General features: G+C 41.2%; 2 protein-coding genes and 2 long non-coding RNA genes across 12 annotated transcripts; 3 read left to right on the top strand and 1 right to left on the bottom strand.

Annotated features, from left to right (window-relative positions):
• Nucleotides 1-43,438: 43,438 nt before the first annotated feature.
• Nucleotides 43,439-101,070, top strand: CABCOCO1 (ciliary associated calcium binding coiled-coil 1). 2 transcript variants are annotated; one of them, XM_061374042.1, is made up of 8 exons: nt 43,439-43,567; nt 50,991-51,103; nt 54,938-55,107; nt 58,173-58,317; nt 63,241-63,313; nt 93,926-94,048; nt 94,463-94,594; nt 100,751-101,070. In XM_061374042.1, the coding sequence occupies exons 1-8, from the start codon at nt 43,550-43,552 to the stop codon at nt 100,820-100,822; spliced, it is 846 nt and encodes a 281-aa protein (XP_061230026.1). In that variant the 5' UTR covers nt 43,439-43,549; the 3' UTR covers nt 100,823-101,070. The 2 variants fall into 2 exon arrangements, with proteins under 2 accessions (XP_061230026.1, XP_061230025.1); XM_061374041.1 differs by lacking the exon at nt 94,463-94,594.
• Nucleotides 101,071-111,664: 10,594 nt separating this feature from the next.
• Nucleotides 111,665-123,897, top strand: LOC133223381 (uncharacterized). Of its 2 annotated transcripts, XR_009728550.1 has the most exons (3): nt 111,665-112,312; nt 114,997-115,228; nt 123,495-123,897. It is a non-coding gene; the product is annotated as an uncharacterized LOC133223381 (long non-coding RNA). The 2 variants fall into 2 exon arrangements; XR_009728549.1 differs by lacking the exon at nt 123,495-123,897 and having other exon boundaries at nt 114,997-115,229.
• A 19,859-nt stretch (nt 123,898-143,756) lies between these two features.
• On the top strand, nt 143,757-268,565 carry ARID5B (AT-rich interaction domain 5B). Of its 7 annotated transcripts, XM_061374019.1 has the most exons (10): nt 143,757-143,901; nt 144,111-144,371; nt 157,631-157,856; nt 192,621-192,851; nt 228,486-228,598; nt 236,006-236,210; nt 238,540-238,592; nt 246,184-246,281; nt 258,656-258,854; nt 262,703-268,565. In XM_061374019.1, exons 1-10 carry the CDS (start codon nt 143,881-143,883, stop codon nt 264,851-264,853), a joined length of 3,558 nt encoding a protein of 1,185 aa, XP_061230003.1. In that variant the 5' UTR covers nt 143,757-143,880; the 3' UTR covers nt 264,854-268,565. The 7 variants fall into 7 exon arrangements, with proteins under 7 accessions (XP_061230003.1, XP_061230006.1, XP_061230004.1 ...); XM_061374022.1 differs by lacking the exon at nt 144,111-144,371 and having other exon boundaries at nt 143,771-143,901; XM_061374020.1 differs by lacking the exon at nt 143,757-143,901 and having other exon boundaries at nt 144,031-144,371; nt 238,564-238,592.
• On the bottom strand, nt 227,010-242,750 carry LOC133223380 (uncharacterized). Its single transcript, XR_009728548.1, has 2 exons — nt 242,152-242,750; nt 227,010-227,121 (listed from the first exon to the last, which is right to left on the bottom strand). It is a non-coding gene; the product is annotated as an uncharacterized LOC133223380 (long non-coding RNA).
• Nucleotides 268,566-278,314: the final 9,749 nt, after the last annotated feature.

The raw sequence follows: 278,314 nt of genomic DNA, 5'->3' as shown, positions 1-278,314 counted from the left end.
AAAATGTTCACATGTGAGAAAAAAGCTAAACATGAAATATCTAATAACACAAAAACCTTATGTGTCTTTATTTTGCCAGGTATTTTTATATCGAAAAGAAACATCCTTTAAAATACAGGGTCTGTCCCTGGCAGACTTGCAGGTCCTCAAATTGGCAGCTGAGTTCATTCCATTTCTTGCATTAGCCACCAAGGGCAAGCTTTTGATGACATTTTAATCTCTCTTGTATTTGCATGTAAGCAGCTTTGAGCCCTTGCAGCAGTGTACACAGAACTGGTCAGTGGGTATTACTCAGGGACCTGTTCTGGACGTGCCTGCATGAGCAAAGCTAGCAGCATAGGAAAGGCAGATGTGCTGTAAAGCTTTGGTAGGTAAGCCATTGCTACGTCATTTTGGTGTCTATTGGATTGAAAATGGTTTAATGCATTGCTGTGTGCTGGTTTGAAGTCATTGAGGAAGGAAGCTAAAAATCAGGCTAAAAATAAATTAATGAGTCAAAGCTGCCTTCTGGCTCTTGAGATGTAGACCAGGAAATTCCTGTAGTCTTTGATATTATGGAACTGTCTGGGGCAAAAGAAAAAAAGGCATCTGGGTGTGGGTTTTCCATTTGTCACAGAAGATGCTGGATCATCCCAGGTTTTCAAGGATGGACCTGAACGCCAACTTTACATGTAACAAAGTGATCAGTTTCTGTAAAACTGCAGGTTGAGTCTGAATAGCTGTACCAGAAACCAGTTGTCAAATATTTCCTTAGAAATAAAATACTGCTGGCCAAGTTTAAAATAATGTAATGGAAGCTTCATATTACAGTCCTAGAACAATCTAGATTTGGGCCAAGAGGTGAAACTGAATGTGCTTTAGTAAAACTGAAGATGGTCTTATCAGGGAGGGACTCGCTCTGGTCTTTGATAAGCATTCCCCAAGCTTAACCAAGCCAGCTAGTCTGAGGCCACCTTGGTGAGTGCTGGTGAGTGGCTGTATCTCCAACTAGATCAAACTCCATTCTCACCCTTGTCCAGCTGTGCCCTGAAAAGGACTGGACAGGGATATACTATGAAGGTAACATACATCCTATTTCCTTTTCCTACATATACCAAACTTGCTTTCCCACTGCCATGCTGTGCCACTCCAACATGGCATAGTTAGCTTATAGCTGAAGAACAGATGGGAGATGATTGAGCAATGTGGCAATTACTCCAGTTAGCTGGCGAGAATATTTGTACGTGCCCTTGTGATGACAGATCTTTGTAAGGGAGTTCAGTGGTACCTCACTGTAAAGCCACCTGGGTCCTGGAAGCTTCAAAGGACACAGGAGTCTCCCTACTACCGTGAGCTCCCTGAGGACATAAGCCCCTGTGCTTCTTCACAGTGCTGACTTACTGTTTGGCTTTCAGCTCCTCAGCTCTCCTATTTGGGAGCCAATGGCTTAGGCTCAGGCCTGCTAAAGGGCAGCTGACAGATCTGTGGTTGACAACTTTCTCCTCAGACCTAATGGGACATTCTTATGAGACAGGCCAGTACCAGAAAGACTTTCCAAAGGGGGCACTGTAACACCATGTTATAAACTTCCCTGCAACTTAGGGGCCCTCACAGATACCATATCGTGCTCCAAGTGCAAAATACATCTCTGGTCTTGGTTCCTCCAAGATAAACACGTAGCTGTGTGCAGCTTTTCCTTCTAATTTCCTACCAAAACAGAACACTTCACTGCAAATGCTTTTCCCCTTAAGGGATGAGAGTGTTAATGACACATGACAGATGTTAGTCATGGTTGCTTTCTACACTACTGAAAGACACTTGGGTGCTACAGAGATGTTTATGGCATAAGAAGTCTTAGACTAATGCAGATGGAGCTTATATTTGTATTTAAAGTTAATTACTGGCTTTCAGTTTTTAGCTTCTGAGCTAACAATTATTTTCAAGCCATGAAGGGCAGATTTCTGGCAGGAAAGTAAGTTATTTTTCTGCTCAAGATCCATGCATAAGCCATAGATAATTTAAGTTCAAGAGAATTTTAAATCCAGTCTTTAATGGTGAGGTATGAGAAGTGTATGTATGAAAGGGGAGAGAAAATCAAAGAGCTACGGAGGGAAACTAGTCTCTACTGTTCTTCCCTAGCCCTCTTGCATTGTTGATAAAGATGCTGATGGACTTCTATTGTGCTTGTATCTATTTTGATAAGTATAATGTAGGGGGGAAAAAACCCCCATTAAGTTGAAGTGCTTCTTCTCCAGGGTATTTATTGAGCTGTTCTACAAAAGCCAAATCCAGACTCCTAGCTTAAACACTGACTTCAGATATTCAGTTCTAGATACTGCACTAGTGGTGTGACCATTGTCAGAGAGGAGCTCAGAGCCTGCAATTTTCACCTAGTTTAGTCATTGGACAATGGCTAGATTTTAGTTTTATTGTAGACTGGGTAAATGCTAACACAGGCAAGACACTTAGCATCCCAAAGGGAAGGTCCCATCCTAGTCACAAGGTTCAGCAATTCTTATATGCAACCTAATTTGTCCTACATCTCTTTCCCAAAGCCTTACAAAAGAAAATGGCTTAGCTACTAGCTTGCAGATTTGGACTGTCATTTTAGTCAAAGACGTATAGTGCAAAGTTTTACATGCCTCAGCAAGAACATCTGTTTGGCAGCTGCTTCTGGTTTCAAATCAAATACGACATCCTACCGCCCCACTGTTACTAAGAACTGCAGATGAGAGGAGTTAGCTGTGGCTTGCTTCCAGTTCTGTTGTGTGATCAGCTTACACACTAATGGGACAAACAGTAATGCAAAGAGTATTCACTAGCTTGGCATTTTAGTTGTCAGATACTCCACTGTGTGAAATTCTATAAGAAAATTGAGTATATGCAGAAAATGTTTCCAACTGTGTTTGAACTGACCATTCATTTTTGTGTTTTGAGGAGATAAGACCTTATCCATTATCATGGAAGAGACACGAGCATTTCTCTAGTCCAACAAACTTTGAAGCAGGTCTTTAAATGACTTGTGAAAAATCTGCTTGCCCCATACAGACATGGAGTGTTTGTTGCTATTTGCTCTTTGTAAGAAGAGCAATGTCTGTAAAATGGCATTGAAAAAAAGACTTGTTGCAAGGGGTGTTTTGATTTTTTGACTTATTACCACATCCACAAGGGCTTACTGTGTCAGTGAGGGATTTCCCAGCTTATATGGTCTTGTAGGCAGTCCAGGCAAGAACCTCTTCCACCGCTGTCAGCAGGGCTGTGCAGGATGCTGAAGCCGGTGTCAGTGGACCTTGGCCCCAAGTCAAGCTCAGCTCCTTCCTGTGGTGGAACTACAGGTTTTTAGAGCACCGTGCTTCATCTTTACTCCATTTTGCTTCACATGGTTCTGAGGTCTATCTGCATAGTTTGTGACTCATGGCCATATGAAGCTTTTACTGTGCTCACTGACACTGTTAGCAGTTAATGATAATCCTTCTGCAATTTGCTGGTATTGCTGTATTTTCATGCATAAAGATTGCATTTGGTGTAACCTAACTCCTTTGTTCAAGTACTGTGTGCCTAACCAGATCTTTGTCTGCCTAACACCAGGAACAAGGACGAATCCAAGGCAGGGAGATGACTAGGGAATAGAATATGATTCAGAAAGAAGAGGGGAAGAGGTGCAGTGAATTCCCATGGTATTTGCTGTACATGGGTATAAACTCCAGTGCTACTGTTGCATACTTCCATATATTTCAGATGGTAGGTATGTAGCAGTCCCTGGCATCTTTATTTTTAAAGAACAAGAGCTGATACAGCTGATCTGCCCAACTGAATAAAAAATTTCATTATTCAATCCTTCAGCTGTTGTAAGTACTTGTTTGCCTAATTATTTGCCCAGTAGCTTGAGTTCGTTTACCTTAATGAGCCTTCTGGGTGCACAGCAAGTGCAGAAATGGATAACTGGTAGCTGTATGCAGCTTTTTCCACTTATTTTGCTCAGCCTCCGAGGGAAGTACTTGCCGTTAACAGGAATCTTCAGTTGAGAAAGCATGGGGAATACAAACAATGGGATTGGGTTTTAAACTATATGAGATCAGCAAGGGCTTTAAATTGATGGAGGCACATTTTTAAGGACCTTTTCTTTAATCCTTTATTCTAAAACACCGTAAGTTCCATCTGAATATGAGATAGAACTTTACTGTGAGGGTGACTGAGCACTGGAATAGGTTGTCCAGGGAGGCGGTGGAGACTCCATCCCTGGAGATATTCAAGAGCCATCTGGACACAAAATGAGGCTGTGTGGCTCTCATATTTATAATTCAGAAATGTTCTTCATACAAATAACCTTTTAAAATTCTTAATTAGATTATAGTGACTACAAGAAAAAGTTGTTCTAAAACGAAATTACAGACTGTTATGACTAATGCTGTACAAATTAGCATAAGGTAGCTCAGACCAGATTATCCCTGAGAATTTGCAATTAGAAGCACCTGCTATTAGTGCATTTGCTAAGTTTTTATCAATTAATCATTACTTCCTCAAATAGCAAGAACAAAACTGAATGTTGTGAATATTGTGAGAATGATTAATTGCTAGTGGTAAATTGCTGACTAGCTCCACTATTCTACTTAAAAGATTTTTCAGAAATTGTCTGTCAGTTATACGAATGCATAAATTATGCTAATGTGCTCAGTATCAGTTGGATTTTCTTTGTCCGACTCAGCTGGTAGCATCTGTTCTCAAACTTACGTCTCAGACTTTCAGAGCATGAACTATGTAACAGAACATTATTTTTTACCTTGTTTTTTTTTTTTCTTCTTATTTTTTTTTCCAAAATGGGACCTAAACTCAGACTCCTAAATCCTAGGAGCAGGATTTTTAGCAGGATTAGGCAGCTAAATTAATGGCTTTATTAATTCTTCCAAGTATTTGGTATACATCAATTCCCATCATCTGAAAACACTGACAGTTGATACTAAAAAAACATACTTAGTGTTGATAACATAATTGCATAAGCTTAATCTGTTTGTCCCAGCTTTGTGGAACAGAATTGTCCTGCTTCTTTTTCAACACATAGATGAATATGAGGGAGTATTATGACACTGGTGTGTAACTAAAGTGGGTGTTCTAGTCTTCCGCTTTTCAAGAAACGTCTACTTCCATGGGTCTTAGACACTCTGAAAAAGTCAGTGAAAGTAGAATATTAATTAATGGTTCAGTAAGTTGCTAGTTGAAGCCTTTTTGTTTACGTGAACTGGGGCTTGGAGCAGATCTTAAATTCTGCCAGTTCAGGAGTGCTTTTAGTCCTGTGTCATCAGAGACATTGCAGCATTAATATAAATTGGAAATATCTAAACTGGAGAGCACATCATTACAGCTGTAGAGTGAAACAACAGTGGATTGCTAAAAGGCATAATACTGTGTTAGTGGATTCATAAGAAATATAGGGAAATCTGGAAATTATCAAGAGATACATGAAATAATATGAAATGGTTAGAATTGTTTATCTTGGCTGTTCTGAGATGAAGTCACTACATGGATGGAATAACTCTGAAGTGCAGCTTGTGAAAGCTGTCAGAAATTAAGATTTGACAAAATTGGGGAGAAAAAAAAGTTGTAAATCAGCCAGCAATTGAAGAAAAAATAAAACCCCTAGGTACTTTTGGCACACCTCAGGTGTAAATGGAAAAAGTATGGGTGAAACTTTCCCCGTTCCCAGTCCATCAGAGCTGTAAGGAAGAACTACTTTCTGATAACCATTTAGCTTCCTAGAGAAAAACCTACTTGTAAATTAAGCTTGCATTTTTTATTATGTTGCTGATAAATGGGTAGTGCTAGTAAATATTACTTAGATCACTTAGTCCCTTATAGTTAAATGGGGACAACAGAGGAGAAGCAGAAAATACGTAGCTATCATTTAAAACTGACCTAGCACCTGAAATGTTCTCAAAGTTTTATTAACATAATAAAAGAGATAATAATAGCCCTTGCCCTAAATATTGCAATCAAGAGTCTTGATATGGCGCAGTGGAAATTCCTACTGAGAGCTCTTGGTGAGACAAGCTTAGTGCCTCTCCATGAAGCACCCCCTCATTTGGAGCACTGAGTTTCCAAGCAGAAGCCCACCTAGAAACTCTGCTACTGAAGACAAGGATGGCAGGAGAACAGACAGGGGAAGTTATGTATGCAGGACCTTTCTAGGGGTAAAAACATCAGATTCTGGATTGCTTCTCCCAGTGTTTTTTAGACCTTAACCTGTGTTGAAAAGCAAACAAAAAGCAATGAGGCATTTCTGTGCAGTTATTATCAGGGCAACAATTGAAGTCAGCCTTAAGCACCCATGTCATCCAAAGCAATGTTCCTCTTTAATGCTGTTCTGTACGAGCATCCATATGTCTTCAGGATCTGTTGTACAAGAGTACCTGGCAGAACAGGTCTGCTGTAATGAACTCTCCTTTGTGATTAATTCCTACACTGCATAAAGTGACAATTTGATGGCAAATACAGTGCTGATCATGTTTTGATAATATATATGCAAATGTTTAGAGTATTTCATAACACAGTTATAGAAATTAATCTAAATTCAAATATTTTACCAAGAGCTTAGACTTGAGGCATGTGAACCATGGAGATGCATAACTGGAGCCCTGCAGGGGAGAAGCCTGGCAATCATCAGAACAGAGGTAGGCACATAATGCATAAGTTTAGTGAGGGCGTCACTAGCATCAGGAAATGCAATGAGGACTAAATGCTGGCATCATGAAATTCCATATATATCAGAGATTCCCCTTGGTTGTTTATTCTATGACTGATAAACCAGCCAAAAACGTAATTTCAGCAAACAGCAATGAAAATTCCAGAGCATCTAATGATGATCCTGCTCAAAAATGTGAAGATTTCTGCTGTTTCTCTTGCTGAAGTTTCCTTATCTCTCAGCTTAAATGCTGGGTATTTTTGACAGATTAAAATATTCTTGTTTTACACGTTATCAAATGTAAGACAAACAGAATTTGTATTTTTAAATCAGCCATTGGTATGAGGTGGTTGTCTGCCTGCCTTCCTGCTCAGTAGCCTTGGGGTCTGTAAACTAGTTTTTCACCACCTTTCTCTCCCTGTATTAACTTTACTCTTTCACTGCACAGTTTCAGCAAATAAAGCTGGTTTACAGATGATACTGTGCTGAAGCCTAAGAGGAATCTGCTTGGTTACTTTGATATATCCTGGTTCCTGCTCATATTTGTGCAATGCTGCATGTGATAAATAGCTTTGGTCATAACAGGTGACTGTCACTCTAACTCTTACTCACCTGAAGCTGCTACCACACCATAATGAAAGAAATGGGTGCTACTGACTCTGCTAAAAAAGAAATCTGAAAACCTTGGGATGAATGCTGAACATAGCAGCACTGATTTTAAAGAAGCTGCAGTGATTGACAAGAGCTGAGTATATAACTACATGAGGATATATAGGTCACCAGGGAGCTGACATTTCAAATGCTTCTGCTAGACATTCCCTTTGGCAGTTTGGTTGGCCTAGTTAGGAGCAAATAATGAGGAAAACTAAAGTGATTCAAGTGGCCGCTCTGTAGCACTTTTCTCTCTGCTTCTCTGTATTTACACAAGTATCATCAAATATTTACTTTTAGGCATTCTAAATACATGTTCAGTCCCTCCTCTTCTAAACATAAGGCAGGAAGTAGATATTTCTCATGAAAGTTTCAGCATTTCCCCACTTGGACTTGGTTGAAAGTTCTGCTACAAAAGCTATTCTTGTAATACTGCCATTAAACACTTTGCCAAAATCAGAGAGAAAACAAATAGGTATCCTAACAGATATTTCTGCAACAATTACAATGCATATTTGCTTTGCTTTAGTGTTTAGACCAAAGAATGCAGCTGTTCTCACTTTACTAAGTTAATTTGCCACATTCTGACTACTGTAGGTTTCTCCTTTAAAAGTATGCTGCCATGTGGCTGCATTTGAGTTCTGCTCATAGTTCATTTGGAATGAATAAATTGTATTTGGGAACTGGCCCCAAAATGCAGTACTAGAATGAGAGCTGTGCTTTTGGTGTGTGTGTATGCGTGATTCATATGCAGGGGAAAAATCGACATAAATGTTGGTGGGCACATATCAAAGAATCGACTTTATATGCCGGTGCTTTTCTTCAGTTCTGCTTCTTCTGATCTTGCAGCAAGTAATAAGAGAGCTCTTGTATTTTCCCATCATACAAAGGCCTCACCTCTCTCGATGCTACACCAGCACCTCCATTTCAAGTCATGATAGGAATCAGAGGTAGTTATAGTCCTCAGCTAGCTGGCTGTACATTCAGATGAGAGCTAATTGGTGTACATTAGAACAGACCCATCTGTATGCTAGACTGCTCCAACCCAATCTGCTGAGATGGGTTGATCCAAACCGTCAAGGGCTGAGAGCAAACTCCTCTGCCTGGTCAGTGAGCATGAGAGTGTGAAGGAAACTTTGTTGTACTTCAGTGATTCATGGGCAATGCTCCTGATAGTTTGCAGTCATGCATATGTCACCATTCACATATATGTTTACATTTTGTGAATATAACCTTTAGACTGCTTTCACAAATTGCAGTGATATTTGGATCACTTTTAGAATGACACAGACAAGCCTGTTATAATATAAATAAAATAACAGCCCATTTTGACCAACTTTCATCGAACAATGGAAATCGGAGATCATTAAGCTTTTATTGGTTGGTTTTACCAACCAGGAGAAATTCATTTGTGAAATAACAGGGAAAGTCACAGGAAAGTAGGAACAGCTACCACCAAAGTTTGAATGTACCTTCCCAGATACTGAAGTCAATCAATTGCAACACACCAATTGTAAAGAAATCAGTTTGTTACCCTGCTAGTGTTCCCTGGGGCTGAATAAATTGGTTCTGCGATACTACCCTTGCTGATCTTTTTCCTGCGATAATTTAATTGTTGAAAAGTTGTTTTTTACAGGATGTCTCTTGGAGACTGTCAATTGCTTGATACCACTGAGTCTAAATTTGTGGCACTTTTGAGGGGATCTTTGAAATACTGTTGTAGTCACTTAGAACATGTTTCAGAGACTTCAGTGGCACTGCAGAGAGTGAAGTACCTGACCTACTGAGTAAATGTAGCTCATGCTAATTGTCTGTGGACCTTAGTTTTAGCAATTTAACGCATTTCCTGTTCCGAGATTGGTGTAGTAAATAAAAAGCTGGTTTCTTTGAATGCAGGAAATAACTAAAATCCAAAATTGGATATCGTTATAATAGGTATCTTAGGAACCCCACAGAACAAACAAGATTAGGTTATGTGCACAGGCCTTATTAGAGGTGACTGACACTATTCCTTTCCCGACAAAGTTTTCACTTGCACACATGCAGTGCTAAGTGATTGCCTTACATCATTAATCCATTTTTTAGTGCAAATTGGTCTCATTAAAATTGGCTAGTGAGAGTTAACGTGGCAAACTCTTCTAGAGAAATATGTTGCTGGGTGTAAACAGGCAGTCTTAGGTGTTACTTTGCTAGCTGACAAAGGGAAAAGTTGCAAGTACTCAGTTCCAGCAATAACAATTATACTGAATAGCATGCCACAATGTGTTATTACTTCTTACTTACAGCAACATGGTAAGACTCGCTGATATTATCAGACCTCTGAAAATATCCTGGAAATGGTTAAGTTTCACAAGGACAAACTATCCCACTGTACCCTTGCAAGTCATAAAATAGAATGCTGTAATTTCTCAGGTGAGAGAGTTAAACTGTGGTGAATGTCAGCATGATGTATAGGTCTTGATTTGTTTAGGCAAAGGGCAGTGTGTCTTTGTCATGTATAAGTTGTGCATATCTGCAGAGATATTCAGTATTTGCCTTTACCCTGTATTCCTGACTAACTCCAGTGCTCAGTACTGTTTGCCTTTAGCGAACATTCTTTGCTGTTTTGCATTAAGTGTTTTCAGTGATTGATAGTTTTCTTGTTCAAGGATTGATAAATGTGAATCTGCTTTTCATCTTGGCCTAAAGGGACCCTTGATGGAGTGAAGCTTTTAGGGTTGGTTTTTTCTATAAGCTTTGAAGACAATGGAGACTTCATGTTGAATCACAGGGGAATGCAAGTTATAACGTGTGGCTTGATCTATCACTCATTATGTAGCATAATCAACTAAGTGACCAATTCTGATGGGAATAAAAATGTTGTCAGTTCTCTCAGAGAACATCAGTGGATCAATATCCTTTGGCAGACTTCTAGCCAAACTCTAATCTGGGAAACAAACTACGCTGTCTTTATGAGTGAAGAGCAGAATCATGGGGGGCTTGTAGAAAAGTAGTGGAAAAGAGAGCAGTGCAGAGGGGCATCTGTGTGCAAATGCAACTATTCTGCCAGGTCTGCAGTGGTAGCGGTTTTTGAGGTCGTCTAGGAACAGAGATTTGAACTGTAGAAAAGCATATCTGCAGGGTTAGGTATGTATGAGATCTACAAGTCAACGCAATGGGGTCTGTCCCAAGAGTATGTTACTGAGAAGGGAGCAGTGAGGGAGAGCATACTTCTACACAGCAACTCCAGCACCAGCCTACAGTGCACCTGGGCAGTAATTCTAGTAGCTGCCTCCTTAGCAAAAGGTGACTCCAAGCCTGACACTGCTTTCATTCTCTAGCTGTGCCCTGCTGTGTTCGTCTGGCTGTCTCTTGAGCTCCAGGTCCCCACTGCCTGCCTGTGTGTTAAGCTGCTGTGTGAGGGAGGTGTCCTGAGAACGTGCCTTCAGCACCTCATCTGCTCTCCCTGCAAGCTTCTGTTGCCCCTGATCATCATGGCCAGCCCAAGCATGCTGTGGACAGACAGTTACCGTCAGAGGCAGCCTGGGAAATAACAAGCAAGGAAAAACATGAGACAAATGTGCTTGAAGGTAAGGGCAAGGAAGATAACGGAGGTCTTGTAATTCCTTGCCCAAAAGTAAAATTTGAGGTATATGACTATGTTTGGGGACTGTGAGCTTTTTATTTGTTATGATATAGGGTTTAAAAAAGAATAACCTGTTTCTCAAAGCTCTGTGCCATGTATCTACAGTATAGTTTTATGGACTTCTGCAACACTAGTAGGGGAGCATGTCATATTTGCTATTATTGTCAAGCTGTAAAATAAGTTATGGATCAATTCATGTTACTTTAAGAAAAGTATTTTCAACAGAAACTAAAACAGAATTTCATTCTGATGTGCTGCTTTTTTCTCTGTAGCAATTTTTGATAAGATGTTTTTATGTTGGGGTGGGAAAGCAGACTTTGCTGAAACAGCATTGCTAAGGATAAACTTCCATACATGTACTTACACACATGCAAAATCTAATCAATTGTTAACAGAAATAAATAATACGACAGAAATTGGGGCAGCTATAAAAATGAAGCTGGAAGATGCAACCCAACCCAGAATCAAAGAAGTGACACATACATGAAACAGTGTCAGTCAGACTCCGTAGGTTTATGGCAAGAATGGCCAACTTTTTGCGTGCTTTGAGATATCTTTGATTCTATGCAGGTCACATGGGACTGGATATGCTGCGCTGTCCTTGCACATCCCAGCACCTGACCCAGTGATCTGGTATTTCCTCTTCCTACCCTGACAAGGTGCTGAATCGATCCCCACATTTTTTGTTTGTTTTTAATTTGGGTTTTGTTGTTGTTGTTGTTTTCTTACCAATAGTTTGAGTCTGACAACAGCTCCCATACAGGTCCACCTATCAGGCCATTCCTGATTCAAATCAGTTCAGGTCCAGTCATTTCAACGACCTGTATCTTTCCATGCTCAGGCTGCTTCTCAAGACTTAAACAGGATAAATGTGTGCTACCATCCTAATGTTTTCTGGAGTCTGAAATTTTACTACATATAACACAGAAAAGTGGGATGAAATTCCTGCTTCAGGACTTTTTTTGCTGCCTTTTTTTTTTTTTTTCCTCTGTAGCCTTCACTACTTTCCAGAGAAAAGAAGTTAAAATGACCAAAGTGAAACCTTTAATCAAAGTATTAGAATGAAAACAGGGAGCTTTAAAACTCAGAAGTCTTATCTGCAGAAGGCAGCTAATATCGTCTGTTCTTTAGAAGAAAATATTCATCTCAAACTGTTGAAGCGAATTTTCTTTGGGAAGGGAATTAAAGCAAAGTAATAGCTTAGGGACAAATGCAATCCTTTACATTCCTTGATTTTTAGAGAGAGGCAGGGCAGGTGCAAAGTAACTGTATGATTACAGAAGATAAGAGCAGCGGTGGTTCAGGTCTGTGGCCTGCCATTTCATCTCGAGATCCAGCAAAAGCCTCTTCTCACTCCCTCACCTTTGATATTTTAACAGGAACTAGGGAGCAGAGCCAGGGGTAAGGATACTAAGTAGCCAGTTTCTGTTGCAGCCTTTGTTTGCACAAGCAGCAGATCCTGTTCCCTCCAAACTCTGTGGGGCATTACAGTCCTTTGGACAGAGGGTGAGGAGGGATGCAGTGGAATGCAGCGGAAGGCCAGGCAGAGCACTCCGGACAGTGAAGCAGGCCAAGGGTTACCAAGTCCTGCCAAATGCATAGAGTAAAACTGTGTACGTGCAGGATGAGAGTGTAGTAGCTAAAGTTACTGTAATGATCTTTGTCTAAAGACTATCAGTAGCAGATAAAACGGCTCATGGAAATGGGATATTTAATCAAATACCCCAATACTTTTGGTTCAGTACAATCTATATTTGGGTAGGGAGCACCATGCTGAACTAGTTATCCTAAGCTGTGTTTCATGCACTGAAGCTTAGGCAGGCCTGCAAATAGCTCAGTAACACCACCTGAAATATCCTGGCATGTGTCTGACAGTGCACTGAGAGAATATCTGGTAAAACTGATGACCTGACTCCATTACCCAAGAATAAAATTGAGTTGCTGTAGTGAGGTAAGCATTGGTAAGGGTGTTAGGATGCTGTTACAGGAAATGAAATCCTCTGCATATATGGCAATATTTGAATTTTTGTGTGCTTCAATAGGAAATGAGCTCATATTTATCTTGCTTCTATAGTGAGAGGAACAGAGCTCCACAGAAAGTACAGCAGCAGTCTGCAGAGGTTTCATCTTAGAAAGCTGGATCCCTGTTGTTGCCTTGCCTTACATTTATGCTGCTGCATAGGACGGAGAGGGTAAAAGTCCTTTGTGATGCCGTTTGTGCTTGTAGGCTTACTTGCTTCTGCCACTTTCCATTATCCCAGCAATACTGTTTCAGGAGTGTTCTTGTCGAGGAATAAGAGCTCATTCTTCTCTGTCGTTTTTAGCAGTAGATCACCCTAGAACCTGGTGCTGTAGTCCAGGCACCAGATTCAGTAGAGTGAGATGGGAGGAGAGTTCTACTGTGGTGGATGAGCACAGACAATATGTCAGTGCCTTGCACAATGTCATACATTGCTTCTCTCACACAGGTTTACTTACCAGAGTGGCACTGGTGTTGCCTTGGTCAAGTTCTGTGCCCCACATCTCTACTTGGATTGCCCCAACACTGAGATTTGGTTTTGATTTTAGGGTGCTTTTAGCAACCAGCTTATTTGTCACATTCCAACAAAAAGACAACTAAAAACACCCCTAGACTTCATAAATTATTTCTGCACATAGCTGGGATAACTTACCCTCCTGACTTCTCAGATGTTTGGCCAATAGGTCTTTTCTGGCTGCATCTTCAATGTCATCAGAAATAAAAGTACATGACATATCACTCAGGGACATAGCCATCAGATAAACTTCAGACAATTTTGGACATCTTTGGATGCATGAATGAAACTGATGTTAGTTTTCACTAATAAATCTAATGCACTAATACAGAAATAGGAGAAAAAAAACCCAAACCAACCACTTGCCACTTGTTTTCTTAAACCTCAAGATTATCTTCCTGCGTTAGAAATTCATATAATCATTAAATACCTGTCTTAATCTGGTCCTGCTTAAGTGAACAACAAATCATACACTGGAATGGAATGTAAGACTTGCTCTATTTCTTATCTTGAACTTATGCATATACTGCACTTTATTTCTCATTCATATTACCACAGAGCCCAGGATCTGGAATCTTTTCCGCAGCAAAACACAGCTCTCCTGTAGAGCAAGCATATGTTTGAGGAAAGTTTCAAAGTTTGGACCTTAAAAGGGAAAGCAAATACTGGAATGGAAAAATGTTTCTAGAGATAGTTGACTAATACGTATTTGTCAGATATGGTTGAGTTGAATGACTTTTTTTTTTCTCCTTACTATAACACTTGAAAATCTGATAGTGCAGAAATCTTAGCCTGTTTCTTTATTCCTGGCTTAGTAGTTGTTTGGACTGCACAATTTAAAAAATACTTTAAAAGTTACTTTCTCACAGAAAGAACTTATCTAACGTGGCTGTCATCACTGCAGTGACTGAGTCCTTCATAAGCATAAATGGACTGTATTTTCACAATGGCAGCAGCCTGAGCTGAGAAAGGTTTCAACCCTCCTAAATAGGTGGGGAAGAGGGTGAGATGAAGTGCCTTGCTTATTTTAATCCATTACCTGTGCTGAGAAGCCAGTTTTTCCTTCCCTTGTCCATAAAGGGCTGTGATTTTTCATAAATGCCAGGAAGGTCTTTCCCTTTCCCTTTCCCTTTCCCTTTCCCTTTCCCTTTCCCTTTCCCTTTCCCTTTCCCTTTCCCTTTCCCTTTCCCTTTCCCTTTCCCTTTCCCTTTCCTTTCTAATATAGTGCGATAAGCTATGACAGGCCATCAGGGACGTGGAACACAGCCACCAGCTCATCATGATTACTTTGAAAAGTGAATAATAAGCCTGGAGACAGTACGGGCTGTAAAATACCTGGCTTTTGAGGCTCAAGCTGAAACTGGGACCGTTCCAGTTTAAACAGGTTTAGCATTATAATCAAGTATTGAACAGGAGCTAAGGCAAAAGAAATAGCTTGTCCTCTTTCTTCCCTCCCAGCAGCATTTGCTGGCCAGTATTTTTCTTCTAGTATTTTTTTTTTTAATCTAGCCATTATAGTACAAACATACCTTAGTTAGACTCTACATCAGAAACCTTACCTGGTTGTTTAGCAACCACCATTGTAAGCACGAGTGAGGTGTTCTGTCCTTGTCACGTCAAATTGCACAGAGCCCAGGTGCACGTCCTAGACACTCTTAACCAAAATGTTAGTGTAGGTTCTGCACCCAAGGAGACACCTGCAGAAATGAAACAGCCCAAGTGGAATGTGCTCTGCATGCTATTGAAATTGTTACTGAGCAACTTTTATCTTTCAAAGCAAAGAATCTGGCCAACAGCCTTCATGTTTCATAAGGGACTGTAGTGATAGGGTATAGGATAATGGGTTTAAACTAAAACAGGGGAAGTTGAGGTTGGATGTAAGGAAGAAGTTATTTACTGTGAGGGTGGTGAGGCACTGGAATAGGTTGGCCAAAGAAAATGTAAATGCTCCATCCCTGGCAGTGTTCAAGGCCAGGCTGGACAAAGCCTTTGGCAACATGGTCTAGAGTGAGGCATCCCTGACCATGGCAGGAGGGTTGGAACTGGATGATCTTAAGGTCCTTTCCAACCCTGACTATTCTGTGTTTACATGTCACCATTTTAAACAAGCCACCATGAGAGGTGGATCCTTTTCTAGAGTTTCTCCTTATGGACAGTAGACTAACAGTATTTAAGTGCACGGCCAGTTAAGTATTGTCATGCATACATAATTATGTATTTTATGTATAAAAACGTTACTACTAAGTGTCAAATAGCTGTAATTAAGCACTTCTCTATTTTTTTCCCAAAAGTTCTGAAGTATACTAATATATATCCAAAATGTATTACAAGTGGGTTATACATTTGTTTCCATTATGCTAACAACAAATACTTGATTTATTTAGGCCTCTCTCTTCAACTTTTTTCTTCGTAGCAGTTCCTGTGCATAAAAAAACTCTGTTTTCCAGCCTGTCTGTAACCATGGCTTTAATTTTTTTGTTTCCTTTGTTAATGAAAAGAAAAATCAAATCAATTTTATCAAGCTACCGGTGAAGTACAGAGAACATTTACTGTAATTAGGACACTGCATTACAGAAGTGATCTAAAGAATTCTGTTAAATGTCATTGATCTTAGAAAGAAACTGCAGAAGTTGAAATGGAATTTTGAAAAGGAAAGTCAAGTAATTTACTTCACTGTTCAGTCATGTTCACTGATGTACTCATGACTGAGTTTCAATTTAACAAGTTGTCTTTTATTTCTGCAGTAAAAGGTTAGGAGAAATCTTCGATATAAACCAGGTAATCCGACACTTGCCTTCTCTTTGTTAAGCAGCTTTTACTGCACCCTTTAATATTTCCAGCAGTTGGTACGGTGCAGGTAATGATGAGTCGCATGATAGCAAATACCTTAACGTTCTCTTTTCCTACTGATTTCATATGTCAGCTTCTTCAAAACACAACAGAATCCAGTGCTGATTAGAATCTAATTCTCAATCCTTTTCAAGTTTACTTTTAAGGAATATAAACGTCCTTTAGAAAAAGTCCGGTCCTTCCATCTTATTTCTATGGATGTAGCCTGTATCATTAATTCATTGGAACTAGGTGCCTATCTTCTTGGACAGAAGAACTGCCACTGATTGGATTGCAAGATTGGAGCCTAAATAAGAACCATTGTATTCTGCAGAGAGGAAATAGTATAGGATGAAAATCTGCTCATGATCTATACCATCTGGGAATTAATCTTGCAATCAAACTGAATACAGGATGAGCTCTTAAACACCTTTCTTATATCTGACACACATTACACTAACCTACATTTCTAAAAGCTAGGCAGCTCCTTCAGTGAAGTGTAGTCATTGTTCAGTTGCTATGAGTTGGCAAACATACAATGGTAAAGGTTTGGCCCAGGCTCCTCCTTCCCTTGCTTCAGAACTGGTGAGAACAAACCTGGCCTGCACTCAAGGCAGAAATGATTACATAGCACATGGAATCCTTCAGATAAATTTTATTCTGCTTACTTGTTCATGATGACTGCTCTAGGTTCACTTGAATCCCTCACAACTTGGCTGTATGTGTGAAACCCCTCATTCTTCAGGGGAATTTAAGTTTCTGTTCTTTCTTTCCTCCATGAGTAAGATTATATCCTCTTGTTAGCACATCTGTGTAGCCACGTAAGAGCCCCAGAGCAATATACAATGTGGGGGTGGTGATTTGTTTAAAGTATTTTATATTTTCATCCCTTACAGAAACATTTCTTTAGATGCTGAACTGTCTGTATTTTATAACAAAAATCAGATGCAGGTTGGGTTGTGCAGGAACTTATCCCTATAGAGTACAATACTGAATATATCAACTGTATCTCTCCTCAGTATGTGCAGAATTTTGAAAGAAAAGGATCAAGCAGTTCTTCAAAGTTCAGATCTTTAAATCGATAAATTTTCATCTGCCTCCATCTGCCCTCCCCCAGCTGCTCTCTAATGATCTCTAAATATCTTTAGATAGAGAAATGCATTGTAGTATTTTGGACTGACCTGATTTGAGGATAAAGTATACTCTGCAGAAGAAACAGGAAAAGAAAATGAAAAGAACACAAAGGCAAACATTCAGGGATGATCAAACATGCCATATTTGTGCTCAGGATGTCAGGGTGAAATAGATTATGAAAGCATTAAGATCTGGCAACTGAAAGGAAAGTGCTTTTGATAGTTAAACATCGAAACTTTATTGAAAAGGGGTTGGGGTTGTAATGAAAACAACATCTGGCTGTGATTGCTAAAACTTGATTGCAAGAGGGAAAACCGAATGATGTTATCTCACACTGATTGACATAAAAAAAATCTTGAAAAAATGGACATTAAAAAGGAAAGTTAGACAGATGTAGCAAAGCAACAGCTGCTGGAGAGGGACAAGTTTTCCCTGGGGACACATTGCCAAGGAAAAATAAGAGCCTTATTCTGATTGCCTGCTGCTACAAATCAGCATTAGCTCCACTGAAGTCAGACTAGTGCTGCCAGTGCAAAACTGGCATAAGATCAGAATCAGGTATTCAAAGCAGAGCAAAGTTATAGAATATGGCAAATTTCTATCAAGAATCTAATTAGTTTGGCATTATTATCACTGAGTTTGTAACCAGGTTTACTTTTTGTGATTGATGGTGATACTCAAATATTGGCAGCATGGTCAGCTATTCCACCAGATGAAATACCCAGAGGACAATTCTAGCATACAAAGCAGAAAAAAGGGCAGGAACAGATTCCTCCTGTTGTAGAGTATCTTGGTGAGAGAAAATTGGTGCTTAGCTATTCTTGGGGATATTTGAGGGGAAAATGGGGGCAGAAGGAAGATGACTCGAATCTGCTGTGCACTTTGTCTTGTTGAAAGCTCCTCAGCAATAGTTTCTGCTGATGGATGGTGTGTGTTCCCCAAACCAGGATTGCCTGGCTTTGAGACAAACCCAGACCCCTAGCTCTGGAGTGCTCTCCAAGCTCTGCAGCCCAACATACTCATGCCTCCAGGCTGGAGGTGCACAGGCTTATGGCAGAGCCATCAGTCAAGTTCTGGGTGTACTGCTTGGACTAGAAAACGGCCAAACCAGCTTCCTGATACTATCAGCACCTTTAGAACTGATGTGAGCATCTGCTTTGCTGATCTGCCTCCCAGTATGAGGAGTTCCTCATGTGTATGAGATTCATCCCCAGCTGAGTTAAAAACAAACAAATAAATAAAGCCTGCAAAGAAGAAAATGTGCTTTCCAGCCAGGCTTCCATATTATTCTTCTAAACAATTCTTCCATTTTATAGGCAGTTCATATTTTTCACTCTAAAGGGTGACAGTCTGCTAAGGGAGGACTTAACTTGCTCTAGAGTGTATGAGTGGGGGTCACCGTGTTCCAGTGAATGACTCCTTATCCTCTACATCACGGACAAACACTGGCTTCAAGGCAAAGAATTAGAAGTGAGTGTGAGCAGACTTACAATGATGTGGTAGGGAAAGAGAGGTATGAAAGAATTAGGAAGGGAAAAATTGCAGGAAAATCAGAATGGCTTTCCAAACTAATCTTTTAAGAGGCTGCTGGTAATGAAAATGTCTTAAAATGGTGCTCTGGTTCTGTGTGATGCAAAAAAAGGATATGATCATAGTACTGATGCAGTTCAGAGAAAGAGGTTAGGAATGAAAATGGTTGGGGGAAGGTTGATATTTAAAGGAGAATTTGCATGGTGTGCTTTACACAAATGTCTTGTGTTGCAAAATCTGAGATCAGGAACACACACATATGCCAGTTCAGAGCAATTTATCATGTCTTCTCTCCCACTTGCTGGAAAACTGTAAGGACCCTAGAGTAATGAGCCCTCTAGCATGAGTGCAGAAAGTTAGCTGCCCAAGCAGTGACAGTACGCTATTAGCATTGCCCCACAAATGCAGGGTTGTTCAACTTTATGTGCTCTCAGAGAAAACACAAGATTAAATAAGTCTCACCACTGCTAACTGTTGGCTAACAGAAGAAATGGTAAGTGCTCTGCCTCACTTTCTCATCAGGCACTTAACTGCATGCTTCCTTTGCCAACTATAGGTACTTTGTGCTTCAGCAAATTTCTTTAAGCTGACAGGAACAGAAATAATGTCTCATCAATTGGGCTTTCATCCTGTTTCATCAAACTTCTTAAGCTTTTTTATCCCTGGCTTTCTGATTTGTTTCTGAATCTTCTGTCTCTCCTCTTAGGCCTCTTCCAAAGAATGTATTATATACCAGGGTTTCCCGCTACAGAAACTAGATTTACAGAATTTATAGCATAAGGAGATCTGCATTACAGTGACCATTAGCCCTTGGGTATCAACATTTGCTTTATATGCTAAGGAAAAAGAAAATCTATTCACTTTGCATTGTGTGCTATTGTTTGAAGTGTGGTATCAAGATAAAGGGAGTCACCAAGCTGAAAGCTATCACACAGAAGTGCTTTCTTGCTTTACAGACAGAACAATTTCCAGATTATGGGCCCTGGCAAGAAAGAGCAGAAGTGTGCACAAATTCTTAATAAAAATTTCTTTCCAGGAAACTAATATTATCCAAGCAATTTACATGGTATAGCAATGGCACAGAATTAATCTCCTCCCAGTTTGGATCCATTTGTGCTAATTGATTTTTAAATCTGTTTTGTGATACCAGGAGGCGTCAATCATGTCTGTAGACCTGGTACTTGAGTCAGTTGGCTGTATAATGCAGTCTGTAAGCCTGCCCTTTCTGCTTCTCTGGGCTTGGAGGTTCTTATCTTCAGTGTGATGGTTTATCACCTTCACAGAAATGTGCTGTAATTGGGGTTTTTGCAGGGTGTGGTACTCATATGGGAGTCTGTCTGCTGGCCACCTCAACGTATCAAAATGGCTAAGTGTAGGCAGTCCAGTGTGTGCTCTTCCCACCACCCAAGGTGATGCTTAAGTAAATGCCAATCTGGAAATCAGAGGTGGGTTTCCTCTTCATGGCCTTTATATAATGCTGGCACAACTGACTGGAATTGGCTTGCATCCAGCTAACTTGAAGTACAACCAGAACTTACTGTTTCCATAGATCTACCTTTACATGGCGTTGCATTTGTTCTATGATGGAAATAGCCCATTTTGATAGTGATTTATTATTCATACAGCTATATTTCAAGTCCCATGTTCTTTCTGACATTACATGTTGCCTAATCTTTTTTTTGGGCACTTACAGAAAATTCCTTTTTTCTTTAACAATACGTCAAAATACCCATTTCTGATGAATTTGAATCCATGGCTCACTTGGCTTTCATAGGAATCTGTGGCTCTCTTGAAGCACAACTTCACTATTTAGTTGCAATTCCAGTTTATTACAGCTGGTGTCAGTCATAAATTCTCTCAGAATTCCATCGTTAAGTGGAAAGCTCATCAAATTACTGATTTCCATTCAGTCTGTTCAGTGTTTGCATTTAAAATAGTTTAGAACCTTGTAAATAGGTTCTAAGCAAAAATTCAGCTTCATATCACTGGGCTTGAAAGATGGAGATGAGATTTGCAATATCTATTATGCATTGTCACCCCATGTTTGGAAGTAGTTTATCACTTCTTGCTTGTCTTCTGTGTCATGTACTTGACATCTCATCCCTTTCAAAATGTCAGCATTTTCCTGTCTGCCTGCAATCACAGGGACTTTTTTCTTTTCATATGAAGGGTAGTGATGGATATTGTGTCAGATTGCAATTGATATTGCAGATTGTATGATTATCAATTGGGGAATTTACCTGCATGATGACCTAATTATTATTTAAAAAACCCGTTTCTTAAAACTGATTTTTTGCGGTGAAGGTTACCCCTTCTATTCCTGAGCAATGTCTAAAAACTTATGGATATATAATGGATCCTTGAGCTGGACTGGAGCGTCTTGCTTATATCTAGACATTAGTTGATAATTTATGTATCATGTAAATCTTTACATAATGAAGCGCTTTGGCATTCATCTCATGCAGCTGTATTTGCTTTTTGATGACTAACTAAACTGTCACCTGTATGTAGCATTCCAAGTGCCCTCTATGATTCCAGCCTTATTTGCTTCAAATTTGTGACTGTATTTTAAATCAGGAATATAATATTAAAGAATTTACTGGAAATATCAGGTTCTGAATACTTAACCCTTCCCAGCTGGAATCCCTCGTATTTAAGTGTGGGTTTGATGTAAACAAGTGCTACTTTCCCACTGTCTTTCAAACAATTTTCTCCCTGTTATTCCACAACTGAATCTGACCCCCAGTTTGCAAGTCCCCTCGTTTCTTTCCTTCTCAAATGCAATGATCTGTGACAATAGAAATAATGTTCAACCTTGTTTTGTCTTGCTAACAGCATGTGGTTAGAATCTCCTACTGCTGTTTCAGTAATATTTTTACCCTTGTCCCCTACTGTCTTGGCTGGTTGCCGGCACAGCGATTCACGCTTTGTTTGCCTCCAGATGTGATTACTGCTTTTCTTTCCTGCATGGGCTATCTGAATGAATTCTTTACAGGTTAAAATACTGGAGCTCTCAAGTCAAGGACTTGCTTAAACTAGTTTTCAGCGAAAATGAGCATAAAAATTCCTAAAGGAACAGAAAACACCTGGACAAAATTTTTATTTCAATAAAATATTAGAAACTAAATTATATTGGTTTTAAATGATGATGTAAGCTAGTAGAGATTCAAAAAACGTAACCTCATCTTTTTAAATGCACCCCTGGGGTGCTTTTTCTAGTCAAGGGAAACTTTTCTATGATACTTAGTACATTTAGTAAAAACTCACCCCTCTGTGGTGAAAAGACAGCTCAGAACATTTGTATGAGCCTTTGATTTCTTTCTTCTTTCACTTTAAAAATTACTTTAACACCCTCTTTTAAGAGATGTTGGACTTCCTTGAAGTTAGAATTTTATATTCCGGATCAGTGCTGCATTCAGAGCACCTAACCTTAAAAATATCCTCTGTTTCGAGTAAGACTCCGTTTTCCACCCACCTTCCCCAAATATCTGCAGACAACAGTTGACCTAAACACGTTAAGATCAGGCATGTTGGAGACGAACCCAGAACTAATCATGCTTTAGTAACCCAAGCAAAGGATTCTGTATTTAAGAAACTACTAGTTTTTATCCTTCTATAAAGCCCTCTCTGCCCCCGCCCCCCCTCAGTATACACGCTCTTGAGTTTCTTGGTTTTAAATGTGTATTGCCTCTGAATTTGGTATGAATGATATACCAGCATAGTTTTCTGTAAGATGTAACAAGAAAATGCATCATTAGTTTGGAATACATATTAACATTCTTTAGAGGAAATTACTTGAATTCAGACATCTGGAAAATGAAAACATTATGTATTGACCTAGTGTAACTTGCTATGATGCTAGTAATTCCCTATTCATTTGCCTTGGTACCAGTGAAAAGTATATTGTATTTAAAAACAGAACTGTTTATACTGTATTTTTTAGAACAGTACTGCAAAACCAGAAATGACTAAAGACAACCACCACAGCTGTATCTTATCAAGCAAGATACATTCTGACTCTGTTGTCTTTAAGTGTACAGAGTCCACATGTATTCATTTGCAAAGGCATCATCACTCCTGTAGAAACAGGAGAAAGATCACCTCTGTAAACTGATACCAGCTAGTGCAAAAATGCCCCACCAGCTACAAGAATTCAGTGGTTTTTACAGAGTAACTGCACCAGTTAGACTCTGAAAGTCCCTGACCTGAGGCAAAAAGGACTTTTTAAAATTGAATAAATAACTGAAGAAAACCATGAAATAGCAAAGTGTGTGTCTTGCTTGCAAGTCTATCTATTAACAGCAGAACTGTGTGCTGCTTGTCCTTTAGAATGTGTTCGCACTACCTTCAATTACTTGCTGAGAGCTGCTAAGATCCAGCCTCCATGTCATTGTTTGTATTGCACAGAAACATGAATCAAGTCTGTCAGTCTTTTGATGTGGGTGCCAAGCTAACAGTGCAGTCATTGTAAGTACTTATCAAAAACCCCTCCGTATTTTCTACCAGTGAAGACAGAACAATTTTTGCCCCTTTGCTTGTTTTTTATCACTCCGTGGAAGTTACCTTTAAAAGTGACATTTTTTTGTCAGCTGGAAAAAAATAATCTTGTCAGGTGTTGTTCTTAATTATAGATTTTGAGATTTATGGAGTTTACATTTTATTTTTCACTCAGGACATAATGTCTCAGAAAGCATACAGTAAATATTTGAGCTAGCATTGCATTTTTATGTTTTCTTACTTTGGCAGTTACCTTATAAAATTCCTCTATTTGTACGGAGTCAGATCTAGCAATAGCTCTTCCAGAAAGCAGAGGTTTGGACAGGTAGACATTTGCTGAATCCCAAAATACAGTTAAACACAAGCTATCCTAATCTCTTTATGGGAGAATATTAAGCTGACATTGTCAGTTTAATTTCATCAAAGGAATAAATGTCCTGTTGCCCCAGGGATTCCAGGAAAAGGTATTTTGAGTTTTGGTCATTATGCCAGGCATAATAGTCTCTTTTCTTCTGAATCAGTGTTACGGTCTTATAATAGGAAAGACAGCAGCATACAGAAAATAATATAGTAAAGCCCCCATACACTTTAATTTATATTCTCTGTAATGGACAAAATCTCTGAGACAAGATAAAACTATGGTAAAATTCCAGCACTGGAAATTAGGAGGTCTTTGTTTCTGTATCAAATATTGTTAATTTCCAGCTTTCATTAGACACACAGGTTTGGTTTTGCACTCCTTAAGTTCAAAGCAGTCCTAATTCAATAGTTCATGCCAGTGTCATAATTTAAGAACAAATAACCATGCAAAGACTAAGTAGATTCAGATACCAAAACACTTCAACCATGGATATATGGAGGTTTTGGAATTAAACGTTTTCCCTGCTCTGTGAAAGAGGTGGCACTGTCCAGGAAGAGTAATCAATGGGTTAGCTTAATCATTCCATCCATGCCATGTGTCCTCCTTTAGCTAGGACCATCCTCCCTGGGAGATATAAGAGAAGGTCCCAAGACCTGTTGCAGGGCTGTGGGTCCCCCAGCTTCTCTCCCTGTAGGACTCCAGGTGCTATCAGTAACAGTGTCATGCAGCTAATACCCAATTCTCAGCTGGCTTGTTCTTGTGTTTGATGCCCGAGAACTGGCTCAGTGTTCTTGTGTCTCACAGTCTGTCCCTCTTAAAGGTTCTCTGCCATAAGTGACTTCTCCATTCTTATAAATAAATTGCTTCCTTGTGCTAATAGGTTTAACCTGCTACAGCAGGTTACAACCCTATTCCCTTTAACCTGGGTCTGCAGTGAATTTCTCAAATGTGTACTCATTCACTAGATGCCAGGTATTAACCCTGGAATTACTGTACTTAGACTCTCACCTACAGCCCATTGCTCTGATACCTAGCAATAACCATCAACAGATTTTTTTTCTCCCTTCTCTTACATTTAAAAGTCAGAAAAAAAGCTGTGTTGCTGATAGCAGAATTTGCCATAAAGCTTCAGCTGTAGGGGAATTAAAAAAAAAAAAAAAAAAGGTTGCTCTATTTAAAGTGTAATAATAAAAAACCCCCAATGGATTCAGTTGGATTTCTCTATCACTTATCTGTGATTTGTATTTACAGCTTGGAACACAATACATAGATGAGTCATACAGAGAAACAGCCTCTGCATAGGAAATTACACAGTTATTTCAGAGCAACATTGCTTTCCCAAACTGAAACAGAGATGGGCCACTAGCAATCACAGATAAATCTCCACAGAGATGGAGTACTTGCTTAGAAAACCCACTCCCCTCTGTGTATGCAAAACCAGAGCCTGATTCAGAGCGTACAGAGTACCCAGTTACTCATTCCCATTAGGTATGGTCGTCCCAGGAACCTATCAGGATTATGTGTTTTCTAGGAACAAGGTATCTTGAAGGACAGCTTGAAATTTGGTGTTCTTACTGAGCCTTCTTCTAGGGCTGCTCTCTCTGTCCTGGAGCTATATGTACATCTGAAATCAGGTAGTTAAGCATCAGACTTCATGCCTAGTAAATACAAACTGTTACAGAGCACACATTGTGTGATCTTTCAAAATGGTTTGCTGAGAACAGCAAAATCAGATGTACGTGCCAGAATAAGGTCCCTCTGAAGTGAAACTGCCGGTGTGACAGCCCATGGCTGTCCCAGATTTGACAGGGAGATGAATGGTATCTGTCTGGAGAACTGCAGTCACTGAAGCAAATTGTTTAGAGAGATGGAATTACTACTTCTAGTGTAAGAGTTCTGAAGCAGTGTCCTTTCTACATTATATGTCATCAAAATTTCTGGAGACTCCGAGAATAGCCTTGTCCTCCTGTCCTCTTCTGTATGAGATCTTCATTCGAGACAGGACTGAAGCCCAAGAGCTTCCTAGCTTACCCACCATGCTCTGAATATTCCTGAGTTATGGAAATGGTAAAAAGAGAGAGACAAAATACACCAACAGCATCTGCTGACTGCCAAATGTCTTGTAATTCCCTAGCCTTTTAAATAAATGCTATTCATATGCATTGCAAAGCCTGCAAGAGGAGGAACTAAACATACCAAGATTTGAAGCTCTGTACTCAAGAGACTGGATATGATTCAGGCTGTGGTTTCTGAGTCCAGATATGAGTAAAATGCAAATTTTCCCAAATCCTGGAAACACAACACTGCACACCTTTAATCACTGGTATACAGTTCACCTGATTAGTGCTTTTCAGTGCATTAGCAAAGTCACAGAGGGCAAACAGACATGTAAACTAGAATGTATGCATGAAATATCAGTGATTATGTTATATATGCATCTGAGAATTGTACTTTGTTCAAGTCAGGATATAATCCAGCTCCTATTAAGTCAATGGGAATTTTGCCAATGAAAACAATAGTAACAGGCTCTGGCCAAAATAATTTAATCCACCCTCTTCAGCTGCTGTGCTCACAGCAAGAATGTTGCCATTAAGAAGTTTATATGTACATAAATATTCACTTTAATTTCCTAGAGTTTGTCTACTTGCTTAAAATTGCATTTGTGATTAAAAAAAGAGCAACACAGTGTATTATGGCTGCATTTTAATCACTATACGTTCAGGAATAAATAGAAAAACAACCTAAATATTTTATACAGATTATATTGCAACTTTAACAATTAATTCTGGTGTTATTTCTTTATTTTTCTTTCTCTGTTGTTGTATTTATTTTTTTTTGTTGGTTCACGTTGAGAGGGTGACTGGGGTGGGTTTGGATTTTTTTTTCTCCTATAATTGCATTCTGGAGAAATGTCACAACTGCATCTTGCATCACTGAATCACATCTTGCCTCATGTTGTGATTCCATTCCAAGAAGAGGACAAGTTTAGGGGTTTATCATACTAAGCCTATGTTCAATAGTCTGCTACAAACCTTTGGAGGACACAAGACTCTAACAGGGGAAAGCCTGCAATAGCTGACAAGTTTTTGAAAACAGTATTTAAAGCTTTACAAAACCAGACCCTGCTTGTCGGTGCTGCCCATTGCCTGGGAACTTCATTAGGACAGCCTGGATTGGCAACTGGTCAGCTTTAGCTCCTTGGTTTAGAACTTCCTCAGGGAGAAGACGCTTTGTTTGGAGACCTGGTGGCTTTTCCCCCTGTGCCTGGCATTTGTTCTGAGTTGACTACAGTTGTGTAGTTCTGCAACATTATGTTCTTTTTCCTTTCTTTCTAGGGTACAGCACTGAGCCATGAGCTGTGTAAACACTGCAGGTGCAGTTGGCACTTCACAGAGAGGGAAAGCACTGATATGCTTCAATTCAGGCTTCAAGATTTCTCAGAAGTGTGGGGAAAACATAGTTCTACTATTTGCTGAACATGGAAGGGAAGAGCTTGGGCATCTGTAGGGACGACCTGAAGTGGAAACGGGTGAGTTAGGGGCTCTGGCAGCTGCCTTTGCTGCTACCAGGATACTGCCTCCCTTTGCAACCTGCACGGTGCCCATCTACAGACACTAGTACAGGGATCAAGTATATTATGCCTCCTGAAACTGAGCTGAAAGCATTTGGAATTTGAAACCATTGTCTCTGTCTTGTTTCCACAACAGCTTGGGAGTGAAAGGAAGCAGAAGCAAACCAGACAGCATGCATAATGGTTGCCATTTAAGAGTAACTACTTATCTGGTAGTACCTTGCACTCAGCAGCAACTTCCCGTTCTAGCTAACTTCAGCAAGGAGGATAACTCTATCTTCTATGCCTCCCCTGCCTCTCTTCCCTTTTTCCTCCTGATGCCACCCTCCCCCCCCCCCCCCCAGTAATATCATCTTTCTTACTAAGGTTAAAAAATCACTGAAACTCTTCTCCCTTCCATCTTCTTCAGTTTCTCTACTGAGTCTAGATGTATTTCCTCTTGTTCTGAATCTTTGAAAATCTTTCAAGGTTAAACTAAGGCAAAAAAGCACCATGTATTCATTTTTAACACCACTTTATGGCCCCACAATGTGTACTAGTCTCATTCTTATTAGAAAATCTGTTGATTTTTGTATCTGAGTTTTAAGTACCACACAAAAGAAGATCTCTGCACTGAAGCCTAGGCCAGGCAGAGGGAAATGCAGGAGGTGAAAACAGACCTGCTGAGTGTACTGCCATTCACATGCATTTTAGTTGCTTAATTAGGCCCCTGAGAAATTACATATTTCGACCCCACCTCCTCATAGGCCAAACTTTAAATTCACTTTTGAATTTGCTCTTAGGTTTCTTATTCTTGCCAGGGTCTTGGATATGATTTTGGTGTTGGTGTCTGAATCCTTCACTCCACTGTTTCTGCTGACTTTAATATTGTGGCTTGCTTTTGCTTTCCCCTCACTGTCTAGTCTTGGTTTCTGTGACTGCCTCTATACTGCAGTGTAAAGATATGCTCATTAGCTACATATTTGTTTAAAAACATTAATATTAAACTGCAATGGCTGTTACCCAGGAAATACTTGGATCATTTCACAGTGGATATCTGAATCCTATTAGTGGGATTCTCACACTCTCTCCTAAAAATATTTCGAAGGATTTTATGTGTCTTTCTGCAAAACCATTTAATTCCTGCATTCTGATGCTCTGGTTATAAAGTTGTTTGTATATTAGATTTGGTTTATGAGAAAGAGTGAAATTCAATGGATTGAATTAAAATCCTGAGTAGGAAATGAGATATAAAAACATTCCTCCTGGATATATTGACTTATGAGTTCTGTGGCTGAACATTATTTTCTATTTATATTTAGTGAATTATTTATTCCAAACAGATTAATTACAAAGATTACTCTGAAAACAAAACAAAATCTCCCAATGTATGGTTGCTTGATGGGGGTGGTGTTGGTGGGTTTTTTGATTACCTAACCTAGTAAGAGAATCCATGAATCTTTATTATACTATTTAATGGCCTGGAAACACATTACAACAGTATAGTATCTTATTTATAGCTATATAAAGTTGAATTACTTTTAATGAGATATTTGCATACAATTATTGCAATCATGCTGAAATGGAACAGCTACCTCAGCACATTTTTGAGGCTGACTGAAGATCTGTGAGGATTTCCAGTTGCAGCTCCTGGAAAGAGTAAAGTTCTGACCCATTCTGCAGGATGCAGTATATGCACTACCACTGTTTCTGGAAGGAGGGGCCCTGTTGTTCCAAATTAAATTGTAAATGCTGATTCCCCTGAGAGGTCCAATATGCACGGAGCAAAATATGAGTAACTAATATTTTCATGGATGTCAGCTCTCATAGTAAGTCTGTTTTTCTATTTCAATTAATATTTTGCATAAGTCAGTGTCTCGGTAAAATAAGCAATACCAGACTGAAAAGAACACAAGGCAACTGTAATTAAGCCACACGTTTAGTAATGTGCTGAACAAACAATGGAAAAAATTACTCTTTGGTTACTAAGTCAATTGTAATAAACATTATTCCGCCCACTCATCCACCTCTATGAGGGGATAATACAGCTGTAGATATCAGGAACAAATCCAGCAACTAAATTAATAAAACAAAATTGGTGGTTCAGCTACACATGTTGGCATGAATGTATTACTCCCTACAGCTTTATCTCTACAAACATCTTTTTGCTCCCAGAAGGCACTTTAAAATACATACTATTAAAATAAATATAAAGAAATTACTCAGCCTTATAGCATCTTTTAAGAGTTTCTCTGCCTGTTGCCAAATAGTTTGAAATATGATGGATTATTGCTAACAAGCTATTTATCTCCAATAGTCAAATATAACCTATGGTTTTATATTACTTTAATCTATATAAAATTAATAAGGCTTTCAGACTATCTGGTGTCAGTTTGCTGCCAGGCAGCTTGTCAAGCTCAAAATGGTTGCATAAGATAAGGGATTCAGTGGTGCAGTGACTACCATCAAATGGTATAGGATAACAAGTCAATATGATTCTGCCACTTTGATGTAAATATGAGATAGTACAGGGTCATAATTCATCAAACCTTCCCTAATAGATGTGGCTGAGGAAAGGCATTTCCTGCCTACCAGAGTGAGGAAGATGCAAAGGGGTGGGGTTAACATCTGTAGCCCAAAGCCAGAAATTACATTCTTGTTAGCTACATGGAAGGCTTGGCAACTGGTCATGGCTGCTGGCTGTTCTACTATGGTATATCACTTGTTCCTGCCAAAAACGAGAGGTGCTGATAACTAGAAGAGCACAAAATAGTGACTGCTCCATGCCTATGTGTTTGCAATAAGGAGCAAGGCAGCATCCTCGCGGCAGGGAAGGAAAGTCTTTAAGGCACTGATACTCACGTACACAAGGCAGCTCTGCTATACCTGTCTGGAATATAGCGTGAACAAAACTGGACCACAGATGGAACCCTGACATTAGTTTTAAGATGTGTCACAACATGCAAACATTGGTGGAATACATGCACTTTTGTAATCCCTGTTAATGAAGGAAAGTCAGCTAAATTATAAATTACTAAATTTATTTGGCAAATTGGGGTATTCACATATGGTATGAAGTGTCTGGGAATTAATCTGGGGTGAAAAGCATGCAGAAAGTGTGCATAATGCTTTTCTCTTATTAACCTGTATCTGTTAGTCAGCAAACTCTATAAATACTCTATATTGCTGTTAGTCAGCAAACTCTATAAAAACTCTATAAACAGAACATCCCCTTGACAGCTAATCTGTAGCCTTTGAAAAGTTGAGATGGCTTATGGGCATGAAAGAAAGAAGCAAAAGTTTCTAATTCCTCAGTGGAAATACCCTGGAGGTCCTTGTCCAAAGAGGGAAAATCCAGACCCCCAGAGCCTATTCCAAAAGAGAGTACAAAACTCCATTACTTTTCTATATTTCTTATGTAAGATTCCACTAAACAGAATCTCCTGGATAAATGAATGTCAGGTAAATCTTAATTTTTGTGGACTTCCCACAGAGTAGCGATTATTAAATCCAATAAATACCTCCTACATATATATATGCAATGCTAAAAGGGTAATTCTTTTTGTAGGAAAAAACTTTTACAGCTTTACTTGTGGTTTATAAATATTAATGAAATAATTTTTAGTAGATCCTTGTGAACTTAGAAGTTATCTAGAAAGTGTATTCAATTATTACATAATGAAATCAAGAGTCTCAAAAGTGGAGACAAATGTTGAAACAATTTAAGTTTCCATGAAAGGTTCAGATATCACCTTCAGTGTTTTTTTTTAAAAACACGACTGAGATCTAAGCTGCATTAATGCCTTGATGCTTTTGAAAATCTCCAGTGCCTATTTTTATACTGAAATCACTCTTTAAAACTCTTAGCGGCTTGACAAAAAAAAACACAAAAATGAGTGAGAAGTGCAGTTACAAACTGGAAATGAAAGTCCTGATTTTAATTTTTAAGATCATTCTGCCATAACTAACCTATGTGCGTATTGGACTAAGGGTTTTTTTTCCCAGTTTTCTTGACTTCCAAGTTATCTAAGTGCTGACTGTGTTGAGGTGCCAGTAGGTTCAACTTTGAATGTTCAGTGAAATTATGCTACAATATCTACAGATGACAATGAGACAGCCGGCACAGACATCACTGGGCCTTGTGATTATATGCAACCAATTTAAGCTGAAGGGCCAACAGAAACAGCAAGCTTGTGCCCTCATGCACCTGCTTTGAACATTCAGTCATAGATAGTACAATAACAGCTGGATAAAGAAAACTTTAAACTCCAGAGAAAGCATAAGAGCATGGAGGAGTTTTCAATGCTTCTTTGCAGATCTTCAGTGGGAGGTGGAATAGGACTGGTGCCCTGTAAGTCCATTTAGTTCCTCCAACACTGCAGTCTTACAAGGTAGTTGGAATAATAGAGAGCATGCAAATAATTCTAGCACTGGAATGCAAGGCTACTCCACTGGCGTAGAACTGCTTTTCTAGGGAAGGAGATGGGTGTAACAATGTAGATAGATGCTGCTGTACTAAGGCGAGACAAGTTTACTGACGAGAAGCAACTGTCCAAGGCAGGAGCTCAGATAAGTACATCTCTCTGTATTACATAGGCATTAGTGGTAAAGGGTTAATAATAAACCCAAGTATTCTCACCAAAACTGAACTTGCTCCAGAGTGAGTAGTGGCCTACCACATCTTTCATTCCACCTTTTCTTTACTGGCAAATAGAGAGTATGTGAAATCGATATTGTGACCATGTGACATACATCCATGTGAACCTGTATCTACAAACTTCCCACATAGCAACTTAATTCTGTGAGCTGGGAGAAGTGGTCACCATCGGTTTGGTGTCATCAGCTGGCAAAGGGACAAATACACTGCTAGCAATCATTTACTCTTAGCTTATAAAAGCAATGCCAAGTAGTGCTCACGCAACTGCAGGATGGGAGGCTGAATCGGATGTGAGTCAGACCCTGAGTCAACTATACTCCAAACAGCCAAAAGCTGCTTTATCATGTGTTACTGCCAGTGCACTTGAGAAGCATGTACCGCTCTAGAGGGACACTGGCTGCTCCTCAGAGGGGAATGCTGGAGGAGCTGTTACACCTTATTCCCTGTCACCCTGCTAGTGGGTGGCTGTAAGGCCTCTGTGCCACAGCTCTGCTTATGTTTCTCCAGCTGTACTTCAACTGATTTGAAACCTTTGTGTCTTATGGTGTTACCAGCACTGTGGTGTGAGGGATGCTCGGGAACACCTGAGTCTCTCCCAGTTAGACTGGTAAGCTGAAAGGTGGCATATCAGCTGCTTCCTATGAGAGGAAATGTCCTACTGAAATTGCATAAAGCTCAGTGGTCTTACAGTGTGTTTATATGCATTTCAAGTAGAGTGAATCAAATGGAAGTAAAGGAAAAGGAGAACAAATGTTGACTTCATCAAGATTTATAATATGTCAAAACCCAGGAGAAAAATTTGCAGTAATGACCTAGCAGATGAAAATAAGTTGCTTTATGTTACTAATGGACAGTTTACATTACAAAGCTACTACCCCGTATTACACAATATGCATACATTATATAATGGCCTCCCTATCTCAAGTGAATAAGTAACATTAGCACAACGCCAAGAAGATTTATGGCAAGAATGAATCTTTCTCTATTATTCTTTTCTGACTGAGTTTCTGTAAGTATTTCTGTTGTGTATGAGCTACTTCACTGGCCAAGCTAATTCCTGGAGTAACTCCCTTGGCTCCAGTGGAAGCGTTCCAAAGATGACTTCGTAGCTGTACACCAAAATAGGTCATACATTGAATAGATGGATGTTATAAATCAAAGCACTCATGCTAATTGGCAGTGGTATCATCCCATCATCCCAGAGCAAGGGGATTGTTTCTAGCTTCCATTACAGCTCTCTGTTAAAGGCTAGACATTTCTTTTTTTTTCCTATTGTTTGTATTCTAAAGCAATTTGATCTTTGAAAACTATTTTTCCTTTCAGCTGGGGCCAGATTCTACTTCTTCTTACATTTTTAGTGTTACTAGGAGCTAATATGCCTTTGCTTGTTCTGACAGAAGTGTACCAGTGTGCTTAGACTGCAGGTCACCTTGCAACTCAAGGTCTGCTTTGGCACAGTACCAATCTTATTCTTTGTAACACTCAGGAGGTAAATAGGTACTTTTATAGATACTTAATATACAACCAAAGTTAAAAGTCTGTCTTGCCTTGAGAATTCTAACAGGTTTAGAGTGCTTGCATGTTGGGAATGGTCCTCATATGTTCACATGTCAGTCATTCTTTCTGGTGGAAAACTGAACTTTGGTGGGCTATGCATGTAAACTGAACATTGCTTGGTGGACTGTGCATTAAAACGGGCTTCGTGTTGCAGGTGGAGGTTACATCAGCACACTGACAGTTTGTTTATGGTCCTGGATCTGCTGCAAAAATCTGTTAGGTTTCTTCCTACCATGTGTTTCAGATCACTGAAGAATTATCACATCATCATACAAATAATCAATGCTTGTTTGAATCCAGGAGGGAACTACGTGTAGAAGGAAACTGCATGTGTGCAATTTCAGAATTTTAAATGGGAGCTGCTGCTAACAGGCTCATAGGAAAATCCTGCTACATATACTGAGGTGAAGAAAATACCTTTATAGATTAAAATGTTCAGATAAATTTTTTTCTGGAGAGCTCAGAAGCATTAATCAAGATGGACAAAACCCCAAAGCTGCATTAATTATGCATGTACAAAAGTCTAGGAAATGTGGGATATCTTGACGTTATGAGAAAAGAGTATGATGTTCTATTAAATATTTAATTTCCTTGACACCCCTCCTAAAAAATAAAAAGCTAAACTGTGCCTGAACTTTTCAAAATGCATATGGACTCAGACTAAGTATGAACATTTTCAATCTTAAAGGAATAAAATTGAGAAAATGGCAAGCAATCAGAAACAAAAGTTACATTACATGCCTAACTATTGTATCTATAGTGGCCACTACTACTCCTATTATAATACACAAGAGAATTTGAAAGCATTTAGATTTGCTTTTTCAGCTGACAGTCTGCCGCAGGTGCTGCACTGTTATAAATAACTATTCAGCTGTTATGCATTATTGTCTAAATCACCATTTTGAACCTGAAGTATAAGCTGTACAACCCATAGATCAAATCTAAGAAATTGGCTCTTGTTTACAATGTAGTTATTTTAAAGGAAGAAAATACCCAGTAAATCAAACTCGCAAAGAATTTTAATTATGCTACTTGTTCCTAGGAGCAGTATTACAGTTTTACATTCCAACACAGTGTGCATGGGAAATGAAATACACAACACCTGTTAACAATACATACTCTGATGAATGCTTGGCCAAAATTGGTTTCTGATTTTTCTTTTTTTAATTATATAGGGTGGGGAGAAAGCAGATTGAGTCCATTTTTCCATAACTGTATAAATATTATCAACTTAGTCTAATGATTTACATGTTACTATTGTCAGATGAAATCATACAGGGAATTTTTTCAAATGGATATAAAACCAATTATGATTACCATTATTATGTGAGTGATAATGGGATTCATGAATAGCAGCAAAAGGTGTAGAAAAGACTGGAAAAATGGTTTCCATTGTAATCCCCTACTTGCAGCCTCTGATTTTAAGTTCTTATTTGGCATCAAAAATTTACATGGCTGAGTTCAACTTTAAAAATGCTTTATTTGGATTGCATTCAATTTCTCTATATTTTCAAAAAATAACATTTTACTGTGGCTATGAAAGAAAATATTTCTCTCTCTTATATGTACATAAAACATCCAGTTATAGTTTATACTTTAAAATGAGGAATAGATGGTTAAAATTTAAATAGTCATTTATCAAGGGTAATGTCTTTGTTGGCTTGCGTAACATGGAAAATGTAGTTAGCAAAAAGTATCGCACGATCCATGTGACAATGTAAAAGCAAGGGGTGGAAGGAAAATCAGATTGTGCTTGATAGACCCAGGAAATAAAAACTTTAACTCAATTTTGTGTAAGAAAGCCTATAATCATCTTTTGAAGCTAAATCTGCTTTTGGAGCTTCATCTTTTCATCAAAGACATTTTCAAAATTTACATCAGAGGAAGTAAAGAGGAAGAAATCACACTTGAAAGAGCATACCTGATCCTTCCATTTTGGGGACTTTCCATTTTTACTTCATTCAAGTTCTAATTGCTAATTTTATAAATAAGTGATGGCTCAAGTCCTACCATCCCTATGCGAGGGTGAGCTCTGGATTTTGCTGTAAATTGATGAGCTGCTGTCCTACTCTGGTGGCTGCAATGCTGAGTTGAAAGAGCCCTGACTAGGGATGACAGTGGGTGGGTGCATTGCTGGTTGTGAGAAAACTGAAAGGTTGAGAAGAACTGGAAATACTGGTCATGTAGCTTAACAAAGCCACATCCCTCTTGACGACAAATGCTTTCTACACAGATTTCCCAGGGAACAAAGGAAGTTGTGGCGTTTACAAAGTACACAAATACTTGTATATAAAGTCTGACTTGCAGCTCATGTAAAGAACATGACAAACTTCTTAGTCTAATTTGTTAACTCTAAATAATGTCCTTTCAAATGCCATCCCCAGGAGCAGTTTCTACTGGAGCCATTTTTTCTCCTTTTGAAACAGATTGCTTTTAAAGAATTATGGGAAATGACAACAGTAGAACCAAAGTTCAATTTTTTACAGATGAAACTACAAAATGCATGGAGTAATGTAATCCAGTCAGACAAGTGATTAAATTATATCTTGGTTGCAACAATGCACCACTGCTGAATATCAATAAGAAGATGTTCCCTTCTTCAGAGCAAAAATAATATTTGCTGTTAATGTAAATGGTTCTCAATGTCCCTGGCAGTACATGCACGGATGCCAAACAGCATTAAAATTTGAGCAGAATATCATCCATTTTGTTTGCAAGGAAAAGGAAGATTGTGTTCACAGATGTTAATACAAGGAGGATTCATTTACATTGCTTTGCCATAATGAAACTCCATTAACTTCTATCATCTTCCTTCAAATTTCTCTTCAAGTAAATGAGAAACGAATAAGCTCATGTTCAAGGAACACTGTCAAATGGTGCACAGAGATTTCATTCTGCTTCTACATTTCCTAGGACAAGCATCTGCTCCTTGTGGGCCAAAATATACTATTAGTCTTTGTAACTCAACAGCAAAATATGCTATTATTCTTTATAACTAAACAGTCAACAGAGTATGTCTGGTGCTCAAGCTGAAAGTGCCCCATCTTTGTCTTCCTTTGAATTTTGAGTTCCAGGATTCTGAAGAACTCAGGAATGGGTTAGACTGGGTTGGGATAATTAAGACTTTCACTCTCCAAGAGGCTGATTTTAGATTCTGCCTCAACTAAATCAATAAATTATTTTAATAAATATCTTATGGACGCATTTGACCCCAGTTCTAGAAGAACTCCATGAATGTTCCTTATGACATCACAGGCAAACCTGGTGTGCAGTTAAAGTGATATTCTTAGCACAAATATATGTGCTGGCCTTGGGTCCTCTGCTCAATGAGTTTTATTTTTACTAGGGGTAATATACTTAACCTCTCTAGAGCTCTGCAAATTCATTTTTTACATGCAACTACATAAGCTTTTTGGAGTGCATATGGACATTTAACTCCTCCTTGCAGCTCTCTATAAACATCTGCTTGCATAGCAGATATTTCAAATTCAGAATCCAGGAAGAGAAGTGCTCCCAGGACTGATTACTGAGTTATATACCCTTTTATTTTAATGTACTCTGCCAAGATGAGTCCATAATCTCAAATGAGTCAGGGAAGAAAAGGGGAAGGGCAATAACAAACAGCTTCATTGTAATTTTAACCATACTGCCTAGTGATCAGAGAATAACATTTATGCTTAGATATTTAAGGAGACTACATGGACACATTCTTCCTGAGCATGCTCATTCACTCACTGGGATTTGTACTCTGTGATACCAAGTACACAAGGAGAAGATGCATGGGCTGTCTACCCAAATTATATTAGTTGGTTCTGGTGGCAGTGACACTTAGAATATTTTGCTAAGCTGCACAGTGACAAATGTCACTCTCTTGAATAGACCTCACTCTGTAAAGTGGAGACAGGCTTGCCATACTGACTCTCCAGGTATTGCTGTGATCCTGCTCCAGGACATCATTTAATCATTATGTTATGTCCTAGTAATTCAGATTTGCCTGAATTATTATTTTTTACTGAAGCTTTATTGAGACACCTTGGAAGCTGTTTGTGTAGTCCAACAGCAAACTTCACAAAATACACGAAGAAAAAAATACAGTCAATGTCAACTGGAAATAGTGACAAACTTAAAGTTACACATGGATCCAGGCATAAAAGTCACAGTGCTTTTATTTTTAGTTTAGTTTAGGGGTTTTGTTTTGGGTTTGTTTTGTTTTTTGTTTTTTGTTTTTTGTTTTTTGTTTTTTGTTTTTTGTTTTTTCTTAAAGATCATTTTGTAAGCTCCAGTACACAAGCCAACTTGTGTCTTGGGTAATTATAGTCTCCCTATTGAACATCCTCCCCATTCCTGTAATTTCAGCTGGATGTATTTTTTCACTTACTGACCTGAATTGTTACATGTTATTCTAAATGCTGGTTAACATCATATAGAGAAAGTGGCAAGAAAATCAATAGAGCTTCACAACAGAGACATGACAGAAGTAAAACATGAAGTCTCTGGAATAAATGATGTTCCCATTTGAGGGCAAAAGGGCAAGGACAATAGAATCAGTGAATTCTTTTTTTTTTTCCCAGGCTTTGCTATGTTATTAAGATGCGACAATAGTTTCAGGCTTTTACTTTACGCAGTTGTGCCTGTCTATCTTCCTTAGTCTGCCAACAGAATGAAACAGTACTTCAAATTGAAAAGTCAAGTTTTGACTATCCAAATGAAATTTAAAGATGGTTTGCCCAAAAGACAAGGTTTGCGTGGAGTTCAATATTCTAGTTCATGCAAACTTGTCAAGATTAATGGTAGTTTATATCTTTAGGACAGACATAGGGATGGGAATCTGAGCTCAAAAGGTAGTCTGAAAAAAGAATATGCACATATTTATTATATAAAAATAATACATATATATGTTCAATATATATATTATATCTAAATATATCTAAAATGATATTTAACAACTTTCATATCTGTTTACCATTATAATATATTTTGTTTATTTTTGGTTATTTCTTCTGGTAATTTTCCTTACTACATTAATTGACATTTTTCATACTAAACAGCATGTCCCCCTGAATATAGCTCTCATTCAGTGAAATTATGCTGTCCTATGCACTCACAATAAACCCAAAGACCTACATTAAGCTTATGTTAAATTGTTTGCTCATTGTCACCAGTGTACTCATGACTGTACAGGATAGAAAGTCATTTCCTGTCCCCAGGGGATTAGAGTCACTCAGTGGTTAGCACTGTTCTTTTTGTCTCTTGTTTTGAATTTGGTAATCCTTAGGGGATTATTCTGGTCTGAATGCTGACTGTGAGGAGCTGTTTAGACCTACAGAAATTTTGGTTTTGTTATAGCGATTGCTCACCTTGGATGTAGGCATTCTGAAATAGCTGGGCTCTTAATTACCTGCTTTATCTTATGTATCAGGTCTCGTAATTTAGATTCTTGAACTAAAAGATACTTAGAGCAGAGAAAATTCTACACTTTCTTCATCCACAACGATAGCATACTGCATGTTATATGCACATTTACTTCTACATAGTAAGGGACTGTCTTGAACTACTGGGTTAAATAAATTCATATTTCTTCCTGAAGTTTATGTTGGCAAGAAAAAATACAGGTCTCCTGGAGATGAGCTACATGTCCTTTTAAGTCTTTTCTATCTGATTTTTAGGATTTCTGTGAACCTCAATTCAATTTCTTGGCACTAGATATAGCAGTCTTTTAGGCTAAGATCAAGAACAGCATCAATCTAATATTTGCTTTTATCCGCCATTGAGCCACTTCTCTTTATGGGGAGAGGATAATGGAATCATGGATAGAGTACATGTTTTACTTTAATTTCTCTGTCTGCATATTGTTTTCAATAATTGAAAACTTATGATTTGCTAAATTTAACTTGTACTTTCTTACAGCTGGGCCAAGTACTAATGTTACAAGTCACTTAAAATCACTATCAAATCACATAGAAATTTTGCCTGCCTATTAATGTCATGGTTGAGAGGTTCTGAGCTAGATTGTATTGAATAATAGTGAACTCAAAGAAGTAGCATCTCTGGAAGTAACTTAGGACTGCCCACCCTGCTGCTGATACACTGAAGCAGTTATCCTCTTGTACCTGTATCTTATTTTAATTGGATATTGCCTGAGAAATTGCAGGATTATCTTTTTTGCTTTAAAAGCAAGCTTCTTTGACAACCTGGAATTTATGTGTTTCTTTTTCTAGTGCATAATCATGCCCTGAATTTTTTTCTGAAGATAAATGATATGCAAACCAGCAGAACATTACCTAGAGGGAACTGTTCCCTGGATAGGGTATCTGTGAGGAATGTTAAAAAGGAGCCAGGAGAGGATGATTAATTACTATGTTAATGCACCTACATATAATAATGCATGCCTCCTTATTAAGAGCCATGTAGCACTAATGTACTGTTGTTTTCACAAATTGCCCATTTGTTACTAAGAGGGTCAAACCCAAATACAAGATCTCCATACACGCCCATGTTTTCTTCATCCTTGTCCCATCAGTCAAGAATATAAGCAATTTGTTGTCTGGAGGACTGGCTGCCAGGGGAGCTATATGTCCATCTGATGTTGTTTTAACACACAAGGCTCCACAAGGAATATCCATCTGCTTTTCATCCTGAATTTGCCTATGTATAATTACTGTGCTTGGTGATGCTTAACTAAAGGTGAATAGAAACCTGTTTCCAACTGAATGTTTTCATAGGATCCACATCAGTAGGAGGATGTGAACAGCCTTGGAGTTTAGAAAAACTGCTTTTAAAAAGGTGGCTTCTGAAAATTCTTTTATTTTCTTGAATTCATTAAACTTCATCTACTGCTGAAATGCAAGGACTTCTGCAAACAAGTAACAAAATCAGACTAAGTCGCCTTCATTACTAAAACTTTGGAGGACTCAGTGGAATATTTTGGAGCCCCCCTGCAGCTGCTGGTTTTGTTCCAGTTGCAGGTGGCCTGCACCATCAAAGCCCAGTAATGCTTCATGTGCAGCTCTGACCTTTTTTTCTCTTCTGATATGTCCTTGTGTTATGCAGGTGAGCCTGCTCACTCCTCAGAATATGTGATATTGTAAGTAAGAGGAAAGTATTTCCCTGAAGACACCAGTGAAGTTCACTGTGTAGGGAGCAGCTTGGAATTGCTTATATTCTTGATGCTTCACTGCATCATTAGCAAAATCAAAATCTGAAGACTCAATCAAAATCGAGAGCAACCAGCTCTGTGCCCAGAAAACTGAACTCTGGTAGCTTCTCAGGTAAGAAGAGCAGCACTTACTGTGTAACACCATGTAACACCAGATTTTCAAATATGGTCTGTTCAAATTACACACACTGGAACAGACACTTTCACAGAACCTTTGCAGCTAACACAGCTACCCAGGCGAGAAGAAGGAGCTCTGTTGCTGTTCTTCTCTGGAGTGTCTGCAACCATTAGCAATCATAGAAAATCTACCGTGGTTACCTGTAGTAGGAAAGGACTAGATCAGAGCACTAAGATCACTACTTTTGTGTTGCACTTGCAAGTCCCGCATTTGAAGGAAATTAAAAAGTCACCTTAAATACTCATTTGTGCATACAAATGTAGGTTTTAAACACGAAGAAGCCACATGAAATCAGAAGGAATGGTTTAGTGTCCCTGTTGAATCCTTCTTGGTGGTGTCTCTTTTTGTATCTAACCTTTGTGACATTGATAAATTTAGATTGAAAAGTAGGAAGTTTAGGAGCTCACTACTGGAAATGTGGAGTGAGCTTCAGCCAGTGCTCAGCTTTAATCAACCTGCTCAGTGCGGGTTTTGTGTAAGAAAGAATATATTCCTTTAATATTAGAGTAAGAGAACTGAAATTAGCTCCTTCTAAGGGCTTTGAGCCCCAGGAGTTTTACATTAAAAATGTCCATGGAAGACAGTGGACATTTTCAGTACCAGAGGAATGCAGGGTTAAGTCCCAAGAGCTACCTATTACTGACTAGATAACATCAGAATGAACATACACAATGTTATATTGCACCAAATATCACATTTAATTCCCCAGTTTTTACACTTTACTGTGTGCGGCGCTTGCAGCTCTGAATAACGTTCTTATTTGGTTAGATTTATATACACAGTAAAAGGGGAAGTAACTGCAGCTGTACTGCTGTCAGCTACACAGCACGGCACTAACTGTAGGAATTCACAGTGTGGGCTCTATTTCTGTAAAATACTATGAATAATTCTACAAAACACTGCAGAATCCAGCTCTCTGAACCTCATTCAAACAGATTTCTGACCCCTTCTGGAAGCACAACTAGTGTACATGTGTCAGTGAGGGTCAGGGTGTCTGAGCAGGAAGAACAGTTATGTTGACTCTCGCACTATATATCAGAATCTTCTTGGGTAATGGGCAGTTTCTTGTCCCTTGTGACCCAGCTAAGACACAGGCACTGTATTTAGTGGCTTGCACATTTAAAGAAACTGATGATGGCAACCTCCAGAAAGTGGGCAAACTGCTCAGAAATAGTAGTAGACATTGAAACAGCTGCAGAAATCCCAGGGAGGTCCTTGCTTTATGTGGGGTACTGCAAAGAAATAGTTTTGTCATACCAGCTCCATCAGCACATCAATAAAACTTTGAAAAATTATTTTTTTCTTTGTTCTCATTACTATTCACCACCAAATGCTTGCATTTTGAGCTTGCATGTGCTATTGCTCTGAATTGTTGCTGCTACTGCGAGTCTGCATGCAACACAAAGCTGACAATGTTTCAGCATGTTAGTCTACTAGTATTCCAAGGTGAAAAAGAAAAAATAGGACAAAGAGGAAAAACAATAAATACTGATGCATGTCATAATGAAAATGCAGTTCAGTCTCTAAGCCTTCTTCCACTTACTATAGCATGTAAATTTTTCCTAAATTGTACATGAAATATGAACATTTAAGTCCAGATCCTTAGCTGGAGTACTCTGCTTCCCTCCATCGGTCCCAACAGACACACTGATTTATGCCTGCTGACATTTGAGCTATAATAATTGCTGTTAACATTCTTGGACTGTATTTAGGTTTAGGTTTTAGTTTGTTTTCAAACAGCTGAAAATTTTGGGATTTCTTAGCGTAACTGCAGGGAGAACTGCATGATGCTATCCTTGTAATTGCTATTCAAACAATGCTTTCAGTAATTACTGGCACTATTTGGATTACGGAAAGCTAATCTAAATTAAAATGGGCATGGAAACATTGCTTTACAGTGTGCGATGCTCTTAAAGACATCTCCTCTCCTCATGCACACTGCAGCACTGGTCACTGAATCCAAAGGCAGACATGGGCACAGGCCCTGAGATGGCAGAGCCGTCATGGCCCAGCAGTGCCTCAGACATCCTCTGCCACCTTCTTGCCCAGACTGGTCTTCTCTCAGACTGTATGGCACTGTTTTTCAGTCCACCACATCCTCGTGCTTCTGCGCCCTCCTTCCAACCACCACCTGGGATGTCTGCATTGTCAACTCTGTACTTCAGTGGTGCTACTAACTGGCTGGACATGCTGCAAAATCCTGAGAGGATCAGGTGGAGCCGTTAGGCTGACAGACCCCTCCTCAAACAGGCCCCTTCCCAGGTGCCTTGCCACCGGTACCGGTAAGCTGCATCCAGGGTAGGGGCTGTGAAGGCAGCTCCCCGCGGCCCTCCCTGCCCCAAGCCCCATGAGCAACGCAGGCCTACTCTCCAGTCAGTTGACACACAGGTCCGCCGAACCCCTGCCCCCAAACCACCGCTGCTGTGCCAGTGCTGCCCACGGGCAGCCTGCGAAGGGAAAAAGCCGCCCGCACCTCCCCATGAGACCATGAAACAACGCTGCTACAAGTCCCCCACCGAGGAAAGATGGCGCCGGGCCAGGGTGAGCACTCCCGGGGGAGGAGCTCGGCGCTACGCCAGCCGCCAGGGCCCCGCCCCCGTTCCCTGGGCGATGGGGACGCGGACCCGCGGGCAGCATGGAGGCGCTAGGGCAGGTACGCCCCGGGCTGCCGTGTGTCTCACGGGCGTTCTGCCGGCGTCGCTTCACCTCGAGGCACCGGGGGGCGGTGTAAGGGGCCGCGGCGCTGGCGCCGCTGAGGCGGCGTGCTGCGGGGCAGGGCTGGGGCAGCGGGTCCTGCGCCCTCTCCCCGCAGTGCCCCAACGCTCGCCGTCTTTGCACCCTCTTATTTTTACAGTGCATTTTAAATATCTTCACTGAGCTTCGGAGAAGGTAAAAAGGGTGGGGTGTTTAAAAATGCAGTGTGGGTATACATACCTGCGTAACCTTAATCCCCAAGAGAGTTTAAGGGGAGGCACCCGCCCGCCACAGCGGGGCAGTTCCCCCCCCAGAAACGGCCGGAGGCTTTGGCTGGCACGAGCCCGGCCGGGTCCATCTCCTGCCTCGCCTTTCAAAAGCGACTGGTGAGCTCCTCACCCACCTTCCACTTCTCCCACAGTGCTCGCCGGTTTTCAGTCAGTTGTGGACTCTGAATTTCAAGTATATTGCTATTTCTTTGTTTATTGGGTTTGTGTGGCAAGGTTTGAGTTGTAGGGAGGCTACAGGGGTGGCTTCTGTGAGAAGCTGCTAGAAAGCTCCCCCATGTCCAGTTGCGTCAATGCCAGCCAGCTCCAATGCAGGCCTGCATCAGCAACAGTCATATAACAGGTTTCGGAAGGGGAAAAACACCCACACAAATACAGGACCCACACTGGAGCAGTTTAGGTAAGACTGTCTCCCGTGGGAGGGACCCCACACTGGAGGAGGGGTCCTGCCCTGAGGAGGAAAGAGTGGCAGAAACAACGTGTGATCAACTGACCAGCACCCCTATTCCTAATTCCCCTGTGCCATGGTGGGAGGAGGAGGTAGAGAATCTGGGGGGAAAGTTGAGCCTAGGAAGAAAGGAGGGGGGGGGGGGGGGGGGAGATGTTTCAAGATTTAGTTTTTATTTTGCATTACCCTACTGTGATTTGATAATAAATTACATTTATTTCCCCAAGTCAAGTCTGTTTTGCCTGTGATAGTAATTGCTGAGTGATGTCTCGCTTGCCCCTATCTCAACCCTTAAGCCTTTTTTTCTTTCCCCTGCCCAGCTGAGAAGGGTGAGTGATAGAGCAGCTTTGGGTATCTAATGTCCAGCGTGGGTTAGCCACAACACTGCTTATTTGTAGTGGCAGGAATCTCATAATGTTTGTTTTGTTGAGGGGAAAGCGTACAGTTTCCCTTTAAAGAGAAGTGAGGGAGCAGAAGCAAGCTCACACCTTGTTTCTGGTAACATCACAGTTATATTTCTCACCTTACATTGCCTTAGGTAGTCACAGTGCTCTAGAGATTTTCATAAACCCATGTCATTCTCCTTAACTTTTTTTTTTTGGGGGGGGGGGGGGTGCGGATTTTTTTTATTTGTTTTGTTCGGGTGTTTTTATTTGCATTGCAGTTTTTAACTCGGGTGTCAGAGGTGTTATTTCTGACAGGCAACTCCTCTCATGCTGCATGTCAAGAGAACCATAAGAATAGAAGTTATTCCTCCCAGGAATGTATAAAGTGTTGCATCAGCTCAGAATTTCTCCCTCAAGTCTGTCTGTATAGCTGTAGCTACTAGAAGGTAATTTGCTTCTAGTTAAATTGCTTTGTTTTAGATGACTGAGAAGCTACTGTGACTGTTGTGGAAGTAACTGCTTTCAGCCAGTGTAATAGTTGTATCTGTTGGCACAAAGCTACCCTAATGGTTGTTGGAAGAAAAGCTTAATATTTAGGTTTCCTTAAAGAAATAAATTCTCTTCCATGTAAAATGTATTATTACGTATTTTAAATGTTTAATGAAAAATATATGCATCTTTCACCATATTCTCTGTTAGTGTTCTCAGTAAGTATTTTGGCAGTCGGAACAGGTTAATGCAGGTCAGTTAGATCATAGTAAAAGGATACAAGGCGTACTGTATGGGAAACAAGAGGCTGTCAAAAGTACATTGTACATCCTTTTGAAATATACCACTGAAATTATTGTCAGTTTTACTTTGTGGCTTTATAAAAAGAATCTTTAGAGGAATTCAGGGAATGTTTTCAGGGGGGGTTCTTTGGTATGGGTTTTTTTCTTTTGTTTTTTTTTTTTTTTCTTCTCACATATGTTGTGTTCCTTATTCAAGTTGGTTTTGCACACAAGGTAACCTTTCTGATATTTCCTGCTATCCATTATGATTTATTTTTGTGGTAAGATCTGTGGATTTGTGCAATTTTTATAAATTAAATTATATAGTCTCTAGCTTTGGCTGAGGCAAGCTTTGCAAGGTCTATTTCTAAAGCTGTAGGTAACACCGTATTATACCACTGTTTTTGTTACATTGTTTCTTAGATCTTGAGATAATTCCTTTTGATTTAAATTGAATATTTTTATAATTGTTCTGACTTGAAATTACTTTCAGTAGAAAGTATGTTGGAAAAATCCAAACCCTCATCTCAGCAAGTCTTGCTGATGCTTTATTTTTAACATTTTTTTCCAGTATGTAGTCTGCAGCTGTGAAAACATCAGTAAAGTTTAATGTCATAATGCATTTGGTTATCCATAAATCTTGATCTTTGGACTGTGTGAAATTTTTGAAATATATTTTGTTATTATGAGGACACTGTTGTTGTCTCGTGTTTATAATGGTCCTCTGCAAGCTTTCCTTCCATATACATTTTATTTTTTTTTCATTTGACGTATCTGCATATTTATTTTTTCAGTGTAGTTGAAATTAGTGTTACTGTTTTTATTTCCTCGTTTGTTTGACAACAAAAGAAATATTAGGACTAAAAATAGCAACTATTGATTTCAACTTCCCTTTGTGGGAGCGGACAAGTGGGGCCTTTTTAAAACAAACAGGAACAGTGAACACATTTAATGTATTTTTGTTTCTGCCATAACTATTTATGTAGACAGCTTCAAGATTTTCTGCTTCTGCTGAAGTATTTGACAGCTTGATAACAAAATGTGTATAATAATGCAAATAACAGCCTGTGTTGCTGGTGTGAGGTTTTTTGTTGTTTGGTTGGTTTTTTTGTGTGGTTGGGTTTTTTTTACCCTTTCCCATTTTGATTAAAGTTGTAACTGATATGCAACACTCTTTCAGTGTACATCTGTACTGCTGTCAGCAGTATTGCTCAGATGGAGGTAGCTGAACTAGCTTTAAACGAACTAGCTTAGATACTGGAAACTATCTAGATATAGCAGGCAGAGTTGAGTCCAATTTCACTGATGGAGTGAAGACAGGAGGATCTTGGGTTCCTTACCCTCTGGGTATTTGCTATAATTTAAGAGATCTAGTAAGCTATTCCTTTGTGAATATTTTTGATAGCCATGATTTTGCAAAGTGTAGTGGTGTTTTGTCAAATGAATGGAAATAATACCATCTTCAGTGACTGCAGAGGGCTCATCCCAAAGGACAAGCTTATTTCCCCTCAGGGACACTGATGCTAGTTTCTATTGCTGTGTTTCAAGGTTTTGCCATCCTGGAAAGGCCCTCACCCAAACTGTAGGGATGACTTACTTTGGGCTTGGGGTTTTGAGAGAGAGTTCTTCCCTTCCCCACGCCAAACACAGAGACTTTTTACAATTTGCTATATAACTATACCACTCTTCTGTTGATATTTACTGCTTCAGTGAATAATGCTGAGAGATTCAAGGAAGATTTTCTTCTTCTGGTTTAGAATATTTGATTTGGTATTTTGATTTGATGCTGTGGACAAGGGGTGCCCAAAGCATTTGGAATAATGTTTTGAATGTCCAGAAATATATTATACAGTTGAAACTGCTGATAATTCTTTGAAGGAAAAACAGTAACAAATAATTCTCTAGTACTCTGTATTTAAATACGTTAAGTCTACTGCTGGGAGTGTGTATTGGTAGGCTTGGTTTGGCCCGGGGTTTTTCCTCAACACAGGAGGATTAGCATTACCAGAATTAACTCACCTTGGATTACCTCAGTCAGTCACTACAGTTAACAGTGAAATGAACGATAAATTCTTTGACATCACTGAACATGTGTATAAAATACCTTCTCTTTGAATTTTTAGTGGTAGTTAAAGACAGCAATCAAAAGACAAAACAGTATTGAATCAAAATACTTGTAAGCTTTTAGCCGTGTGTATGTTCTTCCGAGACAGAAACTTTCCACAAATACAGGATTGTTTAAATGAATCATGGACTTTCACTATTTTTTTAAATTACAGAAACATTGATATTATAAAAATTAATTTTCTAAATTATGTGCTCTTATAGTTCCTTGTTAGTTATTTAGAACAGAAAATCTTATCGGATACCTGTGCATGTACTAGACAGTGGTGCCACAAATCCATCCTTATGAGCAGTAACAAAGATAGTAATGCATTACTGGGGGGTATTGCTGCTGGATATATCATTGAACATGCTAGGTGATGAAATAGGAAGCATTCACCTTGCCATGTGAACGCTTGGATTTTGATGTGCATATTACAGAGCCTTATCTGCAATACTGAGTTGCAACAGCTTGGATATCTTAAACTGCAAAATTTCGTTGGTCAAAGAGTATGTTTCTAATGCTAGAGCACCTTTAAGTGTGTGACTGAGTGCAAGACACCTGGAGTTATTTTTAGATTAACTTTTGTAATCTTATACAGTTTATATATTGATGTAATACAACACTACATACTAAGACTTCAGCAAATTTTCCCAGAGGTCCTTGCTGTTTGTAATTCAGAGAACAAGATGAACCTTAGCATCAGAAAGTTAAGTGTGTTGGGCCTGTCAGTACGATATAGGTCAGAAAGCTTCATACAGAAGTAAGCCAGGTATGTACTGGAAGCAGGAGAATATTCATATTTAGACAAGCTGTTTCTGACATGATGGATGTTGCCTGATACCTTTCAAAAGCAGTGAGAAATTTGGGTAAGATTCTTGGGAGTTCAGATAAAAAGTTGGTGTCCAGAATGTTCAACTTTTTGCTTACTAACCTGTTCCTTACAGCATGAGGTGTAAGGAGGGGGAAGGAGAAAAGAAAGACTTCTGATGCACCTCTATTTAGAGGAGTACTGCTATGATCTTGAACGGTGGAGGAGTGTCATGCAGGTAACTGATAGTCTTATGGGAGGGGCTTTGTTCTTACAAACACCTGGCCTGTAACAGCAGAGGAGAAGCTGAAAAACAGCTTGATAAGAACAAAACCATGATACCTTGAACTTTCTTATGCTTTTCTGACAATATAGTGCTAAATTCCCTGTGCTGTACTGGTAAAGTCCATCTGGGGTGATACGTGTAAAATGTTAACATTATGTCTTAGAAGAAGCATGGTCAGTAAAATGTTGAATGACTGACTGGTAATATACCATTTATGTAATGATGCAAAAATACATAGTAGAGTACCCTATGTATTGAACAAACTGAGAGAGATGAACAGGTATTAATTCATTTTCAAAAACATCACTATCAGTTATTCCTTTAACTCAGTTCTTTTAACTTCACTACTTCTACTCTTGTTCAACAAGTTTCTAACACACTGGTCACTTCAGGAAAGTGTTCATGTTTTTCCTGATTATTGAAAAATATCTTCCGTTAATCATATAATACTAGCATGTTGAGCTATTCCTTTTTTTTTTTTTTTTTTTTTTTCCCTAGCTAGGGCATGCAGATTCAATTACATCAGAATTACTGACTGTACAAGTACTTCCTCTTATACTGCAAGAATTATTGCTGGTAAAACAAAAGCAAACTCTAACTGTGCTAACTATGTGAAGGAAGTCTTAGTTTACTTCGTTCCTGTTGTTCTGATGAGACATTGTATTTGAGATTAACTTCTTTATAGTTGGGAACAATAATTTTTCATATTACAGTACATGTGAAAGTATTCTAGTACTTAGAGGAAAACAACCTAATCTGTCCACTAAATGTTCTTTGTTCTCTCAGTCTTGTTTCATCAGTCTTGCATGTTGCCACTCAGCTACTCCAAATTTTAAGTGTATCTTGCAGTTTGGCAGCAGCAGGGGGAGTAGTGTAGCTTTATTTGGGGGCTCTCCTTCCCCAATGCTAGAGTTAGTTAGCCCAGAACAATGCTGCTCAGGCTCAAAAATCAGATCGTGGTAGGAAATCTTCCACTTTCTCTAGGTGGGCTAGAAACATTATTTTGCAAGTTTTGCCTTGCTGCACATCTGTAAAGCCCAAGTCCCACAGATGCGGAAGTGTACCTGCTGTGAGTGAAATACGATCAGGTTTTTAAGTCCTTGTGCAGAAGCAGGTCAGGCCAATTAGACCCACAGTCATGTGGCTGGAGGGATTCTTTGGACATGAACTGGTTCAACTGGCTGCTCGGAGCTCGGCTGGCAGTGAATGCAGGCCAGGGCTTTGTCCAGTTCAGTCTTGAAAACTTGAAAAAACGGAGATTCTTGCACCTTTCTGAGTAACCTATTCCAATGCTTAATTATGTTCATAATGAAATATTTTTCCTTGTGCTGTCACATGCTAATGCATTGTAGATCCCTTTCAACTGGAATATTTTATTCTATGACTAATGTCCCTTGTTCCACTGCCATGCCTCTCTGTAAAGAGTCTGCCTCCTTGCATTTTATAATGTTCTTTGACACCTCACTTTGTTGCCTGCATATTTTGTTGTAAAACAGCGTTTTTTTCCTACTGCTTTATTTATTTCATAGATTTCTTACTGAAGTCTCTGTTTTTTTGGTCAGTGACACACCCTAAGAAACAAATTATCAAATTACTCTATTTTTCATAAGACATTATTCATAAGGCATTATTGATTCATGCTTACTTTGGTATCCTCGTAACATGTACATCCTTTTATTTCTTATAAGGAACTTCCTTCTGTATTACAAATATATTGACCTTCCCTGAAACAGTAGCGTCAGATTCTCACATGTTTCATTGTGCTGCAGCAAACATCTTGGACTTCTTTTTTTTTGGCCTAGGGAAGGAGTTGGTGTAGACAGTAGATTTGAAAATGCAATCAAGTTCAGGGTGTAGAGCAAACAGTATGGTAATGTGTATGTATACTCATAATATCCTAACCAGAAAATGATTTTAAAATTTAATTACTGTGCAGTTTAGTATCATGTTGGTCAAATCTAGATTCATAGATTTTTTTTTTGGCTTTTAGATTTGTTGGTTTTACTTGCAACTTAATTTAATCTTGTGCAGCACATAATATGTCACTGTTCCCACATGAATTTAAAATAAAAATATTGTTTTCCATATATCTGCCTAGCTTTTCTCTAGTCAAAAATAGTTAGGGTATTGTGTTGTTGCCATATAATTTTAGCTGTATTACATTTTTGGCATTTGTTGAATTAATTCTTTACATACTTCCCCTCAAAAGAAAAATGTTATTTAAATAAGTTACTGACATTATAAAATAAAGCTTTTAAAATTATATTTCTGTATATATATGTTTGTGTAGGAAGAAGGCCAAGATCAGGATGCCACAAGTGGAAAGAAGGTTATTAGTCGGACATTTCTTTCTTTTTCCCAAATTACTGCTTTGTCAGAACAAAATGAGGAAGAAGTTCAAAAGTAAGAGGCAATGATAATAATTCTAGAACCAATATAATAATGAAACAGAAATTACAGACTATTTGTTAGATTTCTTTTGTGATAGTTACATCATGAGTCTTCAGGGTTTTTTTTTACTGTATTTCCTATATCGTTTGATTTTACTTTTACTACTTTCCTCCCACCCCTCCCCTTGTATTTAATGTTTATATGGTTTCTGAGTTTACAATAGTATTAAATATGCTGTAAATGAAATACTAATATGTAAATAAGAACAGGCAAATACTGAGCTTTTTTTATAAGTCTTACTTGGTAACTTTTTTGCTAAAGCATGTAAGATTTTGTACTCTAAGTTAGAGTTACTGAAAAATCAGAAAGGTCTGAAAAGTTCAGGAAGGAATGGAAAGCTGAAGAAGGTATTAGTGGGTAGCCTTTATGGTGCACTGGGGAAATAGAAGGCAGACAAAGACTTTTGATGTACGCCCAGCTTGTCCTTTGTGTAGCAACATTCTCCTTTGTTATTAGTGCTTAATAGCGGCTAAATTTAGGAGGCCAGGAGTTCAACCTGAGACTGCAGGCTTATATTTTAAGGATGGGACTTTTCAGAAGGGCCCAAATTATTTAGGAGGACTTGTGTCCTCTAGCAAATTCTTAGTGAATTGAAAGTCAATGGGCTGGTCCACTGGACTAGGTTAGAGAGGGGTGATAAAAAAATTGAACCTTGTCCCTCTGAGTAAATAAACTATTTATTAAAGGTTATAATATTATTAATGATATATATTCTTTTTCTCCTATTTTTCACTGTTCTGAGAAAATGTTCTTTCTGGGATACTTTTTTAAATAAAACTGGATAGAAAATTTGTTCCCAACAAACAATTATAATTGTTTAAAAATCTCTCATTTACTGTTTTCTCTTGCATGATAGGCTTCTTATTTTAGAAGAGACTGAAATGTACAACTTGGGACTAAAATGCGTTAATGATGCAATTTATTGTGAAACTTTCTCATTAAGATTAAAAAGAAAAGTATTGAAAATTTGTGCATGTCTTCTTAGTCTCAACTGATCACATGTGTATATATACACACTGGAATAAGTGGAATGTAAAGTATATACTGCATCTGACTGAAAAAAGGATAGTTACAGGGCACTTTATGGACTCTAAGCAGTTTAGCAGCAGCACTGGAATTTTGTTAGTTTACCACAGTGCATCATGTATCACAGTATCACAGTATGTTAGAGATTGGAAGGGACCTCAAAAGATCATCTAGTCCAATCCCCCTGCCGGAGCAGGAACACCTAGATAAGGTTACACAGGAACGTGTCCAGGCGGGTCTTGAATGTCTCCAAAGAAGGAGATTCCACAACCTCCCTGGGCAGCCTGTTCCAGTGTTCCGTCACCCTCACTGAGAAGAAGTTTCTTCTCAGGTTTAAGTGGAACCTCTTGTGTTCCAATTTGTACCCATTTCCCCTTGTCCTTTCATTGTTTGCCACTGAGAAGAGCCTGGCTCCATCCTCGTGACACTCCCCCTTTATATATTTATATACACTAATAAGGTCACCCCTCAATCTCCTCTTCTCCAAACTATAGAGACCCAGCTCCCTCAGTCTTTCCTCATAAGGGAGATGCTCCACTCCCTTAATCATCTTAGTTGCCCTGCGCTGGACTCTCTCCAGCAGGTCCCTGTCCTTCTTAAACTGAGGGGCCCAGAACTGGACACAATATTCCAGATGAGGTCTCACCAGGGCAGAGTAGAGGGGAAGGAGGACCTCTCTCGACCTACTAACCACCCCCCTTCTAATACAACCCAGGATGCCATTGGCCTTCTTGGCCACAAGGGCACAGTGTCGGCTCATGGTCACCCTGTCGTCCACCAGGACCCCAGGTCCCTCTCCCCTACACTGCTCTCTAACAGGTCGTTCCCCAACCTATACTGGAACCTGGGGTTGTTCCTGCCCAGATGCAGGACTCTACACTTTCCCTTGTTATATTTCATCAAGTTATTCCCCGCCCAACCCTCCAGCCTGTCCAGGTCTCTCTGGATGGCAGCACAGCCTTCTGGTGTGTCGGCCACTCCTCCCAGCTTAGTGTCATCAGCAAACTTGCTGATAGTACACTCAATTCCCTCATCTAAATCATTGATGAATATATTAAATAATACTGGTCCCAGAACCGACCCTTGAGGCACTCCACTAGTTACAGGCCTCCAACTAGACTCCGCCCCATAGACTACAACTCTCTGGCTTCTCTCCTTCAGCCAGTCTATACATAAAAGCAGTTTGAAGGCCACAGCTAAGGTTAGAATATCAGAATGGATCTGATTCAGTATAAGAATTTTGATATCCTGCATTCGTATCTATCATGGAGTTTTATACTGCTGTCCATCTCTGTAGTACCTGAGCACTTTCCACAAAGGAAGAGATAGCAATCAGAGTAACAAGGGAATCTAAATGACCCATCATTTCCCAGTCATTTATAGATACTGTTGTCAGTAACATGCCTTACAGAATATTGAAAAAATGAGTACTGGCATTGTTAGCAGCATCAGAGAAAAATCTAAATCCCTGAGAAGCTCTGATTATGAAAACACAGAGTTGGCAGGAGCTTCAGAGAGGATATGGACTGTTTCAGACCTTGGAAAGTTCAGCTGGCCATGTTCCACTTCTATTTCAGTACACAGTTAAGTGTTTTTAACCGACTTGCATTTGTGCAGCCATGCAAATTTGTCATGCAAGAAAAAAGGAATACATTTTAAAACTGATTGGATTATGTGGTTTACTTTGTTAGCTATTGAGGCTTTAATTTAAAAAAAAAAACCAACAAAAACCAACAACTCATTTAATAGTGTATCTCTACTGGCTTGGTGTAAACCCTGAGAAATTTCTGCCGATCAGTAGGTCTGAGATTAATGCCCTTCTTAGGAAGGGATGGGGACACGCACACACACAGAAAGACTTTGCTTTCTTACAGGGGAAAACTGTGATGGCAATTAGCATTTGCATTGTCTGGTATAGTTAAGAAGCCAAGGACTGCTTTAATATAAAACTTAACTACCTGAGACATGGCTGAATTTATACTGGCAGAACTGCAAACTGAAGTTCTAGCCCCGATCTCTTTTCTTCACCTGGAAAAATGTACACAGTTATTATGAAAGACATAACTAATTCTGTGTTTGGATGGAGTAAACATAAATGTATCAGCAATAGCATGGTCTCCTACAAGAGAGTGTATTTTTTCATTAGTTTTTTAAGTTAAGTGGAAAAATTTTCCACAGTATGCCAGTAAAATAGGATGAGGCTCTTAAATGTCTTGACTATTAGGAAAGTGGAATTTAAACTCCAAAATATTTTACATACTTTCAATAATTATATATTATCTACATTCATTTTCAAAACTAATTATTCTTTGGAGGTGACATAAAAAAATAACCTTGAAAGGGAAGCAAGATCCTTTTAGTGTACTGTCAAAGTATCTCAATCTGAGGGAAATAGTGATAGCCAAAAGTGGAGACTTTCATTTCACCTTACAAACACCTTCCAGAACAAACTGATTTTTCCCTGGGATTTTCAATATATTTCTTTTGGGGTTTTGTAATGTTCTTATTTTTGTTATTTCATTAAACATATCTTAACATTTAGTGTCTGTTGGAGCCTGTAGGTGTTTGTTTTTCAGTTGATATGTCCTCTTATTGTTAATATTCATATCTAGAAATTGATGTGGCTAAGTTCCAGGAAAATACACACATATATAAAATAACAATGTATATTATAGATATAATTACAAGCAGACCAAGTTAAACTTTGGAATCTGTAGTTTATTTTAAAATTTCATTATTTTAATCTTCAATTTCTTCTAGAAGCCTGAAAGAATTTCTGAATTTTAAACATTTAAATACATCTTTCAAAGAAGCTATTTTGCTAGATTATTATACTGCAGGTTTTTGGTGGGCTAAAGAAATGAACTTCAGCCTTATACAGCTCTCAGGATTCATGGATCTGTTAAATTTCCTGTTGGAGAACCTCAGTGGTAAGTATAATTAAAAACTGTAAAATAAATATCTGAAGTGGAAGGCAAGAATGTTTTCCAGTCATTTTAATGAAGCAATATTTATTACAAGTAATCTTTAAATTATTTGTTTTCCCCTTGAATGCTGGCATGTTATACTGGTACCTGAAAATAACTCTTATTGGCAGTTATTAAACTTTCCTTAAAGATAAATGTAGTCTTTTTAGCAGAATATCACTAATTATTTGCTTGTACAGTCAGTAGTACAAAACCACCACGTCCTAAAGAGACCTCATCTTTGCTATGGTAAAATAAATAATAATTACAGTAGAGTAAGAGCAAGGAGCTCCTAAATTCCAATTCCAGCTGTCTCGGTGACTGACTCACTGTAGCCTTGGGTATATTTCTCTGCTTTTTGAGGTATTGAGTACATCCTGTAGCATTACAGCAGGTGAATTACATTTATTTTATCCTTGGAGGTCAACTCTCAGGCAGATTTCTATATGGCAAATGCTGCGCTTCTGGCACAAAATGTATTGGTTAACTAAAAACTGGTGAGAGAAGTAAACTGGCACCACTGCTGAGAATGAAAAATGACAATGAAAGGACTGTAGCTCCTGTGACTACGAAGAAATTTGCAACAAAGCATGTAGCTTGCATCTAGTGGGAACAAAATAGCCAGAAAAATTCACAGCAGCATCCTCTAAAATCCATTTTCCGGAGATCACAATGCTTACTTAACATTCATTTTGAAGGTGATTATGTTGAGAAAAGTCGATCCCAGAGGAAGAGTGAAAGGACTCAGCAGTTCCATCCAAAGAGATGAATATTTAAAATCAAACTCATAATAGTTATTATACTGTTTGATTGTAATTGAATTCAAGAGACTTTCTGACTTGGAATTTTGACAGAATATGTACGTGCTTTATGATCATTGGAATTCCAGTTGTCCTTCCTGTCTCCAGTGAGAAAGTATCTTAACATATGCTAACTAGATTAATATAGCAATGGAGAAGAATGGAAACGTATCAGAAATCAGTTTTATGAGACTGTATGTAATACATGTGTACCAGACAAGCTGGTAGCATAATTGATTATTAAAGCTGACTGACGTTTTTCAGGAATGCGATTGTAGTTGCATAAAACTTTGCCAGACTTGAACTCTTTAAAGAGAAATTTTCCATAGCAATGTCTGCCTCTGATTAATGTTTATATATAAAATTACAACTAAAACAGTTTAATGGGCTTGCAGACAGAGGCTGGGAGGGAGGGGGGTGAAGTATTATTTTGTCCTCTTTTCTTCCCCCCCCAACAGCTCCAATACCTTTATGCTTTGAAATTAAGACATAAAGTTTAGCAAGCGTTGTGAATTTAATTTTGCTGTCCTGTGAAAATCCATTCGGATTTGACAAAGATACATGGCTTTTAGGGAAAGAAAATGAAGTTTGTAAATGTTTACAGGATATTTCTTATATTTTCTTCACACCTAAGTTCCCTGAATAATCCATCTTAGAAAGTACAGCCCAGGGCTGATATGAATTTCCTTGCAATTACTGTTCTCAGCTGGTGCAACTTACAAGACAAAACATTTCAGCTGTGAGCAAAATGCTAATGTTTTCTATGTTAATGACCTTTTCTGCTTTCCCCTCCCTACACCGGACCCAAGTGGTCTGAAATGTCAAGCTGATTTGACCATAATAGCAATAGAACGGAGCAGGAAGAATGGATTTAGAGAAGGAGGGTAGTGGAAACTCATTTGAGGCTGGTAAAAAAAGAGGGAAAAACTGAGGTTTGGAAACTGTAGGCTTTGGTTGACTGGAAGCTAGAGTTACTTAACATGATTTGATTCATCTTCTATACACTGAGGGTAAAGTGCTACCTACCTCAGAAGGACTGTGAGAGCCTTCCTGAGACAGATAGTTGGGGCTGAAACTCAGGTGTACAAAGGAAAGAAAATTTGGACTAGCTGATTACAGACCTGGGCCTGGGTGTCGTGACTTCTCAGAATCCTGTTACTTGGCTTCACTTCGCTACTAACTGATACTTCCAGTTCTGTTACTCTCATTTCACATGGCTTCTATTGGTGAAATTTTCAGGGGGTTGCTTGCTGTAGCATTAAAGGACAAAACTAGACCAGAATCTTGTACGTATTTTAACTTGTTTTCTGTACAAAGAATCAAGAGCAGATCAGAAGAGACTTAATCAGGGGAAAAAATCTATTTCACCACTGGGGGATATTTCCCCATTTTCTACTCCAAATATTTTTAGACTTAAAAAAACCCCAGGTAAATTGTATTCAAAACTTTATTTTTTTTAAATCCCACCATGGTTCTAGTGATGGTACACACTGTACACAAATCAGAAAGATGAATCCTTTCTTTTTAAAGGTTCAGCAAACTGATATATTTCAGATTTTCCTCTTTATAAAGACAGTTAAGAAACGGAATTTAAATTTTAATTCAAAGCTGTTTGGCATTTGGTCTTGACTTCCTGGGTAAAAACGTAAAGTCATTATCTATCCTGGGGGGTGTGCAAAAATGTCTCCAAGTTTGAGGATACATGCAGAGTATTATGCATATTAATGTTTAATTATGACTGTAAGCACTTAAAAAAAAATTGATTACCCATTTTAATATCTGTTCCTGTATTAATGATTTATGTAAGAGAAGCCATTAATATGGACAAGGTCAGAAGAACAATATTTTACAATACATACAGTATAATAAATTTATTTTAAAGATCAACATATTAAGCATCTTAAATTTACATACTATTCTGCCTGTGGTTATCTCTGCATAAGTAAAGAGGCCAAGCTGTAGTATCTTAAACACCCATTATTGTGATCCTTATGAGGGTGGATTGGTGGTTTTGTGATGGAATTTTAATGCACGTTTTATTGACAAGAATAATGGCAACAGACAAAAATGTATGACTGCTGTTGCTTTTTAAGTTTCTATGTGGCTTATAACTACTTAAACTTCAAGAAGTCTTGTAATTAAAATGGGAAAAAAAGCACAAAACAAAAAACCAAAACCCCACCCTGTCATATTTATATGTAGGTTTTGTTATTTGGGTCTACTTTGCAGACAAACATATGAGCTTAGGAGACAACTTAAAGGAACTTGGAAGAGCAATGGCTGGAACAGGAGAAACTAATACAGAAAGCAGTGGTGACTTGAATTTCTTCAGCATCGAGCAAGCCAAAGCAGTCATTGATTATTTGAATATCAGGTATTTATTTCTACAGGATCTGTTCTTATTTGAATAATTTACAGGGTCTGGAAATGGCTGGTAGAGTAAGTTAACATTATTAATTGGGTATATTAATACTGCACATGCCAACATAAGTGCACACACCATGCTACAAAACATTAAAAAGAAGAGAGAATACGCAAGTAGAAGTACAGATCTAGCTTCATATGTCAAAGCCCACTAAATACATTTAGACTGGAAGTTTATCAAACGTGAGATTATGCTGAAAAGCTTCCTTCTGGGCTTTGTTTCAGGTGATTAAAAAAAAAAGGGGGGGAGAGTGGTGTATAGAGAATATTCTTGATTTTCTTTTAAAGCATTCTACTTTTACATTCCAGCTGAATAAAATCCTAGGTCTTGTCTATAACTTTAAGTATTTTTCTGGCCTTTACAGCTGTAGTGAACTTCTTAAATGTTTTAAAGTTAGGTGCTTTACAGTATTAAGTCTATGGTCATATAAGAGTCATAAAAATGTTGCATTTCAAAATTAGCAAAAGTTCAGTATCTACATGAAAAGATTTTGTGACAGGTCTCAGCTTTTAAACTCTTTTTACAGAAAAAGATACAAACAGCAGTAATTCAATTATGTGTCTGAGGAAAAAAAGAAAAAGGATCTGATAGCAGCCAATCGTACCTCTCCATGTAAAGTCTTAACTGTACAGTAATGTATACAGACCTTTCTCCACTGAAATAACATAGCTAAGACAGTGGCTATACTCATCTATCTCTGATTCCACTACATGATAGATGGCATGCTTCTCAAACTGTTGTATCATGAATGAATGTTGGGGATGTAGAGATGGCAAATTGGAAAGGTACTATTGTAATATATGCTCATACAATGTACTACATCTGTAGACCTTCAGCCAATTTTTTGACCTGAGCAGTGATTAGAGCGAGGTTTTCTGGCAGATGGGCATAAAAAGTGAGGTCATGACGGCTAGAAAAACAAGTCAAAAAGGTTCTTTTAGAGTGTTTTCCTGGGTGCATTTCCTCTTGAAGTATTTCCTCTTGAAGATGGATGGATGGATGGATGGATGGATGGATGGATGGATGGATGGATGGATGGTGAAGATGGACAAAAATAGTAGGATTTAAGGTACTCGAATTCTTTAGATTTAAACCCATCACAGGCAATTTCTCTTACAGTTGGGCTATGTCTCTTTCTCCTGCTCTGATTTTTTCTTTTTTTTTTTTAATGGAAATATAAAAAACTTCAGGTTCTTCCTGTAGAAATGAGAACATCTCTTTAAATCTCTAATTTCTGTAGTCAAGGCAAACCAATGTCCTGCCAAGCACTATCCCTAAACTAAAAGGAAAGTTGGCATTTAAGTTGTCTCACTCAAACTTCTTTTACTTCTCCCTTCCTGCCTGAGCCTTTTGTCTATTTATTTGGAACAAATTTTCTTTCCAAATACCATGTCTATAGGTCTTGCATAAATTATCCATTCAGAGATATCTTGTCCATGAAGTAATTCCTACACAGTTACAGTATTTTAATTCAAGAGATTAGGTGCTCCATCCTACTATCACCAAAGTATTAACTGGGTGGGAATACAATAAAGCCACAAGACTTTTGCAGCAGAATGGTATTTTTTCCACTGAATATGTAGATGTAAGCTCAAACTGCTCAATTTATTACAAGTATATGCTGTTGCAAAGTCATGGATTTATACACATACTCTGAAATCTGTTGTATGTGTCTAGTTCATACAATCAGTAATCTCAGTAATTTGAATATTTTTCTTCTAAATAAGAACTGAATCAGCACACTTGTGTGGGGTGTACTTTGACCTTTATGAACTCAGAAATAGATTGACTTAGTTTTATTACAATTAAAATTAATGTATTACTTTAACATTTTTTCTTGTTCTTCACTTTTTTTTTTTTTTTTTTGCTTAATTTTAAATGGTAGGCCTATAGCTTCTTTCCTACTAAAGGTAGTATGACATACTTTAGTTCAGATCACATTTTTACAGATGAGATGTAAACCCAGGGGATAATAATGGAAGTGAGGACAAATACTTAACCACATTGGCACAAACTGTGCAGCAACTGTAATGACACCTTCAGGTTTGGTGAAAGGTGACAGTTATCATCTTTTTATCTTGTCTCCTTGGGCAAACACACATCAACATAGCTCTTGACATTTTCTTTCAGGAAACAGTGGAGCTAGGGAAATATGTCATTGTTAATCACCTTCAGATTCTCATATGACATCATAAGAGGGGTCTATCTTAATCTTACTTGCATGGGTAAAATTTTAATTGAGTAATTGCTAAAGACATTGGTATAGATTTTTTTTAATTGTTCACAACAAACAAAAGCATTTATATAATGATAGAAGAAAGAAAACTACACTGTTGTTTCAGAATAAATTCTGATGTATCATTTACGTGACTTGATTTAAAGAGTGTTAAATGGAGGAATTCTTTCCTTGATGCAGGATTAAGGGTGCCAGGTTGAACAGAGTTCTGTTTAAGAATAAATTAATGAAATTCAGAATTGCTAAAAGTGCTAACTTGTATTTTGGGGAATATTATAAATTATCTGTACCTGCAACATAGTCCATAAGAAATATTGTAACACATTTAGATGGGAAGAACTGATTTTTAGGTGCTGTAAATCTGCCTCATTTCCAAGGCACTTTGAAATGTGAAGTTCTGCTAGTGCAGTTTGAAAGATATATCTTATTTCTTGTGTGTCTGTCACGTTCATTAAAATATTTTTTTTCTATTTCAAATAATCCCTGTTAGAATTTTACCAAATAATAGGTGTGTATGTGAGGAGGCACGTGTATTTTCATAAACTGGTGTTAGTCGTTTCCAGGTTAAGTCCTGAATTCTGCTTAAACATCATTCCTGTATCTCCACTGAATCATGGCAGGAATTCTTTGGTGGAGTAGTGCAATAAAAATGTACTGCAAATGAAATGGCAAATATTGTAACAACTTAATTCATTGCCTGCATTGTTTGGAGTAAGAGAGCTTGTAGTTTATGGTAGCCGAATTTCTTTTGCAAGTTGGTAAAAAAAAAATAATTGTTTTTTAACTAATTGTAATTGAATGACTGAATTAAGTGTAACTGTAGAATAAAACTTTTTATGTGGCACATAGAACCAAATGTTCAATGAGGCTGCAGTAATACTTCTCAACAAATTAGGAAATGTACATATGGGCAAAAATGTTAGTGCCCATTTGGGTAAAAATGCATTTGAAAGTTTCACAGACACATTTGACTAACTACTGGAAGATGTACTGTTGTCTTTTAAGAGAGGCAGACCATGCCACATTTTATTCTTCTAATTCCAAGCTGCTCTCATGGGTTAGAAAAACTACTGATGTACATTAGAAGGCTGAAATTAAAGCAAATCATCTCTGGTTTTCAGTACTTCATGGAACCTCTCGTACTGTGGCATGTGGCATCATGTAAACACTAATGATGACCAAGGGAAGGACAATAAGTTAAAATAGAGTGTACTGAGCATCGACTACCACATCTGGCTTTTCTGTTTTACTTGCCAGAGCCAGGATTGTGTTTCAGATACCTGTGCCTCACAACAGCAGCCTCTCATTTTGCATGCAGGTGGCTGGTTGAGCCCTTCTGCCAGCCATATGGGGATGTGAGGCTGCTGGGTGAGAGAAAAGCTTCAGTGCTGTAGGGCAGCCAGCCACGGTGGCACCTGCAGTGGCTGGCTCCCTGTGAGGCTTAGGGAGCACCATGTGTCAAGGAGGAGCCCGTGCTGGTTTGTGTGGCCAGGCACTGGTATTGTAACCATGCTTCCACTGCATTAGCATGATATTCTGCTGCTAGTAGCAGTGTCTTTAGCCTTAGATAATTGTACCTGTTGGGTATACTAGTTACTTTCATAGACCCATAGAAAAATTGAGGTTGCAAGGGGCATCTAATTCTGGAGGCCACCTAGTTCAAAGCCCTCCTCACAGCAGGCTTCAGTATTCCAGCTGTGGTCTTGCCAGTGCCAAGCAAAGAGGCATTGCTGTCCCAGTTGATGGCTCTTTTAAGTGAGGAACCTCTGTCCTGTCCTTGGTTGGAAAGCACAGGAACCAGTTACAGCTATTCCCTTCAAATATTGCTGTGTCTTTCATGGGTGCATCAGGCAGAGAGCGATAAACTCTTGTAATCATTCTTCAGCCTGGACTTGCTATGAAATCACAGAGCTATGTTTTAAATCATATGTCAAAATGACATGGAAGAAGCCAGAAGTTCTGTATCGTGATTTTAAGAGAACAAGTAATTGTAACAGATTGCCTGTGGAACACCAAACCTTTGATTAAACAAATGTAATATCATTGATCATTAGGAAAGGGAACAGGAAAAATTATTTAGAACATGTGAAAAGGAAAGCTGTGTATGTTTTAAGGCAGATAAATATTTTAGGGCATTGACAAATCTACTTAAAGTTACTTTCTTTGGAATGCACAAAACTCCAGTGTGTCAGTCTAGTTCTTTAGTTTTAATTTGAGGAAATACTATGGTGATTTTGCAACATGACCTTGAGAGAATAAATGGTTCCATTCTTTATTGTTTTGGTGTTCCAAGATCAACTTGATCCCCAGACTGTCAGTCCATCCCAGAATCTGAAAGCTGATTTGGCTTTGTTTATTACTTTTTTCAGAGTAGAACTGTCTTCTCAGAATTCAATTTCGTAAGGGCAGAGCAGATGCATTTTGAAGTATCTTCCTGTACTTTTTTATGGCCATATGATAGTAAATGCTGTAAATTAAATAGTCTGCTTTTTGTACTTAGGTTAAACAACCAATTTTTTTTTAAAATTGGAGTATTACCATGCTGAAGAATAACTCTTAGTTTAACAGAATTTTTAATATTATTACCTTTCCAAAGATTTACAGCTGTAATAGTACTATATTCTCTTGTTTTCCAGCTTATTTAAACACTATAAACTGTATGAATACTTATTCCATAGTCCGAGAGAAGAACTTGTGACAAGTAATGAGGTAAGTCATTTATATAGATGGAACTCATTATGCAGAGTTATTTAATGAATGCACTGTAGCATATGTTTTATATTGCTCAAAGCAACTTCATGTCAATGTTACTGTATTGCTAGCGTAAAATGGCTGATTAAAGAATACAAGTTAGATGGTTTGATCCTTATAGTCAGAATTAATTTTGGATTTCAAAAAAGTGTAAATGCATTGCTTGGTTAAGATGTTAGTTGCATTAAATCAGGAACACTTTTGTGTATGTATTTATAAGCAGATGCATGTAATTTCAATTAGCAATGCATGAGTCTGACTTTCAAAATCAGCAATCAAAACCAGAAAAGGTTGTGTTCCAAGCCTAGTCTGACCACAGTCCTAATATTTATGTACTCATGTATGTAAAGAGTTTCGTTCCTCCAACAGTTAATTATACTGACTGCAAGGAAACAAGCTAGCTAGAAACTCAGCATATTGAAAATGTTCAATTAATGATAGTGAAATGGTTGACTGTAAACTTTGTCATGTATTCTAACTTAGATGTGAAAAAAATACATAGGAACATGCACTGATGCAGGATGTGGTCTTCAATCAAATGGACAGATTCAATTAATCAAATAAACCTTTCTTTAGCCTGACTGTGCATTTTGAGGGTATATGTTAAAATACATTGAAAAGCATTTACATTTATAATTTATATTAGGAGACAACTGGTTGCTCAGAGAGGCATGGTAGTGGGATTTTTTTGATGGCACTTAAATTTTAGTTTATCAGTACACAGTGAAGTTAAAATTAATCCACTGGAAAATTTTCTTCACACTTTCAAGCAGGTGATATTAATGAAGTTTCATTTCATCATCAAATGATAATTTCTTTTTGTGTTATTTTAAATAACTATATTATAAAAAAGAACTTTCCTTCATATGGATGCAAATATTTGGAAATTATTCTCATCATTTGTAAGATGGATTACAATTCCGTGATGAAATCAGTGACAAAGCTGTCATTACATAAATAGAGCAGGACTTCAGTGTTACTCCATTAGGGTTATTTTTTTAGATTAGCTAATCAGATCAGTGGCTGGTTAGCACTTTCTAATTGGCAAAACTGTTTTTAATAAGGTTTTGATTAAGTGATATCTTGGGCAAATTTGAGTAATGCATCTTATCAGTTGTAGACTAGCTTAAATGAAATGTCTTTGTGTTTTCTTAAAACCCATTTCTGGGTGACTGAGATCAGTGTACACTGTCCCAGCCATAGAAAAATGTTTGTTCTGCACAATCTGTCTGCTGGAGAGAACCACCTCTGCTGAAGGTACCACCTCTACTAGGAATAGCAGAAATGTGTTTCTTTGAATTATTTTGGTGATGATCCATCAAAATAACAAGTGCGATCTACAGTTATAACTGTCGTGAAAATCCTCATGACTATTTTTAGCCTTTTATGGCCTTTTCTTACCTATGCGACAGTTCAGTTCTATCCATCTGTTCTGTATTCTGAGTTACATGGCAGAAAGTCTTTAATTTGTCCAGCCGGACTGCAGTCCCAAGAAAATCAATAATCATATTCCAGTAGAGTTTATTCTGATAGGGTGATGCATTGTTCTCCAATGAGTAACAGTTTAAGGCATTGAAACTACACATACAAATTTATGGTACTATTTGCATTTGCTTTATGTGTGAAAATGTGATGGGAGGTGAACCCAACATAGACTTCAAGTTCTTTTGCTACAACTTTATAATATTTAGAAATTCTTATCCATAAAGGAAAGCATTACCTTCTGTGTTTGCAGTCCCTTAGACTATCAGCTGAAACCCTGATGAGTCAGTGGGGCTGCTGTGGTTTGGTGGGGTCAGCTATGGCAGGAGTGTGCCTGGAATCGCGTGCTCTGCAGCGCATCTGCTCAGGGAACAGAAGTAGGCAGGAGATCAGCCTGGAAATATACTTGGTGAAAGCAGGTGATAAATCTGTGCTGAAAGGCTGACTGCTGTCTTGATATGTAGATCAATATCTTGCTAAAAGAAAAAAGCCCATGCAGGCACACCATGGTCCTCAGCTGGATGTTATCCTTACTCTAAGCTGAGTGCTGCTGATGTCTAAAAGTTTTGTTTTAGCTCCAGCAACAGAAGTCTGTCCTTTTGGAACAGGGGACTGTAAATTGTACTGGTCAGATTTGTCAAAATAACAAAGAACCATGGTTTTCCAAGACCTTAATTACAGTATTATCTCCTTTTGCAAATAAAGGCTTTGAGACAAGTCAGTGCAATGACTTGCTTTAACTGAAATTATTCGCTTCAACTGAAATGGCTTGCCTTAGCTCAGTGAGTAAATTTGTGCTGTGTGTGCCAAAAGTAGTACCTACAGAATAAAAGTCAAATAGCCTAATGAGAAGACCTGCTTCTTTAAAAGAGATGCAGCTTCACCAAGTAATAGCAGTACTGTATGTTGTAATGGATACCCTTTTAGAGAAAACACGGTATGTGTTTTCCAGAGAATATTACTGTGATGGATTGTAAACTCATTGGATTTTATTTTTTCTCTAACACAGGCAATTATAACAGTGTTCTCAATCAGGTTTCCTTTTTGATCTTTCACTGCAGTAATTTCCAAATGACCCTGTCATTTCCTGTGTAGGATAAAATCAGACAAGAAAAGGGAAATGACTCAAAACTCAAATTATGCATGCAATATCTGTGGCCATGCCACTTAACAAAATTTAAGTTACTGAAATATGGCAGGTAATTAGTGGAGCTTCACAGTCTGATTAATATTCTGTGTTTGATGCAGCCAGCATAATAGAACCACCTTTGTAAAATACAGACAGTATTTAAGCCTTTAAAAAAAAGTAACAAATGCCTGTCTAATTTAAATATATTTTTACATTGGCTAAAGCCTTTAAACCAGACTGCCTGAGGTGATCATATTGCCTACAAAAAAAAAAAAAAAAGGTTAAAATTGAAAGACATGAATGCTTGGTTAGATGATAAAACACATATCGCACATCTAACCTACTTCAGCAGTATTTAAAATTTAAAACTTGCCTTTCTAGCTATCAAACCACTTACTTCTCCTTCATTCCAGATCTACAAAGACCTATGTATTATGTATGCATGAATACCTGTTAGAAAACAAGATGGTACAAGGAATTGCTGAGAAGTGTTAAGATTGCCAAGTAAATTCGTTGTTGGGGTTTTTTTTTTTGGTTTTTTTTTGGTTGGTTTTGTTGGGGTATTTTTGTTACTGTTATGAGCAGTTCCCCACATTTAGAATGATTACAGAAGCAGCAGTGCTTTAGCTGTTCTGTGGCTGTGATCCAAAATAAAATGCGTGTAGCGCTGATGTACCAGAGTTCTTCAGGAATATTATTGTTAAAGGTGCTGTTTTTAACTTTTGCCCATTCTGAAGGTTTTACTCTCTAGCTGTGATTTAGTACACCTATATTAGCTTGCAGTTTTAAAGAGCAAAAGGAGTACAGACTAAATCTCTATGTGCAGAGATTCAGTGAAGCAATTCCTATTAACATGTCACAACTTATAACAAAGTTTTAAATTGTTAATACTTGTATTATGTAGAAGCCTTTCTTTTTCTACTTCTATGTTAATTCATTTTTGCTTTGATAGGATGATATATTACAGCACATCTTGTATTTTTTTCTCACATTTACAAATTGTACTTTATACTGCAGTTCATGTTTTTGCTGCTCTCTGTTGTGTATTTTTGGATGGAATGAGACTAAGGTCTTTTGGGATTATGTCTGCTTTGAAACATTTCCTAATAAAAATAATGTGGTTGGTAAATCTAGTTTTATTCCTAGTTGCTTTAGCCAGCCTGACGGAGTAATCTGCTATTTTATGGCCCAGATGAGTAGCTAAGTTTGACTTCTTGAAATAGTAGTGTACAATGTAATTTTCTTTAGAGATGTCATACTGGGTCAGGTTGCAATAAAAATATCGAAGATTAAGTTTAATGGCAGTGCAGAATCAGTATTATAGCAGTTACTAGATATCATCCTCTGTACTTAGAGTTCCAAAACTGTTTCCATTAATGCCTTCTTTCCATGTAGTCCTTACTTTCTGAAACATTAAGCTTTCAGACTATGTCTGGTCTTCATCCAGTTGTGGGTTGGTTTGGTTTCTGGGTTTTTTCTTTTTTTTTTTAAAGTTTGAACAAAATCCCTTCTGTGTTTGAATATAAGAGGGTTGTTAGGAAGAATATATTATTGGAGGGCTAATAAAGCTTTTTTTTTTCTGATGGCAAAAGCCCTGAAGTCTGGGACTTGACTTTGATATGTAATCCTCATTAGGTGTTGCATATTTAGATTGGTTAATCAATCATTTTTAAACAAATTTGCTCAATGATTTCTCAAGAACTGCATTTTAAAGATGTATGAAACCAGAATATTTACATAAGCATATCAGTTCACACTAGAGAGACTCATTCCCCAGCTAACGGAGTGCATGTTCTTCAAAACTTGGAGGTTTCAGATACTTGTAATGCTTAAAAACCACTGAGTAGATTTTCTGTAGCTTTGTTTTGTAAATATCACCATGGCAAAAACATCAAGACTACTTTGAAGGAAATAAGAGCACAGGACTGGAAGGGACCTCGTCAGTTGTCAGCTCTAGTGCTATTTTCTTGTAGGAAAACATACAAAATCCTCTTCAGAAACTTGTCAAACTCTGGTTTAAAAACTTAATTTTTTTGTCTTTGCTCTTCCAGTCAGAAAGCTGCCCTAGTGCCTGGTTTCTGTAATGGTTATAAAACTTCTAGTTTCCAGTCTAAGTGTATTCATGACAAGCTTATGTGCATTTCTCCTTGTAACAATTCGTGCCAGCACTTACTTTTAGTTCTTGTTCCATCCCCAGTGTTTATTTTTCTAGTGCATAAAGAGACAGCCATCTTATTGTGAGCCTTCATTTAGCTAAACTAGAAAAGCCAGCCTTCTCTAATCTTTGTTCATAAGGTAGGCTTTTGATGCATGCATTCTTACATTCTTAAGGTAGGCTTTTGATGCATTCATTCTTACATTCACACCAGCTTCTAGTCATGCTGTTGGCCTTTTTCTCTAATTGTTCCACTTTAAATCACTTTTGTTTGAACACAAGTGAACAAACTGACATAATACTGTTCCTGAGATAAAAGCAAGGCCTTGTACAGTATCAGTAGTGCTTTCTTTTTCTCAGCTTGGAATAGCCTACATGATAGGTCCTAGAATCACATTTTATACCTGCATCATGTGGCGCTCTCGTTGTAGGTCTGCTATTCTGGTTCTCCTTTATTACTGTATTTTCCAGCTGAGGTACTGCCAGTGCACAGCAGCTTTTAAAAAAAATTATGTTCCTACAATGTCACCTTATAATTTGTCATTGAATACAGAAGTGAATAGTCTCCAAGGTCATTTAGTCCCATCTGTATTATATTCTTGTTCTCATACGCATTGTTCAAGTCTCTCACATTTCTTTTGTCTAGAAAATCAGTTATCTTATTAAATAAGCTATGAAATTAGTCTGGCATCATGCATCTTTGATAAATCAGTGTTGTGTTGTATGCCATTTTTCTTTAATTTCTGTGTCCTTATTTATTTTTTTCTTCAAAATGTGTTCCTCAAGCCTTTACTGCTAAGAAGATCAAAACTACAGCTTCAGGAGTAGGTTCATTATTTTACGATTATGAATGTTTAAAACTAGCAAACTGGTACTTGGTCTTTTGATGTCTGTAGGGAAATTTTTGATGTCCATTACAGAAGTATGTAGTACCCAAGACCAGATTACTGAAGTAACCAGCTGGAGAGCCAGTCAGTTTTGTGACAAAAATCACTGATATTCAGTCCTTTGATCTTGAAGTTTGCTATGGCTATAACTAGAGAGACCTTGAAGAACTTGTGATTATTCTGAATGAAAAGTGGAGTCTGTTGGAACTGTATGCAGTATTCCTTGCAATTTTTTAAGCATATCTAGCACAGTAGAAACCACCCTTTTCAAAGATTGTCTTTGGTATATTCATTTGCCAGTAGTGGACATATACTGATCTTTAACAGTTACGTTTCCACATAGGTCACATGTTAATAGTCTTCTATGGCAATTTTAACATTACTGACTTTTGGTAGTTGAGCTGTGCTGCCCTGACAGCCAGTGGGGGCTCCAGAGAGTTAGTGGAATTCATAAGCCAGTGCCGAGTCCTTTTGACAAATCTTGCTTTAGAGAATGATTGACAAAATGTTTTTAAAATTATTTTCTAAGGAAACATCAAATACACAACAAACCTTTTTAATTCAGTAACGTGTATGAAGTCATGAAAGTAAAAGTTCAGGCTGGAAAAATGCCAAATAGCTGACATAGGCTGTGCCTTCAGTATGCTGAGCACTATGGTTCTGACCCAGCAGCATTTAAACAAGCACCTCTTTTTAAGCACATGGGAACTTGTATTTCAATGGACTTATTCACATACAGAAGTTAAACTGAGAAGTGACTGAGGTCACATTGCTCAGCACCCTGGAGGATGAAAAGCTAGACACTACAGAAAAAAGAAAAAAGAAACCAACCAAACCAAAAACCATTCTGAAGCTCATCATAACTTCTTATTTCAGTTGTACTTTGACAAAGCATCACATTTTTTGACATATTTTAATATTAGAGAGAGAGGAAAAAACTTGAATTGTTGGCAGTAAAACATTTCTAGAACTGTGCAGGAATTAATTCATACAAAGATGTGCTCTTTGAGTTATTTATTTAGAAAGTGGCTTGATTTCTGTATGTGTGTGTGTGTAAACATAGTTCTGGTAACAGCAGTAATGGCTTATTTGTTTGCTGGAATGCAGGTCAGCTAGGAATTGTAAGGCTTTGACTACAAGAATAGACAGTACATAAATGACAGCATCTTTCTGCTATTTATCAGAATGTTGTAAGATCCAAATGACTAAGTGCTATATCAGGCTATTGTACATGTTTGAAAATATTAATCAATATATAAATATAGACGATGAGATTGGCAGGCATGTATTGACTTGAGGAAATTTTAAAGTAGCTGAAGGTAGAATATTAGGCTATGAATTTTGTTTCACTTTTCTAATATTCCTGAATAGCTTGCTCTGTTGATGCCCTTTGGGAGCTGTTCTTGTTTTACTTGGCCAGCATAAAACAAAATAATTGGAGCTGAGCAAAGATCAGTAATTTTGTTTCATAGAAGATTTTGAGATTTTTGCAGTTTGATTTAATTCCAGTTTAAACAAAACAAAAAACCCCAAAAGCCAACAACAACAAAAAAACACTTTAACAGAATTGCTATTCTTACATGTCTATGTTTAAGCTCCCTCACACCAATGCAGTGCTCCTGAAGACCATTTCAAGCTCTGTCCTGGCACCATACAGTGTAGTTGACTCTTCTGGAGCAAGGTCCACATGATTCTGGGGTCTGCAACGTGCCCTCAGTTGTCCATAAGGCATGTTGTTGGGGAGCCAGGAATCTAGAAAACAGGCTGCTAGGTCAGCCAGCATGGCAAACTGTCGAAAGAGCTTTGTGTTATAAGTAAGCTGGGGAGAACCAGGTAGGCTGCTGCTCTCACACTGGTAAAATAGTATGTGCCAACTCCATCCTAAGTTATAGGTAGTTCAAAGAACCTAATTTGTAAGGAATCTGCAAAAAAACCCAACAAACCAGAACAAAACACATTTTACTTGAATTAAGCCAATGCATTATGTCTGCAGCAAAACAATACTGTTTTCAGTGTTAAACTCTTCCATGCATGGATCAAGGAGTTATTCAGGAAGGTACTGTGTTTCATTTATAATTTCCTGGATCAAATTTAGCTGTTTGTTAGACTTAGTGGATATTGCTTTGCCAGAGCAATTGCCCTATTTCCAAAATTTCCAGCATTATTTTTATTAATTGGCAGGCAGATAACCATGAACTTATTCTGCAGTGGACAACTATTTTTATACCCACTACCTTTATCTGCAGCTTTTCATCATCTTGAAGATTAAACTGTATTCATAAAAGAATCTGTGGAATGGACAAGTCATGTGATATTTCATGGGAATGTATCCCCATGAGTGAATATTTATGTATCAAACTCATACATCTTGTGACCTTATGTTATGAATAACATGTTGACCTTATTCATCTAAATAAACAGCATGGCATTTCTTTATGGTGAAGATTTATAATCAGTATACATTTTTATAAATTTTTATCCCTTTACTTGGTGTTATGAAGACAAATGCATTCAAAGTCTAAATGGACAAGTTTTGCAGTCCTTTAAAGTCCCTTTTTAATATGCATCAGAAAATTTGTATGTTTTGTAATTTCACCTTGAATTTTACGACTTGTCGTAAGTTACAACATAAAGTATTTTTACTGAACATTGAATCTGATGTATTTAAATATTTAATTCATAAAACATTATTTTGATTTCCTATAAATATGCTATGTTCAGCAAAATGTGGTGTTACTAATTAGGAAGCTGAGTTTTATAGGATGCCTGGTTGGTATGTGAGGTAACATACTGCTACTTAGGCTTACATTTAATAAACCTTCGCTAGGAAAATTGTTTCAATTTCAAAGAAAAGATAATACATAAAATGAGGGCATAGAATATTAATGTGAGCTGTGCCTTTATTTTGTTAAAGCATTCAAAGTTAAACAGTGGTGGTCTGTTAACAATCTAGGACTATTTGGCAAGTCTCTTAACTTACTCAATAATCAAAACATAAAAGGACAATGGAAACTTTTCACAATAAAAGAAGAAGGAGTTGAGTACAGAAACCAAACAAATTATTCTCTGCTTTTTCTTGGTAAGGAGGTGAACTTTATAGGAAGGGCAGCAAGCTCTGAGTTACAGTTGCCTTTTCCTGTCTTTGTTATGAATTACATCTGTCTGTGAAGAATCCTCTCCAGTTATTTTGTGGCTCACGGGTACGGGGGAGGTGTGTGTGTCTATCTGGAACGGAGCAGAGAAAGGCAGACTGTGGGGGGGAGCCTTCTTCTAATTTTACTTGGGTTTTTTGGTTTTTTTTTTTTTTTTTGTTGTAGTTTTTTTTTACACTTAGGAAATGGCAATTCTTCGCATTAATTTGCCTTGCTTACTAAATATACAGCTGGATAAAATTCCTAAGATCCCAGCTGTGCAAATAGAATATTAACAGAACAACTGTTTTCTTCAACATTTGTATTATTTATTATTTTAGCTTGCTAGACTTTTGGAAGACTTCAACACCATTTAGGTTCAGTGTAATCATTCAAAGTGTTTTTATTAGGGCTTAAATGTAGAAAACATTTGGTAAAGGGGTGGACTTTATCCAAAGCATAATGCTTGGTTCTTTCATGGGAGTCTGAATACACTGCAACAATATTATGAAGCACCAAAAATATGGGAAGAAGCTGTCAAATGGTACTAGAAGGAGAACCATATACTTGGGCTTAGTACGCTCTTCATGTCCTCTTTTCCCTGTACCTAGTGAGCACCTAAAGCAAACAAGCTGAGGTGGCCCGTATGCAGCTAGGCTGATAGAAGAGAGAGGCCATTACGAAGTTACTATACTTTTTCTTTCACCATTTGTTCCTGAAGCAGTAGTCATTTACAGGTTGCTAGCAATAGAGCAGTGGAGGAAATTTTGTTCTTCGAGTCCCCTTCTTCAGTGTTCGCTGATGGCAGCTTCCACCAGCTCTAGCCCACTGATCTTCGCTATCTTTTGTTCTTCTGTTTTAGGAAAAAAGTCCATCTATAACTTTAATCAGCCTAAGCTAACCTCGCGCTTTGCCAGTCTCCCTTAGATCCACTTCATTGCTAAGACTTCATTATGTATTTCCAGCAATTGCACTCAGAAAAGCTACACTGAATAGGCAGACTATAGTGCATCTCTTCAGGGTGGGCTTGAAAAGACAGCAGCTGGAGTCTTTTAGAGTGTTTCATGAGTAAGACTGTTATTTGATGTATTTTATGGTTTGGCTTCCCATTACACTGTTGAAAATCTGATAATGAAGTCATCCTTAGTCTCCTCTTGACCAATTTAAAACAGCTGAGGAGGAATATTTAATTGTTTATACCTAATGTTTGCTTTTTCTTATTTATAAGAGTGGGCAGAATCTTTAGCTTTTCAGGTGGTATTTGTATGAACTTTTTTTTGCATTTTATTTTCAGACTGATTTCATCCTCAAATTTTCTCTTTGTCTCGGATTGCAAAGCCTAGGCCAGAGGCCACATAGGTTCTGCAAAGTTCCTTTGCAAATGTGCTGTGACCAGGGTAGAGCCCAAAGAAACATGGATTTTTTCAGCTGAAATGCATCAGCATTGTGCTCTACACTTTTTATGATGAGTAGAGCTTTTTATCTTTTTGGTTGGTTCTACAAAATCCAACCATATTGTAAACTGTAAAAAACATACTGCAGAAAATACTGTCCTCAGCACAGAACATTTTGCACAAATTACATGCTAATAATACATGTATCACTCTGTTTTCTTAGTGTTAGAATTCATGCTTGGTAAAAGTTTTGTTGTCTCTATTCAAATAACGCTACAAAAGGAGCAATATCTTATGTGCAGTTGCTCTGTAGTTTGACTGTGCATATCAAATTTGGCTTGTGAATACAGTCTAAGGAAATGTCATAAATTCCAAGTGATAAAGATGAATGTTGTCTGCTTCATTTATAGCAGACCATCCAAATATGGTCTCAGAGTTGTGAAAACATCTCATGCTTGAGAAGTTTTGAATTTTGGATTGATCAAGGCTGTGAGCAAGTTTCAGGCATGAACAGGCTGGAAATCAGGTCTCTATCTTTAGATTCACTGAATATTGTGTGTTGCGAATAAATTGCAACCATTGACAATGTGTGGAATGCTCTTGTTTAATAAAACGAAGGAGTGGTAGGAATGTTCTTTACAGAGTATTCTACTTTGAATATCTGCCCAACATTCTCCCAGAGTTTCTCTTACCATTCGTATTGTATTCATTACACCCATTTATCATTTTCATCTTTGTCTGTTATACCTTTAGGACTCTTAATGATTTTTCTTTTATTTTAAGGAAGATACTTTACCAGTGTTTTGTATTCTTCAGGAGTTAGGATGTAATGGACGGTTCCCATTTGGAGAAATGTTAAATTACCTGTAATGATAGTATTTCAAATGAAATATTCCAAGGTTTTACCCTCACTTAGGCTTGTTGTGGGAGACTATTTTCAATTTTTAGCATTACTGTTGTCCCTGCTTTCCTAGATTAAAAGAAAGTAACAGCTAGAAGCTAGGTTGCCGACTTTGTGTTTTTTTCTATTCCCCTCCCCTCTCCACACCCCCGCCCCCCCACCCGCACCAAATCCTATTAGTGGTGCATTGTGGTGCCCTCCGGTGGGATTTCTAAAAACATCATTACATTTCTGTGCATTTTGAGAATGACCCCCTGAGTCATTACTTGATAGGTACATGCATGTTGGCATGTAACTCAATACCGAAGCATTCATTTCTGTTTAATAATCACATTTTGTTTGAGAAATCAAAAAATTGTCAAGATGGAAGTACAGAGCCAAATATTACTCATTTTGTCGTGACAGAGATTTTATCTCTTGTCCCTCCCTCCTTGCTGTGCTTGCAAATATAGCTCTCTGAATTACTGAATGCAAAATTAATATCCTTTTCTTTGCAACCCTGGCACAGCAAAATACAATGGAAGAAGTTAAAGACAGGATTTCAGTCTTATCTCCATGTTTCCTAACTACTGCTGGTTTGACTTCAGTTCCTACTCGTTATTCATACTGTTTTTATTGCAGTGAATTTAATTGTCTCTCTTTGTTCTGATCAATCCTCAATTAAATGGGTAAATCATAAAAGAAAGAGGGTACATAATCAAATTACCAGAAGTAATTGGTCAGTCAAAGCATTACTGGAACTTTGTAATGAGCGGAAAGAACAGGGCTTTGGTATCAGAGTCATAAAGGCCAAGCCTTTAAAACTGACAATGCAAACACATTGCTACATTGGCATTTTTATTTTTTTTTTTGTGAATTTAAATTACAAATTATTGTGTATAATCAGAATCAGAGGAACTGAAAAATCATACAGCATGGATAGACTTTATTAATTTTGGATGCAAATGACACATTAGACAAGCTTAGAAGTCTGACAGACTAGGAGAATCTTATTATTTGACAAGTGCAAGATAAAATGAGAACTTGTCTTGTGGATTTTTTTTTTCTTTCATAGTAAAAGGAAGATTACACAAACTAATAAGCAGCAAACTGCATGCATTAGAATAAAATGTAGAAGTCTGCGGTAAGGGAGCTTATTTAGGAAACAGGAAAGTTTAAAGACTGTACATTAAATGGCCAACAGGACATGGTATATTAAACAGAGGACTATGGGTTGCTCTGGGAATTGGGAATTAGGCACTAAAGTTTGCCAGTGCTCGACTGCCATTTTAATACATTTACTACTTTGCAGATTATAACATGGATTTTTCTTGTTCCAGTTCATAGCAAACAAATACAATTAAAAAGACAACCAGCTTTATTCCTTAGCACTTGTCTGTTGATGTACTACCAATTTTAGAAATAAATTACTTGCTTAATCAGATAGGTGTCAATAACCCCAGCCTACAGAGAAATACAAATTTGTATTTTTTTATTTCCCCTTTTCTCTTTCTGTCAAATCAACTGAGGAGGAATGGATGAAAAGTAAAGGTAGCATGACTGTTAACAAACAAAACTCTGCTCTGTGGAATTCAGTTGTATAAAAGGCCATTTTTATAGGTTTATGCCACTTACATGATTCTGTGTGTCAGGTTCAGCAAGATTAGTATAGTGAAGGAATAAATAAAGGTTCTTATTAAGATGATGCTAAACTTGCCCAGTGCCTCAATAAGGAGTAGTTGTGCAGCTGAGTACTGCAGCTTTATTTTTACCTTGTGGTCAGATTGGCTAGCTAGTTCCCTTTTAAAACCCAGTTTACTTGGGACTCATTAAAACTTCAGTGTGGTGCTAAAATTCTGTTGAGCTCTGTCTTCAGAGAACATTAATTTCTACTCATCAATCACATCTTGAATTTGAAAATTAAAGAGATTGTTGAGATGGAGACTTTTGGACAAAATCATCATGGGATAACCCACGAGAAGGCTTTTAATGTCTGTGCTTCTTTTACTGCTGTCAGGTATAAATTTTGAGTGTGCAGTTAGGATTTACAATCCAACTCATGTATCCTCAATCCAGTGTACCCCAAGTAATTTCAGGGGATCTACTAGGATTCCATTTAAAATAGACACATTACCATGGTATGTAATGGTAGCAAAATTAGGCCTCAAACTGAAAAATATTAAAAAATACTCTTGCAAAAATGAAAAATCCTGTATTTACAGTTGTACAAAATACTGCTATAGCTTTGTGATGTGTGTGTATGTATACATAAAGTAGAAAGTGCTGTATTAGATGATCTTGTGGATCATTCCCAAATAATACTTCATATTCAAAACATTTTAACTGATTTCACATTGTATTTTCTCTAGTAAATTAAGGAGCCTTGTTGGTTTTCAACATTAAGGGAAGGTTGCTGCAGTATTTCTGCAATATAGCAGGAATTATGGTTAATATACTTTGGAGGCATTTAAATTCTAATCACACAGACGAAAGGAAATTTCAAATAATGGCAAGTAAATTTAAATCACACAGCAGTAAAGACTTTCATACCTTTGAAAATATTTCAGCACTGACTGTTTTTTTCACTCGCTTTGATTATCCATGATCACAGCAATGGAATTCTATTGCTGTTGCCATAATTTCTAAAGCATAACTGTGCTAACATGAAATATGTATATATAGGTACATTTGCCAACTTGTTCTGATTTTATTTGCTTTCCACCTCATGTACTGGGAGGGGCTGCTGATCAGTAGACTGACTGAAGGCAAATGCAGAATTGTTGCAGGAGAAAATGGAGTTATGCAGGCAGTGTTTGCAGAAGAAGTATGGTTTTTTACTGTGCTTTCAAAAGAGGACTAGGTTTCTGTCCCATAAGACCTGCCTCTGAGACCTCTGGGATCCCTCAGTACGCTAGCCAGCATTTGCTGGCCAAGCATTTGCAAGTGTCTCACAAGCACTGTGTAAGAGTGTTTTTTGGTTTTGTGCCACATAAACTCACTACCTTTGCACCCTTTGAAATCTACCCTGGATCAGGCCTCACAAGCTACATATGTCTAGAAATCTAATTCATATAGTTTAGCTCCTCTTCAAACTGAGTCTTGGCTAAGGTAGAAGAATGCAATGCAAAACAGTTAGTGACTGTGGAAGGGAGGCAGATTCTGTCCAAGGAAGCATTTTCCTATCCTTCTCCAGCTTGATGCCCTCCCAGCATGAGACTTTCCACCTATTCAGCGCACGTGCTCTTTGTAAAAGTGAGAACCAAGCACCACTGTGACCAAAAACCAGAATTCCCCTATTTTTTTTTATTGCTATGTTTAACCTCTGCTCTTTTAATTGCATGCACAGCAGGAGAAAGGGGATGTGCTTTAACAACTTGTCAGGTATTAAGCAGTGCAAATTTTTAGCTGGAAATCATGCTGTCAGTTGGAAGTAAACAATAAGGCCACATATATTTAGTTTTTAATAAATTTTGAGTTATGCTATTCTTTTAATTACATTCATCAGGCAGGCTCCAACACTGCAAGCCTTAGGGCTTGAAGTGCAATTTCAATGCTTTGTAATAAATTTGCCAAACTTTGGAAAAAGATGAAATGGCTTTATATTAAACATTTGCTTGATTTAAATTTTACTAACACATGCACTTTATAATTCATATTCTTCCAGTGCAATGTACTGCCACAGCAGAATGATGGTAATAGTAATTGTGAGTAAGCGTTCCTTTTGCACACAGGTTTTGCTTATAAACTAGATGAATAAAGGGGCCTGGAATATTGAGGGAATGCTAAAGATCTACAGAGTCTTTCACTTCAAGGTCATTGGTTCAAACACATATCACTGAAGACAGAAAGTTAACATCTGACTGCTGCTTCATCATATATGTGAAATGAGTTAGTGGTGTCAGTGGAGACAAGGAAAGAATACAATCAGTTTAATAATAAGAGGTAGGACTAATGCGTAAGTCCAAAAATAGAGAAGCAGTCAGCAGATACTCAATTTACCTGGAGGCCTCTGTCTTCTCCTACATGCAGTCCTAAGGGCTGCTTTTGCTCTTCAACTTAAAAAGGTTGTAGCTACCCTTCTTGGTCTCATTTGATGTCATAAGCTTAATTGAACTGAGCTGGGTAATACTGTGTCAGAAAGAAAAATTCAGGTAGAAGGCAGTTTGATGAGGAAGTAATAGTGAACCTGGTTTGGTGCTGCTAGGGCACTTCACAACAGGCTCTTTGAAGGAAGCTGCAAAACTGATAACCTGACTACTTGTCATTTACTTCAAGCATATGAATCACAACCAGAAAACTGCTGGCCATGGTGTCCTCATGACTGCCTTTCAAGTGAATTAATTACAGCCTGCCGATGGTAATTCTCCTGTGAAGTTAATTGAACAAGGTACTCTCTCTTTTGATCAGTTGTGCAGTGTTACTGTTGTTTCAGGCTTTTTTTTTTAAGAAGCAGTTGCTTTTCAGTGCTGTGATCCCTTTATGTGGGATCTCTAAGAAGATTAGGTGTGTTTAGAGGAAGGAGTGTGTATAACATGGCAGTGATTTTTATAATCCATTTCATATCTAGTTGTCAAAAAGAAGTAAATTCCTTACGTCTACTGTTGTAAAAAGTGCATTATTTTCCCCTTTTGTTCTATGAACCACTGAGAATTTAAAGGTTACTGTTGTGCAGCTGTCTTTTCCTTTGGTCTTATTGTTGTCATTGTTTGTTTTGAAATCTGGGCTGAGACTGGACCCAGGACACCTTTGCTCAATGTACTTGGGTTTAGTGGAATAAATTATTTCAGCCATTGTAAAAGAGCCCTATGACTTCTCCTTTCCATAGTAGCTTTAGTTATGAACACATAGAAAAGTATAAAATAACCCCAGCAAGCTTCATGTAAGTAGTTACTTTATTAATAAGCTCTCATGTAAAACTTTTTACAAGTAAGAAGGGAAATAAGGTGAGAAAGATGAGAAAGACCAGAGAAGCAGAAAGAGCCTTCTAGACAAGGAAAGAGAAAAAGGAGTTTATGGGGAGAAATAGTGATATGCAACCCAGCTTAGTTTGCTTCATTTCTTTTGCCCTTTAGCCCTTCTTACTTGTATACTTAAAGGTTTTAGTGGAAGAGGTTTTAGTCACAGGTTTTTGTGGTTTTAATATGTGTATACATTGAAAATATTTAGTCATATTTTATATGTAATTTTGGATTTTATGTTTATTCGCAATATTGCCTGGATCAGAAAGCATTTTTTTAAGAGCTCTTACCTGTCTGAGCCATTGAATTAGTCTAACACAGCAGTTATTAATTTATAGGTGGTTTCACTTGATTGCAATGGGGAAGATTTTGTAATAGAATTTTATGAATGAAATTATGGTTTACTTGTAAGTAAATATTCACATCATAACTTTGTTTTTTGGCAGTGACAGTTTAAAACCTCAGCTGGGTCAAAAAAAGGAAGGAGTTAGAGGTTAAAAATCAGGTATTTTTGCAATAGTCCAGGGGGAAACCTTCATAGCATGTCACTGCTCTTCCTGAAAGAAAAAACGGTAATTAATCCCTCACTTTGCAACTTGGTTTTTTCATCTCTGAATTCAAATACAAAACTTTTTTGACATAAAAATTAATTAGGATCTAAAATTGTTGTCATATGTGTAAGAAAATGACACAGATTTGAAGTAGTTATTAAAAAATTCTTTACTCACAGGCTATGACAACCTGCAGTATTTGGTTGAAGGATTTTTAGGGTTTGAAACAAAAAAATGGATCCAAGAGGACTTTTACATTTCAAAATACTAGTGCATCAGCTTTATTGGAAAAAGCTGAAATTGTTTGAGTGACCTCAGTAAAACAATTTAGACTGTGATTCCCGGAATGCTCGTGAAGCTGACATGTCTACATGTTCTTAAAAAGTCATAATCCATCATTCTGATGCTAGATCGATGGATTATGACTTTCTGATGTCAGATCTGTGAATTAAGGCTTTTTTGAGTACAGCCTGCTATCCAGTTATTGCCCCTATTCATATATTATAAATCATTATTCCTTCACCAGGTCATCAGCAGTTTCTATTTCCTAAAGTTTCAGAGCCTTCTTTTTTTAGCCGGTGTGGCGCTCCCATTAGGCAATCAGAAATGGAGAGTGCTGACCTGGAAAACAAAGCTTCTATCACAGCAAATTATTGAGGGAACAACATTCATTTCTAATTCTTGTACTTTCTGTTGAAATAAAGGCAATTAGATTAGATTGAAACAAATCTCATCCCCTTCCTGCACAAGCAAACAATGTAATAAATTAGCACAAAAGTTTATGGCATGTATTGACTTAATTTTTAAGTGCTCATTCTTGAATTTCTTAAAAATGATGGTTTCTTCTGATAAGTTGATTTATTATTTTTTTTTACTATATGAAGACAGATCAGATTCTGATTAAAAGCTGAATATTGGCAGCATGCTACCTTAAATGATTGTGTCTATTAGGTGTTGTTAAACTGAAGTTCCTTTGAATTAATGATTTATAGAATAATAAATTTACCTCTAAGGCAATGGAGTATAAGATAAAAGTAGAAAATGCTTTACTGTAACCAATTTAGGTGCGTCAAATCAAAATGCATTTTAAACAAATTTATTAAAAGATATTTGAAAAAGAAGAGCTATTTTAGGACCTATCATGCATCCAGAGAAGTCATTAAATGAAATGTAATCGTGCTGTGTTGTAAAGTTATCTCAACAGATTTCTCAAGCTGAGGGAATTTAGGCCTAGCCCATATGTGGATGGAAAAAAAAATCAATAGTATGATCTTGTTGGTTTTTTTAATGTCATTTTGCTGTACTGATAGTTCTTCATTAGGATGCAGTTTTCACGCTAGATGGCTGTGCATAAAATATGTCCAGTCAGTACACAGCTAGCAGAGTTGTTGTCAAAAAGGATGATAATTGATGAAAGGGAGGGTGATATTATGAACATTGTAGAACTCATCTTTTATTAACTATTTGTTCTAGTCCTGTGTCTGTTATGAGAAACCTTTTACAGCACTCGTTTGTGCCTCATGTGGGTGGTCACGTGTATTCTACATTCTGTGTCCCAACGACTGTTTACGTGACACTTTCCTGAAAACCAAAACTGTGTATCTCATCCTGGTTGCTATTCAGTCAAGGATGTTATCTGAAACCACATGAGAAAGTTAATGCAGTAGTTTGCATGTCCTGTCATCAAGCAGTCAGTGGGGGTAATGCTTTAGTATGTTTTAGTTTAATTCCTAAAGGAAGACATTGTCTTGGCATATTTGTCTCATTTGTTACTGTTTATTTCAGGATATTAATGGCATCTTTGCTCTCAGCTTCCCTTTTCTGTTATCTGTTTTACATTTTCAAATTTTGGCCATTAAGGCTTCCAGAGTGCTGCAAAACGTTAGAAAGAGCTGGCTTGTTGTGAGAGCATACAAATATTCTGCAAATGCTTCTGGAGAAAGTATGATTTCAAGGGCATGTGCCAGCACGGGACGGAACTCCTGGTGGGGCTTCAGAGCCTTCCTTGGTTTAGATTGCTTTCTGATGCGATACAGCTTTAGAGCCCAATTCTGCTGATAGGGAGTCTAGCAAAACTCCTTCTGCCATCCATGGAAGTAGGCTCCAACCCATTTTAAAATTTCCTGTGAAATGCTGTTGCCCACTAGATGGAGACACAAGATTTTATACATTAGTGGATATACAGATGGTAATCAAACCCACCAGCTGCCGCCTGCTCTTTTCAGGCACCTTGCCAACTTACTGGCAGTATGTTGACTGGAAAGCAGACAGTGACACACTTTGATCGAAAAGCTTGTATGATGATTTTTTTTTGTTGTAATATTATTGTTTTTTTAAAAAATGATAAAAGAGATCAAGACGTGTATCTTGATCAAAGGGTACTGCTGTCTGCTTCCCCATCAGCAACTTCTAATTTATAGAAATCAGATTGCATGGAAAGCAATCAGCAAAGGTTTGAGGTCTTTCTTGTTCTCACTGCCAAGACATGCTGACAAGTGAGAAAATTAAAATCAGAGTAAGTAGGGAGAAAACTAGTAAAACACTGGTTAAAATGTAATTATTTAATGTTCATAATTTTAATAATTTTAGGGGTTTTAAAAAAACCCCAACCAAACAGTTAAGAGTGCTCAAACTGGCTATCCCTTATATTATAAGAGCACCTTAAGATCTTTCTCTGTTGGAGGGTGTTGCTTGAAGGCTAATTTACCATTGAGAGACAAATATATCTGTTAAGTTACTTGTCACGGAGAAATAAATTGTCTCTAGGTTTGGGGCAAAGTTTTTCAAAGGTATCCTATCAGCTCTGTTTCTTCCACATGGAGCTGTGCATCCAGTATGATTTATTAGGGTGTACACATGATATAATGAACACCTGCAAAGAACACTTAAACTAGTCAGCCCTATAAATGTGAAGATAGTGTGTGCAGAGAGACTACACTGAAAATTTGGCTATTAAAATTTGGTAAGGTCTTGTCTCTTTAAGGTCTCTAGAGGGCATTTTCTCTTCTTGGCTTTTGGTATTGATTCCTTCTTTAAAAGCCATTTTTTGGTTTAGGTTTTTTGGTGGGTTTTTTTTGTTCGGTTGGTTTTTTTTTTTTTTTTTTTTTAGACCTGCTAGGCTTAACCAACAATTAGCAGTTACAGAAGTATATGTGTGCACGTGCATGGACTGTGTCAGCTGGAGAAAGACTGTGTTTTGGTGCATAAGTGAGTATTTCTGGCCAACATAAAAACACAAACCCAGTGGCAGTTGTGAGAGTTGTTTCAGCTTTTGCCAGATGTTGAAATCAAATTAAAGAATCATGACAGGAGGACCTAGGATATGTCACATTTTGTCTAGATGGAGCAAGGGATTATCGAGTGGAAATAACCTGAAGTAGTTAAGGAAGTGAATAGGGCCCATGTCCATAAGTCTTTACAGTGCCATCTTTGATACGATATTTGGGTTATGAATCTATTGAGAAAGGAAGTTAAAAACTTGGTTTGGTGAGAAGAGATACTGTGGTAGCCACACTAGACATTCATCTGCTTCATGCAGCCTGGCATGCTTGGCAGCTGGGGCCAAAGGGGAGTGCAAGACTAGAATAGTAAGCATACTGTTTAGCATTGTACTCTGGTACCAGAGTGGTGAAGATGGATCTGTTCAGCCTCACTGCCTCTCCTCCATGCGTGAGACGTTCAACTCTGCTGTTAGCTACTTCCCATCGCTCGTGCTCACCTCTTCTGCATGTTGACCCATGCTTTTGCCCGAGCTGCTAAGTTTTTCCTTCCACAGGACTAATTATGTTCTTGTGTCTCCATCCACTCTGCCTTTCTCTATTGCCTGCTGAGTTTTCCAGCCATTAGCGGGTTTTCTACGCTGTTCTCAACTTCTCTGCTTGGCAATCCAGACACATTTTGCGTTCCTGATGGGTGTTTCCTTCTGAGGGTTAGATGGAAAGACAGACCTGTCATGCTTCCAGGTATAGCTGTGCATTCTTATAAGAAGGTGCTGCTGTTTGATACTTGTTATGGTGCTATTTAGGAAAGCTGCCATGGGAAAGGTGTTGGTAAAATGAATGGATAAATCCCTTTGACATCATTGCTTCATTTTTTTTCTTTTCTGTCAAAAGCTGACACATTGTCTTTATCTCATTATGCAAACTGTGTGCAAACTTTATGATCACATTATCTTTGCCTATTTTTGTAGAACAGTGTTTCACAAAAAGACAAAACACAAGGTGGGGGAAGAGGAAAGCCTATAGCGTACAGTTCAACCCAGTACCTTTCACATTCATTTGTTCTATAGCCAACCCAAGATTTTCACTTCAAAGTTTGAAACATTTGCTCTCAATTCTGACTTGTATTAAAATTCTGTGTGACTGTGGAAACCTTTTTTGAGCACATTGCATATTTTTGTTGTTTTTGATAGCTATGTGGAAATTTTCTAGAAGATAGGCTGAGAAAGTTGGGGCTGTTCAGCCTGGAGAAGAGAAGGCTGCGTGGAGACCTCATGCCAGCCTTCCAGTATCTGAAGGGGGCCTATAGGGATGCTGAGGAGGGACTCTTCATTAGGGACTGTAGTGATAGGACAAGGGGTAATGGGTTAAAATTTAAGTTTAGATTAGATATAAGGAGGAAATTCTTTCCTGTTAGGGTGGTGAGGCACTGGAATGGGTTGCCCAGGGAAGTTGTGAATGCTCCATCCCTGGCAGTGTTCAAGACCAGGTTGGACAAGGCCTTGGGTGGCCTAGTGTGAGGTGTCACTGCCCATGGCAGGGGGGTTGGAGCTTGATGATCTTAAGGTCCTTTCCAACCCTAACTATTCTATGATTCTATGAAGTTAACATAAAGTTTATAAGGGATAAGGAAGTAAATGACTGTTGGTTTGTTGGGGGTTTGGGAGTGGTTTTGGGTTTTTTATTTTTTAGATTGGGGAGAAATTATTTTGTAGAAATGTTTGTTTCTTCTCATGCTTTCTTTAAACAAATTTTGAAATCTCCACATTGGAGTATATGATTTGTCACGAGCTTCCCAACAAGTCAAAGCAGAGTGAGATTTGTGGACTTTTTCCACCAGAAACCATTTCATGCCCCAACAGAAATGGAAATGACTCTTCTCAGAAACCTTCCAAGCTGAAGTGGGAGGAGATAATCTGTAAGGAGATGTTACCTTCTCAAAAACAACCTCACATCATCCAAGGTGTGGTTGGTTTTGGCAATTTACCAAGAGGAAATTTAGTAGATTTCAAATCACCCACCAAGCCAAGCTGTGCTGAAACAAAGCTTTGTTTTAACTCTTGCATTCACCAGACTAGCCCTGCCCTTATATACAACTGCATTTTTATTTAACATGAATGACAGTATTATAAGGTAGAGTTAAAACTAACCCCAGCATTCAAGATGAGAACCAGTATAAACAGATTTATGAACATGTACTGTAATAAGGAGAGCCTGTTTACAATGGAGTACGAAATTCAAGTGTCATATAAGGAAGTGATGGTTTCTTTTGAGTAAGAGGCTATGGTTAGAATACTGAAGATTCAAGTTATATGGAAATGCAGTTGTAAAGAAATACTGATGTCTTAGCTGGAGTTTTGTGTGAACTGGTCAAATATTCTGGTGTTAAAATAGACATTTCACATAGAAAGGTGACTGAAAACTGTAACTATGAAATTTGTGAGAAAAATTGGCTTACTACTGAATTCCCAAATTGGTAAATGTATGTTAATAACTTCATTTTTATGATAAAAACATGAAAAAATAAGTCCCTAAAATAGTCTTGAGTCAATTTTCTGATAAAATAAAATCATTTTCCCATTTGTTATTAAAATGACCTACAGTAAGATTTTTTTTTTAACCAGGTGTTAATTAAAAATATGGAAATGGGTTTAAAAAACATTGCAGTTCACAGTGGAAGAATTACCATAACTGATTTGTTCTCAGAGCCATGCCTGTTTTGAGATGTTTTTAAGATGTCTAAGTTACTGGTTGTTTTTCTGCATGATTGTTTCCAAAGCAAAATGTGATTCCAATAAAAACAGTAATTGAATTACAGTCCACAGGACAAATTGTTGTTTTAACAGAAACTTACACACTCAGGCAAAGACTTTATGGTTTAGGTCTAATAACAAAGAACACAAACTCCCCATTTTTATGTGATCATATATCCTGAAAAGTTTTGTAATGTAGCATATTTTAAAAAAATCTATATTGTAGTTTTTATATTGTGAGAGCAATTTATTTTTTTTTTTTTTTTAGCTTAGAATCAATATTCTTTAGGTTGTTTGGTTTCTTTGGTTGGGTTTTTTTTTTTAATGAAACCTTTTAAAGGTTAGGGCAGCTTTTTTTCTGTAGCATCAGCTAGGGGTGAATCAATATAGACAAGTGTATACATACCTAATGCACCTGATAACTGAGAGAAGTATAGAAAGAGCTTGTTCCTTTGTCACTGGTGCAGGAATGTACAGACTATGAGACAGTTGTGTGAGGGGCTTATCCAGCACCAGCCTTGCATAGAGGAAATGCTGGTTTCAGAGGAAATGGTAGGAAAGGAAGGCTCTTCAAGAATGGCAGCAAACAAAGGCTGGAGGTGGGACCTCTGTCCAGCTTGAAGCAGTGATTACATGTTACTGTATCAACACCAAAAGATAATTGTTCTGCTGCCAGACTTTCTCAGCAGGAGCTCCCAGTCTTGAACTTTGAACCCTTCTGATTTTAAAAGTTTCTTTTAAAGTTTTCCTAGTTTTGGGGGAATCTTCCTTCATGTACATTGTACTCGTGTAGATGAAGCCTGAAGACTCTGCTTACTGAACTAAGAGAAACCTGGTGGGCATACACAAAGCTCTCTAGACACATGCCTGATATAACTGATGTGCACACAGCATGAGACATGCCAGGGATAGACATACATGCTGGAGATAGGCATGTCTGCATTTGCTTGGTTTTGGCAGTCCTAGGGCTGACCCTGTAGAACAGTAATAGTTGGTGAGACATTGCTGCATCTCAGATGTAACACCTGGGAAAAAACAGCCCAGGATAGTGCCAGCAGCCATCTGACTTTTACAGTATGCACTCAGGGTTGCAGGAGGAACGTGTGGTGCAGTTAATCCCTGCTAAGTTTTTATAGTTGTCCTTTGAATAAATAAGGGAATATTTCATATTTCCCAGCACCAGGCAAATTGAGTAATCCAGCTTTCCTCAGTTCCCTATATACTCAATGGGAAAGGTAACAGGCTGTGCTTGCTGTAGGCCAGGGCAGGTATATTAAGCAATTGTTAGGTTCTTAATTTATTTTAGCTGCTCTGTTTCTCAGGAGACGCAGTCATCTTTGCGCTTACTTACAAGCAGGGGTTTACGGGGTTGACAAAGCCCCTAAAGCAGGTGCGATGAATGCCATCCCCCTAAGCAATTTAATTCTCATAGGCTGTTTTGTTGCCAAATGCATAAGCTGTCATGCAAATTGATTTTCTGACAGTATGAAATGGCAGCAAGTCTTTATAAAAGGTATGAAGCCTCCTACCAGAAAGAGGTACCAAAATGCACCTGGCCAAGCATGCTTTCAAATTTTTATCATAGTGTTTTCAGCATTCATCTCAGATCTTTCCTGATTGAATGATTTGGAAAAAGAAAAGGGATGTACAGCAAGGAAATGTAAAGCTCTGGCCTCATAAGGTGTGTGTCATCAAAATGACTGCTGCGCATTGGGTTCAACAGAAGCTACTTTTATGGTTTCTAATGTGATCACATGACTAATTTTAAAAGTCCTTACTTTTTAAAAAAAATATTTGTAGATCCAGAAAGTTTGTTACTGTGGGAAAAGTGCTTGTGGGTTTTGTTTTGTTGGGTTTTTTGAAACGGCTTTGGATCCCTGTTGAATATAACTGTGCAGCCACACTAGGAGTTGCCTGCTCTTTGCTTGTTTGATGGGTGCCCTTGAAGTGGAAGAGGGGGACTTGTCACTTTGAAGAGTCCTAATATGCAAGAGTTGCACTTCCTGTACTAAAAAAATACCCTTCACCCTTCCTCAAAATCTGTATGCATTGTTTTTAAAGGGGGTTTGTTAACCCCAGGAGTTTAAAATGGTAAGGCAGACCCAAAAAAATCATGAATGTTTATTAAAAATACTTGTTTGGTTCCTTCTGCTTGCAGTCTGGTTTTTGAGCTTTCAAGATTTATGTTTTCAGTCTTTTCTCTGCAACCATAAGAGCTAGACACTAACTTTATTTTTAAATGAAAAGTGAGATGCTCTTGTAATCCCATAACTCTAGGAGATTTGGCAATGCTAAACACAATGTGAATCTAGAGTGACCATTCCAAGGTGAATCATTTTGTGATGTGTCCTCAGCATGAAAGCCAGCTGGGGATTTTTTATTTTATTTTTTATCTCTTATTTTGTCTTTCTAAATAATCTCTGAATTGGCAGTAATAATTGGAAGCTGGGTAAAAGCAGAAGTAGATGACCGCAGCCCAGTTAAATCAGTATTATTTTTTTCTGGTATGTCAGGATATTCTTACAAAATCTATGTGTTAAGGTTATTCTGCATTAAGATATCTCTAGAGAGGAAGGCTTTGGTTGTTATTGTAGAAGCACCCTCTTCTACTCAGTCAAGCATTAAAATTGGCAGCAGTTCCTGGAGTAGCAAGAAAATCCTGGTTGTTGCCCTCATCTAGTTACTGAAAACAGTAAGAGGATATGTAAAAGCTTTAACTTGAAGGAAAAATATTTGTAACTGTGACAGTGCGTTTCCTTACAATAATTTATGGGCAAAATGTAGGAAAGGAGGAACACAAGCTATAAATAATATTCCATATGTAAACATAATGGCAGTAGCAAATTCTTTTGATTTAAAAATTAATACTGATATTCATTAATATAAATTACCACATTTCAGATGACTCTGATGTCCTTGAGGCCAGATGTCACTGACTGATTTACAGCTTCCTGGGGGGAGGAGTAGATCCTGTTTTGTCAATGTAGGCAACCAAATTGCTTCAGATAGCTATTTTGGACTAGATTAATTACTGATGTATTGTCAACAAAGTTGATTCACATCTCGTCTCAGAAACATGGAAAATTCTCTTTTAAAGGTATTAACTTGAATTCTGAAATGCGGGGAAAAGGGCATAAAGTATGTGTTTGACTTACTGAACTTTTGTCTTATTTGAGAAATAGTGGTTTGAAAGCTCCTTCCCAGGAACATGCACACAGAATTTCCATGTGTATCATTAGCAATTGGGGAACATAATTCAGAGTCCAAGTTTAATCCCTCATTGATCTTAATTCTACTTTAAATATTAATACAAACGTGTACAATGAAGGCGTTCAGAAGGAAGCTCTGCCATCTTAATCACACAACATAGTTCATACATCTGGATTAAGTTTTTAAATGCTTCAAAATATCCTTCAGTCCTTTGGACCTTGGATATAGCACTGCTGCAGAATAGGGTGGCAAATGTATTTGTAGAGCGATCAGCAGCCTCCCAGAAAAACCTCCCATGAGAAGGCTGGAGGGCAATGCCTTAGAAGGCAGGTAGGGTGGATTTGTTGCGTTTGCATATGTTGGCAGGTTAAAGGTGAGGAGGAAGGCAGGTTTGAGTCAGTGTGGCAGTGCATCTCTGTCCATTAGTTATTCATTCAAATTCAACCACATGAAATACAGGCAGCTAACAAACAATATATTGGAAAGGCCTTTTATTCCAGCAACTGAAATTCAGCACATTTATAGGTGTGCAGCTGGGCATGCTTAGCATGAATGGCAAACTAATGTAAATCCTGTATTAAATATTTTGTTTCATAGCAGATCTCACATTCCTATATATATATATGTATGTATATGAGAGAGGTTTGTGCAGGTCTCTGGTAGCACAAAGTCCTGTGGCATACTGTTAGAAATACACAGATGATACAAATATAAAGAATGACTCACAAAGAATACTTTTAAAAATGCTCCCGCCATTCATATAAAATCAAATCCATATCAGTTGGAAAGCCATTGAAAGGCTTTGAAAGATGTTACAAGGCTTTAGAAATGGTCCGTGCTGAACTTGGAATATTTTTTCCAGTGCTTATAAATCATTGTTTTCCTATGTTTGGTAAGATTAGCTACAGAGAATTTATGTTAAGACTCTGTGGAATGGAGTACAGAATTTCAGATAATATTAAACTGAAATGGTGGTTTTAAAATGTTTCTGTGTTACAAAAGCCTTGTATCAAGGAGGCAAACACACCACTCCCTCAGTCTCTTTTCTCGTTTCTGAAATAAGTAAACATAAACGATAAATTCTAATTTTCAGCAAGTATGTTAGTCAATCCAAACTGACCTTGACCTTAGCTTTGACAATTTCCAAACTCTGATATTTATTCCAGGAGTGGATTGTTTCCCTTCATACCACATACATAAATACTGCAAACCTTTCCAATGACTTGAATTAGAGTGTAAGTAAATAGCTGGTTTTAATCTACATAATATTTTGAGAACAGACATTCTGTGCTATGACTACTCAGATATACCCAGCAGCCATTTGTATAATACTAAAACCTCTTACATAGAGTATTAAAAGTAATGATATCAGCCAGGGCTCGTTTCACACCACAGAAACTTAACTAATAAAATACAGCATGGATAAAATCTGTGATAATAGTAACTTAAGCAAAATTAATTCAAGTAACATAAACATCTGGGGGAAAATCTAATGGCATATTGGTAAGTTATGCAAAGCTAATTTTATAGTAACAGCCACATCTGTGGAACTCGTTTATTAGAATGCTTTACCAATCTTCTTCCCTGACATTATTCTGTTTTAAAAATTTTCCTGTATACTATTTTATTGTCTTTGCTCTGCCTACATTTGTAAAAAGGTGATTTGCTAGTTCTTAACAAGAAAGCTATGTGGGCTTACATACAGAACAACGTGACACTTTTGATACTTGCCTCTCTTTATGCAAGCTTTTACTAGAAAGAATGCCAAAGTAAATAGTGGTGTGGGGCTATACATTTGGACTGGGGTGGGAAAGTAAAGGTGACACTGAACAATATTTCCTACATTAAGTTCTTCTGAATGTTAGAGCAGCCTCTAGCCTGCTCTAACTTGTCCAGATTCAAGTGGCCTTTTGGAGCCCCACCACACCTAGAAATTAGTAAGACTATTGCTTTAGACTATATAAGGCTATTAACTTCTGCTTCCTCCAGTCTCTTTAAGAGCATCCTTTTATCTGCAGCTGACACTAATATGCCATCTACATTTATGCAACTGCCTTATGATTTCTTTATGTTTGAATTCTCATGCATCCATTGGGCCGCAATGTGCAGGAAAATATTCCCAGTAATTTTAAGGCATTATCATCTTGCCAAACTGTTTCTCACATTTCTATAGTTATATTGATTCAAGAGGACACTTTCAGTAATACATCTTTGTCATAGTGAATAATGCTCACATAATGACAAATCTTCAGGAATTAAAAAAAAGGAGGATGAATTTTTTAATGTGGGTCAGTGGAATTAATTCACCATAAATATACTCAGACTTCAGAAACTAACAATGTGTTTTTTAAAGCCACTGTAACTGTATAAAACTTACTGTGTCTCCTTCTCTGTTTTTAAATAGATTTTACGACAGAGCCATTGGCGCTATTAAACATGAGGTTTTGTTCAAAGGAAATACAAAGACTTAATTGTGTTTTTTTGGGGGGGGGGGGTTGGTTGGTTGGTTGGTTGGTTTTTTGTTGGTTTTTTTTTAAGGAAAGTATTGCATCAGAAGGATTCATTTAAATACGTTCGTTGGCTTCGGGCTCTCACCACAATTCATTCGTTCTAATTTTCCCCTGGACTAGTTAAGGACACAATGTATACGAAGGAGCAATGCAGAATGGCATTTTTAGGTCACTATATTTTGGCTGTAAACTGTAGTACTGCTCATAAATTTATTATTACTAAACAAAATACTTCATATTCAACATTGAAGTTTCACAGTCTTTTAAAAAAAAAATTGGCTGAATGCTGAGACTATTATGGCTCATTAAAGAGACTAGTTCTGCTATAATTTAGTTATTTCTTCAAGATCCAAGGGTTATTATTAGACATGGAACAGATGAGTAAAGAATGGCTCTTTTTAAAAGGATGCAGTGAAGTAAAATATTATTCTGAAAGAGGACCTCTGAAAATCTTATCCATGCTACAAAACTGTATTTCATCAGCCAGAAAATGATTTAAAAGCCCAGTCTAGTTTTTTTACATTATTTAATTTTTTTTGAAATTTGAGCTGGAGGGAATAAATGGAACAATGATTTAATCTAAATTAATAAATTATTTTGAGTAAATAGTTAACTAACTAACCAAAAATATGTTATTTTAAGGAAGCAGAAAGTAATAGTAAATTCTCATCCAATTCAGTGAATATTTTTAATAAGGAAATATAAGGTAAGAAATCAGAGAAAACTGAAATATTTGCTAAATCAAAAGAGCTCTAGGGTTTTGGATTTGGGTTGTGTTTTTTTTTTAGGAATTTGACATTAAAGTTTCTTTTTATTTTAGAAATAACATTTAGCTCAACTCAAGGTTTTTTCATTTTGATGCGCAAACTATACTTTCCAACTATACCTTTTGTGAGTCTGTAGGCACTTAGCACAGTGCTGTAGAATTTGAGTCATTAGTGATACAGAAAAATGTTTCTATAAAATCTGATTTTCTTCTTACTTAAATTCAGGAAATCTTCCTGTCAGGCTCTTGAGTTCTTATAAACATGAGTTAATACCGTCTACTTTTTTTAGTGAGCTCACACATGACAGGAAATCTTGAAGATAAAGACAAAGTCCAAACATAACTTCTGAACAATTTCCAGAACTACAAAAGAGATTTTTAATGTGATAAAGTATAATGGCTAGGTCTCACTTTTTATTTTCAGGTTTTGTCATGACTTTTGCAAACGTACAGACCCTTGAATATTTTCGGCATGTCTAACTGTAGCAAGTAACTAAACAAACCAAATATCAACCTAGCTATGATTTCAAAGGTATGAGGAAATTAATTCATGGGAGCTGCAATTACCCTGATGTGAATTAATGTAGTTACATGTTTGTAATAGCTGACTCAGAACTGGAACATCTGCCTGGTATTCTCGGTGGGCGCTTCCCACTGCAGAGGCCCTAGATAAACCATTTTAGTATTATATGCTGTTCCTTGCTTGTTCAAAAAATTTGTCCCCCTGTTCTCTCTCATCAATTAAAAACAAAAACCAAAATACAACCCACAAAAACCACACATGCAAAAAAAAAAGACACAAACCCTTGTCCCTTCAGAGGATGCAGGGCCACCTTCTGCATCATTCATAAGAGCCCAAGCACAGAGTAAGTACTGCATCCAGCTACTTCAGAGGGGGAAAGCTGTTTTCCTGTCAGAGCATTCCTGGAGCCACAGTTCACATGGCAGGAGAATACCAGTGAGGTTCCCATGAGTACAGAAAAGAGAAGTGGGAGCAAGCATGATGAAGCAGCAAAACTTGTACCATTGGCAACTCTTAATTAAATTATAGCCACATATTTCTTAGGACCTTATTTGATGCAGGGTGATTACAACTTTACTCCAGCTGATTCATTTGATAGAGTACCCTAGTGGTCACCTGAGTCCTTTACTTCCAAAATGCAACCAGATCCCTGTTCAGAAGTGACATATTTTTAATGGGAAGACTGCATGTTATGTAGGCACTGTCTTTTCTAAACTTAATTATCCACATGAGTAAGATGCTGTAGTGTTATGAAATTATCAAAACCATCAGTTCTTGCCAAGTATTATAAAGAGGGCCCCTTGAGATGGAGCTAGAAATTAAAGCTGATCTATAATCATTTTCAGTATGTTTTCCAGTTCCGAGCACCTGGATAGTAGCAAAAAAGGTATTGTTTTTTTGTTGTTTGCAGCCATTTCATTTCCACTTAGAAAAGTCTGCAATAAACCTCTGAGCAATAATTGTTTTTGAATTACTTTTTTTTTTCTTGCTCTTTTTTTTTTTTTTTTTTTTTTATATTGCCAGTCTGCAATTGAACTTGCTGAACCTGCAGATCCTCCCTTCCCTGCTCTGCTGGAAGAAGGCATACCTTCGGGTATCTATTCATCATTCATAACATCACTAACAGCTGCAGAGACAGGATCTAAGGTAGAGTTTTGTTCTTTGGTTTTGGGTTTTTTTTTTTAAGATAGTTTTCAAAGAGTCTCCTACCTCATTTATTTCTCATTGGAGCCCAGGCACTAATGACATCTGCTCTCAAGAACATAGCATACATTCTCTCCTAAGATTGAATGAAATTACTTTTAATGCAATAATCGGTTAGCAGAGAACATTTATTTGAGTCAGCACCTCTGAGGTCTCAAGCCATGCAACTTCATAACCTCAGGATCTGCCTGGCCTGGGCAGTGAGAGAGAGGGACACTGATGGTCTCTGTCAGAGCAGGAGTTCTCAAAAGAAGGCATCATGTCTTGTTGCATGTCTTCAGGCTTGACACTGTTTGGTCTTGTAGACAGCAGGATAATGTTATAACTCACACATTTCTTGTGGCTGATTGCTGCTAGGGTTCTGATCAAGGGGAACAGCCCTGTCCAGAGGCAGATTCCTTTGAGGTAGATTCTGTGGCTGCTGTCACTGCCGAAGATCAGAAGTCCGCAGAGTACGAAATCGCAAATGAAATTATTGGCAACCTTGAGGTACTAATATTAGAAAGCTATTCAGTGATTTTGTCTATGGTTAATTAGATATCTCAGCCTTAATGAATATAAACTGTATTCATGATAAAGCTGGCAAAAGGCACATCCATATGCTGTAAAAATGTGAATTAGCCTCTATAAATAACTCCTAGTTTAGTCAGCTTACATGTGATAAGATAAAAATATTCAGTAATATAACAACATATATCTTCAGCATTACTATGTGTTAAGAAACACGGGCCAAATCCTGCACTCAGTGATGTCAGTGATAAAATTCCTCTTCAGTGGTTCAGGATCAGCTGCTGTGATGGAGCATATGCAATGCAATGGAGCAGTGTGTGCTTAATATAAATTGTTAGATGCATCTATGTTACACATCCTTCAATATGCGTAAGAACACATTCATGCCAGTTCTAGACTTGATTTGGTAGGTATGTAACTATACAAGAGCTGCCTTAATGGAACACATCAGGTGGCCCTGGTCTGCAAACCCTGAGGAGTCCGAGTTCTTTCTGCGGGGTTCATGAAACAGAAAGAAGCTACTGTCAGTGAATGGACTTACATTTGTTGTAGGGTGACCTGCTTCTCTATGGGGAGGTCTGTAAATTGAAACATGTGGAAACCCAGCAGAGTAAATCATTGTTATTTTGTAAACTACTCCCTCAAGTGTATGAAATTATTGAAAGCAAACCAGCTAGAACTCAGTTCCACCAAGGAACTGGTGGAATTTGGTCTTACTTGCAACAAACAGGTGGCATTAACACTTTAAACTTTAGCTACAGTGCATTGGGCACTGTTGACAAAGCAGTTTATTAAATTATGAAATAATATAATTATCATTAATATAAAGTTATTAAATTATGATTTCCCGAGGTGGGTATCCCCGTAGGGCAGTCTTCAACACCGGAGCGAGGGGAAACCCCGCATATCGGAGCCTCAGCTCTGAGCAGCGAGAGCCACCGAGGGAGCCTCAAGCCCCCGCCGGGCCTTGCCCAGGAGCCGACAGCTCAGCTGACGCAAGCAGGGACCCACAGGGGGCGGTGCCAGGAGGGACGGCACCAGCCCTGAGCGGGTAGAACCCGCCCCAGCGAGCGCGGGAACAGGGCGTGGTGCGGCAGTTGGTGCCGACAGCGAGGCAGGCAGAGAGCGGGATGGGGAGCGGGATGGGGAGCGCTCGCCTCCAGGCCAGGGGCGCTCTGGGGGCTTTGCTCTGGCTGCCCCGGCGGTGGCAGCGTCAGAACCAGACAGAGCCGGTGAGAGGGAAGGCTGCAGCACAGAGCTTGGAGTGCAGAGAGTGCCTGCATTGGTCTGGTGAGGGGAGGATGCACAGTGGGCAGGGGAAATCCTGCCTGACCAATTTGGTGGTCTTCTATGGTGGTGCAACGGAACTGATGGACAGCGGTAAAGCAGTTGATGGACTTCTGCAAAGTGTTCGACACTGTCCCACACAACATCCTTGTCTCTAAATTGGAGAGACATCAATTTGATGAATGGACCACTCGGTGGATAAAGAACTGGCTGGATGGCTGCACACAAAGAGTTGTGGTCAATGGCTCAATGTCCGGCTGGAGACCAGTAACAAGTGGTGTCCCTCAGGGATCAGTGTTGAGACCAGTCTTGTTCAACATCTTCGTCGCTGACATGGACAGTGGGATTGAGTGCGCCCTCAGCAAGTTTGCTGACGACACCAAGCTGTGTGGTTCGGTTGATACGCTGGAGGGAAGGTATGCCATCTAGAGGGACCCTGACACGCTTGTGAGGTGGGCTGATGCCAACCTCATGAAGTTTAACCATGACAAGTGCAAGGTCCTACACCTGGGCCAGAGCAATTCCAAGCACAGCTACAGGCTGGGCAGAGAAGAGATTCAGAGCAGCCCTGCAGAGAAGGACTTGGGGGTGCTGGTCGATGAGAAAATGAACGTGAGCCGTCTTCAGTGTGCACTTGCAGCCCAGAAAGCCAACCGTATCCTGGGCTGCATCAAAAGGAGCGTGACCAGCAGGTCAAAGGAGGATGTAGGAAAGCTGCTAGGATGGCTAAGGCCTCCTTGGAATTAAAGCTGGCGAGAGGGGTCAAGGACAGCAGAAAGAGCTTTTTCAAATACATGGCAGGTAAAACTAACACCAGAGGCAATGTAGGCCCGCTGATGAACGGGACGGGTGCCCTGGTGACAGAAGATACAGAGATGGCAGAGTTACTGAATGACTTCTTTGTCTCTGTCTACTCTGCCGGAGGCAGTCCTGAAGAGCCCTGTACCGCTGAGACCTCGGATGAAGATAGGTCAACGGAGCGGTCTGCCTTAGTCGATGAGGAATGGGTTAAAGACCAGTTGAGCAATCTGGACATCCATAAATCCATGGGTCCAGATGGGATGCACCCGCGGGTGCTGAGGGAACTGGCTGAGGTCATTGCTAGACCACTCTCCATCATCTTTACCAAGTCTTGGGAAACGGGAGAGGTGCCTGAGGACTGGAGGAAAGCAAATGTCACTCCTGTCTTCAAAAAGGGCAAGAAGGAGGACCCGGGTAACTATAGACCGGTTAGCCTCACCTCCGTTCCTGGGAAAGTGATGGAACACCTTGTCCTTGGTGCCATCTTAAGGCATATCAAGGATAAGAGGGTTATGAGGGGCAGTCAACATGGCTTCACCAAGGGGAAGTCATGCTTGACCAATCTCATAGCCTTTTATGAGGAAATAACACGGTGGATGGATGATGGTAGAGCGGTTGATGTGGTCTATCTTGACTTCAGCAAAGCGTTTGACACGGTCTCCCACAGCATCCTTGCGGCTAAATTGAGGAAGTGTGGTCTGGATGATAGGGTAGTGAGGTGGACTGTGAACTGGCTGAAGGAGAGAAGCCAGAGAGTTGTAGTCTATGGGGCGGAGTCTAGTTGGAGGCCTGTATCTAGTGGAGTGCCTCAAGGGTCGGTACTGGGACCAGTATTATTTAATATATTCATCAACGATTTAGATGAGGGAATTGAGTGTACTATCAGCAAGTTTGCTGATGACACTAAGCTGGGAGGGGTGGCCGACACACCAGAAGGCTGTGCTGCCATCCAGAGAGACCTGGACAGGCTGGAGAGTTGGGCGGGGAATAACTTGATGAAATATAACAAGGGAAAGTGTAGAGTCCTGCATCTGGGCAGGAACAACCCCAGGTTCCGGTATAGGCTGGGGAACGACCTGTTAGAGAGCAGTGTAGGGGAGAGGGACCTGGGGGTCCTGGTGGACGACAGGGTGACCATGAGCCGACACTGTGCCCTTGTGGCCAAGAAGGCCAATGGCATCCTGGGGTGTATTAGAAGGGGGGTGGTTAGTAGGTCGAGAGAGGTCCTCCTTCCCCTCTACTCTGCCCTGGTGAGACCTCATCTGGAATATTGTGTCCAGTTCTGGGCCCCTCAGTTTAAAAAGGACAGGGACCTGCTGGAGAGAGTCCAGCGCAGGGCAACTAAGATGATTAAGGGAGTGGAGCATCTCCCTTATGAGGAAAGACTGAGGGAGCTGGGTCTCTATAGTTTGGAGAAGAGGAGATTGAGGGGTGACCTTATTAGTGTATATAAATATATAAAGGGGGAGTGTCACGAGGATGGAGCCAGGCTCTTCTCAGTGGCAAACAATGAAAGGACAAGGGGTAATGGATACAAATTGGAGCACAAGAGGTTCCACTTAAACCTGAGAAGAAACTTCTTCTCAGTGAGGGTGACGGAACACTGGAACAGGCTGCCCAGGGAGGTTGTGGAATCTCCTTCTTTGGAGACATTCAAAGCCCGCCTGGACACGTTCCTGTGTAACCTTATCTAGGTGTTCCTGCTCCGGCAGGGGGATTGGACTAGATGATCTTTTGAGGTCCCATCCAATCTCTAACATACTGTGATACTGTGATACTGTGATCCTGCCCCTCTACTCTGCTCTCATGAGACCTCACCTGGAGTATTGTGTGCAGTTCTGGCATCCTCAACATAAAAAGGACATGGAACTGTTGGAACAAGTCCAGAGGAGGGCCACGAGGATGATCAGGGGACTAGAGCACCTCCCATATGAAGACAGGCTGAGAAAGTTGGGGCTGTTCAGCCTGGAGAAGAGAAGGCTGCATGGAGACCTCATAGCAGCCTTCCAGTATCTGAAGGGGGCCTACAGGGATGCTGGGGAGGGACTCTTCATTAGGGACTGTAGTAATAGGACAGGGCACAATGGATTGAAACTTAAACAGGGGAAGTTTAGATTGGATATATAAGGAAGAAATTCTTTCCTGTTAGGGTGGTGAGGCAATGGAATGGGTTGCCCAGGGAGGTTGTGAATGCTCCATCCCTGGCAGTGTTCAAGGCCAGGTTGGACAAAGTCTTGGGTGACATAGTTTAATGTGAGGTGTCCCTGCCTACGGCAGGGGGGTTGGAACTAGATGATCTTAACGTCTTTTCCAACCCAAACCATTCCCTGATTCTAAATATCTAATATTACCTGAAAATAGTGTGATATTAATAAATTGTTTTACATAGGTTGTGTATAATTGGGGAATATAAATTAGAATAATGATGTTGTCATTTGATCTACCTATTTGATTTTATTTTTTTTTTATTTTAGTTTTTGTAAGTCTTCCACCAATCTGTCTTTCACCTGATTTCTCAGTTTATTCACCTTTGAGGTAGTCTTATAAGTAGATTTTTACCTGATACATGGTCAGACTCACCATTTTGCTGTTACAAGTGAACTGTGATTTCACAATCTGCATTATTTCTCCGGGGAGCACAAGGCAGCTGTTGCTCTAGTTGAGTATAGAAAATAACTTTTAGTCTGATGCCACAGTGCTGACAGTAATCACAACAGCAACCATAGTGAAGCACGGTGGCAGCTGATTTTCACTAAAGGCAGAATCTGAGACAGAGAGATGTAAAAACTGGAGAAGAAAGTCAGCTGGATTGGCTGGGAGAGAATTGGCATGGAGGGTTAGTGTTCCACAGCAAAGCAACGAAATATGCATGTAATGTGAAGGGATAGGGACATATTTATTGATACTTGAGGGTGGATTGAATATGGTGAAGGCCGTCCCCAAAGATAAAAAGTTGAGGCATAAATTCCAGCTTTTTGATGCTAATCTGAGCTATTGAGAACTTTGAAAACATTTTAGCTGTCATTGTGTGTTGATGGGTTGCAGCATAGCACTAGTAGGGATTTCTAGGACCAGCAAGCCAAAAAGTTCCTAAAATGGCAAGTTACTGCATGCTTTTCTAGGCCAAATCAGTTAACTTTATCAAAATTACATGAAGCCCACTAAGAATGTAACTCTGAATTTTGGAACAGTTTATGCAGAGTCTGTAAAGGACCTGTGAGCCTGTTCCAGTTGTTTAAATGAAACTTTGTGACTCTTGGGAAAATTGTCATAGTAGTCCTTCCATTTATCATATATTTTTGCATTGATGAATTCTGATATTGAGAAATACACATAAATTCCCCATAAAGCTCCAGTATTTGTGGCCTTTTTCCCAGTGGTCCCACATTTCCAAATTCTGTAAAATAAAGATTGCTACGCATTATCACTGCCAAAGATTTCACTAAAAAATGTCACAACCCTCATACCTTCCCCACAAATGTTGCACTGTAAATTAAGCACTCGATTTCTACAAGAGTCTGGAGTTCCAGAATCAGATGCACGTTCACAATTGTGTTTGTAATTAAGACAGACAAGCAACATCACAGAAATATGGTTTTTTTATTGTTCATTTTCAGTAATGTTTTCTAATTCCAGCAATGTTTCAATAAAACGTATTACACTAGAAAACAAACATCTGCAGCAAAGGAAAACAGTGGCAACAACCAAATCCCAAAGCAATTTTTCTGATTTGGTTTTTGTTGGTAAAGGCTGTTCGAAAATACAGGCAAATTAGCCTATCTCCCAAAACAAGATTACATGAGAAATGGCTGTTCCAGATCACTTCCTGTTCATGGCAGTCATACCATGCATCAGAGTTGTGCACAGTAATGTGATAAAGTGTTATCACGTAAGTACAGGCTGAAACACCGTTACGTCTGCAAAACAGGAAGGTGTGTAGGATAATGTCTGTCTTATTGCACTACAGTGTGTCAAAACCACAAAGACAATGTGCAGCCTAAGATAGCTCCATCATAACCAGTTTTTTTCTTCTGATTTTCTTTACAGGCAGACATAAATGAAAAGCCGCAAATGCAAGAAGCAGCTTATACTTCAGAAAAACTAAAAAGTCCTGAATAGCCAGATAAGAAAGGTGATGTTGAGTTTCACAGAATTGGACAGTAGGGGATGGCATGCAGAGGAGACTGGCCCCCTGCTGGAATGTAATTATTTTTGTATAAAGGAAAATGACTCTGTTAACATTTACCTAGAAATAGTTCATCCCAGTTCCTCAGATTTACTGTGTTCTGCCAGTGGTGTTGTTTAATTTAGAATTAAGTAGAAGATTATAAACAGAAGGATGCATAATTAAAACATGTTGAAGTTCAGTTTATATCTGAAAAGAAATCCAAATTTAAAAGGAAAAAAGAAATACTGTCGTTTTGTTCTCTTTCCTTTTTCCAGCTGTGAAATATAACTGTTTCTGCTTTACACCTATGTTTTTCATGAAACCTTGCTAGAATAAGAATACATAGGGAGAAAATCTCATTTTGAGGCACTGCAGTTATGAGTTAATTTAGTTAACATATAATTACACTTTTTACTGTAGTTATTCATTAATAATATGTATGTTATTTAATTTTAAATTGCTTCCTAAGCTTTAAAACTAATTTAATATCTTACACGTCTTGTATTTCCACTATATTAAAATTGCATAAATGAAGAGTTTGCACTTTTACAGTATTCCCAAGCAGAGCTCCTTTAGATTTCAGTGGAAAATTTTCTGGAATGCATGTAAGCTTTCATCTGAGAATGCTTCTATGTTTTGTCAGACATTATAGAAATGTTTCAAACTCAGAAGGAATCCAATCAAATAAATTACCTCAGAAGAACTGGTTTAACAATTATGTTTCAAAATTGTAAGTTTGTATTAACTGTTGTGTCACAGATCTCTGTGCCCTAGAAAGCATGTTAAATACGAGTCATGCTTTCAAGCATAAAGGCTGGATTGGATTACATGTTTAGTGGAATATTTGAGAAATGGGGTGTTTTATTCATTACTATTTCATATTTGTTTCTCACTAAGTAAAACAAGTTAGTTTTTTGTTTCGTTTCATCCCCATTTTTTTATGGTGATAATGAAAAAGTTTGCAAGCCTCACTCAGCCCAGCCAAAACAGAAAATAGCTTGAAACAATTTTCCTAAAAGGTCTTTTTTTGGCATTGCCTGACTTTCAGGGGCTGCTGCAGGGAAGGGGCACTGCCTCCACGCTCATCAGTGGGGAGCAGTCTGCAGCTGAAGGCAAATTCCAGTAGCTGTTTCTGGGTGCCAGTAGCCTGGGTGTGCTCGTTAGAACGCAGATCACATTGGGCACAGAGCTCTTCTAAAGCAATGGTTTGACATTTTAAGTGGGCAGAGTATTTTACTTGGTCTCATGTGTTGAGAAAAATTCTTCCCCTAGTACGTGGTTGGGAGAAGTAAAGTTCTGTAATGGTTCGCTTCCAAGTTTTCTTGATTGCTCTTTCCAGCACTGGCCAGCAAATCAGTGACAGCTTCCTTTCAGCTAGTAAAAGCTAACTGTTCTGCTTTGAACACTGAAGGAATTAATGCAGAATTATTAGTTTTACCTTTAAAACAGGGTTTTTTTAATATTACATTTTTAAATTTGTTAAGACTGCTGGTTATATTCTTTGTTGTTTTATTGTTTTGAAATATGGGTTGGGTTTTTTTGCTATCAAAACTTTCTCAAATCAGAATACCCTTTTTGATACATAAAATCAGCTCACAGCACATTATGCTAATGTCACAAGTTTCCCTGGTTTTGAACTCAAAGGTGAGAACAGAGTTTCTGAAGAGAGCTGTCCGTATGGGAAAAAGAAAAAAGAGTATTTAAAATACTTTTTAAGGAAAATGTGTTACTGGCAACTCAGCATTGTTTATCACTGCAGACTTTAATCTGAAGACTACATTCCTGCTGTAGCGTGAAGCAGAAAGGGACTAACTGTGATTTATGATAAGGCCAATGCTAAACAAAGGCTTTGCCCATATCTTTTCCTCCCTCTCCCAGATTTTGTAGAACCTCTGGGAAATTTTAAAGTGCTTTGAAGATGAGAAATTGTATATGAACATCAAGTATTGCTGCAATGATTTCTTAGCATTCAGTCTTAGTACATATGCATAACAGCTGAGGTATTGCAGAAATCCAAAGTGAAGTTCAAATCCCACAAACTGTATTTGTAACTATCTTCCTGCTGAACTAAATAATGCTACCAATAAAAGATAGCCCTAGGGATTTTTTGGGGAGTGAGAGGGGAGGATAGTCAGGAAGCTGCGGAGGGAAAATGAGTAAAAGGTAGACATAATATCTCTCTGAGAAGTCAGAGTGCATGTTCTGACACAGCATATGAACATCAAATTGAAGAATCCTTTAATGTCTTCAGAATGTTAATATGAAATGCAAAACGTCATTCTTTGGATAGATGGGTAGGAACAAAATGTTCAGATGCAATATGGTGCATTAAGAACAGTCTCCATTCTGCATTCCTGGCTTTTCCATTGGTTTAAATCAGGCTTGCTGTTTCTCAAGTCTCTCGCGTCATGTTGAGTTACTGCTATAGTCATCTCTAAAAATAATTATACTGTCATTCCTGGGACCTGTAGTTGAGGCTTTGGTATGCCAATCTTTGATTTCTATTTTTTTCTTTCTTCCTTTCATTTTTTCCCCAATGCTGTTGCTGTAACAATTTTTTTACAACACACATATTTAACGTAGTTCCTAACGTGTTCCCACCCTACAGAGCTTTCAATTCAAATCAGATCTTGTGCAAAGGAAGGATAGAGGTGTTATGATCTACCTTGTCTGCCAGAGAAGTGTTGGTTTATCCAGGGGACAGAGGACATATTTTTTTTCCTGTGTAAGGTATAATATTATAATATTGATGCTTTTTGGCATCTTCATGGTAAAATCCTAGTCTTCACTGGGATTTCATAATGAGACAATGAACAACTAGTAATTATCCTCTAGCAAAAGAAAAGCTCTATTTTCAGGCAGTGCTTTCCTGCATTATACTGACAGCATGATGGAAGTTTAGAAGAGATAGAAAGCATTTTTTCTAGTGAGAAGCTGGCTTTAAAAGAGATGGGAAAGGAGACAAAAAGAGAAAACAGTTTTTTACCTGTTTCATAGTGTTTTGCCATGACCTTTTCTTCTCAAGACTTGCTTTTCCTCTTCTGTGCCAAAACTTGATTTGAATTTGAAAATTACCACATTGTTTCCTTCCTAAAATTGTAACTGGCATTCCTAGAAAATTTGCTTTCCCAGAAAAGCCACTCTGCGTAGGCTTCAAATTCAGCTTTTCACAAGTGAGAAAAATACATTTTCTTCCATAACCTACACTGCCAACCTGACCACAAAATGTGGCAAAGTCAGCATTGTGCCCTTTAAATCAGATATTTAACTGCACGCTGCAGCTGACCACCAAAACACATTCATCCAGATATACACATCATAGAATCATAGAAAGATTTGGGTTGGAAGGGACCTTAATGATCATCTAGTTCCAAACCCCCTGTCATAGGCAGGAACATCTTCCATTAGACCAGGTTGTTCAAAGCCCCGTCCAATCTGGCCTAGAACACTTCTAAGGATAGGATGGGGCAGCCACAGTTTCTCTGGGCAAGCTGTGCCAGCACCTCACCACCCTCACAGTGAAATTTTCTTTTTTAGTATCTAAATCTCCCTTAAAATCCTCCAGAGCATAGGTTTGATCCTGTGCTAACCTACAAGTTCATGGAAGAGATCTGCTCAGTAGAAAGGGTGCCATTGTGGGCTTTACCCTCGCATCTGCTGCTTGCACATATTGGTGGTGGACTGCGGATGTGACAGGTGAGATAGCAAGACTGGTAAACTATTCATAGCTAACATTTACAGATTTACTTGTGTGAAAGGGATGTTTGCACTGACCAGCATGGCATGGCATGGCATGGCATGCAGCAGCGAGATACACTGCAGGTAACTGAACAATTAGCCCCCTCTTTTTCCTCTCTACCCTCCCTCATTTTACGCTGGTGTTATTCCTGCCCCTGCCACAACATGCAACTACATAGTTCTTCTGTAGGCTGCAGTCTAGGCAAAAGGTGTATTCAAGGTGTTATCACCTCCACTTCTCTGCTGTGGTTCACCAGGAAGTAACAGTAATGACAAAGCACACAAGGCAGAGTTGCATGCCACGAGCGACTCAAAACTGAATGTAACATTTGAGGCCATTTTGTTGTGGCATTTTGGGTGCGCAGAACAGGCATTGGGCTCCAGCAGTTACAGGTTCAGATTACATATACGTGACAAAAGAAAAAAAAAAGGAAAAAGAAAATCAAAGGATAGTTGCAGTGACTCATGTAATTGAGAGTCCATTCAAACGTAGAGCATTAAACAGAACTCAAAATTAGTAATACTGCAAAAGAACAGAATGTAAGATATTTCCAGGGCAGAAACAACCTGATTTTTTATATAGTAGCACTTCTATAAAGCCTGTGCTGCCACTGATGCAACAAAGACTGCATTAAACATGGGATTTTGTTCATGCGGAGTTCTGCACTCACAATGTTGCCTAGGCTTGCTAGCAGTTGTATGTATTTTGAATGTTTATGCAGATGATTCAAAGAACAAAAAGGGAAAAAGTGAGTTGCTACAAGCACCCCAGCCAAGGGGAATTAGCGGGAAGTCCTGTGGCCTAGGAGGAGGAAATTGTTTAGAGGCTACAAGAAAGAATGATCCATAAAAGCTATTCACCTAAAATGGGTATGGCACTCTTCTTTTCTGGAAAAAGTTGCTGGAGCTGTATCAGTTTGTGATGCTGATATGGGTGGTGATTCATGGTGGAAGCCTCTTCAGAGTGCTCTGAAGCACCATCTAGATAAGCCAGTTCCTTCAGTGACTGCAAAGAAGGCCTCAGGATTTTGCCTTCCTCCCCTGAGTTGGTCTATGTGAATATTTTAGTTTTCATTTAGCTCTTTTTAACCCTTTCTGAAGATCAGTTGTACAACGTGTTCTTAAAATTTGAATTTTACATCTTTTAACCTCAAGACAATTTTTCTTGTCTATTCTTACGTCTATTCTTATGGTTATATTGGTTATAGCATAAGAAATATGACTGGGTAGAGCCAGTGTCCCAGGGTCTTTCCTTTAGCATTGGCGGGATGCTTAGGGAACAGTATAGGAACAGAGAACCCTAAGGGTGATTCACTGCATGAAGGCATACACTTCCACTGATCAGTGCTTTAGAAATTTGTGGGGTCAGACTGTGCACCCAGACCCAACAGTAGCTTGAAATCAACGGGCACCTTCTCCATGAATTTGTCCTATTTTGAACTCAGTTGTACTCCTGGCCACCATACTGTTTGATGGCACAAAAGTGTTCCACACTTTAATACCGTGTTTTTGATGGACCAAGCTGGAATGGATACAGGAGGCTGAAGGTTCCTCATCTTCAAGGCTCTCACGATCCTCAGTTTTATTGGTAGCCTGTGTGTGTTGAGGTGGTATAAGTGGTTAACCACGAAGACGCTGACCTTTCATGTATGCCAGGAGGAGCTGAGATCCAGATAAGAGAAAGCATGTGTCATGCTCTGCAACACCGAGCCTACACTTCTGCCACCAGCCCTGTTACTTTTTGTCATGTCATTTTGTGCCATATCTAACTTACATGCTCCTGAGCAGAGATGCATCATTCAACCTTTATCTACATGTCGAGGGACACACATGTGGCCCTGCCTGAATAGTGAGATACTGACAATGGGAGAAAAAATGACCGTCTTTGTCAGGCAGACAGTGAATATTTTGCTATTGTAATCATTGGAGTAGCAAGTTTCTTTGGAGTCTTAAGTCATAAATTACTATGCAGCTCCAAGAGGAAAACTTTGCCCTTTGATTGTTTTCCAAAGAAATGTTCTCAATTCCTCTTCTGCCAAATTCATATTACAGATCATGCTAACAATTTTTCCCAAGCTTTCTTGACCTCCTCCCTTCTTCACAGTAGTAAAAGAAACTTCACTTACCACAGGGAGATGTTGAAGATCACTAAATTTTGCTGATTTAGGAACTAAGTGAATGAAACAAGCTTACAAAAATGTAGATACCACACTGCAGAAGGCAGATAGCTCCACTAATAGGAAAAATTGAGCTTGTGATATTTCTGCTATTTCACAGCAGGTTAGTAAAGTGCCTGCTAATGTGCTGTTAGGTTGGGGGTCTGCAGGCATTCCCTCATGTCAAGGCCAGAGCTGTGCATATGGCACCAGGGAGCCCTAATTTGGGAGGATTTGTTGTGGGTTTTTTAGCTCCTCCATTGCCTTACTCCAGCAAATCTGTGCCTGATCTTACCAAAGTAAGACAAGGTAACAGCAATATTCACTCTGCTGCTTTGAAAGGTGTTTTATTTTGGTTGGAGTTTGGAGTTCTGAATGTTCAGTAGCATCGGTTCCTCTGCTACTAAATCATTTGGGGGCAGCTGAGTGAGCCTGCCACAGCTCTAGCCTGAGTAAGGGGTTTGGGATTGTTTTCCTGAATGACCAAGGTGAGAAAAAGCCACCTCTTTCCTGTGCTTCCCTGCTATTAGTCATGTGTAATTGTCACAGGACAATTTTGCCACTAACATCAATTTTTCATTGGAGTTTTCTTGCCAGGTGGCTGCTGGGATAAAAGCAGGATTCAGATTTTGTGTTTGTTTTGGCCTGAGATCACTCCAGCCTTCTTCTGAAATGTCACATTTCAACTTAACAAATTGCCAGTTCATGCAGCTCCGATGCCCCAGAAAGCATTTCCAATGGCATACTATAAAAGCAGGGCTGACACAGATCTCTCTGACTGCATTTCAAAGACACACCTTTGGATTACGGGTTGCAGATGAGAGTTTAATTCTATAGAACTCAGTGGAGAGATGTTCATTTGCTACCAAGGACTCTTGCTTTAATTTTTTTTTTCTTTTACTACAATTTTCTGTGAGTAATATAGATATGGGGGCTGATCTTCTATTAAAGAAGTCAAATCAATTATTCAACTGAATTCAGTTACTATCAATGCCAATGTTTCTGTGAAATTATTGTGTAGGGCTACATGAAGGTTTGTCTTTGTTATATATGACAGCTTTTGATATTGTCTCCCAAATATAAATAATGGGGGTAATTTTTAAGCCCTTAATCTCAGTTTTACTACCTGCCTACTCAGGCAAAATGCTTCTTGATCTCAGTAGGCCTATTTACCTTGACGTGACTCAAGGGTAAGAGAGTCATGTTTGGGTTGCTTGAGACTGTCGGCTTGGACAGCAGCAGCAGTAGCCTGCAATGAGCCAGGTGGAGCTGGGCATGAACCAGTGCTCAGGAACCAGACCTGGGCTGGTCCCCTGCACCTGCCACACGGTATAAGGCAGGTGCAGGCACTTCCACGAGATGGAGGAGTCTCACACACACTGGTGGTTTTCTCTGAGTAAACGCAGAGCTTTAAGCATCAAGCTCAAAGCAAGAGTTAGGATCTGTTTGCACATCTCTGCACTGTGTTCCTAACAGGTTAAACATGTATGTGTGTTATGTTGTTGAGAAACAGTGTAATTTAGACAGATGCACATTATTTCTCAGCTCTGTGTCAACAATCAAAAATGAGCTTTTGGATTTATTAGTTCCCAATCTTGCACCTATCTTAAATCATTACCATATAATAAGTACTCTGTATGGTGCATTGTCAATAAAACCTAATATTGAGAAGATTACTGATCGTCTAGTGCAAATGGAGAGCACTGTAAATGATTTAGAGAATATGTGTCAAACGTTAAAGCTATCTAATACGTTCTAAAGTAGGTTGATACTCATAAATCTAAGATAAACGACCTGTAAAACCACTTAAGAAGAAATAATACTCATTTAGTCAGGTTTCCAGTGAAAAGACTATGTAGGACAGCAATTCACAAGGAATCATGAAATCTCTTAATTCAGTGCTCTGATAAAAAATGCAAACCTACATTTGACAAGCAGTCTTAGTTACCTAAAACTATTGTTGTAACAGCACTAAATTATAACCCCACTGAAAAAAGAAAAGACCAAAGGGCTTCCTTCTCTTTTACGGTTTCTCATTTCTCCAAATTCACCACTCTGTGTATGAGATGGAGATATGAAGGGTATTTATTGTAATTATCATTGTGCTGCGTCACTGGGATGGAGTGCTGGATTGGTGTTGGTGTGGCTGTTCCCATTCACTGATAACAGTGGGTTTATTTAATGCATTCCCTGAGAGGAGCAAGGCATTGTTTACAGGGACAAGCCTGATTAAAATGATAGTGAAACTAACTCAGTTATCACATAGTTGAGGGGTAACTTCTGCAAACTTAATCTGTTGAGTTTAGTATTTTCTGCACTTGGATCCTGAAACAAAAAAAAATCTGTTTCCTTTTCTGCTCCCCCCCCCACCCCCCCACCAAGGTGGATAAATATGGGTGGTGGAAAAATTAGGTCATTACCAAAGCTCTGTTTCTTCACTTCTTGTGCAGACAAAACTTCCATTCTCTTCAATAAGATTTTAAGGCCACTTGTTAATTCCTGTTCATCCTTTAGGCTTTATCACTGCCAGCATTCATTAGAACTTGATGCAGAGCTTTTCTTGAAGCAACTGTAATAGTATATTTAGCCACAGAGCAATCTTTCCGAAGAGCAGTGTGCTGTGACTCATGTGACTCCACTGCTGCTCTGTTGACCCTAGCAGACTTACTCATCGTTTGCATAGTGGCAAACAAGATCAGATTCTGGCTCGATGCCTTGTTTCACTTAATCCAATAAATGTGCATCCAATAAATGTGCAACTTGCAAATGTGTTCTACTTCAATTCACTTTTTTTTTTTTTTAGATATACTGGGTATCCAAATTCTTTCCTGTTGTTGCAAAAAGGGAGCTTGAATGCTGCTCTGAGTAGAATTAGTGAATGAAATGCAAATGCATTTGATCCGTATATAACACATTTATACTGCAAAAATAACCAGGGTATGACATGGTTGTAGTCAAAATGTAGTATCACCTGCTTTCTTCTTGCTTGTCCTCACAGAGGGCAAAACATACACTCAAGCATACGTATGCTTGCTATGCAATGGCTGTAGTTACACCGAGTTGTAGCAGCGGTGTTTGAATTGTTTGGGTTTGTAATATGGGTGCAACCTTGGCAGCAGATTTCCATTAGCTGTGCATTTTTGAAATACTGAAGTCTATCTGAAAAAAAACCAAGGTTATTGATTTACTTTCTACTTTCTCTTCAGCTGGCATAAAGCTAGAGTCATTCTACTAAAATACCAGTTGACCTGAGCATACATTAAAGAAAGATCATTTTGAGTACCTGACAGCCTTGGGAACATTGCTTTTCCATTTCCTAAGAATACCAAGGAGTCCTGCTACTCTAAGGCAGAGCAGCTGTTGCATGTATGCGTTGTATGTGCATTGTGTGTGTGGTGTATTTTAGTTTCAATTAAAAACAAAACCCAGAGGCAGCAGCTGGACTGACTCTTACCTGGTGTATGGTGGTTACAGGAACTGCCCTGTCTGGCTGTTGAGAGAGCAGAGAAAAATTCACACCTGACTGAGAACTGGAAAAGCCTCTGAGAACTGGAAGCTGAAGCCTTCAATCATGTAAAATGACTTCTGAAGGGCAGAATTGCTTGGAGCTGATCAATTTTTATGTCAGTGCTTTTAAAAAATCTATGTTTTGGGGTTGTGGGGTTTTTTTCAAACACTAAAGGATGATAGAAAGAGAATGATGTCAGGTAACTAGTTACCTAGTTACTTTATGGTAGTTAATTTATTGTCAAGTCTGGGAGATGCAGATGGCTCAGACCAGTTGGAAATGGGAGGGCACTGGGATTTGATTAGGTATCAACAGTTTGTGTTGTTGAACCATAAAGGGCAGCTAAATAAGCACACAGGACTGTGGGTTGCATTCTTGACTTGCATCAGATGCAAGAACAGCATGAAGGGGCCCCTAGCAAGGCTTAACACCAGTTGAGGACCTGCCCGCTCCTCTTCCACACTACATGTGGGAGAGACCCTCATTCCTCACTTATAAGCAGGCAAATCACACATGCACACACACTCCTGGGTTATAATTAAATTAAAATCTCACTAATTTGGACACATACCTATCATGTTCTCTTCTAGGAAGAAACTATTATTTCTTCTTTTATTCCTTTCTGCTTGAATCCCAAGCTATCAATGGCTTTCAAAGAAAAAGGAGTTTTTCTTTAGAAAAAAGTCTATTCACATTATTCATGATTTATATCAAGAAGGGACCTTTCCTCTTTCAACTAGCAAAAAAGGGGGAGATTGATCTTTCTCAAAATCATTTGAGAACCTTGTATGTTTCTTTCCAGAACTAAAACTTTCTTACAAAGCTTTGGATATTCAGCAGAATAATGACTGTTACATAATTGAAGCTCAATACAATACCATGGGGCTAATAAATGGTTTCCTGGTTCTATAGAAAACGTAACAAATCATAATAGCACTTATTGGGACTAGGCCAGGCACAAATGACAAAGCTGCTTTTGAAAGTGAGTTGTGGCCAGAAATACTCTTGGACCAAAATCATTCTCTTGACTGTCAGGGGGACATTTACTCCCTTTAATTTTCAGCCTAGATTTTATGTTGATCCTGCAACACTGAATAAAATCAAACCTGACAGAACTGCTACTGCAGCTGTTACAGATGTAAATGTGAAGAAGGCCATTTGAGACAACTCTTGTTTCCCTGAATATGCTATTTGGAAAGTATGCAGATTATATGAAAAATGGCTTTGTATGACTTTATTATGCGTTTTTTAATAGAAGAAAAAGATTCTATATTATTAAGTGGTTTATTAACATTTCTGATCACAGCCTTTTTACTTAGAAAATAGTTTTCTATTGTGTACTGCAAAGCTGCCTGTAAACAACTGGCAAAGGGGCATGCTGCGTTGTATTCTTCATGGAGAAAATATCAAATTCAATTGATTAATCAAAGGGGACATTCTTTGATGGAAGGGAATCTTTTCAAACTTTATTAAAAATATTGAATAAACCATGAGCAATCAAAGTTCATAATCTGAACTCCTGCTCTGCTTTCTTGGATACAGTAAGCCTTCAAAATAACTCATAAAGCGGGAGATGAGATGTCTGTAATAAAATACATATATAAAAATATAAGAAAAAAGGCAACTCAGAGGAGCGTATTCCAAAACCTTTATCTTGATCTGGATCTCAGCTACACCATTGTGCTTCCTCTGCTTATACTGGAGTCACTGTATTTCCACTATAGAGGCTGATAATAAGATTTGAGCCTTGAACCTTTTTTCACTGAGTAATTAGTAGCATGCTTGCACCCTCTGTCTTTTCATGGAGGGTTTTCCCCTTATTCTAAAAGAAGAAATCAGATTGCTATCAAAGCTGCCTAGTGATGAAAGATAATCTAGGTATATGACCTGCAGGCTGAATGACTGTCCTCTCTGTTTCATGTTCCAGGAAGGAAAGCGATCATATGGCCAAATGCAGGATGGCTGGTGGGAATAAAGACAAGTGAAATGGAAATTCCCAGAGCTGAGGAGAAATCAGAACTCAAACAGGTGGGACTACTGTATCTCAATCTTGCAGTTGGCATTAAAATCATGGGCCCTATGTGAAATACTATGTGTAATATTATGCTGTTCAAGATCAAATTCAAGTGGACATTAGCAATAAAATGCTCATATTTAGCAGCAGGAAAAAGTTGCTGGAATTCTTCCAGGTATTTTGATGGGAAGAAAAAAAAAATAAAAAACAAAAACAATTTAGGGAAAGAATAATTGAAAGTATACCAGCAGAGAGTGAATGAGAGGAAGTGAACACACCGATCATGACACAGTAATATGATGCCATTTTTAGTTAGGTCACAAGGTAAAGCAAGCTCAGAATAAGAAGCACTGAAGCAGCATGGAGTGAGAGAAAGGTGTCCTCCGTGGTCACAGGGGCTCAGATGTAGACTCGAGTGAGACCCTCGGCAAGCAGTAAGCCCATATAACTGTATAACAGCAACAAGAAACATGAGGATTTCATGGGCACCCTCTGCACAGGCTGAACCTCACAGAGGGATTTTCACAACTGCACCAGACCAGGAGGTGAGAGTGGGTAAAGTACAAGTCCTGCCTGAAAGAACTGTTGGGCATCTGTCAGCAAAGCCTCTGTTTCTAGTTGAGTCCTTTGCACTGGAAGCAGAGATTTGCAGTGAATACCCTTGCCAGTTCCCCACCGGGGCAAATACAAAACCTGTAAAACTTTGATTAGTTGTTTGGGTCGAAAGAGATCATACTACACAAAAAGGAACCTTCCTGCATGTTACCCCACCCTGTGCAGTACTGCTGTTGAAAGGGCTTATTCTAAATACCCCATTCTGATACGAAACACATTAAAAAGAAAAAAGGACATTTTATTAAAAAAGAAGCCCTTTCAACAGAGTGACAGATGAATGTAATGACAGATAATATAAATTTTAAAACCTGAACATTATCCTCCAAGGGGAAAAAGCTCCTACACATGCAAAACAAAAATGGAAGAGAAAAATCTCTGACAGTGCATTGCACAGAATCATTTATTAGGTCTCTGTATGTGATAATTTACATGAAACTTGCATTTAATCTAGTATTCAACCATTCCCTTTTATCTTTTGGCCGCATATGTTTGTGGGAGACAATGGTCCTGCATCCTGTCTCATCTCCCTTCCCGTACCAAGCTGCTTTTTTTCACTGGAGTATATGTCCAGGGGGACATAAGGCAGAGAAGGGAATTTGAATATCCCAGTTTCAAACTGTTTCTGATTCTGGCTTAGACAAAAAAGGAGAACAGCCACCTCTGCTTTAGAGGTGAGCAAGTTCTTTCAGAAACAAAGCCTCTGTTGTCCTCTTGGCAGTACGGCCCTTTTGGGTCAAAGCTTAGGGGAACTGTCTATAAGCTATAATGCAGTCTAGGGTGCACAGAAATATTAGCTTCATTACACTGTGCCGATGGAGTCTTTCTGGGATGTTAGCAATAGCATGTGGGCTAAATACACAAATTATTTACTTGCGCTGCTGTTGCTAAAGCATCTAAGCAAGGTATTTCAGAACTAGCTCCATGTATCTGCACATGTGGCCATCACTGAAATTGTTGCCATGTGAACTGAGCTTAATACCCTGTATTTCATCTTGAGAACTGTTACACACCTGGGTTGAGAACTAAAGCCATCTCCTTGACCTGCTCCTGAAACTAGTTTGCTTGAGGAAGTCAGCATGATGTGAAATTGTCTCCTTTCTCAAAAGAAGGTGGCTTACTCCTTTAGTCCAAATTGGCACCTCTTGTGAAACATAGGTGGACAGCACAGGTATAATAATTGCTTTGGAGATCTCAGAATCTTTCCCCCTGTAACCCCTTGTGGTGTGTGCCCAGCTGCCTTGCTAGTCTCCACCACTGATTTCAGTGAATGACAACCAAAGGCATTTCAAACTGAAAGGAGGTATTTAAATACTGTCAGGAACAACAGATAAAATGACCTCAAACAATCCCACATAAAGTCCTTTGTTATTTTCAAAGCACTTTCACAGCTTGACACCTTTGCTTTTTTATATCCAATATAAAATTCAAAATGTTTTATTCCAGTGCAGTACATTAATATAAAATAAAAATATATCAAACTTCACACTACATTTTTTGTGCTACTGCTTTGAAAAAGGACCTGAAGTAAACTCAGTGTAAAGATTGAGAAAATTATTGAGAAAATTGCACTTCTCAAACTTCTGTTTCCCATTGTCTTGTATGTTTTTGGAGCAACTTTGCTCAAGCAAGCATGTTTACAGAAATGAGGAGCAGCCTGGATGCAGATGGCTCTGTGGTCAACAGCTCAGGGACTACCTGGGGATGAGCACACTGAGCTATTTCAGGTACCCCTTACACTGGGGTCCCGCAAAACACCATCCCCTGACACCCATGCTGCTCCTCTCCATGCCCATGGCTTTTTTCCTTTACACATCTTGTCATTACCATACTCTAGTTGTTGCCAACTTCTTGTCGAAGACAGAGGTTGCTCTTATGCAGCTGCCAAAGGGGCAGAATCTGTTCCACCCACCTTTACATTCTCCTAGGCTCTCTATTGCTCCAGTATGACCCTCACCACCACCTCTCCTCTCTTAGTTACTACCGTTACCTGTGTTATTGATATTACTGGGGAACTTACTTCCATGCTGCTGCTGTCCTCCTGTCCGGTAAACATGGCATCCTGCTGGTGCTCACTATTTTACAAGGTTCCTTCAGACCTGCCCAGTACACAGTTTAGTACAAGAAACAGCACAATGACTTCCATGCTGTGCATGGCTTGGAACAAATCAGTCCTTCTGGTCAGGAGCAGGGGAGAGAGCTGGAGTGAAGAAATGCCATCCAGTGTCTCAGAAAAGTACCCGGGGCTGTGCAGTGAGGACCAGCATGAAGGTGTAGGGGCTGGAAATCCCTCCTGGTTTCCTGACACCCTTTCTCTACGATGCAAAAGGTCAGTAGAAATGGTCTGTTGTGGTACTACACCCAGAAAGTTGATATCTGATTTCTGCTTTCTCTCCTGCTAATTGCTGTTATTAAATGGCTTTTAAATTATCTCAGAGTAACTGGTTACAGGTCTGGGGGCCATGTGCACACAGAAATTGAAGTAAATCAGTTCAAAGATGTTTGGAATAGACATAGCTGGCAGCACTCCACAAAGCAAATAGTTGGGTGAATTTGCATCTTACTTAGTACGTCAAAAATTTTTAAGCTGTGACTTGGAGAAGTCAAGCCAGGAACAATAAGCTTGTCTGGAGAATTCTGGTATTAGAAACTAAAGGATATGGAATCGTGTCCAAGGTAAATATTGACATGACTCAATATGAACTAGTAAAACATTTAATGAAGCTGAAAATAAGGCATCTGGGATAGATGTTTATTGTTAAAAATGAAACATTCAAGCAAAAGTAGCATAGTGATGATGGAGGTTATTCATAGGGAAGCCAAGTTGGGGAAACAGCATCATCTGAAAGAAACTGACTCCAGCTATTTGTGAAACATGGAAAAAAATAGAATTACAACAGAGCTAAAAATGTAAGCGAATAGAAGCAGTCGTTACGGACATTCAGAGTGGATTGTGGAGAATGAATCATACCAAGGGACAAATTACTCAGGTGTCGAGAATAACTCTATTAACTTTGAAAGATTTCTGTGTATTTGCCTTTGTGTAATTGAGAGTTTAACCCCCTACACCATATGAGGACTGAATACTAAGAAACTTTGAGAAAAAATATTGACTTTCATTCATTCCAGTATCATTCTCTTGCTGATAGAGTAAGTCACATTATCTTCACAAGGAATTTCAGGAACATATTAGGAGCTTTTTTTCCTTTTGTGCAACAGGGAAAAAAAAAAAAAAACACCACAAAAAATCTTGTACAGTGCTGTGAAAATAATCAGAAAGGCTCCATTACACTGGAAATGGGAATAAATTGTGCTGCTGTACTGGAAGTCTTACTCACATGCAAGTCTATGGTGTTATCAAAATACTCTATTGTAAAATCCATTGCGCCAGACTGCAGTGAGGCAACATTACATTCACATGTTCACCAGTGGTGGAGATACTGGGGAAGAGATGCCAAAAGTTGAAATTGTCTGCTTAGAAGTGCACTATAAACCAGCCTTTTTCTACCTCACTTATGCAACACTGATGCCTAAGGACTGATGCCTAAGGACTGATTACATATGAAAGGTATGTTCCCATGTAGCATGCCTATAGTTGTAGTGGCATTGCTATGTTACATATATATAGAAAAAAGTAGAGAGCAAGAACATAGCATATATATATATATATATATGTATATATATATAAACTCAACAAACTATCTGGTTATTATGTACATGCAGCTGCGGTCTCCCAGATGGATTAAAGTGCAATACAAGGGCACCCATTCCCACAGCCCCAAGGCCCAGAATAATCCCTATGGCTGACTATGTGGCAGAAGGAATAGAGGCAGGGCAGGTGGAGGAAGAGGGAGGGATGCCCAAGGAAGATGGCAATTAGGAGAGCCTGCCATGCTGGGGCAGTGCTTCCATCCTTGCTCCTTGGCTGCTTCTGATGGATTCAGGAAAACAGGAATAATAGAGTTCGGCTCTGTTCCATTTCTCAAAACTTTTATCCTAGGAAGTGGCAAATGCTACAATTTCTCTTTGTCCCCCAGGAAATCTTTTGGAAAGATGGGGTCCAAAATAAAATTTAAGACTTTAAGCATAACTACTAGCTTCTTGGACTAGATTTAGAAAATCCACAGCCAACCCATCCACTTCCATCATCTCCTCTTTATTGGGAAGGTTTCCTTTGGCTAGGCTTGTTGTTAAGGCCACGATCAAATCATCATTGCTGGCAGATTTTATTACTAACATAAACAAATAGCAGGTTATTTTGTTATTGTCCCAAGCTTCAAAGCTGAAGCTGGTCTTAGCATCAGTAGGTTTTACCAGTATTGTCATGCAACTGGAATACAAAGGAGATGTTGATAATATAAAACATCTTGTTTATCTAGATCATTGAGGGTCACTTAAATGTTCTCTGCAAAGCACCTCGGCATGTTGATTGAATAGCAACCCCAGCCAAAATAATGCTAGAGCTGCAAATTCTTTGAGAGGTGGCAAAGTGACATCCTAAAGGCTGCTCTTCCCACCACTGCTCACACCAGAGGAGGTTGGAATGCTCCATCCCTGGCAGCGTTCAAGGCCAGGTTGGACGAAGCCTTCAGTGGCATGCTTTAGTGCGAGGTGTCCCTGCCCATGGCAGGGGGGTTGCAATTAGATGATCTTAAGGTCCTTTCCAACCCTAACTGTTCTATGATTCTATGTTGGCACAAGTGGAAGATATGTAGGATTACTCCTGGCACTGCTCTCTGAAACTTGTGATGCAGCAAAGGTCTTATCTGGGCATAGCAAGAAGGATTTAGTGAATATAAAAATACGTCATAAGCAAATAAGGGGTTTTTGTTGCCACTGCCCCCTCTCCCACTCCCCCTTCCCCCCACAGTATTTTATTGGTTTTGTGCTCATAAAAAAAATCGCTGATTAACTCAATATCAGAAATGCAAAGCTGCTAACTAAAAGATGTGTGCAAAACTAGATACGTGTAATGCCTTGATAGTGGTAGGGTGAGATTTTTCTTTTTCCTGCTTCCTTAATTTGAAAATCCAGCCAATATAACTTTTTCTGTCATCGCAACCTTTGGTGCTACTCCCATATGTACAGGCTGCAACATCTGCAAGTTTTAAAAATTAATATAAAGTTCCCTAATTGTATAAACCTTGCCCATTTTAATGCTCATAAACCTTGCCCATTTTAATGCTCCTGAACAAGCAACTTAGCTTTGATGCAAACCAAGATGCAGTCAGTAGATAAAGCTCTTTACTTGTACAAAGCAGACTGTTCTAATGGGTCTGGTATGTCCATTTAGTTAACGCTCATGGGAATGATGATCACAGTGTAAGATCATGCTGTTGAGGAACAGAATGTGGACTTAAGTTGCTGGCACACAGAAGCTTAGTAGGTTACCGGTAAGTGGAATCATAGGTATTAAACTGCAAAGCAATTGCATTTGTTAGAGCTTATTTCTGTCACCCACTGTATTGAGATCCAGCAGGAAGGTATTCACAAGGAGAGGGTGACCTGTTGTCTTCTGAGTTGCTAGAGATATTTGTCATCATTATGCATTGATCACAAGGTGATGCACAAGCAATAGAAAGCTTTGTGGAGGCCAGACAGTCATGCAAGAGGTGACAGAGGAGGCTGTGAGTTTCCTGGCTCTACTCATTAGCCCAAGTCATCGCACTGAGAAGCATTGTGCTGGTTACAGAAGAGCTTGTCCAACATGAAGGGAGAGAAACCTCATAATTTGCCTGTTTACAAGTTGCCATTTATTATCTATGCTTCTCTTTGCCATATCGCTTTAGTGTTAAAAACTGAAAGTTAAACATTTAACTCTTTTAACTGTGTCTAAAAATATGATGGTTGTGTTGTGGGGGAGAATTTGCCACAATAGAGGGATTCCTGGAACTGCCTGTTTACCTGTGGCTGCAGCCAGTTAGCATCCTGCACTGGGCAGCTTGTTGTTGCTGTGACACCTGTTCCAGAAGCAGACAGGCAGCAGTCTGAGACTGCTTCCCAAGAGCAGCTGCCCCTGTATTTGCAGCTGGAGCACTAGTTCTTGGTACTGTAGTCCCTGTACTCTCCTCCAGCATCTTCCTGTGAAGAGGGGCTTAGCATCAGTGTGGCTGGTATTACAGTCCAGATAGTTTAAAAGTTAAATCAAACAAGAGCATAAATTGTGGGCCAGGCAAGACACAGGACAAGTAATCATTGCTGATGTGTTCCAAGGAGCAAGTCACCTGTCTCTTGGCTTCCTTTTTTCCTTTAATTCTTGTATTTGTAGGTTTGGTGTTTAAGTTTCATTTTGTCTCTCTGAAAAGCATATTGTATGTGGCTGTGTACTTGACTTTGCATATATCTTACTGAAAGCCATAAAATGACCTAGTCATTACAGATTCAGAGATGTTGGAAATATGGTTCAGTATTCCAGGTTTATTGAAATAATGGTCCCTTGTTTGTTTTTCTAGAGGCAGGCAAAGTAGAAACATAGCAAAGAACATTAACATAAACGTCACTACGACCAAGCACTTGGCAAGCAGTTTTAGGAATGCTTCTGCTTTTCCTATGCTTTCTCTAAAGCCTTAGAGAAATCTCTGACTGCAATGTGTTTCAGTGTAGGGGAAGAAGAAATAAAACCCAGGCCCTATATTTCATGTGTTTGGTAATGGAGGATCAAAGTAGGAAGAGACAGGTGCTTTTCTGAAAAGAATGAAAGAGATGAGGAGCTGATTCATGGTGAAGTAATATGCTTTTAGCTGAGAAGGTTTATTGTAGCTGAACCTTATGCCATCCCTCTAGCTGATATCTTAGATGAATCAGCAACTTGCTAGTTTTATCTCAGCTGTACCAATAGAGTTTATAATATTGTTCTGTCAGTGCTATTTATACATCATCACATGCCTGACTACTCCAGGCTGTGCTTTTTTTGCACAGTCTTGGATGATGTCATCATGAAGTAGGCAGTTGTATTGAACAAAGGCTTTCTCCAGAACAGAAACAATTAAAGCTTATGGCAGAGTACAATACCAGATGCCACTGAAATACAGAGACATGCTCCCTTTAGTTTTAAGGTAGCTCTAGACAGGGCTTCCAATGCTTCAGTAACTGGTTCCCCTGGGGAGTAGCTTGAAGAGAAGTCCTGCAGCTGACAGACCCAAACCTGGCCTTGGAAATGTGTAGGGAGCAGCATGCTCTGCATGGAGAACTCACTAATTGTGTCATTATTCAGAGGGAAAAAAATAGCCTCCTCCAAGAAGGGAGTTTTTCTGCTGTGAAGACAGCCTAGATCTTCACTCAACCACAAACACAGAAATGGGGTTTCTCTTTTCTTCTCCCCAAAGATATTCATCTACCTTAAATGTTTTTTTCCTATACTGGGAGGTTTTCAGGATGCCTGAGTGGGCCTGGCCAACCTGGAAGCCTGCAGCCCTATCATGTGTGTCTTCCCAAAGCCAGGGGACTGAAGCCCATTCTAGTATGAAGCAGTGGAAGATCTACAGATGATTTTCAAAGGAAGAATTCAGAATGCTCAGCTGACTGCCTTTTCATTTGTGATGTTCTAGTGAGCCTGAAATTCTTCACTCCATCCCTATTCTCCAGTGTGTCACATGCATTTCCAGCCGCTCATCGTCATTCCAAAAGGCCAGCAGCGTGTCAGCGTCAACATCTGTGTTCTTCTCATCTGCTGCTTGTATTTGACCTCTTAGTTTTAACCAATGAAACTGTTGATTGGTACTGTTCAGATGCCGTGAGTACAGGTTTTTTCTGGAAGCTGTTTCTCAGGAGCTCCATACGTCCTCCAGCCAAGCCATGACAAACATATCACTGGGTCACAGATGAAGGCAAAGGACAGAAAGTGCTAACCTCCACCCTCTGCCTATGTTTTGCAGTATGATCACAGTAACTGAGCCATTTATTTCAGAAGTAATCATCAGACACAACTACTGGCTACCCCAGAGACAGAGCTGGGACATGCTTATGCTGTGGTTTTCAACCTCTCTTGATTTGCAGACCTCTACCTCCATTTTCCAATAGAGGTTCAGAGCCAGGTGTGGAAAGCTGCTGTCAACAAGGTTAGTCTTTTCCCCATTAGCCTTCATAGACTTTCCAGTATGTTCCACAGACCCCCAGGCACCTGCTGGGCCTTGCCAGGCAGGAGAGCACTGGCCTAGGCCTGCAGAAAACCAACCCAGTTGCCTTTTTACAGTTACAGCAGCCACCCCTCGCTTGGGAGCCGCCCTTCCCAGTGCTCTGGCATTTTTTAATGCGCCCTTAAATGACTTCTTTCCAAAGCCTCCTTCCAAAGTTTGGCTCTGTGTAACACATGGCAGCATCTGATAAAGGCTTGAATCAGAAACATTATGGTATTAATAGAAATTAAGTAAATGAGGAAGAGGTGCCAAATGAGCAAAACCCTAATGGTGTTGTGGCTGAGTGTGCATGTGCAAGTGCAACCTCCAGCACTCGACAGAGCGTCAAGCTGCCCCTCAGTATTCTTAGAAACATGGCTTGGACGAGCTTTCCCAGCTTCTCACAGACTCTTTAGAAAGCTTGGGTTCCTGCAGAGATCTGGTGCCAGAGCCCCTACCAAGCCTCTCTGTGGCTGGATTTTTTTCTACACTTGGTAAACTGTGCTTGCGCCATCTTATCAATGCAAATAGCCTTACCCCCCCTCCAGCCAAGTTGTGTGGAAACTGTGGTCTACCTACATTGTCAACTACGTTATATATATAATATATATATATATACACATGATACTGTATGGTTTACTTCACTCGTGAACCAGATGAAACCTGGGCTAGATTCCCGGGTTGTAGAAATCAACATCACTACAGTGAAGTAATTTGTACCACTTGATGGTCTTCATTGTAGCCAGGGCTGGAAAGATAGAGCACATTATTTGGTACTTACTCATTATTGATGCTGGGTTTTCCACAGGGCCATTGATCACAGGACATAAATGGGTGACAGCCATTCCCTGTAAGTTGTACAACAACAGTGAGTTCCAGGTTGAGATCCTTCCAGAGATGTGGTGTTGGGTCTGCTCAGGTAGCCCTGAACCGTTCAGCTGGGCTCCTGCCAGTTTTTGCTTTTCCATGGAGGGCAGCTTACAATTTGGTTCCCACAGAGCTATGCTGGACGTCACCCACCCCAGGCTTTTGTCAGTCTTGTTTTTCATCCCCATTTCTCTTTATTTTGCAAATTAGGACATTCTTAGTTTGAAAATACAGTGAGGATTTTAGGAAAGCTTTTGGGATGAGAAGATGATCCAGAGTCTGGGGAAGAGGAATGAAACAACATGTCACTCTTGGGCTGCTAAGCCTATGCATATATTTTGGCCCTACTGTATATTGAATTGAGGACCTGTGCTTTTGAGGGAGAAAGGGAGACTTATTAGGTCTTTATGGGATGCTGCCTTGCTTGAATTTTTGATGATACAGATTGCCTTGTGCTGAATCTTACTTGCCTTTTGCTGTGTTCTGATGCTCCTCCTTGCCAGCTTGTCTTGCAGGTATGTGGGAAGTGGGGGGACCCTGGGAGAGTAATATTTGCTCTTCTGTGAAAAGCTTTGGTCTCCTGAAGCTCAAGATTGCTGCCAAGTACAAGCAGGCACAAACTGGAGGTTGTCTTCAATGCTGCAAAACAAATGGGCAAACTGAAGTGGTGTTTTAGGAAAAGATAACATCTCCTGTTAGACCAACTGATGCACTCAGGAAAAAGCGGACAAGGTTTTTGGGCACATGATCCTGTGTAATTAAAAGGAGCATGCTGAATGAATGGGCCTGGAGTAAGGGAGGCAAAAATAGAAACAGCCATCTGTCAGTGCACTACTGGATGGCTAATTAGGAAGCCTCGGTTCTCAACTGCTAAATGTCCTGCCTCACTTCCTTACAAAACAGAGACAGCATCAGCAACCTCTCCTTGGGGACTGGGCACAGCTCAGTGCAAAGGGGCATCTGGGTGAGCTCCCTTAATGCACTGCTGCAGTAGGTTGGGTGCTGCAGCATGTGCCAGGAGGCATTTCTGTCCTGAGGACCACCATCTTCCTCTGGCCAGGCCAACAGGAAAAGCCTTCATGGCAGAAAAGGTAGGGAAAGGACTTGAGGCAGGTTCATATCTGCTGTCTCCACCTGCTTGGCCCGGAGAGTTTACTTCACAGTGAAAAGCCCAGCTGCAAAGCCTGAAACAGAGAGGAGGCAGTCCTGTTGGGGCTGTTAGATTTATCAAGATCAGATCCTTATATTACTTTGAGATCTTGTCTCTACAAATGGTATTTGAACATTACAAATGTATGTGCAACATGTATGTAGTGGTTGATTTCATAGTTGCCGCACATGTTGGAAACACCATTAATGTTATGCTATAGACAGTATTTAATCGAAATTAAAGGCAGGAGATTCCAAGGTGGTGGAAACTGTGACAGCCAAATTATATGGGCTTCTTAAGGGACTAAAGATAATGCCATTCATAGTAGATAAACACATTATGTACAAGCAAGGAAACTGGATTGCAGCTGCAGTGGGAGCTGTAAGTCTGAATATCTTGACTGTTGTGTGCAGTAAATAGAAACTTCACCATGCTATTATATTAATTTGGTACTTTTTATTTAGGGACAAATCTTGAAATTCTTCATAAAACTCCAGTGGAGGTAATGGAGAGTTTTTAATCTAGAAGGATTAAGACATGGGGATTCAATGTCTGGTTCATAGAGGTGAGATGAACTTCTATCTTGCTTGTTTCTTCTGTCGTGGCTTGGTGGAAGGAAAGCATCCTGAGCAGTCTTCATACTTGATGGGAGGAGACTGTGTGACATGTAAACAAATATTGGAATTCATTTCTTGCTGATCACAGTCTCCTCTTCTGAGACAAAAACTCCAGGATCCTGGAGAATAAAAGCCATCTGACAACATTCATGGTGCACCTCAAGGGCCTGGTTCCCCTTCCCACCACACTTGTCTGTTCATAAACTGGGCACTCATAGGCTGTGTACAGCTTCTCAACACTTCTTGGGATGACTACTGGGACAAAGGGAAGTGTCAGATATATCTGGTGCCATCAGCCCTGCTGCACCCTTGCAGCTGCCAGGCAGTCGGCTTGGCAGAGGATCTCAGAGGAGCACTTTGGTCTGAGGAGAGCATCCTCAGTGGAATTCACTGTTACCTTTAGGAACCACTAAAAGAGGCAATGGGTTTTGGTACCCACTGCCTCTACAGAGTGCTCATCCAGAGGGAGCATCCTGGCAGCTGCTGACCTGAGCTCCAGGCAGGCAAGGAGAAGGGACGCCTGTGCTGGCAGATCTGCAAGGGGATGCTGTCCTTCTAGCATCAAGTCAGAATTTTACAGTGCAAAAATCTGATCAGTGTATTTCAGCTGGTTGTTCTTCATGCCGTGTTTGAAACCTGGCATCCTTGCACTGGCTGCACTTCTGAGACCCAGGGGAGCAGCCGGTCAGTTGTGCTTTCTCTCTGTGCTGGGCTTGGGCACAGGCTCTGCCCCAGCTCTGGCAGATAATGATGTCTGGGTTTTTCAGGGTGGCTATGGGAGAAGTTTTTCTGTCATTTTATTGCAGCACCCCAACCTTGCCACTGGTGTTCCCGCTCTAGGGCAGTAATGGGTCTGATTTGTTGCCCTAACGTTACACACCTGGAATTTGAGACATTTCTGCTTTGCTTTGTTTTAATCAGGTTTGCTTGAAATGTCATGTTTAAATGAGACAAATGCCAAGCTGTAGAAATCTCAGCCATAGATGGCAAGGCAGTAACTGTGTACAGAGCTTGGCATGAGGCACTGGGACTACCTGAGATCTCTAACTGCCACCTATAAATACCAAATATCAGTGCATATAAAGGTGAGTGCAGAGGACAGAAAATAGTTTTACTCTATGCTGTAGTATGATTCATGCTTTTAAGATCAAGATTAAAAGTCTCTGTTAGGTTCCAGACCATGATTTTATTTTCATTTACATCAAAGGATTTAAGAGCCTTCAAAACCCAGCATTTTTAAAAATAACTTAAAACATACTGTCTGGCAATGCGAGTCCCAGTTAGCACAGAAGCAGCCAGGCTCTCTCATACAAAGCAAATAACTGAAAAGTCAGAATTAAAGAAATGCCTTGTCCTCAATTTAACTCCAACAGCTTGCATTGTACTTTCAGGAAAAATACTTACGAAACGTGGGCCCTCGTAGCCAGGACATAGCACTGGGTGGTAAACCCTGCAGATCACCAAAAACCATGCACCGTAAGAGCTTGTGCTTTTATGCAAGGTTCAGAGCCTTCATTTGAATTTTGGGGCTTGTTTGTGTTTCAAAAGCAGAGCTACTGAATTGCATCTTGAAAACCATATTCCAGTGTAGGTTTCCTCAAAACACAGCACAGGTTTGATCAAAAGGTTCTCAAGTCTGCAAACCTTTTGACAAACCCAATGAATGTTTGCGTTTTCTAAGTAAACTCCAAACCAAGTGCATCTTCATGGGCTCTGGCACCTTGCTGTGGAGCTTTTTGGTTTGGATTTTTTTCCCCCAGTTCCTGCCAAAATCCCATCTATGCCACGGAACTGGGCTTTCAAGGTGGGAATTCTAGCATTTTTATTGATAAACAGGGCAGCAGGCACAAAAAATAAACATCTAGACCCAAACAAAATATTTAGCTCTATTTGTACAACACCGAATGAAAAGCAGTTTTGTATTTTGGTTTATGTCCGTTCATGTGGATCAGACTGCACAGTGTTTACTTGTCCAAACCACTGAGATAATCCTCGCTGCATATAGAAATACATTTTAATTACAGAGGAATAAATAATGTGGGGTTTTAGTCTTCTTTTTTTGCTCTATGCATTTTTCTATCAGCAGACAAAAGCTGACATTTATTTTACTGATAGCCCTGTATTTCCCCTCCCGCTACCACTGCAGCAGAATTTCTTTTGCCCAAGGAAATTGAGAGGATCAGAGCACATCTGATGTCCCATTAATTTAAAACGGCTGCCAGGACTTGCATATTGTAGCAGCTTTAAAGTGATTGAATTTGGATTATTTCAAACTCTGGAAAGTCCTGCCTCGCCTGACAGAGGCATATCAAGTGACAAAATAAAATACGACCCTGGTGCGAGATATCCACGCTTACATGCGTTCTCTTCCCCGCGCACGCAGTCTTGCAGCAGACAGATTAGAGGCAATGGAAATAAAAACCCGAATATATTTACCCCGTTTTGTTGGGTTTTTCTTTGGCCGCAGCCCCCTTTCTGGAGCTGTAGCCCAGCTAAGTGGAGACACCTGGTGTTTGCTGCAGCAAGTTCACTGAAAAGCATGTGAAAGGGGGCGAGGAGAGCAGGGGTGCCCAGGGTGCTCTCTCTTGTGCACAGGGCTTGGCCATGCAGCTGGAGAATCCATCTCACCCCTGCTGCCAGGTCCTGCCAGCAGCCCGCTGCCTTCCTCCGCTCTCCTCCTGCCGAGGCAGCAGCGCCCGGACACAGAAGGGCTGTTACACGAGAGCTGTGTTCTGGGGGGGTGGACTTCAGCCTGTCAGGCGTTAAATTTAAGCACTAACTTTTGGGTAATAACTGTTTTGTAATGCTTGGTGAGTAACTTGTGCAATGGGGTTCCAAAAGCAGAAACAGTTTACACACGGCCAAAGGAATATTAAAGTTTCACTACAAAAGAAATAGAGTGGCTGCCAAGGCCTGATTACTCATAAAATCCACAGCATTATCACCATCCATCACTGCCGTTCTTTTAATGACCAAACTGAAAAGAGAGACATCAAAGTTGGGGTGGTGGTGTCGTCGTCATTTTTTGAGAGTACGTTTCCCTAAATACAGGATGAATACTAGAGCTCAACATATTTTTCAGAAAAAAAAAATCATTTGAATGAATCACCAAACACATGTTATGTTTTGCTGCAAAAGCCATGAAGTTTATGCAGTGCTCTATTATGGTGACTGCTTGGCTTTTCATGCATTCCTAAATTACCATGTAATCCAAAACCTTGTTTTCAGCTGCTCTATATTGGAAAGTCCCCTGCAATAATCAGGATGATTACAGGCTAGTGCAGAGAACAAAACTTGTTTGTATTATTGCAAATAAAAATGTGGTTTATCAGAAATTTTACCTTTCAAGGGAAACATAAAAACAATAATACTGATAAACTTTCTCTTTTCTCTTGCTGGAAATATTTTAAGCATGGAATTAATTTTGGCCACTCTACAACTTAAAAACACGTGGATACTTGGTATAAAAATATGTTTTCTTTCCTGTAGGGACTTGACTCTAATCGGTGGGCCAAAACTCTCTCACAGAGATTTCATTGTCTTATCTACTTACATCATCTTAATGTGATTTTATTTTACTTTGTCAAAGTCATATTAATGTAAATGTGTTCTTGATAGCAAACAGAGTTCTTTTTTTATGCTAAACAGGATTCAGCTGACTCTAATAAAACAGCTTGCAATCCATTAGTCTATAACTGTAATATAGTTATTTTGTTTCCCAAATAAAGACCGTGTCAGAAAGCTGTATAAGGATTTTTGTCTTGTTTTTCCACAATAATTGCTTGGGTGGGGTTACATTCTGATCTTTAAATGAATAGTATCGCTTGGAACAAACACTTCATATATCTTTTATCTTCCCCTCGCAATACAGTTCTGAGTTTTCTTTGAAAATGCAAAGCTACTTTTCCAGATAAGTCATCAAAATGTTTCCAAAGTATTTTAACTGCCAGATTAACTATATCTTGAATACAAAGATAGATGGCTTACGTTCTTTATGCAGAAATCCTGCCAATGCATAGCAACTAGCAACAAATTAATTTCTTTTGCAACAGTGGGGGGGGGGAGGGGGGGGGAACGAAGGGGAGAAGAAAACCCTGCTTTGCTATGCAAAGCTCAAAAAGGTAAATAGATATTTAAAGAGAAAATAAGGTTACTTGTTCTGAAAGAGTAATCTGTAAGCAAAGAACAGAGGATTAAACACACATTTGCTCTCTTTTCAGAGTCTGTGTTCTAGCCTTCCCTTAATGTATTCAGCTAATTAAGGGCTGCAGTGACCTTGTGGCAGATTTTGAAATCTAGGAATTTCTTCTTTTTTCCATTTATTTTATTTTTATTTCTTTTAATGCTGCCTCCCCCAGAGAGCTTAATACAATCTGTTTCAGGTCAAAGTCTGTTTATGTCAGCAATGTTCATACTACACAACTAAAATGTTTTAATGCATTTATCAACTGGAAAATATTGCAAACATTTCATTTCCTTTGATACAGACACAAAAAACCCTCTGCCTTCATTGCAAATTCTTGTTCATATGAATCACTCTGAGTAATATTTGCTTTAACTTTCGTGTGGTTCTACAAACAGCCTTTATATGGCTGGACTTCAAAGCTGAGAGAAATAAAGGTTAGAAATGTGATAGGAGTAATCTATTATTAGGCATGAAACATTAAACCACTTTTAGTTATAAGCCTTAAAACCTGAATAATCTGGGTTTTTAACTTGCTGCATATTTATTGTGTTTTCAGTTACTTAAGTCATTTAGCATGGAGGGACTGTTTTGAACAGAAATATTTTCCATAGGGGTACGAACCACAATTGGGTTTAATTTTTCCTAATATTTAATTTAGAAAAACTGCAATATTATAACAGACCTCTCATATGTCAAAGCAGAAATACTCTGCTCCGTGTTTCTCGCAGTGCAAAATTAATCTCTTACCAGCACATTGACCCGAAAAGCAGGTTTTAGTAAAATAGGCACAGGGTGAAGGCAAGGGGGTGGGACAGGAAGATAAAATCTAGTTCTTCTAATAGAAGGGAGGGAGGGGGGGAAATAGCACAGAGGAATGTCACAGCCTACCATTGACATCGAATGACAAAACCTGACCCAAATATGTGTGTGAGAAGTTTCTTTGACCCAAACACCCCACACCATCCACCATGGATCCCTAGCTGCCCCACATCAGGGGATTGGTTGCTGTTAGTTCTGCACAAGGGCATTGCTTGTGAGGGAGTGCTTTGGTCTGAGAGCCAGATGTCATGGGGGGATCGCAGTAGGTTTGGGGGACTTCAGACTGGTTCAGCTGATCAAGGGGTAGGAAGCACAGTCCACGTTGGTAATGTTTTGTTCTTGGTTAAATCTGTGTACTAATACAGTAGATTAAAAATAAGCCCAACAGTCAAAAACACAGAGCAGTTCAAGCCAAACAGGTCAGCCAGAAATAAGCCACCATTTGAAATCCAGATTTTTAAACCCTTATTAGTTTGGGGAAGTGCAGGGGTGCAGCCTGGGCCTGATCCTGGTCCCACAGCAGCAGTGGGAATTTTACCATTGACAATGACATTTCTTTTTCCTGTTGATTTCAATCCTAAACAATTGATTTTGTTTCCCTAGGTCCCACTGTGCCAAGTAACTATGGCCACTGGCTTTCTGGCTGCCCTGCACAGGGTGAGATTGGGCGGAATTCACTCACCCCTTCCCATGGAGGTATAGTTGAACTCAGCACCACCGTGGGCTCCAGCCCCTCATCAGGACATTGACTGTCTTGTGTTGCGTCACCAGAGAGACCTCAGCGATGTGGAAAACCAACCCAAACCATCATTATATTACCTGTCAGAGTGGATGATATTCACATCTACAGCGTGAACATGGTGCAGGCAGCGTCTTGGGCTGCCATGCTCTCCCATTGGTGTCATGGAATTGTGAGGAATTTGGTGGCTTCCCTCACAGGTGGATGCAGGATGGTCCCTGGGTGGGCACAGGGGCAGAGCCCAGGGTCACACCTGGACCAGGGTCTGAAGGAGGGAGGTGTCTCAGGACCTTTAGACTGACCGGGCAAAGTCCCCCATGTGAGAAGCTGGAGGCACCAAGCGAGTCCCCTGATGGCAGGGTGCCGGAAAGGTTCCCTTGGCAGCGGCTGTCCCGCCGGGGAGTGGAAAACTCTCGCTGGCTATTTATATTTTGTTCAGTGGAAGAAAGAGGCCACACCCCCATCTCATTAGTGTAAAAAAAGCATCGACAGCTCTGTAGTCTCCACCTTTCCTTCTCCTGTGCTCCACTATCGCGCCTGGTCCTGAGCCAGCCTGGTTTAATAGGTTACCCTGCAAATGCAGGGACTGCGGTGCTGTGCAAGGTTGCACATTCACAGGAAGCATATGTGCACGGAGCCGTAACAGCAGCAGACTAAGGAGCGATAGCCCTGGCCAGCAACAGCGAGAGATGTTAATATTGCTGGGGAAGGTGAAAACATAATTGAAACTATTTATATGGGGGCATGTGGGACTGGATGAGGTGATAGTTTCTGAGCAACAAATATCTGTAATTCACTTGCACCGGTCTTACAGACTTTTAATTTGCTCTACAAATTTGGTTAGTTGGAGAACATGTAAACACCAAAAACTGCACAGGGCAATCCATTAAACATTAACTTATTGTAGACTTAAAAAAACCCCAACCACTCTTATGATATTAAAAACATAAGGGGAAAGAGATGCCAGGCTAGTGAATGAAGCCAGCTGACTGCTGAGAAGAGGCTATGGTTTTGCTCCGTAGCTTTGCCGTTTTCAGTAATCTGACTCACTGAGGTATATTTAGACACAGTAACAACCTCCATTGTTAAGTAATTTTTCATTTGAATTTTCCTCAAATTAATGCTGTCCTCTTGGCCCCCAAATTCCTTTCTTCAGCGAGGCAGTGCTGCCCTCCACGCCCTGAGGAGGAAGGGGAGCCGTGGAGGACTCTGATGATTCGGACCACATGGTGGAATAAGATAGATCTCAGCGTCAGGTTGGCAGGATATTCCTCTTTCTTCAAAGGTCTCCAAACCCAGCAAGCCTTTCTTTGATATCTTTCCAAACGGATTTATCAGCATTGGGGCATACATTTGTTTAGATTGTTCCTGTAGGGTGGGACTTTCGAAAGAGCAGAAGAGTGCCAAGTGCCGAATTCTCACCAAGTTCTCCATAAAGATTTCTGTAGCTCCCTTTGAAAATCCTAGCTATGTTCCACATTGCTCTGCACATCCCCGCTGGAAAGGTGCCTATGGTGCCCTCACAGTGTGGGCACAGGGGGTACAGGAAAGATTGTGACATTTCAAAAAACAGGCGGAGGAAGAACTGGCTCTAGACAGAGGAAATACATGAAAATGTGGAGGTTGGGAGGAAGCAAAGAGGGAAATGGAGACTGTACTCCCTAGACCCATCATCTTTCTTTTCCTTTCTTTATCCTTCCTGTTTACTATTTCTTCTGTTGGTTTTCCCCAACACATTGTTATTGTTGTTACAAGAGAGGGGAGCATACACTGTGTATAGAGAGCATGGGCAGAGCTCGGATCCCACAGACACCTGCTCATGCTCTGGGCTTACAGGTGTGTTGACACACATGCAAGTGACCTGATTGTGCCGGGTCTGATCCTCCTTTGGCCTCCTAAAGAAAAAGCAGAGGCTGCTGCACTAGGACAGAAGCCACAGAGGTTTGGCATCTGATCATCTGATGTGCTTTTCATAAAGTAGCAGTTGAGACCGCGCCAATTTTTATGCGCTACCTCAGGAGTAAGCAAGACATCTATGGAGAGCTGCATAGGAACATCCAGGCTAGTAGCTCCTGAATAACAAATGCCCTGATGGCCAAACAAGGGCTGCCAGAGCTATTGTTCGCCTGCCCTGAGGAAAGGGCCTGATGAGGGCTGTTTGGAAAGGATGTCAGAGAAGGGATCTTTATTTTATGAGTGAAGAGATACAGTGGCTATTTCTGATCTGTTATCGGTGCATTAATGATTTGTAAGCTACAGCAGGGTTTGCGTGTCCTCTGGTTTGGGGGGGGGGGGGTGTGTCAGATTGAGAAGATCCTTCTAAGTTCTCTGATACCCTATTTGTAGTCATGTACCTGCCTGGGTTTTTTTAAATAGTAAGTACCTAAAGATTGCTGAGAGCCACATCATGTCTTAAATCTAGTTTCTCCTTACTCCCTCTTGGTTTCCAGATGGAATTTAAGATGCTGATTTTGCTCCCAAACTCCCATGGCTTGGCCTTGGCAAGGAAAAGTGGTTCTGTTAAGATTGGCCGTACATTACAAGCTCAGTAAGCCTCAGCACATCCCTTCTTGTCCCACGTGGATCCAAGGATTAGATGTCAGCTCCCTAATTCGGCCAGGTTGGGCACAGACTTGCTGCAGCAGCTGTGCCCTCTGAGGAGGGCAAGGGCAGTGGGGTGCTGGGGCAGGGAGGGCGCAAGGACCCTTGGGTCTGTATCACTCACAGAGGGACAGAGGAGCAGAGGCGAGAGCCTGGAGAAAGCTTTGGAGAGACTCCACGGTTTGCACTGGGCAGTGCTGGCATCTGACTTGGGAGGTTCTCAGATCCCAGGAACTGGTGTTTGAAAGGAGCTTGGTTGGGCACTCCTGTTGGTAAGCTTTGAGAGATCAGAGGCCCCCTTTGATTTATTTCAAACATTCAGCTACCAAGAATAAGATGGGGACCTTTCTTACGTGTTTTGGAGATCTAATAGAACATACAAGTCTGCAAAAAGTCCTTTGCCGTGTGCAATCAAACCAGCATTGCAAATCTATCTGAACGTGGCGCTCCAGCATCAGGCTCCAGATGCCATGTAATGTGTTTGTGGTTTGATGCTCTTCACTCAGAATGCTGGCTAAAACATTTTTATCTTTAGATTTATTTTTAGAGTTTATGGTTGAAAGATTTCAGCTCTGGGCAGCCCCTCCCATGGCTTTGAGCAGCGACACTTGCAGTTGTGTTTCACATAATTAAACAGCCAACAATACTTAATGAAGAAATAAATAACATCAATAAAGTAGTAAATAATTATACGCAGGCAAACACCAAAGACATTATCCATCAGGCAACAGCTGTGAGCATTAGTTTTGATTAATCAATAATGTTGTACAATAGGAGCAGAAATGCTGGCCAGGCCTCTGGGGGAATCACCTCTGCTTTTCCAAGCAGCAAGGTTTGTGATTTTAAGCAGAACTTTCAGCAGAATCCTTAATTAAATGTAACAGCCAGGAGCTACTCCACCAGCAAGCACTCCACTTCTCAAAGCAGACTGAGCGGTGGGAGTTTGACCAAGGCCAATTTAAGGCCTTGTCTGTATTTCAGAAGGTTTGTTGGTGTATCTGGGTAACGGGGTACCACGTCCATCAGTAAAGGGGCTGTTTGGCTGAGGATGCTTTGGCAGGGTCTAGGCAAGCTTGGCAAGGGGTTGGCAGTGCCTGGCTTGTGCTGCCTGGGAAGGACAAGCCAGCACTTTCTGGCTGTGCCTCCACAAAGGCGCCAGCCCAGCCTGTGGCTGGTGGCTGCAGGGCATCATCCCAGTGCAGGTGGCTTCTGGAGCAAGCGCCATTCTGCATTAGGTTTCAAAATGTAAATACGGCTGGAATTCCGCACGTGTTCTGTGACTCTTCTGGAGCCCAGCGAGGGCAGGCTGGTGCCGGAGTCTGGTTCATCTTCAGGTGTCCCTCCTGGACAGAGGAGCCTCAACGAAGCTTTCAGGAGAAACGGATCTCCTCCCGAGCACATCCCTCTTCCCGAGTGCTCCTGCCACCACCAGCCCATTGATTTTTGTGGTGCCACTGCCTCCTTGGGCAGCAGCCATGAATTGTGCTGAGAGGCTCCTCTCCAATCAGTCAGACTGACTGCAGGCTTCTTCTTTGCCTTTTTGTTTTTTTCCTTCTTTAATATACAAAGAGCTTTAAAGAATGCAAACCTTTCAGAAAGACTGATCACAGCACTAGATCCCAGCCTAGATAACAGGCACAAGGTTTTGTAGCCCTTACCCCATTAAAAGAGAAAGAGAAGGGACAGGAGGGGTTTCTGGTGTGTCAGGGACAGGCTTCCAGAACCCATGAGGGCTTGTTCCTCGTGAAGCCAACCACTGATGGCTTCCTGGTGTCTGAATACACAACAGCACCACATCGCTTCCACCGTAAATCCAGTACTGGTGATACCTGTCTACCAGCAGAGATGGGAGCTCAAGGAGAAAGAGGGGAGCAAGGCAAAGGGCTGTTGCTTGGCTTGAAAGACGGAAACAAAACTGACGTGCAGACCCACATCTGAAGGTTATTTTAATTCTGCACGATGGCGGGTGGGTGTGTGAATGTTACAAGCCTGAGGCACACAGGTTTGTTGAGCTAGAAATGGCGATGCTTCCCAGAGGTATGGACAGGGAAAGCTCTCAGCTCTTGTTTGAGAAATGGAGGTTTGCAGACGGCAGTGGAGGAAACGTCACACTGCTTAAAAGCCCAAGCACTTCCCAAAGATCAACCTTGAAGTCGTTTTTTTCCAAACCCTATCAGAGGGAGGACCAGGAACAGAAATCTTGCGTGATAATTGCTGATAGCTCAACAAAACCCAGAGGGTTTCCTTACCCACTTCTCAATGTGCAGGCACTAATAAACTGCTGTGATAACATTAATACTCCTGATAGTCTCTGCGGACTTCTACCAAACGTGAATTTCATTATCATCTGCAAAAGCAAAGTACATTGTGGGTGTTTAAAGGTGTAGCCTGTAAATTGTGGCATTGCTGCCTGTTCACATCCCATCATATATCCCATTTTCAAAGCACCTGCCAGCTGGGTATGGTAGAACTAACTGCACTCCCTTGTCTGGCACAGCAAATAGGTATCACCAAATCTATGCAAATCCCGTCCCGTGCTGGTAAACAATATCATGTGAAATCAAGTGAATAGTGCTCACAGTTCCTCTTCAAGATCAGAAGATATGATTATGGGTCTCCTCCTTCACCTGTAAAGTTTACTGGGCTTCCTTACCCCAGCACTGTGCAAAGCCCGTGTTTGGTCAGTCATCCCCCACGATACCTGTTGTGCATCCGGGGCACAGGGTATACACACATTTCTCTGTGTGAGCACTAAGGCTGATGAGGATAAATCAAATTTGTTTCCTGCAAAACAAATCTGCATGTTTGAAGCATGTTTAAAAGAGTTGCATGTTTTAAAATAATTAATACAGTGTAAGTAATGTATAAAATTTCATGGCTTTTCTTTCCTTTAGAAGACAGGAAAGCATATCAATAAGCCAAAGGTAAGGGCAAGGTTTGGGGCTGTTTTGAGTTCTTTGTCAACTTCTTTCACAGAGTACCCCACTGGCTGCAGGAGCAGTGTTTATGGAAGGTATTGGTTTGTTCAGTGAGATAAATTAAAAATAAGTACAGGCAAAGAAAAGATTTTGGTAAGATACAGATCTCTCTCCAGAAATCATTGTAATAACAGATAATAATAACAGATAATATTGGCATGACTTCAAAATAAATCCTTATTCTAGGTCCAGAATAAGTATTTTAATACATACCATATTATTTAAGTACCTTAAATGATATTTTTTCTTGACTGGAATGAGGTTTGTGCAACCCTTTTTTCCCAAGCAGACAGTATTTGGCATCTTGTGCACTGCATCAGATAAGACAAGTGGATGATATTCAGGTATTTCTCTGCAATCCTGTTATTCCTGCTTTGTTTTATGGAGATGAAGCCCTGTATTTCTAAACCCAGGAAGGGCAGACCTCAGCAGGTCGCCTCCTTTCTTGTTGTCCTGAGCCTGTGGCTCCCATTGACTCTGCTCAAAACAGGTTTTCACTTAAGCTAGTGTTTTCTGGTTTTTGTACAGGGTGGAAGTGATCCCCTCAGGTGCGCAGCGTCAGGCAGCCAGGTCTCACCTTGCCTTCAGCAGATGACCCTGGGGCTGCCACCGTGGACCTAACTGCCCTCTGATTTCACCGAAAATCCGGCTTGGGAATAAGATCTTTTTGAAGAACTGCAATTTCCAGAACCCTTTTCATTGCAAAGCTAGGTAAAGCACCTCTCGGGATCATTACTCAAATGTGGCATATGTTTTGCTGTGAATTTTCGGTAGAACTGTCGCCAGTGATTTCCAAAATAAATGAGACTTTGCATAGTACTTTTTCCGTATTTAACACTGCCTTCCCAGCGTGGCAGCCAAGGCTTCCTTTTAAAGGCGTGTGCATGAGATTATGCAATCGTAGTATTCCGGATACCCAAAGCAATTAAAATAAATCAGGCTAGGTATAATGAGGATGAGCCAAAGCATCTGTTTCTCAAGAGGATTTTTTAACTCTTACCAACTCTATCATCCCCAGAGGCTTGGATCCATGGCGATTAGACCTTAGAGAGTCTTGTACTTCGGAAACGTGTCCAGCACTCGGGTAAGAAAAGTTCTCCTGGAAAGGAGAAGAAAGACTTTCTGGTATGGCAGATATCTGTGCTCCCTGGAAACAGCATCTGGATATCCCCGTGTGTTTGGCACAGCTGGACTTGCAGATCAATTCCTTTTCCCTTCTGGTATTTTAGTTCGACTTGTGTACCTGAATTGGGGGGAGGAGGAATGATTTCCGCATCCTCTCCAGTGTTTACCAAACAAGTCCTGTGTTTATAATCAGTAGTTATTTCAGCCTGACTGCAGGGCTGGTTCAGGGCCACAGAAACCACTGTCCCCCCCTGACGCCAGCACCAGGGACCACAGCAACCCGGGACAGAGGAGCACTCTCTAATGGGGCCAGTTGTCCTGCAGGGCAAGAAGCAGCCTTCAAGACACAGAGCTGTGGTCCCAGGAGCTATTTTGCTTTGTTTCTCTCCTGCTGCCACTTGGTACCAGATGCCAATAGCCTTTTCCAGGCAAAATGCGGGAGGAGGGGAGCTGCTGAGCAGTCCCCAGCAGATTCTTTGCTGGGCTGCCCCAAGTATGTACTTAGGTGGGAATGGCTTGAAGACAGCTTAGCCAAAGGTTAAATATTGCTAAACTGTGCTGGATGATTGACTCGCCAGTTTTGTTGCATTTGTAACTCAGATAAAGGATGAAGACATGGGAATAAATGCGTAGAAGTGACTGCTACAGTTTGCAGCGGAAAAAATCCCCAAGGTTGTGGTGGGGGACACACAGACACACTAGCCCTATCCTCCAGCTGTGAGCACAGGACTGGCCAGGTGCCCTGCAGGTACTTGGGGGTGTCAGGAGCCCTTCTGTGTCACTGTATCTCATCCTAGTTATGTTAAAAAAGATCTCGATAACTGAGAGATCAAATGTTCTTGTACAAACCTAACCAGTTAAAACCAGAAAAACTCAATCCCTAAACAGGAAAGCAAGAGTTGCCAGAAGCAGCTAGACAGGGGCAAGGCATTCAAAGTCAATGAAGATGTAAAGTCCTCTGCTTTCGAATGACAGCAGTGCTGAAAAAAGACCAGTTTTGAGTTTGGCTGATGCATCCCCTGCCTGAGAAACCTGCTTTGCCCTCCCTGGCTTGCTCTCTGGTAGCAGTGGCTGCTCCCTCTGGGATAGCTGCTTATCCCTTCTGGAGCCCGCCAAATGTATGAAACAAAAAGGCCATGACGGCTGAGACCTGCTAAAGGGAAAGAGGTCAGCTTGTTTACTTAAACCGGTTTAAATCTGGCACACCGAGAATAGCAACTTGCTTTGACCACTGACTTGGGTAAATACGGCCTGGCATTCTTAGGGCGGTATTTCCAGCTCCAGCTATCCGCATCGCGCAGGGATATATACACATATATGTGTTTTCAGTAAAAACAGTTAAGGTAAATTATTTGACAGGAGCTGGATGTGAAATGGCTGGCGTGCATTTCCTGCATGTCGTTTGGAAACTGAAGCCCATCTAAAGCCTTACCAGGTGACATTGCCTTCTGAGCTTTATGATTAAGATAGAAATAGTTTTGGTCCAGTGGAGAGATTTTATTTGGGATTTTGTGAGAAGGCAGCTATTTTTAGCAGATAAATTAGTGTGTTTTCTGAAGTGATACAGGCAGGGAAGGATAGCCAGGGAGAGCTGGCTGGACAGTGACAGTGTTCCAGCTTTGAAATGACAATTCAGCCCTTCCGACTCAAGATTAAATGATCTCTGTGGCCTCAGCTCCCCTCTTTCTTTCACAGCCATCCACGCTGCCACAGCACGTAACAAGACATAATTTTACATAAGCAGAAGACTGTGCTCTAAGCCAATATACAAGTCATACCTGATTGAATATTGCCATTTCAGAGACGCCATCTAATCACATTTTTCGGGTTGTGTGAACAAAATAATGTTGTTATAATTACGCACACTGTTTGTGTGTATGCGCGCGTGTGTGTTATATACGTATAATGACATTAGGATGATAATATAGCTGTTTCTATTAGCTCTGTGGTATTAATAAGGTATGACAGAAAGTTATTTGATACCATTTGAAATCCCACTTGCATTTTCATATTGCTCTCAGATGTAATTCAGGGACTTGATTTTTATGAGTTATGGCTCTGATGTCACTTGAATTTTTGCCCGTAATAGGTCCCACTGGAGCAAAATTCATCAGACTCAATTAACAGCATCTGAAAAGTGTATCTTGGTTAGCAACCGATCAGGCAGAAACTGCGTGGGCTCTGTTTTAGCTGACCCATCACCCTCTGCCACTACATGAAACCAGCTTTCCAGGCAGCAGGTAGCAGCCACCTCAGCTCACTGTTACCAGGAGACTTAAGCAAATATTTTGGGGGCTGCTGAACCGCTCTTCCCATCCCATGGCTGCACCTCTTCTTATGGGGCTCCTAATGCTCTGCGACCATCTGGGCACTCTCCTAGTTTCTGCATTTGTAGGTGATTCATGCTCCCACAGTCACTTTTCTACCATTGAAGCTCTTGATATGCAGCAATGATGATTTTTCTTAACCAGCCTGTTCTGGGAGCCCTGGGGCAGTGGGGTGCTGCTAACAGTCCTACACAGGGGAGCTTAAAAATATGGTGCCAGAACAACAAAAATAAATGCCAGGTAAATAAAAACAACTCCAAACGCACATGCGAATTAAAGGCTGGGATTTGAAAGCTGATCTCACATTGGGTTCTATGCTCAGTTAGGTCACTCATTGGGGCTGGTGGACTTCTTGGAGGGAAGATAAATGCTCTGGTATTTTCCTGGTATTTTTAATGCTTCAAGCTGGTGATTCTAATGGCTGAGCTGAAGGGCTCCCAAAGTGAGAGACCAATCCTAAAACCTGCTGAATGAACACTGAGCCTCCCGCACCATCAAAAGGCTTTGCTTCCCACCCCATGCGGGAGCAGGAGCAGGAGCAGAGGCTGGCATCGTCCTCACAGCTGCACCATGGCTCCAGCTCCCACCCTCAGCACTCACCACAGAACTCCTCCATGTCTTAAAGGCCTGGAAAAGCTTCAAATAGAAAATCTCCAAGCGACCTAAAGCACCCCACAGCAATGCTGGCTTGCCAGCCCTATGCCAGCCAGCACAGCCCTCCTTGCAGAGTGGGTCAGGCTGGATTTCCTCCTGAGCATAACACCAGGCTCGAAGACTCCAATTGCTTCCTGCCTCCCAACATGCCTGACCACAACTATTTTTAATTGTAAGGCATGAAAATAAAGTTACTTAATAAATTAACGCTTTGAATGTGTTTTAGTCTGGCTGTTTATTAGGACCAGCCTTATTTGGCTTCTATGTGCTCAATTCCAGCTACTGCTCAGTCTGATCTCTATCTTATTCCCTTCGTAATCTACTGATCTTCTGTTGTTATCATTGCTGTGCTTTATGGTTTTGCATCACTTTATTGACTCGGCATACTGTAGGCTGCTTTTTTTTTTCTCCCTCCACTGAAAATAGCCTTTTATGAGAAGCTTAAGCAAAAGCCTGGAATGTCCAAAGGAAAGCACAGAAACTACAACATTTTGAACATTTCTTTCGGCCAGAGAAAGTTACAAAATATTCATATGAAGAAACTTATCCAGTGCCTGCAGGACAAAATCCAGCATTTGATTATATGTGGAATTTCAATTTCTGCTATAAACAGGCTGGGTATTTTTTTATTTATCATTTTGAAATATAAAGAGGTTGTGGGGAGGAGAAGGCCCCTATACAATTGATGTAAGAGCAATAATGAATACACGTACCCTTGCTGCCAGGATTACATACTCCTCAGCACTGCTCCAGATTCTGCTGCTATCCCATTCAAAATGCTACCAACGTTAGAAACTCAAACAGGATGCTGGAAGTTCTACCAGCTGGCAGCACTGGCCAAAGAGGCACCATGGGCAGGGGGCTGGAGCTGTGGGGATGGAGGGTGAGCCCCTTCTTTTGCCCACACTGGGCCCCTTCCCCTGCCCTACAGAAACTGAGTTGGTGCGGCAGGGGAGGGACCTGCAGGATGATGGATAGATGGACATGCACAACTCATCCTCTTTGAGTGAAGCAGATCTATACCAGCAGGAGACTACATGTCCTCTGTGAGTGGTGACTGGCCCTCAGGAATTGCCTTTTGCTGCTGTCTAAAGCATGAAATTGGGCCACTAGCTCACTGTGGACACCAAACCTTCAGATAATTGAAGTTCAGTGAGAATAAATCTACCTACTCAGGGGACTTTTTATATCTGGGTCTTCAAGTGAGCATCAGATTGTCCCACCGTCTGATTTCTGGCTTTAGATGTAAACTTTACAGACGTAAGCTCAACTTTGGAGTTGAGCTCCCTGGAATCTGGAGGTGAGATGGAGCCCTGCAGAAGCTCAGTTCATGGGGTGGTAGCTTGGGTCATCATGCATAAGCCCTGCTTCCCAGCATGTTGCATAGATAAGCAATCCCTGTTCAGAGGACCAAAATGTGCCGCTGCATGGTTATCCAGCCTCACCACCTTCTTGATAACAGTTACAAGGCCATGGCTTAGAGGGATGCTCGCCTCCTGTGGAGTGAGATTGTGGTTGGAGGGAAGGATGGGGCTCTGTGACCCTTAGAGCCACAAGTGATGCTCTGTGCAGTGGACAGGAGCTCAGAGCCACCACTGAAGCTGCCAGTGACGCCTAAGCCCCAGATGCTGGGGCAGAAGCAGAGGGATTTAGGCACAAATGGAGACGAGAAGTTCTCTTTGCTACTTGGTTATATATTGTGGGAAAGGAGCAGCCCTACCTGCCTGAGATAAAAAAAAAATGAATAAACAAATAAAAACCTGTTTGTGCCCAATATATTGCAACAATCCTTTGAGGATGGTTTTATCTGTGTGAGAATATAGCCCTGATTAAACATGCCAAGGCCAGTGAAAACAAAGGTGAATTTCTGAAGAAATGCAAGTTCTTTGTGCCAGGAGTTCACTGGGGGTGAAATGGAGCAGCGCCCCCCATTCTGCAGGGATGTGTTGAGGTGTGGGTCTCATTTGCATCACCTCCCATACCTACCCAGCCTCTGCAAAGCATCCTCCCCTGGGGAGACTGAGCTCCCAAGCACAGTGTCAGACTTTAGTGGTCCAAAGAGCTGGCTACGCACAACTCTCCTGAGCTGTTCTGCTGGCTTTGCCCATCCAGGACACACACAAGCTGCCGGTGGCAGGTCAAAGCCCAAGCACTTCTGCTGGCTTCCAATCTGCTCCATCCAGCATCCCAGCATACCCCCAGTGCTCACACTCACCTGCTCTAGTGCTTGTCCTGCCTTCTCCTGGTTTCTGAAGCCCTGGGACAGCACATCAGCTTTCCCACAGCCTGAACTCCAGCCTCGTGATCTCTGGCTTGCCAGACACTGGAGGCAAATTCCCCTTCCCCGGCACTGAAGGTGCCAATCTTCCACCTCGACATAGTATGAGCTCAAAGGCTGTGGGGCCACAGACTGGACAGATGGCCAGGGCATCTTAGAAGGCCGTAGGGCAGGAAACATGACACTTCCTACAAACCAGAAGGAAGAATTTGGCATTTCCTCCAGAGGAACTATGAGAAAAGCCGACTCCCCCTGAAGAAGCACTCAGCATCCGATGGGAGCCCAGAGCAGGTGCCCAACCAGACAAAAGCACCAAAGACGTTGGAGTGAAGTCCCTTCCACTCATGGTGCCATGGCAAGTGCTGCCCAAATTCCCATGCCTTCACCGTGCTGTCTGCCCCGGGGCCAACAGAAACTTCACCCACACCTCGCACAAGGGTTGCTCCTTATTTCCCCTCACCAAAAACCACCCCCCGCGGCTCACAGTGGGGTGGCCCCACATGCCCAGCGAGATGTCCAGAGCGACAAGGCAGCCCCGTCTGATGGAACTTTATGCTCCGCTTCATCAAAGCCATTTTCCCATATACGCAACACATGTATCCATTTTTGTGACACGGAAAGCGCGTTTCTTTGCTACATGTAACCAAAACTGCCGCGCAACGGGGCTCAAAGGGGGGGCACACGCAGCTGCGCTATCCGCGCTATAGCCGGGGCGGCGGCGGCCCAGAGGTACGGCGGGCGGGCGCCAGGGGTCGCCCCGGCAGCGGCGCCGCCCGCACTTGTTGCTGCCCCCCGCGCCGCGCTGTGTCGTGATGCACGCAGCGCTGACGTCACCGCTGTCGTCATTATTAAGGATTTGTATTTATTTATTTATTTGCGTCTGTGTTTATTTATTCCCGTTCCCGCTGTTTCGCGGCGGCAGGGCCGGACCCGGCCCGCTGCGGCAGCTACTAGAGGGTGCCTGTCGTCGTCCTCGCTCCCCCTCCCTGGGGCAGCGTCCACGAGGGGGGGCTTGGGGAGAATGAGCCAAAAAAGGGGGAGAAAATGCCAGTATTGGGGAACGGGGGAGGGCAGGTCCCCAAGTAGCCGCTTCGTACCGCCTTCCCCCCGCACCCTCCCTCCCCGCGGAGCCGCGGTTGGCTGCGCTGGCGCGGAGCGAGGCAACACCCGAGGAAAAGGACTGAATCCCCCAAAGTGACCCTGCCGTCAGTGCCCAGGGGTGGGTGGGGGCTCCGCGGGCGCGGAGGTCCGCGCATCGCCGCCGGACGCACCGCCGTCTACCTGCGGGGCGGCGGCTCATGGGGCCCCTATGGAAACTTTCCGTGCCCTGTGCTGCGGGAGGGCCTTGCGCAGGTGCGGTGCCGGGATCCGCCGGCGCGGATGCTCGCCCACAGTGGAGCAGGAGGAGCCCATCTCCCCAGCTCGCCAGGGCCGTATGAGGCTGCGGCTCCGCGGCGGGGCCCCAAGTTAGCTCGGGGCTGCGGAGTCTCCGCAGGATGCGCAGAGCCTGCGGCTCTCCCCGACGTGCGGCGCTGCACGGGGGGTCGGGCGGGGCTCAGGTGCGAGGCCGTGGCCCCTCCGCGGGGAGCGTAGCCGCCCAACCCGCCACTCCGGGGACCCTTCTCGTCCCCGCGCTGGCGGCGCCGTCAGCACCCGGCGGATCAGCAGTGCCGGCACGTCCCGCTGCGCGCTTCGCGGGTGCGGAGGGAGCGCGCCCATCCCCGCCGCGGCGGGACGCGCCTCCCCGCGCCCCCCTCCCCCGGTTCCGTTGCTTTTTCTGGCCGAGCCGCGTCCCGCGGCGCGGCGCGGCGGCGCATGAATATTGATGTGTTTATATAATCGATAACCCACTTTTCTCCTTTCCCGGGGAAAAACGATAAATAAATTACTGACAAGCCGCCCGCTCTCCCAGGGCCGCCGGGCTGGCCCGCTGTGAGGGACGGCCGTAGGGACCTGGCGGCCGGGCAGCCCCCGCTCCCCGCGCTGCTCCGCGCAGCTCCGCAGACCCCGGCGCTGGGAGCGCGGCAGCCCCGCCGGGCGCGCGCGGGGACGAGCAGCGCCCCTCGCGCCGCAGGAAATGGTCTTTATATTAGACATATACTGGCAGGTCCTGTCAGATCCGCAGCGCGCCCGCCCGCCCTTTCGGGACCCCAAAAATCGCCGGGTGCCGCTAGGACCCTCGCCGCCGCCCCGCGGACCCCGCGCCGCCCCCCCGGGGCCCGCCGCCGCCCCGTGGCATTTTTGCCGGGCCCTGGCGGGCGCCCGGGATGCAACCGGCGTCGGGAGGCGGCGGCGGCGGGGCGCGGCGGGGCGGCGGCGGGGCGGCGGGGCGAGGGGCGGGCGGCGGGGGGGGGCGTCGCCGTGCGCCGCGGGGCGTGGGGCGGCGGTGGCGGCGGGGCGGCGCGGTGGCGGCGGCGGCGGGGGGCGGCAGGCGGCGGGGCCGGCTTTGCCCTGCCAGGACCTGCCGGGCTCCATTCACGCCAACAAGTTTGGGAGAATGTTGAGTTCAATCACGCCGGAGCCGCGATGGAGCGCAGCGCACTGCAGGTACCGCGCCGCCCCGCGCCCCGCCCCGCGCCTGCCGCGCGGAGCCTCCGCGCCGCTGCGCGCCCCCTCCCCTTCCCCACCGCCCTCCCGCGCGCCCGCCTCCCTCCCTCCTCCCGCCCGCCCGCCCGCCCTCCCTCCTCCTGCGCGGCGCTGAGCGGCGCGGCGCGGAGCCGGCGCTGATGCCGCTGCCGTGTTGTTGTTCCCCGCAGTGGGTCGGCGCCCCGTGCGGCTCGCACGGCCCCTACGTCTTCTACAGGGCGTTCCGCTTCCAGCGGCGCGGCGGCGGCCGGGCGCGGGTCCTCTCCCTCGGTGACTTCTTCTTCGTGCGGTGCCGCGCGGAGGAGCCCGCCTGCATCGCGGAGCTGCAGCTGCTCTGGGAGGAGCGCACCAGCCGGCAACTTCTCTCCAGCGCCAAACTTTATTTTCTCCCCGAGGACACCCCCCAGGGCAGGACCAGTGACCATGGCGAGGTGGTAAACGCAGCGCCGGCTTCCCCCCTCCCTCTCCCGTGCCCGTCCCCACCTGCATGCCCAGACTCGGGTACCCTCCGCTGCTCCCACCCGCGTCCCCTCACCCGCTGTGCGTGGCGGGGCAGCGCGGAGGGACCGCGCCGTCGGGGCGCACCGGGAACTTGTACGGGCGGGGGGGGGGGGGGGGGGGGCGGGAGTGAGACCGGGTCTGGGGCGCCCCCGGCCCGGAGGACAGCGGAGTGCGAACGGAGCTCGCCCTGACCGTGTCCGGCTTCGTTAACAAAAAACCCCTAGAACACACAGGAAAGAAAAAAAAAAAAAAAACAAAAAAAAAAAAAAACCCAAACCGAAATGGTTGGGGGGATTTCGATATTGTTCGGGGCTTTTTTTTTAGTATTAGATATGTTTAAGAGGGCGGAAATTACGAAATGGAGGCTGAGGGAGATCAAAAGCTATTGAGCTGGCAGGGACGTGTTGAATAAAGTGATAAATGACAGGTACGGGAATAATACATTCAAATAACTTGCAGATATGTCTGGGCGTATTTCGGAGCCGCCGTGCGGCCGGCGCAAACACGCTGCGCGCCGGCACCCACCGCCGGCGCCCGCGCAGCCCCGCGGCCGCCCCGCGCCACCCGGGATGGGGCCGCGGAGCGGCGCAGGTTGCGCCTCCCGTCCCCGCCCCGGGCCGCTCCCCCCGCCCCGTTCCCGCTCCCTCCCGTTATTTGCTTTTCAGATTTATTGCTCCAGCACGGGCCGTGGTCAGGGGAGGGGGGAGACTGGCGTACCCTGAAAGTGCTGCGGGGATGGAGGGAGAGGGTCTTCGGGAGGGGCTGGAAACCAGACGGGGGGGAACACGAGATGTTTTGGAGGAACTTATGTTGGAGATGTGGGGGGGGTGGGGTGTAGGTCCAACGAGGGGCTGTTGTCCACAAGGGCTGTTTTGGAGTCACGCGTGGCTCTAGGTGCCGACGTAGCCGTGTACCCGTACACATGCATACGCAGTCGAAAAGCGTTTCAGAGCCACCTTCGCTCGCTGCCACCTCTTTAATTTTCCGTGCGTGCCACTGAGATAAGGCACCCTTTTCTAAGAATCAGGGAGATGACAGTGAGCAATGGATGCTCTGAAATTGCCCGTGGTGACTATTTAAAACTGTGCCTCTGTGTGTCGTATGTGTGTGTGTGTGTGTGTGTGTGTGTAAAATGAAAGATATTTGGAAGGGAGGGGGGTGGGGAAAGGGACACAAATCATTTTAATACGCCTTAATGATCAGCTCATGTTACTGTGGTAGGAACATCAGAGAAAATTAATCCTACCATTACGAGTAAAACGCTGCTCCGGTACGAGAGTTCTCAGCTGCATGTACCTTCCTAATAATGTGCACAATTTTATTTATTTTTACATGCAAACACCGCTAGTAATTAGCCGTGTGATTATACTTGTGCATTTCATTGGGGCTTTAACTGATGTCATTCTGCATTATTCAACCATATGAAAACAATTTTCAATTAAGATAATGGCACGCCTTGAAATTATGCAAATGCGCTCGTATTGTGCAGAATAATTATGACAAATGTAAAGCAGGTAAAAAGTTTCCTAATGCAGTTGTGTTTTACACCCCGGTGATGTCATTTCCCCTCTGGCCTAAGTTAGTCATTCATTAGCAGAGTAGCAGCAGCAGCAGCAGCAACAGCAACAGCTCTGAGTGATACTTCTCTGGCAGGGAGCCTACAGAAACCAGCACTGAGAGCCAGGGCCTAGAGAGGGCAACATAACACTCCCATTAAGAAATGTATTTTGTTTTCACTTACTCCATTAACTTGTTTATAGACATCGGAATGATTTTTTTATTATTGATTTTTAATAGTTTGGAACGATCTGAGTTGTACTCAGGGACTTGCAGGGAGGCAGCCGAGAGACAAAAGGCTGGGTGCTGTCTGGCGCTTTGCAAAGTGCTGTCTGGGTGGGGGTAACTGGCTTCATCAGTGCACAGGGCACCCAGTTCAGCTCACCACACCATGGGCACGGTTCCTTACGTAAATGGCATCCATTTCTGTCCCCAAAGCAGCGGCAGGGTTGCCTCTGGGGTCACAAGGGCTCCTGTGGGAGGAGATGTAGCTCTTGAGTGAGAGGCAGCTTATAGCCATCAGGGTAGACGTAGACCCTATTTGTGGTGTGGGACTGCTGAGAGGGTAGAACCCCTTGTCTTGCATTCAGGGAGTGGGGATGGAGTGAGCCAGTGCTTAAACATGTATTTCAGATATGTGGTGTCCAAGGCAAAGGGTGACAGAGGTGCTCAGTGTCAATAAAATTATTAGTGAGGGGAGCGAGTTGTTGAATCACAGGCTTGTGATCGAGCCCACTGGAGATTTAAGCATAGTCGCTAGCTAGCAGCTACCTGCACTAGCAGCATGATTAATAGAAGCAGCCCGCTGCCTGTTTTCTGTAATAGCAGCATTGACACTATGACAATATTCAGCTAGTGGCTGTGAGGAGCAGGGAGAAGCGATGAGATACGTAATGCTTCTGTTACTCAGAAATTTCTGATGGCGTATTTTATCTGATTGCCAAATGTTTGAGCTAATCAGTGGTGAGTGTAAATATAAGTCTTTTTATAGCTACCTGAATTCATCACCCAGATTTAAATATAACCCCAACTGCTGCTAAAACCAGATGTTTTCATATGCTGTGGCTCAGACCCTGCGAAGGGTTTAAGCCCAGGGGTGCTTCTGCCAAGGCACTCCTCCTTGCGCCTCAGCATCCCAGTAAACATGGCAAAGAAGCTCTCCTTTGGCCCCAGGAGATTGCTTCCTGGGGCGTCTCAGTGGATGGCAAACTTGGGATGGGGCTGGTCGTAAATTGTTGGTACAGGTGTTCCTGGCCCCAGTTGATGCTCATCGCATTCCAGAGCAACAGGCTGGGACCAGCTCTGGCATCATGATGAGACCAGGGGTCTTGCTGCACAGGAGCAGTGGAGACATTTTTGTGAGAGCAGTGGTGCAGTAGGGGACACTGTTAGATGAGGTGGAAGAGCTTTTTGCTCTTCTTCAGTGAAAACTTTGTTGCTGCTTTTGTAACACAGGGGCCTGGGTGTGCTGCTTCTGACCTGGCTGTCAAGCCCCAACACTGCAGCAGGTGCAGCACTGGTCTGAGGGCAGGAGCAGCCCTCTCCCTCTTCCCTCCAGCAGGGAAGAAGGGGCTGTCCTCGCTTCCTGGGAGGGCCACCGCTGAAATGGAGAAAGTGTCTGTTTTGCTGGAGGAAGATGCTACCTTGCCCTGGTATTCTCCTCCTCTCCTGGCCCAGCGTGGTCCTCCATGTCCCCTCTCTCATGGGATGGGAAGACCTCTGTGACAGCAGGCGCCTGGTGCAGGGCTTGGAGGAGTATGCTGGGATTGCTATGAAGGTTGGGAGGGAGCAGCTATAAGAACATACTGTCGCTCCTGAAACAGTTTCACAGGGTTTGTGGGGAAAGCAGACCCCCAGCTTTTCTAGTGCCCACCTGTGAGAAGCAGATGCTGCCTGTCCGCTGGCAGAAAGCCCTTGCCAGGTGCCCTCACACAGCATCCCTGGACTTGTGGCACTTGAGAGTCATGAGGTGGGCTCAGCCCCAGGCCCTGCAGCCCATGGGGTCCTAGCCGAACCCTCCTCCAGCTCATTTATTCCTCTCTGCTCCGAGGGGTAGCATGAGGCTATGGAATGACTGACCTTTGTAGAAGCAATTCTAGAGCAAAATGCTTGTTAGTGCCTTGTATTATCATGTTTTTAAAGGTGTTGGCATTAATTAGACTGCGCTTAAACATATATATCAGAGCTCATGCTCGTTAAATCTAGGGATGGTATTTGATGTGATGTGTACAATTTCTAAAACCCCCCAAACAAGCAACTAATTCATTTAGGATGGTATGACGTTCCCTGCATTGCTCCCAGTTGTGAATGCTGCTTCCGCTGAGGCTGGACTGTCAGTAGGGATCTGCCTTTGGTTCATTCATCAGCAGCTAAGTTTACTACGAACTCATGTTGATTTCATCTCTTCTCCCAAATTGGGTATCTGATGCAATGCTTTTCGCCTTGCAAATAATCCTTACTCATGCAAGTAATTTACATGAGTAAGCATGGCTCATACAGGGGAGAGGAGAGAGATAGTTTCCTGTAATTATTTCCCTAGCAGTGTTTTGCATTTTCAGACTAATTGGGGGAGAAGAAAAAAAAACACAAAGTCACTCCATAAATGTATGTCATTTATAATTGTTGAAAACATTCTTCCAGAAAGTTACGGGAGGCAGCAGGTTTGATCTCTCTTCGTTTCGGGACAGCTGCTCAACAGCATCCCTTGAAAGCCCGATTTATTTCGCATGCGCTCTCCATGTGTGGGAGGTCCTACCCCAGTGCATAAAGGTAGCACAGGCTGGCCCAAGTGTGGTGTCTTTCGCTACTAGAGCTTATTGCCACCCCCATTGAAAAATGTGCTACTCCCTTTGCACAGTAATAGATTTTTTTGAGAGACGTAGGAATATGTGTGCTCTTATTTGAAATGAGAATGGCCCCGTTTTAGTCTCCACGGTGTGTGCCTTATGCTCGTATCTGTCAACACTGGTAATGACAACATGTTTCAAACATGCAGATTATGATTATTAAAGGGTGCTTTAAAAATCATGCTAATAGCATCAATCTCCAATGTACACTTGCTCAAATTAATTCAGCTTTGGAAATCAGGCGCACTGTAATAGCAGTGTTAGAGAAATGGCATTTGTCATAAAATATCATGGTTTTGGTAATTGCATATTCACTCTGTGTATTTTTATCTCTCTTTGCAACCAGTAGCATATGCTGGCAAAGCATGAAGAGGGCAATGATATTACTCAGAGAAGCCACATGTTGCTAGCCATTAGCCAGCAATCTGGCATATCTGGTCACGTAAGGCAGATTCTCTCTTTTTGTTGGGTTTTTTTTTTTCCCTTATCCCTCCCCTTCCCTGTGCATTCAGACTGTAAAATACACCCACTGCTCTCCAGAGTTGCTGTTCCCAGTCTGATCAGTGGCACTAAACATTAAACTCTTGTCTTTGGAGAATAATAGGCCTCACATGGTACACCCTCAAGCATGTTGAGATACTGTGCAGGCTGGAAAATAAAAATGTTCTAATTGTGTCTTTTAAATAAGCATAGGAGTGAATTAATTAGACTATATTTTGTCTTTAGTTGCTTAGTTACACAATAGTATTCCTAAGCACAAGTAAGATAAATTGGCTCTTTTTGTGCTCCTTGTCCCTTAATCATAATTACTGTATTGCTCAGGAGAGTAACGCATACATAGATTTTGCATTTTTAATAATATTCAAACAATATGCGAATGATATAGAAAGTATGTTCTGATTCAAGCTCTTGTATGCTTTTATTCGGGAAGAAGTTCTACTGCTATGGGAGCAATATTTGCATTAGTTGCACAGAGATGTAGTTCTGGGAAATACATAATTGAAATATTCTTGCAATGCTTGTTCTGGCCCTTTCATTCGCATTCAAAATAACAATGCCTTAAGTCTCTGAACAGTCATCCGCTCTTGATTTAAGAGCTTTTTTCTTTGTGTGTTTGTGCGTGTGCAGTGTGGGTTCACACCCAGTGTTAACCCTGCAGAACCTAGACGCTCGCGTGATTCATAGTGTCGTATCAAGTTGAGCTTTTTATTTTGTAGCTAAAACGCAGTCAGAAGGTCAGATGAACATCGGCATTTTATGGCATCAATCCAATGACCTTAATGCTTGGCAGGCGTCCATGTTTCTATGCGAAGGTGCCAGGGTTATAGATAATAAAAGAGTTTGTTTTCATTTTCTGGACATTTTAATCTTCCTTTGCAAAGCATCGTCTCAGGTTTGCAGGGCTTGGGGCTGCTCCTGGGGTCCACAACTTTAATGTCTTGCTGGATTGTTGAACGCTAGCTGCTAATGATGGGCAGGTTGATACAGATACTGAACAATGGAAGGTTCTGGCAAAAAAAACCCTAGACATGCTCAGTGGATGTATGTGAAAATTGGCTCCATTGTTCTGCTGTATGAAAAGCAAGTAAATTATTTACAGATATTTGCTAATTAAAGCACATATTGTTTTACCAGCACAATAGAACACAATATAACAAAAGACAAAAGAATAAGCTTGCATAATTTAAACTTGCTAATGCAGTGTACTCCTTGTTAAGAAAAATATAATTATGTAATCTATGAGGAAAGCTTTTCATACTGTAACTGTAGTAGGCAAAATTAGGAGTGAATTGCTTGTCAACTTGCCTAAACTAAAACAGCTCTTCGAGATCTGTGAACTATCTGACGGGAAAACATTTTGACTGAAGCCTATTTTCTCAGTGGTCAGAACTTCTATCTGCAATGACAGATACACATTCAATTTGAATCTCTCCTCAGGAGTGGGAGGAGGGAATAAAAACACCCCAGAAATGAGGGAGGAAGCTTACAGTGGAGATGTCAAGTCCAACTGCTCACAGCTGGCCATCCCCGTGCGCTCTACCTCCACGTTACTTCTGGCCCAAATGTACCACTATCCCACAAAGCATCCTGCAAGAACACGGTGCTGCCCTGCCCCAGGACATTTTGTGTGCTTTGCTCTGGAAATACCGAGCAAAAAATACAAAAATCTGGTTGCTGATTACAAGGGAAAGTGAATACCATAGGACTTAATGTGCTTTACCTGCATCCTTTGTGTTGGTCTCTTCTTTGGGGTTTTGGACCCCAGCAGAAGGGTTGAACATGTCAGGATGTAAGATTCTCTGTCAGCATGAGTTTCAGACAGCTATGTGCAGCTGAGCTTAGGCTAGGGAAGCAGTGCAGTAGGCTGGGGAAATACCTGTCACCTGAGTTTAATAAGATCATTATAGCCCTTTAAAGTAATTAGTGAAGGATTAACAGATGAAAGGTTTTGCCTCGGCCTCTTTAAAATTTTCCCATGTGCCAGGTAAATTCCTGGGCTGTCTGTGTTTCCATTCTCAAGGTTCTCCTCTAGGTTGATGGGTAGGGAGTGGTGGTCTCTGTAGGTTCCTGCATGCTGGTGGCTCTGGGGGGCATTGCAGGCTCAGACCCCACTGGTCAGCTCTGCTTCACATATCCTTTGGGACATCTCTGTTCGCCCTGGGCTAGGAGATGCATGAGGAGACGACACCAAATGAGGCGTGCAGCACAGATAAAGGGGCAAAGAAAGCTGCCCATGCCAACTGCTGGAGCCTCTTGTGAGGCTTCCCTGTCACTTGGTGATTCCACCTGCAGAATGAGAGCAGTGGTTCCCACCTGGCAGAGCTGTGCCCCAGCCTGCTTAGAAAGGTGTGCTGGAGGAGCAGCATGTAATAAGGGGAGTATATAACAGTGTTAGTTTTCCTTGTAGGGTGGCTGAATGGGGCACTTCGCAGAGCCAGACCTTTTATATGAATCAGCCACAGTTTTTCAGCTAGTCTGTGATCCTGCAGTCTTCAGAGAGCGCATGTGTACACCAAGTCCACAGCAGGCAGCAGGGTAACGGGGCCCTCTTATTCTGGAGAAAGGCTCTGAGAGCAAAGCAGTCCTGTACAAACATATTCTGCCCCTTTTGGGCTGAATATGGTTGCTGGAGGAAAGCTTGGGAGAAGTGCTGCATGTAGGAGGTGACTCTGGAGACCTGGGTTCAGGTTCCTGAATGACTTTTGACAAGTGGGTTATGGCTGAATTGAGATGACCTGGTTTGCACCAGTGTTCCAAAGCCCTGGTAGCATCTGTATGGCAGAGAAGAGTTCAGGACTACAGACTCTGCTAACAGAGCCTTTTGGCTGATTATGCTGTCAAGTAAGGGCAATGGTGCTTTCCTCGAACACCCAAGTAAATACACTGCTACAGGAGAGGTACGTATTGGAAGTAAGCCCCCTCTTTCCTTTCTCCACCTCCACAACATGACTTTCCACTCCTCAGAGGGATCTAGAGCCGGGAACTGGATTCTCAGGGCAAGAACTGCGTTGTTGCGCAAGGTGTGGGAAAGTCCTTTTCACCTAAATCCCCAAACCCTAAAAAATACATGGAATGTAAAAAAAGTCCATAATAATAGAGGCCTTTATGCCCATATGAAATATGCAGTTCTATTGTCCTTAGTGAATGCAGTCCGTAAAAAGTCGCGCTATATTTTTTGCTTCCGTGGATGGATGTATTTTCAGCGGCAGTGTACTGGGTTGTAAAATATGCATCCCCAGCTATCTAGTGTGCTAAAGGTTTCAGTAAAAAGGCTTGAAGATGTTTTCTAGTGCAAATTGTACTGATCAGTTAAATGACACACAGTGTCTCCTGTAATTATCAGCAAGAGTTTTCACAGTATATCTCCTGTTTCTCTCTAGGCCACGTATTTGATGTTAGGAGACAGCCAAGCAGGTGTTCAACTCACTCGTGCCCTCCAGAATTCCTTAAATGACCTCTGGAAGCACTGGAGTGAAAACAGCCTCAGCACGTCAAAATTTTGAGATATCTCAGTTGCCGTAATTCTTTTAAAGGCTGCCTCGGCGTCTCTAAAACATAAATCTTTCCTAGTTATTGGCAATGTGACGTACCATATGCGGGTGTGCAATCAAGATGTACGACCTCCCTGTGCTGCCCTGTGACTCCCTGCCTTGTAAGAGTTAATATTTCTTCTAAAAAATAATTATCTGCTTTAAACTATTATAACTACCTGACCCCTTTCCCTGAATGTAAGTATTTCAGCCATCTGCTGAGTCAGACAATATAGCATTCTGTGCTTTCGGGAGGCTGTGATGGTTGCTTAGACAACAGTGACATAATATTTAAGCATAACGGCTCTCAAGAAGATGCTGTCCCCTTCTCCCTGGATGACTTCTCTGAAAATGCAAATCTAATATGCTCTTAGAAAAACAAGAGAGGGATGACAAGGGTTTATATCACCATCTTTCTTAACCATCTCCCCGTTTCCCACTTGATAGGTGAAAGTATCATACATTGCTCAGGAGTCTTGTAAGATGTGCTAAAACTGCAGGCTAGCTAGATACCTGCCTTTATAGAAACAGAAGACAAAGTGCCTCTTTTTATGGTCAGTGCTTATTTAAAGATTTAGACAACTTTGTGGCTGGGAAAAGTGTTGCCATTGGTCGATCAGCATCCAGAAAGGCCCATCCAAGATAAATCTCATTCCTGAGCAGAACTGAAATCAGTGCTGGCTGTTTCCTCCTGCAAACCTCATCTTACTGTAGCAGGAAAAAACTTCAATTGAAGACTAAACTGTGCAGTGGAGTCCTCATAAACGTATCACTTCAGAGCATAGCTAATACACCATCAGCTGATTTTTATATAGATATATATGCAGTGTATGCGATGAGGGTGGTTTTCCATGTTTACACAGTTATAATTATGAATCACGTGAAGGTTGTACAGTGGATTTCTTTAATCTTCTAAAGGTTTTTTAGTCATGTGTCAGTGTATACCTGGTTTTTATTTATTCAACATCTGTATTCCTTTGTCATCTTGTTGATAGTGTTTCTCTAGAAGGACTGCAGCAGTTGATACCAACTGGTTATAAAGGCTCCTTCAGCTGGCAGAGCTTTTGTTAACAAAAAAGGAGAGGGGCCCTTTTGTCACCTGCTGCTTCAAAAAAAAACCCAAACCCTGAACTGCCCACAACTCACAGTTTTGGGCAAGTTTGCTTAAGAGTGTGTGAAAGTTTGGCAAGGTGCATTAAAATCCCAGAGCTGATGAAATTGTTGGGTGACCTCTCGGTGGCACTGGGGCAGATGACCTCTTGTGTTAGCAAACAGCCAAGTTGTGGGGAAGACAATCCTCTCTGGAAGCTGGCTGGGGTTGGGGTCCTCAGAAAGAAGGGGCTGAAGCTACCCGCTGTGTTTTGCTGGGTCACAGTGGTTGTACGATGAAGTGCCAGGGTGAAAACATCTCTGGAGATATGGTCTGTTCGCTAGCAAGATCAGAGTTGGCAGTGGTGCTTTCAGGAGGACCATGGTCTGACCTGTGACTGGTGTGGTGTGTGAGCAGTTGGGGAGAACATGGACGGTTGTCTCTGAATTGGGCACAAAATGAGCAAGAGCTTAAATGATGAGTGGTAAGAGAGAGCAGGTCTTCTCAGTCCCACTGTGTACAGGGTAAGGCAACCTAAGGCAGGCCCCAAAATATATAGGGTATATTTTTGTTTGATTTTTTTTTGTGGCTGAAAGTGGGCTGGTACATATTTTCCTGGTGCAGCTGTGGTGATCACTAGCGGTACAAGGGGAGGACACAAGGCCGGTGCTGGTATGGAGGATGGCTGGGCACTCCCAGGCTCTGGGGAGCTACTGCCGCCTGGCCTTCCTCACAAGGGGCTCATCCTGCAGCCATGTTTTCTGCACGCCAGGCCTGGCCTTGGCCCTACTTCCTTGGATAGAACCCCAAGATTCCACAGCAGAGACAAGCTCTTGCTTTTGGGGGAGTTGATGGCAGTGGAGTTGCAGTTACAGCAGGTGCAAGGTGGGCTTTCTTGTCCCAAAAGCCATAAAGCAGGCACTGCCATTGCTTGGTAGTGGCACGAGACCCAGCCTAGCAGCCATGAGTGCCAGGCTTGTTGTCAGCTGTCCTCCTGAGTTGATCCCAGATGATGTGGGACCCAGCCTGGTGCCCCTAGGGACATGACTGTCACAGGAGTGATGGGGATTGGTCTCCTGGGGACACAGCTGCTGTGGGGGCAGTGCCAGCAAGGGGCCATTGCCTAGCACAGCCTGCATCGATGGGGTTCAACCCACAACCTGTGTCATGGTGCAGTAACAGCCCGAACTTCTGTATTTTATATTCATGCGCTCCGCTTGTATGGTTAGCTGCTCTGTGGTGCCGTTCTTGGTGCCCCTTTGCACCACGGTGGCTGTGTTTAAGAGTCCCAGTGCCATTTTGTGAAAGGCTGAGGCAAGTGCGTGATGGTCTTGTCTCAGGATCTTTTCTCAGCATCTTTTCCCAGCTCTTCACGTCAGTGTGGGGATGCTACACACCACAGGTTTTCATGGCCATGCCACTGCCACAGAAAGCACATGGCTGGAGTAAGTTTGCCCCTGCCTCTGAAAGCTGCTTCTTCCCATGCCCCTGCCCCTCCTATTTCCTCTCCATGGCAGCCTGGGCAGAGGCAGCAAGTGAGCCAGCGCCACTTTACCCTTCGCTCCTGTTGCAGTAGGGTTTCTTTTTTATGCCCCTTCCTTTCTTTTTCCCCCTGTGTACACATCGTGTGCGTGTGTGTGAAGGTTGTATTCTCGAAAACAAGTTTATTCATTGATGATGTAATAGTGATTGTACTTTTCTTTTGGTTAATAAATTGTCTGCTCAGCTTACTTTGTATGCCAGCCAAAATTAGTCATACCAGTTCTTGGAAAGGATATGAAGAAACTGGTAATTGAAATCATAATCATTTGATCGTGAAAGCTATTTGGAAAATAATATTTTAACCAAAACCACATCTGATATCCAAGTCAGGTTGGTTTGGGTTTAGGTTGGATTTGTTGTTTTTTTTTTTATACCGCTGCTAAACAGATTTCTCTAGTGTTGAATATTAGAAATTGTGTAGTAGCTGGTGACTGTATTCAACATCCTAACAGAGGATTTCATCCAGAAATTGCTGAGACTGTCTGCAGGCAGGCTGGTATTTATATATATATGTATTATTTTTTTTCCATTCTGACATTTAATAATCACCATGTAATAGCTATAAAATGCATAGCAACTACAGCTTTTTTATTTCAAATGGATGTTGTAATGAAATTGGGTGAAACCATCCATTGAAATTGTAGTACCCAATGCTTGTTTACAAAGTATTGACGTTTGTCATAAACAGAGATTTAAAACATGACTGTTATTGTTTGTTGTTCTGTGGAAGCTCTTATGCTGTGCAGTGATAAAGGAAAAGATTTTATTACAAGCTTGCTTAGCATATAAGCATGCCATTCGTTTCTGACCAAATATTTGTTATTGCACTAAATATAATGAAGGTGCCTGCTTATAAAACGATTTTGTGTTATATAAGGGAGAATGCAATATCAGATCTGCTTTTTTTACTGGAGGTACTTCAGGTTTTGTATTGTGTGTAACTTGTCACAATAAAGCTTTTTTTTTTTTTTTCCTATTGAGCAGTATTTTATTTCCTGAGGAATGTGTTCAGTGGAAAAAAAAAACACACAGAGAGAATAAATCGTGCTTTTCTCTTTGTTTAATAACTCAAAGAATTTCTCTCCCTTTGCAAATACTTGTGTTTATTTGAGAGAAAAATTGGATTCTGGTTTATTTATTTCAAGAAGCTGTAACCTTATTTAGTGCTAGAAATGTGCAGTGTGCAAGGTGTGGTCTGCACCGAGCTCTCATTACAACATAAATTATTTCTGCTGTTTTAACTAAAAAATCAGGAGTATATCTTTCTGGATATGTGTGTATGTTTGTTTATTTTTGAGGCTTTCTTGAGCTCTTGCTCACTGGAGTCAGCTATAAAACATTGTGCTTATTCATCATGACTGAGAGGAGTTGATTGTTTCCTGGAAGGTTAAAATCCAGCAATTAGAGCTGTTTAATTCAAGTATGTGTTCTGGAGGCTAAACTAAGTTTAAGTGCTTTTCTTAGAATGTATGTTTAAGAAGGGAAAAAAAAATACAGTTCTGATCTTGAAAAAGGTTTTAAGAAACATGAGAATGTGCAAGTTTCTTTTGGTGGGAAGCACATAACATTTATGTAGTATTTCTTTTGGGATTACATCACAGTTTTATTTAATTTTTAGGACAAAAGTTAAATTCAATATTTGTGTATAAGCCAAGGGAAAATGTACCATAAACACAGGAATTTTCTGGTGAGTCAGAGTTCCAAGAATCTGAGATTTACTTAGTCCATTTATTTCAGGACTGGCTATAACCATTAGTCATCCAGCCATGAATTTTTACATTTGCAGCTAATTGCACCTAAAAAACAAACTTTCCCTCCAGGCCTTGCGTTATACAGAATGTGATTTGGCAACCGGCATTTCAAATGCCTTTTAGGATCAGTGCACTGGTCCCAGAAATTGTCTTTAGATCATGTGTATTTGCTACAAGTAAACAACTAATATTTCCACTTACGTGGCAGGAGGAATAAATTAAGTACTAGCTATTCTGTATTACAGAAAAATTAACCTGCCAATAGCAAGATAGGCTTTTCCAATAGCCTATGGCGGGGTGGTATTACGGGTTTATCAGTCATCATGGAGCCTTGCATGACATGTTATATTTTCATTTGACCACTTCTTGCAGGATGAAGTTATTGCTGTTTCAGAGAAAGTTACTGTAAAGCTTGAGGACTTGGCAAAATGGGCACAGTCCGATTTCTCCAAGTGGAAGTGTGGTTTCCGGGCTGAGCCGGTCAAGCTGATGGATGTGGGGAAGAATGGGCAGAAGGAAGCTTTGATGAGATACAGACAATCCACGCTCAACAGTGGCTTGAACTTCAAAGACATCCTGAAGGAAAAGGCTGACCTTGGTGAGTATCCCATACTTTCTCCCATTGGGAGGGGCCTGTGGGTGGACATCTTTTGAAGACAGATGAGCCCAATCCTGCCAAGCCGCTGCCAGTTCCCAGGGTATATCTGTGCTCTGGGTGGAGGTGTGGTGGTGAGGTACCCGAGCAGTATGGGTGGTGGTGAGCTCATCACTGGCTCCTTTGAGATTAGCGTGGGGTATCTGTGATACCTGTCTGCTCTGTAGACATGTCCCTGAGCACTAAGGCTCAAACCCTGAAGATGAGCATGCAAATAATTGTCAAGGGCTCTCCCTGAGGCTCTGTAGGAGGAGTGATCAGGTCAGAGCTGTATACTGTGGGGAGAGGAGCCTGGAGACATCTGCCTGAGGCCTCCTCTGACAGGCAGGCCTTTCACTTCTCATGTCCCTCCTTCTGGAAAAGTAGTTGTAAACTGCTTCTGGTGCTTCTCCTGCCTCCATGTGGTTGGTTTTGTGTCTCGTTCAGTAGGGAGATGTCCCTTCCGTAGCTTCCTATAGCATGTCTGTGTGAGGTTTATGTTGCTATATATGGCATAGGCCTCTGCAAGCACCTCACTGTTCTCTTCAGATAGACCTGTGCTTTCTGTCCCTGTCGTTTTTAGGGAGGAAAATGGTAGCACTGCTACTTTGGATGTTTGCAGACAGGCTTGCAGCTCGGGGGCTGTTTTGGTGTGCAAACACTCACATCTCTAAAATCCAGGGCCCAAGGTCTGAGGGAGGTGGGTCTCCTGTTGGTAAATGTGCCTGTTCACGATATTAGGACCTTAGATGTGTAATAGCTGTCAGAGATTGCACTTTGAAGTGCATCCCAGGGATGTTTCTCTGTTGTACCAAGCTTTTAACAAATGTTCCAAGTTTGAAGAGCATCAAGTTTAGGCCTTGATGAGTGGAAAGGTAAGAAATTAAAAGCTAAGGGTGATGCATGTGAGGAAATGCTTTTGTACCTACGTGAAGAGGAGAGGGAGGGCCAAGTTCAGTTTTATAATGGCATGACTGTGTTGGCATCGAAGCCAAGTTACACTAAGCTAAAGATCTGTCTTGGAGGATTTATCTTCTGCATCTCATTTTTCTGATCTTATCAAATGATGACGTGATTCTGTCTATCTCACATTTCACCATTAGATATGTAGGTTGGAAGTTTAAAGTACGATTGTAAGTTGATCTGATTTTTCTCCAAGAAAAAAAAACCCAACAGAACAACAAAAACATGCAGTTCTTTCTCTTTTCCTTTGCTTTTCTGTGTGGTTTCTTCTGGATCATAATTACATGTAGTAATTTTCTCTGCTATTGCCCTGGCATCTTCTTTACGTGTTGCATTTATTTGCATTTGTTTGTTGTGTCAGAAGAATCTTAATGTTTTTCAGACAGAACTTTTGTGTGTTAGTGTTTTCTTGGTTTTGTTTGTAACAAACAAAAATCCCTCATGGTAAGTTATGAAATTGCTGTTATGTACTGTAGGAGCCAAAGAAAATTATCTTTAAGCCTAAAGCTTATAGTCACATGTTAAGCCTTTGAAAGTAGGGGTTATACTGAAAACATGTATGGAATGCAAACTATATGGTATAATTTTGATAACCCACATTCTGATGTTACTCATTTTCAGTTGGTGACTCTGGCTTTCCTGTTGTGTCTTTTTTTGTTGTTGTTGTTTGGTTGTTTTTTTTTTCAGTAGAAAAGGGTATTTTAACTGATGTTTGATTATGATTACTTTTTTCTCTGTCGTGACTGGTTGGCAGGAGTGAAACTTGAAGGTTCAAGAAGACCTCTAGCTGATTAGGCACATTGATACAGATAACTGATCTAGCCTATTAGAGGCAATCAAAGAAATTTCTTAAATCTAGTACTGAGAAGTTTTTTTTACTATTTGAGAGACACAAGAATTTAAGCATATTTTGTTTCCCAGATCTGAGAAAAACTCAGAATGGTGATCGTCATTGCTTGTGAAGCAGCCCTACTTGGTTGTGTCCTGTAGGCAACCCATGAGCTTTAGTGTTTGACTTAACTATGGGATGGAGGTTTATCACCCACGAGGTGAAGAAGATTTACTTCTCTCATTCAGAGTCAAGGTTGGCATTGTGCTCTGGGAACTGTCATCTCCCTACCTGTAGGGAAGGGCAGTAGCATAATGTGCAAGTGTCCAAGGCATACAGATGTGAGCTTCTGGAGTTGTATCGTCTCTGCTGTCAAAATGGTGGGTTTACTGCCTGTTACAATGTGTGCCCCCAGACCTTTTTCAATACTCTGCATCTTGCCAACAGAGCAACGCTCAGCTGTAGTGATCAAAGATTTATTAGCAGTAACTTCTGCAGTAGATGTCTAACACAATGGGATGGGGTTTTTTTTCTCTTAAAATGGGATTGTAAACTGTGAGAGAGTGCAGTGCCATGTCATGCAAAGGTCCTTCTGGTGAGAGCATCAGTACAGCTATATTAGCAAGGCTGGTCAAAATGGAGAGGTGGCCTGCACATACACCATTTCTCACCACCATAGGACGGTTCCCCTCCCAATCGGTTAGTTACTCAGTGATGCATGAATGGGTATGTTTTATGAAGGGCTTCCTCACTGAGCAAAGTCGGGTGGCTGTGACAAGGCAGACCACTCTGTACAGAACTTGGCTCGGAAGGGAAAAATTCCCTTCTTGTGCTAGTCTGGCAGGCAATGCAGGAATCTGTAGTGATGGCCACATTTAACCCTGAATGTAGATGAGGAAGTTTTGGAACCAGGTGTTGAAAAGGCCTAGATAAACAAGGTGATTTCCTGGACCCCTTTTTTCCTATGAAACAGCATGTTTCCATTAGAGAGAAATCCTGTGAAGGTGAGTAGATTCTGACATTCTTCCTACTAGATGTTTTTGAACTGAGCTGTAGAAGGTACTAGGAAATTATTTCCCTATCAAAGAGCTCAAAAAAACTTTATAAAAGAAATAAAATCAGTTTTCATACACTATCCAGGAATGGTGCAGGGTGAAATAACCCAGATGAAATGAAAACATGATTGATACAGAACCACAGAAGTGGCACTGTACAAACATATTTAATTAAGCACATTGTTCCTGGGAGCAGGGTAGCTTTAAACAATAACCAGGCAAAGACTGAGCAGTGTATACTCTGTGCCATATGTTATGTGGCACTTGGCTTAGCCAAAACAAAGGTGACACCTGGTTAATCCACAACCTGGAGAAACCAGTGCACCCATAATTGAAAGTTGACCCTAATTCAGACTCAGTAGTTCTGTCTTCTTTTTTGTTCTTTTTTTATCTTCTTCTTTTTTTTTATTTTTCCTCCTCTTCCCCCCCCTTGTCTTTTTTTCTCCTTTCTTCTTTTCTTTCTTTTCTCTTTGCCTTTCTTTTCTGCAGTAACAGATATTTTTGTCTGTAAAATGCCATTGTTTTTATCACCAGTGAATTATGCAGAACTTTTCCTTAGCACTGTATTAAATAAAAGTTCTAGGAATGGCATATTTTTTGTGTGAGCTTCAAGTTTTCAGCCTGAAAAATGATTCTAAAGAAATACTTCTTTCTGCCTGTTGAGGTATTTATGTTACACATTCTGTCCCTTTCTACAAATACGTCAGTATTGAGTGCTGGCAGTTTATGTCTTAAGACTATTTATAGTTTTCTGAATATTTCTTTCAAATATTGAGAAAAATAAAAAATAACAACAATGCAGCATATAAAAATAGAGTTGCTCAGGAATGTATTATTCATAATGAACACGAGAACCTGTTTTTCCGGAAGAATTGGTCTGATAAAATCATTCACTACTGAGGTAGCTAGTTATTTATTTTTGTCTTTAGAATTATTTAGGGGATTTTTCTTTGTAATAAATGGACTAGTATACCCATATTTGGTAAACCAGTGAGAAGTCACCAAATGAGGAATTATTTCATTTTACAAAATCTTTAGCAACTAAGCAATGTAAACACTGTCGGTTAAATATGGCAAAGTTGCATATTTGTATTCCTTGGGCTATAGTTCGAAAAAAAATTCAAATTATTTTATATAACACTGCTTCTTACAGACTTCCTTTAAGTGAAGTATGAAAGCTGCAGTGTAAGCTTTATTGGCCTATAAATATGTCATTATAGTTGGACTACATTTATATGCTTTGGATTGTTGTTTAAGCCAAGAAAATATGTCTCTACAGGTTGACTTTTTATTGAAACCCTTTGAGGCATACAACAGAATGTATTTTAGGCCAAGGTTATTAAAACAGCATTTTCATTTTTGCAGCAGACTCATTGTCAATTATGCTGCCACAAACTGTCTGTGGATAGGCAGTTATGAATGGTTTCATCTCTAAATGTGTCTTTAGAAAAAGAAATAAAAGATAGAGGAGTCAGAGCTGAAATTGAGAGAAGAGGCTAAGGGGAAAATGACTGAATTTAGTGTTCACTGGCTCTATTGGTTTGGGTTAGGCTGGGCTGCAGTGCGATGCTGCCTGGGTTTAGCTGAGCAACAAATGGCCCCTGTGCCTGCACTTGGTGGGGAAGGTGGGAGCTCCTGCTGCCCTGGGCTGGGCAGTCTGCAACCCTCTGGTATGTGAGTCTGTCATGACAGAGGTCTAGGTTTGGTCCCCATACTGTCATTGCCACTCTTTCTGTCCATCCTCTATGAGTCTTTATCATTCCAAAACGGATGGTTGAGATTGTTACGCAGTGGATACTCCAGTTCTGCAGTGGCAGCATTAGTAATGGGGATGAGCAAGTTCTGGTGCTTACTTAAGAGGGTCATGCTGCAGTTATTGCTTGTTTGTTTGGGTCCATTGAGGGGGAAGCGAAAGAAAATTTAGCAGTGAGCCCTGTCCTGTCTTTCATTCTCCACCCCTCCACCCCCCACATTCGGGGGTGTAGATTCTGGATCTCTTGTTATCTGGAATCCAAGAAAATCAAGTACGCTTCTAGCTGAGGTTTATATTTTATCAGTCACCCTTTTCTAATCTATAGGTGGTGTTCCATCAGTTGTTTCCTACTTTGCTGTCTTGAACCTTCCAGCAGAGCTTGCTAAGCAGGGGATGGATGCTGCAGGACTGGCTTACCCTCTCATTTCCTTCTCTTCTTTGCCAGTCTCATAATTTGCATAGCTTCACACAGGAGATGGCAACTCCTCTTTGGATCTTGTGTTGCTGTATAAATTGGCCAATCTGCAATGGATTGCAGAGAGTTTGGAAGGAAAAGCAGAGCAGGGATGAGCTGTCTTGCAGGAAGGTGCCCACTCCTCAGTGCCTGGCCAGCCATGGTGCCTAGCCAGCCATGGTGCCTAGCCCCAGCAGGCACTGGGCTGTGGCACAGACCTTCTGATTTTGCTTGCCAGTGGCCTTGCAACAAGCATGACTTCTCCAGATGAAGATTATCAAGTTGTAGTCAAGTCATAATATTATCAAAACTGATAATCTGCAGCTGTAGTGTGCAAGAGACACTTGTGATGACTTCTGAACTGATGCTGACTCTCCTTTTCCATCGTTTGTCGTGTGCTGCTGAGTTCAGGCTTGCCTGGCTTAACTTGATGCAATAATTTTCTGACCAACTAATTGTTAGTCAGAGTCAGAGCTACTTTGGATACTTTGTGCCTAAGTCATGCCTCTTATTCTCTTCCCCTCCCCTTCTTCTCTGTCTGACTCTTTGCCTCTTCCATGTGCCCTCCTGTCCCCATTGCCCTAGCTGAATGCTATTTTGGTCTTGATAAAACTCATGTAAGTGTCCCATTATCCCATTTTCCCCTCTCTGCCCTTGTGCACTGGATGTTGGTTTTTGTCTTGTGGATCAGAGTGACCTCTCTAACTCATTTTAACTAGCCCAATTGATACAGCTCTTTTGCCATAGATGAGGCTATTACATGGCTTGTCTGTTGTGCTCCACGGAGCCTGAATGGAGGAGGATGGCTCCCTTGGAGAAAAAGGAGTGTGGCCCGGCATTTTCTTCTGTGTTTGTGCAGCTCATGGCACATGCCAGCACTGCTCCAGCAGAACAAGAGCACCAGCAGGCTGCGAAGCAGCACTGGGAGAGGGCCTGTGGAGCAGGAAGGCTTCCTTTAGTTATATATCTTTTGTTTTAATTAACACTTACTTTTAATGTTAGCACGTTCGGGATCAGAGATAATCTAACGTGCTGACCAGGCAGACAGTTTTGTCTGGCCTTGCATGAAGAGGGCAAGAAAAATGTTTATTTTTTTCAACCGGTTGGTTTAAGATCACTGATAACTTGCTGGCTTCAGTGGCTGCCTGCCTTTTAAATGCTAAAAGGTGATGCTGTTGTTAGGTACAGTGTATCCCTAATACTCCTGTGATAATGACTTCTTTATTATCTGGAGGTGGTAGCAAAAATAGGTATTATCTCCAGTATCTCCAGTAGCAAAAATAGATACTCTCTCCAGTAGCAAAAATGCTATTATCTCCAGTAGCATTTTTGGGGTCCCTTCCTTCTCTTGAGCCACTGCTTCTTCCCTGTGCAGCTTCCCCAGCTTCCCTGGGAGGAGGTTGGTGGGGTTCTCAGGAGATTGTCCATAGCCACCTGGTCCTTTCTGAGGCCATGTGTTTGCCTGAGCAATGCTGTGGTGATTTAAGTGCTGTTAATTTCTTCCTTTCTCTGGGGATAGTCTACTTCATTACAGTGGAAGTGTATGGGGGTGACAAAAACATTTTAATATGCAGTACTGGCTATGAAAGCCTTTCATTCACCACTGGACTGTGTTGAGCCATTATCTGTTTGTGGCTCTTGAAAGGAGTTTTAACACCACACATCTCAAACTTCAAGTGTGCCTTATCAAAGAGGTAAAATTTGGATTTCTTCTCAAATTTTGACCTGCCTTTGAGATCTTATAAAAGGGGGTGGTAGTGTTGCCCCTGGGAATTGAGGAGGTGGGTATTTTGTTCTTTGAAATGCAGAACATCTGCCAAGAAATGTAAACAAAATCCCACGTAACTTCTCTCTAGGTACCCCCTAAATCACAGTGCCTGTTCCCCACCCCCACTGATTCCTGCAGCAGGAGCAAGCTAACATGATTATCAGAATTGTGCTGATAGCAGTTGTCACTGTGTCAGCGTTTTCAATTATGAATTGGTATGACAGGGCACTTTGTCGCTGGTGTAGAGCACAGCCATTTGCAATTTCAGTTCTGGTGTATTCAGAAACATCAGAGAAGGAACCACTGCTGCAAAGTGAGAAGAGGAAGAGTTAAATTTTACTGCCTTGTGAAGCTAGAGGGAACTGCCCCACATTCTCCTGAAGCTGAAGTTGCAGACATTTGCACCATCAATAAAAGTTTTGTTGCAGCCTCTGGTTGGAAAAGGAGTAGCCTCCATAATTGCAAAATAAGTAGATGAAAAATAAGGGCCGTTCACAAACAGTGTCAAGGCAGCCAGTGTGGGACAGTGTCCCTTTAAAAATGTTTGACAGCTTTTTTTATTTTTGTCTGTTTTTAGCACCGAGATTGACCTTGCCAGGCTGTGTAATAACCCACATGTGTCTGCTCTCCAGGATTTTTTCCCTTCTAGTCACTGTTGGATCTTGCATTTAATTCTTACTGACCATGAGGTTTTGTTCCAGTAACTGGAATTATGTGCCTCCTGGTGCAGCACTGCTGAGCTCTGAATCTGACTTTATCTCAATGTCTGCCTATTTTTTTTTTTCCTTTTTTAATTCTTATTTAACTTTCAAGTTTAGAGGGTGCCGTTTTCCTCCCCAGCCTTCCCTCTAATTTCCGTCCCTGCCCATATTGTTTCTGGGTCCCAGGGGGACCCAGTTTGGGTTGTCTATTGTTTTGTACTGTGCTTCCCTTACCCACTACCACGGAGGGAGGTGATCAGCAGTCTCTGTGTGCCACAATTGATGGTTAGAGCCATCAGTCCCTCAGAGATCATCAGTGCCTTTTTTTCCTGCATTGTGTCCTTTCCATGCAGCCAGCCAAAAATTGGCTGAGTACCAAGATCTATAAACTGAACACCTATATAACATGGTATGGTTGGGTGGGCCTTGAGGACATCCTCTTTCTCCTGCCTGGCTGCTTTCCTGTGTTGTAATTCTGCTCTGCTAGAACCCAGGACTTGGAGTCCTCTAGTTAACTGACTCTGAGTGCTCTGTTAATCAAGTTGAAGCTGTCTTCATACCAGCTCATGAATCATTCTGGCTTGTGACCTGTGCTGCAGTGCTGAGATGCTCAGACTTTTCTGTGGGTGCTGTTGACACCATGGCCAGACCTGGGTGTCAGTTCCTTTCCAGTGGGGAGGAGAAAAGCCAGACCAGACTTACTCACGACCTCCTTTCCAAGTAGCTCTTCTGAGTTGCTCTTCATTAACTCCCATGCCCTGAAAGACGACTTGCCATTTGTTTACACTTGCACTGCAGCACGCCTGGCCTGTCATCGTCTGTCTTCCTAAATATCTTATTCTGGTTCTGACTGCTGTGTTGCAGAAAAGCTAGTGCTTGTTCTCTGGGATACAGTATTCATCTTCTTATCGATGACCCATCTTGTGCTATGGGAGTTTGTCAGAGCATCCTGTGTGCATCTGAAATTGAAGGAGGAGACATGCTTTTTCTCCCCCTTCTCCTTTTGTTCGCAAAATCATTTTCTATGACAGGCAAACAAGAGCAAAAGCTGGGCTGCCCCCAAGCTGTGTGGGGCTGTAATGCCAGTGAATGGGTATGTCAGCATCTATGGGGTCTTCAGCAGGAGGATGTGGAGTTTTGCTTGGGCAGGCAAGGGAAGGTGGGAGATGGGTAGGCTAGAAAGAGAAAAAGAAGGTGTTGGGCAACAGTGTGGGAAGAGTCTTGGCTCCAGCAGCTGAGTGGGCAGTAGCAAACCTTCCTTCTCAATATGGGCAGCCTCGGGGGTCTCCCACAGCATTTTGTGTCACCTTTGTGAGCACCTAGAGGGGCTGTATGAGTACACTGGAGAAGAGTGTGGTTCTGGCATCCTTGTCCTTGTTAAACTGAGTTTTAAGACTCGGTATCAATATTCCAACCTTCTTGATTCATGCTTATCTTTGCTGGTTTGGTGATCCTTGCATGATGAGAACACTGATGAGGATATGTGGGAAGGGAAGGGTTAAACCCAGTATATCTATAAATTTGAGTGCAGTTTGTGGGAGTGGGTGATAGAGAAAGCATATATTTAAAAAATGTAGTAGCATGAATTGTAACTTACTGGGTAGGTTTTGTATTGGAGAGCATTGTGGCATAGCTTTTTTTTACTTCATTTAGTAAAATCTGTACCATGTAAAATAAGTTCCTTCCTAATCTTACTGCTAATAATAATTTGCATGTAAACATGAAACCTCAGCACTGTAAACCTTCAGCTTAGGTCTCTCTTGCTCTATTACATTGTGAAGGACAAATGGTTAACACCATAAAGAAGCTTTTTTTAGTGATATATAATGTGTATTATTTTAGCAGGAGTATATTTTAGCAGCTTGTGAAAAATCAAGGTGAATTTTTATATCTGTGCACCGCTGCATAATTAATGTATGTAGAAGCTGAAATTCAAAATAAGCTTCTGGAAGAGCACACATTTGATTTTCCTAAACATTTAAATATATATATCACAGCCTCATTTTAAGATGCTGGTTAATGACTTTATGAACATGTTGGCAGCCAGAGCATTACATGTGGTTTGAGAAATGTGTCTGGATATGCTTGGTAAGCAGTATTGTTCTGACAGTGTACTAAAGGCCATCTTCAATTTGACTGTGCTCTGTTTTGTTATGCTGTGAAAGAAAAAGATAATTCAGCAGAGCATTGTGCTGTCGGCTGGAGACGCCACACTTCAGAATACAAATACTACTAAGGATAAATGAATCATTAAAAGAACAGTAGCATAAAATATCTGATGAATGAACTCCAGGAGTCTCTGCTGGAATAAATTTAGCATTCATGGACAGTACCATAATAAGTGAAATAATAGTATCAGTTCTACATTCAGATGCCAAAAACATTTATGGACCCAGAATAATTGTGAATTACAAGGCTATAAATACATAGAGGGGATTTGGTGATATCATAATAAACCATGAGAAATTCGCTAGGCTGGTTTCTAATGTTACCAGAACCTGGAGATATATTTACAACCTTGTTCACACTCCTGCAGTTTTAGGGGGCAATTCTCCTCTCACAAGACGTTTGACATTCCCATTAGTGCCAAGGGGAGTTATGCATGTGTGTCATGAGTGGAATAGATCCACACATGTTGTACAATTCAAGGATCCTATAACAAATTGAAAATCTAATTTAAGAAAAAACTGGGAAATGTTCCCTCTCATCTTCCTCCAAGTTCCTCCATGTCCTGTGCTGCTCCTGTGAACGAGGCTAGTGAAGGGAAAAGAGGTAAAGGATGACAAGATTCCTGATTCTTTAATCCACAGCTGCATAATTTTTTTTTTTTTCCACACTTTATTACTGAGAAACAAAACAACCAAAGCTCAGATGTTCTGGTCCCAGGTTTCTTTAAAGTGCAGGCTAATGCATTTTAAAAACATGTTGTAAATACCCAGTGAAGGGTGGGATTGTCAGCCTGTCCACCAAAAGGAGATTTTGCTGTTGTGATACCAGATCCATGCCTGATAAGAACAGTTAATTGGGAACTGGGGCTGAACCTGACGTGATATTCAAGAGGATGTTCAGCTTTCAGCGTGTCCCGCATCACCTGTTTGTAATTAAGCCTGGTGTCCTGTGCCTTCCTGAATTGGGGCAGTGACAAGAGTCTCCGCAGGTACTTAGTGTCGGTTCACACATCTCAATATTAGATGGGTTACAGCCCCTGCTGCAGGACCCCCTCCTCTCACCCCCAGCCAGCTGTACAGTGTTGCTGTGCCTCATCCTTCTTGTAAATCATCAGCAAAATATGCATGTTCAGCATGGTGCAGAGCAAGTCTGCTCAGTAATTCCACATTCCTTAGTGTTGCAGGAGTTCTCTTGAATGACCAAGCTGCAGTCTTTCTGCTCATCCTTCTTGCAGGTTTGTGCTCCTGGCTGTACACCCAGGCCTTCCAGGGCATTTGTGGCATTTGTAGTGGGAAGGGTGTATGGCTTGGTTGACAACCCCCCACGTGATTCCTGTTTTTTGTGTCTTAGTAGACTAACCCCCTGGTATCAGCAGATGAATCACATCTTGAGGTACATCCTGGATCTTCTGTTCTTGTAAACTGATGAAGCGAATGGAAGATAATTACAGGACCAAAAAACCAACAACAGTGAAGTGGTCATCAGGAAGAGGGGGTCCTTGGCAGCCTTGTGGGTGACTTGTAAGCTTTACTGTGTGTCAGTGATAGGTCCTCACCCCGGTAGTCACTGAGCCTGAGTTTTGTTCGATTGCTGCCAGTTTATTTCATTCTCTTTCTCTCTTGAATTCATGCATGGTTTTGCTATGGCAAGGTCATGGGATTATTGATTATTTGTTTTAGTTAACTGCTAGTGACTTTAACTTGGTATTCGTAGCAGTATCTGTGTGAACTTTCATGGCAAACCCAGTAGACAGGGTGTAATGCAATCTTAGTGCATGCTTTTCTCTTTAATTATTTTTAAACCACAGTCTCCGCTTTTCTTTCACGCTGAGTATTTCCAGATTAAAAGCTTTGTGGGCTGGGAATTAAATGATAAGGTACTATAAAAATCGACTTCAAGAATCTTGAATGTTTCAGCTCCATCTTTATTTTTTGTTTCCTTGCTCCCTGAATGACCCTTATTTGTGACAGTGTTTGTCACTATACACTTCTAGTTTTGTTGCATAGAGAAAATAGTCCTTTCACACTTGTGATTTTAGCCCTCTGTTCAGATACTTAAAAATGTGGCCCCATAAATTCTGTGGTACAGTAAAAGAAAAAGCCAACCCAAATAATTTTGGCAGTTCAAATGCAGAAACTAAAAATAATTTAATCTGCAGTGTGAACATAGTTTCATATTTATACTAGCATCTGGCCTCAGGAATTGAATACTCCATTCTTTAAATAGCTTCACTCTAGCTCTTGAACGCTTTGTGACTAGAACATTACCCTAAAGTCATACACCTTGTTTACATATTTCTGTTAAAAGGCAAAAGAGCTTACAGTACTTCAAAACATTGGTACAAATTCCCTCCTCCCCTCGTGCCTTGGAAAAAGAGAAGTTAAAAAGAAAAAAATGAAAGAGTGGTCTGAAAGTGCGTTTTAAATTTAGTTCTCTCAGTTTGCTGCTGGGTACATATTTTACTGTAATTTGTATAAAAAAAACTGGAAGAAAAATTTTCCAAAGAAAATGTGTGCCATTCCAGATGCCCAACAGTAGTCAAACACAAATTTATGTGCACTTTATTTGTGTGTTTGTTTTTAATCTGGCAAAGGTCTTTGTCTTTAAAAACACTTTGCCTAGAGGCAGTGGATCTTTTTTTGTTACCCATATGGTATAAATAAGGAGTAGGTCCCTGTGAAGGAAAAATATCAGAATAATGTAATAAAAAGGTAAACAATATAAATGGGTGGCTAATGATTAGCTTCTTGCAGTCTTTAGGGACAAAGTATCTTTTTATAGTTTTATGATCCTTGCCCAGCCCGACTTCAGGAGGGAATTGCATTTTCAGAATTATATATTTGCAACTTCAGCTGAGCTTTACAAATTTAGTAGATCCCTATTTAGTGTCTGTTGGTGAATGTAAGTCCAGCCTAATAGTCTTATTGCTACTTTTTCATTCACATGTCTTGAGGTGAACCTAGGAGCAGAAGAGAAAATATCCCATTTTTAAACCTTAATCCAGAATCCATTCCTATGAGTCATTGAAACAAAATCGTAGTGGTTTGGCTAAAAAAGGCTTTGTGTCCAAAGGGAATGTTCCTTAAAATGCTGGCACTTTTGCCACAATGTTTCTTGAATCTGTTTTATATGTTGTCTTTGTGCTATTGTAAAACATCAAAGATTGGATCCCGTAGTTTTGTGTGTGGGAGGCTCCTGGTATTTCAGTGGACTGGTCAACTTGCATAAGGGCTTACTCCCTTGAGGTATTCAGCTCCATCATCTGCCTGCTCCCCTCCTCCCTTAGGGGACACTTCCTGCTCAGGTAGGGGGAGCTTGAAGGAGTATTTCTTTTTATTGTGGTAACTATTCAGTGTTGTACCATGGGCTTAGGCTTGGTGCTATGATGCTTGGTAGCAAACTTTGCAGCAGTGTAAGTGGCAGGAAAATCAGGTTCTGTCTGCCTTTGTGAAAAACTTTGAGGGTGGGTTTGTTGTTCTGTTTTTTTTCTACCCAGCTATTATATCCCTCAACAGGAAAGAGCCTCTGGGATAATCATCTCACTTGGGTTTTGGGTGATCAGTGCCATTTTCTGTAGGCTTCAGACTAGCCTGGGATGCGTGAGAATGTCAGTGCCAAGGCCATACTCCACCACAGCCATCAGCTTTGATCCTCCCATGATGGAGCAAGAAAGAGGGAGCACAAAGCTGGGATAGGAGCAGGGATGAGGATTGCTGCAGATAGCAATAAGGGCTGCTTCTCTACATTGTCACTAGGTTTTTTGGTATGTGTGACGTGATGTTTTTTGTTAGCCTTCCCTGCAGGGAAGGTTGGTGCTCAGTTTTTACTTTAATTTTTAGACCTGGGCCCTCTGACTTGCATAGAATGAATGTGAATGGTACAGGATTTAGCCTTTGGTCATTTTAGGTACCATGTGATTCCAAGGCACAAATCATGATTTATTGGGTAAAGCCAATTTAATATCTTAAAAGCATAGAGTAGGAGATCAGATGTGAGCATAGCAGCCTTAAAATTTATTCCCTGACAACATACTTAAGAATGCAGAGGTCTGTATGAAATACACAGGAAATGAGGCCAATTTTGTCCCTGCTCTTTTGACAGCAGGGTGCTCAGGAGAGAGTGCGGACAGGAATTTGTGTGTTTGATAAAAATAAGCATATTTGCACAAGTGGAATAGGAGCATTTTTCACCCTCTGCTGCAGAAACTCTCTTGGTAGTTTCTCTGCCTTTTTGAGAGATTTTTAACTGGTCAGACACTCTAGCAAATCCATATATGTTAATGTGAAAAGTCATTCCCTCATCTCTGGTCAATTGTGTACGCTGTTTGCACAAAGCAGTACCCCTTTGCCTTATCTGTTGGCTTGGGGCAGCACAGGGACCTGATTCTTCACAAGCAGAGATAAAGTAAGGCTGATATTCTGTATTAAAAACTTTATCCCTCATAACTTGTAGACAAAGTCAGAATAACAGTAAGAAAAAGTTTACATACCTTTTACCAGTTAAGTGTTGCTCTTGAAACAAGAAACTGTCAAGAACGCTGAAGCATAGTATATGGCTGGTTTGCTCAAATAAGCACTTTGCTTTCTACATTTTAGGAAAACAGTGCAATTAAAGTTCTTATTTGAAGAGGAAGATTGTAACAGTAGTGCTTGGAAATTTTACTGTCCTGACTCTGACAACATTTTGAGTTCATTTGTCTGAAAGCATCATTTATACGTTGCTGGGCATTTTTACATATGCAAATTTCTTACATAAAGTAATGTAACATTTCTTGGACAGCAGGTATTTTTAGTTGGGCATGCAACTAAGGTTTTACAAATGTTTGGTGGGGTGAGTGGAAACTTGGAAAATAAGCTATGGTTCAGTTTTCTCTTGTTTTTCCAGTGGTTTTGTCACTTGTGCTTCTTACAGTCACAGCATCTCCAGCTGCAGCACAAGCTCTCAGGAAACAGAAGTCTTTGGGCCCAGTCCCATAAAGTACTGAGTGTCACAGATGGTATAAGGAATGCTCTGAGCTCGTTGAGGCTGACAGGACACTTACTGTGCATCACTGAAGGTTATCAAGACATGACAAAATGGGATAGCATTCATAGAGAAAATGGAACTGCAGTTTCCATTTTGTTGCTCCATTTCCTTTGGAGCATGTTTGTGTGGATTGCATGTAGGACTGCGTTTTCTCTGTGCCTTCTTGAGATCTTTGCCCCAGTGATCTGTAAGAATTTCCTGCCATCTCCATTTCCCAGTCAGTTCACTAGCCAAATTATCCATACTAAAATAGGACACAAGGCTCCTTGGAGGAGTAGCTACAACAATTTTCTTTGTCGTGTGCATTCACCAGAGGAAGTGATACCAGTTCCATGCCAATGACTGCTAACTCTGAAGCCAAGAAGCCCTCTCGTGTCTGACAGCCTGAACACAGAGATCATATTTATACCAGAGTGAATCCTCAGTTTCATTTGGTGCAGGAACCATTTTGGTATCTCTGCCTAAGGCGCAGAGGCATCATGGTATTAGCAACAGAGGTATGGTAAATCCCTGCCATTGCATTTTCCATTTGTAAACTTGTAGGGATAACAAGTACCTTATGTTTGCCATCCTCACAGCTGTTGATGGCTCCCTCCCTGGTCAGAAAATCTATGTGTTGAGCACAACACGTTGCAGTGACAGTCACTGCTAGGCACTCTGAAGCTCAGACTATCCTGCCAGTGCCTCAAAATGAATGTCTTGAGGTATCGTTACATGTTGCTGGCTAAGTGTTGGAGACCTTGGGTAATGTACTATTCCAGTATAGGAATCCAAAGAGCAGCAAAGAAGAAAGCTTCTCCAGTGTCATTCCTGGACTTGTTTATGAGGTTGGGAGTTTGGGAGAGCATTTTTTCAATCCCTAACTCTGTTTAGCTGACAGAGTTAAAGCTTCCTTGTACTATCAAGTGAAATGGTGTGCTGAACCCAGGATGTGTGGCTTGACAGCCATAGTGAAGACCTCACTGTGGCACGCATTGGCTAGAGTAAGAAAAGATCAGTATTTGCCCTTCCTCTAGTAATTGTGACTTTTCCAGATTTTATTCTCTGGACACTGTCACTGCCTGTTTTTCAAAGCCCCCTGATAATCAGTCTTGAATTACAGGGGGGCTCTAGTGTTCCCAGGCTTGTGCTGGTGCATAAGGAAGCAGCCTGTGAGCCAGGAACAAAACGCTTTGCATCTCTCAGAAATTCCCATCTCATTTGCATCTGGCATAAATACAGTTTATTAAGTTGCTCATCATGGACATCATGGTTACCATGCAATAAGTAACTATTTTTTTGCATGTTCTTTTCTTCCTAGACATTGTAAGCATTAGTGGATCAGTTGAGTACAGGCAAGAATGAATAAATGATAGTGAAATGTTACGGGTCATTAAACAAACAAACAACCCCACCTTCATTTTATTGAAGTTACCTATAAATCATCAGTTTTCTTCTTTACAGCTGGTAGACCTGAGGGTCTGTGGGAAAGATTGGGATGTTAGCTTAGGCAAGTTAGATGGCTTTAAGCAGCTATGAACTAGTTTTATAGGGCTACCAGCCTATTTGGTTTACAGAAAGTGAAAGTTGAAGTAGGTCCCAAATCTGGTTTCTCACATGCAAGATCATTTTGCTACCCATGACTTAGAAATCAACAATGAATGTATAAATTACAGTCAAGAAGAAAAATCTGAATTTACTGTAATGTGAGTGGAAGTTGAATAATTCCCTGAACTTCAACTGGAAAAAGAGAAAGAGATCACTGAATTCTAAAACAGCCTTCAATATAGACAAAGAAAATGTTATTTTAGTATAGATTAAACTTATGACTAAGATATAGAGGGATTATTGTGTCTGTTTCAGATGTAATTTCATGCCTGAGAATTTACATTGAAGCCAAACTGGTCTGGATCACATTAGCGAGGGCTGTTTTGCTGTCAGTTTAATTAAATGGAAACTGCTGGCAAGGAGTCCCAAGTAGTTTTATAGAAGCAATACTATTTTGTATGTTGGAAGAGGAAACTGTTAGGTCTTCCAGTTTGAAAGGGACACAAAAATGAAACCTGTGATTCATTTTTTATTTACAAACTCCCAAATATATGCAATGACCTTAGTGATAAATTAACTGCAATTACATGTTATATGTAGTGGGCTCTACAATAGCTGCAGACTGTAGTTACAAAAAACATGATCTTTGACAGAGAGGTTAGAACATGAAGTTTTTCCAAACAGTGCCTAGATCTTCAAAAGTATTCATGTTTCCTTCCCTGTTTCATGTGAGTAGATTGACAAGATGTGTGGTGGGTGTTCTGTTTGCTCACCACAAGATTGTTGTCAGGCAGGAACCCCCCAAAACAAAAAAGCCCGCCCTTCGGGAACATTGATTTATCTGTTAACTGTGCCTGGCATGCTGCCTTTTGGCTTTGATTTCAGAGAGAAACATATTTGGTTACTTTAATAGGCAAAAGAACTGAACCTGACTTGTAGGGGAAAAAATTGTTTTCTTTCCCTTTTTCAGTTCTGTTTATCGTATCCTGACGTTCTGTATCGTAATTGTGCAACAGTTCCAAGTTGGAGTAAAGAAAAGTAGAACTGGATGTCAGGCTCCATCAGCCTCATTATTTGAGAGCCAGCTTTTAGGTGGCTCAGTGGGACTGAAAATGAATGTTTATACCGGTTAATAGCAACCCTGTGACACCAACTTAGATGGTATCAAATGCTTTTTTGTTCTTGGGAATTGTTCACATCACATATTTATATATGTTGTTTTTATTTATACTTGCTTTTATCTTTTAGAAATTTTTTTGCTGAGCTTGAGTTGACTTGCTTCTTCACCCCAAATCTGTTTGTTCATCCTTTTTTTGCTTCTTTCACATATATTGAAAGAGAAGGGGGGTTTCTTACTGTTATTCTTTGTCTGAGGAAATTCAGGTCTTACCTATTTTCAGCTACTTCATGATGTCACAGTGTGAGAGTAAAAGCTGAGAATTTCAGAAAGTGAGGGGTTTAACCATGTTTTACAGTGACTGTATATTATTTATTTTGTATGTATGTACATATAGTTGTCTATGAATGTGTTTATACACACAACTGTGTACATTTCTGAACTCTGATACCCATAAAGCACTTGGCCCAAAGTGTATCTTAATGAAATTCTCCACATTCTTCACATAAGTATCAAAAGTAATGAAATACATTGTTTGAGATCTGCAAAGATCAAAAGAGAAAGGAGAAAAAGATATTTAAAAAAAACCTGCGATAGCAGCAAGAAAAACAGAAGAAGAAGGTTCTTGGAGATCTCCATCCCTGTGAATGCAATGTGGGGTTTTTTCAGTGAAGTTGTAGGAGGAATCCATGTTTTAATATTAACTTCAGTTATACTGTAGCCCAGTGCCTCCAGTGAGCATGAAGCTCTGCATGGCTGGAAGGTAGGTGGAGATGAGATTTGAAGAACTGTTGCGTAACTGTAGGTGAGGGGAGGGAAGAAATGCCTTAGCCAGCATCAGTGCTTTCCCCTCTTAGAGTAACTAACACAGTGCAGTCTGTCCCAGAGCACTTGGTGGGGTTTTCATATGCTGGGGGAAGCACTGGAGGGCACTCGTGCTCATCTCTGGTCATCTGCCTCAGCTGGGCAGTGGTCTCCAGAGGGCTAGCTCCCGATGGCAGTTGCTTAGTAGTAATTAAAAATCAATGAACAGGCAGAAAACTCTCTTCAAATCCAGGGTCTGTCCATCAAAGTTTTCCCCTGGCTCTCACCGCTGTGTCCTGGGGGTAGAAAAAGAGCAAGAAAGGGTCAGTTAGTTTTGATCCTGACTGTGGTGAGGTAAGAAGTGCAGAGAGGTCGGGGAGGAGTTAGTACATTATTTTGTACAGATAAGCAGCAAAATAATTCACATGCTGGGGCAAAGAATGCTCAGTTGACTCTGCTTCCACAGCAAGGAGGCCCTTTAGCTACCTCCCTGGAGGGTTTCTAGCACGACCAGCTGGCCCAGCAGCAATGGCAGGACTCAGCCCCTGAACCTGTGGCCCAACAGGCATTTAGAGGGCTGCAGGGAGCTTGGGTAGCTTTGTTTCTTCCAGCCGTGGCTCCCTATTACCCTAGACTCAATGGCTGCAACGCAGACACAATCATCATACTACAGAGTTGTGGAGTTTGTCAGTGCAGGCCTGCTAGTTGTGTTGGAAAGCTGTAAGGAGGCAAGGTCTTTCAAGGCAACCTAGGAAGGAGAAAGGCTTAGGCAGTTGTAGTAGTGGTGGTGAGACTCAAAGCTGGGAAAGACTTCCAGTCTCTAGAAAGTGAAATGAGATTCTTTACCAGCTAGTTTATTTTAATTTTTCTTTTTCTGTTCTGCTTCGTGACAAAACTTCAAATAATTATGTTGATTTATGATTACAGGTATTTTAAAGCTGCAGTATGCTGAAACAAAGCAATGCCAGCTTATTGTTTCTGGCCCTATCCAATTATACAATTGAGTGTAGGCATGTAATAATGTTATAACAGAAATATCCATCATGATGGATTGAATTTCATGAAGTATGATACCAGAATATTTATAGCTCCATTCTTAAAGCCATTTTTGGGTCAGAATATGCCTCTTTGGCATGGCCTTAAAAACCAGGATAAAATCTAAAACTTTTCTGTGTATGGCCCCTACCCCAGCCTACCACAGCCCATTGCCTACATGGGGAGGGGAGTGTAGGTTGATCGTAAGCAGAAAATGATAGAATAGAATAATTATTTCCGCTAGAAAATGAGGATTCGCGTTATTTTTACAGTTACACAGAGTCATTATTTGACTGTGCCACTGTAATGAAACAATAAAGATCATGCTTAATTTAAGTATCATCTCCCAAGAGACTTCTTGCTCTCCTTCTACCATTTTGACTATTAAAACAAATTTAAATTGCTGGTCTAGTTTCCCACTGCTTTTTAGAGAGTGGGCAAAGTCTCCCCTCCTCCCAGCTCTGTTCAGATGCAGACCTTTGGCATTCCAGAAATCTGACCTTGTTTGTAGGGAATAGCTCATTTTTCTATAATGTAATATGAAGCACTCCTGTGTTTTGATTCCATGAACTACAGAGTTTAACGTTCCAGCTTGCCATGATAAGGATATGATCTGATTGAGATAGAAACACTAAAGGAAATTAGCTATTGTACTATTCTTTAACATATTGTTTGCCTAGCAGTTTCGTTTAGAATCATTTGGAATAATCTCAGAGTACTTTTCTAAAAGGATTATTTTTCCTTTTTTTTTTTTTTCTTATTTTTCTTTTTTTTTCTTTTTTGGCCTGCATAAAAAGTGGGGCTTTAAGATATTTCTCCTAAAATAAATGTGAGGCCGCCTCATTTATAGTCAGCATGCCTTGATTACTTGCAGACATGCTGGAAATTTACATGCGCTTTTCTCCATTATAAAACACTGATCTGTTCAGATCATTAGCTCCCTCATGACTAGAGTTTGGCAGCAAGCCAAGCCAGGCTAAATCTGTAGCTGTAAGTCGTGAGTTGAAATAGCAGAAAGTAGATTTGTAACTTAAAATGTGTAAACAGTTTGGAAAATGAAGTAATTTTAGAGTATGATTGATTGCCTTAAGATTGCACTTTAAATTAGCCTAGGATCTCCGATGCAGATATAAGCACTAACTGCTCATTATATATTTTCACTTTTCTTTGGAACAATGGCATTGTTGGTAGGCTTCTAAACAATGTATGCTTCTCCTAGAGTGACCTTTGAGGAAATGAATAGTTTTATTGTGTGTCCATTACTTTGCCTGAAACAACATTTTTGAGTTATTAATTTGGTGTGGACTATAAATAAAGGAATCAAAATGCAAAGCAGCTGTATTATGCTGCATACAGTTCATCAAACTTGTGCTTCAGCATCACCATTTGAGATTGATAATGCATTGTACAAATGATGGTTTTTTCTCCTGAAAAGTAAGTAACCTTTTGCATAACCTGTGGTTGCTGGAGATTGGTCCTTGAATCTCATAGAAGCAAAAATGGCAATTATTTTTAGCACAATTAGTCAATGTTCTGGGGGACTGGCACACTGCATTCACTTTTTCAAGGACCCTTAATTGTCTAGTTGAGTGTCAGAAATGCATCGCCAAGGGTGTCTGGAATAAGAAATGTAGAACTTGTATGGTCAGTGCTCTTGTCTCCCCGTGGATCCCATGTATGCTGGTGTGTTCTCAGCACCTATCTGGAATAAAATTGGTCCACTTATCACCCTGCATTGCAGCGTGCTCGATCCTGGACAGTGCTGAGCTCTTACCATGGAGGAAACATCACTTGCCTGCCCATATGAGCAGTAGGCATATGCCAGCATAGCATTCCCCTGGCAGAAATGGGAGAAAGTTAATCCCAGGCTCTGCAGCCTGTGACCAACAGTAGTCACTGTGGGTTTCTGGGAGGCAGGCATGCCCAAGCGCTGGGTTGTAGCTGCCTGGTGCTGGTGATTCCCAGCAGCCATGGCTGGAGATGAGGAGCTTGGAGGCATGGGAACACAATGCGGTTATGGGAGTAAGGAGTCAGTGGCATGGGGGGCTGTGGGCTGAAAGGGAAGGTGTCACTGAGAGGTACATTCAGGCATGTGAAAAACATATGTATTAGATTTGGAGTCCTAATGGTTTAGGGTATAATCTGCCCAGCTCGGTCTGTACTGGTCAAGAGGAGTAAGTAGTGGGAGCTACAGCATGCAGATGGTTCAAGGAAGTGTGTGCCATTTAATACCTGGTGTCTTGCAAGCTCTGGCTGCTTGCAAATGGTGGGTGAAACCATTTGCTGCTCTTCCCAAAGGGATACAGAATCCACCAATTTTTGTATTCCTGCCTACCAGGACACTGTGGTATCTAAAGTCACAGTTTTCTAGCATGAAACAACACCTCAGTGTGACTTTGTGGGTGTGAGCACATAACTTACGTGTACATGCAAAGCGTATTTATTCTGTATATCCAAGGACTACTGCCTGCTGTCCTTGCGTGTTTGCCATTGTAGAAATTAAGATTCTAAAGCTATTTGACTGACATTGGTGGTGGTTTCAAATCACAATAGATAGCTGTGGATGCTTGAAGAGGATATATCACAGAAACTTACAATTTTGTATCAGAGTGTGCTTTTCATCTCTCTCCTTGTTTGGTATCTGGAATTCCGTAGATACAAGGCTCTGTTTTGTTGCTGTTCTGGAAGCTTCTTTCCCAGAGAGTATTTTTTCCCACTGTTATCACCCCTCCTTGATCTTCTTTCCTCTCTCCCTCCACATTTGAAATGAAGATTTTGCACTTGTGAAAGAGGTATGGCTGAGAGGTCTGAGCACAGGTCTGGGAGCCAGGACCTGCTGAGAGCTGAGCTGTGACTCATTCGGTGGCCTTAAGCAAGTCAGAACATCTCTGATGAGGTTATTTCATATGTAAAACAAGGAAAATAATACTTATCTACCTGCTTCATAGGAATGCCCTGAGGACTAATTAGCGTCCATTAAGTGCTTTGAAATAGGGCTATCTATTATTAGAACAGGTTCCATAGTAGTAGATAGCACATGAGGATTGTTTTCTACTTGGGAGCCTTCCTCTCTGCTGCGTGTCCCATCCTAAACCAAGCACAAGCCGCCTGGTGTTTTCTGGTAGATTGGCAGCACTCTGCTGAGCTCTTCCTGGGAAGATTCACTGGAGATTGACTCTTGTTGAAAAGTTGGAGAGTTTGCCTAGAGAAAGGAGTGGGAGGATACTTGCTTATTCTTTTCAGCTCATAGGCATAACTTGCTCTGAAATCCTTTCTCACCCTGCCTCCACCTGAGGCCTTTTCAGATAATTCAGGTAGCACAGCTTCTCATCTTCTCCAGGAATGGTTTCCTGGTCCTGCAGAAGAGGAAGAGAAATCATGTATAAATTCCCAGGAGGACTGTGGGTCTGGACTGGTAGGTTCCCATCACAGGGAGCCCTTTCATATTCAAAAGGCTGTTCCTCTTTCTTGAAGAGCAAATGGTTGTATTCTTACCCTTCACTGTGTAACAGAGTCCTCTGCAAAGTGGTTAGAACGTAAAATCTGATTTTGGGGATAGGATGCTAAGCTCTGCAAGTGTGTGTCAGCTGAAGTCTGGGAGTATTTTTGTCATTGTAACGAGGGTTGTCATATGACCAGCAGCTCCTTTTGTTCTCTGGTGCATCTTCTCTCACCATATACTTTTGTACCTCATACGGATGCCATAATAATCTAGTTCAAAGGACCCAGCCCTGTTCTCACTGAAGCCCACAAGCCTGTCTTTCTACCAGTGAGACTAGGACTCAGTCCAAAATGACTGCAGAGAAGCTTTATTTCTCTCCATTTGCTCCTCACGCGTCTCTCAGGCCATGAGTAATGTGCAACGAGACGGCAAAGCCTGTGTGAAATTTTCCGAGGGAATTTTCTGTGTTTTAATAATGTTAATGAAATTGCTTAACACTTCATCAGATTTTTCAGCGTATATTGCTTTGACTTTTCTTCAGGCACTCTGACTTCAGTACCAAAAGACTCTTCCCTTACAAGCAAACTGAGGGCTCGTGTGAGCATTTTGTCCAATGATTGGCCCTTAGCCCAACAGAAACCTTTTTTTGCACAGGTATCGGTAGATACCATTTGGAGGAGGCTCTCTGCTCCTCCTCTTTTGCCTGCAGGAGGGGGAAGGGATCAGGAGCAACTGTCCCACAAGTTCTCACATGCCTGCAACTAATTCCTTTTCCACAGAAATGAGGCTGTGCCATGGAAAGACCTAATGATACAACCTTCATTCCACAGGAAGGCCATGGCATTGCTGAACTTGAGCACAATTGGTTTGTTCATTTTGTCCTACATATCACTTAGTTCTTCATCCTTGTGCCCTAGATGGGTGAGTTCATTGGCTCCCTTTTCATGTTCTTCTGTTACTCGTCTTCAGCTTGAGACTACTTTGTTGGATGCGGAATTGGATCAAGTGAGCAACCGCAGATTTGTTCGTATACCTTTAACAGCTATTGAAGCTACATGTGGTTTGTTTTTCAGAGCAGTAATTCGGGGTGCAGCATGAGAGGTTCAGTTAGGAGGTGAGAATCCCCAGGTAGCTGGGGAAGTGTGGTGTGAGGGAGTTGGGTCAGTTGCTTGGAGTTGGGCAACTCCCATCTGGTCTTCCCTCGTGATAGTCCTCATGCTGAGTTGCATGTTGCCACCAGGAAGGAGGGGAACCACAGTAAGGTTGTATTGGGGAACAGGTATGTACTACATTGGGATGAGATAAAGGATAGCAAATTCTTGGGAAAAAAGTACATGGTGCTAGCATTTTTGTAATTGCCTTCTTTCTTTTTTTTAAAGAAATGGCATCATGTTAATTCTAATTCTGTGCCATTCTTGGGTTTAAGCATTATTACACTGCAGATGATAACACAAGTTTATCTGTAAAATTCTTTAACTGTGGTTTTTATTTCCCAGCTTGACTTCTTTTTCTCTTCTTGTCTTTGATTGGCTTCCAGAAAAGTTATTAACATGTTGCAAAACAAATACAAGGGGCCACTGAAACTTATTAAAAATGGTTTCTTTTGTTCATATCTGGCAGTTGACAAATTGTCTTGTGCTCTATCTTATCTGCTCCTGTGTGAAAGGTTACATGAGAAAATGGCTGCAAATAAATTGCCATTGAATGTTGTTGAAGACTAAGCATACAGCTTCTCTATTAAGGACCTCTTTTAAAGCTTTCTATTCAGGCTCCCCCCCCTGCATGTCTCTCTAACACTTGTCTGTTATATTATGTTTGGCACAGAAGGAAACATTAAATAGAAAAGCAACGTCTGACTGTGGTGTTTCTAGACCCTATTATCCCTCTGTCAAATGTCCACATGAGAAGGGTAAAATTTTTGCCCATATTGATGATGATTTCTGAAGGTTTTACTAACTGTCTTCAGAGGGAATTGCTAGAAACAAATGAAATTGAAAAGCATATTTTTGCAGTTTTGGAAACCTTACTTAAATCTGTGTAATGAGACGCACTCAGTAAAATGTAATTCTCACTTCTCCATGTGTCAGAGAAATCAGCAGTATGGTTAGGGAGCGGAGGGTTACAGAGAGCTTGTTATTTTTGTATGGAGCCAGATACTGCTTGTGTGTAGTAAATTGTAAATAGTAGATAATGCAGTTTTTAAGTGTACTAAATACCCTGCAAGAATTAACAGGGTTGTTACTTCATTAAAAGTTTCAAAGAGGGCATAAACATCAACAATGGAGACTGTTTAAATCACTGGACCGTTCCCACCCTCCACCCCTCATTTCACAGCTTTGAGGACAGCAGCTTCTGCCATTGCTATTTCGAGGAGGGCGCAGTTCCTCCGAATTTTCAGAATGATAGTGAAAGGGCCCCATGTGAAACACCAAGATAAGACTTTGACTCATACTTTTGTGGGTAATGGAAAATGAAGGCAGTTGATCTTGCTGTGTGGAAGAGGTGGTGTTAACAGTCCCTTATAAATAAGGCTATGTATGCTTCTCTCTCATTTGTGCTTGGATGGTGTGGAGGTGAAAAAGAGACGAGACGACAGGAGAACTGGTTACTCTGATGTTAAGCCCAGGTGTTTCATGCCTTAAAATTTTCTCAATCACACATGGATTTGTTGTGAATCTCTAGCAGAGAGGGCAAATAACAGACCACAGATGAGGCTGGAGAATATCTTCAGGTAAAGAAGATTCAGTCTTGAGCACTGGATAGGGGAACCTGTTATATCCTTGTGCTCGTTCCAGCGATCAGTTGTCATTGCTGTAAAAATGTGTGTGTCCCTCTCTTGCCAGTGGCTTCAGTTGCACACTTATCTGCAACCCCAGTTTTTCATTCTCCAGTATTTTCTCTGTGCAGTGCTACACATCAGAAGGAGGGAGACCAAGACACATAATCATAGTAATAGTAATAGTAATAAAGATGATGAGAAGGTGTTGTGGGAGAAGTTACTGGATGTGACCCTCCCTGCGAAGGCACTTTAGGGAATGTGTAACTTCAGTAACAGCAGCAGTGGAAGTACTTGTGTTTGTAGCACAACTCCCGTACTCAAGTATTTGAAGGATCAGGCTTTATGTGTAAGTACAGAAGTGTAGTTCAGTGGTATGTTGGATGGTGTTCAGAGATTGCTAAAAACGGTGCATTAAATAGCACTTTGAATTGCAAAGTGCTGGTTCAGTTTTGTCTATGAGAATGATAACACTTATTATCTGATTGTTCCCTGTGCAAATCTCAGCTCAGGAAAAATTAAATTATGTTTGAATTCAGCTAAAGCAAAGTATATCATTATTTCTTTTCGTTATTAAAAGGGATTTTTACTGTTCGTTTGTTAAAACTAAAGCAGCTGCCATGTCAGAGCCATAGATGGTTTAAAAGCAAATACAGAGGCAGAGCCATTTACAGTACAATTGGCTTGTTTAATGTGATTGAATTTCTCTTCTTGGCTTTGTCATATTACCAAATTATGTTTTCAGCCCCCCTCCCCTTTTAATTCTTCCCTCTTTTTGTTATCAGCAGAATTGAAGCTGCTTATCAGTAACCACGACAACCAGAATAAATACTTGTTTTTAAGCTGATGCACATTCAACCTGAATGGTCCACATGACCCAGAACATTCAAGAGGACAGGCAGCATGTGCTCCCTTCTACAATCAGTCCTCCGCCTCCCCCCTTTCTCCCCATCTCCATCTGCTTTAGAAAGCTAATACGGCAGTTTAAAAACCTTTTATGTCAGAGCACTTTTCTGTAGCCACCGTGGCTGTTTGGACATGGGCTGGCCCATGCCTGTGACCTGATCAGTGAGGACAGAAGGAAATTTTGGGAGCTAGAGAGACGATTTCACAGCCCAGCTCTGAACTTGGCTGCATCCCCAGCATGGGATCAGTTTTCTTGTGTTCCTCTACCTATCGTTGCAGCCATCACCTACCATTCTGTGGGAGGGCAAACTACTGCTTTGCAAACACTCCATGAAGGGGGAATATAATCCTAGCTGGGCAACAGCTAAATAAAATGAAGGAGTGACTGGGATTGTACGAAACGGTGAAAATAGCTGTGTTAGGAGACAAGCCCCTGACTAGTTCATCCCCTTTCTCTTCTGGAGGCAGGTAGGCGGGCAGGGGTGGCCAGAGACAGACAGTTCCCTTTTGAGGAAACTCAGGAAACTCTCTCTCACACAGAAATCCCCCCAAAAAGGATTTTGCCTGGCTAGTTTGCTCTCTCCCTTGCTTTCTCAGTTGCTTGGTGCTGCAGAATAAATCCTTTAAGCTCTCTCTGTCTCAATTTCTCTCTCTGTGTAATGGGGATAATAATTTTTACTCATCTCCATAAAGCAGTTTGAGGCCTGTGGAAGGGATGTATAATAGTTGGAAGTGACGATTGTCAGTTACTCTTCTTTTGATTCTAGAAACACCTCATAAACCTGCTTCCTAAGATACAGGAGGATCCTAGGAGTGCAGGGTAGGAGCTGCAGTTAGGAGGAGTTGAATATTGGATTAGGGTCTGAAAAAGAATGTTGAATGCCTGGTTGGAAACTTTTTTAGTATTAAATTTCTTTCAACTTCTTCAAAAATTGGATTTATGATTTGAATTCTGAGTGATTTAATGAAGTAAATATTATGGAAGATTTGATGATATGAGTGTACTGTCAGTTATCAATCAACATACTCGGTTTTGTCTCCATCAAGTAGTAGAAGAACTAAGATCCAAATCACCAACTGTAAAATGTTCAACCATGTGCTGTCTTTTTTTCATTTTTTAATGACTGCATTGCCGTTGGTTTGAACAGTAGTTTCAATCTCCAGTAGATTTGTAAGTATTCTCTTTCTTTCAAATGTTAAACTAATCTTAGGAATTCTTTGAATGGCTGATGCTCTGTTGGCACTGTGACAGAAAACAGAGGGCTGGGGAAGTGGCACGAAATTCTGAGAATTAGCTCTGTCTTCTCTTTAAAAGGAAAGAAATACCTGATACATGCAGAAAGGCTGTGCATTTATTTTGTATGTTGGCAGAAGTGGCTTTGGCCTTTTGATCAATTTAAAAGCAAAATCAGGCAGGCAAATGTCCACCTAAGGATTACAGGCAACTTGTTAACAGCGTCATCATTATCAGGTAAACATAAATGTAATCACTGTGTTCCCTATCATGCAACATGTTGCCTTTGTTCTTGGTTGAATTAACATTCAGAGAGAGGGGGGTTCTCAACACAAGGATGCGTAGCATGTGTCTTTCCAACAAAGCGGTATTCCTGTTGTGTCAATAATTTACCCAAATTTATTTAAACCCCAAACCGCATATTTACTGTCCCGTCTCATAGGGCTATATCATCACTGTATTTGCATTTATCTGAAAGAGAAATATGATTCTTAGATTAATATTTTTAGGTCTTGTGATTAATTGGCCAGCTAAGGCACACCAAGTGGTGCTACCAGACTGAACAAAAGCTGTGGGAATGAAACGGCAGGGTGGATTGGAAGAGCTCTGTTTGATAAGTCTTCCCTAATCACTGGAGAGAAAGTAGAATGGTGTCCTAGAGCATACAGAAGTAGTTTTGTGACAATGATGCAGCTATCTGAACTCCTCAGCTGTTGCTCCTAGATCACAGCAGCCTGGTGCAAAGGAACATGTATTCTTGCCAGGGTTCTTAGCCTTGTGTCTGCGCAGAGGCTTCAATGTGAGAAGTGGTCAAGCAAGAAGCCAGGCATTATTCTCCCGTCAATTATTGTTATTCTCCATATGAAGACAGGCTGAGAAAGTTGGGGCTGTTCAGCCTGGAGAAGAGAAGGCTGCGTGGAGACCTCATAGCAGCCTTCCAGTATCTGAAGGTGGCCTATAGGGATGCTGGGGAGGGACTCTTCATTAGGGACTGTAGTGATAGGAGAAGGGGTAATGGGTTCAAACTTAAACAGGAGAAGTTTAGGTTAGATACAAGGATGAAGTTCTTTACTGTGAGGGTGGTGAGGCACTGGAATGGGTTGCCCAAAGAAGCTGTGAATGCTCCATCCCTGGTGGTGTTCAAGGCCAGGTTGGACAGAGCCTTGGGTGGCATGGTCTAGCGTGAGGTGTCCCTTTCCATTGGCAGGGGGGGTTGGAACTAGGTGATCTTAAGGTCCTTTCCAACCCTAACTATTCTGTGGTTTTATGTTCTATGGTTTTATGATGGTTATTTAATTGGAAAACCCATCCTTTCTCTCACAGGAGTACCCAGAGATGCAGATAATGGTTGTCATTGCTTCTTGGCCAGCTGGTGATGCTTTGGGGGTGTTTGGCAGATTATGACTGTACTGTGATATGGGAATGTGTTCTTATTGAACAGTTCACCTTACAGTTTTTTAGGTCATGAAGACCAAGTTTCTTTGTCTTTCTGGTTACTCTTTCATTGTTCTGCTGTTTCTGTTACTTTTATACTTTCTGAGAAGTTCAGGGGTTTTAGTAATTGTGTAGTAAGCTCATTTCTGTCTGCTGGAAATCTGTGCTATCTCCCTTTGAGATGTGCAGAGCCTGCATGACTTGCAGTAATTGATTTTGAGGGGTCAGCTATGCATGTCTTTGTCTTGTCTACACCTGTGTTCTCGTCCCATACTGCAGAAAGACCTTGCCAAAGGAGTAGCACAAGGGAAGAACTAAATCCTATTTTAAGATCTGGAAGAGCCAGAGTCCATTGCCACAGATGAGATTGACCTTTTTTATCTTGATGGCAGGTGTATCAGCTGGGAGGGGATGTTTTACCATGCATTTGGACACTCACTTTGACGTAAAGGAAAGTGCTTTGCCGCTTAGGTAGAATTAATTTCACTTGCTTAATTCAATCTACAAGTGAAAACTCCAGACTAAGCTAGTTGTTGTTGATGAGGGAGTAGTAGCTCCAAAGAGTGAGTTGATCCATGTCTTTCCATGTCTTACAAAACAGCATGTTGGAAGGCGATCTCTCTGATTACAGAGCAATCTGCACAACTAAGACTAAAACTGCATTATTAGATGTAATGAGTCCCATCATGTGTGCTCCTGTGGGTTGCTGAGAGTCTTGGGAGGGCAGTGACACTTGAACACTGATCTGCAATAGTCAAGAGACATCCCATCTTCAGAATTACAGACACGATCATTCAGCACAGTTAAGCCTTGCCGTTCCCAGTCCCTCTGGACATCCTCTGTTACCTCTGTGTCTTCTACATATTGATGATATGGTCAAAGCCATGCATACAAGCAATGATAAACTAATTATGATATGTGCATCCCCTGGGAGACAGCCTTAGTAACTGAAGGTAATGAAAGAAGGCAGAGTAGCAAGGGCATCGTGCAGGAAAGGAGCCTGATGGGCAGAGCCCTGCAACTTCTCTCATTTTCACTCTGTATTCCAAACAACTCCCTTGCTCAATTTGCTACCCACACACCAAAGCATTGTCCCATTTTATCTGGTTCCCCTGATACTTCCATTGCTTATCTTATGAAGATCTGTGTCAACATTTATCAAAACAAATGACAGGCTTGGGACCTTTTAAGTAGTTTTTTTAGTTAATAAAACCAATCTTCTACTTCTGTTATGTTAAAAGTACATTATCTTTTTATTACAAACTCTCTACAGCTCTGTCTGTTTTCCTTCTTGGCAATTTCATGACTGCTCCAGTTGATTGCTGTATGGAGAATTACAAAATCATTAAGGGTGGGGTTTTACCAGCTGACTTACAGTACAAGCCATTTCTCAAAATAACCACAACAGTGCAATACTGATGTGTAATTTACGTCACAGTATGTTTTTATGAAATAGTTTGTGGCTTATTCATTTAGATTTAGAACCGAATATCTCTTCTCTCGCTTTTTAATCAAGCTTTCTTCTTTCTCTCTTTTTTTTTTTTTTTTGCTTTTTAATATTTTCCATTCCTCAGCTTGGCTTCCCTCCAATTTACCAGCTACAGTGAGGAGGAAAAAAGATCTTTTTTTTTTTTTTTTCCTTTTGCCTGCAGTTTAACTGCAAGTCTGTTTTCCTCTTTGATGTATATATTTGTGTTAACTGCCTCGGAAGAGATGGTAGATTTGTGATAGAATATATTGCACAAAGCTTGAGCAGGGAATTGATAAAAGAGATGAAAAAGTTCAGAATTTCAAACCATACCAAGCGACTGACGCTATTTAGCCTCCTGCTCTAGTACATTTCCTTTTTAAAAATGACTTTCTGTATAATGTCTTGTAATTAGAACAGGAAATCATTGAGTAACTCTAAGAAGAATAAGAGCACTTAAACTGAAAAGAAAATTACCTTCCGAGAAATTATATTCACAATTTTTTTTTCCCTTAAATCTTTTTTTTTTTCTTCCCTTCACATCAGTGTGTTGGTAATGATAGTAACAGATGTACATACCCTTATCTGTATCATTGTTCTGCTTATGTTTTTCTGGGTGAAAAAAAGCCATTTTCAGTAATACGGAAAATGAATGGACAGAAAATGGGAAGTGCCTAATTGCAAAAAATATTCTGTGTCACAACAGAGTAGCAATTAAATTGAAACTTCAATATAATTATCAATAACAGCCGAGCCTGGAAGGGTGCCAGGCGCGTAAAGTTGGTGCTCAGCCTTTATGTGGTTGCTAGGAGCACAGCGAAAAGTATAAAGCTTAGAGAAAGGAATGTCTAATGTAATAAAGTAACAGAAGGTAGCATAAATCATTGTGAGAGCAGTTCATATTGACATTATTTTACTTAAATTGGGTTGAAACTAGACATTTAGTCTTACAAGAGGCACAAATTCATATTTCTTCCACAGAAATAACTGTGTTTTCTGGGAAGAAGTGGAGTGTGCTTTCCTAGCACCAGCCTCGTACATATTTGGAATCTTTTAAACAAAAATCTTTAAATGTTTGTTTCTGTTGGCATCTAGATGCATTTGCACTAATACGATTAAAAGAACTAAAGGGCAAAATACTTGGCAGCTTTTGCAGTTGAGGTAATTAGGTACAGGAAGGAACATGCATAGTTTTTCCATCAAGCTCTATAAAATCCTGGTGTGAAGGCCTTTAAAGAAAAAAATGCTTACTGATGTTGAGAGTAGATTATGGCGGTTAGAAATAACATTATAGGCTGATGTTTCCGAAACAAGCAAACAAAAGGCGAGTTACAGTTTTTTATTTCTCTGCTGTCTCTGTAAATAGTTCTGGCTCTGGATGGATTTGTTAAGAATTCGTGCTTTTAGCAGGCTTTATTTTTTTTCTTTGGGGGCTTTTAATTGTCTTGCATTACATATTAAAAATGGTTGTGCTGATTTGAAAGTCAGTTCTTGCATAGATTCATTGTGTTTGGCATTTCATGCATCTTTTACTTACAAAGACAACTTCAAGAACATGTAATCCAACATAAATGCCAGGCTGTGCCAAATCCCAGCTCTCTTTACCCCTCACAAAAGGAACTGTTGGATTACATCTATGCATATATAGGCAGTGCTCAGAAGGCAGAGGTGGAACCTTGACTCCTAATTACAGTTTCTCTGTTTTCAGCCCTGAAATATATAAATAAATGAAAAATTGACACACAGTTATGATACAAGCATGGGATTAGAGTAATTTCAGTGGAGCCTTACAAGCAGTGTACTGTAGGTACTGTGTTCTCTCAGTTGAAGCTAAAATGAGATTCAGAAATAAAGCATCTTGGTTTTCTAAGATCTCAGTTAAATGTTTTTAGAAATTACTTCATTTTTCTTGGTTTTAATGGAATGCAATCCACATTTTAATCACTGCTCCTCCTAGGAGTTAACTCTAAGATCATATTTATGAAAAATATTCAGCAATATACACTCCACCGTTAAACAGCACATGTTAGATTTTGCTAGAAGAAAAAAATAGTTATTCTTTGTGCTTGCATTTTATTAGGGATTGGTCTACTTTGATTTCTCTTTTCTCACGTGGGCATGGTTGAGAAAAAAAAGTCTTTGTTCCAGGAACACTCTGTTTGTCTTTCACTAAACAAATCTTCAGTTTATTCAGCCTTCTTAGATTTATCTATTGAACCTGGAATGAATAAGGAAAGGAAACAAATGCATCATGAAGTACTCATTGGAGTTGCACAAGCATGTATAAAAGTGATCCTGTAAAAAAATGACTTGATTTAAATTAATGCCAGGGGTTTGAGTCAAGTCATCAGTTGTCAGAAGTAGAAAGTTTGTGTAATTCTGCACAGGGATTTACAGCACATTTGTCTAGAATCTAATGGGTTACTACAAAAGCACATGGAACATACATTTATATACACCCTGTTTAGAAAGCTGACCACAACCTGGCATAAGAAGAGTGCTGTCAGATCAACAGATTCAGCTCTCTACTATCTACGCAAAGGTATAAAGTAGTAATATTTGTCAGGCAGGCATATATGAAACTCTCGAAAGAGCTAAAGGATGGATCATGTGCTTGTTAATTCCTGGAACAATTTTCCTGATCTGATTTTAGAGTTTCCTAATAAAGAAAAGAGCGTATTATTCCCAAGAGCAATTGGCTCAATCGTGCTGTTGTAGACTTATGGGATACTTACTTGTTGAAAACAAAGAAAAGTGTGACTTTATTGACCAAAACATCCTTATTGACCAAAGTGGTTATAGGACATACATTTTATTTTCTTAGAAAAGTAATGTCAGTTTCCCAAAATGTATTAAAGATACTTTTTTACACAGTTTTTTTGTTCTTCCTACCTACATCAGGGTAGTGGTGAAAGTTCTGAGGTTTTGAAAGCGATGGCTTTCAGGAGCTGTGCTTGTAAAAACAGTACTTCCCAAGTCTGTCTGCCATGCTGATTTTTTTCTGTAGCATTGCATTCATCTGCAGTGATGACATTCTAGGTGATATATCTGCTTCCAAAGACTTCTTAAAGTTCAGCCTTTCATGTGTCAACATTTCCATTGCCTCACCAAATCAAGATGAGTTGTGGCACTGTGTTTAGTTGGGGTGAACTGATATGACAATTTCTTTCAATATCTGAAATGATTTTTATTTTAAGGGTAAGAAAGGTGATTCCAGTATTGGTAATGAGATTAAATAGTAGACTTTTTGTCTCTGGCAGAAGAAATAGCTGAGTTATTCAGTAATCATAGTACAGGAGAAAACATAAAGTGAATGCTCTTGCTTCGCCTTCATTGGTATGCATGGAAAGTCATGTTCAGTTACCCCACCTGAGGAGATAAATGAGCATAAAAAGAAGAGCTGTTAACTATCAGCTGCATACCTGCAAATGAATAATTTCTCATGTTTACATCTCTGGTTGGGTTTTTTTGCTGTTAGGTTTCCTGCTGGTTATCATATGATGAAACTTGATTGTGATATTTCAAAATCTGCCACCTTTATTTCTAATATTAACTAAAACCTGGGGGAGTGGAAAAGTCCAAGCTCTAGATTGCTTTATATCTTGATCCCACATTTCGACAGTGTGAGCTTTTTGAAAATTAATTTGCTCATTGTGCTCTGCAGGTGTTTTATTGAGTCCTGCTGCATTTGCAGTTAATGTGAGGAAAGTTATTTCCACCTGTTGGGTTAGCTTAGCATCAATGACCAAGTCAGATCAGCCCACCTCGCTGGCCCAGGACCCTTTAGTAGTTGCCAGTATCAGACGCTTCAAAGGAGAATAGATAGTTGTATGCTCCTGGGCTTGCATATTATTATTTTTAAAAGACACTAGCTGTTGTAAACATGAGTTCAGTAAGGCTGTATAGGGAGCTGAGTGAAAATGACAGATATTATTTCTAGCAAAGAAGCCAAGTTGGCAAAGTAGGGCACTTTGATTCAGGCTGTTGGCCAACTTCTGCAGAGCGCTGTTTTCTTACTCATACAGGTAGAATCCTTGTGGATAAGCATGGAAGAATTGAACAGAAAGCCAGAAAAGAAGCTGTTTCAATAATTTTTTTAATTTCTATTTTTAACCTTTCTTTTGAAAACCACTGTACTATGGAAGATAGGTCTTGAGAAGAGGTTGAACCAGTGGGCCATGGGTTTTCTGACATGTTTGAGTTACAGCTCATATTTTGTGTTTTTCTGACATTCTAAGAGGGTGTTTTTTTTACTTTTCTTCTTCCAGGTGAGGATGATGAAGATTCAAACCTGCTAATTCTGAGCTACCCACAGTACTGTCGATATCGTTCCATGTTGAAGCGCATTCAGGACAAGCCTTCGTCAATACTAACAGACCAGTTTGTTTTAGCCCTGGGGGGCATTGCAATAACCAGCAAAAATCCCCAGATCTTCTACTGTCGGGATACATTTGATCACCCTACTCTAATAGAAAATGAAAGTATATGTGATGAGTTTGGTAAGTTACGTTACAGCTATTTTTCTCAAAAGTAAAGACATTTTCTTCTTTTAAGTTCCATTGATTTCCAAAGGGAAGATGTGATTCCTGTGAAATGAAACAATACTATTTATGTTTGAAATGTTATGTACCAAATGTGCCCTTTCCTCTGTGAGACTGAAGTATTCTAGTCACTGGTGATCTTCATATTGCAACTTGAGTTTATCACATTTAAAGATATTGTTACATGGGTAGAGCATGTAGCACTGTTGCTCGGTATAAGTGAAAGGGTCCATTGTCTGGATTTGAAATTTATCTACCTTATCTTTTCACCTATAGCTTGTCTTTCCAGAAGCCTTACAAAGCATGTTGGTTTTTTTTTTTAAGTCATTGTTGGTGCAGTATGCTAGCAAATGCAAAATACGAGAGAATTCCTGCACATCCCATTGCTGTTGCAGAGCACTCATCAACTGCACGTATGCTCCCAGAGCCTGAAGCAAATGTCAGCTATAGCTGGTGTGTTTCTGGCCTTCCTGAAATGTGAACTTTTTCAGCAGGAGCTTTGCCAGTGCAAGGGGTTTGATTTTACAAGTGCAGATACACTTCTGGGAGGTGACTTCTTAATTCAAAGGTTTTAGAGAATACTCTGCAGCTCCTTACAGCTGGGAGAGAGTGCTGCAAGATGTGACTCCTGGTCTCTATCAGGTGATTTCACACCTTTTTTTTGTGTGTGTCAGATCAGCCCAGGGGCAGCGGATGCACTGCTAAATGTGTGGCAGAATGCACATTATGTACACACCCAAGGTTATTCTAGCAATGGGTCCAGTGTAATTTCTTTAGCTGTGAACCTGTGCTGTGAGAATTAAGTTTATTACCCATATCACCTGATGGATGAGCACTGCAGCTAATGCCAGCAAGGTCTGTTTGCAAAGCAATGGGTGCACCTTTGCTGTGCAAGACCCCTGCATCTCTGCAAGGGAGCTCTTGTGATCTCTTAAAGAGAGAATTTCTCATTATGCATTCAAGATGCAATAGTGGGAGTGAGAGATAAGGGGTTCAGTGATGTCTGTGATCAGAGAATAATCTCCCCCTTTCTTTAAACTCTAGCATGCCGGCTTTGAACTTGACGCCCAGTCCAGGCCTCCTTTATGTTGACAGAAAACCACTGACCCAGCTGATGGCATTGGTGCATTTTGTAGGTAGTGCAGGACTGCTCCTCTGCTGCTGCAACAGTCGGCTCCCAACAGGCAGGAGAGATCCTTACTCATGGTGTTGTCACTGGAGCACATTACTACTGTGAATAATTATAATTTTGTCATGTCAAGCTTTTGCAGAATCAGGCCCAAACTGTCATGTCTGCTCACTCTCACACAAAACATTTACAGGCTTTGAATGAACTATGGATAAAACTGTTGGTTGATCTTAGGGTGGGGGTGGTGAAAAAATGAATGAAACACCCTGGAAGTTTGGTCCAGTAACACGAAAGTATCATGGTGATTTTTATTTACTCTGAGCTCCAGCTCAGAATACAAAGTTCAGTTTTAATTGACTATCCTTTTTATATGGAAAAAGGTTATTTTAGGCTTGAAGGCGTTTGATGATTGTACCATCTGCTTTCTGTGGAGTATTTTATTCAGGGTCATTCCTTGATTACAGGTTTGTTGAAATAGTTGGATCCATAATGTAAGCGTATCATGGAATATTAGTAATAGATGAATCAAAGGCATGTGGAGTGATGCAGAAACTACACTTAGTGAACCATAGCAAGTGCTTTGTTCAGTCTCTGAAAGCTAACTATGCCATTCTCTTGACCTTTGCAAGGCAATTATCTCATTATCAAACCAGAGCCACAGAAATCTTAGCCATAGAAAGTAATAATGTGTATTTAAAATTTAGTTTGGTTTAAGAAGCGGACTTTTAAAATGCCCATAAAACCAGAAAAAAAACCAAACCATAGTCTTTAAAAGTATTTCTTATGAAAATAATGATGCAGTAAAACTTGCAAGCCCTGCTATATTAAGAAGAAAATAAATGGCCAATGTATGGTTCTGTTTCTGTATTGCAAAGTGTATGGTGTCAATTATACTACCTTTGTTAGGGCAACAGGCAAAATGCTATTTTATCCTTTTCTTTGCCAGCAGGACAATAAAATGTACAACACTTTGTTGCACAAACAGGTTACATTGATATCATGTAGATTGATGTCACATGTGGAAAGTGATGACTGCTAAAGCTAAACCGAGGCAGGGTGGTACAGCAGATAAATAGGTTACTCGGAGGCACTGGTACTTATCAGTCAAATCTGAGGGAGGACCAGATTTCGGAAATATGACTAAAATTCTTAAAAGGTATCTGTAAGGAGATCCAGACACATTTAATTTGAAGAGCTTGGCTATTTCTTACCTTGCAAACGAAAGAAGTGTGCCGAAGGAGCAAGACAGGAACATGTATATTTCCTTATCACCTGAAGTTCTCCAAATTCTAAAGTGAGTACAAAAGTTGGGAAATACAGTCTACTAATGCCAGGTCTTCTACAGAAACACTGCTGTTGGTGGTGGTGGTGTATGTTTGCTGCATGTTGGAATACTGTGTGACAGATGAAGCATGTAACAAGTGAGATACCCGAAACTCCTTTACAAAAAGCCCCGCTCACTGCAGCATATAAACTGTTGTCCTTGTTAGGCAGTTTTAATAGAAATATTTTTCCAGGAAGTAGTCTCTCTACTATTATTATATGTTTAGAACAAAACCAGCTTTTCTTTTTCAGTTCTGACTCCTTCTCATACTCCCTCCTTTTTTTTCCCTATTCTGTAAGGTTTAACAAAAATAAATAAAGAAGGAAATGAGGAAGAAAAAGTAAGTTTTGTTGACAGTAAATAATGTGGGGTTTGGTGTGGGTCTTTTTTAAGTAGAAGGGGGATGTAGATACTGTCTGTGAGCTCCTCCAGGATGGCTGGAAGAGATGCTTTGATAGCTCAGGCAGTCCAGTGTGGATGGCTTCTGTATTTCCATAGAGCTTTGGTAAGGGTTTGGCTGCGGTAAGCTTCCCCACCAGCTTCAGTGTGGGCTACCACAGCCAGTGCACTGCAGCTGCCTGTATTTGCCTCTGTCCCGCCTGTGTGCTGCTCTATGGCACATGCCCAAGGGCCATATATATGCAGGAATACTTAGGGCTGTTTTTCTTGCAGAGTCCTTTTCTGATTCTCCTCTAGCTTGGTTCAGTGTGCCACAACATCCCATCAAGGAGGCCAATGGAGAAGTAGGCTGCTGAGGAATTGGCTTAGCATCTGGAAGGCTCAAAGATATACATCGGTGTCTTTGGAGCCTGACAGGGAAGAACTTGCTCTCCATTTACTAAGGAAAGACTGCTCGAAGTGGGAAACCTGCTTCTCCCATTCTTGTTGATGTAACTACTGATTAGTTAATCTTCCTTGGAGGTTCCCCTCCAGAATGCAGATAGGCCCAAAAGCTTGCTTCTCTTCAGAAGACAGAGGATATAAGCTGTGCTTGATGTCTTGATAGCAAAAGTTCATTGATATGACCACAGCCACACTGTATACTTACTCCCCTCCTTAAATAAGAGCAATTAGAGGTCTTCACCAGCATGAAACTGTCCAGGTGGATAATTAAATGCTGGTGTTGCTGTCAGGGAACAAGAAATCTGAGATTTTTGAACCTGCACAGGAGGCTAGAGTTGTCCATGGTTGAACTGAAGCAGAAGAGCTTGATGCCTGCCTGCTGGTGCCGCCAGCCCATGCAGGCTTATACGTCGCGCTGAGCAAGGGCCACAGGGATTGCTCAGGCTGGGCTCCATCAGCAGTGGCAGCAGTGTCAGGACCAGTGGCACAGCAGGGCAGGCAAATGGGATCAGTTTTCTTGATGGCCTCATTTTAGTTCTCTTCACAGACTAGAGTTCACTTACGCATTCTTTTATCTAACTGCTCCTGTTTATTAGCATGTGGAGAAAACCAAAACCCTATTTCCTCATTCCCCCCCTCCCTTAAAATGAAAATAGTATGTACCAGCTGAACAATTTATTTCAATTCAAGACATTTTTCAAAATCTTTTTCATTTATCAGCTGTTTGGGTTACTGTTACTGAATAACTTTTGTAAATGGTTGTAATTTACTGGCATTTGCTGTGTGGTAATACACGATGCAAGAGAGAAGGAATGAAAAAATAGGGATCCTAATACTTTTTGTTATAGACCAAAGAGATCTAGCTGGAGGCAAAGCTGCCTGTGTGTCCAGAAGATATATCTGAGGGTCACTGGGCAGAAACCAGTGTGCACTTGTTGCTAGAGCAGCACACATCCTCTGCATTTGCTTGTCTGAAGGTGACTTGGCTTTCTACCAGACTCATGCCTACTTCACTGCATTGATTGAGTTCCTGGACACATCAGTAAGCATGGATCCTTCTGCGACCCAGCTGTGGACTATGTTGCCAAATGCATGTGGGCCCCTACAATAAGGGAGTGGAGAGATCTCTCTGCACAGACATCATCAACATGACCTCCACCTTCTGCAGGCCTGGGGACTTAGGGCAGATTAGAAGTGTCAGGTGTTTGAGTGATGGTGGATTTCTGCAGCTCCATCAGCTTCAACAGGTGAAAATCTTGCACAGAAAGATCTTGTCATGGTGCTTTGCTGGATAAATACTATCAATCCTTCCTGCTAAAGATGAACCAGAAGGCTCACCTTCATTTGTGAGCATGGGGATGCTTTTTCTTTAAACAGCAGTAGGAGAGAAAACTGAATTCCTTATTTGTTCTTGATTTTTAAAATCTGTTTGCTAATTTTTAAACCATTCTGTGTTATTTTTACAGCATGCTGGGTCCAATATGCCATTAAACAAGCTGTTTGGTCCCGGGTGTACTGTAAACACTTGTTCACCCCCAAAAGAAGATTAAGAGTTTTATTTTTGTATGTAAAGACCAGTTTTTTTATGCAACATTTCACACGCAAAAGTAAGAGAACTACATACTGCTGAGGTATTAATATAATTGTTTCTCTGAAAAATGAAACTTCTTCATTTTACCATGGTGTGAGCAATGCAGAGGGAAAAACTGCTCATCGAAGAAAATTACGTATAAAGGGCATTGCAGTCACCAGTTCGCTCCTCTCCCCTTCCCCCCCAAAAAGAACCCTTAATGCAGTATCACTTGCATTGGAAAAATCTTCTACATTCAAAACAAAACAAAAAAACAAACCTTCAACAATTTCAATCTCCCTGTAAAACAACGCAGAAAGCAGGTTCTCTCACTTTCAGGGCTGGGAGGGAGTGGTTGGGAGTGAGGGATGACTTACCCATCCCTCCTAGCCACTGAGTTTCTGAGCCAAGATTTTCAGGACTTTCCATCTTGTCATTGACCAGGGAAGCCATTGCAGGACAGTGCTATGAAGAAGAAGGGACTTTTTAGGGGTAGGTCATGTGCCAGAAAAATTGTGTAGGGTGAAAGCTGATGACTTGAGGATATGGAGTGGTACCATTACTCCTGCAATAGCTGAAATTTGGTCTTTGCTTTTGTTACACATCTCAGTTTACACAAGTTTGTGACTCACAGATAAAATCAGTTGTTTAGGGGAAAAACATAACAAACCAAAACCTTGGCAAGGAATGAGACTTAACAAGAAAAAAAAAAAAAGGGAAGAAGAAAGATTGTTTCCAGTCTAAATGAAGTACAGTTTTCCTTTTGGTGGCTTGCTTTATTTGTGTGAGTGTGAGTTTCTTTTAAACCAGCTCTGGTACAAAAATTGTACTTTGGCCTGAAAGGGTGAGGGGTTTTTCTAATGTTTCTCAGCTGTCATAAAGTATCAGCATTATTGCTATTGACTGTTTTGGCTACTTGCAGGGTAATTAGTATCAGTGAAATTCAGAGCCCTCTGAAGTTTCCAGATAGATACTTTCGGCTTCTTTGTTTTAACACAAATGTGATTTTAGAGTGGGATTGGTGTTAGTGCTTTTCTACGACTAGAATGTTCAAGCATTTAGAACTTCAGTAGGAAGAGTATAGAGCCTTTTTATTCGTGTGGATACTGGGACTTCCTTAGATGGAGTTTTATGGTGGCATCTCCAACAGTCTGAAAAATATGCAAATCTTTTCCAAGGTCCTGGGCAGGGTGGCTTAGCTAAATATTTCAAATTTTAGCTCTCTCAAAACAAAAACAGGACATAGCTGGAGGGGAAGTAATGATTAATGCATGATAGTGCTATATACAATATAGATAAATGTACATTTCCTTTTCCCTCCCTCCCCACCTCTGCAAACATAAGCTTTTAGCATGAAAAAGCAAATCTGGAAATGTTCTGGATTCTGGTCAGACTTCTTTCTTATTTTGTTAATTCAACTGTGGAGTAAGATATTAATGATCCCCAGATGTTGTTTATAATGATTGATTTTTCAGTTGTGAAAAAATGCTTGCAGTTTTTTTAAACAATTGATATTTCATAGTGTGCTCTGCAGTATTTGAATAAAATGTCTGAAGGCAGAGCTGTTTATGTGCCCAACATAATTGCTTCTGTTAAGTGATTTCTTCATTCTTAGCATTTTTAGCTCTTAATTGCTTTTTCCCCATACATCTAAAAATAAATATTTGCAAGTTTTGCATTCTGTCACTCATTCGAATGCATAAAATATTTGTATACTCAAAGCAAAACGCACTGATAAGGGGTCACATTCTGTCTCACTTAGTGGCATAAATCCAAAATAACTTGATCCACTTCAGTAGCCATTACTCAAGATTTTCACCAGTTAACCAAGGGCAGAATGTCACCCGATGTTAGCAGCAAGCTGTTAAGTGAACATAAGTAATGTGTGGCAAAGTAAGATAAAATACCTTTCTGTCTGCAAGAACTTCAATAGAAACAAATGTTGTTAATTTGTTTTGGTTGGGGGGGGGGGCGTTGTTGTGAGTTTTTTGGGTTTTTTTTTGTTGGGGTTTTTTTGGTACATTTTCAGCGGCAACCGTAGCTGTAACCTGGATAAATATTAAGTTAGATATATTTTCACTTTATAATCAAAACTCCTTTATGGACAACACTGATTTTACTCAGGTTGCACATTCCCACTGCCCTCTGGAAGACAGCAGATGCTGAGTGGAGGGGCAGGAGCTTCCTGAAAAGGTGCTTCTGCCCATTTCCCCTGGCCTCTTGGCATCACTTCTCAGATGGGGCTGGTGGTGACTGGCTGTCCTGCACAAGAGTAGCTGCCCAAGAAGCCTGCAGTGGCTGCCTGGCACCACTGTGAGAGCACATCTCCCAAGGCGAGGGCACTTGGGAAATTGGTATGGCTCCTTACTTCTTCAGGTGCCCTTGGGTAGCAGTACGGGAAAGAGAGGGGCTGACCCTGTGAGCATGAGGTGCCACATGCCCAGCTGCTTGAGGAAGCACCAGGGCTGTGAAGTGTTGGGTGGCCAGTATGGCCTCCCTGCAGGAACAGAAGGTGAGGTATCCTTGCTCCTTTGAAGACTCCGTGGCAGAGCTGACTGTGCTTTTAGCTGCTTCTCCTTTTTAATTTTTAATTGAGTAGTGACTGTGTGATGGTATTTTGGGGTTTACATGTTTTACTGGATGGAGTTTGGCAGAGAATTAATGTGTCATTCCAGCAAATGAAGGGTTAATAAGTGAGCTGTTCTTCTGTGCCTGATAAATGTAACTTATCACATGGCGTTTTGTCATCTATTACACAGGCGTTGATTTTATTGGTGTCCATTCCCTAAATGATTGTAGATATAAATTACTAATTCCTCCTCTATAAGATTCCCACTCGATGGCTAGTTTTATGGTGCAGCTATCAAAATGACTTTGTCATTATAGTGAAAAGTAAGCCCAGCTGCATTCATCGTGAGTGTAAGCCACATGTCCATCATACATGTTCTCATTTCTGAAGCCATCTTTTCCCCCCACCCCACAATATCCCTTCATTAGAGCATCTCCATTTGACTGTCCCCCCTGGTTTCGGTGCCTCCCTTGGACCACTGGGCCTGACCAGACACTTGAGCTGGTTTTGGAGAGCTTTTGGTCCATTGGCATCCCAAGCCTCATGAGCAGCATCCCTGAGGTGCCAGGGCTCAGGGTGGCTGGGAGCAGGGGGGACCTTTGCACACAGGGAAGGGCCCCTGTTCACGTGCCTATACAATGGAAAAGAGAAGTGGTTTATGTCAGAATATGGTCACATTCTTCTGATTAAACCCACTCAAAAAAGACAACATTGTAATATTTTCCAATGACTGTTTATCATGAATTACGTCAGCCTTGTTTAAATTGCTATTATTTCTCCTTAATGCTTCTTGGTGCCTGCGTAATTTACAGCATTGGCAGCTGCGGGACTATGAAATAACCTTTCACAACCACCATACAATAGTAAAGAACATGAAGTTTTTGTTGTTAATTATTATGAGACTACTTTAAGTTTTTTACAAAGTGACATAAAATATTGTTGAGGTATTTATGGTTAAAGCTACTTTTACATGGATCTATTTTGCTTCTGGCTAGTTCTTAACTAAAGCAGTCATTTGTGGTTATTATGCCTTGGGAGATATTATGTCAGAACTGGTTTAAGAGTATTATTATGTATCACATGTCATATATTACATGTCAGCACTTGAGGCTGTCTTTCAATAAAAACAAATGTAATTTTAGTTAATGGTCTTTTAGGTATAGGCCATTTGTAAACTTACCTGAGTTCATTTGAAGGTATACTAAAAAGCTTTGTTCTCCCAGAGTGCACTTGAGTAATTTCATTCTCGCTTCGGATAGAATTTCCAAAATATTTATCATTATTTCAATCAGAGGGTGCTGCCTCTAAAAAGCAAATAGTTGCCCAATACTGAGGTTAATGTACACATTTTAAGGAGCTGTAACTGTTACTCATTACTTTGTTTACTTTTCCCCCCTCCTGAGCTGGTTCTTCCCAGGTTCCCTACTGGTCAGGCTGATAGTAGTATCCCAGGCAGCTAAGCCACCTAATGACAATACTTCACTGTGCTATTTAAATTACCAGTTTATACCTTCTAGATAATCTGTGGGTGAAGGGGGGTATAAATTAAAGCTTGCAGATGAGTTTTAGGTTCCCTTAAAGTTTCGTTTCAAATCTGGACAATGCAGACTTGCACAAAGCAAACTTCAAATTAATGTAATTCCCCTTGGTTCCAAATACTATGCATATTTTCCAGTACTTTCTTATTTAAAGCAAGAAATGAAGCATATAGGGTGTGCCAGGACGTTTACAAAGAATGAAAACACATAAATGACTCATGAACTTTTTCTGATTTTTTTCTTAATATGTAATTAATTACTTACTGCTAAGCAATGGGAAGGAAAAAAAAAAAAAAGCATGATTTCTTCCACCCCCTCCAATCTATGTTTGAGCACATAAGCCCCTATTTGTTTCTAGTTACATTTTCCTCCATGGGACTACTCATTTTGGTGACTATAGTAGGGAAAGGAAACCCTGCTGGGCAAAAAAACAGTCTCTGTTCCCCCCCCCCCCCCCCGAAAATGTTCAGGCTGGAGATGTGAAGTTGCAAACATGAAATTAAAAAAGCAAGCAAAGAGCAGGGTGAGCATTTCATGTGTTGCTAAGGTGGAATTTAATAAGAGGAACATAAAGTGAAGCTAAACTTGCCTGGATGCTGTGAGATTTTTTAATATCAGGCAGCATGCTTGATTTCCTTGGAAATGAGTGAGCAATCTGAATTTAGAGTTGTTTGGCAGGGGGAGGGGATGTTTCGTTCTCTTTTTTAATCAAAGGCATTTCACAAGCCGATTGCAAATCAAAGGGGAATCTATCATTACGTAAGTATGTAGCAAACTTTTCCATTTACTGTATGAATATTAGGTATTTCAGGAGCAGATAAAAGAGAAAGACAGAGCTGAAGTCTTAGATATTTTAATAAAGATGGAAGTTAGTAGTGAAAAGGTCAAAGTGCCATTTGTTGAGCCCCTGCTTCTGGCATGGTTTCAAAGCTTGCAGTGCTGACTGGGGGCTGTGATGTGTGTTAATGAACAGTTGTGGCACTTAACTGAGATCATGGGTTGGTCACATGAATATATATAAAAGATATGACTGAAGATTCCCCCTCCCTTTTTGCTGCAGTTTGGCTGTTGGAAGGACTAAACAATTAAAAGAAATGTTTGAAATACTTGAACACCACATTAAGTCTCCTAGTCTGTAAGGAAAACGAGCTATGAATAATAGAATACTGCTCTAGTTAAATATAGTTGTTCAAAATTGTTTTTAGCTACAGATGTTATGCCATTTTAGAAACTTAGACTAAATAATGTCAGATCGTGTTTGCTTTTTTAGTATGTTATTCATTTATTGGGAAATTCAAAATTTAAAACAGCTGGGAAAGGGTTTGGTGTTCACTAAGTAATCTTTAAAATGTGTACATTTCAGCCTTACTCTTACAGAGCTGTTTAGAAATGACTGAATTGTATATTATAGTTATAAAGTTCTGTAAACATGCTCTACCATGTAGATGACAGGGAAACATGAAATGGGAAAATGAGATAATTCTGGAGCCAAATTTTATATATTACAGACTTGATAAAACAGCAAATGGCTTTCTCAATTTAAATAATTTGTAACTTTCCAGGAACATGCATGGGTGTTATGAACAGTATGTGTAAAATAGCAGCAGAAAATAATGTTCATTTTCCTCTAATTCTCCCTTTGATGTTTATGTCAAAACGAAGGAGTTAATTTATCTAAGAGTTTCACTGCATGAGTTGGACTGTACAAAACCAATCATGTAGAAATAATAGACTACCATTGGAAGTGCTGTACTATTGCAGTTTTAATAGCTCTTCAGTTCTGCTCAACAATTAGTCCATACATTTTATAGCTGTGTCTTTAAGAAACTGGCACACTCAGCAAAATCACAGTAATTGGGAGATGATGCAATGTGGGGAGAAATAGGAGGAAGAAAATAATTGAAAAATAGTGTTTTGTTCAGATTTGGGTTTGTTTTCTTTTAAAATTTTAAACATTGCGGTAGTAATTACTGATGGGTGAGACTTCAGCAGAATTTAAATTCCACATGGCTGGGTTTTTGTGAAGTTGTTTTTATGTCAAATTGCAAAAGAGGCAAAATAACACATTAAAATTCTTGCTATGGTTTTCTCTATCTGAAATCAAGTGAGGTCATTAAAAGTGATCCGGAGGAGGTTTTTTTCCCCCTTTATTGACATTAGTGCTATTTGAGTAAGTTCTCATTACCTGTCAGATTCTTCGTGAACCAGACAGATCACGAGCAATACGTGAATTAGTTTATCATTCACTCAGACACCTAAAGAGGCCTCAGCAATCCGTTTTTGCTTGTGTCCAGTGAAGAAGGTACCAGTGTGTTATGGTGTGAGCATCCATCTTCCCAATGATGGCCAGCAGATGATGGTAGTTTCTTCACAGGGCCTTATTTTTATGCGTAAGTACTTTATGCATATGAAGGCAAATTAACAAAAAAAAAAAGTTGCTTTTTTTTGTAGGTTTATCATTGGCAATTAGGACTTTGTAATGTTTTTCAATTGATTTATTGTCCATCATGGGCTAAAGGTCAGTGAAGCAGTGAGAGTTTGCATTCCAGTTGAAGTTTGGGCCTTGGTATTATATATAGCTGTGGCTTAGTCTTCTAGTGAGCAGACAAGAATTTCCGTGTGCCCCAGGGCTGCGGTGTTGGTCTTAATGCCATAAATTACTTGAGGGTAATGACAGATAACCAATTGACTGGAGTAGGAGAGCAAACCTGGTTCTTAGATGAATAAGCATGGGAATGGTGAGAAGAAATAGAGAGGTATTACTACTGCTGCATATAATGGTACAGGAAATCATTATCAACCCCCCTAAGAGCTAACATTTTGGTAAGTCAGTCAAATGATGATGGCTTTCTGCGAAAAGGATGATAAAATTTCATGGGATAACTGCACTACTAATACTCAAATGTATTATTCTGAACTGTGAGCTGCAGAGATGGAAGAACATGGAAGAACAGGAAGAGTTTATTATATTTTTCCCCACTTCCAGCTTTGTGCCCAATTCTGACACCCATGCTTTGCACATTTTATTAAAATACTGGACAGGGCTAAGGAAGGACCCAAGAAACAGTTCATAGCACATAAAACTTGCCTTCAAGTGAAAGACTATCAATCCACTTAGTGCATGGAGGAGAAGGCTTAAGAAGTAACCTGATCAGTCTGTTAGTATGTCCATGAGGAGAAAAACCATGACAGTAGAAGCCTCTCTAATTTGCCAAACAGACACATAGCAGGACCCCGTGCTTCAAAGTGCAAGCAGATAAATTAATGCTGAAACTAAGGCACAATTATCTAGCAGCAAGGGGTGATTAGCCATGTGAACAACTTAGCTAGGAGTAACATAGATTCTTTATTACTTGAATCTTTTAAATCAAGACTGATTTCAAAAAGACATGATCCTTACTCAAGGAAGAGATACTGTCTTTATCCAGTAGTTACTCTGACATTAGCAGTATTTGCAGAAAGTAAACAAAGCACAAAATCCCACCAATTCCTTCTGGCCTTTAAAAATGTTACTGTATTAATATATGTAATTTGTAGTATCTGGCCAGCAAAGGGTAGATTGTGCTGGAACTTGAGTCCGTTACACAATAAAACAAACCTTCCTAAAATTTGCTTACACTGTTAAAAAGATAAGGCAGAACTTTTCATCTTCTTTGTGGACCAGAGGCTGAGGAACAGGGTTACAGAGGAAGCTGGTAGGTTAGGAACTAAGCACCAGTGTCTTCACTACTCTACCTTGCTGGCTGCTGATACTTCATGTCCTCTTTGTTCTCCTTAAATGTCTCCATCCACCATAAGCAGTTGCGTGTCTCAGCACCAACTGGCAGTGTGCGCCTCTGCTCTGGTTTGTGGGGTCTCATCAGTCCCTTGCCTGTTCTCTTTTGGGGAGATCAGCTCAGGCAGAATTGGATCTGGTCCATTTTAGGCCACTTCAGTAACTTCTACAAAGGGCTGTCTTCTCAGTTGAAGCATAGAAAACGTATCTCAGTAGCCTCTTATTTAAATGGGCAGCCACACACTGCAAGATCATCTGCAGACTTGCTGTACCAACTTCATGAGTCTTCACTGATGGGTCCTTCACAAACATCTCCAGCCACCTTACTGTTTTGCATAATAGCTTTGAAAAACATGTTAATTAAAAAGCAGGTGTTAACAACAAGTAATAGAGAAGGAGGAATTTATTTGAAATAAGCAGTTTCAGCCCACAGAAAGGGTAAGAGAATATGTGAAAAGGCTAATGGTGATCATCCTGTTAACATGGGTAATACTTGCAAATGCTGCTGAGGCTGCTTCAACAGAGAGGTACTGTGCAGCCTTCCAGCTCTGTCATCACCCTGCAGTGTTTCACTCTGGACTTGCAACTGTTGTAGTAGAAGTTAAACTCCCAGTGAAAACAGCTCTTTGCTGTGGGGTAGTATGTTTACTTTAAGTAGGTGTTGATGATTCTGCTTCTCACTTCATTCATTAAATAAGTCGCTTCATCTTCATCTTAAAGTCTTACAAACCTCAGCTGAATTTTGCTGAGATAAGCCTGTGTCCCATTACATACTTTAACAGAGGTAGAGTACAAGTTTGAAACATGGAAAAGATCATTCCCAGGGTCTTTAGCAGCTCTTAGCTCAGAATACCATGTTCAAAATTAGCAATATGGTTGCCCTCATTCTTTTATAGCGTCCTGATTTTGCAGCGAACTATAATAATTTGATTTGCCAAGAAAATTATGGTTTTTCAGGGCTTTTTTTTTTTTTGTATTGCTTGTTTTAAAAGGCAACCTGTAATTAAGGTGAATACTTGTACCTTGTGAGTGTTTAATTATGGTAGAGATGGGTTTGTTAAAATACAACAACAAGAACAACAACAAAAAACACCACCAAAATTACCTAACTGCAAATTATTGCAGTTGTTCCATTTAGACATTTAAGTCAAGTTATGGAAGTCTGTGTTTACTGTCTTCAGAGCTTGATCATAACATCGGAATGTATTTTGGAAAAAAAGACCCCATAAAATGAAATCCACATTTACGGGTAAGGAGTGCAGAGCACTTAGGATCAGCAGTGAGACTACAGTATCTCTTGAAGTGTAGCAAGGAGGAGTACTTGCTGATGCCATTCTGGGCTTAGAAGGTAGGGAATTGATACGCTCCGTAAGTTCTAACGCTAGCTGTAACAGCAGCTGACCCAACACCATTAATTTCAGGAAAATGTGTATTGTAATATCCCCATGACAGCAGTCAGAAGATAAAACTAGATCTGAAGCTCTTCATTTAAAATAAAACTTTATAATAAAGTTAGGTCTCCTATGATGCTTCTTTTGTGCTGCGCTGCGTGTGAGTAATCTTGGTGAGTCATCTAGCCTCTGACATACTGCAGCCATCAACATTCCCAGCCGCGAGTGTTGCCCTGCATAAGGGAAATATCCTATTTTTGGTATGGCAATGTCCTCAGTTTTAAAGAATTTTCCTCTTTTAAAGTGCTCAGACAATTAATGCCTCATGCATGTATTCAACAATAGTTGCCTAGCAACCATCAGAAATATTCGGGAGAGCAAAGGAGTCCGAGATGAATGAGCAGAAACATCAGCTCCCATTTCAGGTGAGCTGGAGAAGGCGTCAGAGCAGTGCTGAATGTTTAGGTCTAAGCATGAATATCCATTAAAATTGGACAGTCCCAAAGTAGCAAATACAATCTCCAACTTGCACGTCCGTCAGACACAAAGATGAGACAAGTCGCACAGCCACAAGCAGTTGCAGGAGGTTGCAGTCAGTTGGGCTTTCTTAGTTCTAGAGCCTAGACCAAAACAATATAACAATGGTTGAAATAAATTATAGAAAGTCAACAAACACTCCTTAATGGCTGAGAAAATCTTTGCTAGCTTGTGTTGTATTCCACCTGCAGCTAGAGAATGGGTGAAGTTCCCACTTCCTTTGGTGGAGGCTTTTTAACATTAAATATCAGGCAAACTCCTTGCACGGGGCTTGTCTTCGGCCCTTCTCTTGCATTTCCACCTTGTTTCCACATTCTCATTTTGCATTTTAGTTCTGGCATAACTTTTACATCACAGAAGGTTTTCTCACTCTTCTGAGTCAAGTCCTTTGTGCTGATTTTTTTATATCAGAGAGGCTTGGAAGGGTTGGAAGGACTGAACTTTATCATGCTGGGTTGACACACTGTTGGGGACAGCTCTGCCACAGTAATGTTAGTGTGGCCACGTCTGGTGCCTGTCCCTGTACCAGATGAGATTTGGTGCTGCTCCGGTCTCCCTAGTGGTTGCTCCATGAAAGCGGCTCAGGGTGCTCGGTGCATGACATAATGGAGCATGGGACCCATGGTTTAGTGAGACATAAGAGTTTTGACCTGTAGAAGTATTTTCAGTTGGTTTCTTTTCATTAGACACATTAAAATTAAAGAGCCTGATAGTTGCCCATTAGTGTTGCTCAGAATGTTTTTGACTGCCTATCCAATTTGAAGAAAATGACGAAATTCTGACGTTTTCCTGTTGAATAGAAAAATCAGATTTATGACCATCTCTACTTCAAAGGTAAAGGTTAAGAGCAAGATAATGATCTCCTTTCCACTCATGTAAATCCACAAGAGTCAATTACTTTGGATTGACAGTGATGTGATTTAGATCAGAATCTGGCATTAAAGCTTTTGGGGGTTTGCTCCTATACCCATTGACTTCAGTGCCACTTAACTGCCGACTCTTTGCTTTTGGTATGTGGTGGTGGTATTTGCATGTGGAAGCGCCTCAGGGGCCCCACATAAAACATTGGTTCACTAACTTTAGTGGGGTTTTTAGATTAGATGTGAAAACGTTGAAAACAAAATATGTAGGGGGTGGTTGGGAAGTAGCAGATGCACAATAGTGATCGGAATAATGTAATTTTTTAGGTTGATAAGTCATGACTTAGAGCTGAAAAAAATCCTTTATGTATCTTGGAGGTCAGAGACTTTTACTCTTTCTGATTATAAAAGGCATTTATTTCTGGCCTTGATGGTTCATGAGATATCAAACTTAAAATACGCCATGATCCTATAGTCTGGTAGTGCTTTCTGGCACTGGTCAGTGACTAAATATAGCCAGGTTTGAACCGCTGTGATAAACCTGGAAATAACATTCAGCAGAAAATTCTCAGACAATTCCATAGACAAATGTGGAATATGAAATTACTTTTCTGGATTGCATCTGGTTCATACTGTATATGTTTTGTGCCCTGTCTCTCTCATCCCCTTGTTTTTCACCATCTATCCTACAAATGTTTTGTGGTATAGACATAACCAAAGCATCTCAGTGGTTCATGTTGGTTCATGCTAAAGCAACAAATAACATAAAGGATTTTTAACTCCCAGTTACTTCACGCATTCCTTTTGGCTTCGTAAACCATGTTGCTTTGTTTTTACAAAAAGGTGTATTGTAAAAAAAAAAAATAAATTATAGCATGTGTTTCCAAAAATCAATGATTCAAACAAGCATAGTCCAGGAACATGCAGATTCTTGCATTGTATTATGGGATTAGTGGTATTCATCTGTCATGCATAATGTGAAGGTGATATTCAGAGGAGGAAAAGAGCCTTTCTGAAAGGCTTTTTTCTTTTTTTTTTTTTTTTTATTATATACTTGCATTTGGGGTTTGTTTGTTTTTTTTTTCCTTTTTTAAACTCATATATAGTTCTACTAGGCTATATTTAATTTCAAGATGGTGTTTTTGCTAGAGAGATAATCAAATGTAATGTCTTCCACAACCTCTTCATATGCATGACTGCATAAAGCTTGTGTAACAGTTTATTATTATAAAATTAGTATAGCATAGCATAGAGCAAACCGGGCCCCTGGCCAGATGAACTAGACAATGAATAGTTATATAAGGTTTTGAAGCACATGTATTAGAACACAAGCGCCCTGTATTTTCTTCTCAATTGTCTGCTGTTTGTTAATGTTTCCCTTTCAATGTGATTGCATCTCAATTTAATAGCACTTGCCATTTCAGGGTTTACTGTGCCAGTGCTCGCATACTTACATCCCCTCTGTGCTGCAAAGCCTGCATGTATATTAAAACTGAACTAGGCATGGTTAGCTAATGGGTACTTTGAGAGATATGCACTTACAGAATTAAGTGATCTATGTAATTGTTAATTTTGTGTTAACAAGTTTGAAAAATGTATTTCACCAATAATTTTAAAGCTTTGTTCTGTGCAAAGTCTGACATTTTAATTCTTGTTGAGCAGTTTCCTACCTCTGCTCTGTGTTTTCATGGCAAGGTATTATTTTGCAATCAAGGTAAAAGCGTTATTTATTAAAGTTCTAAAATATTACATTACTGGGAGTTTTAAGCTGCAGATCAATCTCCTGTTTCATAAAAGCATTTAATTGTTTGTTTTTAATTGGTCTTTGAATTTAAATTTAAGTTCCACATTATAGATTGCTTAGGATTCCAGAAGCAGAGGGATGTTAAGTTGGAGACTCAATGCAGTTTTAAATGCAACGATGTACCTGTCACAGAACTGTGACAGAACTGTGGGAAAGGCTTGCATTTGGCATATGCAGCTTTGGTACTGTCAGATCCCAGCCTGCTGCATTTTTGGCACAGGGAATCCATTGACTTGGGCTGTGGGAAACCTACATTCAGCACTATCAGTCCTTGTGTCTTTTTCTGCGCCTCCAAAGGAACTTTTGTTAGAGACTTCATGTCTTTGGGAGTCAAATAACTCTTCCAAGCTTTCGGTAGTGCAGGACAGCCTTTCCACAGGGAGAGGGTGCTCGGTGGCCTCTAGCTGCAGTAGCCCAGGTGTCGCCCAGTGGAAGAGTGACACTTGCACCTGCCTTCAGGGTTTTACTTGCTTTCTGTGTGTAATTCAAACAGCCCAGGAGTCCTGGTTCCCCTGCTCCCCATTGCTTCAGACCTCCTGTTCATCAGTTCCTTGTGCCAGGCATTCATCTGTTGCCCCACTTCATCACAGGGTCCTATCCCTGTCCTCATCCCCACCCTGGTCCCTCTTTGTTATGCCAGAATAATGCCATTTGTCTTATGGCAGCCCTTGGGGGTTCATTCATGCCATTGCAGATGTGGGACCAAAGCCTACCTATTACTTCCTTTTGTGGAGAATAAATTAATTCTTCCATCCCTAGTAGGCTAAAACTATGAAATTGCATAGACCAAGGCTCACGCTTTTTTCCAGCTAACAGAGACTTCATTTGCATGTTCTGTGTCATCTCATCTATGAAGTCTGACCTCATGCAGACTTAATTTGGTTGCCAGTCAGCAAAGGAGGGCAATTGAGAACAGAGGGACCACCACTGTCTCCCACTGAGTTCAGGAGCAGCTGTGGCTAGGATTTGACTTCCCAGTAAAGTCAGATTTTCTCATTTGCCAATAAAGATAAAGAAAGGGCAGGGTGGGAGAAGCGTAATAGGCTTAAAGCACAATAAAAATAGCAAAAGAAACAAACAGTTTGTGCCTAATTTGAAACCAACTGATCTCCATGGTGATTGCAACAAATCTGTGCTGTGTTTGACTGTTCAGTGAAAACAGAGGTTAGAAATAGGAGTTCATGCACCATGCTAGACCATTTGAATGAGCAGAGGACTAGGAGGGATTGCTACTTTCCTGACCATTGAGTGGCTGGCTGAAGGTGCTGAGGACAATTCAGGGAATAACCTCATTGAAACTCCAGAGGATTTGAGTGTCTTTCTTCCTCACGCATCTTCAGAAAAAAACAGCATTTATAAATTTCCTGGAATTTTTGTTTTCAACGGTGCTGTTTTATGGAAAGAAGAGTCTCTAGTGCTGTGGCTTCAGACAAAAATAACATGGGAGAAGACAGTCAGAAACCAGGCAGAGTAAGCTTGAAACCTTAGATAAATAATAGAACTAACATACTTGCCACAGTAAATAATTGGACTATAACTCCCCCAAAGTTCTTGATTGGCATTTTCTCAAAGTAACTCCTTATGTGAAATAGAAGCCTCAGATAAAATTTCAGCCTTAATTTACAGATACTTGACACGGAGGGAGGAGGGAGTGCATTAATCCTTACCAAAGAGGAAATTCCTGTTCATGGTAGTCTGAAATACTGTCATGTGATGAGTCAGAAAGTTTTTGTTGTTCACATCTTCAGAGGTCAGGGCTAATGAGTTTTGGCATGCAGACTGGGCAGGTAGCATTCGCAAATCAACACGTCTCCTTTTGCTGAGGCCACAGACACAAACTTTCCTGTTTGCAGTAGGTGTGTGTAAGTTTCTGGGGATTTTAAATATTAATTCTAGAGGGCAGAAAATTATACTTTTGATATCCTTAGTCATAATGAAAAGATTCCCAGAAGCAGCTGATGAAGACATTCACAGTGTATTCTAAACTACATCAAGATCTAGATTTTCTTGAGTAAATATTGACCAATTTGACCTTTGCTTTTTCCTCAGTCAATATTTATCTCTTGGGACAATGAGTCTTCATATTCACCTTAGTTGAAGTCCAAGTCTACTTAATGGTGTACTTGGAAATTCAGGAGTGGTGCTGATTTGCTTTTTATCTGTTTAATATAAGATATACAGAGTGTTTGGCGACTCGTGTCACTTTGTCAGATTTCCTGAACAAAGCAGGCTCAGGGTCATGGCTAGTGGGGAGCCTTCTAGGAAAAACCTTGATCTGGCAGCAGGCAGAGTGAAGTGGAGCAATATCTTTATTGGAAACGAGGGTGAGGATTGCCATACAATATCAAAGCCCTTCCAGATGCTGTCAGGAGAAAGGGTCTGACTGGGATGAGTCAGTGAAATTCTTGCTGTGTATTTCATGAGGCAGAAAGAAGATGGTTTTGAGCTTTTTGAACCTCCCACTGTCTTCCAGCAGCCTAATCCCACATTACCCTCATCAGGTATTGTGTAGTACTAAAGAAAGGCACAGCCCAGGAGACCAGTCTGCAGGCTAAGGGAGTTACCAGAGGTCCTATCCTTTCTTGAGATGCAGGTGTGCACAGGTGAGCCCCAGCACACCTGGCTCAGTGACCAGTTACTTCCCTATTTGAAATGGCCTTTTACGGGTCAGTATTAAAGTTACTCCCCAGCTGCTGCTCCCCACTGCTGGGCTTGTTATGTCCCCCTGGCTTGAGAGGTGGGCTTGGAAACCCTGCAAGAGCTTCCTGTGACTTTGAGAGCCAGGGTTCAGTCACTGGGGCATAGACCGAATAGAGTAGCCCTGACCACGCGTGCCCTGTCAAATAGAATGCTAATACCCCCCTTATCATTTCTGTAGCAATTTCAGTATTTTGGGGCCCTGCTTAGGTGAAGCCTTCCCCTAGAAAGTGGAGATGCTGGGGCAGCTTACTTGCATGGTTGCTCTGCATCTCCTCTTTACAGTGTCCGACAGCATTGCTGGGTGCTGCCAGCAAAAGCCTCCTGTCACCAGCAAGGGCAATGCTTTGGGGTGGAAAGCACAATTCCTGTGCTTGTGAGCTACACTGTGGGTGTGAGAACAACTGGAAAGTGCTGTTCAGGCAGTGGAGAAAGTCGGTGCCTTACAGATACCTGCTTAAGCAGATCAAATCATTTGTCTTTTCAAATGTTCATTTCGCCTTTTCCCTGATATTTTCTGAATTGCCATATGCATTTCCTGTGATATTTCAGTCTTGTCAAATTAAGAAGAGAAAGCCTTATAATTAGCTTAGGATCTATACCAAATAAAGTAATGTTTGAAGGAATGCCATCCAGAGGGACCTCGGCACGCTTGTGAGGTGGGCTGATGCCAACTGTATGAAGTTTAACCATGACAAGTGCAAGGTCCTACACCTGGGTCGGAGCAATCCCAGGCACAGCTACAGGCTGGGCAAAGAAGAGATTCAGAGCAGTGCTGCAGAGAAGGACCTGAGAGTGTTGGTCAATGAGAAAATGAACATGAGCCAGCTTCAGTGTGCGCTTGCAGCCCAGAAAGCCAACCGTATCCTGGGCTGCATCAAAAGGAGTGTGACCAGCAGGTCAAAAGAGGTGATCCTGCCCTTTTACTCTGCTCTTGTGAGACCTCACCTGGAGTATTGTGTGCAGTTCTGGTGTCCTCAACATAAAAAGGACATGGAACTGTTGGAACAAGTCCAGAGGAGGGCCACGAGGATGATCAGGGGACTGGAGCACCTCCCATATGAAGATAGGCTGAGAAAGTTGGGGCTGTTCAGCCTGGAGAAGAGAAGGCTGCGTGGAGACCTCATAGCAGCCTTCCAGTATCTGAAGGGGGCCTACAGGGATGCTGGGGAGGGACTCTTCATTAGGGACTGTAGTGATAGGACAAAGGGTAACAGGTTCAATCTTAAACAGGGGAAGTTTAGATTGGATATAAGGAGGAAATTCTTTCCTGTAAGGGTGGTGAGGCACTGGAATGGGTTGCCCAGGGAGGTTGTGAATGCTCCATCCCTGGTGGTGTTCAAGGACAGGCTGGACGAAGCCTTGGGTGAGATGGTTTAGTGTGAGGTGTCCCTGCCCACTAGATGATCTTAAGGTCCTTTCCAACCCTGACTATTCTGTGATTCTATGCTTTTTACTGTGTAATCAGTCAATAATATTACAGTTGGCCTGTAAGTTTTTATAAAAAAAAAAAGAAAGAAAAGTCTAACTTGTTTTTGTAATCTTACAACTATCAAAGTTATTTGTTTGGGGAAAGGGCATTGAGAAATAAGGTAATTTTAAAATTGCACAATTACAGTAGAAAAAGTCAGAGCAGGCAACATCATGCGTTTCTGAAGAGCACACTGTTTAATTTTATAGAAACAGGATTTTAAGAACGCTGATGGTACATAGGAAAGAGGTGAATACTTCTTATTGCAAAACCCTGATGATTTGATGTATTCAAAATGGTAAGACTTAATCAGCCCTGGATTTCTCTTAAGAAAAACAGGACATTTTTTGGGGGGAAAAAAAAAAGTAAGAAAGAAAGCCATCTGAAGCAGTAGTGATTTATCAAAGCAGCATTCAAATAAAAGAAAGGTTTGGCATCCTTACTTAGGATAGGCTGGAAAATGCATTTATGTTTTCATGTGCCTTTTTTTTTTCCTGATGTGCCTGATTGACTTGTTTTAATACCGGTGTTATTTACATTTCAGGGATGGGCCTCTATTATGCAGGAAATTGTCCAAACCCCTACAGCTGTATTTTAAATTGAAATGATTTTTTTTTATGAAGTGATTGTGCAGACTTAATTTAGTAATCTGTTATTAAATTTATAGTTTCAGGCTGTATAAAGTCTTTATATAGAATGAAAATGGGCACATACAAAGATATAGGCTATATATACACCTGGTTTTCTATATTAAATCTTTTACATATGTTGGCCATTTTCAGAAACAAATAAACTGCTGCGTTTGAAAACTCAGCTTCTCTTCCATATTAGGGAATTTTGCAGACTCCCTATGTTCCTTAGCTTCAGTATAATGCTAAATCAGTTTGTACATTAGTCTATTTTTGGTTATGAATGAACTTTATGGAGTGCAGTGCACAGAGTGATTTCAGAGATTCTAGCACATAAAACCCATGTGTCATGTGCCGCAGTTACAGTGGTAAACATTATGCAAGCTCTGGGCTTACAGGGGCCCAAGCCCTGAAATTTCCAGGAGGTGAAAAGCATCCCCTCTCGCTCTTTTATATGAAACATTACTCATCTACTAAATCTCATCACGTGAAATCAGGTTAAATTTTGTGACCTTGGCTTCAGCAAGCGGCGGGCAGGCTGCCTGGCATGGCAGCCCGGTGACACTAGAGGGCAACTGAGAGTTTTCTTTAAACCAGCCTAGCTGGAGATGGTTTTAATATCAACTAAGTGTTTAAACTTGGTAAGGATTTATTTTCCTGTCCGCAGATTTCACATAAGTAACCTCCGAGTTTCCACTGACAGCAAGTAATAATCCAACTGAAGTTCTTCTGGGGGAAAATACAGTGGGAGCGGGTCCGAAGCCTGCTTTTGCCCAAATAAGGCTTTTTTTGCAGACCCCATGTGTTAGATAATGATCAACTGACAGTCGGTCATGAGTTAATAATGCTGGATGCTGAAATATGCATACCATGTGGTATACAACAGTTCTGTGGGGAGAGACAAACAGCTATAATTAGACATCTGAAACACAAGGAAGTGTGTAAATTGTTTAATAGTCTTTCCACTTAATTCACTCAGATAATTTCCTAAGAACCAGTACTGACTATGGAAGAATATTGCACAACCAACTTCATATTTAGTTTAAACCCTGACCTGCTCAGATAAATTAATAGATACAACTCAGATTTATTTGGATTTTTCTGAGTGCTAGAGATTTACTGAGGCTGTAATGCAGAGATGGGCTCAGTTTGGTTTGTGGTGGTGTTTGAGACGATTACACCAAGTTCACAGGCTTGCGCTTATTTAAACTGGGCACATGATCTTACCATCAGGACTTTAAAACCATAATTTTTCACGGTTTTTGGCAGTTATACAGATTCCCTTTCTACTAGTACACAACCTGACAAAGTTATTGGAGTTCCACTACTCTGTTTTACCAGTGAAAAAGTGCAGATCCCTTCTCTGCTTAGCAATACCAAGCAGCATCACCTCCGCACTCCAGCATTAAAGAGCTGTGTCAGGTGTATGCAGGTCCCAGGGGTGCGAAGGCTTTCTCCCAAACTCTGTGCCAAAGCAGAGTTATTCCTGAACCTCTTTACGGCTACGTGCGCTACGACGGGATGCCCGTCCAGCCAACTGCTGCTGTGAACTTTGTGATGACCCAGAGATGTGAATGGGAGCAGGGCTTAGGTAACAGCGGCAGCTGCTCCTGTCTTCACCTAATGCATTGAGTAGTCCATGTTGTGGTGGCAGCGGAATGTAGGCATCAAGGGGGAAGCACTCTAGTTTCTCTGTCACTTCATTAATATCTTCATGCAGGTTGATTATGCCTAACAAATTTTGATTACTTTGTAGTGCAATGATCAAGTGTGAAGAAAAAAAAAAAAGAAAAAATTATAATATTCTTACACTAAAAAAATAAAAATCTTTCTTATATAATCAGTTACAAATCAGAAATGCAAGAGACGTAAATAATGTATTTGCCATTTTCATGTTGTGTGCAAGTGGATGATCATTGCTTCATACCTGCTGTTGTCATTCCTGAAATCAAGGTCTCAGGAAACCATCCATTTTATGCTTCTTGCATTCATTTCTGTCTGTTTAGATTCATGCACAATGTCCAGTCTTTACCAGTCAATTAGCCCCTCTCATCTGTCTGTCTACATGTGTACAACTGGCTATGTATCTATTGTATTTCTGAGGTATGTAGGTCATGTCTCCATTGGGTACTGCTGACTCCGCTAGACAGCAATTTCACAAATGCTGTCTTTTACTGGAGAGAAAAAGAAACATTGCTAAGAAAGCCGCCTTAAGATTTGTCTTTTATTTTCTAAAGCCCTCTAATGGGAAGTGTACCTTGGGTGTTCTGCTGTTGATGGGATAGGCTGACTTGCATGGGTTTGCTGAGTGTTTTCACTTCTCACTGCTGTTTGCACTGCTTTTCTCTTTGCTATTACATAATCTGTTTATGCCTGCTCAGTCTTTCCTCTCTTTTTTTATTTTCTTCCTTTTTTCTTGTTTTTCTTTGGTTTTGTTTAGCCTAGGCTACTCTGAGAAGTTAGATGTGCACTTTTTGAGTATTGCTATGACTCTCCTAAAGAAACTGGAGCCCCTGTCCACTGGGTGCCGCTTCCCATGAGCTGACCTTTGGGGGCAGAGGGCTTTGAGGCTGGACATTGAATGCAGATTTCTGAGGGCAGGGGAAACTTGATGAGCCCATGTCTGATTCTCTGATGCTGCCCAAGCATGTGGTGTTTCGTAATGAAATACGACAATTTCTTTGTTCAGGGCTTGAATGCTGCTTTCCCCCTAGTGACAGAGCCAGTCATGCTGGCTTGGTAGTTTTCGATGCTTAACACAGGCTCAGCCTCAAAGATGTAAATAGCTCCAGTGAGGTCATCAGAGGTCTTTGCATGCTCCAGGTCTTTACAAGTTAGGCGTGCACTTTGCTGAATCAAGGCTACAGCTCTTCATGTTCCTTGTCCTGCATAGCACAGTACTTTACTGTATTTGATCGTATACTCATGCAGTTTCTCACCAGAAGAACCACTGAGTCATCTAATCTGGTATGAACCCCAAGTAGTGGCTCATCGGCCAAAATTACCGGCAAATGCTTTCATCCAGTTCACCACCTTTTTTCTGCAGGAGAAGGGAAACAGCTGTTCGAGCAAGGACCACAGCCAGACAGCTGGACGCCTCCTCCATGCAGCCAGCCAGGCTGCTGCAGCCGCCCGCAGCGGCGAGCCTCTCCAGCAACAGCCCAGACCTGGCTCTCACAGGACATCCAGCTTCAGTCTGATACTTTGACAAAGACCCTCAAATGCATTTCTTGCATGCATTTCTTCCTGCACTGTGCACACCAGCTTGTGTCTGGCTCAGGCTTTCCCTGAAAGCTGGTCATATGTGTGCCTGTGTATATTGGCATTAGATCATATATATGGACTGCAGTGTCTAGGCATGCCTGGTTATGCCTCCTCGCTTCTGAGTACCAGCTTTTTCTCACCTTTGAGGCACACAGATTACCTGGTGAAATCACTTCTCAGTCATTTCTGCTCACACTGAGCACAACTTGAGTTATTCAGACTTCCTCCTTGAAGGCAGACCTCTCTTTGGCCACAGCATCTTCCTATCAGGTGTAAGTTGAATTTCCAGTGTGGGGTGGCCTGTTAAGTGTCACGCTTGGCTTGGTGAGTGGGACCTGTAGTCCTTACTCACAGATTTCATGTTGGAGCGTACAGCAATGAAGAGTATTGTGTTTGCATGGCCCATTTTTCCTTCCGATTACTCATTTGTATGACTCAGTGTTAGAATTGTGCCAGTCCTTTTGTCAGCGTGACTGTTACTGTCAGGGGCCTTATATTTATTTCACTGACAAAAATGCTGAATACTAGCAAGACTAAGAGCAGCCCCTGTAGAATCCCACCAGAAATATTTTCATTTGGTAGAAATTCCTCACTGATGCCTGCTTTTAGCTCTGTCATTTAGCCAGTTCTTAATCCATTTAATATATGCTTGAATAAAATTTTGTAGTGCTCTTTTTTAATCAAAGTGTTATCTAGTATTAAATCAGCTGGCTTACTGAAATGCAGGTAAGTTCCATGCATGCGATCAGTTTCTCTAACCAGGCTTATAGTTCCAAAGTATAAAATAAGGTGCTTTGGTTTTCTTTTCTGTTGTTTTAAGATCTGGTTTCTGTAAAACCAAGTCAATTGACTGGTTTTAATTATATTCTTTTGCAAGCGTATCATCTGGCTTTTTTGCAAATATGGAACAAATATTTACCAAACACCTCTGCCTCTTCTTGAATCATTAATAACAATCCTGTCATCTGTAGCCAGAAATAGGCCTACACTGGATTTTTATTACTACTATTATTGTTTTAATTTGCTGTAAGGTCTGCTTGAATGTCATGTATTTGTCAGCCATACATTTTTCTCTGAAGTCTTCAGCTTCCCTTATCAATTTGCCACACTTCATAATTTCTAACATATGTATAGATTTTGGGGGAAAAAAAACCCAAACTTTTTCAATTATTTTTTTTAAACCAGAATTAGTCAGCAGGACATAAAGAAGACCAGATCAAGCTAAAAACTTTCAACCATGCTGAAATGAAGAAAACAAGACTCCAAGCTTCATCCTGAATCTTGTCCCCATCTTCCCTGGAAATCAAAAAACATTCAATTTTGGCATAATTGGCCAACTTGATATTTGTGATGCCTCTAACTTCTCTGTTAAAAGCAATGCTAGTCTGAACTGTAATCCATGAAAAATACTACCTTTTTGGTTTTTTCCAGAGATTGTCTGGACAGGAGGGGGGTCAAAACAGCAGTCTGCAGCAAGTCATGTGTCTCCACATTAATCCACACAAGGAAGTGTCTGTTTCACTTATTTCCAAATGAGGAATGTTTTCTTTAGAGAGGTAGCAAATTGATTTTCCCCACATGGAGCATGGGATATCTCATTTCCAAAACAAAACTTTAAGAAATGGCCTCACAACTCCGCTCTTTCTCAGTGTGGGTTAGGAAGCAGTGTAGGTCATTAGTGTTCCTGCAAGACTGATCGCTGCAGCGTTTCCAGGTGAGGTCTGGCATGTTCAGTTCTAAAGAAAGGAATAAACAACAGATTGCACTTTTAAAAAAGTCTAGTGAAAATAATTTTAATACTCAAATTATGTGCAGCTTGAGTAAGCAAGAGGTGTGTGTTTGTAGATAGGCTGTGTGACCTCCAGGGCTCAATGAGAGCTTCAGTTCTTGATAGGTCCTTATCACTGTCTTCCACAGCTGTGCTTAGGATCCTGTAGAGAGTTTCCCAAAATCAGCTGACGCTGTTGTTCCTAAACAAAGGTCTGGGGGTTTTTTAGTGTAGTTTAATCTTTTGCTTTATTTATCTGTTACTTCAGTTTCTGATTCTTTGATATAATACTAGCTTGGTTGCAACTTGCTTCTCTCCACCAGCTCTGCTCAGTGTGCCTGCATGATAAATGCTCCAAGCCCTCTGTCTCAGACCCTGTTTCCAGGAGGCAGAAGCTTTTAAATAAACTTTGAGGGGTGCAAGAAAAATAAATGAAATGTAAGATCCTGAGCTCAGGATGCAGAAAAGAGAATGTGGTGTAGGAGAGAAAACAAAGAGACGGAGACAGTGAGAAAATCAAGGAAGCAGCTGGGACTCCAGAGCAGTATGCGAGATTAACTAACCTTTGAACGGTTTTTGAGATGGTGCTTAAAATAGCAATATGCTTTGCTTAACTTTCAGATATTGCAGAATGCCAGAAGCCCCCTAGAGGGGTAAGTGTTAAAACCATTAAAACTGTTAACTTTCTGTTCATTACATTTTAAAAGGTGCAACGTGTAAGCATGTTTTTCAGCCAAGAGCTAACTTTTGCTAGGCTGCTTTAGGGGTGTCCTCAGCAACCAGCTATTTGCTACCTGCTAGCAGGCATGGTCACTTCATGGATTTTCTGGAGATCAGGGACTGTTCTTCTCACCTTGACATTGTCAGGCACCTCCATATGCCACTTCCAGCTTCTGTTTGGCACCTGAATCATGAATAACTGTGATCTGACACATCCTGCCATTTCCACCTGCCTAAGAGGGAAAGTCTCCTAGTTTGCTTAGTATCTGCTGATACTGGTTTTGGAGCTTAGGGCCAAGCATTCTGGTATCACAGCTTTTGTGCGTGTGTCTAAGAACCAGAAGGCATATGAAGGACTGGCACAGTGCAAAAGGATTCTGTGCGGAGATGTTCTGCGAGGTGTCCTACAGGGAAGAGACAGTATTGATGTATTTAGCAGGTGTGCTGCAGTTCGCCTCTTCTTGTGAGCACACTTCTCTTCTGAATCCGGCACCACAGTACATCCCTGTTTATTAACTTCTTGCACCTTTCCCACTAGTGCTCCACCTTTGTGATTACCGCCCTCTGGTGCGCTTGCACCTGTCATGTTTTGAGTTCACCTGACTGTAAACCCACCCTAAATGTAGACCCACATCTTCCACTGGCCCTTCTTTGCAGATGCCCTGGACATTTTCACAAGCTTGGTAGGGAGTTTTTGTGTTGTCATACTCTTGCAGTTGGCAAAAATGCTGTTGTTCCTTCCTTTTCCTTCATCTCTCCACAGGGCAGAAACATGGTCACAGAAACAACAGGCAGCCAAAATCTGATTGACAGTGTAAATTGTAAGTGCATTAGCAATGCTGAGCAGCTATCTGGGTACATTCCTCAGTGAAATATGACAATAGCTGTCCTTTCATTTTCTTTTCCTCTTTACCTTTTTTGTCTCACTTTCTAAGTGTTTCTGAGAAACTGGAGTACCAGCAAGCCAGGACCAGAAGTCCTATCAGGAAATAGTTACACAGATCAGAGAGGCCTGGAAAAGGCAAGAAATTTGATCATGGGCATAACAGTTGCTTAGATGTTGTCTAAAGTAAGTAATGTGGAGTGAACAAGAAAAAGGTACATATTTGAGTCATGAGTACAGTACTGTTTGCTTACATAGTTTGTTGAGCAGCCACCAAGGTCCAAGGTTATTTTGGACTCAGCATGAGTAAGTGATCCAGGTACGACAGATGAGGTAATGCATTCCAGGCTCATTAAAATCACTTGGCTACAGCACTGGTTTTGACAAAGTGCCAACATAGCTTGACCTCAGCTGTATGAAGGCCACTATTTTTTTAACACCCTCCCTATAACAACACATCTTTTACATCAGCCTAAATATGTGCATCTAGAGAACACTGTTATGGGGACCTTTGAACTCATTGGACTTACGGTGATAATCAGAGTCCTAAAAAAAATTAATTCTACTGTAACTAACATGCTAAAGTGAGGTACCCCAAAACCAAAACCATTGTCTCTTGACTTATTTATGCACCTGGCGGTGGCAGTGTATACACAGTACGTTGAATTCTTGGCATGGACATAGCTCAAGTGAGGCTGACTTGATCACAGGGAGATGGTAAGTTCAGCAATCACTTCCCCTTCCTGGGGATACAGGTAGAGAAGGTGGCTGGTTGAGGTGCTGTCTTCTTCTGGCCACCTACACTTTTTAGTCATATGGAGTGTTCAATCATGGCTGACCTCGGCAGCTCCCATTCTTTGGTATGTCTCTTTCTCCTGTGTAGAACTTACATCATTGGGTTTAACTCAGAGCTGGGAGTTGTACTAGGCGGTGAGGCTTGGAAATGCTCCTGTTTCCCATGTCCTGATGAGCAGACAACTTCCCTGAAAGCAGAGCAGCTGAGGGTGGTGAAAGTTGAGCAGCATTAGAGCAGTGGCCTTTAGAATTTTCTGAATAGCTGTCTCCTTCCTCACTTTCTGTCCCTTTCCCAGTCACGTACAGTATTCTGATGCGTGCACAGGCTGATGAGAGTGCTGGAGGGGAAGATGTAATTTTTGAGCAATGTTACTGTTTCATGGTTTCATGAACAGAGAAGACCTCTAGCTTCAAGAAAACATCTAGCTGGTCTGAGCAGCATTAACCTTGAGCTCCTCTGTTTTCTGTGTGTCTCTCTTGCTTTGTGGGTCAGAACCTGATACTGAGCTTATCTCCAAGACCTGGTCTGTAACTATCTGCTGCAAGTGCCTTTGGATTCTCCTTGTTCAATTGTGGTGGTCTGTAGGCAACTTTTAGGAACAGGCTTTAGGCTTCGCGATCACCAGGTCAGCTTCTTCATGGGGCACATTTTAGTCAGCAGAGATTTGCCAGTCTATATCTAGAGGCTCTGGGCTGCACGTAACACAGGGTTCGCATTTAACCTCTCAGGTGTGACGGTTTGTAGTCACATGTAGGGCATTGCTGGTGTTTTGGCACTTGAGAGCTTAGCCACAATTGGGAGAGGAGGGTGCAAGATACAAGTTTCCATCTAGGAAGAAGGGTGATTAAACCTGAATTTCAGATTTTTGAGGTTAGTTACATTACATCCGGGGCTAAATGCTTTTGGTTTTGTTAAAGGCAGGTGTGCACATGAGGATTTGCACAGAAGTGCCAGTGGCTGCTTCTGCACTTCACCTTCCCTTTCACTCCCTACTCATGAAGACCATGGCTGAGTGCTCCTCCTTTTGCTCTCCTGCAGGCCAGCAGAAGTTGCTTCCCCTACCTAAACAGAAAAAGTTGAGGGCAGTACTCCTTCTCTCCCTTTCACCCCAGAGCCACATGCAGGGGAGGGAACAGCTGGCCAGGAGGATTATGGCTGCCTCCTCCTGCACCCTACTAACATCACACACTGGAGACTGGCACAGCATGGGTGGCTGGCTGTGGCCTCTCCCACTACATGGCACAGGAGGAGCAGGCTGGGGGCACATCTCCTGCTTCTCCCCTCTCTGGCTCCCCATCTTCCTCTCTCACTTCACTGGCATGGGCACAAGCTGTTCCCGTTTTTTTCCTCCCCAGTTTCCTCGTGTCCCACTCAGTCATGAGTTAACATTTCGTGGTCTTCCGAGAAATACTCATCCCTCATACTGAATGGCAAGCATCAGTCTCTTTGTGATTTTCAGTGAGTACCTATTTCCAGACAACACCTAGTGGCCCTTTCAAACATGGAGGGGAAGAAAACATTCTTGTCTCTGGATGGATTCCTATAAATAATTTTCTTTTCCTTGAGAATTTACAACCAAGACAGCAGTAAGATATATTCCATAATGGGAAGAGTTGTTAAGATACAGTTGTCGTCACGGCTTGTGTAACTGCTGATGATACTCATGACATACTCATTTCACATGCTTTCCCTAATGGGGAGCACAAGACTTTTGCCACCAAGTAGTAGTCAGCTGAACAATGAAGTCCACACCACATGCATATTAGTTAATAATCACACCTTTTGATCTTTATGGTTACAAATGCTTGTGCTTGCTTTAGATCTTTGTTCATCTTGGATTCTTGATTAATTCCTTGTGAAACCCCATGTTACAGCCTCAGCATCCTCTGCCATGCTGGGCAGCATTGCAAGCAGTGGTGGTTGCATGGCAGAGACAGCCAGGTTGGTGGGCTCTGAGGGACAGGTTGGTTTAAATGACGCCAGCTGGATCTGCTGCTCAGGGAAACAAGGAATCAACACTGATATAGAACTGGCATCCAAGAAGTGCTGAAATTGTCTCTTTGAACTTAAAGGTAGCAGGCACAATGAGGATATATATGAGAAAGGTAACCAGCTCAAGGTGGGAAGTGTGCCCTTGTGCTCCTCCAGCTTTCCAAACAGGAGTTTTAGCTTGTGCTGTGAACATTTTGCAGCAGGCTGTGTTTTACTTGGTCATATGTGAAATGTTTGCCAGGTTGGCAGGTAAAATGGCTTTCCCTGCTAGGCTCTATAGCTATTGCACCTACAGATTTTGCAGGGAAGATAATTTTTTATATGTTGTTGCCATTTTCCAAATGAACTTGCCCTTTGTGATGACTAGCAAACTTGGGATAAGCTATAATCTTGAGAAGAGGCTCCTTGAGTCAGCAAGGCACAGGCTTGTGTGGGCTTCAAGTGAATTAACATCCTTTTGCTTCTGGAAGTCTGAACTTGGAGATTTAGGCCATTTGTATTGTACCAGGTGTATGTCTCTGTTGACAGCCCTTCCTTTCCTGCCTGCCTTGAGCAGCAGCAGCTCTGCATTGTCACCTGCTGATTGCAGGCATGGGGGTGTTCTGGTTTGCATCCCAAACCTCAAGCATCCAGAGCATCTATGCTGTGCTAATACGAATCCTTTGAACCACACCAAAGTAGAGGCAAAAAAAGTGCCCAGCAACCAGTCAAGCAACCAAATGTCCCAGCGGACATTTTAGTAGCTGATTTTCCTCCTCTTTCAGATACGTCAGGAAGTAAAGAAAAAGAAAGGAAGGGGAAAAAGCCACGCGAATTGGCAAAAGCAAGCATCTTGTCAAATGCACAGGAAAGCAAGTATTTAAACTGGTACTCTAATACTCATATCTCTAGTAGTCCTGTTTCAGGCATTTAGACTAAAGAGGTCACAGATGAACGCGAACTTTTTCCTATATGTGTTTGTTCCATTTTTACTTTAATTTGCTTTGCTTGTGTTCACACCTTCTGGGAATGTACAAGTTATCAGTCTCACTGCCACAAACGCTTTCAGAAAATGAATTTGAAAGCCATATGCACAAACGTGAAGGAATTAAATTGTTTCACATATTCTCAGGTAGTCATACCAGTAATTCTTCTCTACCAGAAAGCAGAAGAAACCATGTGGTATTCACTTAGCTGTCCAGTACATACTGAACATCCGGTATCATCAGGAAAACGGTCTGGGACTAAGCCACAACACGTTTAAATTGCTTTAAAATAATTATGAATAACAAATTCAAGAAATCTACAGTGCGCTCATGAGTATGTCATAAATGAAACAAAACCTGAAAAAAATTAAAACAAGTATGTGACATGTAAATTATTTCTTCTGTCCTAGTCATATTTCCTAGCTCAAGAGCACGAAATGGATATAGCTGAAATACAAATAATCTTCGAATAATGCATTTATTTATAATGATTTAGGAAGCCAATATTAATGGCTTTGTTTCAAGTGTGACTGGAACTATTTCAAATGTTTTCTTTTCTTCAAATGGTTTACGGAGTAGATACTAGAGAGAAGGACCTTCTCTTCTGGTATTAATTCCTGTTACAACTTTCTTGGTAATTATGTGTCTGAGCTGGAATCGCTTAAAGTGATTTACTGTGGGATGTGTAGGATGGTCTTCGTGTGTGCTGCAGGCAGACCTTCCCTGCTGCAGCTCCTGAGCCACGGGGAGAATACAAATACCCCATTTCATAGTGGGTTTGTGCCAGTTCTGCCATGGAACCCTCCAATTCAAACAGTGTTTATATGCAGGCTCAATATACCTGGAATTTAGAAACAAATGCCTTCTTGCTTTTAAAGCTTTTAGCAAAATACTAGGAGTGCTTTATAGTATGATATAAAGTACAGAATACAGTGCCAAAACTCAGGATAACAAGTATGTTTGGAAAACATTAAGCCTTGAACTAGTTTATTTATTAAGAAGAAAGAAAAAGTAATTCACATGCAAGTATATTTGATCCTAGCTGAACCACATCCCCCTCCAGCCGTTGATTGGACTGGGCCGGGGGATCCGTTCATTCGAAGGTTAACGTTTTAATGTGTGTGCCAGAGTGTAGTAAACTGAGTCAACATTGCTGTTTTCTCATTTTTAAGGGAGGTGTGACTGCTGGGGCTAACCATGGTTTGGGATCTGTCCATCCCCTCCAGGTCATGTGCAAAACAAAGTAGGCATCAGGAAGACATCAAAGACAGAGGGATGAGCTGGGTTTATAAATACAGGAGGGCGGCGTGGCTCGGGCTGGCAGTCTGGCAGCTGGCTCTGGAGTCCTCGGAGTTCATCCCACGCTCCCGCCGAGTCGCTCATCTCTGTTTATATGAGTAATGGAGCGGCTGGGGGAGGGGATTTGTAAGCACGGAGCAAATACTCTTAGTGTTCATTTTGTGTAATGCTGACATCCACACCAAGTCAAGACTTCCAGCGACATAGTGTGCAGTCACATGCTATAGCATTCATGAGTACAGATATAAATCAGGCAGATGTTTGTCGACTGGAATGGGTAATAATTTCTTTCTCTCTCTTTGTTTGATTTTGCATGTTAGCCTCAGATGACAATTTAAGAATTGCTTTCTGCCGTACTTTTCAATAAGCAGAACGTGCTTCACTGGAGATAGATGGAGATATTTCTGTAGGGAGATAAACATATTTTTATATAGACATAATTATGGATTTACACACATATGCACATGCATATATATATATTTAATTTTTTTACCGTGTGCCAGTGCTGGGGGAAGGAAAAGGACATCTCTTTTGGTTTTAAACCCATGGCTTTTCCTCTGAACAGACCAAATATGACACTGTTACTCAAACTATAAGATCAAATTAGCACCCTTTATTGTGTTTGCAAACTAATTAAAATGTAAAATGTCGTGAAACCACTGGCTTACTGTGTGACAAATGTAAGATTAGAAACAATTAGAAGGCACTCAAGAGGTTTGTGGTGTTTAGATTTCTGACATTGTTCTAATCATCCCTTTAAGTAATGAAAACAATGGTTACCTAGAAATTAAAGGTTTAAAGGAAATTATGTTCTTCGGTACAGTCATTAGTTAGTGATTGTTTATCATTTTAAGTGTTGCTATAGTAGTCTGAGGCTGATTTTTAAATCTGAAAGCAGGCAGGACACGTAATAATGAGCAAACATCTGCTTCATCTATTATTTCTACATGTGAACATAATTTATATTATAATATCACTATGGAAGGATGAGTCTGATATTTTTGATGATGATCCATATCCCATTCTATGTATGGCTCAGAGCTGTTAGGATTTAGTCACTGTGTTATTTCAGAACTGTTTTATCTTAAGAATTGGACAAAGCTGAAAATGATTCATGTTAATTTATATGTGTGGTATGTAACCCTTATGAAACAATCAATCACTTATTTCAGTACTTGTCAACTTCCAGAACTGTTGTTAAGGGGCTTTTTTTGATCCATTTCAGGACTCAAGGGTAATTTTAAAATTTTTTTTTTTTTTTTTTTACTTTTTTTAGAACTTTGACAAGAATGACAGGCTATATAAACATTTCTTGGAGCTGTAAGGAAATTCAACATTTCAGAGCATTTCCAAAACCAGATGTTTCCCAAAGCTGGAAATTTTAGTTAGTACTATTATTTGAAGATTAGAAATAATAAAAGCAGCAGGCTGATTAATGCAAAACTACCTATTAATATGCTGGGTTATTCTTTTTTGTACCACTGAGAAATATTTGTGCTTTTGCTCTGATTCCTTCGGAGACCAGTGTTTGACTTTATATTAATTAGCTGTGTGAGAGTAGAATAGATTAGCCTTGAGGTATATTCTGTAGAAACATATAGTGTGTCAAGATGTAACTCATGGAGGATAGGAATCTTGTAATAAGCATTTACTGTGGACAGATGTGTACATTTCTGTGATGATTGTAGTGGAATTATTTATTATGCTTTCAGCTGTTTAAAATCTAGTATAAGACAATGTACTCAAATTGTTCTCCATTAATTTTCAGCACCAAATCTTAAAGGCAGACCACGCAAAAAGAAGCCTTGCCCACAGAGAAGAGATTCATTAAATGGCATTAAGGATTCCAACAATAATTCTGAAAGCAAAGCTGTTGCCAAGGTAAATCGCTTAATAATACTCTTTTCAGCACACTCTTCTTTTTTAGGTACAGCCCTGCCTTTGTTTCCCAGCATGCTGTTTCAGATTTAGAATGTAACTTGTTTTCTTCGGGGGATAAATGTAATTTTTTTTTTCAATAGTTTTATTCTTTACTTTAAATCATGTCTGTGTTCAAAGTTACCAGCAACTATAATCACCTAACAACCTACTGCTATCAGCTTGTTGGTAACTGGTAGTGCTTAAGCTTTCTTGGCATCTAGTGTTAGTTTTCACATTCTGTGACACACAAACATAGTTTGTGACAGTATCTTTGAATTAAAAATAAACCTGGGAGCAGCTCACGCTCTTACAATGTACTTCTAAATATAAGTTTGACGATAAACAGGCTGTGAAACAAGAGCCACTTCAGTAACGGTTTCTAAGAAGCACACACAAACGACATTACCCTGATGTTACGATCTCAACCTTTTTAAATTACATTAGGGAAAAAAAAAGATAAATTCAGTACAAAAGCTTTAAAAAAAAAAATTTGGGCCATTTCTTTAATACTTAGTGAGCTGTGTGTTCCAGGGTTTGTTGAATAGTGCATGCTTTTATAGAGTCTTCTGTATGTGCTGCAGTGCTTAGCCCATGTTGAAAGTAAAAATTGGATCATTGATTTGTGTTTATAGGCTTAATCATTCAGATATCTATGGGTTTGTATCTTTTCCTTAAAATATTTTAAAATGGAGTTTCTCTAGTGTAATTTACATCCTATTTTCTATGTTGGCTAAGTGGCTTTAAATAGGAATTTGGTTTCCTCTTTAAAAAAAAAATCAGCAGCACAAATGGCTCCTTTCAAGATGATTTAATTTGAAACTCTAAGATGCAAAGATGGAAAATTACTTAGAGCAATACTTACAGATTTTCATCTGAGGCAGAACTTTGTCAGTGTGATACTTTTGAGCTAAACAGCTGAATAGGTTTGCATAGACTGAATTTTTAGGTAAACTCCTCCTAAATCCATTGTTTCAACAAATTAGATAGATATGTATCTGAAAAATGCCTCCATTGTTGTGACCATCTCTTAAGAAAATACAGTGGATCTATAGATCCATTTGCCTTGGTATTGTTGTACACAGTGAATGTCCTGGGAGATTAGTAGGTTAAAGAGGTCAAGTGGAAGTGTTCTGTTCTCTGTTTCTCATAGGAAGGCAAATTAAATTCCACCTCCTCCTCCTCTCTAGGAGTTCAGTTAAAATTGTGCCTTCTGTTGATGACGATAAAAGAGGCTGAAGTTCATGATGAAGCTGTGCCCTTAAGTCAGTGTTTCTCTTCTTTTTGTGCCCTATTGTGCTCAGTTGGAGTCTGTACTGTCATATTAAACAGGCATGGTAAAAGGCGATGGAGCCTGGTGTGTTGAGTTGCAGGGTTCTGCCAGATACTATAGAGTTTGCCTGAATGTTTTTGCTCTGTGGAAGAACATGCAAAATCTGTGGTGTGAAAATGTCTCAATTTGCCTCAATTTGTCTTTCCCCCAAGCAGTTTTTCATGTTAAAATATTACCAGCAAGCTGCAGCCTGGACTGTATTGTCAATGAACCCCAGACTGTAGCACAAGTAGTTCTGCCTATTCTGCACCTTATATATAGGTATTAGATAAATAAAAAACAACAGTAACACTTCATACCAAATTGTTTATCCTTTCGCTTTATATTTGGGTTCACACTGCAAGTCAAATGGGAGGATATTTCAGATTAGAAGTAATTCCACCTATTTATCTAGTCATACTGTGCTCATCATTGTGCAGATATTAATAGCATTAATTATCTTGGCCAGCTTAATTTCATTATAAATAATAGACATGTTCATGATATAATGTCCTTGCATGTAGTCACACTGACTTCACTGTGGTTCTTCACATCAATCTATGTCTCACGGTTTTGGATATACTTTAGTAAGAGGACAGTGAACCATAAAACCTCTACAACAGACACACTGCACTTCATACAAAACCTGCCTGTTGGTTTCTGCGGAAGAAGTGTATTTGGGAAAGGGAAGGGAATGGAGACTCACCTACTGTCTTCTTACTGTTGGGAACTGTTGGGATGTTAAGTCATCGTGCTGGGCATCACCATCAGTTTTCCTCCTCTGACTTGTGCTGACAATAGGTCTATGGAGAGCATGTTTGAGCACTGCTAGTGTAAATGGGACAAATGCACTTGTGTCAGATGCTGAAGCATTTGGCAGTGGTCCTGACTGTATTCCTGTTCCATCTAAAATCCCTTTTGATAAGAATTTGTTCTGCTTTCATCCTTAGATATTGACACCCAGTGTCTGACAGCAGCTTCATTTCTCATGTGGCAGGGCAACGGCTCTGATGGAGGTGCAGTGGCTGTACAGTTTGGGTCAGAAATGCAAAAAGGGCACTCTGAAGACAGTGGGTTTGAGCCTATCAAGACTAACACAAGCAACATGACTGTAATGACTTGCTGGATTTCATGTTCTCAGCTGCCACTGATGAGAAAGCTTTGTATCTTTTTACAACTTCATTCTCATTAGGCATGCTTATGTTGAACCATTAGCAGATCATTTTGTAGGCTTTTACCGTTACCTGACACAGAAGAATGTTTGGTTGAGTAGGAACAGCTAAGAGTAAATTCAAGTGTAGGTGGCTTGTTAAAAATAGAGTGATAGCGGGACAGACAATGTGATTTTGGATATGCAGGTGCTGCCAGGGAAAGTGGATCTGTCTTCTACCACTTACTGCTTTTTATGGCCTTGCTGGTCACTGCATCCATTTTAATGCCGCCTGGGGAAGATCCCAAGGGAGATCCCTCCCAGACTGGGAATGTAAAAGTCACAAGAATATGCAGCCATCTACTGAGGCAGGACCAGCTCTCCTGGAGAGGCATATATGAAGCTCTACTCTCCAAACACTCCCAGGACTCTGAAGGCTTTCATGCTTCACGTGTCATCAGTGCTGGACAGGCTTTTGGGATTTTCAGGATCCAGCATGACCCTTGTCATACCTGCTTCATGCTCCCAAACAGTGTTTCCAAAGTGTGCGGAAATGCACTGTAAGACTTTTTAAAACTGGGTGATCTGACCGTTTTGAAGAGCTGGAAGGATTGACGTGTTAAAACACGGAAATTGTCCCCAAATTAATCTACTTATTACATATCCTGGTGCAAATGCTGAAGGAAATCTTTCGCTTCATTTTTACAGCCAGATCTGGGAAATTTGTTTGAAAGTGGCCAGGATACGCTTTTCCTGTGGCCACAGGTGGCCTGACATGGTCTCAGACCTCAAGATGTATTCTGAGCGCCTCAGCCATTATCCAATTGGAACTTTAAAATGCAAGTCTGTGGTGGTCTGTCTTGTGTGTGATCTCTGCCAGAAGACAAATACATGTGTGTACTCATGAGTGTTCACAGGCCATTTGGTCGGGGATCATAACCCTGATGGAACACACAGTAGGAGGTGGTCAGGTATTCCCAGTACCTGTATCAGGGCACCGCAGCATACCCATGCTGTGGCACTAGGTTGTCAGGGCCTTAGTCCTCAGTTTCATGTTGGAGGTTTTTCATGGAGGCTACAGTAAAAGAGCTTTTAACTCCTCCTATAGAAATTGAACTCTGCCTTTATGATGAAGCTGTTCAGACTTTCTGAGCAGAAAAGAAAATAGAGCAGAGCCAAGCAAAACTCTGAATTCAGGACCTTCCTTCAGATTTTTGCCCTCTAAGAAGATACAAAATTGTGTTCTGAAAGAGAAGGGCATTTTGTGATGCCTGGTGCAAATCATGGAATCATAGAATGGTTTGGGTTGGAAAGGACCTTAAGGTCATCCAGTTCCAACCCCCCTGCCATGGGCAGAGATGCCTCACGCTAGACCATATTGCCCAAGGCTCTGTCCAGCCTGGCCTTGAACAGTGCCAGGGATGGAGGGAGCATTTAGCACTTCTTTGGGCAACCCATTCCAGTGCCTCACCACCCTTACAGTAAAGAACTTCTTCCTTATATCCAATCTAAACTTCCCCTGTTTAAATTTTAACCCATTGCACCCTGTCCTATCATTACAGTCCCTAATGAACAGTCCCTCCCCAGCACCCTTATAGGCCCCCTTCAGATACTGGAAGGCTGCTGTGAGGTCTCCACACAGCCTTCTCTTCTCCAGGCTGAACAGCCCCAACTTTCTCAGCCTGTCTTCATATGGGAGGTGCTTCAGTCCCCTGATCATTCTCGTGGCCCTCCTCTGGACTTGTTCCAACAGTTCCATGTCCTTTTTATGTTGAGGACACCAGAACTGCACACAATACTCCAGGTGAGGTCTCACAAGAGCAGAGTAAAAGGGCAGGATCACCTCTTTTGACCTGCTGGTCACACTCCTTTTGATGCAGCCCAAGATACAGTTGGCTTTCTGGGCTGCGAGCGCACACTGCCGGCTCATGTTCATTTTCTCATTGACCAACACCCTCAGGTCCTTCTCTGCAGGGCTGCTCTGAATCTCTTCTTTGCCCAGCCTGTAGCTGTGCCTGGGATTGCTCCGACCCAGGTGTAGGGCCTTGCACTTGTCATGGTTAAACTTCATACAGTTGGCATCAGCCCACCTCACAAGCGTGTCGAGGTCCCTCTGAATGGCATTCCTTCCCTCCAGCGTATCAACTGAGACACATCTTAGTATTGTCAGCAAATTTGCCGAGAGCACACGCGATCCCCACTTGTCCACGTCACCAACAAAGATGTTGAACAGGTTCTCGCACTGCTGTTACTGGCTTTGATACTTTTATGCTGGATTTACACCAGTGTTACCCAGAATGTCATTTAGCCCTTTTGGTTCTTGTTAATCATAGGTCATTGCATTCATCCATATCTCCTCTCAGACAGTGGGGATGTTCCAGAGTGAGGCTTGGGCCTTGATCGCCAAGCGAGTGGAGCATTGCAGCCTTCATCAAAGCTTTATTGAACCTGACATTGCTTGGAGTCAATCCATTGCATTTTGGCACCCTTTGAGTTCCACAGGCACTTTGACCTCACTTCTCTGTACACTTGAGTGAAGGAGGTTGTGTGTAACACGGCGTATTCTCGCTCCTGGTGACTTTTTTAATCTTACTTCTTTGTTTCCTTTTGTCTCCTTAGAAGTAACATCCCATACCATTAGTTTACTTGCACAGCAGTGAGCTCTGATTTCATTTGTATTAGTTCCTAGCATGTCTTGCAAATACAGTTCTGAATTGTCCGGTTTGGAAAAGAAAACACATTTAAATGACTGATTGATTGATTGATTGGCTTTACCTAACAAGTGGGTGACAAAACTGAAAAATTGTTTCCAGTGAATTTGTTCCAAGTTTCAGTTTGCAACAAATTTGCAGCTCAAATTAAAACCCTTAAATTTATTTAAATCACAGGTTCATATTGGGAGTGCTAAACCAGTCCTTGGTATAGCACTGAAAACTATGACAGTGTAATCTAAACTTTATAAGGAGAAGCTGTTAAATAATTTTGTGAGGAGCCAAAGTAAAAATTCAAGGGATTTTCTGAACTGAAAAGTAGATGAGGAAATCCAAAGTTAATTTAATAGGAAAAAAATTTCATTAGCTCCACTGAGTTTTGGCTGAAACCCAGGATCTTTATAGAAGTTTAATCAACAAAGATACCTGTTACTATAAGGCAGAGCATGGTGTCGTACGCCATAGGAAGACAATATCTCTTTGACCCATACAACCAGAGAATATCAAGCAGTAGAGCAGACATACTTTAGCAGCAAGTGATGAAGAAAAATCCTGCAGAAAGACCATTTCCCAGTCCCTGCTGCATTGCCTGGGAGGTGTGAGCCTGTACCCTGCGGTGTCTTAACAGCAAGTTTTTTAGCAGCATTGACTACCTTGGAAGATTTTGGCCACTTGTCTCCTTTGGTTGGTAGTTGGTGTTGCTTTGTCTAACATTTGTGGAAAACTATGGAGGCAGCTAACCTTAAGTCAGTGCTTTCTGCAAAGTCAATGCTGTGGAGGAGTAGAGAAGATTTTGCTTTCACTGAGCCTGAAACACGCAGTAGCTTTATTGAGAAAAAATAAGCACATCACAGTCTTTGCAATTACATGTTGTTTGCTTACAAGCACCCATGTAATGCTCTTCATAGCATTACATTAATGCTCTTCATAGCATTACTTCCAAAATGCCAACACGTTCCCAACTTGGTTTAGAAGTGATAGGAGTGAAGGAGAGTCAATGGCTTACTTGACCAAGAGCTCCTGTCTTGTTCAAAAAGGTACTCTGCTTTCCAATGCCGTCTTTCCAAAATATCAAATACTGGCTCGTACAGTCTCCCTGCTCTGTTTGGGAACACAAAGGACATGTCTTGGATGGGGTATGGGGCTGCCAGAAGGCTCTTTGCAGCACTCAAAAGCATTGAAGGAAGAGTGCAAATGAAAGCACGTGTAACCATCTCCACTAACTTGTATTAGAGGATTTCCAGTATTTCACTGGAAATGCATCCGGTCTCGGTCATGGACAGCTTTTAAATATCAGTTTGCAAAATTCTTCTCTTTTTTGTTTTGTCGTATGCGTAAATTATGGGAATGCTTGAGTTGTAATTTGCTTGATTCAATGAGAGGATTATCTTCAGGAGGACTGCAGGATTAAGCCAGTCTTGCTGGATAGTTTTCCCTATGTTCGAATACTGATGAGGTAAAATGGTTCCAATTTGTTGACTTCCGGACTGGCATTCATCTGCTGGGGAGGCCAGTGGGAGACCTGAAGCTGTGGGACTTGTGTGCATTGGGGTGCTGGTGTCTACCAGTAAAGGCTTAAGCTACCAGCCTGTTCCATCTGCTAAATACTTAGGGCTGTGCTTAAATTTAAGCAGATGCTCAAACCCACTTGACTTAAGTCTGTGCTACAGCAGAACCTCCACTTGTGTGTGCTGAGAGCTCTGCTTGGGTAAGGACTGGCAAGGTTTGTTTCTATTTTGATGGGCCAAAGGAGGGAAAAATGTGTCATTCCAGAGTGGCTGCTGAGCGTTCCTGGAAGGGGCTGAGCACCCTCAGCTCCGAGGGTTGTCTATGGGAGTTGACAATGCTCAGTGTCAGTCCTGGAACGAAGGTTATTATTAGACTTGCTAATGGCAAGTGTATGTGAGAGATGGGAGCTGTCTGACATAGCAATGTATAGTCATAAAAATGCAGATCTGGAGAGCATTACCAATGGGTTATAATGATTTAAAGATGTGGCTATTTAAAAATGTTGTGACTAAGATTCAGAACAAGACATTTAGCTCTATAAATAGCTTCCTTTGTTTCCCCTCAAACACAGTTGCGTGGTTTGGCCTTCATTTTTTTTCAACAAACCATTCTGCTAGGAGAGAATATTTATTCCTTAAGTGAAAATTAAAGGTTACCCAGATCTGATATGACATCTTTTCTTTTCCCAGGTAAAATATGAGGCTAAGTCAGCTTTGCCCAAACCCAAGAGTAACAACAGCAACTGTAAAAAAGGCTCAAGTGAGGATAAATCAAAGATTGCCATAGGTGAAGAATGCAGAGCTGATGAGCAGGCTTTCCTTGTGGCTCTTTATAAATATATGAAAGAAAGAAAAACACCAATTGAACGAATACCCTATTTAGGTTTTAAGCAGAGTAAGTATCTTTTTTCTCACTTTCTTGTTGACATTTTAGAACGGTTTGGCTTCTCTGGAGAAAACATTTGCACACAACGCCTAATTGAAAGCCTTATGGATGGGGGGACCATGTTTATATCCACACATTTTCCAGTCCAGGCATTTCACTCTTATGCCTAGATTTTCATTTTTTCCTTCTTGGGGTAGTTGCTGCCAGATATTTATAGGTTTAAATCCACTGATTATGACTGGAAATAGGCATGTTGAAAACTCTAGTTTTCTGTTTTGTAAATCTGCAGCGTCTGTAATGCCTTTCTTCTGAGTTAATAATATGACGTATCTTTATTGTGCCCAGATGTTCTTTATGAAGGGACAAATATTAAAGGAAGACATTTAAAGGTGGTCAAAAAAGGCACAAAAGGGATCATATTTTTAAGCCCCAAAATGTGTTTATAGTTAATAAATTACTGACTTTGGAGGATAAAAAACCAGACTGTATCTGTTTAATACAGAATGCAGTGTTTAGGATTGCTTTGGCATGCAGTTTGTAGTGACACAATCTGTAAAGCAATTGTAGGTGGAGAAGATACAGTTGCAACTAAATTTTACATAAATATTGCAGTGCAGTGCAGATCTTTCAGAGTTTCCAACAAAAGCTATAAATGGGGGTATTTTTGCTCCTTGTCTGTAGATCAAATGATCTATATTTTCTTTATTTCCTTAAAGGGAAAACTTCATGGATTGAAATATTATTTACTCTAATTTATCTCCCAGATTAAAACCATGTGTTATTTTGATGAAGAATGTCAAACCTGTATGTTTTACATAACAATTTACATACCTAATAGCAATTGGCACTGATTGCAACAGGCCTCCAGCAGCCATTATAAACTTAAATAACTCCGAATGATTACAGTGTTTGTCTGAAAACTGGCTGCTTGAAATGGAAGTAAAATTAATGTACTATGAACAGTGTCGTTGCATTATGCATTGATTCAGATTAAATCAAGGCCTAAGCAAAGCTCTTGATAGCTTTGAAACAGTACAAGGTTCAGTGAGGCTTTCAGAATATTTTGTGTTGAAGAGAGGATTTCCCCCCTTCCGCCCCATTTTATTCTGCAGTTCTGTTAAGAATGGGGACAGGGTAGGCTTGAAAGACAAGCTGAAGTATTATTTCTAAAATGCTCCACCAGGGGTAGGGCTCTCTGCTAATATTTCACTGAAAAACACTGGAAGTTGCCTGACATTCATTATAAATTAGGGGCCTGATCCAGCAAATACTTAAATGCCAAGAGAAAGTATTCTGAGAGGAGTAGAAATGTTTGCAGGACAGGGCTTTGTATTTGTCCAGCAAGACTTGTGCAAACATTGCTGGTATAAATAGGTTAGTGGGAAGAGGCAGTATGTACACACAGGAGAACTCCCCTCTGAAGGAAGAGATCCTGTCCTCTGTGGTCTGCTGCATTACTGCTGAGCCTAGCCTGAAGTATTTGTAGTGCATCTATGGGGAATCACTGTTAATGGAGTTGTGCCTACACATTTCATAGAGCACAAGATACTAATTTTTCTCCTAGCAATTAAAATAAAATAAAATAAAATAAGACACCAGCAGCAAGTGCCCCATGCAATTGTGGGCTAGGATGAAAAGCACATTGGAGGGGAGACATTCTTCCAGGAAGTAAGAAGAGTTAACACATCTTTTGAATTGAGCTGCCTTTGCTCCTCCGACCCCACTGGGCAAGGCACAACCATTCATACCTTAATTATTACGGTAATTTTCATTTGTGCTCCCTCTGGGTTCATTCATGCAGGACCTGTTAGAACACAGCTTATTGTTTATTGATTATGGAGGCCATTATCTGAGCTCCAGTAAATACTAGATATTGTTGTTTAATCGATAGTCTTTCTCTGTTACCCAGTGTGTGGCTCATGCTTGCTTGCTGATGAAATCAGTATTAAACAAATAATTAAAAGCAACATTCTACTCAATGAGTAATTTTTATTATCAAAGTTATGGAAACATGCTACAGTCATTACACTGTGCCTCTTATCAGCAAAGTCAAATGAGCCCATTACTTTTGTCTCAGTGTATTTTTCCAATCCTGTTAAGGAATCTTAAGCGTGTTCTCTCATATGTAATTAAAATTATATATAGTATGGGCTAATATTTACTCTTCAGATTATGTAAATACCTCTTTGGAAAATGTTTCACAGAAGCTTTTTCAAGGGCTGTGAGATTTTTTTCTCTATTTTTCTTTTTTTTTTTCTTTTTAATGTTTAATTTTCATTTCTTTGAAATATGTTGGTTAATGCAATGCTTATCTAAATACTTATTGTCCCTCTAACAGTTAACCTTTGGACTATGTTTCAAGCTGCTCAAAAACTGGGAGGATATGAAACAGTAAGTGTTTAAGTAACTTAAATGAAATAATTGTGCAATCTTAACTTTTCCCTGTTAGAAAAAAAATGTGAAAGCAAACAGTCATTTGATGCATTTTAGGCTAGCTGTACACATTGTGGGTTTATTGGACCATTTTTGGAAGCAGTCCCAATTAGTTCCAGGTTTGGCAAAATTGTAAACTTGTCGTAAAAACTACAAGTGGAAAACATATGTAACTCTTCCCTGTCAAGGAAATTAGTTGGGTCTGTAATTTTTTCCCATGTTGAGAAAAGGCTATTATTGTACAACAAGCCAAGATTGCATAAAAGAAATTTCACTTGGCAACATCCCTGACATCTGTTCATGTCTAATATGGGAAATGTATTAAAGGCTTTCAAAAGTAATCAGCATTGTCCATTAAGGAATAGTATGCTTCAGTATCTTCTCTTATTCCAAGTGTAAAAGATCTTTATTAGACAAGGGTCAGTACCACATAAACAGGAAGTTATCAGAGTAATTCAGAAAAGTCTCTGACACTTTTTATCAGCTAACCGTATCTGACAAGAGCAGTTTATTTTTAGTTCACAAGAAAATTTGATGGCCATGGATTTTACAGCATGTATTTTTAACCAATAAAATATTAGAGAAACAAACTGAGATTAAAATCTTGAAATGGGAAGAAAGGGCTGCATTAATATGGCACATCAAGATGACATCTGTAATAAAAAACAATTGACATAGGAAGATGTCGTCATTGGAAATATTTTCTTTGCACACGATGATCAGATTAAGTTGTTCAGTTCCTGCCGCAGTTGGATGAAAGAAATTATTTTCGCTTTGTTTACGAAGTAATCTAGGACATATCTGTGCTGTAGAGAAATAACAAGAAGAAATGCACTATCAAGAAACTGAAAGTCGTTTGAACTAAAATACAAAACTCACTGTTTTCCTTTCTTACAATAAAACACATTGTTCTATAAATCAACAGCCCAGGTTGATTAGCATGGGTGTGGCTGGAATTTCATGAAACATAAAATCCAACATTCTCAACAAAAATCTATGCTTGATTTGGCTTTTATTGTTCCTTTATCTTTCATTAATCAGCACATACCATGCTCATGTACAGGGGTGTGTGTAGGTGTGCTCACAGGTATATATGAATGAATAGCTGCCATAGGTAGATTGTTAAAGCAATTATGAGCCAACGGTAATTGCTGTGAGTTGTAAAGTGCAGTGAAAATGAGGGCTAACATCTTGAATTTGATTCAGAGCACAAGGGAAGGCTGGGAGGGAGATTGAGAGTGGCGTGTTCAGAGTGCATAGGCAGGTGGGAGATTTTCACAGCAATGTTTCAGGTCTACTTGAAGGGACCAAGTAGAAAAGCAGGGATGCCAAAGTGGTGACTTGCTGCAGAGGGATGAATTTTAGTGCCAGAATGAGAGGGAGAGGGATGTATTTAGAAATGCTGGAGAAGGTGAACCTCTGTGCCTGGAGCAGAGCAGGAACAGGATGGTGTGTTTGTGAATACGGGGCCAGAGAGCGAGGTCCAGTAGCAGAAACATGAGAGGATTCGAGGGAAAGGATTACGTATGTGAGAATGCCATCCAGAGTAGCATCAATCCACCCTTGCCTCAGAGCTCCTGTCCTTTTCTCAATGATGGGACGTTCTCTATTGTTTAGGGGCATTTGTCACCCCTGATGAAATATACCAGGGCTGCTTATTTCTTCACAGAGAAGAAACTAAGCAATTGCTTGCTGGTCAGTAAATGGCAAGGCAAGCTTATCTGGCACCCTCCGACACATCTGGGAGCCCAGCTTTGGTTTGAGACTGGCTGAAGTGGTGGGCCTGATACTGTTTTTATGATGTGAATGGCATCTGTGCTCTCTGCAGAAAAGCTGAAGTTGAGAGGACCATTGTGATGTAACTTAAATTGTATGCGAAGCATGAAGTTTCCTGACCTCATTGTCTTCTGTTAACAATCTCATTCTCAATATTTATCTGCCTTTGCTTTACATTCCTTGAATGTTAAGCCAATAACTGTTGCAATACTTTGACCTGTGCACACCCTTGGTTTTATTATTTTATGACCAGTTGATACTCATTAAGTTTGCCAAGCTGTGTTTCTTTGTATATATTTTATCATGGCAGGCATTACTAACAGGCTTTTGTGTTTGATTCATGATCCATTTTTCAGCAAGACAGTGGATGACTGGGGTGACATGGACCTCAGTATCATTTCCAGAACCTTAGGCAGGTCTGCTTAGGTACAGAAATTTTGAATGAGTGCTGTAATTCAGTAATGACCAGAGTCCACCACTCAGACACACTGTGACAGTATCTGTTAATGATGCAGATCAAAGGCTTTGTTGAACTTATTCTGAGTTATATATGTTTATCTATGGACCCTTCCATCTGACTTGAACAAGTGATTTGTCCGTTAAAAGAGCTTCATTATCTTTAACTTGTTTTAAAACTTCAAAAGTTTCTGGTTTGGGCATTGAGATAGAAATGAGTCTTTTCTCTTGGAAGTATTATAAAGAAAATAATATTTGAAATTAGGTATTTGGCTTCAGCGTGTGACAGCTGTTTTATGAACAGGAAACAAAAGACTGGTTAAAATCACATATGGGATCTTAGAGTGGTCAGATGACTAGTTCTTTACTAGTAAGTGTAGAAACCTTCCCAGTTAAAGTAGTTGCAAACTTTACAGCCTTGTATTTGGTAGAACAATGATAGCCATTTTCAATTTCATCTTGGGCCTGTCCTCCTTGTTCATGTATAGATGCTTCAATGGAGTTTTAAAAACATCTTTGAGAAATGAGCAGACATTATGTACGGCGTTTTCCAGCTTCTGCCCAGATTATAGAACGGTGAAAGACTTCTCAGTTCAGTCCTGTTGGTTAAGGATCTGAAAGTGAATAAAACAGCCAGAGATTGGATTTGAAATGCAGAGAACAACTTTCTTAGCCGTCTCCCTGACTTGCCCTTATTATTATGTATCAGGGGCTGGAATGTATCCAGTGAGGCTTGACAGAGAGTATTACCTGTACATATGGGACATACATACAGGATATCTAGTAGTGTCAAGTCATAATTGTGTGTCATATTTAAAGGCTCTCCTGTTGGAGTACTTGCAAGGGTCATTTCTCATCTGTCCATTGTCTGTTTGACTACTAATTCTTAGCTGTCATCTGTAACTCTGTAATACCACACTCCTATGCACTTCTTGTTGAACATAATACAGGCTTAATAAAAATGGCAATCTGTACAAATTGGTTTAAGTCCTTAACAGATGAATCTGCCTCTTTGTAATTGGTGGGATCATGTTTCTCTTAAACAAAAGATACATTAAATCAGCATCTTCGTTACTAATAGTAGAGTGCATTGGTAAGCACTGTATAGCACAACTTCACAGTATGAATGATTTAAAATGTCCCCAAATCCCTGGATGAAATACGAAACGTCACATTCTAGGGGGCTCAGCTGCAGTGGAATTTAACAACCATTACCTGGAATTTTCTCAGTCAGCCTAAGTCAAGTGAGTATAAGGTTCAGAGATGGGAAACTTCCAGGACTTACCTGAAGAGTTGTCCTTGGCAAGTCATGAAGTGGTGTTTTTTCTTTAGAGCCAAGACAAAAGGAGTGCCTTGGCATGTTTGCAGAAGGCTGCCGTGCTGAGTGGACTCTAACTGGAGATATCTGAGAAAGATAAAGGTTAAAAATAAAATTAGGTGGAATTTAACCTTTGTATGTAGCAGCTCAATTTTTGTGGAAGGTCAGTAGGATCCCGTTTAGCTACAGCTCCTGGAAGCAACAATAAAGGGCTTTAGTTTTTAAAAATTAATGATTGACATATACAGCAGTCCTGCATCTGGGCAGGCCCAAAGAAACTGATGTATCAGTGGAATGCAAAACTACCTGGGTTTGTTTCGTACAGAGCTAATACCCAAATCTGTGTTTTGAAGCATTGTGAACATCAGATACCATGACCAGAAAATCCCCCATTATATTTGCAGCAGGAAATAAGCAAGAAGCTTTTCGTGAGGAAGGGAGCTGGGAGCTGGGATTGCAGTACAGAAGACCTTAAGATTTCTCAAAGCAGAAGACATCATTAAAAGCATATGTGTAAACAGTCCTTTAATAGATAAGATCACTGCTTTAATTTGGTTGTTCTTGAGTACCAGTCACTGCCTAATACTGTGCCTGTAGGAACCAGATCAGATCTGCTGTCAGATCCGTGGGCAGAGCAGTCTCTTGCTTAACTCCAAAATCTGTTGATTGGGAAAAATGTCATGGAGGTTTTCGAAGTTCCTGGCTTCCAACAGGCCCAGCTCTAGAACAGTGAAGCTATAGGTTGGAGCAGATTTTGGGAGGGGTCTGGAAAACAGAAGACTACTTTAAAACTAAAGCCATCATTGGAATTGGAAGTTGTCAGAGATGATACTGGCCTGTGCAATTCCCTTGATTAATGTGTGAGTCTGTGCTTTCAGAAATGTGGCAGGCACTGAAGGGATGTGTATACTGGTAGCAGGGAAAACAAATTGGAGAACTAAAGCAGCAAAGGTTCTTTGTCTTCTGTGTGTTTTCTGCTGGAGCGGGTCATCTTACATCAGAAAACTGAATTAATCGGAAGTGTGAAATGAAAGTGGTGAGGACATTTGTTAAAGCTTTTGCGAGATCTTAGTTGTCTTACACCACTACAGCTGCATGCCCTTAAAAAAACAACACTTTGCTTCTGAATATTCATGGGAAATTCACTGCCCAGACAGCTAAACTATGTTATCATTTTCATATCTTCTGTTACCTGCCTTTCTGTTCCTCGTGTGGCCTGGTCATAAACATAGTACTAGGGAGAAGCACATATGAGCCCTTTCAGTTAACCCTTAACCACTGTGTGAGAGAGCCAAGACTGGCACTTTTGGTAGGACCAGTAACCATAAGCAGAACATTGCCAAACACTGCCATTTCCTGGGTCTTCAGAAAGTTCTTCGTCACTGTGGTGGCTGGGACAGACCTGTATAAGAGAAGAAAGCAGTCCTCAATTTGGATGTGGCCAGCATGAGCATCCAGCTTGAGCAGTACTGCCCTGCATGACAACTGAGAAGTTTCCACAGTGCAGCATTTTGCTCAGATTATTTAAGGTCATAATTTACCAGTTACTTTAGTCCTTTGAAGCTTATTAAGCATAAAAAATAAAACATTCCAGAGCAGAGGAAAACTCAACCCCAGACTTCGTTAAGAATAACAATGATTTCAGGGAACATCAAATTTAAACTCAGGTCTGTATGTGGGAGGGCACAGCTCTGCTTATCACCAAGGAGTTCTGGTCCATTGTAGAGGCAGAATTGGATAAAATGGGGCAGATGTTTGTGAAAATGGTAGTTTTCTAAGCATCGCAGAGGAAAAAAACACCAAAAATGATGCAAGGGTCTCAAAGGGATTCACTTTTCCTGTTAAAGTTGATTGTGTTTACTGATGTTCCAGCTTGAGGATTGACTCTTGAGTCAGCTCATAGTTAATGTGACTTAGGCTCTGAGGTTTAAATTTTACTGTTGAAAATAGAGACCATGCTTCTTAGTCACATTGGGATGTTTAAAAAGGGGACTTGCAGTAGTCCTCTTGCTGACTAATCCTTTGCTTTCATGTATAGCTTCTGCACAGCATCACTGTACTTAGCCAAAGCATCAGGTTCTGGCCCACAGCCTTGCAAGCCAGCCAGGCTGTGCTTGCCAGAAGGCCAAAGCATAGACCCTAAATTGGCTTTGTGCATCTTTCTTCCCCTGGTCTGCAAAGCTGCCAGAGACTTGATTTAGTATAAAACCACTTGCAGCAGCCCTCAGGGTATCTGTGAGCTACATGAAGGCAAGGGCCATCTGGCCATGCCTCCGCCCTTTGCCTGTCCTGATAAGTGTGGGAGGCAGGACCAGGAGTAGCTTCACATCCAGGCATTCCTCCACAGCAGGGTACTTGGTCCAGCTTTTTTTGACCTTTCAGGTTACAGAAGATGTGTCTGTTCATATTCTCAGAAGGTGATGTTCTTTATGTTTCATTCATTAGGACTCAAGCTCTTCACGACTTTTAGCAATAAGAAGTGTGGGTAGCCTAGGGAAGAGACTGCATAAGAACTTAAACAAAATAGACTTAAAATTAACCTGATCCTCAGATGAGTGTTTGATTTGTGTGTGAATAACTTGTGCAGGATTTATCCTTGAATTGCAGTCCCTCTGTTGTGCCTGTTGTGTTTGGGTTCGTTACAGAAGACAGAAAATAAAATCAGTGCATGCAGTTATTCAGTAATGCAGTCCATTTTGCTTTAAAGAAGGTTTAAGATAAAATACTTTTATTTTTTAACCTATAGGTGCAAAATGAGGAAGGGTGCTAATAGTGAGTTGGAGATGGTGATGTTTACTAAGGAGAACTGTATAAACAATAAACTTGAAGAAATCATAACATTATCAAATGATAAGTCTCCAGCCATGCTTTGGAGAATAATTTCTGCAAAGGAAGGGTTTTCCTTTTATACTGAGCAAAAAAAAGAAATGCTTCTAACCCTGTAATATTTAATGACGGTAGCTATCTCCTCTTGTTTAGATTAAAATTACGGGCCTCAGATTGCAAGTTGTAGTATTTGTTTTCTCCTGATTGCTGCCTTTAGTTCCTCAGTAAACGCCATTGACTGCTCTGTGGGTAACTCAGAAGAAGCCTCCGGGGCTGAATATATTAAAATCCACAGCATTCCACAGAAAATGACAAAATTCTCCCCAAATTGCCCCCACAATTTTCCACTGGCCTTCTTTATGAGCTGCAGGCAAAAGAGGGTGATCTGTTGTGCTTGTCTTATTCCTGTTTTTCTTCCTGTTTTAAATATAGTGAAATACATAAAATAATGAAGTGGTATTCAGAAACAATTCTTTTGCCAGGTCTTCCATCTGTTATTCTGTATAATCCTAATTTCTGTACAGAAAAAACAGAACCATGGTATGCAACTCAATATGTTACGAGATGTTTATTTTCATCAGCATGGTCCAATAAAGTACATAGCTCAAATATTAACATTGGAGTATGTTTTCATTATTATTTGATCTATATATTTTACTGACATAAATGGATAAAAATAAACAGCTTGTAACATATAGAGTTACGGACTATGCTTTTGTGGATTTACAGAATTCTGTGGTGGATTTGGGTTTTGCAGCAGATTTATTTTCTCTAATTCAGTTAAAATAACTATGTAATCATTATTTGTGCTGAGTATGGTTTGAGGTTCATTTTCATAATTCACCATGGGATTTGTCTGCATAACTTCTGATGGTTAATGACCCTGTATTGATTGAGATTCCCTTTTGTGAGGCTGCATTGCTTATGATTTGATAATGAATCAGTCAGAACACTCCATTTTAGAGAGAAAGAAAATAGACATCGTGCTAACTTACAAAAAAAGAAAAAAAGACACCCAAAGCTCTGTGTATTCTATATATTCTGTAGGGACGTTTATAGTGCTTGTAGTACATGCTGTTCTGAAAGTGTCACACATGCATTTGTTGTTGTGAACTCAAACGCTGTAGAATCTGTAAAGATGCAAGATTAAATTTCCCATTGCCATTTTTACAGATAACAGCCCGTCGACAATGGAAACATATTTATGATGAATTAGGCGGTAACCCTGGAAGCACAAGTGCTGCTACATGTACTCGCAGACATTATGAAAGGTAAGATAACAAATCTGAAATGCTTGTTTAATAATGAAAAAATTAATTTGGAGAGCCTTCAAAGCATTTTATAAAGAATTAGAGAAAGAGAGAGAGAGAGAGAGAGTGAGGCTTCTTAAAGATATAGTTAATATTCCCCCAACAGTTTAGTCAGATAATCCATTGTAATTTAAACCAGAGTGTATGTCTCCAGCAACTAAATAAATAAAACGAGCATCTGATTTTTCTTTGGTACATATCTTAATTTTTACAACAGCTTTCCAGTTAAAGAAGCTGAAAAATTGAGCAAAACATACTCAAGGAATAATAAGAAATGACAGCTAATTGATGCAAACACTTGTCTTCTGTCATTTTTGAGGAATACCAATTAAGCAGATTGTGGTTGTGATCAAAATAATAGGGTGGCCCACAATGCAGGGTGCTGTTAATGTTGTAGGTCATGCAGAGCGTTGCATTCCTCTTCTTCATTGCATTCCTTCGCTGCTCCCTGCCTGTGAGCTGCTGCCAAATGCTCTTTCTCTGCAGCCATTGTTGCTGGTCAGAACTGTTGATTTCTTATTCTTCCCATGTAGATAATAACTTCCAGGGCTTGTGAAGCCAGTACACATTGAATAAAATACTGGAGCTGGAATGTTATTTTGGTTTGGTATGGGTTTTAGAAACAGCTCTCCCAAACCCTTTTTTCCTTCTTTTTTCCTTCCTTTTTCTTTTTTTTTTTTTTTTTTTTTTTATTTAGGCAAGCAAATGTTAGTAGAAGCGCTCCAATTTCAGGCTCAGATAAGGAAAGTCTAGTCTTTTGTTCATTGGTCATAAACAAGTTACTTTGCTGGGGTCAGGAAGAGATTTCATTTGCCTGTGCACAAGGTGGCACAGCAGAGCTGAGCTCAGTGGGCAGTTGTTCACCTACTTTTACTGCCTTATGCCTTGCTAATGGAGGAGAAGGTTGATCACCCTCACTTACAGGAGATATCTCCAACATAAGAGCTTGAGTGCACAAATAAGTTGCATATAATGCCACCGTACAGATTAGAGCTAGCAGCTTTGTGGAGATAAAGCCAAGGAACAGAGCAAATTGAGTGAGTTGCTGTGCATGTCAGACAGGGCTTTTCCCTGCCTTTGTGTTGCAGAAAAATGTTATAGATTGTTTTAATTGACTCATCAGATTGTGCGCATTGGGTTCTTCCCCTCCATCATTACAGCCGTGAGAGTCTCAGGGCTTCCTCTTGCACCCAAGCCAGCTGATGGGTTTCCAACTGGCAGTCTGGGTCTTCCCTCACCAGATGTGCTTTGTAGGATGCTGTTTATTTGACAGAGAAGACTCAGGCATTCATGAGAGTTAGGTCTCTACAGGCTTAGGTCAGAGAGGGAGCAAACATTGCTGGGCTCTGTGTTGAAATCCTAGAGTCACTGAGAGAGCACATCTCTTGTAGTTTTGGAAAAATAAATGAGCCATTCACAAATACTCCATGAACCCCTGTCTCTTTCTTCTGCTTTCATGATAGTGGTTTTTTTTTTTACATGCAAAACCCTTCAATTGCACTCCTCTTTGATGCATAGAGACTTGTCCATGTGACTTACTCAGCAGTTACTCAGGGGTATGCTACGTGCTATGAAGTGCCACAAAGCCCATTGTGCTCACTAGAAAACCTGAGCAGATTCATGATGCCTTCAAAACAGAAAAGCCTTTCCAGGTTACCCAAAAGCAATTCTGCTTGCCTTGAGCCAGTCTGAGGAAAGAGTCTTTTAGTTTATGGTTGAATGGGTCTTAGCAGACCGAAGAGCTCAAATCTGAGTTCTTGGATGCCAATCTATTGTGTAGTTCTAGGTTAAGTCTGATATGAAGCAGCACCTATTTTCCAGTTCTCTGGCAGGCTATGGAAAGATGGCATTTGGATAAGTTTTGAAGGATTTTGAAGATTAGCCCTGAGCTTACCTAAAATAGCTTTACCAAATCTGGTCTGAAAACGAAGACAAGTATACAAAATAAACCTCAGTGACTGGTCCAATCTCAAGATTTCTAGTGTTAGACACTTCCTTTTTTCCACCATAGGAAAGCTGTATTAAGCCTCAGACTTGGAAAAAAGTAAATGAAATTGTCATGGTTTGTTTCAGTTGGTAATTCTAACTACAGCACCTGTAAATGTAAAGCTCATTTATAGCCAAAGTGCTCAGATGACTTTTAATCTAAAACTAGAACTTCAGTGCAGGAATACACATTCATGATTCAGGACATGCATTTTCTAACTTGAAGGTGAGCTGCAAAGCTAAACTGGAAATTGAGTTAAGCTGGGAAGTAAATGTTGACTAAACCTCATGATTTTTCCTTTCTGAATCCCACCGGCCTTTCCTTGCTTACTGGAGGCAGAACAGGCAGTACCCTGACTTCACTGATCCTCTTGGTGTTTGCCTCAGCTGTGCCATTCATCTCTACAACTACATCTCAAGGGCATCCATGTTGTGTTAACTAGCTGTCTTCCAAGATGACAGAGAAGCTTCTAGCTGTTTGCACCAGCATTAACATACCAAGGCTGCTTAGGTGTTAAGAGACCTTTCAGTGAGATACTTAGGCTGCTGAGGCACATATGTCGCATTCAGATACTGCATCCCACCTTCCTGCCCTCTCCAGGTTCCCCTCTGCAAGGTGAAGTTTAGCATGCTACTTCTAAGGGCAAAATGAGGGTTAAAAAAAAAACAAAACAGAACAAAACAAAAAAAAAAAAACAGGGAAAGGAAAAACGAGAATAAATCAAGAGGACAGAATTGGCTCCCTGTCTGGCAAATCCCATGAAGAAATGTTGCTTTTCTCAGAAGGTGCTTATAACCCCTAAAAAAACATCATGTTGCTGCAGATCCATGGTACCAAGGAAGGCAAAAGCTGAAACAATGCCAGATTTAAAGGCTGTGGGGAATGCTTTGCTCCCCTCTCTGTGCCACTCTTGTCTGGCAGGGGTTGGAGTGGTCGCTACTGCTGTGCTATATAGGTAGGCAGAGTCCTTCAGTCAGTGTTGTGTTTGCTTTGTTTCCCTGGTAAAAGAGAAAAAAAGATTTTGTGTGCATTATCAACTGATTCATTTTTCATGTAGTACAGTTTGTGTTTCCAGTAACGGGTTTCATTTTAAAACAAGGCGAGCCTGCCAGTGTTTCAGTAAGTGTTATTTGTATATTAGTTAGACAACTTTTGTTTTATTAATGAGTGTAATAATGAAAGTGCAGGTTGCTGAGTAGAAGCAATGGGTGTTTTTATTTAAAGCATAGCAGGCGTCATATAATGCCAATGAACGCATTATTGTCACTGTAGGCATGGCTGGTCTGAACCTGCCTCTGATTGGGTTATTCCAAATAGGCCCAAGCACTTCATAAAAATGTCTTTGTCAGCCTAGTTTTCCTTCCAAACCTATTCATCTCTGTCAGTTTTTAATATTAGTACCAGGCTCTTGGCTATAGTCCATTAGTACTGTACTTAATTGCTCATGTTACAGATGATTACCAATATAAAGAGCATTAATGTTTTCCCATCGTGGGGCTGTTGCTCTGTACACAACTCAAGACTGTACAGAGCTTATGAGTTGTTGTTGTTTAGTTGTTACTTTCTTCATTCATGTTCCTTTAATGCACTTACCTTGTATGATCACAGGAAAGTAGAGGCATATGTGGTTGGTATTGACTGATTCAGCCTGAACCTTTCCTGTGAAATTCTTACAGCCCTTGTCAGTACCCTACATCTCTCTCTCTCTTATCAAGAAACCCTCAGAAACGGCTACTTTTCTGTGAAGCACTCTTATCCATGCTGCCTTCCCCTAGTAATGCAGATGTGGTTTTCACATACAGGGTTTGAGGTTTCTTTTGCTTTTACACAAAACACTTGATTGCAGCTTTAATTTTCCGGCGTGAAAGATAGGCTGTATTTCTTCAGTGCTCATGACATTGTTAGGGATTTCTCATAAATATTACACCACCACCACCTCCAAAAAAAACCCAAACCAAAAAAACCCAGCGTCCTATTTTGCAAGGTATATAAAGGTCCCAATAAGATGCATTGAACAAATATTACAAGCAGTTGCCTTTTTCTGCCTCCAGGTCTGGCTGTGATTCATTTTGGTTTCCTCCAAAGCAAGCCTTGAGCACAGCCATGCAGGGGACAGAGAACTGTGATGTGCAGGGGCACACTAACTCCTCAGCTTCTATGGTGGACAGACATGTCGACGTTCAAAGACATCATGGCAGGCAGCTGGACAGTTCCACAGAGCAATAGCCCTCCTGACTTCTACAAGTGTTGCAGGGAACCTGGGTCACTTAGGGTCTCCAGCAGGGATGGACCCAGAGCATCCCACAGGCTGTCCTGCTCTTCAACAGTGTATCTCATATCCTGGCCCTCAAGAATTACTAATGCCTTGAAAACCAGACAGTCTGGTCAAACTCATCTGGAGAGGTGTTTGCTAGGCTTTATACTCTCATCAAATTCGGGCAGCTGAATGGAAAATGGTTTTGCAGAGCTATGACCCCATGGGACTTGATGAGGAGCAGATAGGTGAGATGGGTGCCCGGAGTGGGCCATGGTTCTTCACAATCCACGTTTTACTCTGGCTGTGAATGTGGCCCCTGGGCACTTGCAGAGCACCCTGCACACCTCTCTGTTGCCAGGGGACTAAATGCCAGGAAGTACAGTGTCTTGTACAGTTCAGAGCCAGTTCTACCATTTTTCTGTCTAAATCACTCACACAAATGCTATATATTATATCAGAAACACAAGGCAGGTCAAAAATAAGTCCCTTATATGGTTTCCCTTTAACAGCTGTTAAGTCTCCCTACCCTAAGGATATTGTGCAGCAATTCAATATGCAAGAGAGCCCCATGTTCCATGCAAATGCTGTTTGGTTTTATTAAAGCATTTGGATAACTTTGGTAACATGTAAGCATTTCGGTGGAGTTTTGTAGCAGCCAATTTTTTAGAAGGAAAAAAAAATAGGAGTCTAGTATAGCGTCTACATGAAAATGCTTATGGTTATCTTTTAATACATCATAATTAATATATGGTTTTGATTTACACTCTTAAGTGTGAAAGCGTCCTCAGGCAAAAATTAATCAAACATTATATCATGCTGTAAACTACAGCTCGTTCTTTGTCTGACCCAAAGAAAAACTTGCCAAGCAGCAGTTTTTTCTTGTCATACTAACTGGGTTGTTTTATTTTTGTCTTCACCCCACTTTCGTGCCCCCCTCCCACTTCAGCTAGTCCCAGAAAACTTCGAAGTTGCAAATTGTCTCAACAGTTTTCCATCAAGCATGAATTTAAGCCTGAAGATAGATGAAGTGTCTCAGTTCTCTCTTTCTTTTCCTGGGTTTTTGGTTGGGGTTGGTTTTTTTTTTCCCTTTTGATAAATAACAAGAGGTTTCTACTTATGATTTTCTGCCCTCAGGGCTTTATCATTAAGATTAAATAACTGTACTCTCAAGCATACCACTGAACAAACATCTTTTCAATTATGTGAGTAACAGATGCTTTAACAAAGGAACTATTGAAAATTCAGAAAGCTTCCCCCCTCCCCAAAATTTAAAAAGTATCAGATGACAGAGGAATGTAATTGTTTACCATTAAAACAGATCCTTAGCTGTCCATTCAAAACATATGAAAACACACAGTTTTTTTCAAAATTTCCGGGTTTTTAGCCTCCAGAGACTTACTGGCCAGCACTGGAGTCAGAGGGAGTCCTTGGCTGCAAGAGTGCTAGACAGTTGGGCACTGTCCTGGATCTCTCTCCTCACAGGGAATTGTTTTCCCAGTCACATCTTTCTTTCCACCCAGGAGTCTGTCCTATCAGAATTGGGTGATGCTTTGTGCTACCCAGTGCTCCTGGATGGGTTGTCACCCAAGCAGAGGGAAACTTCCCAGACATGCTTGCCATACATATGCGAGTCAACACGGTCTGGGTGCTGAGGCTCTGCAGTGTGCCCAGTGCTCTTGAGGTCCCAGCACTCCTATAATCTGAACTGAGTGCTTGTGGTTGGTCAACGTGAGGTAAAGTGTGTATCACATGGTAACCTCATTTCTTGACATCCAGGGGTAGGGACAAGTCCCTTTTCCTTGCTGGGAGCTGAGTTTCCCAAAGAGCATGCTGTATGATGGGAGATAAGCCATTCTCCTTTGCAGGAGCAGCACCAGAGATGGAGAGCAAGATCCCCCTGATTCCTTTCAGATTTCCCAGGTCTGCTGGGAATCCTCACCTTATACTGTACTTACACTATTCTGTTAGCAGAACTTTGCTATCATGGCAGGGGTTGCCCCTCGTTTGTTCAGGTTTGTGCAATGGAAATATGGCCTAGAGCTCTTAGGGGAGGGTCAACAGGAGTTTGGAGTCCCTCCAATAGACCTGCATCCCATAGGCTGTGCAAAACAGCATCTATAAGCTTTTCCTGAGCATAGGGACCAAGCATTTCAGGGACTATATGGACTTACCAACCAAAATGTGTGTCTGTGTTTAGATGTAAAAATGATGACTGTGGCCAAAACAGAGGCTTGTAGCAATTCTAGTAGAGTGACCTGGGGAAGCCGTTCTGCCTTTGTCACCTTTCCTTTGAATCTTTCCCTTGCAGTAAATCTGTGCCAAAGGCAAAAGCCTAGGGTTGTTCATTTCCCCTGCTGAGCTATAGGATTGAGAGAGTGCCTGAGCTTCCCTTGCCTGGCTGTGCAGCTAAATCAACAGCTGTGTTTGTAATGTCACTAATTTCCAGTTTACTTAAAACAAAGTGTCTTTGAATTCTTTTACAGCAGTGCAGTTCCCACCTTTCGGCAGTGAGCCATTCTAATTACCCACCAGCACTCCCAGTGGGCTGTGAGGAAAGTTGTTGACGAAAGGATGAAAGAGCCATTTCTTTAAGGAAGGAAAGTTCTTTGGGAAGAAAATCGAACTCAAACATTTTTTTGTCTTTGCTGATAAAATACATGCCAGTTTTATCCTTCAGACAAATGGAAATAAACCCATTGCTATTGTGTTCTGCACAAAAGCACGAGGCTTGCTTTCGTAACCTCTGGATTTTACAATGAGGTCCAGAGAGGTCAGCCTTGAGGAACACACTGCTTGATTTCCTGAATGCATTTTATAATTCATAAGACTGAGACCTTAGAGTTTGGGTTATTCCTCTCCCCTCTTCTCTGGTGAGAATTTGTCCATGCCCGTGAAGAACTGCTTCCTGGTCCCAGCCATCCCTACCAGCTGATGGCTGTTGAAGGTGGCTTGTTTGCCTTGCTCACACTGAGAGCACTGCTCCAAGATTTATGCCTTTTGAAGAGCACCAGGGTAAGAAAGACAGAACTTCTCTTGGCATCAGAGCTCAGGCATTCCTGCTGTTTCCTTAAAACAACCAAATGCTTACCCACTGAGTTTCCAGGGAACAAGAATCAGGTTTCTGTCACTAAGGTTATCGATACAGGCACCTTTGCACTGGGGGGGCTGTTACTGGAGCTGCCCCAGCTAGGCAGCCACTCATCCCAGCCCTGCACTCAGACCCTCTGGCTGCAGGGGGTGCAGGCATTTCTGCCTGGCTACTGTGAGGACCTGTTGAAACAGACAGTTGCCCTATTGAACCAGGCAGACCAGCTGTCCCGTCCCCAACTCCAGCAGTGCCTTCAGAGGAAGGAGCAAGAGCCACTGTGGCATAATGTGCCCAGGAGGGAAGTGTTTTCCAAACTCCTACCAGTAAAGAGATTTATTGCCTGTCCCTTTCAGTGTTTTTGAAACTCTAAGAGCTTAATGTTCTCATGATTTACATTAGCATCTAATCCTTGCATAATCTCACTAATCCCTTGGCCCCAAGATATCCATTGGCAGTGAGTTCCATGGGTTAACTGGTTGCTATATTCATTTGGTGGAGCAGATTTAAATCTTTTTTTCCATTCCCGTTGCAATCAAACTTATTAACCTTCTGGCCAAGCATGGGAATGGGTCAGCATCTCCCAAAGAATGAGCTTCGGTATTTTAAGTTCTTCCAAGATTATTCTTGTGGCTGAGAGGCTCCATTGCACCCTCTTTCGTGTTGGGCTTGGAGCCCTTGAGAAATCAAGATGATGTCAATGGGAGATGTACTGGAATATTTTATTTTGCCAGAAAGAAAGCAAAAATGAACACAAAAACAAGCAATATAAAGATTATTGGGGGTTGTGCTGAACTGCCTCCTTCTGTCCTTTACCCTGTGTGTCTTGGGCATATGGTTCCTCCCCAGCCTGAAAGCCCTGTCATATCCATACACAGTGGGGAGAATTAAAGAGGAAACTGGCAGCCTTAACATTTAATTTCCTTCCTGTTTCTGGGCTGGTCTGATCCTTTGCATTATTGTAACTACTTTTTTTATCCTGTCTATAAATAGATATGCTCTCATGTGTCCCGTGAAGCAGAGTCTGGCCAAAAGAGTCATTCGTTCTGCATAATCAATACATGAAAATGTAGTGGTTACTGGCACAGATGAGATCTTGTATTGTTAGTTCCATAGCTGGGAAAAAAATGTTGACTAATAGAGATTAAGGGGGCTTTTTTTTTTTTTCTTTTTATGAAATGCTGCTGATGAAGTCATGTTTGATACACTGTGAAATGCATTTCTCTAATGTGAAGTTCCTGCTTTTTGTTGGGAGAGAGATGCAGTCCCTGGAGGATTTTCGAATTTGTAAATATAAAATTATCTGCTTCAGTGTTTTTTAAAAAAAGATTGGCAGCAAGCCAGATTACTTACATTACTGTAATAGATTTGCTGACCTCTGACATCTGCTGCAGAGAAGTACATTGAATTTTTCATAATATCAGATGATGCAGATCTGAAAACTCGGTACACTCGGCACCATTATTTAATTCAAGACTTAGTAAAGCTAAATCTTTTTTTGAGTAGCAGTTTATACGTGATTAAACTTCATATTGCCGATTGTAATAAATCAGGATTAGTATAGTACTGATTTGTTAACCTAACTTGTATTGATTTTAAGTTGTCTTTATTTAAAAAAAAAAAAAACACAGAAAAAAAAGACTGGCTTTTCACAGTGACTGAATTTAATAAGAAGCCCTGTGATAGCAAAGACTCCCCTACTGTTTCTGCTCTTGGCTGGAAAATGTTATTCTTGTATTATTCCAGGAAAAAAAAAAAAAACCTTCATGCTGCTAAAAATCTGCTGCCTGTGGAAAGATTTTTTAATACACTAGTGCTTACATATTCTATTTATGTTAATTGACTTATAAATAATACATTTTATTAATCTTAATATTGGAATCTTGATCATGATAAAGACCCTTTTATTTGGTCTCTTTGCAGGCTTTACAAGTAAATATTCTTTAGACCACAAAATATTCCCCCTCTTTTTCTTTTTTATTAATACTTTGATACTTCCCCCCTGCTGTGAAACACAGTCACAGTTCAAAGCGACTCAAAACGTGCATGTTGCTTCCAAAGCGTGGTACAGTCAAGGTATCCAGCTCTGGTTTTTTGGACGTCGACTTTACCTCTCCTTGCGCAAAGATTGATTAAATCTTACCTGCGCTGCAAATATTTGTCAAAAAAAAATATTGCGTGCTGGTTTCAGACATGTCGCATTCTGCTAAACTATTTGGCTAAGAGCAGATCACATTCTTCCGGTGTTGGGCAATATTGACCTTAAATTGGCTAAGCCAGCTGCTTTCATGGCATGTGAGACGGCTGCTTACATGTTCCGAGAGCCGTATTAGCTTTATTACTCCTGCACTATAAAAACTTCTAATAATCAAATGATAAGATCATATCCTGTGGGTAATTGTGTTGTACCATGACAGGATAACTGAAAAAACAGTCAGTGAAAATTACAACCGACGGAAATCACTACGTGTAGCAGCAATTGTTGACGTTGCTTGACTCGGTGCTGCTCCCTGGGGTCTCACAACCCATGTTCCTGCCCAGCTCCTCTCCAGCTGCCCCCAAAGGCCACCTCGGCAGCAGCAGGGAACGGCAGCCTGCTGGCCCTCGTTTCAGACGAGGAGGAGAAAATCCTAGAACAAGCCACGCTTGTGTTTTGATTCAGTTTTACCTTAGTCATGCCGCCTCCCCAATACACGAAACATTTAATTCCAGATTTCCTGCCGCTGGCTCTGGGCCTTTGACCGGCTATGTGAAATGTATTTTTACTGCTGTCGGCCTGCCAACTGCTGAGCTCAGTGAAAAATAACTAAAATGAAAACCTTGTACTCCCACATGAATCCTTAATATCAGAAAAGGAAATTTAAGCCACAGTTACTAATTAGCACCAAAGCTAATGAGTTCTGGTGAGGTGTAGCAGGAGGAGGAGGGTTTTGCGTCCCGCGTTACCCTACAAGGCTCGGCAAAGAGCACATGAGCAGTGGTTAATGGTGTCGGCCTGGGCCTTGCTCCCGTCCTGGCCGTAGCCATGGGGTTAATCACACGCCATCATTGACAGAAAGGCCCACTCGTGGACCGGGAGTGTCTCCATCTCCCAGGGGGCATGGGACAGTGTCTGAAACCTTTACGGATGGAATATGTAGATTTTTAATGGGCGACGCGTTCCCATGGAAACAAAACAAAGTCAAACACTCCCCTTGCAGTGCTAACAATTATTATAATAAAATGTGTTTTTATTAAAAGCAATTTTAAATATTTAACACATGGCAGAGCTGCCTCGACATTGCCCTGTGTGAAACCCAACCCTGTCTCTAGTGAAGTCCAAAGCGCTTTGTGCAGTGCAGGGAGGAATTCGGTGTTTTCACCAATATTGCAAATGAAATGCAGCAGCCTCAAGTATGAACAGGATTTTTTTTTCCTTATTCTGCTTAGTTATGCTTTTTATTATATAAACATTAACTGTAATATTACAGTGGGAAGCAGGTATTTGGCAACTACATATTATTTTGCTAAGTTTGCATAGAGGGAGCAGTTTCCAGTTTTAGCAGCTGTAACATGTTTAAACTCAGTTTGTAATGGGATCTGAAGATGAATATTCCCTGTGGGCTCTGCTTAGCTTCATTACTGGAGCCCTGCCAAATTCAGGGCTAGAAAGTATTATTCACGCCTCTTTGCACATACCATGTCAGAGCATGCTCAGTTAATGAATTTTGTTTCTAATATAGCATAAATTAGGTTTATATTTTAACATAATTTATGTTGTATTATATTAAAATGTAAAATATTATGATCACGAGCAATCTAATTTCTGCTCTCCTAAGCCCAAACTGTGTTTGAACATCTAAGTATGTAAATCAAAATTGCATGCTTAGAAACTGATTCTAGGATAACAAATGAATATCTGAACCAAAGAGGTTTTTGCCTTGGAGTCTTAGATTAAAGATAATTAAGGATTCTTGGTATTTGAACAGATTTATGTTGTTTATAAGCAAAGTACATTTTCTTCATACAGTCAGCTTTTTCTCTTTTTTTTTTTAACAAATTATGTTTGCTGTATTAAAGTTTGTATTTTAAAAGTCTGAGTCTTGTATTAATCCCACAGTGAGTCATTAATCATACCAAACACATTATAAAAACTTTAATCACTGAAGTTGAAACTGAGATTGTAATACAATCCATCCCTTTTAATTATATCCTTTTTTTTTTCCCTTTCAGATCAAGATTGCAAAGGGAAAACAGATAGATTAAAACTCAGTGTGTTTGCTGCTTTCAGGGGAGGATATTTTTTTTGTTTGTTTCTTACTTGCTTTTTAAAAGCAATTTTGTTCATTTTGTGTTGGACAGCTACACAGTGACAAAATACACCTCTTTTAACTCTTTTCCTCACCCCTTGTTCTTTAAAAATGACTCACTGGAGAAGGCAGGGAGCATGGTGACTGTCACCGTATGGGTGCATTGCAGTGGTGGCGGTGGGCTGGTGCTGACTGCAGCTTGCTGGGTGCTGTGCCCACTACTGTAGGTTCCCTGCAGCCCTACTCTCATCTTCTGCCAAGTTCCTCACACTCGGCCTTGCACTCAGGGGAGCCACCAGCCTGGAAATTGTGTAGCTGTTATCAGCTTGGCTGTGGCTTTGTCGGTGTTTTCCTGGCGTTTGTTGCATGCTTTTAAGGGTAAGGAGGGAAAATAAAAATAAATGGTGGGTTTTTTTTTAAATCAGTCTAAAACATAGTGGTTCATATTCTCATCTGGTACAAATTGGTGTAGCCACACAGACTACCGCAGCATTACTGACAGCCAGTCCACACCAACTCCACTGACTTTATGCCACACGATAATCTTGCCAAATAAATTGATTTATCATACTTGGATTTATAGATGTACAGCTTATACCATTGTTTTTATGGTATGGAAGAAAATGGATTTATTAAGTAAACTGCTCGTAGTAGATACATTTTGTTCTTTGCTAGAATGACAAACCCTGATCAATTATTTGTTCCTTAATCCCCTAGATTAATCCTGCCATATGAAAGATTTATTAAAGGAGAGGAAGATAAGCCACTGCCTCCAGTGAAACCTCGAAAACAGGATAACTGTTCCCAGGAGAGTGAAGTGAAAACAAAAGTGTCTGGAACAAAACGCATCAAAAATGAAAACCAAAAGAGCAAGAAGGAAAAAGATAATGCACAGAAACCCCAAGATGCATCTGAGGTTGGTTGCTTTCCTGCTTTTCAACTTTTCAATTAAAAATGTGCAGCTTTAATCACGTGAAATCCAATGATAAAATACATAATTTAAACTGGAGAATTCCAGCCAGCTGGCCTTTGAGTTTGCTTGGAAATTCAATTGTTGTGGTATTGTCTGTGTTGGGATTTTGCTGGCCTACAAACGACAACCGGTTAGCTCCATACTGCACAGCAGTGATGGCAGAATACCAAGCACTGGATGTAACAAGTACCATTTCTGCTCATTGTATTATACAGTGGTCACCACTAAAAGATCGGCAGCTGCCAAAAGGAAACCGCACAACTACCACAGTTATTTCCTAATCTAAGTATAGGGTGCGGGAACCTCTAATATTGTTGATAATACTGTGGTAACTGTTGGACACAGCTGATTTGTGTAATGGTAACCTCTGGATCAGTCCTTCTGTGCTCACAGATGTATGCGTGTCTGTCAAAAAACATGTGACTTCCCAGGATTTTTATCATGTTGTGATAAATTTCTCTTTAGTCTAAAAGGTCAGAGTTTGAGGGAACCACCTGCCAAGCCCTACCTGAGACCAACTTCCCTGTCACATACCACAGATGGTTTTCAGCTGAGATAGGTTCCTAGTCTGTCACCAGCTTCACCTGATCAGGTCCTGGTTTCTACATAGAGCCATGTTACCTACAGACATAGGACAGCCCTTAAGAGAAGAGATTTTATATTCACAGTAAGAGAGATCAGTATGATTCATATTTATCTGCAAATAAGGGCAAATTTCGTATGTTGTTAAGTGATACAAATCAGTGGAGGTTTTGCTACGGTATTACTTAAGCACTTTCTTTTGCACATCCTGCCCACTCTCCTGTGCCCTGCTTGCGCCTTATGTGAACAAGACAGTGAAGTTTTCCTGTCTCAGTCTGCCAGATCACAGCTGCCTTCAAGGCGTTGCAATGTCGAAACACATGACATGCCTAGCAGACTGTGGCCGCTCCTTTGATTTCATTGGTGTCTGGCAGGTACGTAAGTCCTGTACCTAAACCAGTTTAATATTGGGTCAGCTACCAGCAATCCTCCTCCTCATTGTTTAAAAAACAAAACCAGTGCAGGACCAGTAAACATGGATGCCTCAGAGACTCTGTGTACCCAGTTTTGAGAACAGGAGATTTCTGTTTTCAAGTTCCACTACCTCTTTAAATTGTGCTTACAATTTCAGCTCCTGTCCAAACCAGAATTTCTGTTTTAAATTGCCTTGATCAACAGTACCTTTAATATCTAGTGTAAGAACACTCCACAGAGGGGGGAGGTATTTTTGTTTTCTCTCGCACTGTAATTTTGAAGCAGGGAATCCTGTTGGGGAAAAACCTATCAAATTCTGAAGAAGAATACATACAAGGTGTGCACAAACCTGCGTCAGTGATTGGAAGGTTGCAACACAAATTGCCCAAAGCAAGGAGTTGTACACTGAAGACTTGTCCTCCCTTTCCCTGTCATTTCTTCGTGCCCAGTTATTTATGAGGGGTCTTGGATCAGCACAATACATTGCACACTGTCCACACTGCCATTGCTAAGCACAACGTAACAAATCAGCAACAGAGCATCAGCCTTAACTTTGAATTTCCTTGCTTTTGTTGTTCCCTATCTCAAACTTCCTGCTGCTTAAACTGCAGTTATTTTTGTGTGGTTTGCAGGAAGCGCTCTTAAGCTGTGCTTATCGGAAATGTAGGGAGCCTAGTCGAGACAATAAAAATGTACAATTACAGCAGTTTCCTATTGTAGAAATGGTACCTTTTATAGCAGAATTCACATCTCTTCCCTAACTGGGATGTAAGATGTGTCCTCCCCCTCTTTAATGAGGGTGGGCTGTTAAGGACCTCAGCCTTCACACAGGTCACCATATAGGTAGATGGTTACATGACATCCAAGCAGCAAAGGGGCCTGCAGGGGTGGCTGCTTCCACCCGGGGTGAGTGCAGGGATGCAGAGCTCATGTGTGCTGTGCCATAGGGAGGGCTCCCTGCCCAGAACGTGGCCCTCATGGGGCCAGCAGAAAGGAGACATTCAGCTTCATTGGGTGGAGCAAAATCCAAGTCTGCTAGAGCCAGACGGGTTGTATGTTGCTCTCACCCCAACAGACCCCCAGCAGTGGAGCCATGTACCAGGCTTCACATTTGGGTGCAGTCCTTATCCAGGCACAACAGTGGTGGTGTGTTGCTCACAGGGAGCCTCTACAGCCATACATGTATGGCTCCACCCAAGCCACCACTTAGGCCATTTTTGCATGTGGCCTAGAAGCTGTCCATAGCCATGAGCTATAAAAGAGTAATCAAGTTACAAAAATGTGTTTTCCTCTCAATTGTGTGCTCAATTTATACACTGTTAAGAAGTCCGCAGAGAGAAAATAGAACTTGAATTTATTAGGGTTGCATTTGCTTTTGCGCTCTTCACTGTTTTCCTGCCATCACAATGACATTGTCAATGTAACGAGATACCAGACAAAATGCTATTAGCCTTAGACTGCACATTTCCTCAGAATAGCTGAAACTTCAATCAAAATGTTGCTTAGCAGAAAGAGGAGAATGTACAGTTATTAAATATGATTTCTCTTTTTTTTTTTCCGTCTCCTTGCTTTGCTCATCTGTCTGGTATTTTCTTGTAATTTCATAAGCTCAAGAGACTAGTGATGGTACTTTGTAAAGAATCTAATGATGGTGTTTGGCTGCAAAAGGCAGCTACGAGTTTAAAAAGAAGTTAGGATGACTAACAGACATTATAACTAATAGGCCAGCCAAACAGACAGGAATATTTAAAAGCAGCTGTGAAGAAATAAATCTCTGAGAGGGTTAGATTCGTTAGGACCTTCTCCGATTCCCCGCTTCTATGACAGACCATAAAGCAGCATTTAGATAATAACTTTCTCAATGCATCTTATCTTTACAAGGAAGAAAGAAAGAAAACAATAATAATAAAGGACTCACACAATGCTGCTGTTTTATGACTGTCTTCTGCCACAACCTGTCAGAGGAGAGTGACAGCAGTTTTGAAAAGGTCTGTCAGTCAGCTGGATCACAGATGGGACGCTCTGGTGACCTCTGCGGGTCACAGTTCAGCCAGCTACATAATGGGATGAATAGTGTGAATTGTGCACACAAGCTTTATTAATGGGGGAGCAGAAAGAGCTGTGGTCCTATTGACGATAATGTATAAAAGCCATGTTTGTAATAGCAGGCACACACACTTACTGAATGTTGACAACTTCATTTTAATCCGTTAATAAAAAAATGTGTGTCCTAGTTAAGCTGTGGCAGTGATTTGCTGCCTACAATAGGGATTCCTAGTATGCCATTTCTATCATTTTCACACTTTAATGCAGAACTGGGTGTGAATGATCTCTTCTGTGATTACTGAATTTTAAGATAGCTATGCTGGAGAGACTTTATGTAAGAAAAAACATGGGAATCATGCCATTTTCATAGGTGAAGTTGGCTAGTGGGATAGATTTCTACAGCTTTATCATTTGTGTTCCGAAATCTGCTCTCCTGCATTTCCCTAATTAATTTTAAAAGAATATAACCTCAATGTTTAGCTGCCTGCTCAAGCTCATCAGGTTACAAACATCTGCTGTTCTGAAATGCCTTCTTGTGACCCTGGCAGGGGTGGTGTATTTCTTAATATTTCCAGGAGGCACATCTCTTTGTTTGAATCCAATACCTGGCGTTAGAGCCTTCACATTGCATCAGGGTGATTGACAAGTATTCCTCTAAAAGTAGCCAATGGTGTACTGTGTATAATCTTATGAACAGTCTGCCAAAATGCACCACATTCTTATTACCGTCTGTTGAATCATTTTATTAGGTTTCATCAGAACAAGAGAAGGATCAAGAATCAGCAGACCAGAAAAATTTCCCTGAGCACCCTACAGTAGGAGAGATGAAACAACCTGTGCAAGGCCCTCCGTCTCTTTTACCAGAGACAGCTCGGCCACTGCCCCTGGAAAAGACAGACCTGACAGAAAACAGCACGAACAATGAGAAAACTAAGGAGGAGGTTCAGCACTCATCTTCTTTCTCAAGTACATCCTTGCCCCCAGAAGAAGACACTGTTCTGGATGCCACCATCACAAAGCGATTACACCCCCCAGCAGATGCCCTGGAAGACAAAAAGCCTGAACAAAGACTACACAAAGCTTTTACTGACAGCTTAGAAAATGAACCTGCAGAAATGCCCTTCACAGGTTTCCCAGTCCAGCTGCCCACTCAGAGCGACATGGAAGATGACAAATTGCCAGAGATGGCCGATTACATTGCAAACTGCACAGTGAAAGTGGACCAGCTGGGAAATGAAGATATCCACAACGCACTTAAGCAAACACCCAAAGTACTGGTGGTGCAGAACTTCGACATGTTCAAGGAAAAAGAGCTGCCCGGGTCAATGAACGATGACTCCACTTTTGGTTACACACCACTGCTTTACTCAAAGGGTAATCCAGGCATCATGTCACCCCTGGCAAAGAAGAAGCTGCTCTCTCAGGTCAGTGGGGCAGCCCTGTCATGCAGCTATCCTTACGGATCTCCTCCACCTTTGATCAGCAAAAAGAAACTGAACAGCAGAGATGAACTGTCCTCAAGCATGTCGCAAGGTCCCCATGCCCCTAATTCTGATCCTGTAGCAATTAATAGGCCCTCAGTCATACAGCATGTACAGAGTTTTAAAACCAAGGAAGAAAGGAAATCAATTAATGATGTTTTTAAACATGACATGCTAAGTAAGTCGGATCCTCAGCGCTGTGATTTTTCAAAACATCACCTCAGTTCTCTTGCCGAGTCATACGTACCGAAGACAGATGTCCAGGACTGCAAAGATAAAATGAGTGAGAAAAGGGGACTGCAGCACTCCCATGTGCCCACTTTCTTGGCAGATTTTTATTCATCACCTCATCTGCACAGCCTTTATAGGCACACAGAACACCACCTTAATAATGAACAGACATCAAAGTACCTCCCCCGGGACATGTTCAGAGAGTCTGAAAATATTTCTACTTTTACTCAACACAAACACCCAGAAAAACTAAATTTAAATTATCGCCCATCTTTGCATCAGGAAGAAAAAAAGGCAGCAGTGGAAGCCTCTTCAGATGATCAGCCAACAGATTTGAGTCTTCCAAAGACCATACACAAACAGACTGCAAAGGCTCTAGGCTCCAGCCTCCCTCACTCATCCATGGCCCAGCAAGAAGGCAAAGGTATCTCCCCTTTCCAGGCTGCGAGCAGCCAGGCGGTGAGCCTAGACTGTAATCCCAAAGCTTGCCGTGTGTCCCCCATGGCCATGACAGCCCCGAAGAAACACAGTGAGTTGCTCCACAGGTCTGGGAAGCAGCAGGCCCAGAGGCTGGAGAACCTGAGGAAGATAGAGGGGATGGTACATCCTATCGTCAGCCGCAGAACGAGCCCTCAGAACGTGGGGGCTGCCAGGCCTTTGAAACGGAGCTTGGAGGATTTGGACAAAGTCATTTCTGAAAAAAAAATCCGAGCTGTCTCTCCTCTGCACTTACCAAAGGAGACCGTGATGAAAGACAAGGGTCCCGACCCAGAGGGGGAAGGCAGCAAGCCGGTGCATGGCCTCCATTCTGGCAGCATGCTGGAAAGCCACAAATACCCCCTTTCAGCCCCCATCTTCCCAGGCTTGTATCCAGGAAGCCTGTGCACAGGGCTGAACAATCGCCTCCCGCCTGGGTATTCTCATCCCCTCCAGTACTTGAAAAATCAGACCGTGCTCTCCCCACTAATGCAGCCTTTGGCTCTTCACTCCTTCATGGTGCAGAGACAATTCCTCACATCCCCTGCAAACTCTCAGCAACTGTACAGACACTTAGCTGCAGCAACACCTGTAGGAAGTTCCTACGGTGACCTTTTGCATAACAGCATTTATCCTTTAGCTGCTATAAACCCTCAAGCCACGTTCCCACCTTCCCAGCTATCCTCTGTACATCCCAGCACAAAACTGTAAACCCCCTTGCTCACAAAAGAAGGTCTGAAGAGAAAAGTTAAGTTAGCGACATTCCTCCCCCTGTGACGATGCCTCACAGATTTAGTGATCTGTATTTTTGTCAACCAGGATGCAGTCGTGTCTTGCCTAGAGGAGCGCTTCAGTGTTTGATGGAGACAGGACTGCTTCTTTAAATCTGGCTCCCACATCAGTCCCTTCACCCTTTATCCCTGCCCCAGAGAAAGAAAACCAACAAAAAAACAAAAAAACAAAAAAAAAGGAGAAAAAAAACCCCACTGGATCTTGCATATGTGTTTTCTGAAAGGACTTGTATATGGTAAGAGCAGATGTTCAAAGGAAGCCGTGGAAATGCAGGCCCAGTCCTGAGCTCACTGAAGTCCCATGCGAGGGCTGCGTTTGCCTTTCACTGAGCCAAGGACCAGAGGCCATGCGTTGTTGCCAATGACTTGAGGACTTGAAATGAACCTGGAAAGGAGAAGTGGGCTGAGAATCCATACAATCAGTGGATGTGCTTTTTTGGGTAACTTTTCCTGACTTTTAAAGATTCAATCAATGCAATGTATAGTAAAACGGCAATAGATTCTTCATTTTGACACTATTAGAACAGAAGGGTAAACACTGTTCAATTTGACTGTACATATCCACTTCGTAAACTACCAGTGTCACATTTGGTCACAATAATTTATATAGTTTTGTTTGTCCAGTATATTCTGTGCTCTTTATGTTTGGTTTTTTGTTTTGGGTTTCTTTTTTTCTTTTTTTTTTTTTTTAAATTAAACAGTATCATTTTATCTGCAACTTTTTTAAAGGCTGTGGCTGTCCTATTTTTTTTTCTTTTATGTGTCTGTATTTTTTCCAGTTTCTTTATACTTTTGAGCAGCATTTTTGTTTTGTTTTTGTGGTAACATTTACTGTTTACAAACTGAAGCAACTGGTTAAGATTAATCTTAATGGCTATAAACATACTGTAGGTAATGTTATGGTGCAAGGGTGCCAATAAGGTTCCTTTCCCCACGATCTGCCCCCGTGAGGTGCAGAGCACCTCTTGTCCTCCTCCCATAGTTGTGATGGCTCCCACACTGCTTCTCCCCTCCCACTGAGCTTTGCTTTCCCGTATCGTGGTCCATGAATTTGTCGAGCGTTGTACTTATCCTTACCTAGGCTGTGAAACCTTCCTGCCTACCAGAGAAATGGTGTAGCAAACAAAACCTCCCTGGTGCGAGCTGATGGATGACAAAAGAGCCCAGAAAATGGATTTGTGGTTTGTGAGAATGTTGAGAATTTCAGAAATCAGGGCAGGGGCCAGTGCTGATTCGGGTCAGAAGCTTACGGGTCCTGTGCCTCACCAACAGGCTGGGCTCGGTAGGATGGGTAGGGGATTGTAGGCAGTGGTTGGGATGGACCTTTCACACCCCCAAGAGTATCTCAGCCTCTCCCTGGGCATCCTTTCATATGGGGAAAGCCTGGGTGTGTAAGGGCTGAGTTTTCCTAAAGAAAGAGCTTCCTTATGGCTGTATATTCACTTTGCAGGACATCACCACCACACAGCCGAGCATAGACATCGATAAAGCAAAGTGTGACCTGGAGGCTTTTTAGAATGTGAAAATTGGTTGTGATTCAGACCATCTCAGTTACTGTTCAAAGACAGCATAATCAATATGAAAAGAAAAATGGAAACTACTAAGAAACACTTTGCATGCTAGGCATGTCATTAAATTTTCCCATGATATGAAGCCAAATACAATATATAATGTATCATATTTAATATCCAAAGGTGGAAACCAGAATAATATACTCATCTACTGTTAAAGATCCAGCTTCTTCAATTAAATACTTTATATTCCTGTGGTAAAGCTATATTTAAATGATCAATAAACAGACTAGTAGAACTTAGAACATGGATGTACCAGTACAGAGCATCCTGCTGCTCCACAAATCGTACAGGAAACTGAACCACAGGCTCATCCAGGCAGAGGCCACAGTGTGGAGGACATCTGTAGTAAAGTTGCACTAGATCTTAATCATGGGAGAATCAGGGGTTTGGGGGTAGGGAGGAAGAGGGCAGGGGGAAGGGGAGAGAATATCAAAATCTACAGCAAATGCAAACAGAAGCTTGTTGTGTGTTTGGCAAAGCAGACGCTTCTCTTCCGTCTTTTGGTGGTGTGTCCTGGAATCGTGCATTTGTTTATGCGAATTGTCTGGTTTCCCTTTTGGTCACATCCCGTTGGAGTTCCATGGTAGGCTTTTCGGAGCAGTTCTGGGGCAGCGCAGGGCTGGGGGACAGGGAGAGGGAGGGAAGGATCCTTGCTTGCTCCATGAGGAAGCTGCCCACTGCTGGCTGGGGAAGCTCATCATATACTGTGCAAATAGTAAGGGCAATGGAAAAGAAATGATAGCGTAAGCCCCAACAGAAGCATTATTTGTTTAAAAACTTTTAACAGAAATCTTGGAAATCTTTCAAAAGACTATTGAATTCCCTATTGGCTGAAAAGTCCTTTTTTTTTTGATGTCTTAAATGGAGCTTTGTTTGCATTGTTTGAGTTCAAGGGGCCTTATTACTGAATGAAATTGCACAAGCTTTTATTTGTGCAATCAAACCATTGTTATTGGTAAGTTTGTAAAGGAAACTGTGGAATCTAATTGGTAATAGAGTCATAAATCTATTTACCAGGAGCCAGTTCCAAGAAATGTTGCAATTCAAACGCACTATGTCCAGGATTCATTAGGGATGCTGAAGGTTACAAGATTCAAAGGAAAAGGCCCAGCAGCAGACAGCTCATGTGTAGCTTCTGGCCACACGCTGAGCCGGACTTTGTGGAACACGTGAGAAGTAGGGTCTGGCTCCCACTAAAATCCAGCCCCCTGGCTGGGCTGGGCAGGAACAAGCTGCGTTTTGCAGCAGGTCTGTCCTGCCGGCTTCGCGTGAGACGTCCCCCTCCTGCATCCACGCTTAGGAAGCAGTTAGTCCAGGCTGCAGAGGTCATCTTGGCAGCGCCTGGAGCTGGTGCAGGGGCAAGAGCTGTGCCCGTCCCTGCTGGCACCTGCGGTTTGTCCGTGGCAGCACGGCTGCTGCCTCCTAGGGCACCTCTGGGGTCCCCCCCGGTCCCTTCCTTTGCGGTGGCCAGTGAAGGAGGTGGCGGCTGGCCTGACTGTGCAGGTGTTGTGGTTTTAATGCTGAAGGGAACTTCGTGCACTGGTGTGAAGGGGCAGCATGGGCAGTGCTGCCGTGAGCGTGCCCCGGGTGTTTGCTGTACGCGTGGTGGATATTTCACTCGTTCTCTTCCTCCTCCTCCCCTCTCCCCCCAGCCCCGCAGTTTTAAATATGTTCTAATAATGGCAGCATAATCTACTAGCTGTTTATACTTTTTTAACTTTCTTTTGTTGTAAATATTGTATACTTTTTGTGATTCAAGTTATGTAGCCTATATGCTCTGTAAGGTGATGATTTGTATATATAAAAATGGCCCAGTAATATTATATAGTTTCCCATTTAAAAGGTTATTGAGTAACCTTTGCGTTAGTTTAAACACTACCAGAAATAAAGCTGAGCCAACTATAAACACTCAATTTTTGTATGTTTTCCAAATTGTACTTATTAATGCTTTTGATACTGTATTATGTGCCAATAGTTTCCCAATCACATAGCAGGCAAAAGATATTTTGTACTTTTTGATCCACTGTAATATTTAATAAAAAATGTTACTATCTGTTCCCTTTTGCGTTTGATTAATAATTCTGTAAACAGCCCTTATCGCAATGGATTACATATTATCCCATCCGACCTTTCAGCCCTCTTATATTGGCTTTTCTGGAGAAAGTATCTCCTCCTGCAAATGGTTAGATTAAAGAAATGGAAGTCTGCAATTTCCTAACGGAGGAAGAGACAAGATCTTCAGTCAGTGCCCCTCTATTTTTGCAGTGTGCTCACATTAAAGTGTGGCTGCGGTGAGGCTGACTGGAGGAATGGCTTTGGATGGGAGAACATCCATGCTTAGCCACTGGCTTCTGCAGCAAATTTGCTCCATTTGCATCTCAGAGCAGCATTTTTTCCCACCAGTGCTGCAGGCTGGAGCTGGGATGTGAAAATGGCCCTGTTCTTCCCAGCACAACCATGAGTAAGATTTTGGAGTCAGATGCTAGCTAGTGATTTTGCAATCACCAAGTAAACTTAATGTGTACTCTCTGCCTTGATGGGTCCAAGAAGCCCCCCAAAACCTGGTGGCCTTTGAGGAGCTCTTTACCACAGCACGTGTTGTCCAAGTGCTCTTACTCTGCTGGTCTTCATAGATGAGAAAACCATGTGGTTTTGGATAGGTCAGAACTGGCACTGCCCTTGCCCGGCACATCCTGGCCGCAGGGCCAGGGCCACCTGGTAATCCCACATCATGGGTTAGCTGTGCGGTCCTAGGGGAGCGTGTGCAGAGAGCCCTTCCCCATCTCTGGGGGTCCCGGGTGAGTGGCACCGGCTGTGTGCCTGAGGCTGTTCGCTGCACCAGCCTGGGCTGGCACACAAGGAGCTCCTTCGCACTCAGTGCCTGTGGGGGCAGCCCAGGCCCAGGGAGGGGTCCCAGTGCACAGCACTGTCAGGGACCCACCCAGCCCGTGGGGAAGCAGGAGGGCACCGTGAACCACAGGGAAGTTCCCCCCCAGAGCTGCTGCAGCGGGGCGAGCACAGACCAGTTAGATGTCACCGTTAGATGGGGCTTCCGCATAATGTGCTGTGGTTGAGGGAAAGTTTCTTGTGTGTGCCGGGAAATGAGGGGAAGTACCAGCTTGGGGAAGAGCAGCCGCTGGGCAGGAGCAAAGCAGCACGGTGCCAGTGCGCATGTGGGGCAGTGTGGATGCCCCGCTGAGTGTGCCAGGGGTAGGCAGGGTGATGCTGCTCCAGAGAGATGGTCCAGGAGCAGGACAGGCACCAGGGTGTGGTGACCAGAGCTCCCACCAGCACAGCTCCCAGCAAGGCACTCCCTGAACCAGTGAGAGGGTCGTCACTGTGCTTAATTGCCCTCGATAAGTTCCCTTCTGATGTCTGAGTCCTTGTTCAAGCATTTGGTCTTTAGGGCAAGCTGTGCCAGGACTGCCACAGTTTCAGTATACACTGTGTATGAGCGGACAGAATAAACCTTCCTCTGGTTTAACCGGCTGCCTGGTAACGTCCTTTGATGCTTGCATTGTGAGAAATGGTAAATAACCACATCATATGTGTTGTCCCCACACCAGCAGTGAAGCTATGGGAGAAGATGGGACCCTCTAGCAAATCTTTTCCTCCCTCCACTTCTGACTTTGCCAAGCTGAGGCATTTTATGCTTCCCATGTTGAAATACTGCCTACTAGTGAGCACCCGAAGGAGGTGGGGGGTGAATGCAGACACGTAACGGGTGCTGGCCTTAGCAGTAGCTGCAGAGGTGCCCAACACAACTTGGTTTCCAGCACCGTGCTCTCTTCCTTGCGGTTTTTTCAGCCCTTCCTAGCCTGTGGATCAAGGTGAGCCGACGCTGCCCGTTCCTGCTGTGCAGGGTGTGCCTGTTGTGCTGCCCGGCCCACACTGCGCAGCGGGGCTGGAGGAAGACCCCTGGGAGAAGCACGCTGGAGCTTTTCACACCCAGATGAGCCCGGCCCGTCATGGCACCGAGGGGTCGCAGCGCCCTCCCTTGGTAGGTTTGCTGGGGTCACTTGGGTGCCGGTGAACCCACACACACGTGGAGGAAATGGAGGCGAGGAGGCTGTGCTAACGCGCCCCAAAGGGCTTGCAGGGGAACGCAGGCACCCCCTTGCGGCTCAGTGGACCCCACCATGTGCTGGTGAGGTCTGCAGGTCAGAGCCACACTTGGGAAGAGTTTGTCACTTCATTAGCGATTCACAACCACTTCTGGTTTTCAAGTGAAATGTCCCACGGGGTGGGTGAGGACAAGGGATGCTGTGCCACTGGTTTGTCACCTTGTCACACCCGGCTTTAGTTCAGCTGCCAGTAGTGGGAAGTGAACAGTTTTGGGAGTCTTGATGCAAAAGGAGGTGATGCTGACCGCAGTTTAGCTCTCCGAGCTGAGCTCTGGGTCTGTGCCCTGCAGGCTGCCATCCTGTGATCGCACAGCAATGCCCCATGCGGTGCTCCTTGCAGTCACAACCAATGTACACGAACGATCTGGAGCAGTTCCTCTGTTCTTCCCTGGTTTCTGGGCCACAGCAGCCTGCACACCTGATACCCCACAGGACCTTCATAAGCCTTTCACCAGCAGGCAGGGCACGGAAGGCTGGAGGCAGACAGGTCCTGGGGCAGGATCCCCCTGCCCTGTATGGATCCCAGGGTGCGTGGCTGGTTGCAGATGCTCAACCAGCAGCTGCATCTCCCAGCAGTCTCCTGGGGCCATCCCTAGCCCCGTGGTGATGCTGAGCCATTAGGATCAGGGCCCTTCTTCTCCCCTTGCACTGCGCCAGCCGTGTCTCTGCCCCAGAAGTTTTGAGGAACAATTTTAGGCAAGTTTCTGGTGCTGCAGGAGCAGATCAGGCACAGACATCACTGGTGATCCTCACTGGCACTGGAATTGCCCTAGGAAATGCAGTGCTCACCTACAGGCTTTCCAGGAATATCAGACACCTTCGACTCCTCCTGGAGCAAGAAAGCCTGAGCCCGTATCTTTGCCTTCCCCAAGTGGAGCCAGCTGAGGTGTTAGAGGATGTTGCCCCCCCAGCTGAAGGGAAACCTGAGAGTGACCTCGAGGAATGCAAAAGGAGCGGCCACCAGATCATCCCCTGTCCCCCTTGTGTGCGCCCGGGCCTGCGGCTGCTGGAGATCTGCCTTTCTGCAGGAGGAACTATGGCCGAGCCCCAGCGCTGGCACTGCCGCTCCTGCCTGCCGCTATTGAGGCGGCGCATGTCCAATGAGCAAGCAGGGATGCAAGGGCTGCTGGATACAACTTAATCTGTGTTTTCGTTTAGCTTTTCAATTTATCCTTCACGGGACTAAAATACCCAAGTATTCGCGATGTTAGATGCTCCATCTAGTGTCTCACCTGGGGAATGAGCCCCCAGTGCCACGGCAGAGCCTGGGATGAGACATCCATCCATCTGTCCTGTGCTCGGTGCATCGGGGACCGGACCCTCCTTCCCTGCAGTGGTGAGGTGAGGGCCGCCAGGCTGGGGTGCTGGCGACAAACGTGTTCAAACTGAATCAGGCAAACACATGAAGACTTCTGTGCTGCTGAAAACCAATGGCTCAGGTTCAAGTGCTGCATTATAAGGAAACAGAAGCCCCGAGTTGTGCAGCTGTGAAGACCTCCCTGTGTTCACCGACGGGCAGGAGGTGCTGGGAGGGGTGCCCATGGGACAGGATGTGTACCTTGTCCCTGAGTGCTGCACCTTGCTTTTTGGGGGGGTTGGGGTATGATGACCATAAAAGCATTTAAAAAATTGCTGATTAGCCAATTTGCATCTCACGGCCATCACCGTGGCATCCAGCCCAAGGCAGGTCCTTTAAGAAAGTCAAAAAAGGAGGAAAAAAAAAACAAACTTGCAGATTTTATTCAGTTTGCTCTGAAATGTACTCAGGAAAGAAAAAAAATCCCCCCAATGTCTGAGGCAGTCCCATCCCCCAGAGCACATGTATGGCCATGGGGCGGTGGTGGTGGGCTCCCTCCTCTGCTGCAGACCATGCCGTGGGGCAACACTGTGCTTTGCTGTGATACCACGAGGTGATGCCATGCCATAAGGTGATGCTATGAGGTGGTGCTGTGCCATGAGGTGATGCCATACCATGAGGTGATACCATGAAGTAATGCCACCCTGTGAGGCAATGTCATGCCATAGGGTGATGCCAGGCTATGACGCAATGCTGCAAAACTCCACATCTTGTACAAGCCATGAGAGACGCTCTTTAGCCATTTTGGTGCCAAAACCATTTGTTTGTTGAAATAACCAGTTTGTGACCTCCAAGCACCTGTTCTCTCAGCAAATGCCTCCTCATGCTGGGAGACACCATAAGGATGAGCAATGGCTGCTGTTTAGGGGCCCCCATAGCAGAGTGCAGGAGCTGCAGTACCAATGGACAATGCTGTGTCCCTAGGGCTGGACACTGTCCCTCGTGTGAGGAAGCCACAGATGGGGCTGAATGTTTAAGTACCACTGGTTTTTCTCTGGTGGTGCTTTAGTCTGCAAGCTCCCCAAAAAACAGCCAGGCAAAGCAAACTCTCCCGCTCCTGCCCCCCCAGTGCTGGTGGAGCTCTCAAATGAGGGATAAAGCCATTTGTTTCTAATTATATTTGGCAGCAGCTCAGAGAATTTAGGACTAAAGCACGCAAATTTTTTTGCTCCTGATTAAAGCACTTGACCTCATAAGCAAAAAGCAAAGATTTCAACACACGCCCACAAGCAGGCGAGGAACAAACTGCACAGAAGAGACCAGAAAGAAAAACCCCTTCACTCACATACACAAAATAATCCGGTATGAAACAAAAGGCAGAATACTTAGTGCATAGCTCAGGCCTGCCCAGGGCTCAGCTAAACACCCAATTACTGCTTTAAACACCCAACTCTCTCCTTTAAAGGGCAGAGAGCTCTTATTCTGAGCTAAGGCTGGCACGGCTGAGGCCCACATGCTCCACTGAGCCCATGGCATGAATGTGACCGAGACCCATTTGCTGCCCATGGGAAAAAAGCATCTTCCATGGGATGGCTCAGCTTGCCAGGCTGGCAGGACAGAGATGCTGGGGACAGGGGGGATGTGAGCTGTCATCAGGTTTGGGGGGGTTTATCCCACATTCCCAAGCTGAAATAGTTTCTGCCCATCAGAAGAAGGATGCAGCATCCTCGGCACCTAACTTCACGTTGTGGCTTGACAGCAAGGCAGAGCCTCCTCCCTTCCACCCATCGACACAGGGTGACGCAGCGTCCAGCTCTCGTGCTTACTATTTTCCCCATCTTTAATAACCGCACAAGGATGTGTCGCAACTGCAGAAGAGCCGTCTGGCTCCCAACCAAGAGAAATAGCAGCGATCTTGATGGCACCCTTTGAAACAGCGGAGAAAATAGCTCAAACAGAAATTAACTGCCCTGCGAGGTTCTGTGGTCTATAAAATGCTTCCCCTGGCTCCATGGTTTTAAAATAACATGAAAGAAATACTTTCCATAAAAAGCAGTTAACTAGCTTTTTTTTTAGTCATAATTCTGAGAGTCACACCCAGACAAAATAGTTATACAAGCATTAAATTATACATGAAAGAAGGCTGATAAAGGCAGCGAGTTACAGAGCTACCATATAAGATTTCAGATACACAGATAGCAAGCGTTACCAACATTCCTATTAAAGGTGACCTACAAAACAGGGACAAAAATAATCTGTGCCACTTCTGATTTCTTGTGATGCGGGAGAAAGTGAACGTGAAATGGCTCCAGCCCAGCTGCCACCCAGTCCCTCGGTCACCACCCCTGTTGGCCTCCGCTCTCCATCCTCTTCCCCAACAACAAATGAAGGAGAGCAGGGGGTTGCTTTCAGCCGGGACTGCAGGTACGGAGCTGCTGATGTTCTCTGAGCTGGGGAACTTGCTCAGAAGGCAAAGAGAGGATGTTTTCCTCAGCGCTCACCTGGAGCAGTGTGATGGTGAGATTTAACAGGGATATATTCACTCTGCTTGGTGGGCACCAGGGGTCTGACCGCAGGAGCAAGGGCAGCAGTGGGCAGGGCTGGTTGCAGGGCTGGGGAGGCTGCCTTCTGATGGGTAGCTCCTCACTGAGGGCTCATTCTGCATGTACCCCCTTGGGTGAGGGATAGCAGCTGCCTCCCCTGCCAGCCACCTGCAGGGTTTCGTAAAGCCTGTGGGCATTAGGAAATGTGCAATTATAAAAGTATATAATAAAATACATTAAATATATATTTATAGAGATAAAGTTATATCTAATTTCAGTATGTATAAGTACATAATGAAATCTATAACTACCTCCAAGACTGCTGCTCCTCCATCCCTGCTGGGTGGGACTGTTTAGCAGGTTATGTGGTTGCTGTTAGTTTCAAAATATATTTGGAAGAAACCAAGGAACAAATTGAAATGCACAGGCATACACGGAAACACACCACAGCTGCGTAAGCAGCGTGTCTGTAGGTGATGGAGCTCACAAAATGAGGCTGCCCAAATGTATTTGCTTTTCCCTGCAGCCCATGGCCTTGGCTCTGGGGCTGCTGCTACCATTCTGTCCAGGTCCCCCCAAGCCACCTGTCACATTTGAGGGCCTTGGATAGATGGAAGCTGAATTTCTGGTGGAGAAAACAGCCCGTGAGGAACAGAAAACGTTGATTTTTCTGTACAACACTAACATACAGAGTGTGTGTGCTCAGTGCTGCTACTGCAGGCCTGCAAGAGTGCCTCCCTGTCAGGGTGGCAGGGGCTGCTGTCCTTGCCTCTCGCCTGCTGGATGTGAGGGAAAACTCATTTTCTAGATGTCTCTTAAGCAAGGAAGTGAGACCAATACAAAATAATGCAGACAAGAGGGTTTATTTCTGTTAACCCCTAAAGTTCCAAGGACTCAGCATTCACCACCAGGGCAGTGAGGTTAACAGGGTCACTGTTGGTTTGCACCTGAGTGGCTTTCTGCAGGTGATGGTGATGGTTTCTTGTGGTGACATTGCCCAGAAACCAATCATTCAGCTCTGGTTTTCCAGACCTTTCAGTACAGTTGGAGCAGGGCTAGGGATGGGGAACAGCCAGTGAGGAGGAGGAGGAGGAGGAGGGGTGGGAGAGGTGGCTCCCATGCTGGGCAGCCATTGGCAGAGCCCATCTCTGTCTGTGGCAGGCCTGTGCGATCAAACACGGACACCGGGGGGTCACAGACCCTCTGTGAGCGGTGTCAGCCCTGCTCTGTCACTGCAAAACAAGCACCTTTGTCCCATCAGGAACATGCTTGAAGCCGGTATCTTGCTCTGGTGCTTGGTCTTCGGCAGCAAGTGAAGGAGGAAAATAGATTATATTTTCCCACCTGGAGTTATATTTCAGCCCAGGCACACATTACCCAATAACTGATATAAAATAAACTTGAAATACATAAAATAAAGCCTGACAACAACTATTTTATGACTTTACCTCAGTGAGACCAGGCAAAACTATTTCACTGTGGGCAGGTTTCCAGTCTGAACAAGGTCTCCTGTAAGGCTGCTGCTGATGCTATTCTTCTCTAAACTAGTACAAAACATCTAAGGGTAGAAGAGTCTGCACTTCAGCAGAGGGACTGGCCTCTGAAGCAAGAATGGGAAGACAGGGGTGTCAATCATTAAAGTGTTAGGTATGCCAATGGGAAGGCAATTTTTCTTTCAGTAACTTAAAATGTGGATGAAAGGCGTTCGTTCAGGTTCCACCCATCCACGCCTCTCATAGAGGCAGACCCTCACCTCCATTTGTCTCCATCACCATGCCCTGAGCTGCCGCCTCTCCAGGGCTGCAGAGGAGCTCTGAGAAAGCAGCCAGTACCCCAACAGTCCCCACATCATCCTCTGCACCTTCTGCTTTCAGCTGCTAATGGAGATTGAGGAACAGCTCCAGGAGCGGAGCCACCGGTTACATTTTGTACTGGCTGCAGATGGGGTGTGTGTTTGTTTGTTTACCCCCTTCTCCCAGCATGATAGCTGTGCTCAGAAGGAGCACCTGTTCTTCATTTAGAGCCAGCAGTAAGCTACTTTTGCAACAGGATTGATGGAGGCAGGAGGAGGTCAAATGATTTATCCAAGCTCAGAGGGAGTCCCACTAAATAATCGATTATCGGTCCTCCTCTGCTCAGAGGAATCACATGGACCAAAGAACTGAAATGAGTATGGCAGGGAACAGCAGTTCACAACTTTGTCCAGATTCAGCTTTACAGACTGGCCCTTACAGGGCTATGTAATGAAAATCCCAGAGAAGGCAGAAGGAGCTGTATGCTATTAGAATTAGGCTACATCTCCATATCAGATGAAAAGGAACTACAGATGCAAACTGCATCCTTCAAACAAAGCAACAAGGTTACACGGCCAGCGGGTTACAGCAGCCCCTCCATCTTGGGTGGGCTGGCTGGGGCTTTGCATCCTGCTGCATCCTCCTGGTGCCATCCCTGCTCCTCAGCACTGCTCCGTTCCCTGACACAGCAGGGTTTGAATACATTATTAATCCTCATTCTTACTGAACTTTCCAAACCCAACTTTCTTTCATTATTCCACCATATTGCTGTATGCACAGTTGCTGTCTTTCTCTCTACACAGTTACTCTGGGTTAGGCAGGGTGCTATAGCTGTGCATCACTCTAGAGGCAGGTAGGACACCAAAAGCTTCCCCAGAGATACCAATGTTCTAAGCAGGCACAACAAACCACCAGTAGCCTCTACATGCTGGGAAAGAAGAGGAGGACCAAGAGCACAGGCAGCAAGGTCAAAGCAATAAACTGTGGTGGAATACTTCAGCAACGGAAAATAACTTGGCCAAGCACCATGGGGCACTGATGGTTTCCTTTCACCCCCATGCCTTCCCCAGGCAGACACACACACACACACACAGGTTTAATGGGCAGTAGAAATGGGCACTGCCTGGTGATTCCGTAGCTGAAGCTTCTCTTCCCCTGGTCATCTGTCCTGGTTGATCTTTCTGTCCCCCAAAAAATGTGTACTCCCAGTTTCCCCCCTTCCAAGGACTTCCTTTTTCTCTATTTGTTTTGTGTTTTTTTTCTTGTGTGCCACATCACTTTTTGTTTTAATCTCACTCTTATTCACTGTTAAAGAGAGGTTTGTCCTTTTCTGTGTATGAACATCTCTCCTCGGAGCAGGCAGCCCGGTACCTCAAGCACTGAGAGTGCAGGGAGCAGCTTTGCCCGATGGGAGCAGCGTGGCCAAGGGCTGCTTGCTGCTTGCTCTGCTGGTCAGGGGTGCACCCACACATGGGCCCCTGCATTGCCCATCATGGAGCCCTCTCAGTCTGATCCCCTTGGGTAACCAAGCTGTGCGGCATAACTCTGGATTAATGGCATTAGCCAGGCAGTGGTGCTCCCGCTTGGGCTGATCTGGCCTCCTGAATGCAAACTGTACTTGATAGAAGAGCACAATATGTGATGTTGTGACAGCTACGCTGCTGCTCCTGCCCAGGCTGGCTGCTCCTCATGGCCGTAGCTTCTGCTGTGTACCAGATCACCTGGAGCTGAACCGGGCACAGCTCCTCAGCACCCTGCTGCAGCATGGGGACCTTGCCTCCCCTCCACCAGTGCAGAAAAGGCAGCTGGCACATTAGCAACAGTGCCCCATGGCCAAATGAGAATTGCTTCGTTGACATGGCTGCCTTCACCAGGTGAGCAGCCCGCAGTTTTGACATCGGTATAACCAAAATAGATGGTTGTAAGAATTGCAAAAATTCTGCTTCTGCCTTTTTATTTTATTTTCCTTTCTCAATTCAAAAAGGAGGAGGAGAGGAAAGGTCTGATGCCACTGCTGGGATTCATCGAGCTGAGGAGCAACAGGCAGACG

This window comes from Neopsephotus bourkii, unplaced genomic scaffold (genome assembly GCF_033783945.1).
Source record: "Neopsephotus bourkii isolate Nb327-2 ecotype Australia unplaced genomic scaffold, CSIRO-AGI_Nbou_v1 NB_1634, whole genome shotgun sequence".
NCBI classification, from domain to species: Eukaryota; Metazoa; Chordata; class Aves; order Psittaciformes; family Psittacidae; genus Neopsephotus; species Neopsephotus bourkii.
This window is presented reverse-complemented; position numbering and strand designations above follow the sequence as displayed.

Excerpts from the sequence above, each read along its gene's own strand:
- CABCOCO1 (XM_061374042.1), top strand. Across the intron at positions 55,108-58,172 it reads CCTGTTGGAGAACCTCAGTG|ACAAACATATGAGCTTAGGA; the intron begins GTAAGTATAATT and ends TCTACTTTGCAG. Across the intron at positions 58,318-63,240 it reads ATTGATTATTTGAATATCAG|CTTATTTAAACACTATAAAC; the intron begins GTATTTATTTCT and ends CTTGTTTTCCAG.
- ARID5B (XM_061374018.1), top strand. The coding sequence starts at position 144,081 with ATGCCGCTGCCGTGTTGTTGTTCCCCGCAGTGGGTCGGCGCCCCGTGC. Across the intron at positions 192,852-228,485 it reads AAGTATATGTGATGAGTTTG|CACCAAATCTTAAAGGCAGA; the intron begins GTAAGTTACGTT and ends ATTAATTTTCAG. Across the intron at positions 238,593-246,183 it reads AACTGGGAGGATATGAAACA|ATAACAGCCCGTCGACAATG; the intron begins GTAAGTGTTTAA and ends CCATTTTTACAG.